We start from the raw sequence: 288,358 nt of genomic DNA, 5'->3' as shown, positions 1-288,358 counted from the left end.
TAGAATTAGGTGTGTCACAGCCACGTACTTGTGGGCAATCTGATTTTGGTACACCGACGTCAGATTGTACCAGGCAAATTTCCCTGCCCCAGCTGCTGCACCGCCGAAAGAAGTTTGCTCCCAGCCATCCACATGCCCAACGGTTGAATGCTAGCTTGGCAAAATTGCTAGCACTTCAACTGCTGCCTTTTCAGTTGGTAGACTCTGCCCCCTTCCGTGAGTTTGTGGAATGTGCGGTTCCTCAGTGGCAGGTACCCAAACGCCACTTTTTCTCACGGAAGGCAATTCCGGCTCTCTACCAGCATGTGGAAGGCAATGTCCATGCCTCGCTGGACAGGGCAGTCAGCGGTAAGGTGCATATTACCGCTGACTCATGGTCCAGCAGGCATGGACAGGGACGTTACCTAAGTTTCACGGCGCATTGGGTGACTCTGCTGGCAGCTGGGAAGGATGCAGGACAAGGTGCAGTAGTGTTGGAGGTTGTTCCGCCACCACGCCTCCAAAATGCTAATGATTGTGACACACCTCTCTCCTCCACCCCCTCCTCTTCTTCTTCCTCCATGGCCTCTTCCTCGGAACCAGCGGTGCTCCGTAGTCGTTCAAGGGGCTACGCAAGTACGCAGGCCAAAAGATGCCATGCAGTGCTTGAGCTGGTGTGCTTGGGGGACAGGAGCCACACTGGGGCAGAGGTTCTGTCAGCTCTGCAGGGGCAGGTTCAGAGGTGGTTGACGCCACGCCAACTTAAGGCAGGAATGGTGGTTTGCGACAATGGCACCAACCTCCTCTCTGCCCTCCGACAGGGACAAATGACCCATGTGCCCTGTTTGGCTCACGTCCTTAACTTGGTGGTGCAGCGGTTCTTGGGCAGGTACCCGGGCTTACAGGATGTCCTGAGGCAGGCCAGGAAGGTCTGTGTGCATTTCCGCCGGTCATATAATGCCAGTGCTCGGCTGACGGACCTCCAAAAGGAGTTTAACCTGCCCAAGAACCGCCTAATCTGTGACATGCCCACCAGGTGGAACTCAACGTTGGCCATGCTGCAGCGGCTGCACACGCAGCAGAGGGCCATCAATGAGCACCTGTGCGACTATGGCACCAGGACAGGGTCAGGGGAGCTTGTTTTTTTTTCCCCACGCCAGTGGGCCATGATCAGGGATGCATGCACTGTCCTGTCACCATTTGAGGAGGCCACGAGGATGGTGAGCAGTGACAGTGCATGCATCAGTGACACTGTCCCCCTTGTCCACCTGTTGGAGCACACGCTGCGTGGAATAATGGACAGGGCACTTGAGGCAGAACAGAGGCAGGAAGAGGAGGACTTCCTTAGCTCTCAAGGCCCCCTTTATCCAGACAGTGTTCCTGCGTGCCCGCCGATCACACAGGAAGAGGACGAGGAGGAAGAGGAGGAGGAGGAGGAGGAAGATTGTGTCAGTATGGAGGTGGAGCCTGGCACTCAGCATCAGCAGCAGTCTTTAAGGGATCAGTCCCAAGAAACACATGGACTTGTACGTGGCTGGGAGGAGGTGGCTGCGGACCATGTCGTCCTTAGTGACCCAGAGGACTCCGGACCGAATGCCTCAGCAAACCTACGCTGCATGGCCTCCCTGATCCTGCAAAGCCTGCGTAAGGATCCTCGTATTCGTGGTATCAAGGAGAAGGACCAATACTGGCTGGCAACCCTCCTTGATCCACGTTACAAGGGTAAGGTTGCGGACCTTATCTTGCCATCGCAGAGGGAGCAGAGGATGAAACATCTTCGGGAGGCCTTGCAGAAAGGTCTGTGCAACGCGTTCCCAGAGACTGGGAGGTTACAAACTCCTGTTTCTGGACAACGTGTTGCTGAGGCTTCGGTCAGTCAAAGAAGGAGCGGTGGAGAAGGTGGCCGTCTGACCGATGCGTTCAGACAATTTTTTGGTCCGCAGCCCCAAGGTATGATCGGTTCCAGCAACCATCGCCAGCGTCTGTTTTACATGGTGCAGGAATACCTAGGGGCAAGATCAGACTTGGACACCTTTCCCACCGAAAATCCTCTGGGTTACTGGGTCTTGAGGATGGATCACTGGCCAGAGCTTGCACAGTATGCAATTGAGCTACTGGCCTGTCCTGCATCCAGCGTTCTTTCGGAACGCACATTCAGTGCTGCTGGAGGCGTGGTAACCGATCACAGGGTGCGTCTGTCCACTGACTCGGTCGATCGACTGACCTTCATAAAAATGAATGAGTCTTGGATCACCACCAGCTACCAAGCACCTGATGCTGATGTAACCGAATAATTTTTTTTGAAATCTCAGATCCCTTGAAAGACTGCCTATGCTGATGCTGAGTGACTATCCCTGAGTAATTATCCTCTTCCTCCTCAATCATCACGCTGATAGCTTGTAAGAACATTTTTGGTTCTGGGTGCCACCACCAGTGCCTAAGGCACAATTTTTCAGCCCCTGTTTAACAGGGGTGTGTAATTACGATTTTTGATGTAATACTTTGCAGCAGGGCTCGTTCCTGCATTCCAACTAGAGTGTCTGTGAGGGGTTGCAGTGTTGTGGCACCAGCACCAGTGCCTAAGGCCCAATTTTTCAGCCCTTGTTTAACAGGGGCGTGTAATTACAATTTTTGATGCAATACTTTGCAGCAGGGCTCGTTCCTGCATTCCAACTAGAGTGTCTGTGAGGGGTTGCAGTGTTGTGGCACCAGCACCAGTGCCTAAGGCCTAATTTTTCAGCTCCTGTTCAACAGGGGCATGTAATTACAATTCTTGATCTAATATTTCACAGCAGAGCCCTGTGAGGGCTTACAGTGTTGTGGCCACAGCAACACCTAAGGCCCAAATTTCTGCTGAGTATATAGGGCAGGACCCTACTTTCAAACAACTAACTTACAAACGACTCCTACTTGCAAACGGAAGGAGACAACAGGAAGTGAAATCTACCCCTAGGAAGGGAAATTCTCTCCTGTAAGAGTTAATATGGGAAAAACATTTCTCCTTTCCACTGATGCTTTCCAATCCATTGGGACAAAAAGTGAGGTGAAATCTTCTGAAGAGGAGGAAAGACAGCAAAACAAATGTCACAGGGGTGATAACCCTTCCCTATGTTTTCCAAAAAGCTTAAAAAAGATTTTTTGGCTGGAGCTAAACACGTTAAAAATGTACCCGTTCAAAATAACAAAGAGATTCTACTGTACTTAACAACAAACCTACAGCCTGTATACTGCTGTTCAGAGTATATAGGGCCTGGTGGCCCCACACCTTTCCTTATTTTAATTTGGGTGCGGGGTTCCCCTTAATATCCATACAAGACCCAAAGGGCCTGGTAATGGACTGGGGGGTACCCATGCCGTTTGTCTCACTGATTTTCATCCATATTGCCAGGACCCGACATTACATTAAACCCGCAAGCAGTTTTAAATGAGATTTTTTCCTTTAAAAATGACATTTGGTGCAGGGACTGTTCTAAACACGGGAAACACGCGTCACTTTACAGGCATACTATAGACACCCCTCAGGTACGATATTTAAAGGAATATTTCACTTTTTTTTTTTTACTTTAAGCATCATTAAAATCACTGCTCCCGAAAAAACGGCCGTTTTTAAAAGTTTTTTTTGCATTGATACATGTCCCCTGGGGTAGGACCCGGGTCCCCAAACCCTTTTTAGGACAATACCATGCAAATTAGCCTTTAAAATGAGCACTTTTGATTTCGAACGTTCGAGTCCCATAGACGTCAATGGGGTTCTAACGTTCGTGCGAACTTTCGGTCCGTTCGCAGGTTCTGGTGCGAACCGAACCGGGGGGTGTTCGGCTCATCCCTAGTAAGGAGTCACACGCTGTCCAAACCGCTGAGTGATCAGACCACGTCACGTCTATTATTTTACTAGTGTGGAATACGGAGACTGCCGATGGAACCGTGAAAAAATTATCTATTCTAGAATAGGTGTTATGGACATGTGAGTAAAAGGTGTAGTCTTTCTTGGATGGATCAAGTTCCAGCCATAGATCAATTAGATTATGATAGTGTAACATTTTAGCCATCTTAAAGCCGATTTTTGGGAAATGGCTTCGGGGAGTTGAGAGCCGCCTCGTCTTATCAAGTATGGAGTCCAGGGCCACATTGGAGTCACCCCCAAACAGGACGGCGCCCTGTAGTTCCGGGGTCGTTTTGTGCAAAAGTTTCCGAAAGAAGGGCAATTGCCCTGAGTTCGGAGCATAATATGAGATTAAAGAAACTAAATTGCCCTCCAGATGACCCACCACCATTAGGTAGCAGCCCTCTGGATCAGCCACGAGCTTCTCCAGTGAGAAGGTCACTCGCTTAGAAAAACAGATGGCCACCCCTCCAGTTTTCCCAGGTCCATTCACTAAGTAGAATTGGGGGTAATAATGGTGTAAAAAAGTAGGGTTATAGGTTGGAGAGAAGTGCGTTTCTTGGAGAAATAGCACATCGGCCCTAAGTGATTTATAATGTTGGAAGGCCATTCTGCATTTAACTGGCGAATTCAGGTCCTGTACATTATGAGAAATAAATCCAAAGGGGTGATTCTGATTAATGGTCGCCATGATGCACAAGGGAAAAAAGGCTATCACTTACCAGTTCCCAGAGAGTCATGAGGCCCCTTTCCTCGAAAGATGGAGCCAACGTGGCGGCCAGAGCCCGGAGCCGTGGGATCGCAGAGAAATGGAAAAAAAATACAGAAAAATTAGTGGAAAAGTTAATGGAGAGAAGAAATGAAGGTGAGTGACCCAAGGGAGAGTCACCCAGGATGAGTAGAGAGATAGTATACAATTGTACCAGTCTTAATTGTAGAAACATAGTAAACGAATGGGGAAATTTCCCCTACTCCTTTCGGAAGTAGTACCTGGTCGATGGACCCTGTACCCAGTTTGGTTTCGGCCCCGCCACACAGTGGGAGGACCGGAAGCAAACAAGGCGAATGACCGCCACTATTGGCCTCCGCCAAACCCTGCAATACACTTATAAATGTCCATAGCACATAATAATAGCACGTTAAGGGAGTCCCAAGGGTCAAATTAGTAAATTAGTAGATGAAGTGCAGTGGAGAGTCAACTTGTCACTATTATTAGTAAAGTAATAACTCAGTACTGGGGTATTCCCATAAAGTTGGCCTCCAACTTAACCAAGGGAGTTTTGTAACTGTAAAATAAAAAATGTTCTATAAAAGTTTCTGAAAAGGATTCAACTTTGATCCCGCCCACGGATCAACATAGAAAGTAAAGTGGTGACAATTGTCACAAATGTAGGTTTATGAAGCAGAGAAGTATCCATCATTCTCAGGGGGGTTTAGCTTTCAGCTTGGCCTTGCTTCTAGTTGAGCGCCAGATTGGTGAGAGGGGGCACTTGGGTGACCTGTCCGGGGGAGTACAAGGTTGTGATGGACGCGGGGATTCCTTATGTTCCACGGAGATCAGGCCCAGCTTCTTCAACGCCACTTCGCCCTCTTGAAAAGTGGAAAATGAGTGTTTCTTACGCTGGTAGGTGAATGCCAGGCGGAAAGGAAAGGCCCAGTGGTATTTAATGCCATTTGTTATAAGAGACTGTAGTAGCGGTTTGAGTGCCCTGCGTTTTTGGACAGTAGCGGGAGAGATATCCGCAAAGATTTGGATAGGGTGTTCACGGAGGTGAAGATCCGTTATTTCTCTGGCCTTGAACATCACCTGTTCCTTGACTGAATAATAATGTGGCTTCACAATGATATCACGTGGCAAACCATCAGCGCGGGGCTCGGCCAAAGCCCTGTGAGCCCTATCCAGCTCTAATTTATGGGAAGGGAGATCTGTTAACAAGTGGGAGATCAGTTCTTTGCTCACCGCCATTGAGTCCGCGAACGACTCAGGGATCCCGCGTACTCTAAAATTGTAACGGCGTGAGCGATTTTCCAAATCGTCAATTTTATTAAGGGCTTCTTCCAATCGTTGTTGTACAACTTCAATGCAGTCGGTATTCTGGTTAGTTCTGGCGATGGTCTCATCTAGCTTGGACTCTATGGTCCCTATGCGTGTTCCCAGCTCCTGGAATTCACCCTTCAGATCAGCTGTAATGCGTTTATTCGCTCTCTCTAGCCCCTGGTCCAGCAATGCAGAAAAGCGTGCTATTATGGTTGGGTCCCCTGGATAATCCAGTGGTGAGGCAGTAGAGAGATGGGGTGTGGGGGGAGGGCTATATTGCATGTTCCCCTGGCTGAGCATTGCCTCGCAAAAGGCTTTGTCCATTTCAGAGCTCTGGGAGGAAAATAGATCTCCTGCAGGTGATGGTACAGTGTGTTGAGTGGAGTAATCAACCAGTTCACCTGTCCCAGCTGTTAGCAGCACTTCTCCAGGCTGGATGTGTGGGGGATCCTGTGTGAGCCGTTGTGCACGCTGTGTCAGCGGTGGCACCGGCTTCCATCTTGGCCATCTGGGAGCCCTCCCGGGATTACCTCCTGTGGCGGCTTTAGAGGAGGATAACGTCTTTTTTTTGGCATGTACCGTGTCCCAACCGTGTGGGGAGCTGGACCGGTTCTGTAGCAAGTGCGGGCGGGGCCACTGTGAGCAGGGATCGGCGGAGTTATGCCAGCGTGGAGCGGAGCTGCAGATTCAAGCGTCCGCCATCTCCAGCCGCGCGCATGCGGCCCTTCTGTTTCTACTTTGGTGAAGATGCCACCCTCCAGTATCAAGATCTGTCCAGCCCCCTCCATTCCCAGCTTGGTACCGGCCCAGGGAAGTGAACGGCTCCCTGCCTTCATTGTTGAGCTTGGTTCAGATATTCACCTCCAGCTTAAGAGAATCATCAGTTTCCATGAGGCCTTTTGCAAAGTAGAATGAGGTTGCACCTCCAGATAGACTATTAAGGGAGCGTGATCCAAGATTCCTCGGAGGGCAAATTAAATTTCCTACACATAGCAGGCAGCTTGTGGGGAACAAATGCGAAGGTCTATCCTTGACAGGGATAGATGCGTTTTAGAAAAACATCAGAAGATTTTCTCACCCAGATGCATGTTACGCCATGGATCAACACATCCTAGTTCACATACAAATTTGTGCAAGGCTGTACGGCTGGTACGCCTGCTCGTGGAAGCAGGCGGGTGTTTTTAAGCGGATCATTGAACAGGCAGCACTCCTGCAGGCCCTCTTCCTGCCTCTTGGGCCCCCCCTCCCAGCCACAGTGGCGGAACTCCAGGGTCTGGTCGCAAATGCGACCTTTGTGACCCTGGTAGTTCCGCCACTGATTGTTCTATAGACAGCAATGCATCTGTGTTCAAACCAGTAAAAGGTGTGGCGTTTGTTTACTCCCATGTGCAACAGACCATATACTTTCCACAACAGAAACCAAAAGCTAAATTCTAAATGAATAATTTTAATACTCTTTTACATTCCATCAATCACAACTATACACGCAATAGACAATAATCTTGAACATATTTCTCCTCTTTCCCTAAGTGGGGAACAGGGGTACATACATTTGTGTGAAATTCAATGCTATGGGTATTATACTGTATAGCTTACTTTTTAGTTAGACTGGACGTCTTTAATATGTGACATGAAATACCAGGATCTTCTTGAATTCCAATTGTCTTTTCTTTGATCGATCACTTAGGGGACATCCAATAAAAGCAGGACATTCTACTAAAAAGTAACATAGATAACTTTTTTAAATAAATAAGAGCAAATCAACCCTATAGAAAACAACTTGACATCAGGATATTTCCGAGTTAGTTTAACCGCTTAAGGACCACCCCACATACATATCCTGCGGCAGGGTGGCCCTTAAGTGCAAAATCATGTAGCTGTATGTGATTTTTTTTTCTTCGTCCCTGGGGTGCGAGCGCACACTGCCGGAGCCCCGCTCCTGCTGTGATTGGACACAGCAGGAGCCAATCAGCGGGTTCAGTGGACCAGATGTTCGCTGGAGACCCGGCGATCGTTCCGAGAGAGGCAGAAGGGCGGTCTGCTTGTGTAAACAAGGCAGATCACTGTTCTGCTAGTAAGGAAGATCTTGTGTTTCTGCTAAGCAGGAACGCGGATCTCTGTCTTCCTACAGTTAAACCATTTCCCACACAGTAAGAAAGCACTCCCAGAGAACACATTTAACCCTTTGATGTTAACCCCTTCCCTGCCAGTGTCATTAGTACAGTGACAATGTATATTTTTTAGCACTGATCACTGTATTAGTGTCACTGGTCCCCAAAAAGTGTCAAAAGTGTCAATTAGGTGTCCAATTTGTCTGCCGCAATGTCACAGTCCCGCTAAAAATCGCTGCTCGCCGCCATTACTGGTAAAAAAAAATAATTAGTCCATAAATCTATCCCGTAGTTTGTAGACACTAAAACTTTTGCGCAAACAAATCAATATTCACTTATTGGGATTGTTTTTACTAAAAACATGTAGCAGAATACATATTGGCCTAAATTGATGAAGACATTTTTTTTTTTAAATTTTTTTATTGGGTATGTTTTATAGCAGAAAGTAAAAAAATATTTTTTTCTTCAAAATTGTCGGTCTTTTTATGTTTATAGAGCAAAAATTATAAACCGCAGAGGTGATCAAATACCACAAAAAGAAAGCTCTATTTGTGGGGGAAAAAGGACATCAATTTTATTTGGGTACAGTGTCACACGACTGCGCAATTGTCGGTTAAAGCGACCGAGTGCAGTATCACAAAAAAATGGCCTGGTCAGGAAGGGGGGGTAAGCAGAAGTGGTTAACCACTTCAGCCCCGGAAGGATTTACCCCCTTCCTGACCAGAGCACTTTTTACAATTTGGCACTGCGTCGCTTTAACTGCTAAATACGCGGTCATGCAATGCTGTACCCAAACAAAATTTGCGTCCTTTTCTTCCCACAAATAGAGCTTTCTTTTGATGGTATTTGATCACCTCTGCCGTTTTCATTTTTTGCGCTATACACGGAAAAAAAACGAAAATTTTGAAAAAAAAATGATATTTTCTACTTTTTGTTATAAAAAAATCCAATAAACTCAATTTTAGTCATACATTTAGGCCAAAATGTATTCGGCCACATGTCTTTGGTAAAAAAAATGTCAATAAGTGTATACTTATTGGTTTGCGCAAAAGTTATAGCGCCTACAGACTAGGGTACATTTTCTGGAATTTACACAGCCTTTAATTTATGACTGCCTATGTCAATTCTTGAGGTGCTAAAATGGCAGGGCAGTACAAAACCTCCACAAATGACCCCATTTTGGAAAGTAGACACCCCAAGGAAATTGCTGAGAGGCATGTTGAGCCCATTGAATATTCATGTTTTTGTCCCAAGTGATTGAATAATGACAAAAAAAAAAATTACAAAAAGTTGTCACTAAATGATATATTGCTCACACAGGCCATGGGCATATGTGGAATTGCACCCCAAAATATATTCAGCTGCTTCTCCTGAGTACGGGGATACCACATGTGTGGGACTTTTTGGGAGCCTAGCTGCGTACAGGGCCACGAAAACCAATCACTGCCTTCAGGATTTCTAAGGGCGTAAATTTTTGATTTTACTCCTCACTACCTATCACAGTTTTGAAGGCCATAAAATGCCCAGATGGCACAAACCCCCCCAAATGACCCCATTTTGGAAAGTAGACACCCCAAGCTATTTTCTGAGAGGTATGTTGAGTCCATGGAATATTTTATATTTTGACACAAGTTGCGGGAAAGTGACACATTTTTTTTTTTTGCACAAAGTTGTCACTAAATGATATATTGCTCACACAGGCCATGGGAATATGTGGAATTGCACCCCAAAATACATTTAGCTGCTTCTCCTGAGTATGGGGATACCACATGTGTGGGACTTTTTAGGAGCCTAGCCGTGTACGGGGCCCCGAAAACCAATCACCGCCTTCAGGATTTCTAAGGGTGTAAATTTTTGATTTCACTCTTCACTGCCTATCACAGTTTCGGAGGCCATGGAATGCCCAGGTGGCACAACCCCCCCCCCCCCAAATTACCCCATTTTGGAAAGTAGACACCCCAAGCTATTTGCTGAGAGGCATGGTGAGTATTTTGCAGCTCTCATTTGTTTTTGAAAATGAAGAAAGACAAGAAAAAATTTTTTTTTTCTTTTTTCAATTTTCAAAACTTTGTGACAAAAAGTGAAGTCTGCAAAATACTCACTATACCTCTCAGCAAATAGCTTGGGGTGTCTACTTTCCAAAATGGGGTCATTTGGGGGGGGGGTTTGCCACCTGGGCATTCCATGGCCTCCGAAACTGTGATAGGCAGTGAAGAGTGAAATCAAAAATTTACGCCCTTAGAAAGCCTGAAGGCGGTGCTTGGTTTTTGGGGTCCCGTACGAGGCTAGGCTCCCAAAAAGTCTCACACATGTGGTATCCCCGTACTCAGGAGAAGCAACAGAATGTATTTTGGGGTGTAATTTCACATATTCCCATGGCATGTTTGAGCAATATATCATTTAGTGACAACTTTGTGCAAAAAAAAAAAAAATTGTCTCTTTCCTGCAACTTGTGTCACAATATAAAATATTCCATGGACTCGACATGCCTCTCAGCAAATAGCTTGGGGTGTCTACTTTCCAAAATGTGGTCATTTGGGGGTGTTTTGAACTGTCCTGGCATTTTATGCACAACATTTAGAAGCTTATGTCACACATCACCCACTCTTCTAACCACTTGAAGACAAAGCCCTTTCTGACACTTTTTGATTACATGAAAAAATTATTTTCTTTTGCAAGAAAATCAATCTGAACCCCCAAACATTATATATTTTTTTAAAGCAAATGCCCTACAGATTAAAATGGTGGGTGTTTCATTTTTTTTCTTTTCACAGTATTTGCACAGCGATTTTTCAAATGCATTTTTTGGGAAAAAACACACTTTTTAAAATTTTAATGCACTAAAACACACTATATTGCCCAAGTGTTTGATGTAATAAAAAAGATGATCTTAGGCCAAGTACATGGATACCAAACATGACATGCTTTAAAATCGCGCACAAACGTGCAGTGGCAACAAAATTAATACATTTTTAAAAGCCTTTAAAGCCTTTACAGGTTACCACTTTAGATTTACAGAGGAGATCTACTGCTAAAATGACTGCCATCGATCTGACCTTCGCGGTGATACCTCACATGCATGGTGCAATTGCTGTTTACATTTGACGCCAGACCGACGCTTGCGTTTTTTCTTTATTATTTTTTTTGCTTTTTTATCTTATTTTTAAACTGTTCCTTTCATTTTTTTTATCATTTTTATTGTTATCTCAGGGAATGTAAGTATCCACTATGATAGCAATAGGTAGTGACAGGTACTCTTTTTTGAAAAAATTGGGGTCTATTAGACCCTAGATTTCTCCTCTGCCCTCAAAGCATCTGACCACACCAAGATCGGTGTGATAAAATGCTTTCCCAATTTCCCAATGGCGCTGTTTACATCTGGCGAAATCTAAGTCATAAAATGCTCGTAGCTTCCGGTTTCTTAGGCCATAGAGATGTTTGGAGCCACGCTGGTCTCTGATTAGCTCTATGGTCAGCTGGCTGAATCACCGGCTGCATTCTCAGGTTCCCTGTTGAGACAGGAGAGCCAGAGGAAAAACACGGAAGACGGTGGGGGGGGGATCCCTCCCACTGCTTGTAAAAGCAGTCTAGAGGCTAATTAGCAACTAGGATTGCTTTTACATGAAAGCCGACCGCTGGCTGAAAAGAATGATACCAAGATGATACCTAAACCTGCAGGCATCATTCTGGTATAACCACTCAAAGTCGTGAATGGCATACCTGAAGACAAAAAAATGGTTAACAATAAAGCACAGTAAACGGTAAAGTATAAAAAAAATTGCATACCTGAAAAGCAAACATGATAAAACATAATAACAATAAAACATTGCAGAATAGAATACAGTAAAAAAGAGCAGAACAATAGAGAGAGAATAGAGAGAGAAAACAATAAAACGACAACTATTTTTTTTATTTTATATTTTTGTTTGTGTTTTTTTTTTTTTTTTTTACACTTTTTTTTGTAACTGTAACTATTATAACTGTAACCGTTTCCAGGTTCGGGTCTCTCAAAATGCGATGGCATCTTGGGACACCCTGTGAAAGTGTGCCTAGTCTGTGCAATGCTGTACCCTACGCTAATACTCAACTAGTGTATGGTAGCGTTCAAAACATTCACCAATGCAAAGACCAGAATTGTCAGGACAGGAGCGACAATAATAGCGGGTGTCACGCCTATATCCGCGCTTGCTGCAGACACATCTTTTTTGGGGGGGTTCGCTGGGTAGGGGTACTCGGGAGGACATAAAGAAAATGCCTCTCATGCAGCCGACTGCATTTGGTTGGGGATGTGAATGGGGGAAGTACGGGTGCTGCAGAAGTGGTGGGTTCCCAATTAGGATTGGTGAATGCAGCAGGAAGGGAACTATGGGCACGACGGGCCTGTGTTTGTCTTTTTGGTGGCAGCGGGACACTACTTGTGCTTGCCACCTCACCAGCTTGAACTGCACTTATGGGACTCGCCACGTCACCAAGTGTTACTGCAGTGCTGGTTTGACTACGACCGGGGTGTACTAGGCCGCTGGCGCTCGCCAGTTGATCAAAACGCTACCAAAAAAACTGTTAGCGATCGCAGGGATCAGACCTGACTCTGCGAACGCTGCAGTTATGCGTTTAGTGTTTTGTAAGTGACAGTGATCGATCGATACTGCACTTGGGTGGGCTGGGCTGGGCCGGGCGGAGGGGCAAAAGGCAGGTGCTAGCAGGTATCTGGGCTGATCCCGCTAACACTGCGTTTTTGGGAACCCTAAACTGCTGGGGACGCTAGTATAGATCTGATCGGATCAGATATTGATCCGTTCAGATACTATACCACTAAGGGAGGTGTACTCTGCGTGTGTGGGTATTAGCGGTACTGGCGCTAACCTGACGCTGCCTGGGGCCGGTGCTTGCCAGTTCACCAAAATGCTACCAAAAAAACTGTTAGCGATCGCAGGGATCAGGCCTGACTCTGTGAATGCTGCAGTTATGCGTTTAGTGTTTTTTAAGTGACAGTGATCGATCGATACTGCACTTGTGTGGGCTGGGCTGGGCCGGGCGGAGGGGCAAAACGCAGGTGCTAATAGGTATCTGGGCTGATCCCGCTAACACTGCGTTTTTGGGAACCCTAAACTGCTGGGGATGCTAGTATAGATCTGATCGGATCAGATATTGATCCGTTCAGATACTATACCACTAAGGGAGGCGTATGCTGCGTGCGTGGGTGTTAGCGGTACTGGCGCTAATCTGACGCTGCCTGGGGCGACACATATCACCGCCGGGCGATCAGGGGGCTAAACCTTTATTCGGTAATAAACGGCGGGTGCCCTGACACTATAAAAAATAAACGAACTAACCAGCGTCACCCGTAACAGTTATACGGTGATCAGTGGTGAAAGGGTTAACTAGGGGGCAATCAATGGGGTAAAACATTTATTAGATAGTATATGGGGGTCCCTGTCGCTATAAAACGCTGACGGCGAACCTAAATATTTACCTCCCTAACTAGCGTCACCAGCGACACTAATACAGCGATCAGAAAAATGATTGCTTAGCGACACTGGTGACGAGGGGTGATCAAGGGGTTAAAACTTTATTAGGGTGGGTTAGGGGGGTACCCTAGACCTAAAGGGGGCTAACAGTAACTGCCCCACCACACTAACTGTCACAAACTGACACCATGCAGTAATCAGAAGGAAAAAAAAACTGCTTGGTGTCAGTGTGACAGGGGTGGGGGGAGGGGTGATTGGGGGGTGATCGGGGGGCGATCGGGGGGGGATCGGGGGTGTAAAGTATGCCTGGCATGTTCTACTGTGAGGTGTAGTGTTGTGCAACTCACTCAGATGTCTTCTCTCCTTGGCGCCGGAACGGAAACTGCCGAGCCGAGGAGAGATGACATCACATCCTCTGCCTCTGTGTACTACACAGAGGCAGGGGACGATTCCCATTGGCTGGGAGCAATCACGAGGGGGGCCACGAATGGATGGCCTCCCCCTCATCTCTGATCGCTGCCAGACCAAAGTCGACCGCGGGAAGGCAATCACGTACCAGGTACGTAATTTTGCCTGCCTGTGCCATTCTGCCGCAGTATATCTGCGTTAGGCGGTCGGTTAAACTGAGACTTAAAGTTGGGGGATAAGCATGTGTATTCTTCCTTAAATCTTGTTGTGCTTTGTGTATTTCTTCGAGATATGTGCAGTAATCCAGTGTGAGATTTTACCTCTGTGCAGGAGGAGTTCCTGTAATAAAGACTGGTGTTTCATCACATATGGCGACCCATCACATTTGGCTACCCGCCGCCGCAACGCCACCATATGCGTTCCAACACTTTTAAAACTTTGTTTTAAAAGTGTTAAAAGTGACAAAAACACTTTTAACGCTTTTTATTTTTATTTTTTCTAAACACTTTTAAAAAAGTGTTAAAAGAGACAAAAGTTTTATAAGTGTTGGAACGCATATGGCGGCGTCGCGCATGCGCACTCCAGTGAGTAGCCAAATGTGATGGGTCGCCATGTGTGACGAAACACCGGAACTGCTGCTTTCTCTCCTTGGGGGTGACTGGTCTTGTCTCCGCCCCCTCCTGGAGTTTACTGTAGTGGATTGAGCCTGCTGGGTCCCTCCCATAGCTCTGCCTTCCGCACAGGCTATGCACAGCATAGTGATGAAGTAGCAGCTAATTTTACAATGTAATATCTGGAGTTGCAAAGGTGTTTTCTGCACACAAAGATGATTTATATCCTTCATGGCTATTGAGGAATATAATTAACCACTTGCTGGCTGCCCTATAGCAGTTTTATATATACATGATCCCGTACTTCCGCCTTCAGGGGGTACACGGAGAAGCTGATCTGCCGGTGCTGGGCACTCAGTGTTCTCTGGCACCTGTCAGACAGAGACTCAGAGTGGTGCTCTGCCTATGTAAACAAGGCAGAGTTCTGTTCTGACAGGGGGGAGGGGATGGATTCTGTGTCCCTGCAAAGCAGGGACTCAAATCCATCTCTTCTCCTAGTAAAAACACCACACATAGTAAACACAAAGGCCAGCTAGGCACACAATTAACCCTTTGATCGCCCTAACTGTTTAACCCCTTCACAGCCAGTGTTATTAGTGCAGTGACAGTGCATATTTTTTTCACTGATCACTGTATTGGTGTCACTGGTTCCCGAAAAGTGTCAAAAGTATCAGTTAGTGTCCGATTGGCCGCCGCAATATCACAGTCCCGCTATAAGTCACTGATCGCCATTACTAGTATAAAAAAATCTATAAAAACTCCAGTATATATCCCATAGTTTGTAGACACATAACATTTGCGTAAACCAATCAATATGCTCTTATTTGGCTTTTTTTACCAAAAATACGTAGCAGAATACATATTGGCCGAAATTTATGAAGAAATTTGATTTTTTCATTTTTTTAATGGATATGTTTTATAGCAGAAAGTTAAAAAATATTGTTTTTTTTTCAAAATTGTCGGTCTTTTCTTCATTATATCAAAAAAAAAAAAAACGCAGAGGTGATCAAATTTCCCTGAAGAAGTCACATGGTCGTGATGTAAAGCGTAGGGTGCGAGAGTGGAGGTTTACCGGAAGTGACGCTGCAAAATGAACGAGTTTGGTTCTCGTGGATGTTTCGCCATTTTCACGGCTTTTAAAGTTTTTAGCATTTTTAAAATATAAATCCTGTTGGAACGTTATTACACTACGGGAGTATTATTTTCCATATATTCCCATTGGGAGCATACAGAAAAGGATCCCTTAGGAACACCTACAGAGTCTATATTACCATCATAGAGAGCAGAGTATTGGGAAAATACACAGAGGACCCCCAGAGGCAACTCAACCACATTACACCACTGTTGAGAGATGTGATCATATGTCTATACTAAGCATATCTAAGGTGAGAGGCCAGAGAGCACTGAGGTGACACGGTAAGAAAGGGAATCAGTCACCTATTATTATGGACATTCACAAGCAGAGGCGGCCCATCCATTAGGGGCGCCCGGGCAGCCCGTCCATTAGGGGCACATGGGCAGCCCATCCATTAGGGGCGCCCAGGCGCTGCCCCCCCTATCCTTTCCCCCCCCCTAAATGCAGTGGATAGATTCATGCATAGCATGAATCTATCCACGACCGCTGCTGCCGCCCCCTATTTATGTGTCCGGCCCCTTTTGGGTCACCGGGCATATGAATTAGAGTGGCCAGTCAGTGCACCATGAATAGCTGCACAGACTCCATTAAGGACATTTTTATTGAAGGCGTCTATGTTTATTTATTTCACAGATATTGCAATTATTTCGAATGCCCTGTACACATGAGCTGAGTTTTTGACCGGACTGGTCCAACGGACCGAATCTGGCGGACAATCCGACCGTGTGTGGGCTTCATCGGACCTTCAGTGGACTGTTTCTGTTGAAAATCTGACAGACTTTAGATTTGGAACATGTTTCAAATCTTAACGACGGAACTCAGCCGGACCCAGTGCCTATCGAAAAATCCACTCGTATGTATGCTAGTCCGACGGACGAAAACTGACACTAGGGCAACTATTGGCTACTGGCTACGAACTTCCTTATTTTAGTCCGGTCGTACGTCATGGTGTGGTGTGATCACGTGTAGGCAAGTCCGTTCGTTAGAAAGTCTGTCGGAAGTCCGTTGAAAGTCCGTCGGAAAGACTGTCGGACCTTTGTTGCCGAAAAGTGTGTACAGGGCATAAGTCTTTTTCAAGTTTATGTGTGGACTGAATTGTCTCCAGCCTTGAGACACATGTTTCTAACCATTTACAGTATATTACAGCACAATATTATTGTCACTTATTTCACATGTTGAGTTGATGGGGTAAAGCTGTCCACATAGACTGTCCTCCACATCGCCATCGGCATCATCCCTTCCACACTGCGCTCCACGAGCGCTTCAATCTTCCCTTATAGATCGCTCTACTGCAGGGTAGTCTTCCCAGTCACGATTGCAGACTGACATCGGTGAGAGCGCGGTGAGGGGGATGGTCTATGTGGACAGCTTTACCCCGGATGCCTGCATACTTAGATTTGCTTCTTGTAATCATCAACCATGGTTGCTAAATGTTGCTCATTAAATGTAGCCATATTGCTACACATAGAGGCTCCTCTCTTCTCTTTTATACTCTGGAGCTCCTGCTGGATTTTGCTTCTAATCCCCTTGTGGAGGCTTCCATTTGTGGATGGACATTTTATGGTTACACAACCTATCACATTGCTAGAATCTTTTTATATGGACTATAAACTGAAGGACTTATGAATGAATGTTTATGGAACGAATCATCTGAGTTTCCATTATTTCCTATGGGGAAATTTGCTTTGATATACGAGTGCTTTGGATTACAAGCATATTTCCAGAACAAATTATGCTCACAATCCAAGGTTTTACTGTATTGATAAATGTTATAGATGTATGCAAGTATTCATTGATTAGGCCTAAAATCACAGACCTACTAAGACAGCTCTAAAGGAGATTCTAAAATTGCCCCTCTTGCCAACAAAACAAGCATGGAAATAGAACAGCCAAGTAAACATCCCATGATCAGTGCTAAAATGTTATTTGTTTAACGTGGTAATGTAAGCACATCCCTTCATGTACATCTGCTTCACAAGCCAACCATGCAATTAAACCCAAAAGTGTTTATGAAACAGCTGCTTTGCAATGTGGTAAATAACTATCCAGAATATTAGGCTATTTTACTTTAGTTGCAAAACCAGTACTTTCAAGCCAATTCTTTATTACATCTTCAGTCTGTTACTTTCCACTGCAGCAGGAGCGATACTGCTTAAATGTATGTGCTGTGGGATACACGATCTATAAGAAGACAAGATTTATACCAGAGTGCTTTGCAATGTGCAGGAAATGTTGATAGCAAACTGTGTCAAGTCACATCTGTGGCTTTATGCGACAACAAAGGCTGATGAGAATAATAGGGAGAGACCACTGCGAGAAGCCCAGCCGTACAATGAAATTAGCTTTTAGCCTAGCGGATGTTAAGGCTTTCTTTTTTTGGACTGAGCAATAAAGAGCACTTGTAGTGTTGGAGAAACTAATACTGTATGAAGGATGTAGGTAGGAAGGGTAGACTATTATCTTCTTTTTTTTATGTTATTATAGTTTGAAATATAAATGATAATTTAAGGTGACATTAAACTCAGGTTTAAAAAAAAAATAAAAATGTGTATATATTTTAACTTTAACCGCTTCTCATCCAGCCACTGTACATAAATGGCTGGGTGGGAGTTTCCCTGTTCTGAGTGGACAGGGCCGGCGCTACCTATAGGCAAGGTAGGCACCAGCCTAGAGCGCACATCAGTCGGGGAGGGGGTCTCAGACCTTAGCCTGTCTGTATACTGCCCTAGCCTGTGTATATACTGCCCTAGCCTGTCTGTATACTGCCCTAGCCTGTCTGTATATTGCCCTAGCCTGTCTGTATATTGCCCTAGTCTGTGTATATACTGGCCTAGCCTGTCTGTATACTACCCTAGCCTGTGTATATACTACCCTAGCCTGTCTGTATACTGCCGCAACCTGTGTATATACTGCCATAGCCTGTGTATATACTGCCCTACACTGTGTATATACTGCCCTATCCTGTCTGTATACTGCCCTAGCCTGTGTATATAATACCCTAGCCTGTCTGTATACTAGCCTAGCCTGTCTGTATACTGCCCTAGCCTGTGTATATACTACCCTAGCCTGTCGGTATACTGCCCTAGCCTGTGTATATACTACCCTAGCCTGTCTGCATACTGCCCTAGCCTGTGTATATACTGCCCTAGCCTGTCTGTATACTACCCTAGCCTGGGTATATACTACCCTTGCCTGTTTGTATACTGCCCTAGCCTGTGTATATACTACCCTAGCCTGTCTGCATACTGTCCTAGCCTGTGTATATACTGCCCTAGCCTGTCTGTATACTACCCTAGCCTGTCTATATCCCTGCAGACCATGGCAGGTGTTAGGAAGCGAGCCAATGCCACCACTATTTGTCTTCAGGCCGGGTCCAGAGACCCAGGTGTGGGCCTGCGGACCTCGGCTAAAGAAATAGGTGGAGAGGCGCCGCAAAAATCTCCACCGCCACCTCCACTGTATACATAGGCAGGGCAAAGGGGGTGGAGTCAAAATTATGTTTTGCCTAGGGTGTCAAACATCCTTGCACCAGCCGTGTGAGTGGATGTACCCGTATGCCGCTCAGAATGCATGGCCGCGATCCTGTGATGGCTGTGATCTTTGGATACAGCCCATCACAGATCGGGATATGGCTGCTGTGATTGGCCCTCCAGATCAAATGATGGCTGGGTCCAATCCAGTGTCAGTTCTCCCCACTGAGCTCAGTGCAGGGGGGGAGCAGGGGATGCTTCAGCCTGTACTGACAGCTCTCTGTGTAAGAAGTGATTTTACACAGAGAGCTGTCACAGATCACACAGACTGCAGCCATCCCCACACAGTACACCAAACACCACTGTCACCACTGTCCCTCTCCCTGTCCCATGAACATCTGTCAAAGTGTCAGGGACGTACTGGCCATAGCATAGCTGAAGTTCTGAGACAAAGGCAAATACACATGTGCAGATGAACTCCTCCAGGTGCCTGTCTTGTCAGCATAAACGAACGCCTATGCGCATGCACAAACATATTAGCACGCACAGGCAAACACATATGCGCATGCATGTGCGTGTTAGCCATTGATGTTGGTACAAAATTGCCTAGATAAGGGCAGGAGCTGCACTAGTGCTTTGCTGTCTGATCTGAAGCTTTACCTGTATACCCGTTCCTGTGATCTCTGCTTGATTCCTGTGTTTGACGCAGCTTATCCTGACCACGCTTGCTCTCCACCTATCCTGACCTCGGCTTACCTTTAAGAGTTTGTTATATCTTTCATCTGCCTGATGTCCTGCTGCCAACCTCTGCCTGCACATTGACCATTCTCTGCCTGCCGTTTATGCTTGTATCTGACCATCCGTTGCTGACCTGGATTGTCTGACCCTGCATACAGTTATCCATCTGCCCTGCTCTGCATTGTGCCTGGTGATGCCAGTCCTCCATCCGCCGTGTGTCTGCATCTACTGTTCCTGCTGCCATCCACTGCTTCAACCATCCAGCCCAGCTCTGGTGACACACCTGCCAGACACCTCTGCGACCAATGGAAGATCTTGCAGGCACTCTTACCTCACTACGCTCTCGTGGCCATTGTCGCAACTCCAGTGGCCCTTGAGCCAGGGCTGTATGAGGTCTTCCTACACGACAGGCTATGCCACAAGGTACGTGAGACCAAGTGTCCCCATGAACATCTGGACCAGTGCACAAAATATCTGTCACAGTGTCCCATCAACATCTGTACCAGTGCACAAAAACATCTGCAATAGTGTAATAGTGTTCCATTGCAACATCAATATCTGTCAGTGTCCACTGGTGGACGATTAACATCTGTACCAGTGTACATGTGCATAAAAACATATGTCAATTTAAATAAAAGATTGAAAGTACCCCTGTCCCCCCATGCTCATGTGCAAAGGCAAATGCATATATTGGTCCCGTAACTATATGTAAAAGGCGATCACACCACACATGTGAGGTATTACCATGAATGTCAGACCGAGAGCAATAATTCTAGCACCAGACCTCATGTGTAACTATAAACTGGTAACCAATAAAGGCTTACAAAGCATCACCAAGGCGTGACATGTTTAGTATCTATTTACCCAGCGCAATACCATATTTTATATATTACCAAAAATGTGGATATTATATTGTCTTTGTGTGCATTGAAATTCATTAAAATGTATTTATGCGTTAGTGTGTAAAATTGTGTTTGAAAAACTGCTGCGCAAATACCGTGTGCCATAAAAATTTGCTAAACCAATCATTTTATTCTCTAAAAAATTATGCTACAAAATTATATACTGTTTGTGGGTTTTATGTGACTTTCTAACAAAAATACAGATTTTTTAAAAAAATGTCAGAAGAAAAAGTGTCGGAAGAAGGCCTGGTCTTAAAGTGGATGATGCCTGATGGTGCTCCTTGGATGTTGGGCTTCTCTATGTGGCTTGGCTGTGAAAAAGTCTCACACATGTGGTATCACCATACTCAGTAGGAGTAGCCGAATGTGTTTTGGGGTGTAGCTGCAAGTATGCTTATGCCATTTGTGAGAAATAACTTGTTAGTATGACATTTTTGTGAAAAAACAAATTATTACATTTCTTAATCTTGACAAAAATTGTGGGAAAAAATTACAACTTAAAAAAAACTTGCCATGTCTCTTACTAAATACCTTGGACTGTCTACTTTCCAAAAAGGGGTAATTTGGTGAATATTTGCACTGCCCTGGCATGTTAGGGCCTCGTGAAAGGCTATCAGTACATCAGGTGTGATCAATTTTTAATGACTGGTACCATAGCTTGTAAACTCTGTAACTTTCACACAGACCAAATAATATACACTGATTTGGGTTATTTTTGCCAAAGAAATGTAGCAGTATACATTTTGGTCAAAACATATGAAGAAAAATTACTTATTTGCTAAATTTTAAGACAGAAACTAAGAAAAGCAAATTTTTTCAAAATTTTTGGTCTTTTTTCATTTGTAGTGCAAAACATAAAAAACCCAGTGGTGATTAAATATCACCAAAAGAAAGCTCTATTTGTGTGAAAAAATGATAACAATTTCATATGGGTACAGTGTCCGGTATTGAAGTGGTTAAAAAGCACCTTCCATTGTGCTCAGCCTCCTCCAAATCTCCAAATCCCTTTGTTTTTTTGCAATCTGAATTACTGTTAGGGGATGGCTATGTTTATGGTCCCCCTGAATCCAGTTCAGCTCCAGTGCAATTTTTTTATTTTTCGCATACATGTAAAAATCTTAATTTTGGGCAAAAAATGACTTAATCCCCCAGATCATTCGATATTTTCTGAAAGTAGAGGCCCTGTAGAATACAAAAAAGTTGCACATTTTTACGATAGATGATATTTGCGCAACTGTTTATTAAATGCAAATTTTCAGGAAGAAATATAATAAAATGAATTTAAGAGGAAAAACACGCAATATAATACCAATTTTTGGTTAAAATATAAAATCTAAAGATGCATAGTAAAGATGCAAGTAAATAGATACCAAACGTTCCATGTCTTATGTAGCGAGGTCCCGGGGCCCCTGGGGCCCAATGGTGACCTCCAGAGTTAGGGACAACTAACATCCTTCTATGCAGAGTGGGTTACGAGGCATGGTAACGCAAGGTAGATTCATGGGGCCAGACAATTCTTGAATGCAAAGAGATTTATTTTCTCTTGAACAGAACTGTGGGAGACAGAGTTAGGGCCAGGACACCCTTTAATAGTTGCAATGCTAATTTGGCAGACTCTGAGACTTCTATAGGCAGACAGCCATGCAGGGAAAGGCATCCAGCAAGACACCATATCTGCACCAGTAGGATCGTTGTCTTCTATGGCAAAAGTCTAATAACAGTTTCTAACACAAGTTATAACAAACTCCTTTACTTCTTCTACAATCTCCTCTTGTAGATCTTCACTAGGGATGAGCTTCGAGTTCGAGTCAAACTCATGTTCGACTCGAACATCGGCTGTTCGCAAGTTCGCCGAAAAGCGAACAATTTGGGGTGTTCGCGGCAAATTCGAATGCCGCAAACACCCTTTAAAAGTCCATGGGAGAAATCAAAAGTGCTAATTTTAAAGGCTTATATGCATGGTATTGTCATAAAAAGTGTTTGGGGTCCTGGGTCCTGCCCCAGGGGACATGTATCAATGCAAAAAAAAGTTTTAAAAACGGCCGTTTTTTCGGGAGCAGTGATTTTAATAATGCTTAAAGTGAAACAATAAAAGTGTAATATCCCTTTAAATTTCGTAGCTGGGGGGGTGTCTATAGTATGCCTATAAAGGGGCGCATGTTTCCCGTGTTTAGAACAGTCTGACAGCAAAATGACATTTCAAAGGCAAAAAAGTCATTTAAAACTACTCGCGGCTATTAATGCATTGCCGGTCCGACAATACACATAGAAGTTCATTGATAAAAACGGCATGGGAATTCCCCACAGGGGAACCCCGAACCAAAATTAAAAAAAAAAAAATGACGTGGGGGTTCCACCTAAATTCCATACCAGGCCCTTCAGGTGTGGTATGGATATTAACATTGGGAGGGTGCTTTGGGGTAGCCCCCCAAAACACCTTGTCCTCATACTGATGAGGACAAGGGCCTCATCCTCACAACCCTGGCCGGTGGTTGTGGGGGTCTGCGGCCGGGGGCTTATCGGAATCTGGAAGCCCCCTTTAACAAGGGGACCCCCAGATCCCGGCCCTCCCCCTTGTGTGAAATGGTAAGGGGGTACTTGTACCCCTACCATTTCACAAAAAAAGTGTCAAAAATGTTAAAAATGACAAGAGACAGTTTTTGACAATTCCTTTATTTAAATGCTTCTTCTTTCTTCTATCTTCCTTCATCTTCTTCTTCTTCTGGTTCTTCTGGCTCTTCTGGTTCTTCCTCCAGTGTTCTCGTCCAGCATCTCCTCTGGGGCGTCTTTTTCCCTTCTTCTCCTCGGGCTGCTCTGCACCCATGGAATGGGGGGAGGCTCCCGCTCTTCTCTTCATCTTCTTCTCTTCTTCATCTTCTTCTCTTCTTCATCTTCTTCTCCGGGCCGCTCCGCACCCATGCTGGCATGGAGGGAGGCTCCCGCTGTGTGACACTTCTCCTCTTCTGACGGTTCTTAAATAACGGGGGGCGGGGCCACACGGTGATCCCACCCACTCTGATGCACAGGGACATGACGGGACTTCCCTGTGGCTTTTTTTCCTTTGAAATGTCATTTTGCTGTCAGACTGTTCTAAACACTGGAAACATGCGCCCCTTTACAGGCATACTATATACACCCCCCAGGTACAAAATTTAAAGGGATATTACACTTTTATTGTTTCACTTTAAGCATTATTAAAATCACTGCTCCCGAAAAAAACGGCCGTTTTTAAAACTTTTTTTTGCATTGATCCATGTCCCCTGGGGCAGGACCCAGGTCCCCAAACACTTTTTATGACAATAACTTGCATATAAGCCTTTAAAATTAGCACTTTTGGTTATTCGTGTTCATGTCCCATAGGCTTTAACGGTGTTCGCGTGTTCGAACGAACTTTTTTCCTGTTCGCATGTTCTGGTGCGAACCGAACAGGGGGGGTGTTCGGCTCATCCCTAATCTTCATTCAATTGAGCTCCCAGTCTGTCTCACTAGACTTGCTGATCCACTGCCACTGGATACCCTGAGCTCTTCCAATCTTCACACACAGTATCTTCTTCAAGCATCACCCCCGCGTCCCTGCTGGGTCCCTAGCTTGTCACTCACAGATACTCTTCAAGGTCCCTGGCTTGGCACACAATAATGCTCTGCAAGCGTCACCTCCACTGGCTGGGTCCCTGGCTTTACATCTGCTGAAGTTTCCCAATTCTTCACCGTCCCCGGTTGGTGAGAATACTGCTCTGGTACTTGCTTTAGCTACTCACAGTGGTCCCTGGTAATAAGGTGGATGGTCCCTTAGTGGTGACAGCTTCCCCTCTACCCCTGACCACAACAGGTTCCCTGGCCGGCAGAACCGTTGCTCATGGTTACTTATGGTTGGACTGCAAGCCGCAGTCCCAACCCTACGTTGCTGTCTTGCTTCAGGATAGGCCTCAGGTCTCTGGCCTAGCAGCCCGGGGCAATACGACACATGTCCACACAGACAGCCATCCAGGTGGCATAGAACCCGATCACCTGACTCCACCCAAATAAATAGGCTCTCCCAGCAGGCCAAGGGACCCAAGAAAACCCCTGCCCATTGGCTGAGACACCCCATTCCTTCCTAATCTGTTTTTGCAATGCCCTTGTCTTATCTAATGTCACCATATACCCGGCCTAGCCTAAACATCAGGGTGCTACGCTTAAAATTGCGTGCACCCACGATATTGCCAAAAATGTTTATTATTATCTAAAACTATTTTTTACATTGTCTCTTTTTTTTTGTATTAACTTTATTACTATTACATAGAATGAACAGCATCCCTTGTGACAGCATGGGCCGTGACAGGTTTATGGAGAGATCTGAAGTCTATTAGACCCCAGATTTCTCATCTGGCCTCCACTGCAACTAGCCTGACACAGATTGGTCTGATCAGCTGCTTTCCTAGTCGCTACCAACCAGTTAAACAAAGAGCCAAAACCGGAAGTGACTAAATCCTCACCAGTTTTGGTTTCAAGGGTCACAGAGAGGGATGAACAACATCAGGTCCTCTCTGTGCTGTGCAGCCATCGCTGCTGCTCGCAGCGCCACCGGGCTCTGCAATTGGACAGCAGAGCCTGGGAAAGGCAGCAGAAGGGGAGGGGACTGTTCAGACACTCAAATCACTTCTGCATACTAGGAAATGCTGACAATTCTGATACTGGGATGATGCCTGTAGCTGCAGGCATCATCCCAATATAACCATACCTCCCAACTGTTCATTTTGAGGGACTGTCCCGCATTCAGAACAAAGTCCCTCTGTCCCTCTTTCCTCCTTGTTTATCCCTCATTTTGGTCTGATCTATATAGTTGTATATAAAATGCACTACTTATCTATCAAAAAGTGTTCCCCAGTGCTAAACCTTTCATCCAATTTCTAAATTTCTGCCTTTATAAATTCCATATATAAAAGTCAATATAAAGGAATAGTAGTGGTAAAAAACACTTGTGAGTTTAACCAAACTTTTTTTTTGTACAGTTCTCCTTTAAGGGGGCACAACAGGGGGTGTGTCCTAAGCCTACATAATTTTGCTAATAGGTGTCCCTAATTGCCATTTCAGAAAGTTGGGAGATATAGTATAACCATTGTAAACTTAGGACATAAGACTTCCTACCATCGGCAAATGGTTAAAAGGAACACCGCTTCACCTGGTTCATGAACATACACTTTGCTAGGTAAACGTCCTCTATTGTTTTGGTAAATCAGCCCCATGACATTTCCCTATAGTCAGTGGCATAACTACCGCCATAGCGACCCACGCGGGCGCTATGTAGCCCGCAGCCGAGTGGGGCCCGGTGAGCAGGGCCGATCCTAGGCGGGTGCACGCCCCGGCGCTGTAAGCTGCAGCAGAGAAGAGGCGCCGAGCCACCGAAGCCACTTGACTGCACTGGCTGCTAGAATCACCAGCCGCCCAGCGCCTAGCAACCAGTGACATCAGAGGCCGCAACCGCCTCAGCATTCATAGCACAACGCGGTCACCCCAGCATTAGGCAGCATGCTGTCTCTGCAGTTGGAAAACGAGTTTGGCTCCACCCACCTCTGCCATCTTCAGACAGCATGGCTCAGAGGGAAGGGAGCGAGAGGAGCGTTTCTGAAAAGAGCTGCCTGACGGAGCCTGCATGCCTTGCTGTGAGACTGTGAGTGACTGCACTACACTGCACCTGACATGAAACTCGGCCTTACCCTGTAAGTAATTTGCTGTGCCATCAAACACAGCCACTGTGCCCGTCAAATGCAGCCACTATGACCATCAAATGCAGCCACTGTGCCCATTAAACGCAGCCACTGTGCCCTAAAACGCAGCCACGGTGCCCATCAAACGCAGCCACGGTGCCCATCAAACGCTGCCACTGTGCCCAAACGCAGTCACTGTGCCATAAAATGCAACCACTGAGCCATCAAATGCAGCCACTGTGCCCAAACGCAGCCACTGTGCCATAATAAGCAGCCATGGTGCCCATCAAACGCAGCCACTGTGCCCGTCAAATGCAGCCACTGTGCCATCAAATGCAGCCACTGTGCCCATGAAACGCAGCCACTGTGCCCCTTAAACGCAGCCACTGTGCCCGTCAAATACAGCCACTGTGCCCAAACGCAGCCACTGTGCAATAAAATGCAGCCACGGTGCCCATCAAACACAGCCACGGTGCCCGTCAAACGCTGCCAGTGTGCCCAAACGCAGCCACTGTGCCATAAAACACAGCCATTGTGCCCATCAAACGCAGCACTGTGCCCATTAAACGCACGGGGGGGCTGTTTGCAGGGGGGGCATACAACATTTTGCTATGGGACCCTGTGATTTCTAGTTATGCCCCTGCCTGTAGTGACATGATATGGGCCCCTGGCCTGAAAGGATTTTCTGTATATGCTTCATTGTCAGAACCAGGAGAATACTTCTTGATTTTTAAAACAATGTACAGTTCCTCAGAAAACATTTAACTTTTTATTTATAAATTTTCTATGGTAAATTAAGCCAAAGAAGAGTTTATTCCAGAGCTTCTATACCTCCAAAGAAACTCACCATCCTCGGAGAATGAAAGCTCTGCTGCTCCCAAAGCCCTCCAGCAATTGCTGTTATTTTTCTTGTAGATGGGAACAAAATACAAACTGTGACCCAGCCCCTTGTTGCCACAGGGCCTCCCAACACATTGATCCTCTTAGAGTAAAAAGGTTAATCTGGTTAGCAGAACCAAAAGAGCACATTGTAATCTCAAGAAGACATTGAAATATATCACTTCTGAAAGATAGAGAGAAAGAGGGAGAGAGAGATAAAAACCAGCTACATGTTTTATAGTACACATAGTAAAAGTTTATTGGCAGTGCCAACTAATCATGAAGTTACAGGGTTAATCATTCTTGTAATGGAAGATACTGAGTAGTTTTTTTAACTGCTAGTGATGAGTGAGGATGTCTTTAGCTGCCCTGGAGAAGAATGAAAACTATGGATCTCCTTAACCATGCACTCAATGGTATTCGTTTTTTGTTTTTTGTTTTTTTTTAACAATTGCTGTACCAAAAGTAATGCAATAATGGGCACAACATTTTTTTTAACTCTCATTCAAATTTTGCATGTTGGTAGAGTAACTCTTCTGCCACGTACACACAATCGGAAATGCCGCCAGCAAAAATCCGATGAGAGCTTTTTGTAGGAAATTCCGACCGTGTGTATGCTCCATCGGTCTTTTGCTGGCGGAATTCCAGCAAGCAAAAGATTGAGAGCATGTTCTCTATTTTTCAGTCGGGAAAAGTTCCTATCCGAAAATGCGTTTATCTGTATGCAATTCGGACGCGCAAAAAATCATGCATGCTCGCAAACAATTTGATGCATGCTCGGAATCATTGAACTTCATTTTCTCGGCTCGTCGTAGTGTTGTACGTCACCGCGTTCTTGACAGTCGAAAGTTCAGAGAACTTTTGTGTGACCGTGTGTATGCAAGGCAAGCTTCAGCGGAATCCCGTCGGAAAAACCATCCAAGTTTTTTCTGACGGAAATTCCGATCGTGTGTACGCGACATTCCTCTATAGTAACTCTTCTTCTTCGTCTTCTTTTTCATTGCAGGTAAACACTGGATTCCAAGCAGAAGCAATGTCCAGTCATTGAGGACTTAATAAAAGAGGGGTGTAGGATGTCTAACATCCGCAGAAGGCTAAAGAATATGTATGGTGATGACACCATTGACAAGAGCAATGTGCACAGATGAATGTTAGGACCGAGTTTGCCTGCTGGTGGCACTGTGGTGCTCTGGGCGAAAAGCTACAGTTTTAGTGTGCGCAGCAGGTGTCTTCCAGCAGCCAGCAGGTTCTGACGATCAGCTGACCTAGCCACAGGGAGGGTACTTAACCACTTCAATACAGGGCACTTTCACCCCCTTCCGGCCCAGGACAATTTTCAGGTCTCGGCGCTGTCACATTTTGAATGACAATTGCGTGGTCATGTAACACTGTACCCAAACAACATTCTTATCATTTTTTTCCTACAAATAGAGCTTTCTTTTGGTGGTATTTTATCACCACTGTTTTTTTTTTTTTTTGCGCTACAAATAAAAAAAGGCCAATTTAAAAAAAAATTAAATTAAAGGTTTTCTTTGTTTCTGTTATGAAACTTTGTAAATAAAGTAAGTTTTCTCCTTCACTGATGAGGCGGCACTGATGGGCACTGATGAGTTGGTACTGATGAGGTGGCACTGATAGGCACTGATGATGAGGCACTTCTATGCAGCACTGATAAAGGACACTGATATGCAGCACCGATGGGCACAAATATGTGGCACTGATGGGCACTCATAGGCGGCACTTATGGGCCCTCATAGGTGGCAGTGATGGCCAATGATAGGCAGCACTGATGGGCACTGATAGGGGGCACTGGTGGGCACTTATGGGCACTGATAGGCAGCACTGATAGGCACTGATAGGCAGCACTGATGGACAGCACCGATCGACGGCACTGATGGGCACTGATGGACGGCGCTGCTGGGCACTGATAGATGGCACTTATAGGCATCACTGATGGGCACAGATTGACATTTCCAGTGGGCACTGATTGGCACTGATTGGTATCCCTGGTGGGCTCTAGTGGACATCTCTGGTGGGCTCTAGTGGGCACCCTCGATGGGTCTGCACTGATAATCAATGTGCTGATTGGCCCTCCTTAACTCGTGCCTTGTAAGCGCGAGTAGAGGAAAAGCTGATAAACGGCACTTCCTTGTTACCATGTGATCAGCTGTGATTGGATGTCATATTATGTCCAGTCAGGATAATAACAACCACTTTCTGGCCATCATTTTGCTATATGATGGGTGGGAAGTGGTTAAGTTCCACCTTTGCCACTGCTTCTCACCTCAATGTTTTGGCTGCTCCTGCATTGTACCCTGTTTGTTGTGCTGCTGCCTGACTCTGTAGCAACTTACTCTAGCCCTTACCCTGTATCAAGTATCCTGCTGCCTTGTTCCCATCCCAGTTTTGTTTTCCCCCTTCCCATCTGCTCCCTATTCTCCCCTGCCTTGGTTGTATCTAATTTGTACATATATATATATATATACTGTATATAGTTAGGTGTGGTTAAGACTGCTGGTTAGGCATTTTGTTATTTAGTTTTGCTTTTCATGCATTCTTATTTTTATTGTTTGCTGGTGAGTGATTATCTTTCATTCACTGTAAAAAAATCTCATTTTAAAGATATATATATACAGTACCTCTCAAAAGTGAGTACACCCCTCACATTTTTGTAAATCTTTTATTATATCTTTTCATGTGACAACACTGAAGAAATGACACTTTGCTACAATGTAAAGTAGTGAGTGTACTGCTTGTATAACAGTGTCAATTTGCTGTCCCCTCAAAATAACTCAACACACAGCCATTAATGTCTAAACCGCTGGCAACAAAAGTGAGTACACCCCTAAGTGAAAATGTACAAACTGGGCCCAAAGTGTCAATATTTTGTGTATCCGTCATTATTTTCCAGCACTGCCTTAACCCTCTTGGGCATGGAGTTCACCAGAGCTTCACAGATTGCCACCGGAGTCCTCTTCCACTCCTCCATGATGACATCACGGAGCTGGTGGATGTTACAGACCTTGCTCTCCTTCGTCTTCCCTTTGAGGATGCCCCACAGATGCTTAATAGGGTTTAGATCTGGAGACATGCTTGGCCAGTCCATCACCTTTACCCTCAGCTTCTTTAACAAAGCAGTAGTCGTGTTGGTAGGTGTGTTTGGGGTCGTTATCATGTTGGAATACTGCTCTGCGGCCCAGTCTCCGAAGGGAGGGGATCATGCTCTGTTTCAGTATGTCACAGTACATGTTGGCATTGATGGTTCCCTCAAAGAACTGTAGCTCCCCAGTGCTGGTGTTGACATTGGGCTGTGGTTACTTCTGGCAATCACCTCTGGGTAAAATTCCCAACTCCACTTTTGACATTATCTTCACCCAGCTGGATCCTAACCTTGGCCTGACTTTGATCATAAATGTGAATAACCATTTGAACCTTACCGTAGGTCACTAATGAGGGCATCATAGTGATTGCACACTAAAAGTGCTAAAAACACAAGTTCTAACCCAACCATTAGCAGCTGTAGTGAAGACTGGGTACTTACAGTTACAGGGCTGGTGCAAGGATTTTTGACACCCTAGGAGAAACCTTATTTGGCTCCACCCCTGACTCCACCCCCTTTGTCCATACCCCACCTTTTAAATCAATCGCCCATCAAATGCAGTCTCACCAGCGCCCATCAATGTAGCCTACTAGTGCCCATCAATGAATGTTTGCTTGCTTCCATTCATTCGGGAGTCAGGACACAGACAGTCCTCCGTCGCCACTGTGCCTCTGACACTATGTCTGAATGGAACTGCAGTTGCCTGCTGATGCTGAGACTTAGTTGCTTGTTGCACAGAGAAGACAGTAGAAACACCAGTGGCCGGGCTCCCCTAGGCAGCAGTGCACCCTAGGTGGCTGCCTAGTTTGCCTAGCTTGTAGCACCGGCCCTTTGCAGCTAGCATACCTTGGCAGGAGCCCATTACCATCCTGCTGGTTCCTCTTGGCATTCTTGACTATTCTACATATTTTTTAAGGACCCTCACCCTTATCTGGGTTCATTAAGGTTATGTGCATTCCAAAATACAAATGTTTTTCCATAGTCAAACCGATCTTAAAATTTGATGAATGTTGAAGTAGTTTCACTTATTTCAAAGCAAAAAACAGAAATAGTAAATTTATAAAACGTGGCGCCTTCTGCTATCTACCACTACTGGTTGGCAAGGTTATTGGGGGGGTAATTTATACAGACACAGCAGAAAGATCTGTGGGCAGGTTAGTGTTCACCTGTCTAATATTGCTTCTTTTCTTGATTTGGGCATGTATGGCTGGCTATATTCAGGTAATCTAAAGCCATGTGTTTTCAGGTAACATAATGTTATCTCTTTTTAAGACAAAGAAACACTGACATTCCAAATGCAAGTATCATAATATTAATGGACTGCTGTCTTTCAGTATCAACTTGCTTGAATTCCACATGAAAGGATAATTAGCATTACATAATTTTATTTGGGTAACAGAATGTTCTTCTTCCTTAATTTTTTGCTGTGCCTTAAGGCAAGGAAGCGAAAAATGACAAGATGCAGTTGTTTAATTGCTTGTAATTTTCTAATAAATGCTTACTCTAACTTTTTAAACTCCACATTAAAACACATTTTAGAATGTAACCAGAAAAAGCTTTCCAGTTTTTTTTTCCCTCTAGCTGCATAGGATGTTTAAAGGTTTAGTGTTTTTTTTTTTTTCAAAAATCATCACAGGGAATGGTACTTACATTAAAGTGTCCCTCGTGCTGCTGACTGGTCAGTTAAAATCTGAAGTCCTCTGCCCCTCTATCAGTGGTGGCTGGTGCTCAATAATTTGGGGGGCATCAGACAAACATGGCCCCCTCAGTCGCACTACCGCCCCCCCCTTACCTTAGGAGGCCAATGATGAGGTGGTGCTGGATCCAGGGTAGGGTTCCTGTAAGCTGGAAGAGGCTGTTTCTGCTCCTCAATCCAGCTTGCAGAAGGAAGAGCCTGGGGCCATTGCTTCTCTTCCCAGCCGAACAGGAAGGGGGTCCTGAGACCTCCTTCCTGATTGGCTAGGAAGAAAAGTAGGAAGGCTTTAGCAAATATGAATTTGCTAATGTCACACAACTGGGTGGGCTCAGGGTGCAGTGCTCTGCGCCCCGTACCCACCTTTTTTTAAGCCAATTAGAGCCTCAGGCTTAAAAAAACAAAACATTAAAATCCATGTGTACGGCACCCTGCGTGTAATATGAGTGTTAACCTAGGCACTCATCAAGAGTGCTGACAATGTCAATTCAATTCCACCCCAATTCATAGAAGATGTATGGCTTCCAACAATGAAATATGCTCTATAGATGAATTCATCTGCCCTTCCTCCATTCATAGGGCGCTTTTCATTGATAGAAGCTGTGATGCAGGAAGAGGGCAGAAGGGGAGGGCATGCTTGAGGAGCACCTGTCACATGTCCAGAGCTAGTATTACCTTCCACAGCACCGAAAAATTATTTTAATTTCTTCGGATTTCGACGAACAAACCAGCCGGTTGCACAAGGGACACTTTGCATAGAATGTAAGTACCAACCCATGTATTGGTTACAAAAACAATGGACTGTGCTTAGTTTTTAACAGCTTACAAAAAGGAAGCAGCACGACCTTAGAAATATGTAAGTTCTTCTCTAGATGAATGCAGAAAAAGTGCTGCTGTTCTCCACTTAAAAAGTCCACATTTTGTAATAATTCTCTTTATTTTGAGGCAAAACTTAAATTTATCCATCCTCTTAGGACAGAACTATTATTATAATAATAATATATCAAATTATTTTTAACGTATCATATTGACATTGTATAATGGAGCACTAGGTTTTCAGCAACGGGGGGCTACAGTATATGTTGCTGTGTTTGGCACAGACAGGCACAGATTTGGGAGTGATACTAAAGTTGGCCTTAGAAAGAAGAAAGTGGTCAAATTTAAATCAATCTATGGGCAGGCTGGTTATACAGAAGTCAATCTATTGACTTACATAATACCAGCCTGTTGTTTCTTTTTCATATGATCACTGCCGCTGGCTATAACCAGCAAAACTGATTATTGTATTTTGATGGCAGGGAAGCCTCCCGGTGTCAGAATGCAATAGCACAGTGGAAGGGATTCCTCCATCAACATTGTGTTGATGGGGGACTCAAGTGATTTTCTTTCCTTCAACCTATGAAGAAAAGAAAATTGCATAATGTATGGCCAGCCTTAACCACTTGCCGACCGCCTCATGCAGATATACTGCGGCAGAATGGCACGGGCAGGCAGAATCACGTACCTGTACGTGATCTGCCTCCTGCGGGCGGGGGGTTCGATCGGACCCCCCCTGTGCCCGAGGAGGTCGGCGTTTGTCCCCCGGCGATCAGAGGTGAGGGGGAGGCCATCCATTCGTGCCCCCCCTCGCGATCGCTCCCAGCCAATGGGATCATTCCTCTGCTGCTGTATGCTAAACAGCAGCAGAGGAAATGATGTCATCTCTCCTTGGCTCGGTATTTTCCGTTTCGGCGCCGAGGAGAGAAGACTTCAATGTGAGTGCACAAACACACACACACAGTAGAACATGCCAGGCACACGTTACACCCCCCTTTACCCCCGATCCCCCCCCGATCACCCCCTAATCACCCCTCCCCCCGTCACACTGACACCAAGCAGTTGTTTTTTCTTTCTGATTACTGCATTGGTGTCAGTTTGTGACAGTTAGTGTGGTAGGGCAGTTAATATTAGCCCCCTTTAGGTCTAGGGTACCCCCCTAACCCCCCCTAATAAAGTTTTAACCCCTTGATCACCCCCCGTCGCCAGTGTCACTAAGCGATCATTTTTCTGATCGCTGTATTAGTGTCACTGGTGACGCTAGTTAGGGAGGTAAATATTTAGGTTCGCCGTCAGCGTTTTATAGCGGCAGGGACACCCATATACTACCTAATAAAGGTTTTAACCCCTTGATTGCCCCCTAGTTAACCCTTTCACCAGTGATCACCGTATAACTGTTACGGGTGACGCTGGTTAGTTCGTTTATTACAGCGCCTGGCCCAGCCCACCCAAGTGCAGTATCGATCGATCACTGTCATACAAAACACTAAACGCATAACTGCAGCGTTCGCTGAGTCAGGCCTGATCCGTGCGATAGCTAACAGTTTTTTTGGTAGCATTTTGGTGAACTGGCAAGCACCAGCCCCAGGCAGCGTCAGGTTAGCGCCAGTACCGCTAACACCCACGCACGCACCGTACACCTCCCTTAGTGGTATAGTATCTGAACGGATCAATATCTGATCCGATCAGATCTATACTAGCGTCCCCAGCAGTTTAGGGTTCCCAAAAACGCAGTGTTAGCGGGATCAGCCCAGATACCTGCTAGCACCTGCGTTTTGCCCCTCCGCCCGGCCCAGCCCAGCCCACACAAGTGCAGTATCGATTGATCATTATCACTTACAAAACACAAAATGCATAACTGCAGCGTTCGCAGAGTCAGGCCTGATCCCTGCGATCGCTAACAGTTTTTTTTGGTAGCATTTTGGTGAACTGGCAAGCACCAGCGGCCTAGTACACCCCAGTTGTAGTCAAACCAGCACTGCAGTAATACTTGGTGACGTGGCGAGTCCCATAAGTGCAGTTCAAGCTGGTGAGGTGGCAAGCACAAGTAGTGTCCCACTGCCACCAAGAAGAAGACAAACAGGCTCGTCGTGCCCATAATGCCTTTCCTGCTGCATTCGCAAATCCTAATTGGGAACCCACCACTTCTGCAGCGCCCGTACTTCCCCCATTCACATCCCCAACCAAATGCAGTCGGCTGCATGAGAGGCATTTTTATGTCCTCCCTACCCCTACCCAACGAACCCCCCCAAAAAGATGTGTCTGCAGCAAGCGCGGATATAGGCGTGACACCCGCTATTATTGTCCCTCCTGTCCTGATAATCCTGGTCTTTGCATTGGTGAATGTTTTGAACGCTACCATACACTAGTTGAGTATTAGCGTACAGCACTGCACAGACTAGGACACACTTTCACAGGGTCTCCCAAGATGCCATCGCATTTTGAGAGACCCGAACCTAGAACCGGTTACAGTTACAAAAAAAGTGTAAAAAAAAAAAAAACACAAAAAAATATACAAAATTAAAAAAAAATAGTTGTCATTTCATTGTTCTCTCTCTCTCTATTCTCTCTCTATTGTTCTGCTCTTTTTTACTGTATTCTATTCTGCAATGTTTTATTGTTATTATGTTTTATCATGTTTGCTTTTCAGGTATGCAATTTTTTATACTTTACCGTTTACTGTGTTTTATTGTTAACCATTTTTTTGTCTTCAGGTACGCAATTCACGACTGGTCACAAGTGGTTATACCAGAATGATGCCTGCAGGTTTAGGTATCAACTTGGTATCATTCTTTTCAGCCAGCGGTCGGCTTTCATGTAAAAGCAATCCTAGTGGCTAAGTAGCCTCTAGACTGCTTTTACAAGCAGTGGGAGGGAATGCCCCCCCCCCACCGCCTCATGCAGATATACTTCCGTGTTTTTCTCTGGCTCTCCTGTCTCAACAGGGAACCTGAGAATGCAGCCGGTGATTCAGCCAGCTGACCATAGAGCTGATCAGAGACCAGAGTGGCTCCAAACATCTCTATGGCCTAAGAAACCGGAAGCTACGAGCATTTCATGACTTAGATTTCGCCGGATGTAAACAGCGCCATTGGGAAATTGGGAAAGCATTTTATCACACCGATCTTGGTGTGGTCAGATGCTTTGAGGGCAGAGGAGAGATCTAGGGTCTAATAGACCCCAATTTTTTCAAAAAAGAGTACCTGTCACTACCTATTGCTATCATAGGGGATATTTACATTCCCTTAGATAACAATAAAAATGATAAAAAAAAAATGAAAGGAACAGTTTAAAAATAAGATAAAAAAGCAAAAAAATAAGAAAGAAAAAAAAAGCACCCCTGTCCCCCCCTGCTCTCGCGCTAAGGCGAACGCAAGCGTCGGTCTGGCGTCAAATGTAAACAGCAATTGCACCATGCATGTGAGGTATCACCGCGAAGGTCAGATCGAAGGTAGTAATTTTAGCAGTAGACCTCCTCTGTAAATCTAAAGTGGTAACCTGTAAAGGCTTTTAAAGGCTTTTAAAAATGTATTTATTCTATTGCCACTGCACGTTTGTGTGCAATTTTAAAGCATGTCATGTTTGGTATCCATGTACTCGGCCTAAGATCATCTTTTTTATTTCATCAAACATTTGGGCAATATAGTGTGTTTTAGTGCATTAAAATGTAAAAAAGTGTGTTTTTTCCCCAAAAAATGCGTTTGAAAAATCGCTGCACAAATACTGTGCAAAAAAAAAACAGGAAACACCCACCATTTTAATCTGTAGGGCATTTGTTTTAAAAAAATATGTAAAGTTTAGGGGGTTCAAAGTAATTTTCTTGCAAAAAAAAAATAATTTTTTCATGTAAACAAATAGTGTCAGAAAGGGTTTGTCTTCAAGTGGTTAGCAGAGTGGGTAATGTGTGACATAAGCTTCTAAATGTTGTGCGTAAAATGCCAGGACAGTTCAACCCACCCCCAAATGACTCAATTTTGGAAAGTAGACACCCCAAGCTATTAGCTGAGAGGCATGTCGAGTCCATGGATTTTTTTTTGTTTTCAAAAGGTTTTATTAGAGGTAACAAAGTACATATACAGAAGAGACAAGAAAATACATCCTTCAGAGCTATAGGAATGTCATTGAGATCAGTGTAAAGGTGTACAGTCATGTTAAGCTATAAGACCACTTTGTCAACATAGTGGCCCTCTGTATTACACTAAGAACGAGCAAGGTGCCATAACCCTGAAGGGTGGTTATACTAGTGAAAAGAAAAAAAACAAGAAACAGAAAATAAAAGGTAAAAAACAAAGTATTATCAAATCTGAACTAAAAACGGTCAAGCTTGAAGCCTGAATAGAAACCACGGATTCCATTTGGCATCAAATGCAGGGATGGAATCGTGTAGGGTGTGAAATATTTTCTCAGCTACCATCATACAGTCTATGCTTGAGATAATTTGTGCGAACGGGATCGCAGAGGATTTCCAGTGCAGTGCAATGACCCAAAGCAAAGCCACACAGATTGAGTGGATTAACCTCATCAGGGGTTTGGTAATATCAGGGATGTCTTGAAAGAGAATGCAATGATTTCCAGCTAGTTTGTCAATCAATTTTAATACCTCTTTCCAGGTGGGTTGTAGTTTCTCACATTCCCAGAATACATGTATGTAGGAGCCCAAGTGGGTGCAACCTCTGAAGCACCTGGGAGAAGCCTGCGGATAAATCCTGTGGATACGAGCTGGGGTATAGTACCATCTTGTTGTAAGTTTAATAGCTGTCTCCCTGATTGTTAGGGATTTTGTGCATTTACGTATGTTTTGCCAACCCCTATCCCAATCTACTGTAAGTCCTCATGGTCTAGGGCTAATTCTTGCTCCCATTGAGATCTATACTTCAAGGTAGGTGTATCATCTACTGATTCTAATGATCTATAAATTTGTGAGATAAGGCCCTTTTGATGAGGAGCTGTATGGCACAAATCCTTGTAGAGTGTCGTAGTGTCTGCTGGGGGGCTGGAGTAATGTTGTTGAAAAAAATGTCGAATTTGAAGGAAACGGTAAAATTCTCTATCTGGAATATGAAATTGAGATTTAATTATTGAAAATGTGATAAATTTGGAGTCAACCAGAAAATCCCCCAGAGTGATCAGGTTTTGTTGAGTCCACTCTATGAAGGACTCTGGGTGGTCATAAGCCGGGGGGAATCTAGGATCTCCAAGATAAGAGGCTCCAAAGGGTGTTTGAGAGAAGAGGTTGTATCTTGTCTTATATGTATTCCAGCGTTTTAAACCTATTGTTACTACTTGTTTTTTTGTGGAGATTTCTGGAAAGGAGGGGTTCGAGGACCACAGTAACCCAGGAAGATAAAGGGGAGCGATTGAGTCCTGTTCGAATTTGACCCATGGGACCTTGGAGTCCCTAATGTTCCATTGGGCTTGTTGTGCGTATCTGCTGGCTACGTAGTATAGCCAAATCCGGGGGACCCCCAGACCCCCTCTCTTTGGGGAGTGGTAAAAGATCTCCCTAGCAAATCTAAGGGATTTGTCCTGCCAAATAAATTTATTAAAATGTGCCTGAAGAGTCAGAAAGTAGGATTTAGACACTCTAATTGGGAGGGATCGAAAAAGGTAAAGTAACCTGGGGAGTATTGTCATTTTTAGAGCCGGAATTCTACCCAAGAAGGAAATGTGAAGCTGAGACCAGAGTTTAAGGGTTTTTTTCAATTTGGAGATCATGGGAGGATAGTTGGCCTCAAAAAGTTTGCAGAAGTTTCCTGTCAGATCAATGCCTAAATATGATGTGTGAGTTTCGGCCCAAACAAAGTGGAAGGCACTCTTAAGTTGTTGGAGTTCCACCGGGGAAAACCCTACTGGGAGAGCAACCGATTTCGAGACATTAATCTTGAGGCCAGAGACTCCCGCAACGTTCGATAGGGTCTGTAGGAGGTTGGGTAGAGAGATGAGGGGATTAGTTAAAAATAAGAGGATATCGTCTGCATACATACAAAATTTGTAGGAAGAGGGACCTTTGGTGTAGCCCTATATATCCAGGTTGTTGAGTATTGCGATAGCAAAAGGTTCTAGGGCGAGGGCGAAGATTAAAGGGGAGAGTGGGCACCCCTGCCTAGTGCCCCATCCAATGGAGAAGAAATCGGAACTACAGCGCGAGATCTTAATGCGAGTTTTAGGGTTTAGATAAAGGGCCTGGAAAGCATGCAAAAATTTGTCACGAAAACCCATGCGTTGTAAGATGGTAGAAAGATAACTCCAGGAGACGCTGTCTAACGCCTTGTGTATATCAAGGCTGAGCATAAAAAGTTTCCGGGAGGACAAATTGGCGTCTTGGATAATGTTAGTGGCTAACCGTGTGTTATAATTAATAATAATTAATAATTGATAATTAATCTGTGGGGTATAAATCCTGACTGGTAGGGAGAAAAAAGAGAGGAGATAATGGAAGCTAATCTGTCTGATAGGATTCTACTAAAAATTTTTAGATCATTATTCATGACAGAGATTGGTCTAAAATTTTGAGGGAGTAAGTGGTTTTTGTTTGGTTTAGGGATCAGGGACATATTTGCCAACAGCATTTCCTCAAGGAAACTACCCCCTTGTAGGACCCAATTAAATAGTTGAACTAAACTAGGCGAAAGAAGGTTGGCAAATTTCTTGTAGTATATACCTGAAAGCCCGTCGTCAGGGATTTGATCACATTGAGTACCTCTGAGGTTGTGATAGGAGCGTTGAGCTTCTCTATTTGTGCGGGGGAAAGGGTGGGTATAGGTATGTCTTGGAGCCAGTTGTCTTCTGCCATTGTAGGTTGCGTCTGGACTGGAGCTAGTAGGGAAGAGTAAAATTGTTCAAAAATTCGAAGTACCTCTTTGGGATGGGAAGTGGATAAGCCTGTCCCCAAGGCCAGTTTATAAACATGTGGGGGGCGGGAGGACTGATTAAGCTTTCTGGCAAATGGGGTTGAGGCAGCGTTATTATGAAGTAAAAATTTGGCTTTAGACCATCTGAGAGCTTTTTCAGTCTTAGAGGATAGGAGTGAGTCTAATTCTAAGCGCTTCTGATCAATCAGTTTTCTGGTAGACTCCAAGTTTAGTGAGTTAGTATTTTTATATAGGCGGTCAAGATCTTTTGTGAGGTCCAAAATTTTTTGTCTGTGCATTTTGTTATGGGATGAGGCGATGCTAATTAGTTTGCCCCTCAGAACTGCCTTATGGGCTCTCCATACAATAGAGGGCGGGGTTTCAGGGAGAGCATTAAACGAAAAATATTCCTCAATGGATTTAGCTGTCTCTGATTCTGCCACTAAATCCGAGAGCAAAGCCTCGTTCAGTCTCCAGGTGTGAGGGATGTGAGCTAGTCTGATCAAATCTGTTGTAAAGGAGGTTACGTGATGATCAGACCATACACAGGGGTGGATCGTAGCGCCAGTGGAATTAGCTAAAATGATGGGGGTAGTGTAAATGTAATCCAACCTGGCATAGCTGTAATGGGGGTGCGAGTAAAAGGTGAATTCCTTAAGGCCCGTGTTGTGCGTTCTCCAGGTGTCCACCAACTGGTGATCTAGTAGGCCATGGGTTAGAGACCTGGGGAAGGCTTTGGTTGCAGTTGTGGAGGAGGATCTATCAAGTGTAGGGTTAGCCACTAGGTTGAAATCCCCCCCCCATAATCATATGGGGAGAGTCCAAGGAGGCCAGTCTATCAAAAAAGACTTAAAAAAGGATGCAGGTGCGTCATTAGGGGCGTATACACTGGCTATCGTTATTTCCCTATTGTGTATTACCCCTTTGATAATGACAAATCTGCCATCCTTATCCTTATAGCTTTGCTTAACTCCCATAGGAAGGGAGGCATGCAATAGTATGGCAGCACCCCTGCTTTTGGAGGAGTGAAGGGAGTAAAATGATTGAGGGAAATGCCTATGAAAAAATTTTGGGTGTGAGGAGTGGGAGAAATGAGTCTCCTGAAGCAAAAGAATCTTGGCACCAATATGGCCATATAAATCAAAAGCTTTACGCCTTTTTACGGGGGAGTTGAATCCTTTCACATTATGCGAAATACAAGTAATTACCATGATAGGTCAATACTGTGCTATTGAACAGAAAAGGTACAAAACTGACCATGCATGGAGGGTAACCAGAGGACGTAATCCTAGGCATACTAGGCCAAGCTGGGGTGCTGCCATTATCCCAAACAACCTGTGGTAAATGCGATACAGACTTATCTTATAAAATAGATAATAACGGTAAAGCATACAAATCTCGCAAGTATGGTATAGGGAGAACAAATACTCCAGACTGTAAACTGACTGACCAAAAAAAAAAAAAAAGCATTAAAAATGTGTATAACCAAAAAAGAAAAAATTGTAGAGAACTGGAAAAAGACATGAAGTCCAACGTCAAAACTGGATCAGGTAGAGTAAAAAGTAAACAAGAACTTTACCTGATAGAAAAAAGAAAACTCACGAGCGAGACAACTTGGTCTCGTACCCAGCCGAACTGCAAATTCCGACGAGTGGGATTGCAGGGTGAGAAACCTGTAGGGCTAACAAATGGTAAAAAGAAAAGAATAATAAAAGAAGTGCACCGCCCGAAGTTTCAGGGAAAACTTTTGGGTGGGGTGAACATGCCACGGCTCCGTGGGACGGGCGCCCTTATTGGCGTGATGGAAAGTTGGGGGCAGAGCGTATCAAGGAACGATGGAGTGATAGGCTGCAAAACTTTCAACGGGGTTGCTCAGCGATTCCCTCTCCAATGTCATATCGGATCCTCCTTCTGTCTCTCCTGGGTGGTGGGGTTTGCCAAATGGGGGCCGGACGGGGGGTCGATGGTGGGCGACGGATAGCTGCTGCGTCTAGGAGGCCAAGTTTCACCAGGATTTCCTGGCCCTCTTGCAGGGAAGAAGCAGGGAAGAAGCTGAGAAGGTGGTACCATTGTGGGGGACCAGCAACTTAAATGGAAATCCCCATCTGTAGCGAATATGAGCAGGTTGGAGTGCGGCAGTTATTTCCTTCAAGCCTCTGCGTCTATCCAAGGTGGCCGGGGAGATATCTGGATAGATCTGGATAGGATGATTGTCCAGGGTAATCCGTTGTTTGTTGCGGGCGGCTCTCAGAATTTCCTCTTTAGTGAGATCTTTCATGCAAAGGACTACATCCCTGGGGGGCTTGTCATCAGGTGGTTTTGGACGAAGTGCCCTGTGAATGCGATCGCATTGGAATGCTGCGGAGTCATAATCCGGGAGAAGTGATTTGAATCCCTGTACTCAGGAGAAGCAGGTGAATGTATTTTGGGGTGCAATTCCACATATGCCCATGGCCTGTGTGAGCAATATATTATTTAGGGACAACTTTTTGTAATTTTTTTTTTTTTTTTCATTATTCAATCACTTGGGACAAAAAAAAATTAATATTCAATGGGCTCAACATGCCTCTTAGCAATTTCCTTGGGGTGTCTACTTTCCAAAATCAGGTCATTTGGGGGGGGGGGGGTTGTACTGCCCTGCCATTTTAGCACCTCAAGAAATGACAGTCATAAACTAAAAGCTGTGTAAATTACAGAAAATGTACCCTAGTTTATAGATGCTATAACTTTTGTGCAAACCAATTAATATACACTTATTGACATTTTTTTTACCAAAGACATGTGGCCGAATACATTTTGGCCTAAATGTATGAATAAAATTGAGTTTATTGGATTTTTTTTATAACAAAAAGTAGAAAATGTCATTTTTTTTCAAAATTTTCGGTCTTTTTCCGTTTGTAGCACAAAAAATAAAAACCGCAGAGGTGATCAAATAACATCAAAAGAAAGCTCTATTTGTGGGAAGAAAAGGACGCAAATTTCGTTTGGGTACAGCATTGCATGACCGTGCAATTAGCAGTTAAAGCGACGCAGTGCCAAATTGTAAAAAGTGCTCTGGTCAGGAAGGGGGTAAATCCTTCCGGGGCTGAAGTGATTAATCTGGGTTAGTAGTTAAAGAATAAGATTAAAGTGGTCTATATATTTTTTTACCTTTATTCATTCCCTGCATTAAAGTAGAACTGTAGGCATTTTTTTTTCATTTTGGATAGAATAAGGGAGGGTTATAACCCCTGTAAGGTTTATTTTTGCCCTCTTTGTCCCATTAAGGAGATTTACCTTCACTTCCTGTCCCATAGCCAAAAAGGAAGTGAGAGAAAATCCCTGCACATTTAGGGAATCTTTTGGGGACTCCCAGGTCACCAAAACTAGTGTCCCCATTGGAAGATTTCCCTGCTATTACTTTTCTGGGAACAACCCAGAATGTGGGATTTTCTTTTACTTTCACTTTCTATGATAATGGTAAACAGGACAAACAGAGAGGGCGAATCTCCCTAGCGGGGACGCAAACTGCAGAAAAAAAAAAAAAAACTGACAGGTGTTCTAATCGATCTCCACTCTATGCAAAACTAACAAAAAAAATTGCTTTTAGTTATACTTTAAGGTAAAAAATGTCCCACCAGTGGCAGAAGTATAGGGGTCACTCAGGTCACCATGACGACCTGGCCCCATACTGCAGGGGGCCTTCGAGGGCCCCCTGTATACCTCGATAGGAGGAGCGACAAGGGCGGCTGAGACCGAGCTCCCGATCCTCAGCCAAACTGTAATCGGCACTGCAAGGAGCTGGTCACACTGATTTGACCTAAAGTGAAAGCACAGTGTGTGCTGTGCTTTTTGTCTCCCCCTACAGTGCAGTGCCCGGTAGGAAGAGGTAAGTTAAAGCACTGACGTTTTTTTTAAGGGCTATCTATATGTATGTGTGTATGTGCATGTATGTGTGTGCATGTATGTGTGTGCATGAATGTATGTATGTGTGTGTGTGTGCATGTGAGTGTGCATGTACATGTATGTATGTAGGTGTGTGTGCATGTGTTTATATGTGTGTGCATATGTGTATTTATATATATATGTGTGTGTGTTTATATATGTTTGTGTATTTATATGTGTGTGTGTGTATATATACAGTACATGTGTGTGAATTATGTGTGTGTGTTTATATATATTGAATTGGCTTAATTATAAGGCTGTCTGAATATAATTACAGTTCCTTTAGCAGGTAAGACTGTTCCTATATCTGTCTTGCAGTTATGTATTTAGCTGTTTAGTTCCGCATTAAAGTGGCTTCTTGCTTGCTGCTGGTTGCCCTTAGAGTGAAGTTTGGGTCATGGGAGGACTACTCCTCTACTATTGCAAATCAAAATGTTTGACTTGACTCTGGCTGCTCTGAGTTTTTTATTCTGCCTTTCAACTCAGAATTCTGCCCTCCATTTCTACTGTAACACTCAGATTGCAGACTTTCTGATACTCACCCCTGGCTAGACCCTGACTATGCTTTTGCTGTGCATTTTGGAACAATATTCAACCATGCTTTAGTTTTCCACCTGATCTCATTCACCCTTTGACCTCCTACTTTGTTTGACTTTGCATGTACCAATCTTGGCCTTGTTTGAACCGGTTCTGCTTAGCCCCTCTATGGAAATGGCCACTATGTTTAAGTTCACTAATCCTTCAACGCCAAAGGGCAAGCACCTAAATTTTATCTGGAAGGGTCAGCTTAAAGTCAAGAGCACTGTAGTTTCAGTTATCACAAGGAAACAAAGAGATTATACTTACAAACGGAATGCTATGGTTCTTTGTACATTTCAGATATGAGTATGTAGACTGGTAAAAACATGGAGCCCTAAAAATTCGGAGATGTAGGAGCTTTCAGACAGCGAGTCTCAAAAATTTGCAATGACGACATTACTAAATGATATCATATAATATTGTGGTAGAGCAAAACCTTCATAATATGCGCCATTTCACTGATGTAGATAAATAAACCGGTCTGCTTTTCTATCGAGTACAGGGATGAGTTACTTGTTGGCGTATGGCATCCTCTGCATCGTCCGGTCGCCTGTGCTTTGTGATAAGGAAATTTCAATGCGGCAATCATGTCTGAAAAGATAATGGCATATTTGTAGCCTTGAACACATTCCTAGTGAATTCCAGCATGCGCGTGGGTCTCTTGCTTTGCATAGCAATTGACAGATTCTGACTCGTTACAGATATACTAATGAAAAGATCATTTTTGAAACCATTAGCTAAATTGGTGCGAAGAGCTAGGGGAAGGCAGCCCATGCAAAGAGATTAATTAAGGTAATTTGTGTGATCATATTTTAATTACACGGTTATTGTAAAGACTCTGATAACGGGGCACCTGGTTCATTCAAAATAGTTTTGTTTTCATGCCCGGTGTGTTGTAGACATAATAAAGAACAATGGATAGGTTATTTTCACATGGTATTGTTACTTCTATAATCAATCCCATTTGTTATTTGGAGGCAAAGAGTACACAGCACAAGTCTCCTGGCCGCAGCAGAGAAAAAACTCCCCTAACAGCTGACGTTTACCATTGTGTTAGGATATATTGTTTGTCTAAAATCCTGTTCATTGCTTTATATTACAGTGGAGTCAAATGCCAGAGGCGATCTGTATTCAGTAGGTACACAAGTGAATAACAGAGAATAAAATGGAATTGGAAAACTTCACATCACACATTGAAGTGTTTCAAGGCTAAGGCTGTTGACTCTTGGACGCATCCTGCACAATTTTAAAAAGTACATTCAATAATATTAATGAATATTATGTGAAATAATGCTAATGTGCCAGTAATTCTACCGTCCTTTGTTTCTAGGCATAGGTTTCATAAGTTTTCAATAGGAAATTATAACAATATTAGACAATTACATTAGAAGAATTGCATTCTTTGTTATGCTAAAACAATTTATTTTTCATTTCTTTCTCCAAACAAACTGGATAATAATTTTAAAAAGTAAAAACTAGGAAAAAAAATGGTAATCTTTAATAAAGGATGTATTCTTAAGTTCTTCTTTTTTTTTTTTTTATAAAGTGCTCAGAATCTTGGAAAAGAGAAATATTATATTATCATGACAATCAAAAAAATGTGTTGCACTGTGAATATACACAAACATGTTTTTTAATCAAAATCATGTAATGCTCGTACACTGATGAAAATAAAGTGCTATAAGATTGTAAGCTCTTCTGAGCAGGTCCCTCTTAATCCTCTTGTATTGTATTGTATTATAACTGTATTGTCTCCCTTTTATATTGTAAAGCGCTGCTTAAACTGTTGGCGCTATATAAATCCCTTATTATAATAATAATAATAATATAAGTGCAAAAAAAGAAAATTCATCCATATATACATGTAAAGCTGTAAACATGTGCATTCATAAATTATATTATTCAATAAAGTGCCAAGTAAGGTACAATGACTTTAAAAAGTATTCATACCCCTTGAAATTTTCCACATTTTGTCATGTTACAATCAAAAACGTAAATGTATTTTATTGGGATTTTATGTGATAGACCAACACAAAGTGGCACATAATTGTGAAGTGGAAGGAATATGATAAATGTTTTTTTAGAATTCTTTACAAATAAATATCTGAAAAGTGTGGGGTGCATTTGTATTCAGCCCCCCTGAGTCAATACTTTTGTAGAACCACCTTTCTCTGCAATTACAGCTGCAAGTCTTTTTGGGGATGTCTCTACCAGCTTTGCACATCTAGAGAGTGAAATTGTTGCCCATTCTTCTTTGTAAAATAGCTCAAGCTCTGTCAGATTGGATGGAGAGCGTCTGTGAAAAGCAATTTTTAAGTCTTGCCACAAATTCTCAATTGGATTTAGGTCTGGACTTTGACTGGGCCATTCTAACACATTAATATGCTTTGATCTAAACCATTCCTTTGTAGCTCTGGTTGTATATTTAGGGACGTTGTCCTGCTGGAAGCTGAACCTCCACCCCAGAGTCTTTTGCAGACTCTAACAGGTTTTCTTCTAAGATTGCCCTGTATTTGGCTCCATCCATCTTCCCATTAACTCTTACCAGCTTCCCTGTCTCTGCTGAAGAAAAGGATCCCCACAACATGATGCTGCCACCACCATGTTTCACGGTGGGGATGGTGTGTTCAGGGTGATGTGCAGTTCTAGTTTTCAGCCACAGATAGCGTTTTGCTTTTAGGCCAAAAAGTTCAATTTTGGTCTCATCTGACCAGAGCACCTTCTTCCACATGTTTGCTGTGTCCCCACGTGGCTTTTCGCAAACTAGAAAACTGGACTTCTTATGGCTTTCTTTCAACAATGGCTTTCTTATTGGCACTCTTCCATAAAGGCCAGATTTGTGGAGAGCACGACTAATAGTTGTCCTGTGGACAGATTCTCCCACCTGAGCAGTGGATCTCTGCAGCTCCTCCAGAGTTACCATGGGGCTCTTGGCTGTTTCTCTGATGAATGCTCTCCTTGCCCGGCCTGTCAGTTTAGGTGGACGGCCATGTCTTGGTAGGTATGCAGTTGTGCCATACTCTTTCCATTTTCGGATGATGGATTGAATAGTGCTCCATGAGATGTTCAAAGCTTGGGATATTTTTTTACAACCTAACCCTGCTTTAACTCCTTCAGATCCGCGCTATAGCCAAATGACGGCTACAGCACATGTCTGCTTTGCCGGGAGTACGTCTATTGACGTCCTCCCCTTTGCAGCTCAGCCAGGCCCCCCTGAAGGGGGCGCGTGGCGCACGCTGTGATCACCCGAGTCAATGAGACTCGGGTGATCACAGGTCCGAGTAAGGGGTCGATCCCGGTCCCTTACCACGTGATCAGCTGTCAGCCAATGACAGCTGATAACGTGATGTAAAGAGAGGATCGGTAATCTTTTTTTTTTCTTCTCACACTGTCAGCCAATCAATGGCTTTAGTTTGCAGGGACATCGGTCCCGAAGAGGAGCAGCATGTTATATGTCCACCAGTACCGCCTGCAAGTGCCACAAATCAGTACGAAAAATAGGTGCCCACCAATCAGTGCCCACAGTGCCCATGTAACTTAAGTGCCAGCAATCAGTACTAACTATCAGTGCCCACAAGTGCCACCTATCAATGCCCACCAGTGGTGCCAATCAGTGCCCATCACTGCCACCCATCAGTGCCCATCACTGCCACCCATCGGGGCCCATCAGTGCCACCTATCAGTGCCACCTATTAGTGCCCTTCAGTGCCACTTATCAATGCTCTTCAGTGCCGCCCATCAGTGCCACCCATCAATGCCACCCATCAGTGCCCACCTCTCAGTTCCCACCTATCAGTGCACATTAGTGCCGCCATATCAGTGCCCATCACTGTCGCCTTATCAGTGCCCATCAGTGTAGCCTATCAGTGCCCATCAGTGTAGCTTCATCAGCGTACATCAATGAAGGAGAAAAAATACCTGTTTGCAAAATGTATTAACAAAATATAAAATGGTTTTGTATTTTTTTTTTTAAATGTGGTCTTTTTTAATTTTTTTAACAAAAAATAAAAAACCCAGAGGTGATCAAATATCACCAAAAGAAAGCTCTATTTGTGAGAAAAAAAATGATAAAAATGTCATTTGGATACAGTGTTGTATGACCACGCAATTGTCATTCAAAGAGTGACAGCGCTAGAAGCTGAAAATTGGTCTGGGCAGGAGGGGGGTTTAGGTGTCCAGTAAGCAAGTGGTTAAACTTCTCCACAACTTTATCACTGAGAGCCTCACAGAACAGCTGTATTATTACTGAGTTTAAATTACACACAGGTAAACTTTATTTACTAATTAGGTGACTTCTGAAGGCAATTGGTTCCACTAGATTTTAGTTAGTGGCATCAGAGTAAAGGGGCTGAATACAAATGCACGCCACACTTTTTACACATTCATTTGTAAAAAAAATTGAAAACCATTTATCATTTTCCTTCCTCTTCACAATTATGTGCCACTTTGTGTTGGTCTATCACATAAAATCCCAATAAAATACTGTACATTTACGTTTTTGGTTGTAACATGACAAAATGTGGAAAATTTCAAGGAGTATGAATACTTTTTTAAGGCACTGTATACAGATTAAATATTTTCAATTAAGTGCCAATTATTCTATGCAAAGCATAAAAAACCTCAAATAATGTTTATTCAAAATGACAAATCTTCAAATGGGGCATAAAATTGGTAAATGATATAGAAAGAGATATCCCAATTTCAAATACTGGAGGTGACACAGGTGCTCCACATGTGCTTAATTACAGTCCAAGAGTACTCCAAGTGTTCCCTTGTCCGTACTCCACCATATATTATAGGTCTAGCCACACATTAGTGGGCAACACCCCCCCACTCTGGGCATGCAGGTAACACTCCCTTCACAGGACCCATATGTTAGATGTGTCATCAAAAAGATCACCTGATCACCCGATATTGCAGCAGGTTAGTTGTCATCATTCATTAACCAGGCGTGTTTATAAAAAAGCAACACAATCACTCATTGCGTAATTTCTCAGCATAACAAATGTATTAAAAGAACAGTATTCAAGTAGAATTAATATATCGGGCATTCAGAAATGGTCGTCCTGCGGCCCAGCATACACACAGTAGGGGGGTTGTTGCCCACTAATGTGTGCCTAGACCTCGTTTGGGGTCTCCTTATCCGGTAAGCATCCATTCATTATAATATATGGTGGAGCACGGACAAGGAATCACTTGGAGCACTTTTGGACTGTAATTAAGCACCTGTGGAGCACCTGTGTCACCTCCAGTATTTGGAATTGGGATTTCTCTGTCTATATCATTTACCAATTTTATGCCACATTTGAAGATTTGTCATTTGGAATAAACATTACTTAAGGCTTTTTATGCTTTGCACAGAATAATTGGCACTTTCATTGAAAATATTCAATCTGTATACCTTACTTGGCACTTTATTGAATAATAGGTTTTATGAATGCACATGTTTACAGCTTTACATGTATATATGGATGAATTTTCTTTTTTGCACTTATAGCACTTTCATCTCATTAGTGTATGAGCACTATATGATTTTGATTATTTGAATACATGTTTGTTTGAGTATATTCACAGCGCAACACATTTTTTTTGACTGTTAGGTTTTAGTATTGGAATGTGCAATACAGTGAGTGCAGTTGTTTTTTAATCATTAATCACTGTTTTTAGATCACAACACTTAGCGCAGATTATTTTCTTTGTTTAGTTTAATTATATTATCATGGTTAAAGCAAAGCAGTCAAGGTACACATGTCAATTTAGCTTATTTTTCAGAATACAAATTACGAATAACTGATTGTTTAAAAAAAGGGGGAATTTCCTTCAACAGCGCTCTTCTAACATTAGCAGAAAAGAGATTGAAGTAGACGTGAGATTCAAAGAGAACTAAAAAGAATAATAAACTGACGAGCGGGACAACCTTGTGGACCATACCTCTACCTTTCAACCCTTTTTCTTCTTTCTCTTTCCTTTTCTCCACCTTACGATTAAAGCTCATTATCAGAATTTATTTGACCTATATACACTCTACTTGTAAACAATATGTATAGTAGGTATAAATCATTTAAATACCTACAAAAGTAACTAAGGAAATGATATATATCTTTAATTTAGGTTTACGTGAACCCAATGTTTAATATTTGAAATTTCATGATATTTACCTATATAAACCCTACTGTAAAACAATGAGCTTACTTTATAGATCCTTGTAAACTTACTTTATGTATCTTTATAACATTGTATACTCAATAAACTTCTTTTGACAAGGAAGTAGACGTGAGATAGGCATCGTGCATTATAGCTCACCATTAAGTTCCATACACAAGAGGTCAGGGCAATCTTCTTTATGAGAGGGGGGAAAGATGGATGAAAGGAGGGACAATAGGGTGAAGGAGAGGGGTGGGAGAATATTGATAAGTGGTCTTCAAGCTAGCAACACAGTTATTCTCTAACTGACCCCGAACCCACCTACTGCCCAGCACATAATAGATGACCTCACCACAGGAACAAATGCAGACTTTCAACATGTAGTACCCTCCTAGATAGCTTGCTAGGAAAGCTGGGCAATTTTAGTTCTGTTTGGCCCCACTGTAACTAGTGGAGCAGTGTCTGATTGCTTTGGGCTATTCTGGGCTTTGCAGGCTGCAGGCCTGATTGCTCTTCTCTGTCTTCCAGAGGATAGAATGTAGTGGGTTGAGAGGATGAAAATCAGAAGTCTGAATATTTATGTGGTCTGAGCCAATCCCTGGGGGAGGGTGTCCAGTAGGTGGCTGCAGAGTGCATAAATAGTCTGAAGTTTCCAGCCTGAAGGGCTGCTGCCCTTCAGGACAGCTCAACTAAAAAATCCACCTATGCTCATCAAGGTCTCAGCTGTGCCAGAGCTGGGGGAGCCAGTTTCTCCTAAAAAAAATCTCTGAAGCGAAGTGAGAGATTTCACTGAGGATCTGGATTGGAAGTTTCATTGAAGAATTGTCTGTCTGGCATTGGACGAAGGCATCCAAGTACCCAGGGACATTGTAAGTACAGACCTGACTAAGGGGATCTTAATAACTGCTGCTACTGCTATTCCTGGCATCTCAATACTAGTGCTTGCCTGACCTTGGACAGGTGTCTAAAGGTGTCTCAGTGCTCTCCAGTTGCTGGGTCCTTGGTAACGTCCTGAGAAGTCATATTCCTGACAAGTAACATTACAGTGAAGAGTGTACTCCATTTATTATTTAGGGTTTATGGAGCAGCCCCCTAAGCCCTATCCATGTTATTCAGCAATAAATCTAAAAAAGGCAACCCCTAAACTGTTTATTGAGCCAGAAGAGTGACTGTTGCTGTGTCCTTGGCTGTTACTACACTAATCTGGGATGGTGAGTGCACGGAAGATGCTCCTGCCTTATAGGGATGGGAGAACGCTTCAGCCTGAGCATAATTTCAGGCCGAACTTTGGTTGTTCAGAAGTTTGGCGGACACCGAACAATATGTGGTGTTCGCGGCAAATTCGAAAGCCGCGGAACACCATTAAAGTCTATGGAACACTAGCACGAAAAACCGAAAATGTGCTCATTTTAAAGGCTTATATGCAAGTTATTGTCATAAAATTGTTTGAGGACCCGGGTCCTGCCCCAGGGGACATATATCAATGCAAAAAAAAGTGTTAAAAACTACCTTTTTTTCAGCCGTAAACGGGCAACCCCACCTTCCTCTGATGTTACGTGGTGTTAGAGGGGGGCGGGGTTACCCATTTACCTCACCGAGTGGCCCCGCCCTCAGCTATATAACAGCTGTCATCGAGAAGAAGCGTTACTTGGCGGGAGCCTCCTAGGGAGGCGGAGGTGTTGCCTTTTTTTTTCTTTTTTCGACTCGTCGGGCGGCGCGGTAGAAGATGAATAGACATCGCTGGACATTTTTATTTTTTTATCTTTTAATAAAGGACTTGTCCCTAAGTGTCTCCTGTCTTTTTTACTATATTTGACACTTTTTTTGTGAAATGGTAGGGGTACAATGTACCCATTACCAATTCACAAGGGGGGGAGGCTGGGATCTGGGAATCCCTTGTTAAAGGGGGCTTCCAGATTCTGATAAGCCCCCCACCCGCATACCCCCACAGCCACCGGGCAAGGGTTGTGAGGATGAGGCCCTTGTCTTCATCAACATGGGGACAAGGTGCTTTGGGGGGCTACTCCAAAGCACCCTCCCCATGTTGAGGGCATGTGGCCTGGTATGGTTCAGGAGGGGGGCACTCTCTTGTCCCCCTCTCTTTTCCTGCAGCCTGCCAGGTTGGGTGCTCAGGTAAGGGTCTGGTATGGATTTTGGGGGACCCCTACGCCATTTTTTTTTTAATTTTGGCACGGGGTTCCCCTTTTGGGGGGACCCCATGCTATTTTTAAAAAAAATTTGGTGCAGGGTTCCACTTAATTTCCATACCAGACCTGAAGGGCCTGGTAATGGACTGAGTTTTATCTATATTGCAGAGACCCGACAATTCATTACAACCACGATCAGTTTTAAATGACTTTTTTCCTTCAGAAATTTCATTTTGCTGTGGTACTGTTCTAAACACAGGAAAATGCGCCACTTTACAGGCATACTATAGGCACCCCCAGGCACAATATTTAAAGAATATTTCATTTTTATTGCTTCCAAATGTTTTGCCTGTTCGCATGTTCTGGTGCAAACCGAAGCGGGGGGTGTTCGGCTCATCTCTACTACCTGACCAGGAGACTTTGTAACAGTGGCTGTGCAATTCCTATTTAAACTCTTTCAAGAGCCAGGAAAGATGAGTATTTGAATTTGGGAGGGGTGAAAAGGGAGAGGAGGAAGTCAGTTAAAGCAGGACTAAACCCATTGTTTTAACTGTTTCACAAAACAGTTCCATTCAAGGCACGCCATGGAATATAATTGTCAAAGCTGCTTTTTCTTTCAACCAAACTGTCAAACAATCAAAGGGCTGGTGTCATAAATGATCACATGTACATTAGTATTTCCACTGCAGAAAAAACACAGGCTAAGAAGGCAGCTTACTGGGCTGAAAAAGATAGAAGGGTTTAGCTCCACTTTAAAACAAAAAGTGTGCAATGTCTTACAGTTTGTTTTCTTTAAAAAACAGTCACATCCTAAGTACAAAAGCGTGTCCCTGCCAGCATGCTTTAGAGTGGGGACCTGATTATTTACAGTCAGGTCCATAAATATTGGGACATCGACACAATTCTAATCTTTTTGGCTCTATACACCACTACGATGGATTTGAAATGAAACAAACAAGATGTGCTTTAACTGCAGACTTTCAGCTTTAATTTGAGGGTATTTACATCCAAATCAGGAGAATGGTGTAGAAATTACAACAGTTTGTATATGTGCCTCCCACTTTTTAAGGGAACAAAAGTAATGGAACAATTGGCTGCTCAGCTTTTCCATGGCCAGGTGTGTGTTATTCCCTCATTATCCGATTTACAAGGAGCAGATAAAAGCTCCAGAGTTCATTTCAAGTTTGCTATTTGCATTTGGAATCTGTTGCTGTCAACTCTCCATATGAGATCCAAAGAGCTGTCACTATCAGTGAAGCAAGCCATCATTAGGCTGAAAAAACAAAACAAACCCATCAGAGAGATAGCAAAAACATTAGGTGTGGCCAAATCAACTGTTTGGAACATCCTTAAAAAGAAAGAACGCACCGGTGAGCTCATCAACACCAAAAGACCCAGAAGACCACGGAAAACAACTGGGGTGGATGACCGAAGAAGTCTTTTCCTGGTGAAGAAAACACCCTTCACAACAGTTGGCCAGATCAAGAACACTCTCCAGGAGGTAGGTGTATGTGTGTCAAAGTCAAAAATCAAGAGAAGACTTCACCAGAGTGAATAAAGAGGGTTCACCACAAGATGTAAACCATTGGTGAGCTTCAAAAACAGGAAGGCCAGATTAGAGTTTGCCAAACAACATCTAAAAAAGCCTTCACAGTTCTGGAACAACATCCTATGGACAGATGAGACCAAGATCAACTTGTACCAGAGTGATGGGAAGAGAAGAGTATGGAAAAGGAAAGGAACTGCTCATGATCCAAAGCATACCACCTCATCAGAGAAGCATGGTGGTGGTAGTGTCATGTCGTGGGCATCTATGGCTGCCAATAGAACTGGTTCTCTTGTATTTATTGATGATGTGACTGCTAACAAAAGCAGCAGGATGAATTCTGAAGTGTTTTGGGCAATATTATCTGCTCATATTCAGCCAAATGCTTCAGAACTCATTGGACAGCGCTTCACAATGCAGATGGACAATGACCCGAAGCATAATGCGAAAGCAACCAAAGGACTTTTTAAGGGAAAGAAGTGGAATGTTATGCAATGGCCAAGTCAATCACCTGACCTGAATTCGATTAAGCATGCATTTCACTTGCTGAAGACAAAATTGAAGGGAAAATGCCCCAAGAACAAGCAGGAACTGAAGACAGTTGCAGTAGAGGCCTGGCAGAGCATCACCAGGGATGAAACCCAGCATCTGTTGATGTCTATGCGTTCCAGACTTCAGGTTGTTACATAGTTACATAGTAGGTGAGGTTGAAAAAAGACACAAGTCCATCAAGTCCAACCTATGTGTGTGATTATGTGTCAGTATTACATTACATATCCCTGTATATTGCGGTCATTCAGGTGATTATCTAATAGTTTCTTGAAGCTATCAATGCTCCCCGCTGAGACCACCGCCGGTGGAAGGGAATTCCACATCCTTGCCGCTCTTACAGTAAAGAACCCTCTACGTAGTTTAAGGTTAAACCTCTTTTCTTCTAATTGTAATGAGTGGCCTCGAGTCTTATTAAACTCTCTTCTGCGAAAAAGTTTTATCCCTATTGTGGGGTCACCAGTACAGTATTTGTAAATTGAAATCATATCCCCTCTCAAGCGTCTCTTCTCCAGAGAGAATAAGTTCAGTGCTCGCAACCTTTCCTCATAACTAAGATCCTCCAGACCCTTTATTAGCTTTGTTGCCCTTCTTTGTACTCGCTCCATTTCCAGTACGTCCCTCCTGAGGACTGGTGCCCAGAACTGGACAGCATACTCCAGGTGCGGGCGGACCAGAGTCTTGTAGAGCGGGAGAATTATCGTTTTATCTCTGCAGTTGATCCCCCTTTTAATGCATGCCAATATTCTGTTTGCTTTATTAGCAGCAGCTTGGCATTGCATGCCATTGCTGAGCCTATCATCTACTAGGACCCCCAAGTCCTTTTCCATCCTAGATTCCCCCAGAGGTTCTCCCCCCAGTGTATAGATTGCATTCATATTTTTGCCACCCAAATGCATTATTTTACATTTTTCTACATTGAACCTCATTTGCCATGTAGTCGCCCACCCCATTAGTTTCTTCAGGTCTTTTTGCAAGATTTCCACATCCTGCGGAGAAGTTATTGCCCTGCTTAGCTTAGTATCGTCTGCAAATACAGAGGTTGAACTGTTTATCCCATCCTCCAGGTCGTTTATAAACAAATTAAATAGGATTGGTCCCAGCACAGAACCCTGGGGAACCCCACTACCCACCCCTGACCATTCTGAGTACTCCCCATTTATCACCACCCTCTGAACACGCCCTTGTAGCCAGTTTTCAATCCATGTACTCACCCTATGGTCCATGCCAACGCACCTTATTTTGTACAGTAAACGTTTATGGGGAACTGTGTCAAATGCTTTTGCAAAATCCAGATACACCACGTCTACGGGCCTTCCTTTATCTAGATGGCAACTCACCTCCTCATAGAAGGTTAATAGATTGGTTTGGCAAGAACGATTCTTCATGAATCCATGCTGATTACTGCTAATGATATCATTCTTATTACTAAAATCTTGTATATAGTCCCTTATCATCCCCTCCAAGAGTTTACATACTATTGATGTTAGGCTAACTGGTCTGTAATTCCCAGGGATGTTTTTTGGGCCCTTTTTAAATATTGGTGCTACATTGGCTTTTCTCCAATCAGCTGGTACCATTCCAGTCAATAGACTGTCTGTAAAAATTAGGAACAACGGTCTGGCAATCACCTGACTGAGTTCCCTAAGTACCCTCGGATGCAAGCCATCTGGTCCCGGTGATTTATTAATGTTAAGTTTCTCAAGTCTAATTTTAATTCCGTCCTCTGTTAACCATGTAGGTGCTTCCTGTGTTGTGTCATGAGGATAAACACTGCAGTTTTGGTTACTGAAGCCCCCCGATTCACTCGTGAAGACTGAGGAGAAGATTAAATTCAATACCTTTGCCATCTCCCCATCCTTTGTAACCAGATGTCCTTCCTCATTCTTTATGGGGCCAATATGGTCTGTCCTCCCTTTTTTACTGTTTACATACTTAAAGAATTTCTTGGGATTTTTTTTGCTCTCCTCCGCTATGTGTCTTTCATGTTCTATCTTAGCCATCCTAATTGCACCCTTACATTTCTTATTGCATTCTTTATAAATTCTGAATGCTGTGGATGATCCCTCAACCTTGTATTTTTTGAAGGCCTTCTCCTTTGCTTTTATATGCATTATTACATTGGAGTTAAGCCATCCAGGATGTTTGTTCGCTCTTTTAAATTTATTACCCAATGGGATACATTGGCTAATGCCCTTATTGAATATGCTCTTAAAGCAAACCCATCTCTCCTCCGTATTCTTTGTTCCTAATATTTTATCCCAATTTATGCCTTTTAGCAAGGTTTGTAGTTTAGGGAAGTTGGCTCTTTTGAAATTCAGTGTCTTTGTGTTCCCTTCATGTCTCCTATTTGTGTGATTTATACTGAAACTAATTGACCTGTGATCGCTGTTACCTAAATTGCCCCGTATTTCCACATCTGTTATCAGGTCTGTATTGTTGGTAATCAGTAGATCTAGTAATGTTTTATTTCTAGTTGGTGCGTCTACCATCTGACCCATAAAATTGTCCTGCAAGACACTAAGGAACTCGCGAGCCTTAAATGAATGCGCGGTTCCCTCCGCCCAGTCTATGTCTGGATAATTAAAATCCCTCATTATGATAACACTTCCCATCCTTGCTGCTAATCCAATTTGTGATAGGAGATCCGTCTCCACTTCCTCCCTCAGGTTAGGGGGCCTATAGCATACTCCCAGTATTATTTTCCCCATTAGCTTCATCCCTTTGGAGCTCTACCCATAAAGATTCCACCTCCTCCCTAGCCCCCTCAGTGATGTCATCTCTCACATTCACTTGTACATTATTCTTGATATATAGGCATACCCCTCCCCCTTTTTTACCCTCTCTATCCTTGCGGTATAGGGTATACCCTTGAATGTTTGCCAGCCAATCATGAGAGCTGTTGAACCAGGTCTCTGAAATTCCCACAAAATCCAAATCCTCCTTGTACAACAGTATCTCTAGTTCACCCATCTTGTCCGCCAGGCTCCTGGCATTGGTGAACATGCCACATAGTTTAGACCGGTCGCATATTGTCCTCGTATTGGGTGTTTCAAGATTGCAACTTGGACTTGCTACTGTACTCACCTTGTGTTTTTGTGCTTTGGTTAACCTACCACTAATGCCCCCAATACTACCCTCTGGAATATCTTCCGCGCTGGCTATTACTGTCTCTGGACCCTCCCTCCCATCGCCTAGTTTAAAAACCCCTCTAACTTTTTGGCCATCTTCATTCCCAGCAGATCTGCACCCTCCTCATTTAGGTGCAGTCCGTCCCTTCTATAGTACCGGTTACCGACTGAGAAGTCGGCCCAGTCCTCCAGGAACCCAAACCCCTCCTTACTACACCAGCTCTTCAGCCACTTGTTTACTTCCCTAATCTCCCTCTGCCTCTCTGGTGTGGCTCGATGTACCGGTAGTATTCCTGAGAACACTACCTTGGAGGTCCTTTTCCTCAATTTAGCTCCTAAGTCCCTAAAATCGTTCTTTAGGACACTCCATCTGCCTCTGACTTTGTCATTGGTGCCAACGTGCACCATGACAGCCGGGTCTTCCCCAGCCCCTCCCAGTAATCTGTCCACAAGATCCGTGATGTGCCGAACCCGAGCGCCCGGTAGACAACATACTGTTCGGCGCTTCAGGTCTTGGTTACAGATTGCCCTCTCTGGCCTTCTAAGAATTGAGTCCCCTACCACCAGAATCTGTCTTTCCTTTCCCTTTGCTGCCCCCCCACTCTCACTGGAGGAGTTCTTCCCCTGGCAGCTAGGAGAGTCCCTCATCTCCAGCAGTGCTGGTCCCTGACTGGTTACACCAATGTCACTCAATGGAGCGTACTTATTGGGATGCTCCAGTCCTGGATCGGCCTCCCTGGCACTTCCCCCTCTACCCCTCCTGACTGTCACCCATCTACTCTTTGCTAGTGCCTGCACCTCTTTGTCTCCACCCGCCTCTGTGCTGGCCCCTGCCGGCACCTGCCGTGTACGTTCCTGGCTCACCTTTAGTATGGAGGGACTTCTCAGTGCTGACAGTTGCTTCCCCAGATTCAGAACCTGGGCTTCCAGGGAAACAATGTGCTTACATTTTGCACAGCAGTATTCGCCCTCGATCGGATGATCAAGGAACGCATACATGCGGCAAGATGTACAAAGAGTCGCCTCTCCACACCCGCCGGGCATCGTACCTATTAAATTTAGTGAGGATTTGGGGATTTTACCCTATCCAAATTACCTAACAACTAGCTTCCTGGCACTAATACTCAAGACAATACACAGGTACACGACAAGACAATACACAGGTACACAATACACAAGTACTAACGATCCACACACACTACTCAGACAACACTCAGATACTCACGCTACACAGGTACTTTGACCCCTGTTATAACCTCCTGTTTTAAACACTTGTTTTTAACTCCCACTTAATCCAGCTCCACTTACACCAAGCTCCACAGCTTCAAACTGAGCACGCTCAGACTGAGTCCTACAACAAGTTAAATAGGCACCTGTGAGCAATTAACCACACCCCTTAATTGATAGACTGATGAAACAAGAAAAAAAAAAGAAAAAAAAAGCTATTTAAAAAGTGACAGCAAAAGGCAAGTTAAAAACTAAAAGGAAAAGTCCCCAACATGCAACCCAGCAAACACCAACAGACAGCAAACACACACCAAGAGACAGCAATCACACACCAACAGACAGCAAACACACACCAACAGACAGCAAACAAACACCAACAGACAGCAAACAAACACCAACAGACAGCAAACACCAACAGACAGCAAACACCAACAGACAGCAAGACTTGTATACTCTAACACGTGTTTTTAACTCCCACTTAATCCAGCTCCACTTACACCAAGCTCCACAGCTTCAAACTGAGCACGCTCAGACTGAGTCCTACAACAAGTTAAATAGGCACCTGTGAGCAATTAACCACACCCCTTAATTGATAGACTGATGAAACAAGAAAAAAAAAAAAAGAAAAAAAAAAAAGCTATTTAAAAAGTGACAGCAAAAGGCAAGTTAAAAACTAAAAGGAAAAGTCCCCAAAATGCAACCCAGCAAACACCAACAGACAGCAAACACACACCAACAGACAGCAAACACACACCAACAGACAGCAAACACACACCAACAGACAGCAAACAAACACCAACAGACAGCAAACAAACACCAACAGACAGCAAACAAACACCAACAGACAGCAAACACCAACAGACAGCAAACACCAACAGACCGCAAGACTTGTATACTCTAACACTTGTAACAACCTCTAACAAGGTTGTAATTGACTGCAAAGGATTTGCAATCAAGTATTAAAAAGTGAAAGTTTGATGGATGATTGCTAATCTGTCCCATTACTTTTGGTCCCTTAAAAAGTGAGAGGCACGTATAGAAACTGTTGTAATTCCTACACCGTTCACCTGATTTGGATGTAAATACCCTCAAATTAAAGCTGAAAGTCTGCAGTTAAAGCACATCTTGTTCGTTTCATTTCAAATCTATTGTGGTGGTGTATAGAGCCAAAAAGATTAGAATTGTGTTGATGTCCCAATATTTATGGACCTGACTTTACATCAAATAAATACAATAACAATGTCAATAAATTAACCTTAAAGCATAACTCTACTTTGGTTGAGAAAAAAACATTCCCCTTGGGGTGATCTATGTACATTACAAGGATTGTAACAACCTTTGCAGATTCGTACCTTTTTTTATTCTGAAGAAATCCCTGTGTGTTTGTCTGTGTCCATGTGGGAAAGTGCTTCTAATGGGAGTGGTTTCATAATTATCAATCAGCTGTGCAGCTTCCGGGCTCTAATGAGGAAAGCTGCTTGGCCAGCATCCCTTTAGATGTGATTTCCTAATGGGAGTATATTGCCAAAAATTACATTTTTGTTGCAGGGGATGCCTGAAATCTGACTTGTATCTTAGTGCAGACTTTTGGGAAAATTGGTGAGCCAATCACACAAGATGGAAATGATGTTTCTAGGGGACATTCTGTACACATTCTGTGTACTGAACATCTCCAGGTAGCCATATTGCATTGCATTTTACAGAAAATAACAGCGGCTGCAGATTAAAAAGGAAACGTGATTTTTAATAACATTCAATTACAATATGACTTGTGTAGCAATTGTATACGTTATATTAATTTTTTCTTTATTTGCTATTTTATTCCCTACGAAAGTGGAGTTACCTTTTAAAGATGCAGCGCTATTTTTACACTTTCCTCAACTAAGATACAACAAAGGATGAAAAGGATACAATTTAGTATTTTATTAAAAAATACATTTGTATGTGATACATAGGGTGCTTTAGCAAACATACTGCCATTAGGTTAGGATGTATATGTACCGTACTATAATGGGTAATTGCAAAAGAAAAGTAAAGTTATTATCAAAAGAACCTGTTTTAAAAAATATGGAGGCCATTGCCAAACTCTCCTCCTAAATATGCTAGTTGTCTGGCTGTAGTGCTGAGTGAAATGCGTTGGAGGCATGGCCTGTTTGGAGTCCAGGCTGAGGTTGCCACTCTACTCACCACTTCAGGACAATTAGATGTGCAACTTTCAGGGGGCACCCCATTGTTCTCTGTAGTGCGGATCTAATGGCTTCAGTGTTTTCTGGATAAAAACGGGACAAGCATGCAGATCAGGTATTCTGATATCAATTTGACTTTATTAGCAACATACTTGTTCCTGGTCTGCAATGAGTCCAGTGGCATCCAAGAAACCATTTTCAGCACATCCTTCATATTTCTTTGTACAGGTTCTTTAGAAGCCTGTTTTTTTTTTGTTTTTTTTTTAATTCTCAATTTAAAAATGAGAGCACTGCGCACTACACAAAAGCAAAAAGAAAAAGTCACACACTGATGTATACTGGAAAAACAAAACCATAATATTAGATTATGTTGATCTATAGAAATTAATTTTCCATATTAAAGTCAATTTTTTAATTAAAATAACAAACATGTTATACTTACCTGCTCTGTGCAGTGTATTTGCACAGAGCAGCCACCGTCCTCCTCTTCTCGGTTCCCCTGCCAGTGCTCCTGGCTCCTCCCTCCTGCCAAGTGACCCCAGAGCATGCAGCTTGCAATGGGGGCACCCGAGCCATGGCTCTGTGTGTCCATTTACACACAGAGCCACGGCTTGGCCCCACCCTCTCTCTCTCCTTATTGGCTCACTGGCTGTGATTGACAAATGAGGAGGAATAGTATCCTGTAGAGCCAAACCTCCCGTGCACATCTCTGGAGGAAGATCTGGCACAGGTAAGTATTGGGGGGGGGGGCTGTTACACAGAGAATACATAGAATACATGCAGGTAAAATAAATACTTTAATGTAGTTAGGAAAAAAAAAAGTTAAGATTAATTGCTATGGGTTGATGCCCATTGCACTTTTTTTCCTATTAAATACATTTGTATATTATGGAGAAAGAAAAGCATAATGTGATATAAACAATGACCTTCTTATTAGCCTCAAATTATTATTGTGCAGGCAGGGGCCAGATTAATCTTACTGAACCTATAGGCATGCAATCGTTTGTTCCATAAACAGTACTAAATGCTCCTCTTTTATTAGGAACATTACTTGCATTACTGGGCTTGCCAAAGGGTAGAACATTGAAACGACTTCTAGATAAGCTTTTGTGGTTTTTCTTCTTTATTTTGCTGACAAAATAACTCCGAGAAGAGGAGGATGATACACTTAAGGCCTGTGTTTATAATGGTCCCCATTCATTTGCTCTTTCAAAAAGTACAGTTTACTATTCATTTAATAGTATACCTGCCTTCTTATAGTTCTTTTTCAGGGCAGGTAAATAATGGATTCCAAGCAGAAGCAACGTGCCATCACTGAGTTCTTGATAGAAGGGTGCAGGCTGTCTGACATCCACAGAAGACTACAGAATAGTTACAGAGATGACACCATTGACAAGAGCAATGTCTTGTCATTGGTGACTCCTGTGAATAGTGTCCTCTTCATAAACATTCTGTAGGCCAGTGGTTCTCAACCTGGGGGTCGGGACCCCCTCAGGGGTTGAATGATGATTTGCCAGGGGTCACCGAATCCTGGGCTATTCCTGAAGCCCGCACTGCTCTCCCAGCCTTTTTGCGGCTACCCAGCTGGGCTGTCCCTGGAGCCCGCGGCCGCCCACTTAGCCTATTCTCAGCCGCCCATTCAGTTCACGGCATGGCTAGGGGACAGAGACTAGAGTTCAGCTGACTGGTGAGGAATGTGAAGTGGGAGGGGCTGGAGGAGACCCTATCTCCTGATTTCGGCATAGGTGCCACTGTTACGAGACACCACAAAGTCAGAGACACAGTGAGCAACCTGTGATTATGGTTGCCATTAAAAGTGCCCTCTACAGTTCTCAGATCAGCAGATGACCTTGATCAAGAGCACCTAAGATGGCTGATCAGAACTCCCCACCAACACTGCCACTGATCCCATTCCCCCCACTCCCCACCAAGGAGTAAGAGAAGGAATAAAAATAGAGAATACATGGAATGGAGAGGAAAAAATTGGGAGGAACAAAGAAAAAGGGAGAGAAGAATAAGAGAAAAGACGGCTAGGGAGAGGAATGGGGAAAAAATAAGAAATTAGGATGGAGAAAGAAAGGGAAACAAAGAGAAAGAGTGGCACATCCTAAAATGTACCATAAGGGGTTTCAATACTGTACGAGTGGAAGGAACTCAGGGAGCGCTGAATGTCCATTAGGGGCGCAAATTACTTGTCTTGCCTTGGGTGCTGACCACCCACGCTACGAAAATAATTTTACTGTTGGGGTCCCCACAACTTGGGAAATTTTATCAAGGGGTCACAGCACTAGCAAGGTTGAGAACCACTGCTGTAGCCTTCTGTGTATGTTGGATATCTTGCACCTCTCCTTCATCAAGAACTCAATGATGGCATGTTGCTTCTGCTTGGAATCCATTATTTACCTGCAATAAAAAAGAAGAAGAGTTACTAGCAAAGAAGACCAGCATTTGAAATTTAAATGGCCTTTGAAAGTTAATAAAAAGTTATGCCAATTTTTGTATTACTTTTGGTACAGGTCTCACATTTCTGTACTGCAAAGTATGAAAAAAGTTCTAAAAAACAAACAAAAAAAAATCTTGCGAGCTACCATGTGAAAATCGAAATGATTAACCACTTGCTTACTGGGCACTTAAACCCCCCTCCTGTCCAGTTCAATTTTCAGCTTTCAGCGCTGTCGCAGTTTGAATGACAATTGCGCGGTCATACAACACTGTACTCAAATGAAATTATTATCATTTTTTCCCCACAAATAGAGCTTTCTTTTGGTGGTATTTGATCACCTCTGCGGCTTTTATTTTTTGGTTAAAAAAAATTAAAAAGACTTTTTTTTTTTTTTTTTTTATTTTGTTATAAAATTTTGCAAACAGGTAATTTTTTCTCCTTCATTGATGAACGTTGATGAGACTGCACTGATGGGCACCGATGGGCTGCACTGATGGGCACCGATGGACTGCACTGATGGGCACCGATAAGGCGGCACTGGTGGGCACTGATAGGCGGCACAGGTGGGCACTGATAGGCGGCACTGGTGTGCACTGAGAGGTGACGCTGGGAGGTGGCACTGAGAGGTGGCACTTATGGGTGGCACTGAAGGGCATTGATAGGTGGCATTGGTGCGCACTGAGAAGTGGCACTAATAGGTGGCAGTGATGGGCACTGATGGGTGGCAGTGATGGTCACTGATAGGTTACACTGAAAGGCAGAACTGCTAGGTGGCACTGATGAGGCACTGATTGGCACCACTGGTGAGCATTAATAGGTGACACTTGTGGGCATTGATAGGTGGCACTTGTGGGCATTGATAGGTGGCACTCGTGGGCATTGATAGGTGGCACTGGTGGGCACTGTGGCACTGGCAGGTGGCAATAGCAGGCACAGAGGGGGAGGCAGATGTGCCTCCTTCCTCTTCGGGACCGATGTCCCTTGAGCATAAGCCTGTGATTGGCCTTTTTTTCTCCTCACGCTATCAGTGTGAGGAGAAAAAAACGATTACCGAGCTTTTGTTTACACACGAGATCGGCCCCTTACTCGGATCGGTGATCACTCTAGTCTCGGTGACTCGGTGATCACAGCGCGCGCCGTGTGCCCCCTGCAGGGGGGAGTGCGCAAAGGGGAGGAAGTCCTATGATGGCCTCCTGGAAATTTAGGTCCGCACTGTGGCCGTCATTCGGCTATAGTGCGGACCTCAAGTGGTTAAAGGACAGCTGCTAGCATTGATCACATCCCATATGCTCGTGACAAATATATATATTTGTATAAATATGAAAAAAATTGCTTCACTTTTGGGCCACTCTGTCTTAATGTGACACCTAGTGATGACATATGTAAATGTGATCTCTTTCACCAAAAAAAGAAATATATCCCTTTTACCTCTTTAACCAGTTCTGGACAGCCCTATAGCTACAGGGAGGCCCTCTTGTGCAGAATCATGTATATATACATGATTCTGCACTACTGCCTAGGGGGCGCGTGCCGCTTCTGCTGTGACTCCCGACCTGCGGGAGTCGGGCACTGGATGTCCGCCGGCACGTGCCAATCGTCTGTAAAACATACAGAATGGAGATCTGCCTATAAAAAATAAAGCAGATCTCTGTTCTACATGATTTAAGAAAGTGCAGATGTAAAATTGACAAGCAGCAGGACGATTTTAAATAACAAATCTAAGGCTAAATTTACAATCAGTGGCTTTATTACAGATATCTAGCATCCAGCTCCCTCCCCCAACCAACACACCAGATCCAAAACCCACACAATACTTTTCTCTTTCAGCCCTGTTACCACTGAGGAAGTTGCCAAACTCCTTTCTATGGCCCACCTCACCATTTGTCCCCTGGACCCTGTCCCCTCACAATTACTGCCATCACCTTCCTGCTCTATCCTAAACTCTGTAACCCACATCTTTAACCTCTCCCTCTCCTTTGGCACCTTTCCCTCCCCCCCGCTTAAATTGGTTACCCCCTTACTTAAAAAACCCTCACTGGACCCCACCACACATTTTTGTATAACGTAAGACCCATCTCACGGCTCTCATTTGCCTCCAAGCTTCTTGAATGCCTTGTCCACAACCGTGTGAGCTCCTACCTCACTGACAACAACCTTCTCAACTCCCTACAGTCCAGCTTCTGCCCACAACATTCCACTGAAACTGCCCTACTAAAACTCAACAACGACCTTCTAACTGCTAAAACCAAGGCCAGTACTCCATACTCATACTCTTGGACCTTTCTGCTGCCTTCAATACAGTTGACCACCCGCTCCTCCTTAACAAACTCCACTCCCTTGGCCTCCGTGAATCTGTTCTTTCATGGTTCACCTCCTACTCCTACTTTTAGTGCCACATACAACACCATCTCCTCCACTCCTCTTCCTCTTTCTTTTGGGGTACCCCAAGGCTCTTCCCTAGGCCAGTTGATAACCTCCTATGGCAGTGCCGGCCCAAGACATTGTGCTGCCTGGTATCAAGAATGAAATGCTGCCCCCCCCCCCAAAAAAAAATCACGCCCACCAAAATGCCCCCACATTATTTTATATCATGGTAACTAAAGTGGACCTGTCATGGCTCTATACATGTATATAGAAGTATAAAGAGGTCCTGTCATGGCTCTATACATGTATATAGAAGTATAAAGAGGACCTGTCATGGCTCTATACATGTACATAGAAGTATAAAGAGGACCTGTCATGGCTCTATACATGTATATAGAAGTATACAGAGGACCTGTCATGCCTCTATACATGTATATAGAAGTATAAAGAGGACCTGTCATGGCTCTATACATGTATATAGAAGTATAAAGAGGACCCGTCATAGCTCTATACATGTATATAGAAGTATAAAGAGGTCCTGCCATGGCTTTATACATAGAAAATTGTGAGAAACTGCGCTATAAACCAAATAAAAATCAAATAGTGTGAAAAGCAGCAATCCCCACAAAAAACATCAATTGTGGATAAGCATAAGAAAAAACAAGGGGTTGCGCTAATACTGGTATAACATAACGTGAAATCTACAGTGAAAGAAGATTTATATAATAATCATGAATAAAAATAAAGCAATGTGCAAAACATTTAGTGGTGATGAAAAAAAGTCCAATCAGATGGAGCATCAATTAAATTTCTTAGTGAGTCCAAATCACCAACAATAGACAACAGAAGTCCAAGTGATAATAAATATAATTCTGTGACAGCAAGGGAGGGTCCACCACCAGAAATGGAAGGGGTTGCTCCTTACCAGATGGCCATGACCCCCCACCACAGAGGATCACAGCAAGCAGAAATCTTTAAAAGCCAAAAATGGGAACTGTCAGCGGTGTCCACCAGAGGTCATCTCATCATCAGCCACACCAACGAACCCATGGCAAGGATACCATAAAATATAGAAGGAGCTCACATAGTGTAAAACCAATAGGATTTATTGAACATAAAATAAAATACAAATGCACACTTACAAAGCGTAATGAGTAAAGCAGCCTTAAGTCCGGTGCCCCTGGAAGACGTGATGATGTCACGAAACGCGTAGGGCAGAGCCAGACGACGCGCTGACGTCACCCCCAAGCGAGTTGCATTCCAGCAGGACGGGTTTGTCCAAGCTCCGGTGGCCACGGAGCCGGACTTAAGGCTGCTTTACTCATTACGCTTTGTAAGTGTGCATTTGTATTTTATTTTATTTTCAATAAATCCTATTGGTTTTACACTATGTGAGCTCCTTCTATATTTTATGGTATCCTTGCCATGGGTTCGTTGGTGTGGCTGATGATGAGATGACCTCTGGTGGACACCGCTGACAGTTCCCATTTTTGGCTTTTAAAGATTTCTGCTTGCTGTGATCCTCTGTGGTGGGGGGTCATGGCCATCTGGTAAGGAGCAACCCCTTCCATTTCTGGTGGTGGACCCTCCCTTGCTGTCACAGAATTATATTTATTATCACTTGGACTTCTGTTGTCTATTGTTGGTGATTTGGACTCACTAAGAAATTTAATTGATGCTCCATCTGATTGGACTTTTTTTCATCACCACTAAATGTTTTGCACATTGCTTTATTTTTATTCATGATTATTATATAAATCTTCTTTCACTGTAGATTTCACGTTATGTTATACCAGTATTAGCGCAACCCCTTGTTTTTTCTCATGGCTTTATACATGTATATAGAAGTATAAAGAGCACCTGTCATGGCTCTATACATGTAAAGGAGTATAAAGAGGACCTGTAAAAATATAAACCGCAGAGGTGATCAAATACCACCAAAAGAAAGCTCTATTTGTGGGAAAAAAAGGACGTAAATTTTGTTTGGTTGCAACGTCGCATGACCGCGATCAGTTAAAGCGACGCAGTGTCATAGCGCAAAAAAAATGATTGAAGTGCAATATTTCTATTATTACATTGTTATATAAAATAAAATAGTTCAACTCACCATAATGCAGAATCAGTGGGAGCCCTGAGCGTGTCACTTGCCGACGTCACCTGCCTTCAGATGCGGATTGTCACTTGCCACGACATCAGCTGCCTCACATTGCGGATTGTCACTTGCCACGGCGCCACCTGCCACATATTGCGGATTGTCACTTGCCACCTACCAAACATTGCGGATTGCCACCTTGCCACCTGCCTCACATTGCGGATTGTCACTTGCCACGACATTACCTGCCTCAAATTGCGGATTGTCACTTGATAGGCGCCACCTGCCACACATTGAGGATTCTCACTTGCCACCTGCCACACATTGCGGATTGTCACTTGCCACCTGCCTCACATTGCGGATTGCCACCTTGCCACCTGCCTCACATTGCGGATTGTCACTTGCCACCTGCCTCACATTGTGGATTGTCACTTGCCACCTGCCTCACATTGCGGATTGTCACTTGCCACCTGCCTCACATTGCGGATTGTCACTTGCCACCTGCCTCACATTGCGGATTGCCACCTTGCCACGACGCCACCTGCCACACGTACCGGATTGTCACCTGCCACATCACCAGGCACGCATTGTGGATTGTCACTTGCCACTGCTGCTGATCCCACTGTGAGGAGCCTGGTGTTCTGCCGAAAAAGGTCCTCTATTGGTTACTGTCCACCCTGTAATGCGCGGGCACAGCCCATCGCAGTACGGAGGACAAAGGAGACGAAAGTCTCCTGTCACGGAATGTCCCACACTCCGCTTGAGTGCTTCCGTCATATACCACTTCCTGCCAGTCTGTATACAGATATCAGATATTCCAACCTCTCTGAGCAGAAAACAAGGCGACACTTGCTTCACTGCTAACATGGGCTGTTTATTATGAATCAAAGTTACAAGACTTTATATGCCGTTGGAACCTCCTCTAACAATACAACTGTAACTTAATTAACATGAGCTAATTATCTAATCCTTTATACAGCCTAGGTGACTGAGACATGACCTTTCGCCCAGACTTGTGGTCACCGAGCTTCACACAGTTAATTAACACAAACAACAATGGGTGAAAAGACTCTTAGAGCCACACTAGACTTATTTACAATAAACACATTATAGCAGAATTGATGACATTAGCATTTAACAGTACGAGTCCCAACGGTATAAATCAGTCACCATTCTAATATGGCATATTAAGGGTTCCCAGAGTCTGTGTGTTTTTGGGGGGACATGGATCTGAATCCAAAGTAACACCAACCCCAGGGTCCCCAGGCATACAGCTCACAGAGAGCACCATTCCCCCAAATGCTAGGGCCCATAATCAAAAGGCAACAGGCTTGCATACAGTTCTCTCTAACAGCCTCTGTCCCGGCTAGGTCTGTGACATTTCTCCCCTTTCGGCAGGAGACTAACACAGGAGGAGACCCCAGACGGGTTGACTCCAAAGTTAGTCCATAGTTCCAGTCCTCTACTGCCTGTACCCACACAGTACCCCAAACAAATTGTTCCAAACAGAGTATTACTCACCCAGCCAACCTCTGCCTCTCTCAGAGAACATATCTGCCGCTGGGGAGAGGCCTGGACTGGCTCTTCTCCCTGGAATCCTTTCTGCCGCTGGAGAGAAGACAGGGTGTCTGGGCTCACTCTGTCATGCTGTTGGGGATCGGGGCCCATTGCCCAGCATCCCTGGGGTATACAGGTGGAGACTGAAGTCCCATCCACCTTCACAGGAAATCCATCCTCTGTTAGTTGAGGGCAGAGTCCAGCAGTACTCGGCCCTGTTGCCAGCCCTTCTGCTGGAAACCCCACACCATCTGCTCTGGCTACCTGTTGGGGAGGGAGGCCGACTGCCCCACCTCCCTGGAACTCTGTAGTTGTTGCAGGTGATGGCCAGAGGTTGGTAGCACTCTGCCCGGTTGCCGGTGCTTCAACTGGGGAAGTTCCCTGTAACTCCACAGATATTGCTGTTGGTGTGGGGCAGAGCACAGTGAAGTTTGGCCCCAATAGCAGCTCTTCTGCTGGAGGCTCATCAGGTTGTTCTTCCTCAGCAGAAAAGTCTATTAAATCCCCTACCTCTATAACTGGTGTCTGTGGATAGAGGTTCACCATCTCCTGTCCGTGGAACTCAGAAGATGCCATCAGTGCTGAGCAGAGCGCAATGAAGTTTGGCCCTAATCCCAACTCTTCTGCTGGGGGCTCACCCGATGGTTCTTCCTCAGCAGAAAAGTCTATCAAATCCCCTGTCTCTGCAACTGGTGTCTGGGGATGGAGGTTCACCATCTCCTGTCCATGGAACCCAGAAGATGTTATCAGTGCTGGGCAGAGGTTAGCAGAGCTCTGCCCTGTTGTCAGCACTTCAGCTTTGGGGATGGCAATCTCCAGATTTTCCACTGCAGATTCTCTGGCATGCTGCTGGACAGGCACATTCCTCCATCCAAGATCATCCCATGCAGAAACAGGATCATCAAGGTCAGTCAGCACTTGCTGCATCCGCCATAAGACCTCCGCCTCCATAGCTGTGGGGGCAGGTTGGCAAAGCACACTATTGCTCTGCCACATTGCCGACTCTTCAGCCAGGATTTCAGGGTTGTCAGCTGGTATTTCCTGATAGTCTCAGGCAAAGGGAGCCCAGCCCTGGCACTGAGCAATGTCTAGCAGCCGTCTGTAGGCGATCTCTAGCTCCCATTCCGGAACGGCCAGAAACTCCAAATCTTCCTGTGCCCAGTGCACTTCCGAAATGTTCAGTAGCCCTTCTCTGAAATCCATGATTTCGTCCACCCGCCGCTCCAAATCACTCCCAAAGTTAGGGTCCCCTGTCAGCTTCACAAACAACAGTCCCAAGCCGCCGTAGCTTAAGCCTTCCGTTGGGCTGTCATCCGCTATCCAGGGACATGCTTGGGATACATGCCACCGGAGGGCTCTGTAGCTCTCATCCAGCTTTATCTCTGCCCAGACCAGCCTGCTTAATTCAGCTGTCTGCTTCTTGTGTGGTTTTTCTCCCAAAAACCGCACCCGCAGTCCGTACTGCGACCAGTACCTTTCCTCGATGGAGGGGAGAACTTTTCCCTGGTGTCGCTGCTCACGGGCTAGCGCTTCCTTCCAGAGTTTGCAGCGAATAGAATCACACCATCCCAGCAGGACCTGCTCTGATACTGGTCCTCTGTGCTGTATCTGCATCTCTCGCAACCTCCTTCTGAATTCCTCATCCATGGCGGCTGGTATCTGTACCTCTCCTCTCCTGGTATCTGGACCTTGGATCCAGATGGAAGTTTGGATGTCCCAGACTGCAGGAAGCTTTCCCGCTGCTTGCCACCAATGTCACGGAACGTCCCACACTCCGCTTGAGTGCTTCCGTCATATACCACTTCCTGCCAGTCTGTATACAGATATCAGATATTCCAACCTCTCTGAGCAGAAAACAAGGCGACACTTGCTTCACTGCTAACATGGGCTGTTTATTATGAATCAAAGTTACAAGACTTTATATGCCGTTGGAACCTCCTCTAACAATACAACTGTAACTTAATTAACATGAGCTAATTATCTAATCCTTTATACAGCCTAGGTGACTGAGACATGACCTTTCGCCCAGACTTGTGGTCACCGAGCTTCACACAGTTAATTAACACAAACAACAATGGGTGAAAAGACTCTTAGAGCCACACTAGACTTATTTACAATAAACACATTATAGCAGAATTGATGACATTAGCATTTAACAGTATGAGTCCCAACGGTATAAATCAGTCACCATTCTAATATGGCATATAAAGGGTTCCCAGAGTCTGTGTGTTTTTGGGGGGACATGGATCTGAATCCAAAGTAACACCAACCCCAGGGTCCCCAGGCATACAGCTCACAGAGAGCACCATTCCCCCAAATGCTAGGGCCCATAATCAAAAGGCAACAGGCTTGCATACAGTCCTCTCCAACAGCCTCTGTCCCGGCTAGGTCTGTGACATTTCTCCTATCTAGATTTTCTTCCAGTTAGCTTTTTTCTTTCAAGTGATGCAATGGTGTTCTGTGAGTAAAAAGCTGTTTCATTAAATACTTAACCCTTTACATTATTGTATGTAATTTCCTTTGCATTATTTCTTGTGTTATGGCAAATGTACTTACAGTCTGGTCTATGTTTTACAACTATGTTGACCTGCATGGCTACCTCCTTCTGTTCATATATTATTTTCCTTATTTTTCTTCTCTTATTCTATTCACTTTACATAATTTCAATAAAAACTTATTGAAATAAAAAAGAAAACAGTTTCAATAACAGATGGTCAGTAACCATGGTAAGTAAGTGAATGCTACTTAGTAATATTTATTGATCTTACCAGAAGTTTGCTATGGTTTGGACAGCAGCTAAAAGTGACCTGAAACAAAAACTAAAATGAAAGACAAAAAGTCCCTAGCCTAAAGAACAAAAAAAGAGATGCTAGCAAAGAAGTTGATTGCCCCAAAAAGATGGCAATCAGTACAGTTAGCTTGCATTGAGTAAAGCTGGGTACATACATACCAAAAGTTGTCCGGTGCAGTGGGAACTGTACGACTTTCGAGAAAATGTGTATTCATCTCTGTTCAACAGAAGCTGCTGGTTGAGCAAAAAAAGAAAAAAACAACACAAAGAAAACTGTTTGAGTATACCCCGCTTAGGGAACAATTTCCTAACTGAAAATATTCTTTCCCTTTGCAGTTTGTCAGTTTTTCCTAATGCTTTCCTTTCCAATTCACTCAGACCATGGTATTGACTGACTAAAGGCAAATAAGTTGTTGATTTTGCAAGGGAATTTGCACCAATTTAATTATGGAATGTGGCAAAAATTCACTTTGCAAAGAATACCTAATTGCATGCAAGTATAAAAAAAAACAGTACTTTGTGTACATATGCTTGGCTGATGGAAGTCAATAGATCTCCATCTCATTCACTAAGTCTAGGGGAAAATTCCCTTGCAAAGTGGTTACTTATGCAATGTAAACAGCCTATATATATGCCCATTTTTATGAAGGGGCTGGCTTAACCAAAACCTCACTTACTGACCCTTCGAAGCCTACTGGTCATAGTTAAGTTCTCCTGGATGGGGGCGCATGCACGGCACAAAGCTGGATGGAAGCAGGAGATAAGAGCTCCGTGAGTGATGGAGATTAAAGCCAGTTCCCCAGGGCTATCTAGCAGCGATTTTGGTTTGGAAGTACCCGCACCCCTGGCGGAACACTCAGCGCATGTCCAGCTCAAAGAATTGCCGCAGTAAGCTGGCTCAACGATCCCTGTCAACCTATTTACTCCACATGAGAGAACAGAGCAAGTGCTCCTGTGTAATCTACTCTATGCAGCTCACCAAAGCTGACTTAGATGACAGTCTCACGACCATGTATTACAAGCTTGCTAGGAAATTTCAATCCAAACTGCACAAATCCACAAACACACTGTCCCTGGAGATTGCTGCCCTGGGCACCAGGACTGACTTACTAGAAACCAAGCAGGATGATCTTAGCCTAGCTCACTCTGATCTCGGAAAGGAACATGAGACCCTCTCTGAAACAGTACAACAACTTCAAGCCCACCTGGAAGATGTGGACAACAGGAATAGGCATAACAACCTGAGAGTGCGGGGGATCCCAGAGACAATGACTGACCTGCTCCCTGCTATGCAGAAATGATTCCAGTCACTTCTCCCTGACTCTCCCATCGCAACCTTCACCAGTGATAGGATACACAGAGCTTTACGCCCTAAACTAGACATGTGCATTCGTTTTCGTCCGAATGCATTTTCGTCCGAATTTCAGGTATTTTCGTTATTGTTTTAACAAACGATAATGAAAGTGCAGAATACGAAAACCGAAAGATCCGACATAAACAAATGCTTTATTTTTGTTTTCGTTGCGACAACAGTTCGATATAGATAGGAGATTTGACATGATGCTGACAATAACAATCTGTATCTATCGAACCTGTGGTCGAATGTGCCTAACCTTAACTCTATTAGTCCAAAATTATTCTACATAGAGAAAAAAGATTTGACATAGAGAGAAAAGATTTGACATAGAGAGAAAAGATTTGACGTAGAGAGAAAAGATCGCTGCTGGAATTAGGTGGGGGAAGTAAAATAAAAATAATGATGATGATGAATGTTATTGGCCAATTGTAACCAAAGAGGAGGGGCTGTAAAATAGCTAGAACTAAGTACACACATACAGCCAACTTACTTTCACTTACGATTTGCAAGCAGAGAAAGACACACACACTGAATCATTTCAGAAGACAGTCAATCTTAGCTGGTCCGTTTGTCAGAGAACCTGAATTATTTAGCAATTAAGCATAAGCACAGCAGCAGAACAATAGTGAAGCAAGCTACAGTTCAACTTAACTTTTTCATAATAATCTGCTGCTATTGTGTTAGTGTTGTGAACTTGATAGTGATACTAGTGCTGCTAGTGTTGTGATAGCCTCAGAGGCTGCCTGTGTTGTGGGGGGGGTTTATTATTATAGATTCTATATTATAATGCCATATCCATATCTAACACAATGTCGTATGCCGCGCCCGCCATTGCACTTGTAGATTGAGAAACTAATGTGAAAGTTGGCTGACTGTTGGGGTAGAGTAGACCATTCAACATGAACAACGAAGATTCGACAAAGCAACAAAAAATATACAAATGTTGAATCTTTGGCTTATGGTGTCTGTTGAAAGTTCTAAGAAGATTCGACGGAGCAGCTAAACTGTATGACGCTGCAATCGTACATTTCCGGTCAAATGCATCCACCCATAGGCTATAGAAAAATTCTAATGTTGGTTGACTAGTAAAAATAATTAATAAATAATAATAAATAATAATTAATAATTAATAAATATAATTATTACTAGTCATACAACATTAGAATTCTACTACAGCTAGCTTGTAGGCGGAAAATTCGACCGGAAAAGTACACGTACAGTTTAACTGCTCCGTCAAATCTTCTTTGAACATTCGACAGACACCATAAGCCTTCAATGACAGATTCAACCTTAATTAATTTGGATTTTCAACTAATGCAATTTTTAACGAAAAATGAAATGAATAAAAACGAATTTCGGGAGTAACTAAATAAATGTATTTTTCGGACGAAAACGAAATTCCAAAACTAAATATTTCAGTGTACACATGTCTACCCTAAACCTCCTCCAGAAAGACCCCCAAGGGATATTGTGATGTACCTGAAAGATTTCCTAATTAAAGAGGAGATTCTCCAAGCCTCATGCAATACTCCACATATCCAGCTAGATGGTACCCGGTACCCGTTTGTTTGTCCTCCCACTCTAATCAAGTTGGTACCCGATATTCGATACCCCAAATTCGGACTGCCTGGGACTGTCCCCTTCCAGGTACCGGTCATGCAATAGTCGCACGCCTATACTGACTGACTACACCACTCGATTGAAATATTGGACCACCTGGTCCGTGTTGAGGTGGTTTCTTTGGTCAGGAGGATGGCTATTCCCCTGACCCCATTAGATAGTATACTGCCAAGTTTTGGCATTGTTTGCAGTATTAACATTTTGCAAGTTGTTCTGCATTTTCTTTTTTGTTTTTTTTTTGCTTTTTTTTCCTGCTCTGCATATCATTTTTTTTACTTTTATCCTATAATATTTAAGATATATGATAGTTAGAGCTATACTTATTTCATCTGACTATTATTGCTACTAACTATTGACAGATTCTTTGGCTACTGTGACCATGGGCGGGCCTTGTGACTTGGACTTGTCCCTATCTTAATGCTGGATCACTTTGATTTAAAATGGGTCTTAAGGTAATCACTCATAACCTTAAAGGCTTTAACTCACCACATAAACAGATAAAGGCCTTCCGTTCCTATAAACTATTGGGAGCTGATGTTCTTCTTCTACAGGAGACGCACTTCTCCTCTCAAAACCACTCATTATACTTTGATAAAGCCTTTCAGCAGGGTTACTATACCACATACGAGTCCAAGACGTGAGGTGTTGCTATATTTATCATATTTATATATATTTATTTATATTTTATTTATGGGACACGAACATGAAAAATTGAATGTGCTAATTTTAAAGGCTTATATGCAAGTTATTGCCATAAAAAGTGTTTTGGGACCCGGGTCCTGCCCCATGGGACATGTATCAGCGCAAAAGTTTCAAAAACAGATGTTTTTTCGGGAGCAGTGGTTTTAATAATGCTTAAAGTGAAACAATAAAAATGAAATATTCCTTTAGATATCATGCCTGGGGGGTGTCCTTAGTATGCCTGTAAAGTAGCACAACTTTCCCGTGTTTATAACAGTGCCACAGCAAAATTGCATTTCTAAAGGAAAAAGTGTCATCCAAAACTGCTCGCGGCTGTAATGTATTGTCAGAACTTGGCAATATAGATGAAAAAATACCAAAAAATACCAAAAAAATGGCATGGATGTCCCCCCAAAATCCATACCAGGCCCTTCAGGTCTGATATGGATATTAAGGGGAACCCCACACCCAATTTTTTTAAAAAATGGTGTGGGTGTCCCCCAGGCCCCCAGGCACTATATACTCTGAACAGCAGTATATATGCTATACGGCCTGCCCTATATACTCTGCAGAAAATTGGGCCTTAGGTGTTGGGGGTACCAGAACACTGTAAGCCTTCACAGTTACTCATGTTGTGTGCAGGAACAGGCCCTGCATTGAAATATTATATCAAAAATTGTAATTACATGCCTCCGTTAAACAGGGGTAGAAAAATTGGGCCTTGGGTGGTGGTGCCCCAAACCAAAAATATTGTTGGAAGCTAGCATCAAGATTGAGGAGTAATAGGATAGTCAGCATGGGCAGTCTTCAAGGGATCCCACATCCATAGCAAATTTAATTAGTTACATCAGCATCAGGAGCTTGATAGCTGCTGATCCAAGACTGAGACTGATCCAAGACTCTCCAAAACACTCTTTTCGTCTGCATCTTCCTCCGGCTTCTTCTTCCCCGCTTAGTTCTCCAGACGATCCGCATCCATAGCAGGTTCCCGCTGTGTGATGCTTCTGTTCTTCTGCCACCTGGTGACCCCGCCCCCAGTGACATCACAAGGAAAGCCATAGGGAAGTCCCCGTGAAGTCCCCGTGCTTCAGAGGGGGCGGGGTCACCCTCAGTTATATAAGAACTGTCAGAAGAACAGAAGCGTCACACAGAGGGATCATCCGGAGAACGAAGCGGGGAAGAAGACACAGGAGGAAGATGCGGACGAGAAGACTGAAGGAAGAAGCAGAGGGTCGGAGGAAAAAGAGGAAGAAGCAGGGGAAGAACAAGATGGAGGAAGAAAACCGAATGAAGACCAGAAGAAGATGGAAGAAGAAGCGGGAAAAGAAGAAGACATTAATAAAGGAATTGTCAAAAACCGTCTCTTGTCTTTTTTAACATTTGTGACACTTTTTTGTGAAATGGTAGGGGTACATTTGTACCCCATTACCATTTCACACGGGGGGGGTGGGATCTGGGGGTCCCCTTGTTAAGGGGGCTTCCAGATTCCGATAAGCCCCCATCTCACAACCACCGGGCAAGGTTGTGGGGATGAGGCCCTTGTCCCCATCAACATGGGGACATCCTCCCCATGTTGAGGGCATGTGGCCTGGTACAGTTCAGGAAGGGGGGTGCTCTCTCGTCCCCCCCTCTTTTCCTGTGGCCTGCCAGGTTGCGTGCTCAGATAAGGGTCTGGTATAGATTTTTAGGGGGACCCCCACACCATTTTTTTTTTAATTTTGTCACGGGTTCCCCTTAAAATCCATACCAGACCTGAAGGGTCTGGTATGGATTTTGAGGGGGACCCCCACACCATTTAAAAAAAAAAATTTGGCACAGGGTTCACCTTAATATCCATACCAGACCTGAAGGGCCTGGTATGGAATTTGGGAGGACCCCCCACGCATTTTTTTTTTAAATTTTGGTTCGGGGTTCCCCTTAATATTCATACCAGATCCAAAGGGCAACACCGCCCCCAGTTATATAAGAACTGTCAGAAGAACAGAAGCGTCACACAGCGGGAACCTCCCATGGATGCGGCTCGTCCTGAGAATGAAGCGGGGAAGAAGACACTGGAGGAAGATGCGGACCCAGGTTCCCAAACACTTTTTATGACAATAGCTTGCATATTACCCTTTAAAATTAGCACTTTTGATTTTTCAAATAGACTTTTAAAGGGTGTTCCGCGGCTTTCGAATTTGCCACGAACACCCCAAATTGTTCGCTATTCGGCGAACGGGCAAACAGCCAATGTTCGAGTCAAATTCATGTTTGACCCGAACAGACAGCTCATCCCTACTCAAGACCCAGTAACCCAGTGGATGCTCAGTTGGAATGGTCTCCAAGTCTGCTCTTGCCCCTAGATATTTCTGCACTATGTAATGCAGACGCTGGTGCTGGTTGCTTGAACTGATCAGACCTTTGCGCTGAGGACTGAAAAATTGTTTAAAGGCATCAGTCACCTTCTCCATACCTCTTCCTCTGACTGAACGAAGCCTCAGCAACACATTGACCAGGAAATTCTTACTTCCCAGGGCCTGGAAATGCTTTGCACAAATCTTTCTTTAAGGCCTCCTGAAGATGTTTCATCCTCTGCTCCCTCTGCGAAGGCAGGATAAGTTCTGCAACCTTACCCTTGTAACATGAATCAACAAGGGTTGCCAGCCAGTAATAATCCCTCTCCTTGATACCACAAATCCTATGGTCCTTTCGCAGCCTTTGCAGAATCAGGGAGGCCATGCAGCGTACCTTGCAGAGACATTCGATTCTGAGTCCTCTGGGTCACTAAGGATCACATGATCCGTAACTACCTCCTCCCAGCCACATACAACTCCTTGGGTTTCTGGGGACTGAAAACAATCCCTTGAAGACTGCTGCTGAGTGTAATCCTCTACATCCATGCTGACACAATCCTCCTCCTGCAGGAAATGTGAATGATTCCGCGCAAAGGAAGTGAATACTAACAACAAAACAAAAAACTAAAAGAACTGCTGCCCCTACTAATTACTACCACTAGGTGGAGTATGTGATTGGAAAGAAAATAAAGTAGATATGGCGCTGTCCTATATCTGTGTTTAAAATTAACTAAATAAATAAATTGGTTGGTGAATATACACGTGAAGGTGCAACTAGCGTATACACTACATAGCTTTACATGTGTCCTTTCACAAAGAGAAGGAAAGTATAATAATCAAACAAATATAAATACAGTGCCAATTGGTTAAATAACCTCTGTGCAAATATGCCAAGTGCTAGACCAATAAATCCGCCACAAAAAATGTGTTTAAAATATGAATATTCCCATTAGTACTTTAAAGTGCTTCTGTGCAAAAACTTTAAGCATTAAAAATTAAAAACATAATATGTGTGTAGTCCCAACTTTAAATATCCAAAAAATATACAAAAAATATTAAAGTGCTTCTGTGCTGGTGAAAACAATAATTGTGTTGGTTTTTCACTTTGCAAAGTGATCACAGCATGCGTGCTTTATCCAAGCTCTTATTGTGGCTGCACTCACCGGAACTCCCCCCCCCTCTCTTGGGGTATGGGGCATTCATAGTATCTGCCACTGTGCAGCACTCTGGAGGCTGGATAATCCCCAATATATTAATGGTTTCCACTCTTGTCCCATAAGTCCTCCTCTGCTACTTCTTCCAGCAATGTATCCTTTGTATTATGTACCTCATGGATTGTCTTCTCTGCATCTGACATCACTTCCTGTCTGTACCTGACAGAGGAAGTGATGTGATGTCATGGCTCCCCCTGAGCCATGATTGGCCAAAGGCACCATGCCTTTGCCAATTATGGCTCTCTTAGCAGAGCGTGCTGTGATTGGTCAAAGCATGCAGGTCAGGTGCATGCTTTGGCCAATCATCATACAGCAATGCACTGCGACTATTCCAGACACATGTTTCAGGGGGTGTGGTGAAAGGGGTACACTCATCCATACCTTCTAGAGCTGTAAGGCTCTATGATCTCTTTGGCAACAGACCTCTATGAAGGTGCTTCAAATAAGTCCCCCCCCCAGATAAAACACTGGCACACGCTATTTAGTGCTATTCATTGGGCTATAGCTCTGAACTGGTGATCCCCAACAGTTCCTTGGTCCCAGGTGTTTCTTCAAATGGAGTCTATTAACCACTTCAGCCCCGTAAGGATTTACCCCCTTCCTGACCAGAGCACTTTTTACAATTTGGCACTGCGTCGCTTTGCGCGGTCATGCAATGCTGTACCCAAACAAAATTTGCGTCCTTTTCTTCCCACAAATAGAGCTTTCTTTTGATGATATTTGATCACCTCTGCCGTTCTTATTTTTTGCGCTATAAATGGAAAAAGACTGAAAATTTTGAAAAAAAATGATATTTTCTACTTTTTGTTATAAAAAAAATCCAATAAACTCAATTTTAGTCATACATTTAGGCCAAAATGTATTCGGCCACATGTCTTTGGTAAAAAAAATGTCAATAAGCGTATATTTATTGGTTTGCGCAAAAGTTATAGCTTCTACAAACTAGGGTACATTTTCTGGAATTTACACAGCTTTTAGTTTATGACTGCCTATCTCATTTCTTGAGGTGCTAAAATGGCAGGGCAGTACAAACCCCCCCCAATGACCTCATTTTGGAAAGTAGACACCCCAAGGAAATTGCTGAGATGCATGTTGAGCCCATCGAATATTCATTTTTTTTGTCCCAAGTGATTGAATAATGACAAAAAAAAAAAATTACAAAAAGTTGTCACTAAATGATACATTGCTCACACAGGCCATGGGCATATGTGGAATTGCACCCCAAAATACATTTAGCTGCTTCTACTGAGTATGGGAATACCACATGCGTGGGACTTTTTGGGAGCCTAGCCGCGTACGGGCCCTGAAAACCAAGCACCGCCTTCAGGATTCCTAAGGGCGTACATTTTTGATTTCACTACTCACTATCTATCGCAGTTTTGAAGGCCATAAAATGCCCAGATGGCACAAACCCCCCCAAATGACCGCATTTTGGAAAGTAGACACCCCAAGCTATTTACTGAGAGGCATTTTGAGTTCATGGAATATTTTATATTTTGACACAAGTTGCGGGAAAATTACAGACTTTTTTTTTTTCTTTTTTTTTTGCACAAAGTTGTCACTAAATTATATATTGCTCAAACATGCCATGGGCATATGTGGAATTACACCCCAAAATACATTCTACTGCTTCTCCTGAGTATGGGGATACCACATGTGTGGGACTTTTTGGGAGCCTAGCCGCGTACGGGGCCCCAAAACCAAGCACCGCCTTCAGGATTTCTAAGGGCGTAAATTTTTGATTTCACTCCTCACTACCTATCACAGTTTTGAAGGCCATAAAATGCCAAGATGACACAAAACTCCCCCAAATGACTCCATTTTGGAAAATAGACGCCCCAAGCTATTTGCTAAGAGGCATGTTGAGTCCATGCAATATTTTATATTTTGCCACAAGTTGCAGGAAAATGACAAACTTTTTTTTTTTTGCACAAAGTTGTCACTAAATGATATATTGCTCACACAGGCCATGGGCATATGTGGAATTGCACCCCAAAATACATTCTGCTGATTCTCCTGAGTACGGGGATGCCACATGTGTGGGACTTTTTGGGAGCCTAGCCGCGTACGGGGCCACGAAAACCAAGCACCGCCTTCAGGATTTCTAAGGGCATAAAGTTTTGATTTCACTCCTCACTACCTATCACAGTTTTGAAGGCCATAAAATGCCCAGATGGCACAAACCCCCTCCCCCAAATGACCCCATTTTGGAAAGTAGACACCCCAAGCTATTTGCTGAGAGGCATGTTGAGTCCATGGATAATTTCATATTTTGACACAAGTTGCAGGAATGTGACCAATTTTTTTTTTTTTTTTTGCACAAAGTTGTCACTAAATGATATATTGCTCAAACATGCCATGGACATATGTGGAATTACACCCCAAAATACATTCTGCTGCTTCTCCTGAGTACGGGGATACCCAATGTGTGGGACTTTTTGGGAGCCTAGCTTTATACGGGGCCCCGAAAACCAATCACCGCCATCAGGATTTCTAAGGGCGTAAATTTTTGATTCACTCCTCACTACCTATCACAGTTTCGAAGGCCATAAAATGCCAAGATAGCACAACCCCCCCCCAAATTACCCCATTTTGGAAAGTGGACACCCCAAGCTATTTGCTGAGAGGCATGGTGAGTATTATGCAGCTCTCATTTGTTTTTGAAAATGAAGAAAGACAAGAAAAATTTTTTTTTCTTTTTTCAATTTTCAAAACTTTGTGAAAAAAAGTAAGGTCTGCAAAATACTCACTATACCTCTCAGAAAATAGCTTGGGTTGTCTACTTTCCAAAATAGGGTCATTTGGGGGGGTTTTGTGCCACCTGGGCATTCCATGGCCTCCAAAACTGTGATAGGCAGTGAAGAGTGAAATCAAAAATTTACGCCCTTAGAAAGCCTGAAGGCGGTGCTTGGTTTTCGGGGTCCCGTACGTGGCTAGGCTCCCAAAAAGTCTCACACATGTGGTATCCCAGTACTCAGGAGAAGCAACAGAATGTATTTTGGGGTGTAATTTCACATATTCCCATGGCATGTTTGAGCAATATATAATTTAGTGACAACTTTGTGCAAAAAAAAAAAATAAATTGTTTTTTTCCTGCAACTTGTGTCACAATATAAAATATACCATGGACTCGACATGCCTCTCAACAAATAGCTTGGGGTGTCTACTTCCCAAAATGGGGTCATTTGGGGGGGTTTGAACTGTCCTGGCATTTTATGCACAACATTTAGAAGCTTATGTTACACATCACCCACTCTTCTAACCACTTGAAGACAAAGCCCTTTCTGACACTTTTTGTTTACATGAAAAAATTATTTTTTTTTGCAAGAAAATTACTTGAACTCCCAAACATTGTATATTTTTTTAAAGCAAATGCCCTACAGATTAAAATGGTGGGTGTTTCATTTTTTTTTTTCACACAGTATTTGTGCAGCGATTTTTCAAACGCATTTTTTGGGGAAAAAAACACACTTTTTTAAATTTTAATGCACTAAAGCACACTATATTGCCCAAATGTTTGATGAAATAAAAAAGATGATCTTAGGCCGAGTACATGGATACCAAACATGACATGCTTTAAAATTGCGCACAAACGTGCAGTGGCGACAAACTAAATACATTTTTAAAAGCCTTTAAAAGCCTTTACAGGTTACCACTTCAGATTTACAGAGGAGGTCTACTGCTAAAATTACTGTCCTCGATCTGACCTTCGTGGTGATACCTCACATGGTGCAATTGCTGTTTACATTTGACGCCAGACCGATGCTTGCGGTCGCCTTTGCGTGAGAGCAGGGGGGGGACAGGGGTGCTTTTTTTTTTTTATCTTTATTATTTTTTTGCTTTTTTATCTTATTTTTAATCTGTTCCATTCATTTTTTAATTTTTTAAATCATTTTTATTGTTATCTCAGGGAATGTAAATATCCCCTATGATAGCAATAGGTAGTGACAGGTACTCTTTTTTAAAAAAAAAAATTGGGGTCTATTAGAACCTAGATCTCTCCTCTGCCCTCAAAGCATCTGACCACATCAAGATCGGTGTGATAAAATGCTTTCCCAATTTCACAATGGCGCTGTTTACATCCGGCGAAGTCATGAAATGCTCATAGCTTCCGGTTTCTTAGGCCATAGAGATGATTGGAGCCATTCTGGTCTCTGATCAGCTCTATGGTCAGCTGGCCGTATCACCATCTGCATTCTCGGGGTCCCTGTTGGGACAGGAGAGCCAGAGAAAAACATGGAAGACGGTGGGGGGGGCATTCCCTCCCACTGCTTGTAAAAGCAGTCTAGAGGCTAATTAGCCACTAGGATTGCTTTTACATGAAAGCCGACCGCTGACTGAAAAGAATGATACCAAGATGATACCTAAACCTGCAGGCATCATTCTGGTATAACCACTCAAATTCCAGCAACATACCAGTACGTTGCTGGTCCTTGTTGAGCATATATTGTAAACTTTTTTTTCATGCAGCCTGTGGGCTGAACAAAAAAAAGATATTGATCATTGGGTATGCCCACCATTAGAATACCTCCCTTCATCCACCCACTTCTAATGATGGGCATACATGCACCGTTTATATATGCCGAAGCATGGGGGCATCCTCCCGCAAAAGGTAGGAGCAAATTGCTCCTCCACCCACTGCTGCCCCCACGCTTCGGCATATATACTGAAGTATGTAACTGTGGTGGTGAAATCCCCTCCGACAGCGCTGGAGTCACGGCTTTATGTATCGTGGGAGCAAACGCTGTTGCTGTCAAGATAAATAAATCCGCGCTGCAACTGAATGGCGTACCTGCTAAGCAAATGATGGTTAACAATAAAACAAAGTAACATTACAGTATAACAGTAAGACTTACCATACCTGCAAAGCAAATACAAAAAAAAATAGTAAAAAATAAAACATTTAAACGCAACCTGTGCCTAAAATATATATATGCCGAAGCATGGGGGCATCCTCCCGCAAAAGGCAGGAGCAAATCGCTCCTCCAACCACTGCTGCCCCCACACTTCGGGCATATATGCTGAAGTATGTAACTGTGGTGGTGAAATCACCTCCGACAGCGCTGGAGTCATGGCTTTATGTATCGTGGGAGCAAACGCTGTTGCTGTCAAGATAAATAAATCCGCTCTGCAGCTGAATGGCGTACCTGAAAACAAAAAAATGGTTACCAAACATGATAAAAACATAACAACAATAAAACATTGCAGAATAGAATACAGTAAAAAAGAGCAGAACAATAGAGAGAGAATAGAGAGAGAGAATAATAAAACGACAACTATTTTTGGTTTTTATTTTTTTTTTTTTTGTGTTTTTTTTTTTTTTTACATTTTTTTTTTTTTTTACACTTTTTTTGTAACTTTAACTTTTGTAACTGGTACCAGGTTGGGTCTCTCAAAATGCGATGGCATCTTGGGAGACCCTGTGAAAGTCTGTCCTAGTCTGTGCAGTGCTGTACCCTACGCTAATACTCAACTAGTGTATGGTAGCATTCAAAACATTCACCAATGCAAAGACCAGGATTGTCAGGACAGAAGGGACAATAATACCGGGTGTCATGCCTAAATCCGTGCTTGCTGCAGACACGACATCTTTTTTGTGGGGCTCGTTGGGTAGGGGTACTCGGGAGGACATAAAGAAAATGCCTCTCATGCAGCCGGCTTACTGCATTTGGTTGGGAAAGGTGAGGTGGAGCACCGTCTGGAAACAGAAGGGCTCTGACGATCTCTTCCTGGAATTTAAGAAAGGATCCAGTCCGTCCTGAAGCTTTGTATAGCACATAAGCGTTCAGCAAAGCCAATTGAAATAAATAAACAGACACTTTTTTGTACCAGCGTCTGGCCTTACGGGCAACTAGGCACGGCGCCAACAACTGGTCGTTGAGGTCCACCCCTCCCATATTTTGGTTATATTTGTGGACGCAGAGGGGTTTCTCCACAACACCAGTTGCCGTAGTAATTTGGACCGTCGTGTCTGCATGAAGGGAGGTAAGAACGAAAACATTCTTATTATCCCTCCACTTCATAGTGAGCAAATTATTACACTGCAAGCAGGCTCTCTCCCCCAGCCTAAGACGGGAATCTACAAGCCGCTGGGGAAAGCCCCGGCGGATAGGTCGCGCGGTGCCACATGCTCCAATCTGATGATCAAAAAGGTGACTAAAAAGTGGCACGCTCGTGTAATAATTGTCCACGTACAAGTGGTACCCCTTTCCGAATAAGGGTGACACCAAGTCCCACACTATCTTGTCAGCGCTTCCTATGAAGTCAGGGTAGTTTGTCGGCTCTACGTGACTATCTTTGCCCTCGTAAACCATAAAACTACATGTATAACCTGTGGCCCTGTCACAGAGCTTATACATCTTGACCCCGTATCTGGCACGCTTGCTGGGAAGGTACTGTTTGAATGACAAGCGGCCAGAAAATGTAATCAGGGACTCATCAACGCAGACAACTTGATGGGGAGTAAACAAGTCTGCAAAACGTTGGTTGAAGTGGTTTACGAGGGGCCGAATTTTGTAGAGTCGATCGTATTCAGGGTCTCCACGAGGACGACAGAGTTCATTGTTGTTGAAGTGCATGAACCACAAAATCTGCTTGTATCATGCCCTGGTCATGGAGGCAGAGAACAAGGGGATATGGTAAATTGGTTCAGTGGACCAATATGACCGCAACTCACTCTTTTTATTTATGCCCATGTTGAGGGAAAGGCCCAGAAAGATCTTACATTCGGAAACTGTAATTGGTTTCCAATCTCTGGCAAGGGAGGACTGGGGAATAGTGGTGATATGTTGACCAGCGTACAAATTACTTTGGTCCACAATAGATCTATAGAGATCTTCAGTGAAAAACAGCGAATAAAAATCCAGTGGCGTAAAATCAACTGTTTCCACCTGAATGCCGGTTTGGCCAGTGAATGAGGGAAGTATGGGTGCTGCAGAAGTGGTGGGTTCCCAATTCGGATTGGCGAATGCAGCAGGAAGGGCACTATGGGCACGATGGGCCTGTGTTTGTCTTCTTGGTGGCAGCGGGACACTACTTGTGCTTGCCACCTCGCCAGCTTGAACTGCACTTATGGGACTCGCCACATCACCACGTGATACTGCAGTGCTGGATGTACAACCAGGGTGTACTAGGCCGCTGGTGCTTGCCAGTTCACCAGAAGGAATAGCGGTGCTAGTACTTCTCTGCTCCATATGAGGGACCTGCGGTTCTTGCATTTCAAGGACAGAAGAAGAAGATTGGGATCTGGTACGCCTGACCTTGGCAGGGACCACAACTCTGTCGTCAGAGCTATCTGTCATGGAGCTGCTGTCGTCTACAGGATCGTATTCTGAGCCTGAATCTGACAGATGAGTGACTTCCTCTTCGCTATCTGTCATGCTCAGAAATGTGTAGGCCTCTTCACTAGTGTACCTTCGATTTGCCATTTTGGGCTCTAAATGTAGGGGTACACTAGTGAGACTCAAAGGCAAAAAAGCTCCTGACTGTCAGCGACTGTATCAAAAGGCTACCAAAAAACTGTTAGCGATCGCAGGGATCAGGCCTGACTCTGCGAACGCTGCAGTTATGTGTTCTTAGTGTTTTGTAAGTGTCAGTGTTCGATCGATACTGCACTTGGGCGGGCTGGGCAGGGCTGGGCCGAGGGGCAAAACGCAGGTGCTAGCAGGTATCTGGGCTGATCCCGCTAACACTGTGTTTTTGGGAACCCTAAACTGCTGGGGCTGCTAGTATAGATCTGATCAGATCAGATATCGATTCGTTCAGATACTATAGCACTAAGGGAGGTGTATGCTACGTGCGTGGGTACTGGCGCTAACCTGACGCTGCCTGGGGCGACGCAGACCTTATCTGACCTTAAAAACTTAACTTATATCACCGCCGGGCGATTAGAGGGTTAAACCTTTATAAGGTAATAAACGGCAGGTGCCCTGAAACTATAATAAACTATAAAAAACAAACTAACTAATCAGCGTCACCCGTAACAGTTATACGGTAATCACTGGTGAAAGGGTTAACTAGGGGGCAATCAGGGGGTTAAAACCTTTATTAGGTAGTATATGGGGGTCCCTGTCGCTATAAAACGCTGACGGCGAACCTATATACTTACCTCCCTAACTAGCGTCACCTGTGTCACTAATACAGCGATCAGAAAAACGATCGCTTAGTGACACTGGGGTGATCAAGGGGTTAAAACTTTATTAGGGGGGTTAGGGGGGTACCCTAGACCTAAAGGGGGCTAACCCTAACTGCCCTACCACTTATAACTGTCACAAACTGACACCAATGCAAAAAAAAACTGCTATTGGTGTCACTGTGACAGGGGGTACAGGGGGGTGATCAGGCGGTGATCGGGGGGTGATGGGGGGGTGAAAAGTGTGCCTAGTGTGTTCTACTGAAAGTGTAGTGTTGGTGCAACTCACATTGATGTCTTCTTTCCTCGGCGCCCGAACGAAAAGACCGGCTCGAGGAGAGATGACATCACTTCCTCTGCCGCTGTTACATTACAGCAGCAGAGGAAGAATTTCATTTGTGGGGAGCGATCGCGAGGGGGTGGCCACGAATGAGTGGCCTCCCCCTCAGCCTGTAAAGCTTCCCCACTGATGCCGACCACCTCGGGCACTGGGGGGGGTGATGCGCCCCCAGCCCGCAGGAGGCAGATCACGTACCAGGTACGTGATTTTGCCCGGGCCATTCTGCCGCAGTATATCTGCGTTAGGCAGTTGCCAACTGGTTAAGTTAATGGAAAGAATACACCATACTCTCATGGACTCCATGCAAATTTCTGACCGCAAATGGGGCTCTTGGCCAGCCAAACCTGCTGGATAGGTCAAAGGAACTCGGACCTCGGGTTTGTACTTTTACCCCCTAAATAAGCTCTGACAACACAGCTTATGATGATACACCAAACTATTCAGTATATGCAGATGTATTCTTATATTGCTCTATGCACACATTATTATATCTGATCTATCTATTTCTTTTCGGGTTTATGTTGTGTTTTTATTGTATATACTAGTTCTTGGAGAGTGACACTTCTAAACTACCATGGTTTATTTTTTCTTGTCTTACGAATGATATAGAAAAATGTTGTTTTCTGTATATGCAGCACACCCAATGCAAGTTATATGTTCTTGTAACTGCCTTACTTAACTGAATAAAAATGTTTGTAAAGAAAAAAAAAGTTATCCTGGACAAATCTGCACATAAATTTATTGTTTGATGTTTTTCAAATTCTTTAATAAATAAGCACAAATGGGTTCACTGCAGTTTTTCAAATGTCTATTCATTACAATTTAGTAATGTTTGTAAGCAAGATGGTAATCTAATGTTTTAGCCTCCACCCATAGTTAAAGTACAAAACTTTGCAAATGTTTTAAGCAGGTGTGAAAAAATGCTGAAAAGCAAAAATGCTTTCAAAAATAGATATTTTAATTGTTTATTTTTATCAATTTACAAAATGCAAAGTGAGCAAACAAGAAAAATCAAAATCAAATAGGGTTGCACCGATACCAGTTTTTTAAGACTGAGTACGTTTACCGATACTTTTCCTCAAGTACTTGCCGATACCGATTACCGATACCTATTTTTAATTTTTTTTTTAATTTACATTTTTATAACTTTAACTTTTCTTTTAGTGGAGAGGTGGGGAGGGGGTTATTAGTTAGGGTGGAGAGGTGGGGAGGGGGTTATTGTTTTGGGTGGAGAAGTGGGGTTATTGTTTTTGGCGGAGAGGTGGGGTTATTGTTTTGGGTGGAGAGGTAGGGTTATTGTTTAGGGTGGTGAGATGGGGTTATTGTTTAGGGTGGAGAGGTGGGGTTATTGTTTAGGGTGGAGAGGTGGGGTTATTGTTTTGGGTGGGGAGGTGGGGTTATTGTTTAGGGCGGAGAGGTGGGGTTATTGTTTAGGATGGAGAGGTGGGGTTATTGTTTTGGGCGGAGAGGTGGGGTTATTGTTTTGGGTGGAGAGCTAGGGTTATTGTTTAGGGTGGAAAGATGGGGTTATTGTTTAGGATGGAGAGGTGGGGTTATTGTTTAGGGTGGAGAGGTGGGGTTATTGTTTAGGGAGCGGAAAGGTGGGGTTATTGTTTAGGGTGGAGAGGGGGGGTTATTGTTTAGGGTGGAGAGGGGGGGTTATTGCTTTGGGAGGAGAGGTGGGGTTATTGTTTTGGGTGGAGAGGTAGGGTTATTGTTTAGGGTGGAGAGATGGAATTAAGGACGCGGCGTCCCTGCTCCTTAACAACTAATGACTGCCTGTATTCTTTTGTATACATTTCATCTGTCAGCGGGGGGAATCGGCGCATTTGCACGAGTACTGATATTCGTGCAAATGCTTAGTATCTGCACCAATATCGATACCAGTATCGGTATCATTGCAACCCTAAAATCAAATCAATATTTAGTGTGGCTACCCTCTGCTTCTAACAAGCATCAATTCTTACACTTGCACACTTTGTACACTTGCAGAAGTTTTTAGGTTTAGAGTCAAGTGTTTGATTAACCAATTAGACCAAGCAGGTGCTAATGTTCATCAATTTCATATGTAGGTTGAAACACATATTTACTTTTATTAATAAACACATTAATGGAAACAGAAACAGCTGTGTAGGAGGCTTAAAACTGGGTGAGGAACAGCCACACTCTGCTACTAAGGTGAGGTTGTGGAAGACAGTTTCATGTCACAGAAAATACATCATGGCAAGACTGAGCACAACAACAAGACACAAAGTAGTTATACTGTAATGCATCAGCAAGGTCTATGCCAGGCAAAGATTTCTAAGCAGACTGAGGTTTCAAGGTGTGCTGTTCAAGCTCTTTTGAAGAAGCACAAAGAAACAGGCAACATTGAGGACCATAGACACATAGGTCAGCCTAAGCAATTGAATGCAGCAGATGAAAGACATATCATGCTTACTTCCCTTTGACATCGAAAGATGTCCAGCAGTGCCATCACCAGCACAGTGCTGGTGAAAACCAGTGGGACTCAGGTACACCCATCTACTGTCCAAAGTAGTCTGGCCAGAAGTGGTCTTCATGGAAACAAAGCTAAGTGACTCAACTATGCATGAAAACACAGGTGCTTTGGACTGATGAGCCAAAATGTGAAATATTTGGCTGTAGCAGGAGGCAGTTTGTTGACTAAGGGTTAGAGAGTGGTACAATAATCAATGTCTGCAGGTAACAATGAAGCATGGTGGCTGTTCCTTGCAAGTTTGGGGCTGCAATTCTGCAAATGGAGTTGGAGATTTGGTCAGGATCAATGAGATCCTCAATACTGAGAAATATAAGCAGACACTTATCCATCATGCCATACCATCAAAGAGACATGTGATTGGCCCCAAATTTATTCTGCAGCAGAACAATGACCCCAAACATACAGCCAATGTCATTAAGAACTATGTTCAGCATAAACAAAGAACAAAGAGTCCTGGAAGTGGTGGTTTGGCCCCCACAGAGCCCTGAGCTCAACATCATTGAGTCTTTTGGGGATTACAAGATGAGACAGAAGGATTTGAGGCAGCCTGCATTTAACAGAAGATCTGTGGTTAGTTCTCCAAGATGTTTAGAGCAACCTACTTGCGGAGTTTCTTCAAAAACTGTGCGCAAGTGTACCTAGAAGAATTGATGCTGTATTGAAGGCAAAGGGTGGTCACACCAAATATTGATTTGATTTGGACTTCTCTTCTGTTAATTTACTTTCCATTTTGTTAATTGATAAAAATAAACTATTAACCCTTCTTTTTCTGAAAGCATTCCTAATTTACAGAATTTTTTTCATACTTGCCTAAAACCTTTGCACAGTAATGTGTAACTAAAAGCTATTTATTATTTATTTGTTTTAGCTTTGGACAGAGTGAAGAGGGGTTAGGACACCTATCTGATTTTTATTGCTGTCTGTGCCCCCGTTAGGGAGATTCACCCTCTCTATTTGTCTTGTTTACCATTGTAAAAAATGAAAGCAAAAGAAAATCCCACACTTTGTGTTGTCCCCAAAAAAGTTATAGAGGGGAAATCTTCCAACGTGGACACTAGTTCTGGTCACCGTGTAGACAACCACATTTTTTTTTTTGCTTTGGAGGGATATTTGGTTATGAGACAGGAAATTAAAGGAAATCTCCCTAATAGCTGGCAAAAAAAAAAAAAACCTGACAGGAGTTATAGCCCTCCCTTACTCCATCCAAAAAAAAAACTCAGCAACAGAAAAAGTATCATTAACCTCTTAAGGAACGCCCCACGTACATATACTGCGGCAGGGTGGCCCTTTAGTGCAAATTCACTTTCCTGTACTTAATTGTTTGTTCCTGCTCTGGGGTGTGCATGCTCAACGGACGAGCCCCACTCCCGCTGCAATGGCCACTGGGACCCGCCGATTGTTCCAAGGAGAGGCAGAACAGCGGTCTGCCAATGTAAACAAGGCAGATCTTCATTCTGCCAGAGAAGAAAATGGAGATCTTGGAGATCTTGTGTTTCTGCTAAGCAGAAACATGGATCTCTGTTTTCCTCCAGCGTCAGCATTCCCCCCACAGTTAAAAATCAATCCCTCAGAACACACTTAACCCTTTGATCGCCCCTGGTGTTAACCCCTTCCCTATCAGTGTCATTTATACAGTGACAGTGCATTTTTTTAGCACTGATCACTGTATTGGTCCTCAAAAAGTGTCACTTAGTCTCAGATTTGTCCGCCGCAATCACTCTAAAAATTGCTGATCGCCGCCATTACTAGTAAAAACAATAAAAAAATAAAATAAATAAATATTGGCCTAAATGTATGAAGAAATTCATTTTTTTTTATTTTATTGGATATGTTTTATAGCAGAAAGTAAAGGATATTGTTTTTTTTTTTTCAAAATTGTTGGTCTTTGTTTGTTTATAGCACAAAAAAAAATCGCAGAGATGATCAAATACCACCAAAAGAAAGCTCTATTTGTGGAGAAAAAAATGTATTTGTGTACAGTGTGGCACGACCGTGCAATTGTCAGTTAACTTCTTGCCGACCAGCCGCCATCATCATACTGTTGCAGGTTAGTATGGCTGCGCAAACTGCCATAGATGTACGTCGGCTGCTTTAAGAGCTATAGGGGGCACGTGTGCGATGCCCGGAGCTGATGCGCGTGGCTGGCAGACATGATGTCCGCCGGCGACCTGCAATCGCTCCTCAGAGAGCCAGAACGGGGATCTGTCAATGTAATCAGACACATCCCCATTCTGTCAGGGAAGTAGAGAGAGATCTCCTGTTCCTAGTGATCAAGAACAGCGATCTATCTCTACTCCCTGTAAGTCCACTCCTCTCACAGTTAGAAACACCTCCCTAGGGAACACTTAACCCCTTGATCGCCCCCTAGTGTTAACCCCTTCCCTGCCAGTGACATTTATACAGTAATCAGTGGCTATTTATAGCACTGATCACTGTATGTCAATGGTCCCAAAAATGTATCAGACATGTCCAATATGTCCGCAGCAATGTCGCAGTCCCACTATAAATTGTTGATCACTGCCCTTACTAGTAAAAAAAAATCATAATAAAAATGCCATAAATACAATATATCTCCTATTTTGTAGTTGCTATAACTTTTGCGCAAACCAATCAAAATATGTTTATTGCAATTTTTTTTGCCAAACATATGTAGAAGAATACACATTGACCTAAACTGATGAAGAAATTAGTTTTTTTACTTTTTTTTTGGATATTTATTATAACAAAAAGTTAAAAGTATTGTGGGTTTTTTTTTTTCCAAAATTGTCGCTGTTTTTTTTTTATAGCGCAAAAAATAAAAACCGCACAGGTGATCAAATACCACCAAAAGGAAACTCTATTTGTGAGGGAAAAAAAGACAACGTCACATGACTGCACATTTGTCAGTTAAAGCAACGCAGTGCCATATGGCAAAAAATGGCCTGGTCAGGAATGGGGTAAAAACTTCCAGAGCTGAAGTGGTTAAATAACGTCTGACCCAAGGGATATTGTTACGTGGTTATCTAAAAGAAAGTTTTACCTACCCTTTTTTGTTTTTTACTCGTTTTTTTTTGTTTTTACTCCGGCATTTAATTGTTTCAATTATTTAGATAATATTTCATTTTGTTTTTTTATAAAGCCATTATTAACTTTAATAGCTAACACACATTTCTCATTACTATTCAACAAAAATAAGACTAGAAAACATTCTTTGTGTATTACTGTATAATAACTTTTGTTATAATAATGCAGATGGAAGCATAGGACATGTTGTTGATCTTAAATAATAAGTCATTTTGGATTTGTTGTGTTCCCAGCATGTCTCCCCTTTAGCCATGTAAACGGTTCTTTTTATATGTCCTCTGGTGATAAATCAAAGACCCAGCTGTAGCGAGATTTCCCTCACTTTCAGTTTTGCCAAAAAGCTTCAAAGTTCTCTCTCAGGACATGAAAAAAAAAAAAAAGTTAAAAGGAGTCTTTTTCAGACAAGCAATTGAGACCTAAAACAATAACAACAAAAAAAGACTATTAAAAATGTATTTGAGAGTCAGGTTTGAAGACTAATCTGAGGAGGCTTTGGACTAAATATCCATCTGTGATAAATTAGAGGATACAGCAGTGCCCTGCCAATAGCAGAGAGGTCAGGAGTGCAATCTCGTAATACTGAAAGATTATAACAGCATTACTTTTTATATAAGGACAGATCGAGAAACAAAGCCTGCCAAAAAAATCTAACTCCCATTATTCATAAATGTTCCATCTGTAATGGATGCCGATACATAATAGCTGCACACTGCCCTTGTGCTAAAGATAGACAAGTGAAAAAAAAAAGACTTTCTAAATCATTGCTGTGATACAGGGTCGAATATACAATGCAGAAATCAGAATTGTAGGTGATGCTGGCTTGCCTGACACATTGGGGTTGATTTACTAAAGGCAAAAAGACTGTACATTCTGCAAGGGCAGTAGCTTCAGAGCTTAGTAAATGAGGCAAAGCTTTGCTTTGGAAAGAATGCCCAATCACATGCAAGGAAAATTAAAAAAAAATATAGCATTTTTGCTTGCACATGATTGGATGATGGAAGTCAGCAGAGCTTCTGCTCATTTACTATGCTCTGGAGCAATTGCACTTACAGAATGCAACTGCACTTCGCAAAGTGCCCAGTTGGCTTTAGTAAATCAACTCCATTTTCTGAACAGACACACCATTTATAGAAGAGCCCATTTTACAATACAGAGATATATTCAACGACAATTCCAAATTTCTTAAAATGGTTGTAAACCCTAACTGAGTGACATTAATGCCCTATAAACACAAGCGGAATTTCCGTCGGAAAAATCTTGGATGGTTTTTCCGACGGAATTCCACTCAAGCTTGGCTTGCATACACACGGTCACACAAAAGTTCTCTGAACTTTCGACCGCCAAGAACGCGGTGACGTACAGCACTATGATGAGCTGAGAAAATGAAGTTCCGAGCATGCGTCTAATTGTTTCCGAGCATGCGTGGTTTTTTGCGCGTCGGAATTGCATACAGACAAACGGAATTTCCACCAAGAACTTTTTCCGTCTGCAAAATAGAGAACCAGCTCTCAATCTTTTGCTGGAGGAAATTCAGACAGAAAAAGTTGGATGGAGCATACACACGGTCGGAATATCCGACCAAAAACTCCCATCACACTTTTTTTGACGGAAATTCCGTTGTTTATGCAGCATTAGGGATTGATTTTCTTAAGGAAAATAGATTGTGCACTTTTGCAAGTGCAGTTGCTCCAGAGCTTAGTAAATGAGGGGGAGCTCTGCTGACTTCCACCATCCAATCATGTGCAAGCAAAAATGCTATGTTTTTTTTTTTTCCTCGCATAGCGACAATTTTGGAAAAAAAAACAATATTTTTTACTTTCTGCTATAAAACACATCCAATAAAAAAATGTAAAAAATCTAATTTCTTCATCAATTTGGGGCAATTTGTATTCCGCTACATATTTTTGGTAAAAAAATTCCCAATAATTAGCGCACACGCCGAGTGGTGGCAAAACCGCACAAGCGTTGGAGACTCCAGGGCGAAAGAGGACAACAGATAGGCCAGAGCATGCGCGTGAGTTCCCAAATAACAAAAAAGGGGGAAACTGGCGCAGAAATTGAAACTGATGCCAGTCATGGTCTGTCAAAAAATGGCAGAGCACGTGGAAGAGCCCAAAGAGTAATCTGAAAAATCGAAAATAAATAAATAAAAAAGTTGAAAAAAATAAATTAAAATTAAATTTAAAGTCCCTCAAGAGAGAGAAATCACAGTCTTCAGGAATATGTAATTTTTGCTAAACCCAACATCTCTGAAAATCCTTTGTGTCATGCTAAATATTTATTTGTTAAAAAAAATTGTAGCTTCTATTTTTTTTGGCAAAGCCTAATTGAACAAGCTGAAGTTAGAAGCTGATTGGCTACAATGCACAGGTGCACCAGATTTTGCACTCTCCAGTTTTAGTAAATCAACCCCACAGTATATATAATGTATACTGTATATTTTGTGGGCAGAATTCTGGGAAGTGTCTTTATGTCACCTAGGTTCATCACATACACAGGGTGAGGGGTTTTAGGGTTTATGGCTCATGTGGAAAAACAAACCATTTTTTTTTCTTAGAACCCCAGAATAAGTTCTGGTCTGGGTCCTGAGGCCCAGAGGGTTTTTTTTTAGAAGTTTGGGGGGAAAAAAGCCCCAATTTCTAGGTTATTACTTACCTGGTAGCCAGATCTCATTATTAGCCTCAACTGTCCACAGACCCTTATGTATTTGAGTTGACTGATGCTAAGGGCTCTCTCTCTTTTTCTCTATCTCTCTGCTATGGGAGTATGCTGCTGAGAGTAAAGGCTGAGTACTGACAGAACACTAAAACGGGTACAAGTGCTGCCTGTTTGTTATGGGGAACCCACTATTTGGCACCATGTTAGTCAAGAAATGACCCAAGTTGAGTTAGTGGAATGGATGAACAGATGTTGTACAAGACCCTCCTGCACCAAAACTGGGTTTGTTTGCTGCTATGCTGAATAAAAAGAAAGGACAACTAAGCATAGACTGTTCCTGGGTGTCCTTGTCTAACGCTTGGTTTACTGCTACAAATACTGGTTGAGCCTGTCCCTAGAATATATGCACTGTATACACTCACTGGTCACTTTATTAGGTACACCTGTTCAATTGCTTGGTAAAACAAGTTGCTAATCAGCCAATCAATTGGCAGTAACGTAATGCATTAAGACATCTAGACGTGGTGAAGATGACTTTCTGAAGTTCAAACCAAGCATCAGAATGGGGATAAAAGGGGATTTACATGACTTTGAACGTGGCATGGTTGTTGGTGCCAGACGGGCTGGTCTGAGTATTTCAAAAACTGCTGATCTACTGCAATTTTCACGCACAACCATCTCTTCGGTTTACAGAGAATGGTCCAAAAAAAGAGAAAATATCCAGCCGTTGTGTGGATAAAAATGTCTTGTTGATGTCAGAGGTCAGAGGAGAATGGGCAGACTGGTTTGAGATGATAGAAAGGCAACAGTAACGCAAATAACCACTCGTTACCTCCTGGAGGTGAGGAGAGTCATAAAACCTCTGATGTTGAGTTAAGAGATAAGAATACAGGGTCAATAATGAATGTAATGTAGTTATCAAAAGAAAGGCCCTGTTATACTGATCATCCCACTTATCTCGTACTAATATTCTCTTTCAAAATGTATTTTTCTATAATTACTCTGATGTAACTGCACTTGCTGTTTTTCATTGTTGTGATAAAAACTGCCATCAAATTTGGCCCAATTTCAAAATATAGTCTTAAACCTTGATTCCGGAAAGATTTAAAAGACACAAATAAATTCAACTCTGTATTCATTAATACATCATTACATGTACTTTTTAAATGGAAGCAATGTAAGTACCAGGTTTGCCAACCGTCAGTTAATTTACTGACAGTTTGTAAAAATGTCCGTTAGAGAAATTATATGTCAGTAAAAATCAAAACTTCTTTCAGGCAAGTAAGTGTTGGCTCAGCAAGTGTAAGAAAGAACCCCTTGACAGCTTGATGCAGCACCAGAAGCCACTTATCCAGGCAGAGTTTGGAGCCAGGTGGAATTATTTTTAAATAGATGTAGGCTGGATCTAGCAGCAGAAGGAGCAGGCGGCTGCTTTTACCTGCTCCATTTCCTGCTTGTGTGATTGGCTCACCAATTTTCCCAGAAGTCTGCCTAAGATACAAATCAGATCTCAGGCATCCCCTTCAACAAAAATTTCATTTTTGGTGAGATGTTTCCAATAGGAACACGTCTAAAGGGATGCAGTGTCAGAGACCATGAAATCAGACCGAGACAGAAGTACAGTTAAATCACACTTGATTAATAATAAAAGTAAATAGAACAAACATAGTCAAAACATAGCCAGAGTTCAGGAACCGGGACAGATAGTCAGACAAGCCAAACATCAGGGAGCCGAAGATGAGCGTAGTAAAACAGCAAGCAGGATCTGGAGCAAGAAGGTATGTCAGCCAAGCAATTCTTTTAACAGGAATGCTGGAGAGCATCTCTGTGATGTTGACCAAGGTGAAGGCAGAGATCCTCTGGGCTGGTAGGCAGGACTGACGAACAGGATATCATCAACAGCTGAGTACCTGTGGAGAGATAGGAGCTGGTAATTAGCCGACAGCTGAGCGGTCAGCTCAGAGAAGGAAGGGCTGAGCCCAGCCCTGACATGCAGGCCCAGCAGCTTTCCTTGTTAGTGCTCCGCAACTGCCACAGCTGACTGATAATTATGAAACCACTCCCCATTAGACTCACTCAGCCAAGAGGCAATGACAAACACACATGGATTTCTTCAGAATAACAAAAGGTAGGAATCTGCAACAAAGTTTATTATAATTCTTGCAATGTACATAGAGCACCCAGAGGGGAATGTTTTTTTCTCAACAAAAGTGGAGTTACTCTTTAAGTTTCGCAACAACTCATTTTCATATATGGTTACCAAAACAGCTTTGATCTAACTGGAAGAAATGGAAAAAATAAGTAAAAAAACTTTTGAAATGGCAAATATCAGGACAAAAAAAGAATTGTCAGTTGCAATGGTAGCTTTGAACAAACAGGTGGCACAAAATAGAAATGGGCAGGCATAGGTTACAATAAAGTCATGAGGCTAAAACAGAAAGTCTTCATGTTCTAGCTTCCAGCATGAATCATTTAGCTTTCTCAGTCATCTTCACATCTTTATTTGGGAAAAACTGTGAAATATCGAATGCTTAAGTGTCTGAGCATGTTCTAAAGAGATTTGAAATGAAATGTACAGATGCAGTACATGCACGCTAACCTCACATCAGCACCAGAGTTCCACATGTCCTGGGTGGAAGCATCTTGTTGCCAGCAATTAGAGTCATAATGCATATTCTTAAAGTCTGTAAAAACTGAACACTTTGGGACAGAACACCGAGCACTTGGGTATTGAATAAAAGGAAAGACAGCTAGATGAATCTTAAAAGAATAAATTATACTTTATAGAATGTACTTACTTTCATATAAATTGCACGCAGAACTTGCAAACTGTCAGATCCCACTTACATTCAAATTGGCATACTAAAGTAATTTAGTTGTACAGTGTACAAAAAGCTGGAGAATCTAACCCTCTTTGCAAGGTCAGAAAGCCATGGACATTTACCAGCTCCTATCTATCTTGTTTATGAGTTAAATTCCACACAACAACATTGCTTCGCAACACGGTAAGATCAAATGGCTTTCCATTATTGTCCATTTAGGTCATTTCTGCTGTTTGCAAAGAAACAATATGAATTATGTCAATGATTTGGTGGATAACATTTTGAGCATCTTCTTTATCACATTTAAAAATAAACTTTTCTGTAGTTTCTGTAGCAGAACAAGTTTCGTCTGTAAATGCAAGCTATAAACAATTGTCTCACGCTGGAAGGAATGATAATATGCTAATTATGTTTTTAAACCATACAGCTGGAATATTTTTGATAATTTGAAATGACATGTTAAACCACTTAAGGACCGAAAGATTTACCCCCTTAAAAAAACCAGGCCATTTCTTGTGATACGGCACTGCGTCGTTTTAACTGACAATTGCGCAGTCATGCGACACTGTACACAAATAAAATTGACGTCCTTTTTTTTCCACAAATAGAGCTTTCTTTTGGTGGTATTTGATCAACTCTGCATTTTTTTTTTTTTTGCGCTATAAACAAAAAAGACAATTTTGAAAAACAAAAAACAATATTTTTTACTTTTTGCTATAATAAATACCCCCAAAAAAATGTGTTCATCAGTTTATGCCAATATGTATTCTTCTACATACTTTTGGTAAAAAAAAAAATTGCAATAAGCGTATATTGATTGGTTTGCGCAAAATTTATATCATCTACAAAGTAGGGGATATATTTATGGCATTTTTATTATAATTTTTTTTTTACTATTGATGGCGGTGATCAGCGATTTTTAATCAGACTGCGACATTGCGGCGGACAGATCGGACACTTTTGACACTTTTTTAACTGTGGGAGCAGTGTACTGACTGGAGGAGGAGAGAGATCACTGTTCCTAAACACTAGGAACAGCAGATCTCTCTTTACTCCCCTGACAGTACAGGAATCTGTTTGTTTACATTGACAGATCCCCGTTCTGCCTCTCTGTGAAGCGATCGCAGGTGGCCGGTTTTCCCGACATGCAGCGCACCTGCTTTAGCTGTTTAAAGGACTGCCTTAAAGCTACTCCGATTTGAGGGAATGAGGCGACCTGCCGCAGTATAATGACAGCAGCAGGTCAGCAAATGGTTAAAATAAATGTATACAAGGTATACCAATTTATTTCCTGGAATGGATTATAAAAAATGTCTGTGCAGGAGCATTGCCATGGTGGAGAATCCACTTGTAAGGTCAGAGCAGGGCCATCTTAAAGTGATTATAAAGCCTTGTTTAAAAAAAAAAAAATAATAATAATAATAAACATGTTTGTTATACTTACCTCCTATGTGCAGTGGATTTGCACAGAGCAGCCCTGGTCCTCCTCTTCTTGGGTCCCTCTTCACTGCTCCTGGCCCCTCCCTCCTGTTAAGTGCCCCCACAGCAATCAGCCTGCTATGGGGGCACCCGAGCCGAGCTGCAGTTCTGTGTGTCTATTCAGACACGGAGCTACCATTCGGCCCACCTTCTCTCTCTCTTGATTGGCTGACTTTTATTGACAGCTGTGGGAGCCAATGGCACCTCTTCTGTGTCTCAGCTAATCAGGAGGGAGAGTCCGGGATGGCCGAAGGACTTGTGGACATCACTGGACAGAGATGGGGCTCAGGAAAGAGTTGGGGGGTGCTGGGCAGGCTGCTACGCACAGAAGGCTTTTTATCTTATGCGTAGAATGTATTGAGATAAAAAACCCTTTGCCTTTACAACTCCTTTAACCCCCCGGCCAACCTGGGCACTGTCCAGGGGCCCTAGGTGCATGGGGGGCCCCTGCAGTTCCCCTGCCCCCACACTCTCTGGTGCTCCTCTGGCACTTTGCAGGGGTTAAGGAAACCCCCTCTACATACTTTTGGTAAAAAAAAAAATTGCAATAAGCGTATATTGATTGGTTTGCGCAAAATTTATATCATCTACAAAGTAGGGGATATATTTATGGCATTTTTATTATAATTTTTTTTTTACTATTGATGGCGGTGATCAGCGATTTTTAATCAGACTGCGACATTGCGGCGGACAGATCGGACACTTTTGACACTTTTTTAACTGTGGGGGCAGTGTACTGACTGGAGGAGGAGAGAGATCACTGTTCCTAAACACTAGGAACAGCAGATCTCTCTTTACTCCCCTGACAGTACAGGAATCTGTTTGTTTACATTGACAGATCCCCGTTCTGCCTCTCTGTGAAGCGATCGCAGGTGGCCGGTTTTCCCGACATGCAGCGCACCTGCTTTAGCTGTTTAAAGGACTGCCTTAAAGCTACTCCGATTTGAGGGAATGAGGCGACCTGCCGCAGTATAATGACAGCAGCAGGTCAGCAAATGGTTAAAATAAATGTATACAAGGTATACCAATTTATTTCCTGGAATGGATTATAAAAAATGTCTGTGCAGGAGCATTGCCATGGTGGAGAATCCACTTGTAAGGTCAGAGCAGGGCCATCTTAAAGTGATTATAAAGCCTTGTTTAAAAAAAAAAAATAATAATAATAATAAACATGTTTGTTATACTTACCTCCTATGTGCAGTGGATTTGCACAGAGCAGCCCTGGTCCTCCTCTTCTTGGGTCCCTCTTCACTGCTCCTGGCCCCTCCCTCCTGTTAAGTGCCCCCACAGCAATCAGCCTGCTATGGGGGCACCCGAGCCGAGCTGCAGTTCTGTGTGTCTATTCAGACACGGAGCTACCATTCGGCCCACCTTCTCTCTCTCTTGATTGGCTGACTTTTATTGACAGCTGTGGGAGCCAATGGCACCGCTTCTGTGTCTCAGCTAATCAGGAGGGAGAGTCCGGGATGGCCGAAGGACTTGTGGACATCACTGGACAGAGATGGGGCCCAAGGCAGAGCATTTGCTGCTTGTGTTGGCGGGGTGTGTACTGCTCCGACCACATGGGATGAACAGGAGAAGAGGACAGTAGGAGTCGGAGCAGTATACATCCCACCCACACAAGCAGCAGCAGCAGTGGTAAGATCGTGGCTGGATCTTGGGGGCTGCTGCCCCCCAGAGTCCAGCTGCACCCCAAAATCCCTCTACCACTCCTAATGCTGTGCCAGCAGTCTCCCATCTTTGCATGGTACACGGCTTGAGCACAGGCACTGAGAGCTCCTCCTCGCCATCTGATTCTTTTATACACAGCTACAATGTACACTGTAGACTACTGCAACTGATTTGCCATTCTGACCATGGATCTTCACAGGTCAGAACTAAACACAGTAGCCAGCTACACACTGTGCAGATCGTGGCTACTGTATGTGTAAGAGAATCGGATTTCAGCTCCAGTGTGTGCTGTATGGAGAGCAGGAGAACTTAGTGGTCCTGTTCAGGCTGTACAGTGCAGTGGTGCAATGCAGGGATGGGAGACAGCGCTCTGCCTAGTGCACTGTCAGCAGCGACCCCTGTACTGTACCCTGTTGCCCACCCTGTACTGTGCCCTCCTGTCCACCCTGTACTGTGCCCTCCTGCCCCCATCCTGTGCCCTCCTGCCCACCCTGTACTGTGCCCTCCTGCCTACCATACTGTGCCCCCCTGCCTGCTGTACTGTTCCCTACTGCCCCCATACTGTGCCCTCTTGCCCACCCTGTACTGTGCCCTCCTGCCCGCCATACTGTTCCCTCCTGCCCCATACTGTGCTCTTCTGCCCACTCTGTACTGTGTCCTCCTGACCACCCTGCACTGTGCCCTAATGGCCCCTGTACTGTACTCTTCTGTCCCCCATACTGTGCCCTCCTGCCCCCATCCTGTGCCCTCCTGCCCACCCTGTACTGTGCCCTCCTGCCTACCATACTGTGCCCCCTGCCTGCCGTACTGTTCCCTACTGCCCCCATACTGTGCCCTCTTGCCCACCCTGTACTGTGCCCTCCTGCCCGCCATACTGTTCCCTCCTGCCCCATACTGTGCTCTTCTGCCCACTCTGTACCGTGTCCTCCTGACCACCCTGCACTGTGCCCTAATGGCCCCTGTACTGTGCTCTTCTGTCCCCCATACTGTGCCCTCCTGCCCACCCTGTACTGTGCCCTCCTGCCCCCCCATACTGTGCCCCCCTGCCCACCTTGTACTGTGACCTCCTGGCCACCATGTACTGTGCCCTCCTGGCCACCATGTACTGTGCCCTCCTTTCCACTATACTGTGCTCTTCTGCCCCCCCCAACTGTGCCCTCCTGCCCCCCATACTGTGCCATCCTGCCCTCCCTGTACTGTGCTATTCTGCCCCCCCATACTGTGACCTCTTGTCCACCTTGTACTGTGCCCTCCTGCCCGCCATGTACTATGCCCTCCTCCCCCCCATACTGTGCCCTCCTGCCCACCCTGTACTGTGCCCTCCTGCCCCCCATACTGTGCCATCCTGTCCCTAATACTGTGCCCTCCTGTCCACCCTATACTGTGCCCTCCTGCCCCCCATACTGTGCCATTCTGCCCCTAATACTGTGCCCTCCTGCCCACCCTGTACTGTGCCCTCCTGCCCCCCCATACTGTGCCCTCCTACCCATCCTGTATTGTGCCCTCCTGCCCCCCATACCATGCCATGCCTGCAATGCACTGTGCACTAATGCCACGTACACACAAGCGGAATGTCCGACAGAAAAAATCCGACGGATCGTCTATTCCGATCATGTGTATGCCTCATCTGACTTTTTTTTTCAAAAATTCTGACGGACCTAGAAATGGAACATGTTCTAAATATTTCCGACGGAACCAATTCCTATTGGGAAACCCGCTCGTCTGTATGCTGTTCCGACGGACCAAAAACGATGCATGCTCTGAAGCAAGTACGAGACTTGGCTACTGGCTATTGCACTTCCTTTTTCTAGTCCCGTCGTACGTGTTGTACGCCACTGCGTTCTGGACGGTCAGACTTTGGTATGACCGTGTGTAGGCAAGACAGCTTGAGTGGGATTCCGTCGGAGTTCCGTCGGAGAAAACTTTGGAGTTTATTCCGACAGTAAAACCGGTTGTGTGTACAGGGCATTACCCTGTACTGTGCTCTCCTGTCCTCCTGCCCTCTCTGTAATGTGCCCTTCTGTCCGCTTTGTGCTGTGCCCTCCTGCCTGCCCTGTACTGTGTACAGACATACATATATACAAGCTACTGACTGGCTGGGAGAGGCTCTTGTGACACAGGCAGTGTGTACAGGGAGGGGGAAAGAGTGGCAGCAGTGTGTACAGGGGAATAGAAGGTCATTGTATACAGAGGTTCAGGGTGCAGAGAGGGTGGGGCAGTGTGTGCAGGGGGTAAATTTAATTTGGGATATTCTCTAGTTGTGTTTATTTGTTGTTTCAAATCAGACACAAAGCCACACCCAATATGTAGCATAATTTAGCCATACCTACTTTTTGCTGCTGCGCACTAAACGCATCGCATGACTCCCAGGTAGGAGCCCAGTGCATTACTTTGCCCAGTGGCTCATAATGCTATTAAGATGGCACAGGGCTGGAGCTCTGGTCTTTTCCTCCAAACAGATTTCCATAAACCTTTTAGAATTTCCAAGTAACAATGTTAGTTGACTGTTGTACCATGTTCTGTGAACTCAAAGTGAACTATCCCCTTGAGAGAAAAAAACACACCAACATGACTGTACGAGGGTTCACACTCTGTCCACAATTGCATCCGTCCTCTGCATTTTTGACTGCACACGAATGTCATTGTGGACATCTTCTTGCACCTCCTTTAACCACCCATACTATTCAAAACCACTTGATTTCTTCATGGAATGTTCACCATAAGCCTGTTGTGACAGAGCTAACGTTTCAGTCGCATTTTTGCCAATTTGCATGCAAAATTTGATGTTAATGCGCTGCTACAGATTGCTGTCACTCATTTTCCAACAACAGTGCAACTCACACTCATGTTATTTCTTCTATTACTCCATAAAGACTAAGTCAAATGGTATGTGACCCAGCCGAGTGCAAGTTAGAACGTGTCAGAACACGCTCGAGTGGAAATGGCTGTGTGACTTACCACCATAGTGCTACACTGCAGGCATTCCAGTAATTAAATTGTCACACCTTTTATACAATCGACAAACACAACATCAAGTCTTTGAAGATGAGAGTCCAAACTAGGGTTCCCAAATGTCCAGGATTCACCTGGACAGTCCAGGTTTTGAATTGTGTGTCCGGGTTTCAGACAATCTGAAACCCGGACACAATATTCAGAATGCACTGTGGCTCCCCAAGTAACCAAGTACCACAAACACCAAGTGCATAGGTGTGCACACGGGCCCCATCCCTATATACAGACAGGAGAGAGGGCTTGATCCGCTCCTCCTTCTCCCGCGCCTTCCCCTCTATCTGCCCACCCACACACAAATCCCAGGCATTCAGTGCCTAAGGAAGGGAATGTGTGGGCTAGAGGTTTGAAGCGTAGCAACCAGCAGATACATTGTAGATGAATAGTGTGTATGCCTGAGCCTCCACTCTCCCTCCCTTCTCTCTCCTGCCTCCAAGTGAGTTAGTACACTAAGGTAAGGGGGACTCAGATGTAAGGGGTGCCCTGTGGACTCTGATGTAAGAGGGGCTTTGGGAACCCTAATTTAAGGAGGAATGCTAGGAAGTCTGATGTAAGTGTGAAGTTTGGCGAGCAGAAACTCCCTTACATCAGAGTTCCCCTTTGCACTAACAGTGTTCCCCCTTTAAAAAAAATTGCTGTGCGTCGCTAAAGTGTTCGGGTTTGGCTTGAAGAAAAGGTGGCAACTCTAGTCCTAACATCTTCTGTTCATTTTCCTCTTGAAGGAAGATTTGGGGAAGGGTAAGCAGCATAAGGCCATTGGATTATACACTTTATTTTTGCTTCTGCCTGCTCCTCCCCCTGGTCATATAATTTCCCCCCTCCTCTTCATGCTGCCTACTCCCTTCCATCTGCATTGACAAAGGTCGGGCAGCCAATTTTATTTTTTGCTACTCTCTTCAATACTAAAAACACATCCTTCCTCCACACCAACAGCATTTAATGATGGGATAAGAAGAAAAGGAGGAGCATTAGCAGTCCTCCTACATGGCCATGGCCTACAGTAATGTGCTTGGCATGACTGTGTGGTTCACATGCAATCTGGGTGCAGTGTGATTTCAGCCTATTCATCTGAATGGGCTGAAACTGCTCCAGACCACAGCAAAAGTAGTGCATGCACTACTAAAAAAATGCAGCGCAACAGGATCGTATGATACTAAAGTGCCAAGAAATCTGGTGCAGGCAAAACTACTGTGTTTGTGACCTGCAATTGGGGTGTTATTAACCACTTGCCAATCGCCCACCGCAGATGTACTGTGGCAAGGTGGCACGGCTGCGCAAAACGACGTACCTGTACGAGGCATCGTGCAGAAGTCGAGCGTCCGCTGATTGGCCGGCGGGGGGAGCCAATCAGCGCATCTGGCGGACGCGATGTCCGCCGGCCACCTGCGATCGATCCCCAGAGAGGCAGGATGGTGATCTGCCTATGTAAACAAGGCAGATCATCGTTCTGACAGGGGAGAACATAGAGATCTTGTGTCAACTCACTGTAGAGATACGCAAGAGTGAGGTCATTGTCACCCAGCCAATGAAAGCGGAAGTTGGCCATTTGAAGATGTCAGCGGCCGGGGTGGGGTGCTCCAGGAGCAACGCTGAATCTGAGGTGAGTATAGTTCTGCTTTAAAGGATAAGTTCACCTTTGGGAACATGTTACATGTTCCACCAAATTTTAGGGTGGAACATGTAACATGTTTCCAGTGCTGCAGCTGCCGCTCGGTACCCCCTCCCTGTGGCAGCAGTGCGGGGAGAGGTTCTCGTACTAGCTGCTACTGCTCAGAAGAGCTTACAATCTAATAGGGTGGGGCAGGTGGTACAAAAGGTTGTAACTGTGGGGAATGAGCTAATGGCAGTGGTAGAAGATTAGTTGGAGACGTGATAGGCTTTCCTGAAGAGATGCATTTTCAGGGATCACCTGAAGGTAGCAAGAATAGGGGATAGCCAGACCAGTGGAGGTAGCGAGTTCCAGAGGATAGGAGAGGTACTGGAAAAATCCTGGAGACAAGCATGGGAGGAGGAGACGAGAGAGCTTGAGAGTAGGAGGTCTTGAGAAGAGCGAAGAGGATGATTTGGATGATATTTGAAGACAAAATTGGTGATGTAGCTCAGGACAGAGTTGGGAATGGCTTTGTATGTTGTGGTTAGTATTTTGAATTTAATTCGCTGGGTGATTGGGAGCCAGTGTAAGGATTGAAGGAGAGGGTTGGCAGACACTGACCAGTTGGCAAGGTGGTTAAGTCTGGTAGCAGCATTCATCATAGACTGAAGAGGGGATAGCCTATGGAGAGGCAGGCTAATGAGAAGGGAGTTGTAATAGTCAAGGCGAGAGATAACAAGGATGTGAATGAGGAGCCTGGTGGTTTCATTTGTTAAAAAGAGGCGAATTTTAGAGATGTTACGGAGGTGATTTCTACAAACTTTTGACAATGATTGGACTTGGGGCTGAAATGACAAGTCAGAGTCTAGGATTACACCTAGTTCCCTGGCGTGAGGGGAGGGACTGATAGTTGCATTGTTGATTTTAATGGAAAAGTAATGGAGGGGGGCATAGGCGGGGGGGTGAAGTAATGGAGGGGGGCATTGGTGGGGGGAATATTAATAGCTCAGTTTTAGAGACATTTAGTTTAAGGAAGTAGTGTGACATCCATGCTGATATGTCAGTTAGTAAGTTAGTAATACCAGAGGAGACTGAAGGAGGGAGGTGAGGAGTAGACAGATAGATTTGGGTGTCATCGGCGTATAAGTGGTATTGGAAGCCATGGTCGATAATCAAGTGACCAGAAGAGAAGGGGTCCAAGAACAGAGCCTTGGGGGGACCCCCACAGAAAGGGGCAATGGAGAGGAGGAGACAGAGTTGTAGGTGACACTGAAGGAGCACTGTGATAGATAGGCAGAGAACCAGGATAGAGCAGAATCTCGAAGGCCAAGGAAATGTAGTTTATTGATAAGGAGCGGGTGGTCAACAGTATCAAAGGCCGCACAGAGGTCAAGTAGTAGGAGTATGGAGTATTGGCTCTTGGTTTTAGCGGTTAGTAAATCGTTAGTGAGTTTTAGTAAGGCAGTTTCTGTGGAGTGCTGCGAGCGAAAGCCAGACTGTAATGGGTCAAGAAGGTTATTTTCCACTGAGGTAGGAGCTAAGACGGTTGTAGACTAAACGTTCTAGAAGTTTAGAAGTGAATGGGAGCAATGAGATGGGTCTTAAGTTATTTAGATTGGTGCAGTCCAGTGAGGGCTTTTTAAGTATGGGAGTGATCTGCACATGTTTTAGAGGGGAGGGAAAGGTGCCACTAGAGAGGGAGAGATTGAAGATGTGAGTGAGAGCATAGGATAGAAGAAGAGGGTGACTGTAGTAGTTGTGAGGAAACAGGATCCAAGGGACAATTAGTTAGGTGGGCATCTGAGAAAAGTTTTGTAACCTCTTCAGAAGTAGCCAATTCAAAAGAGGAGAGTGTTGAATGTGCTGTTAGGCAAGGTATGTTGGGTGGGGAAGATGTACGCACAGTGGAGGTGTCCTCGCGAATTGCATCAATCTTGTCTTTGAAGTGATTGGCAATCTCTTGGGCAGCGAGTGAGTTAGTGGGTAGAGGGAGTGGGGGATGAAGCAGAGAGTTAAAGTTTCAGAAGAGCCGATGGGGACCGGTTGACAAAGTATTAATAAGAGAGACTTAATAGGCTTGTTTGGCAGCATGGAGGCAGGAATTGTATTTTAGAAGGGCAGATTTATATAGGGTGAAGTCTTGCAGGCATTTGGATTTACACCACAGTCGTTCAAGAGCACGGCAATGTCTCTTGAGATTTCTAGTGTTGTCAGTTTGCCAGGGTTGTAACGGTCGGGGCCCGATTCTGAGTGTGGTTAGAGGAGCAAGTGCATCTAGTGATGATGAGAGCGAACTGTTGTAGACAGAGGTGGCCAGGTCAGGACAGGACAGGGGAGAGATTATGTCATATAGGTGGTCAGTAGCAGAATAGAGAAGAGAAGGGTTAAGGTGGCGAAGGTTCCTACAAGTAATTGTTTGCTGCTTGGAGGGATGGGTGGTTGGAGGCAAGGATACAGTGAAACTGATGAGGTTGTGATCAGAGAGTGGAAAGGGGGTGTTTGTGAGGTTGCCAGGGTTGCAGAGATGGGAGAATACAAGGTCAAGGGTATTACCATTGGAGTGAGTGAAAGTATGTGTCCATTGTGTTAGGTCAAAAGATAAGGTTAAATCAAGAAGTTTAGCTGCAGTTGGGCTGTTAACATTGACAGGAATGTTGATGTCACCAAGAATGATTGTGGGTATTTCAGAGGAGAGAAAGTAGAGTAGCCAGGCAGCAAAGTCATTAAGAAAGTGTGATACAGGTCCAGGAGGCCGATAAATTGCTGCAATCCTCAGAGAAATGGGAGAAAACAGACGAATACAGTGCATCTCGAAGGAAGAGAGGGATAGAGAGGGAGGGATAGGAAGGACTTGGAAGGTGCTTTGTGGGGATAGAAGGAATCCAAATTCACCTCCTTTCTGTCTGTTGGGTCTGGGGGAGTGAGTCCAAATTTTGAAGCCAGGTAAAATTTTTATTAATACAAAGTAATATCTAATTCTAGTTCACTCTTATGCCCTGTACACACGATCGAACATTGATCGGACATTCCGAAAACAAAATCCATGGATTTTTTCAGACGGATGTTGGCTCAAACTTATCTTGCATACGCACAGTTGCACAAAGTTGTCGGAAAATCCGATCGTTCTGAACTCGGTGCCGTAAAATGCATATGTCGGGACTATAAATGGGGCAGTAGCCAATAGTTTTCATCTCTTAATTTATTCTGAGCATGCGTGGCAGTTTGTGCATCGGATTTGTGTACACACGATCGGAATTTAAGCGATCGGATTTTGTTGTTGGAAAATTTTATATCCTGCTCTCAAAGTTTGTGTGTCAGAAATTCCGACGGAAAAAGTACGATGGAGCCCACACACGATCAGAATTTCCATCAACACAATCCGATCGCACTTGTACCGTCGGAAAATCCGACCGTGTGTACAGGGCATTAGTCTGGCGAGGTCCTCATTCAAAAAAGGGAGAGATGCTTCTTTCACATAGTATATAGCAAGTTACAAGAAAAAAGAGCTGATAAAAGAAGTGTTTGATGTGGGACTCTGAGATCAGGAGGGCACTGACATTCAAATCAGTTGCTTGTCTGTTCAAATTTCATGGAAGGTCAAATTCTTATCTACAATATGTCATTTAAATGACCAGAGCAAATATAGAATAGAAAACGTAGAAATAATAGGCTAAAGCAATTCTTTAATTCACATCTTCACAGTACTGTCTATTGAGGGCATGTGGTGAATATTTTTTTATTATTATGAAATTTTAATTGTTAATGCAACACCTTTTATATAACTCCCTTAACCTCCGTAATAGTTTGTCAATACATAGATATGTACACATATAATTATAAAATGTTGCTTTCTAAATTTAGAGAGTTTTAAAATGTTGGGATAGTGTGCAAGTTTATGTGTTTTTAGTGGTAGTGAACATTATCATTCACTGACAGTACATAACTGATGGAAGTAAAGATTGCCTTTAGCTAAATTTGATTTGATCTGACAATGACATGAAATGTGACATAAAAATTAACTGCATATCTTTTCTTTTGCTTCATATAATACCAAGCACATGCATCATGGTACCCTGAGTTAAAGAATCAGTATTTTAAGCAATGATAATGGTTAGTCCAGAAGAGTGGCCTGACAAGCAGTGGAGGGCATAGCTCCCAACTGTCCCTGATTTCGAGGGACTGTCCCTGATTTCTCGCAATGTCCTTCTTTCCCCCTCATTTGTCCCTCATTTTGGTCTGATCTATATAGTATATCAAATGCACTTTTTGTCTTTGCCAGTGCTAAACTTTTCATCCGAATTCTAAATTGCTGCATTTGTAAATTTTAAAAGCCAAAATAAAGGAATAGCAGTGGTAAAAAAAAGCCCTTGTGGATTTAATTAACTTTTTTTTTTGGTTACTTCTCCCTTAAGGGGGCGTGTCCTATACCTACATACATTTGCTAGTAAGTGTCCCTCATTCCCATCTCAAAATGTTGGGAGGTATGGTGGAGGGGTCCCAACATTGTTATGATTATTAGGCTGAAATAAACCTAGTCTTGGACGTTTAGGAAGCAGATTGGAAGAATTCCTTATGAAGACCCTGACTGAGCAAAATGTGCAAAGTTCAGCAATTTGATTTATTAGAGGAAAATTATAAGGTAAAAGCTGTCTTTCTTAAGTGCCACTGGACAGAGCCAGAAAGGATTGCATGCTACTAGCCATAGATGACATTAGAGGGGGCTGCCCACTCTCCAGCCTGCCCTATATGATGTAGAACGTGGTAGCTTATACTTTGCTTCTTTTTTTTTTTTTTTTTTAATATTGTTTATTGGTTATTTTCAAAATTAAACAAAGTACAAAAGGTAAATTGGTACACGCATCATCCGATATACATCCTAATATTATCATTGAGGTAACTCCGCAATTTGTCAAAATCATTTGGGCCAAATAGACCAACAGTTGTCAAACATTTTACATTTCATAGAATTAATAGCTATGAGATGTTCAAAGGTGTAGTTTCTATGTACCGCTGTAACAATGTCAGATGTGTTTATGTCTTTGCTGGATTTCCAGTTACGCAAAATCAGTAAGCGTGTCTCTATGAGTATGTGAGTTATGACTGGTCTGAAGGTGTTCTGAAATTTGTCTATATTTAAGTGTAGAAGTGCTAGAGCTGGGTCTGGTTTTGTAATTATTCCTGTTGCAGAGGAAATGAATTGGAAAACCTGGTTCTAAAGGCCTGTTATAGTTGGGCATTGCCAGAACATGTGTAATAGGTTTCCTATGTGGCATACTTTGCTTTTTGATGCTGTGTCCGCACAGATCCCTTTGCCGGGGTTCATTCTGCCCAGAATATCTTACTTTTATCAATACAACAGCAGTCTCTTGCTCAAAGTGGCAGACAGGTAATAAACACAAACTATGGAGTTCCCACCCATCAAAAGTGCCTGCACCTACTTCTGACAGTCCTACAAATGCTAAATTGGTTGTCCAGTTGGAGGATTAGCCTCTATTAACCACTTCCCGCCCGGCCTATAGCAGATTGACAGCCGGGCGGTGGTTCAGTTATCATGACTGGGCGTCATATGACGTCCAGCAGGATAACATGCTGCCGCGCACCCGCGGGGGTGCGCATCGCGGCGATCGGTGGAGAGGTGTGTCAGTCTGACACACCGCTCTACCGATCTTGGTAAAGAGCCTCCGGCGGAGGCTCTTTACCACGTGATCAGCTGTGTCCAATCACGGCTGATCACGATGTCAATAGGAAGAGCCGTTGATCGGCTTTTCCTCACTCGCGTCTGACAGACGCGAGTAGAGGAGAGCCGATCGGCGGCTCTCCTTGCAGGGGGGTCTGCGCTGATTTTTTATCAGCGCATCCCCCCTCTGATGACCACACTGGACCACCAGGGATTGCAACTAGGACCACCAGGGAAGGGGGCAACATGTGGATGGCCAGGTATGTACCCCATGGCCATCCACATGTGCCCAATGTGCCCAGTCAGTGCCCAATCTGTGCCAATCAGTGCCCACAAATGGGCACTGATTGGCACCATTATATTCCAGTGATGACCAGCAATGCCACCCTCAGGGGCATCAGTGCCACCAATCAGTGTCATCAGTGCCACCCATCAGTGTCCATCAGTGCCACCTGTCAGAGCCCATCCGTGCCCATCAGTGCCACCTATCAGTGCCCATTGGTGCCGCCTATCAGTGCCCATCATCAGTGCCACCTCATCAGTGCCACCTTATTGGTGCCACCTCATCCGTGCCCATCAGTGCCGCCGTATCATTGCCCGTCAGTGCAGCCATATCAGTGCCCATAATTGAAGAAGAAAACGTACTTATTTACTAAAATTTTTAACAGAAACAAAAAAAAACTTGTTTTTTTTCAAAATTTTCGGTCTTTTTTTATTTGTTGCGCAAAAAATAAAAACCGCAGAGGTGATCAAATACCACCAAGAGAAAGCTCTATTTGTGGGAACAAAATGATAAAAAAATTGTTTGAGTACAGTGTTGCATGACCGCACAATTGTTATTCAAATTGCGACAGCGCTGAAAGCTGAAAATTGGCCTGGGCAGGAAGGTGTCTAAGTGCCTGGTATTGAAGTAAAGTTAAGTTAAAGTAAATGGTGGTATGTTGCTGGAGGCATTTTATTTGATATATATATAGTGCAGCCATATCAGTGCCCATCATGTCATACTCACCTGCTCTGCAGTGGTTTTGCACAGAGCAGCCCGGATCCTCCTCTTCCCAGGTCCTCCCCTGGTGCTCCTGGCTCCTGCCTCCTGCCCCCAGAACAAGCAGCTTGTAATGGGGGCACCCATCAGGCTTGTTCCCAAGCCGCGACTCAGCGTGTCCATTCACACACAGAGTCGTGGCTTGGTTTTTTACCTTCATGCATAGAATTCTTAAAAAAACATTGAGTCTTTAGGACCACTTTAACCGGTTCAATACCGGGCATTTTCACCCCCTTACTTCCCAGACCAATTTTTAGTTTTTCATTGCTGTCACACTTTAAATGACAATTGCGCGGTCGTGCGATGTTGTACCCAAACAAAAATTGACCTCCTTTTTTCCCCCACAAATTGAGCTTTCTTTTGGTGGTATTTGATCACCTCTGCGGTTTTTATTTTTTGCGCTATAAACAAAAGAAGAGCGACAATTTTGAAAAAAACACAATATTTTTTACTTTTTGCTATAATAAATATCCCAATTTTTAAAAAAAAAAACAAATTTTTTCCTCAGTTTCGGCTGATACGTATTCTTCTACATATTTTTGGTAAAAAAATTGCAATAAGCGTATATTGATTGGTTTGCGCAAAAGTTATATCATCTATAAAATACGGGATAGATTTATGGCATTTTTTAAAAAAAAATTATTTTTTTTTTTTTTTTACTAGTAATAGTGGTGATCGCAATTTTTTTTTTGTGACTGCGACATTATGGCGGACACATCAGATTCTTTTGACACATTTTTGGGACCATTCACATTTATACAGCGATCAATGCTATAAAATTGCATTGATTACTGTGTAAATGTGACAGGCAGTGAAGGGGTTAACCACTAGGGGGTGGGGAGGGGTTAAATGTGTTTCCTAGGGAATGCTTCTAACTGTAGGGGGAAGGGACGCACAAGGGGAGGAGACCGATCAGTGTTCCTCCGTTCTGGGAACACAGATCGCTCTACTCTGAGCTGACAGGACGTGGATCTCTGTGTCCGGCCCGGTTAACGGGCAATCGCGGGTGCCAGGCGGACATCGCGGATGCCAGACACACGCACCGGGTCCCGAGCAACGCGGCGGGCGGGCGTGCGCGCGCCCCCGGCGGCGCGCGCACGCCCCCTAGGCGGCCGGGAACCCGAGGCCGTCATATGACGTCCACCCAGGATGAGAGATCCCATCTGTGGACGTCATATTACTATAGGCGGGTAGGGAAGTGGTTAAATACCTGGTGGCTTTTCATCCTATATACTCTATGCCCACATAGAGCTAATCGGTATCTAGAATTTATTGTACTTGCACAGGACACCAGGGATTGTTCCTGGATTGGAGGTGTGTCTCCTCTGTTTGGGTTGTGGTCCCTTTAAGGGAGATGACAAGAAGCAGTCTGGAGTACTTAGGGATTCTTAATCTTGCAGGGTGAGTGGTTCCAATAGAGGGGGAAAACTGACTTGAAGTTTTCCCAGAATTATTGACTCCTATTTTGCACCCAAGAATTTGGAAACTTGGAGAGATTTTGGGTGGGAAAGAGCCTCCATCCATGGGTTCTTTAGTCCTGAACTAGTTAACCCACCTTTGAGAGAGGGATGAAAATGTCAGGAAGCAGACAATTGGTGTCCATGAGGTGTTGAGTGGAACAATACACAATTGTAATGGCTGTGAGCTGTATAGCTACTGAGACACTGCTGGGCTCTTGTGACTTTTCTGTACCCCTGGAGCAGGAGGGACTTTAAACCCTGTTGCGGGACAAGTGTATGCTGGTGGTGAGCCACATTATTGTTTTATGTACCAGAGTGATGGACTATTTTGTTTATTTCATGCTGCAATGAAGGTACTTTCATTTGACTTCTTGAAAAATAAAGACTGTTTGTTTTACCCATACACGACTGGCTAGTATTTTGGACACCCAAATATCACATACTGTATTAGGTAAGTCCCTCGGTACACTATGATGCTGTAATGTCAATAAAGATTGTTGTGTTTCTTGTAAAAGCATTGGAAAAACATCTGTCTCTGGTGTATGGTTCAGTGTGTTCGGGAATATCTGATCTATACCTAAAGTTAGAACAATAACTCCTTATGCTTTTTACCCAAAATGTTACAGAGCTACAAACGCTACCCCTTTTTTAATCTCTTTCAAGGTATATACTGTATTTAGCATCTGTACTGGGATGATAGCAATATTTATAAATGAGAATACATTGAAAAATAAAAAAACACATTAGGCAGGCATACACATAAGGGTGAGGAATATCTCAGGTCCCCATTGGGAATATCTGAATGATCTAATAAAGTACAGCTGCTGTTATCAGATACCAGGAACTGTTACTTATAAATAATAGGAAGCAAAACTGGCACCCAATAAATTACTAATACAGTAGTAGTAGTAGAAATATGCGGTGCTGGGATACATTACAGTAACAAACACAACAATATCCAGCAGTCACACATATATCATGCATGAGCTATGAATATCCTAAGTCCAATAAACTAGAAATTTGAAAATCAGCACAACGTTATGTAGGGCACTCTGGATCAACACAACCATGTGATGAAAATTTTCTTAAGTTTAACCCAAAATTAACTATCCATTCATTTTTTTTTATTGAGGATAAACATAAATACAATCAATAAATCAGTGCATGTATGTCAGGTGTGTTCTTTGTTACAACAAGGTAACAATAACAGATAACACACCAGTCCAGCTATCTATTTGGGTTGTCTATAGAACACACATGTTATCTGGAGAAGACAAAAAGAGGGGATGTGGTGTATTTTGTCTGGATTGGGCAAGCGTCTTCATCAAGAGACAAAGCTTGAATGGAGAAGTTGTGGCCAATTTCCTGATTGTTGGGATGATCGGAGCAGGAAAAAAGGAAAAAGAAAGGGGGAAGAGGGAGAAATTAAAAACAAGAAAAATAGGGGAAGGGACAGGAAAAAAGGGAGGAGGGTTATGTTGATAAGGGAGGCAGGGGGAACCTGGAAGGGGGTAAGGGAGGCAGAAAAGGAATGGGAAAGGGTAGTAGGGGTTTGGTTGATATTGCACAAACAACAATTGAAATTGTGGCACAAACAAATGCTAATGCTCCATCCACATAAGTTAGCCTTATGTAAATGCCTTATTTTAGCAAAAGGCAAAGGGGTTGATTTACTATAGACAAATAGACGCTGCACTTGCACAGCTGCAGTTGCTCCAGAGCTTAGTAAATGAGGCAAAGCTACATGTTACAAAGAATACCCAATCAGGTGCAAGGAAAATTTTAAAAACAGCATTTTTGCTTGCACAAGATTGGATGATGGAAATATGCAGAACTTTATCACATTTACTAAGCTCTGGAGCAACTGCAGTTAAATAGTGCAACTGCACCTGTGCAAGTGCATAGTCTGATCACCTTCAGTGAATCAACCCCAAAGTGTATGACATGAAGCGTTTTATAATTGCTCCCCAGAGTTTGTTGTGTACTGCCTCAGTTGTCCATGTGGTCTCCCTTATGTTGGTAGGACAATATAGACAGTAAGGAAACGCTTTGGGGACCACTGTCACTTCATCAAGGAAGGGAGCGATAAACATAGTTTTCCCAGACACTTTGTGCATTATCATGGGTATTAGGGTCATTAAAATCCATTCTTAGTTCCTATTCTGTGGCTGAACATTTTCATAGGCTGTGCCAGCAGCAAACCTATTGGATTTTTGTGTTGGATACCCTTGCTCCAGCTGGCCTTAATGAGGAGATTGAGATTAATACCATTGTGTAATATTTATACTCTCTCCCACATATATATCCAGCTACCATTCAGCATATATAGATACACTGTGTATACTGTATATGTCAATATATGACTTTTCCTTTTGATACTAATATTAGCATCTTCAGATATACATAGAAAAATCTGCCTATATATTCCATATTATAACCATCCATTCTTTTTTGTTTTTGTCCATTTAGCTGAGGACTATTTTGCACTCTGAGTATCCATTTTGGTTGAGATCCATCTCTGCTCTTCTATCATATATATCCTTTTCTTATATATCCTTTTTTATTAATTTATACTCTAAGTTGCTAGGTAGCAAGGCAAGGGTATGGGTAGCCTTGCCCATATCAATAATGCACTTTTCCAGGTTCATTTATGCAGTAGTTATGTATTTTGTTTTATACATGCATTTTTATGTATGGATTTCCTTTATATGTGCATATTTTCCATTCATTCATGCTACTATTAACTGCTAGGTAGTCTTACCCACACATACAGTACATGCCAATAGAATATTCTTTTAATTTTATGCATTCAGTTTTTATATATGCATTTTCATGTATGCAGTTTTTTTATATGTGCATTTTTTATATATACATGTGTACTCTACAGTGCCTTGAAAAAAATATTCACACAGCTTTTTGTCATGTTACAACCAAAAACGTAAATGTATTTTATTGGGATTTTTTTCTGATGGACCAACACAAAGTGGCACATAATTGTGAAGTGGAAGGAAAATGATAAGTGGTTTTCAAATTTTCTTACAAATAAATATATGAAAAGTGTGGCGTGCATTTGTTTTCTCTGATACCCCAAACTAAAATCTAGTGGAACCAATAGCCTTCAGAAGTCACCTAATTAGTAAGTAAAGTCGACCTGTGTGTAATTTAATCTTAGTATAAATACAGCTGCTCTGTGAAGCCCTCAGAGGTTTGTTAGAGAACCTTAGTGAACAAACAGCATCATGAAGGCCAAGGAACACACCCGACAGGTCAGTGATAACGTTGAGGGTAAGTTTAAGGCATTGTTAGGTTATAAAAAAGTTTCCCAAGCTTTGAACATCTCACGGAGCACTGTTCAATCCATCATCGGAAAATGGAAAGAGTATGTGTCACGTACCTGTTAGGGGTCTGAAGTGACGAGGTCAGTCTCCCTTGTATCTCCAGCCCAGGCCCCCTGAGAGTGAGACAGAGGGTGCCAAGGGACAGAAGGAACATGAGTGCCTGTAGATGTTGGTTGCAGAGCTTGTGGCGGAAGTTGTGGGCTCAGAGATTCAGGCAGAACATCAAGTCAGGAACTATGATGATGCTGGGTAGATCAACTAATTTAAAGGGGAACTCCATCAGGCTTGCAGGTTCAGAATATGTGGCTTGCCGAGACTCCCAGCAGACAGGAGACAGGAGTGTACAGTGTCCAATTGAGTTTGTATGAGAGGAAGCCAGCTCAGGTACTCAGAGGAGGCGCGGAGCCAGACCAGATACAGGAGCAAAGTCAGAGGATCAGCCAGAGTCAGCAGTGAGCGGGCAGCAAAGTACCAGGGCATCAGACAAAAGCAACGTAAGGGATAAGCCAGAATCAGGAACCAGTAGTCAGCAGTGTAATCAGAATACAAAGGGTAGGTCAGTGGTAAGGAAGCAACAGATAATTTACCAGTATACAGGCAAGTCACAGGGAAACAGATGAAGACTAGGGATGAGCCCGATGTTCGAGTTGAACGCAAGTTCGACTCAAACATCGGGTGTTTGCCTGTTCGTGTTTGGGGACCTGGGTCCTGCCCCAGTGGACATGTATCAATGCAAAAAATTTTTTTAAAAGCGGATGTTTTTTTCGGGAGCAGGGATTTTTTTAATGCTTAAAGTGAAACAATAAAAATGAAACCACCGAGCAAGGGTTGGGGGGATGAGGCCCTTGTCCCCATCAACATGGGGACAAGGTGCTTTGGGGCCAGGCCCCAAAGCACCCTCCCCATGTTGAGGGCATAGGGCCTGGTACGGTTCAGGAGGGGGGCGCTCTCTCATCCCCCCTCTTTTCTTTCGGCCTGCCAGGTTGCGTGCTCGGATAAGGGTCTAATATGGATTTTGGGGGGACCCCTAAGCCATTTTTTTTAAATTTTGCACAGGGTTCCCCTTAATTTCCATATCAGACCTGGAGGGCCTGGTATGGATTTTTGGGGGACCCCAACGCAATTTTTTTTTAATTTTTGGTTCGGGGATCCTCTCAATATTCATACCAGACCCAAAGGGCCTGGTAATGGATTGGGGGGACCCCATGCCATTTTTTTCAATGAGTTTTATCCATATTGCCGAGACCCGACAATTCATTACAGCTGCGATCAGTTTTAAATGACAATTTTTCCTTTAGAAATGTCATTTTGCTGTGGTACTGTTCTAAACAAGGGAAAAATGCGCCACTTTACAGGCATACTATATACACTCCCCCAGGCACAATATTTAAAGGAATATTTCATTTTTATTGTTTCACTTTAAGCATTAAAAAAATCCCTGCTCCCAAAAAAACATCAGTTTTAAAAAAAAAATTTTGCATTGATACATGTCCCCTGGGGCAGGACCCAGGTCCCCAAGCACTTTTTATGACAATAACTTGCATATAAGCCTTTAAAAAGAGCACTTTAGATTTTTCATGTTCGTGTGCCATAGACTTTAACGGTGTTCACGTGTTCTGCCAAAATTTTTTGCCCGTTCGCAAGTTCTGGTGCAAACCGAACCGAATCGGGGGGTGTTCGGCTCATCCCTACTGAAGACCAGTCAGCATTGAGCAAGGGTCAGAGCGCCCTTTAAATAGGCCGTCTGGTGCCAAAGGGAACTGTGGACGCACTTCCGCGAGCACACACAATTCTTTACACATGCGCTTTGGTGCACCTGCGATCAGCCAGATTCCGTATGCGCACATGCGCACCCGCTGTGCCACAACAGTTCTCTTACAGTATGGCACAACTACAAACCTACCAAGACATGGCCGTCCACCTAAACTGACAGGCCAGGCAAGGAGAGCATTAATCAGAGAAGCAGCCAAGAAGTCCATGGTAACTCTGGAGGAGCTGCAGAGATCCACAGTTCAGGTGGGAGATTCTGTTCACTGGACAGCTAGTTGTGCACTCCACAAATCTGGCCTTTATGGAAGAGTGGCAAGAAGAAAGCCATTGTTGAAAGAAAGCCATAAGAAGTCCCATTTGCAGTTTGCGAGAATCCATGTGGGGACAAAGCAAACATTTGGAAGAAGGTGCTCTGGTCAAATGAGACCAAAATGAAACTTTTTGGCCTAAAAACAAAACGCTATGTGTTGCAGAAAACTAACACTGCACATCACCCTGAACACACCATCCCCACTGTGAAACATGGTGGTGGCAGCATCATGTCGTGTTCTTCAGCAGGGACAGAGAAGCTGGTGAGAGTTGATGGGAAGATGGTTGGAGCCAAACACAGGGCAATATTAGAAGAAAACCTGTTAGAGTCTGCAAAAAGACTTTGTAGCCATGGTGTTAGCACTACTGACAACAATCCTCCAAATCACCCTGCTGCCAGACCCCCATATATCACCTCTGAGACAATGAGCAGTCATTTGCGTAGTTTTGTTGCGTTTATTGCGGGATACAACTTGCTTGGGGTAAAGGAAGATATGGGATGCCCATAGCACTTATTGAATTGTCATCCAATTTGTAGAACATTGATTAGCAGCTTTAGCCCTGAAAATTATGCACTTCTAACATTCACAGTCTGTTCTCCTGCATATCTCCACTGCAGACTATTGCTCCTCTTCCTCTTTGGCACTGACTCCTGAAGAGTATTACTATCTCGATCTCCTCTTGTACAAACCCTTTGCTGCAAAACTGTTATGCCGCGTACACACAACCGGACTTTGCGGCGAACTTTGCCCGGCGGACTTTTCGACGGACTTTACGACGGACTTTCCGAATGAACGGACTTGCCTACACACGATCAACCAAAGTCTGACAGATTCATACGTGATGACGTACGACCGGACTAAAACAAGAAAGTTCATAGCCAGTAGCCAACAGCTGCCCTAGCGTCGGTTTTTGTCCGTCTAACTAGCATACAGACGAGCTGACTTTTTGACCTGACTTGAGTCCGTCGGATAGATTTGAAACATGTTTCAAATCTAAGTCCATCAAACTTTTGAGAAAACAAAGTCCGCTGGAGCCCACACACGATCAAATCGTTTCACGAAATCCGGTACGCCGGACCAAGTATGCCGTAAAGTCCGATCGTGTGTACGCGGCATTAGATTCCTGTCTCATCACTTCTAGTAAAACAAAACGGATCAGCCTGAATAACCCCAGTTTTCTGGCTATACTTTGTTACTTTAATGGTGTTGCTTCAGCAAATCAATAAGCCAGAGGCATGCAATACCTCTCTCTGGCGGCTCAGTGAGTTTGGTAACTACACAGTCTTTTGGATGGTATTACCAGAGTGCTTTACCAGGCCAGAGATACTCTCTACCTCTCCCCGACGGCCTAACATACGGTAATAAGCGGACTACTGTTCCCAGCCAGTCCATAACTGCAATCGCTGCATTCTCGGCCACAGCATTCTGCACTACTCTCAACAGTCCTCCTTTTCTTCTTCACTGACCTTCTCCAAAGTGCAAGTCCTGTGTTCCCCGGTCACAGCAGCTTGACACCAACTCCATGGTGAAGATCTTTATCCTGGAATACATCCTAGCAGCTCCTCCAGCCCTCCTCCATCCTCGGCGCACACCGACCCCCCCACGTGGGGACTCCCTGCGGCAGCTACCTAAAACTTCATTCTCCTTTTTCCTGCACCGTCAGAATCCCTTAGCAGCATGTGACCCCCAGCTTATATGGGAGGCCTGCCCCCTGCCAATACCGAAAGGGAATTGGTCAGAGCTCTTCGCATGAGCTGCCTGCCACTCAAACTTCAGGTCCAACCTTTGTTCCAGAACAATCTTCCTGAAAGCAGGGGAGATGTCTCTGAGTCAGAGCACAGGCAATCACACCCACTACTATAATAAACACTCCCAGTCTCAAATCAAAACAAACAGGCCTAACCTAAAGTACAGGCCTGTTTAAATTTGCTTACACTGATATCTTAAACTCAAAAAAATCCTATTCTAGCACCTACCTAAAGATAGAGGGTGCTACAACTTGAAACTGGGGCAAAGGTTTATCTTCCAGCAGAACAACAACCCTAAACATACAGCCAGAGCTACAATGGAATGGTTTAGATCAAAGCATATTCATGTGTTAGAATGGCCCAGTCAAATTCCAGGCTTAAATCCAATTGAGAATCTGTAGTAAGACTTAAACATTGCTTTTCACAGGAGCTCTCCATCCAATCTGACAGAGCTTGAGCTATTTTGCAAAGAAGAATGGCCAAAAAATGTCACTCTCTAGATGTGCAAAGCTGGTAGAGACATCCCCAAAAAGACTTGCAGCAAAATAATTGCAGCAAAATGGGGTTCTACAAAGTATTGACTCAGGGGGGCTGAAAACAAATGCACGCCACACTTTTCAGATATTTATTTTTTAAAAAATTTGAAAACCATTTATCATTTTCCTTCCACTTCACAATTATGTGCCACTTTGTGTCTATCACATAAAAGCCCAAAAAAATACATTTACGTTTTTTGTTGTAACATGACAAAATGTAAAAAATGTCAAGGGGTATGAATACTTTTTCAAGGCACTGAATATGTATTTGCTATATATTCTTTCTATTAGTTCTGTTATAGTCTCTTTTTTTCTGTTGTTATTAATTGTTGTAAGTGGTGTCGGTCCACAGTAGTTCCATTGTTCCACAGCTGCATCATATGCAGGAGATGTAATTTTGTGTTTGCCTTTTCCTTTCCCTTTCTCTCCACCTTTGCACTTCCTCTTTATTTCTGAGTGTTTTGTGATTTTGTGATACAGGCAGTCCCTGAGTTACGAACACCCGAGTTATGAATGACTCCTACTTACGAACGGCCTCAAATGCCGGCAACTTGTGCTCCATGCTGGTCCTGGATACCTCCGGACACATCCCATACTGCAGTACTACATGTACTGCATGGCCAGAAGAGCCCCAGATAACATAAAAAGCGCCCGGAACATCCCACATCCATGCACAGGCGGATGTTACATTTACGAATGCAGTGTTCCGACCGGAAGTTACACTTAAAAATGCAGTGTTCTGACCGGAAGTTACACTTACAAATGCAGTGTTCTGACCAGAAGTTACATTTACAAATGCAGTGTTCTGACCGGAAGTTACACTTACAAATGCAGTGTTGCGACTTATGAACAACTTCGACTTACGAACAAATCTACAGTCCCTATTGTGTTCGTAACTCAGGGACTTCCTGTATCCCATAGCAAAACCAGCCCACCACAGCTGTGATGTCCCATCCTGCCTTGTGTCCTACAGTTGCTCTCCTCTCTTCCTGAAACGTTGGACTTGATTTCCTCACTGACAACATGCTGTTTGCTGTCACAAATTGCTCTTCCGGTGAACGGCTTCCATTCAATGTGGCATGAATGCAGATAATCTCTTTGATTTTACACTTCTGTGAGTTTACATTTGGCTTTTTAATTGTAATAAACCCATTGATGCTGCACTTAGCTGGAGCCCCTTTGTGTATTTTTTTTTGGCTGAAATTGAAGAGGTGTTATGCCCCGTACACACGGTCGAACATTGATCGGACATTCTGACAACAAAATCCATGGATTTTTTCCGACGGATGTTGGCTCAAACTTGTCTTGCATACACACGGTCACACAAAGTTGTCGGAAAATCTGATCATTCTGAACGCGGTGACGTAAAAGACGTACGTCGAGACTATAAATGGGGCAGTAGCCAATAGCTTTCACCTCTTTATTTATTCTGAGCATGCGTGGCACTTTGTGCGTCGGATTTGTGTACACACGATCGGAAATTCCGACAACGGATTTTGTTGTCGGAAAATTTTATAGCCTGCTCTCAAACTTTGTGTGTCGGAAAATACGATGGAAAATGTGTGATGGAGCCTACACATGGTCGGAATTTCCGACAACAAGGTCCTATCACACATTTTCCATCGGAAAATCCGACCGTGTGTACGGGGCATTACCCTGCCAGAGAAAGGGGTCATAGAGCAGAGATAATTTTTTGAGACTACCACATTTTTAGCAATGATGCTATTGGCACTGGAATACCATATCTTACTGTGATGTACTGTAGATGCAGCAAAAATGACTGTATTACTTTTCATTCATACACTTGCAAAAAGTTAGTTTAGACTTCTGATCCTGGGATTCTTCTATAAGAGTGAACACTAAAACCCTCAATGCTGAGAAGTTGTGAAAGTTTGTAAGCCCTATTAGCAATGTTATCATGAGATCACTTCAACAGCCTTCTTAACCACTTGCTGACTGTCCTATATATACATGATCCTGCACTGTGGCAGGCCGCTTCTACTGTATTTCTACCTTGCAGAAGCTGATCTGTGGGTGTCGGGCACTCAATGTCCTCCGGCACCCGCCGATCATCAGTAAACAACACAGGATGGAGCTCTGCCTATGTAAACAAGGCAGATTGGATATGTTTTATAGCAGAAAGTAAAAAAAATTGTTTTTTTTTTCTAAATTGTTGGACTTTTTTTGTTTATAGCACAAAAAATAAAAAACTCAGTGGTGATCAAATACCATCAAAAGAAAGCTCTAGTTGTAGGGAAAATAAACTGCATACATTTTATTTGGGTACAGCGTTGCATGACTGTGCAATTGTCAGTTAAATTAACGCAGTTCCGTAGCATAAAAAATGGCCTGGTCAGGAAGAAGGAGGGGTAAATCTTCTGGAAGTGGTTAAAGGGGTAACAGATGTGGGCAAAATTGGCTCATTTATAAAAATTTGGCCAACAAAAAAACATGTATTCTTTGCTCTAGATGAGTAAACTATACATGAATCCAGTTTTGAATCCCATTGCGTTTCTTCTTCACCATAGTACTGTATATGACCAGTAACAGTCCAGTATTAGATTTTACTAATGCACAATGCAAATGTAAATTACTGATCTCAATTATAACCCCCCAAATCCTGTTAAAAATGTATAAATAAAACCATTTATCAGCCAAACAGTTAATCAATAGCCTGCAAGTCCACTTAAAAGATTACATCTTTGGACAATTAATTTCATTCTGGGTGGAGAATGATGGGGCAGGCTATATACGTTATAAACCTGTACTGTCTTTGCAGCTCTTGTGTCTATATCTAGAGTAGGGATGAGCCGAACACCCCCCTGTTCGGTTCGCACCAGAACATGCGAACAGGAAAAAGTTTGTTCGAACACGCGAACACCGTTAAAGTCTATGGGACACGAACATGAATAATCAAAAGTGCTAATTTTAAAGGCTTATATGCAAGTTATTGTCATAAAAAGTGTTTGGGGACCCGAGTCCTGCCCCAGGGGACATGGATCAATGCAAAAAAAAGTTTTAAAAACGGACGTTTTTTCGTGAGCAGTGATTTTAATAATGCTTAAAGTCAAACAATAAAAGTGTAATATCCCTTTAAATTTCGTACCTGGGGGGTGTCTATAGTATGCCTGTAAAGGGGTGTATGTTTCCCGTGTTTAGAACAGTCTGACAGCAAAATGACATTTCAAAGGAAAAAAAGTCATTTAAAACTATTCGCGGCTATTGCATTGCCGGTCCGACAATACACATAAAAGTTAATTGATAAAAACGGCATGGGAATTCCCCACAGGGGAACCCCGAACCAAAATTAAAAAAAAAATGACGTGGGGGTCCCCCTAAATTTCTGGTATGGATTTTAAGGGGAACCCCACGCCAAAAAGTTCTCGTCCAGCATCTCCTCCGCGGCGTCTTCTTCCCTTCTTCTCCTAAGGCCACTCCGCATCCATGATGGCATGGGGGGAGGCTCACGCTCTTCTCTTCATCTTCTTCTCTTCTTAATCTTCTTTTCTTCTTCTCTTCTTCATCTTCTCTTCTTCATCTTCTTCTCCGGGCCGCTCCGCATCCATGCTGGCATGGTGGGAGGCTCCCGCTGTGTGACGTGTCTCCTCTTCTGATGGTACTTAAATAATGGGGGGCACCCGGTGACCCCGCCCCCCTCTGACGCACGGTGACTTGACGGGACTTCCCTGTGACGTCACAGGGAATGCCATAGGGAAGTCCCGTCATGTCCCGTGCGTCAGAGGGGGGCAGGATCACTGGGTGGCCCCGCCCCCCCGGTATTTAAGAACCATCAGAAGAGGAGACACGTCACACAGCGGGAGCCTCCCACCATGCCAGCGGCCCGGAGAAGAAGATGAAGAAGAGAAGAAGATGAAGAAGAGAAGAGCGGGAGCCTCCCCCCATGCCATGGGTGCAGAGCAGCCCGAGGAGAAGAAGATAGAAGACGCCACGGAGGAGATGCCGGATGAGAACACCGGAGGAAGAACCAGAAGAGCCAGAAGAACCAGAAGAAGAAGATGAAGGAAGATAGAAGAAAAAAGAAGCATTTAAATAAAGGAATTGTCAAAAACTGTCTCTTGTCATTTTTAACATTTTTGACAGTTTTTTAGTGAAATGGTAGGGATAAGTACCCCCTTACCATTTCACACAGGGGGGAGGGCCGGGGTATGAGGGTCCCCTTGTTAAAGGGGGCTTCCAGATTCCGATAAGCCCCCGGCCCGCAGACCCCCACAACCACTGGCCAGGGTTGTGGGGATGAGGCCCTTGTCCTCATCAACATGGGGACAAGGTGTTTTGGGGGGCTACCCCAAAGCACCCTCCCAAAGTTGAGGGCAGGAGGGGGGTGCACTCTCTCATCCCCCCTCTTTTCCTGCGGCCTGCCAGGTTGCGTGCTCGGATAAGGGTCTGGTATGGATTTTTGGGGGGACCCCACGCCGTTTTTTTTTTTTTTAATTTTGGCGCGGGGTTCCCCTTAATATCCATACCAGACCTGAAGGGCCTGGTATGGAATTTAGGAGGAACCCCCACGTCATTTTTTTTTTAAATTTTGGTTCGGGGTATTCCCATGCCGTTTTTATCAATGAACTTCTATGTGTATTGTTGGACCGGCAATGCAATAGCCACGAGTAGTTTTAAATGACTTTTTTTCCTTTGAAATGTCATTTTGCTGTCAGACTGTTCTAAACACGGGAAACATGCGCCCCTTTACAGGCATACTATAGACACCCCCCAGCTACGAAATTTAAAGGAATATTACAATTTTATCGTTTCACTTTAAGCATTATTAAAATCACTGCTCCTGAAAAAACTACTGTTTTTTTAACTTTTTTTGCATTGATCCATGTCCCCTGGGGCAGGACCCAGGTCCCCAAACACTTTTTATGACAATAACTTGCATATAAGCCTTTAAAATTAGCACTTTTGATTTCTCCCATAGACTTTTAAAGTGTGTTCCGCGGCATTCGAATTTGCCGCGAACACCCCAAATTGTTCACTGTTCGGTGAACTTGCGAACAGCCGATGTTTGAGTCGAACATGAGTTCGACTTGAACTCAAAACTCATCCCTAATCTAGAGCTGTGGCATTCCTTTCACCATTGACTGCTTATAGTCACCTTCTCTGCTGATGTGGTGCTTGTAAGAATATAGGGGGTTATTTACGAAAGGCAAATCCTCTTTTCACTACAAGTGCACTTGGAAGTGCAGTCGCTGTAGATCTGAGAGGGTCATGCAAAGAAAATAAAAAACAGCATTTTAGCTTGCACATGATTGGATGATAAAATCAGCAGAGCTTCCCCTCATTTCAGATCTACCCCTCAGATCTACAGCTACTGCACCTCCAAGTGCACTTTCAGTGCAAAGTGGCTTTGCCTTTAATAAATAACCCCCACGGCCCATGGAGTCAGTAACATTGTTAGTGAAGTTTATTACCAGGGAAATCAAACTACATTTATTGCGTATGTCCTCTTAAGCTACATCCCGCCATCAAGATTCCTATGCAAGGGTGAGTCCCACTATCTATTGGAATACCAATATTGTGGCATGAATATTATTTATATTTTTGAGACAAAGTCTTCTAGGAGGTTGCCCAACCTTCCATTATGGCTACCAGAGTCCTGATTCTACTCATTGTTACTTAAAGGCTAACTCACCTTTCATGGGGAAAAAAAATAGCAAATAAAAAAAAAATAATATACCATATACAATTGTGACACAAATCATATTGTAATTGAATGATTTGAACAATTTCATGATTCACGTTAAAATGATGGCTATTGAGTGTAATCAAATTCCCAAATTTCATAAAATATGCCTCCCTTGGATTTAGCATTACTTGCCACCATCCTTTAATGATTCTGTCCTAGTGCCATGGTAGTCGATTATATTTAGCTCATAAAGTACCTCGCATTGTCTTTTGGATCAACCTCGTGGACCTCCCTGCCCCCTCTCTTTACTTACCTTCTCTTTATCCTTTCTATCCTTTTTTACCCCACTTGTAATTTTGAATCTCTCTGTTTCACAGTGTATGGTATTCTTCTTCAGATAAGTCTCATTTATTCTTGTTGATTCAGCCTAAATATCTCAATATAAAATATATTTTCTTACAGCTTGTCACCAACACATCAGATTTTATATGTCTATCTATCAAATAATTTGTACTCTTATGGGGCGTACACATGGTCGGACTTTTCAACCGGACTTGTCCGACAGACTTTCCAGCGGACTTTCGAAGGACTTTTGACGGACTTCCGACTGACTTTTTAACGAACCGACTTGCCTACACACGATCACACCAAAGTCCGACGGATTCATACGTGATGACGTACACCGGACTAGAATAAGGAAGTTGATAGCCAGTAGCCAATAGCTGCCCTAGCGTCAATTTTTGTCCTTCAGACTAGCATACAGACGAGCGGATTTCTGGGTCCGGCGGAGTTACGATGTAAAGATTTGAAGCCTGTTCCAAATCTAAAGTCCATCAGATTTGCGACGGGAAAAGTCCGCTGAAGGTCCGGTGAAGCCCACACATGATCGGATTGTCCACCGGATTTGGTCCGTCGGCGTCCGTCAGACCAGTCCGGTCGAAAAGTCCAACCGTGTGTACGCCCCATTACCAACTTGTTTAATAATGAGCATCTCTACCTTTGTCATTATATGTTCAACAACGTCTCTGTTTTGTCTATTTTGATGCAATAAATAAAATCTTTTGACAAGGAAAAATGACCCTTCCTTTTTAATCTGCAGCTCTGTAAATATTCTGTAAATGCAATGCAATATGGCTACCTGGAGGTGTTCTGTACACAGAATGTATACAGAACTCCCCCTGGAAACATCATTTCCTGCTTGTGTGATTGGCTCACTGATTTTCTCAGAAGTCTGCACTAAGATACAGAGAATAGAGGAAAGAAGAAGTGGAAACCAACCAGGAATATTTGGAGGACCCCAAACTTTGTGTCACATCCTCAAGAAAAATATATGGAAAAAGGATTTAGCCCCAGGGATATTGTGGGCACCGAGAAACGTATAAATAGGGTACACCAAAGATGGAGTAAAAAATGTAGATACATTTTATTTATACAAAGAATACACAATACAATATAAATGTACAAAAATCGCCTAAAAACAATAGAATAAAACATCTGACCATATTATGGGACAGCCGCTAAATTGGAACACACCGCAGATCAAGACTAGAGGTCAGGCTGGTGGGGTGTGTATGCCAAGATACCCAACATGTTTCGGAAAGCAAAAGAGGGATTTTTTGACATATATATTTCCTTCTTCAAGGGTTACAAGAAGGCGTGCTGTTCCATTTCTTTTGGGAAAGAGGGAGGGGAAAAGTATATCAATAATGGAGTAGCATGTAGTATTCAATGTAATACATTGATCTGGTATAGCAACAGCATGGTACATGTGATGGATGAAATATGAGTATCCTGTACTTACAGATCTGTGTTTAAGTTCAATAGTGCAAGTCAATGAAGAAACGTCAGGCCCTGGATATTGCTGAGCTGCACCTCACAAATTCATCTCAAGCCTTTCTTACCAGGCTTCATTTCAGGATCTTATGACAAAGTTTTGTAAATACATATTTGTGGCTTCTCTCTCTTCCTTTTTCTCCTTTTTTTTTTTTCTTCTTCTTTTCCCCATTTTTTCCCTTCTCTAATTGTGACAGTGTAATATTACATATATGATTACATGCATTGTCTTTTTGTATCCTGCTCTATACAATTATAGGCTTGTTGCCTATGGTTATTGCGTATCAATGTACTCTAAAGTTTCTTATAAGTGTAAAAGTGTAGCGCTATGAACCCAGGTCAAAAATTGGAAGAAAAAACACAGGGGGTTATTTACTAAAGGAAAATCCACTTTGCACTGAAAGTGCACTTGAAAGTAAAGTCGCTGTAGATCAGAGGGTGACATGCAAGGACAATAAAAAACAGCATTTTAGCTTGCACGTGATTGAATGATAAAATCAGCGGAGCTTCCACTCATTTCAGATCTACCTCTTAGATTTAGAGCGACTGCACTTCCAAGTGCACTTTCAGTGCTCTTTCAATTGCACTTGCAGTGCAAAGTGGATTTGCCTTTTGTAAATAACCCCCACAGTGTCTTAAACACTTTTACACTTATGTTTAAGACACTGTGTTTTTTCTTCCAATGTTTGACCTGGGTTCATAGCGCTACACTTTTACACTTATATTTATTACTTGAGTCTACAGTTGTGTTGGCTGCTGTTTACCTATATTCTACGCAGTGCTGTTAACTTAAATTAACTTTTTCCTTACTCTAAAGTTTCTTGCCCGCAGTATCCCTGGGGCTAAATCCTTTTTCCATGCACTAAGATACAAGTCAGATTTCAGGCATACCCTGCAACAAAAATGTCATTTTTGGTGAGATACCCCCATTAGGAAATCACATCTAAAGGGATGCAGACCCTGCAATTTTGCTCATTAGAGCCCTGCAGGTGCAGCAGCTGATTGATAATTATGAAACCACTCCCATTAGATTCACTTTCCACATGGCCATGCAGTGATATCTTCAGAATAACAAAAGGTCGGAATCTGCAACAAAGTTTGTTAAAATGCTTGCAATGTACACAGAACACTCGGAGGGGATTTTTTTTTCCCCTCAACATACACTATATTACCAAAAGTATTGGGACAGCTGCCTTTACATGCCCATGAACGTTAATGGCATCCCAGTCGCAATATTGAGTTGGCCCACCCTTTGCAGCTATAACAGCTTCAACTCTTCTGGAAAGGCTGTCCACAAGGTTTAGGAGTGTGTCTATGGGAATGTTTGACCATTCTTCCAGAAGAGTGTTTATGAGATCAGGCACTGATGTAGACGAGAAGGCCTGGCTTGCAATTTCAAAATACTATTAGGCAACTTAACGACCACAACATACAGGGATATACAATGTAATATGAACATAAAAGCACACACACAGGTTGGACCTGATGGACTTGTGTCTTTTTTCAAACTCACCAACTATGTAACTATATGAGTGATGCAGATTTTTTGTTTCCTCTGCTATTCCCCCAATTTTACGCTTTTTTTTTTTTTTTTTTCCCTCTCCGCTCTTCCCTACTCCCCCCAACTCTCCTACCCAAAACCAATATATTTTTGAAAATTGGAATGTGTGCAGATCCAGCTTAGCTCTTAGATTATTAGACTTCCACACTTAAACTATATTACCAAAAGTATTGGGACGCCTGCCTTTACATACACATGAACTTTAATGGCATCCCAGTCTTAGTCCGTAAGGTTCAATATTGAGTTGGCCCACCCTTTGCAGCTATAACAGCTTCAACTCTTCTGGGAAGGCTGTCCACAAGGTTTAGGAGTGTGTCTATGGGAATGTTTGACCATTCTTCCAGAAGCGCATTTCTGAGGTCAGGCACTGATGTTGGATGAGAAGGCCTGGTTCGAAGTCTCTGCCCTAATTCATCCCAAAGGTGTTCTATCAGGTTGAGGGCAGAACTCTGTGCAGGCCAGTCAAGTTCCTCCACCCCAAACTTGCTGATCCATGTCTTTATGGACCTTGTTTTCTGCACTGGTCCAAATCATTTGGTGGAGGGGGGATTATGGTGTTGGGTTTTTTTTCCAGGGGTTGGGCTTGGCACCTTAGTTCCAGTGAAGGGAACTCTTAAGGCATCAGCATTCCAAGACATGTTCCAACATGACTGCACACCAATGCATAAAGCAAGGTCCATAAAGACATGGGATGAATTAGAGCAGAAACTTCGAGCCAGGCCTTCTCGTCCAACAAATCACCACCTCAGGAATGCGCTTCTGGAAGAATGGTCAACAATTCCCATAGAAACACTCCTAAATCCTGTGGACAGCCATCCCTGGACACCCCTTTGGGTTCAAGACTGTGTCCAGGGCTGCAGACAACCCCCTTCTCCTACGGGTTATTCCATTCAATTGTGCAATTTGTTATACATTGAAGAGAACCATATCACAAACATTAGTAAACAAGATCATTTTTAAACTTGGGAATTATATTCTTAACCTTGGCAAGCTTTCCTAGGTAAAGTTAGCATTAGATATAGTCAGAATAGTCACCTTTCCTGAGGGAGTCTTGTTGAGTGCATACAGTAATATTTCTGAGGCTTGGTTAGAGTAGAAAGTAGTTCTAATGCCGCGTACACACGAGTGGATTTTCCGTTGGAAAAATCTTGGATGTTTTTTCCGACAGAATTCCGCTCAAGCTTGGCTTGCATTTTACTAGCAGAGTTGTTTTAGTAAAGACGCTTTTTTGTTGAAGGACGTTGTAGAAGAGTGAAATTCCTTTTTGACGTGCAATGGGGGCACTAAGAGGGATCCAAGCAGGTTGGGGAATTTTACAGGACCACAGTGGAGAGGTGGAATAGCGTTTTAGTGGTTTTGGTTAGCTAGACGCCAAGGTAGGTTATTCTTGTATTATTCTGCCCAGGTATAGGGGAATCGTTGTTGAAGAAGGATGCTAGTTGTGGCATCGACATCCAGGTTCATGATATATGATTTGGTTTAGTTGACTTTGTAGTAAGAAATTTTGCTAAACCAGGCTAGCATCTTCTGAACTTCTGGAAGGGAGGTAATAGGGTCGGTGATCATGAATAGTGGGGATGAAATCTTGCCCTTTTGCCGTGAATGTCTGGCCGGCTGATGAGAGCTCCAGGCTTAGGCTGCCATTTCATGAGTGTTTTTAATTTTTAATTAAAAAAAAAAGATTTTTTTATTAATTTTTTATTGCATTTAAGTGTAAATGTGAGATCAGAGGTCTTTTTGACCCCAGATCTCACATTAACCACATCCCGCCCGGCCTATAACAGATTGACATCCAGGAAGTGGTTCTGTTATCCTGACTGGGCGTCATATGACGTCCAGCAGGATAACATGCCGGAGAGGGCCCGCGGGGGTGTGCATCACGGCAATCGCGAGTACGGCATGTCAGTCTGACACGCCACATCTCCGATCATGATAAGAAGCCTCGGACAGAGGCCTCTTACCACTTGATCAGCTGTGACCGATCACAGCTGATCATCGCGTGAACCAGGAAGTGCCGGTAAACAGCATTTCTCGGTTCGCGCTGACAGGGAGAGCCGATCGGCGGCTCTCCCTGTCAGAGGGGGGTCTGTGCTGATAATCAGCACGTTGATTATCAGCACAGCCCCCATCAACTGTACCCATAAGCTGCCAATTGGTGCCCAGTCAGTGCCCCATCATAACCCCCTGCCAGTGCTCAATAAAGTGCCAATCAGTGCCCACCACAGTGCAAATCAGTGCCCACCATAGTGCCAATCAGTGTCCATCACAGTGCCAATCAGTGCCCAGCATTACCACCTGTCAGTACCTGCCCAATCAGTGCTGCCCATCAGTGCCATCTAGTAGTGTCCATCAATGCCACCTGTCAGTGCCAATCAGTGCCACCTATCAGTGCCAATCAGTGCCGTCGGTCAGTGCCCATCAGTGCTGCATATCAGTGCTGCCTATCAGTGCCCATCAATTCTACATATCAATGCCTCCTCATCAGTGCCCATCAGTGCCACCTTATCAGTGCCAACTCATCAGTGCCCATCGGTGCCGCCTCATCAGTGCAGACTCATCAGTGCCCATCAGTGAAGGAGAAAACAAAATGCTATAACAGAAATGAAGAAAAACTTCTTTTTTCAAAAACGTTGGTCTTTTTAAGTTTGTTTAGCTAAAAATAAAAACCGCAGAGGTGATCAAATACCACCAAAAGAAAGCTCTATTTGTGGGAAGAAAATGATAAAAATGTAGTTTGGGTACAGTGTTGTATGACCGCGCAATTGTCATTCAAAGTATGACAGCACTGAAAGCTCAAAATTGTCAAGGGCAGGAAGAGGCGAAAGTGCCCGGTATTGAAGTGATTAAAGAGTCATGCTTTTTTTTTCTATTACAAGGGATGTTTACATTCCTTGTAATAGGAATACAAGTAATCCCATTTTTTTTTTTTTAAGGGACAGTGTAAAAATAAAAAGTAAAATAAATAAGGAAAAAAAATAACAAATTTAAAGCGCCCCGTTGAATGAATATAATGGCAAGGAGTGCTGGGTTGTGCTACAGTGTCTATTGATGCTGGCTGCTGATGGATCTATTGTTGCTGGAGGGGGTCTATTTCTGCAGAAGGGTTGATTGCTGCTGGGGAGGTCTATTGTTGCTGGTGGGGGATCTATTGTTGCTGGGGTGGGTCTTATGTTGCTGGGGGGTCAGTTGTCGCTGGGAGGGATCTACTGTTGAGGGAGCAGTCTATTATAGCTGGCTGCTAGAGGGTCTTTTGTTGCTGGGTGGTATTTTGTTGTAGGTGGTCCATTGTTATAGGGGGAGGATCTATTGTTGCTGGTGGATCTATTGTTGTTGGCTGTGGGGGGGTCTATTTTACTGCTTTTCTTGTTATCAATAACAAATTCCATAAAAATGACTTAGTACCACAAATGTTATTTGGTTCTGTATTCTCTAAAATAGGCAGTGCTGGGCGGTGGGTAGGGGGTGGAACCAAGGACTGGTGCTCAGAGGTAGGTAGGGGCAAAGACAAAGGGTAACTCCCAAAAGGGGGAGTTCCTGCACATATTCTCTGAGAAAAAATGCCCTGGTCAGTACTAGTGATTAAAAGTGAAATTGCACCTTTCATATGGTATTTACTGGCAGAAAAAAAATGTTTTACTATCCAAAGTTAAAACAACAAGGGTAGAAGATTTAATAGATGGAAAGATGAAACAAAATGACTGAAGGTCCGCTTTAAGGATTGATGCCATTTAGTGGTAACAATCCCTTATTTTTCTAGCACTTTCTTTATGCATGTTACTGTGTGTAGGTAGAATTTACAAGTGCTGCGCTGTCACTTTCAAAATTGAACAGCCTAATTTCCTTTAGTAAATCATCACCATAGAGTAGCATATGATTTCCATGTGTTTGGAGATCCAATGCAAATCTAGATCCAATGCAAATCACCTTTTTTTTTTTTTTTTTTAAATTAACATGAAAAAGCTACAAAAACTGTCTTTTTTTTTTTTTTCCCTTTTCATAGCCAAAAGCTGTTTGACCAAATCTGCAAAGGAGTTCTGTTTTTTGACCTTGTTCATGGATATGGGAACTACAGTATGGTAAGTGATTGTTCTACACATAAACCAAAAAGGTTATGGAAACATTGAATGACATCCAAGAAAGTGTCTGTGAAGATAAGTAAATGTGACTCCTGCACTCAGGTGCTGTATCATACTGAAGTAATTGCAATTACCGTATTATGCATTGAAGATAATTAGGACAGTGTTTCCTTGGGTCATTATCATCTTTTCATCAGTACTGCAGAAAATACACCTGTGTCACTATATGCAAACTAGGAAAGTACTAGTCTTACAGTAAGCATACAAGTTTTTTATGTTTTATATAAAGCCATATTTGAATATATATTAGCTAGTTGTGAATGTACTGCTTATGAACATTCAGAAATAGCTGTTGTACTTGTGTAACCACAACCTAACCCACAACTCACCACTCAGTAAAAGAATCAATTTATTGTTCCCATTATCGGGATGTCCTTTTACCCTATAGTCTGATGCTAGACATACAGGGGTAGATTAAGTAAAACTGGTGCTGTGCATGGTAGCCAATCAGCTTCTAAATTCTGCTTGTTCAAATAAGTTTTGGCAATAAACATGGAAGCTGATTGGTTTCTTTACAGAGTCGCACCAGATATTGCACTCTCCAATGTTAGTAAATAACCCCCACAGTGTTCAAATTTTGGCCATTTCCTAACGGACCAACCAGAATCCGCTTACTGGGTTGCCTTGTTGGCAGTGGTGGCCAGTGGTAATTTTTTTTTTTTTGGGGGGGGGGCAAACAGTACCACCCCCCCGGTCATTCAGGTCTGGAGCCCTTACCCCATCTATGGTGGGCAGCTTCTCCTGGGCTTCGGCAGCTGCTTCCTCTGCTCTCCACAGGAATCGCAGTGGCTTCCATTTCCTCTCTCCTTCTCAGCGGCCAATTGGGACTCTTCTCTTTTCGGCCAATCGGAAAACGGGTCTCAGACCTACTTTTGATTGGCCAGATTGAGGATCAGTGTTTCAAAAATGAATATTCATTCGCTGTTGTAACACCTGGGTGGTGCCATGCTCTGCGTCACAAGCCCACCCTATATTGAAGCCACCCTATATACACAGTTGTGCTCATAAGATTACATACCCTTGCAGAATTTATGATTTCTTGGCCATTTTTCAGAGAATATGAATGATAACACAAAAACTTTTCTTTCACTCATGGTTAGTGTTTGGCTGAAGCCATGTATTATCAATCAGCTGTGTTTACTCTTTTTAAATCATAATCACAACAGAAACTACCCAAATGACCCTGGTCAAAAGTTTACATACCCTGTTGATTTTGGCCTGATAACATGCACACAAGTTGACACCAAGGGGTTTGAATGGCTATTAAAGGTAACCATCCTCATCTGTGATCTGTTTGCTTGTAATTAGTGTGTGTGTATATAAAAGGTCAATGCGTTTCTGGACTCCTGACAAACCCTTGCATCTTTCATCCAGTGCTGCACTGACGTTTCTGGATTCTAAGTAATGGGGAAAGTAAAAGAATCATCAAAGGATCTGCAGGAAAAAGTAGTTGAACTGTATAAAAAAGGAAAGGGATATAGAAAGATATCCAAGGAATTGAGAATGCCAATCAGCAGTGTTCAAACTCTAATCAAGAAGTGGAAAATGAGGGGTTCTGCTGAAACCAAACCACGGTCAGGTAGACCAACTAAAATTTCAGCCACAACTGCCAGGAAAATTGTTCGGGATGCAAAGAAAAACCCACAAATAACTTCAGGTGAAATACAGGACTCTCTGAAAACATGTGGTGTGGCTGTTCTAAGATGCACAATAAGGAGACACTTGAAGAAAGATGAGCTGCATGGTTGAGTGACCAGAAGAAAGCCATTACTACGCAAATGCCACAAAGTATCTCGCTTACAATACACCAAACAGCACAGAGACAAGCCTCAAACCTTCTGGCACAAAGTCATTTGGAGTGATGAGACCAAAATTGAGCTTTTTGGCCACAACCATAAACGCTACATTTGGAGAGGAGTCAACAAGGCCTATGATGAAAGGTACACCATTCCTACTGTGAAACACGGAGGTGGTTCGCTGATGTTTTGGGGATGTGTGAGCTACAAAGGCACAGGAAATTTGGTCAAAATTGATGTCAAATTGAATGCAGTATTTTATCAAAAAATACTGGAGGAACATTTGCATTCATCAGCCAGGAAGCTGCCCATGGGACCTACTTGGACATTCCAACATGACAATGATCCAAAACACAAGGCCAAGTCGACCTGTCATTGGCTAAAGCAGAATAAATGGAAGGTTGGTCATCTCAGTCTCCTGACCTCAATATCATTGAGCCACTCTGGGGAGATCTCAAACGTGCAGTTCATGCAAAACAGCCCTACAGGAACTGGAGGCTTTTTGCCAAGAGGAATGGGCAGCTTTACCATCTGAGACGATAAAGAGCCTCATCCACAAATACCAGAAAAGACTTCAAGCTGTCATTGATGTTTTAAAGGGGCAATATACGTTATTAAGAACTGGATTATGTTTCTGTTGTGATTATGATTTAAAAATAGTAAACACAGTTGATTGATAATAAATGGCTTCATCCAAACACTAACCATGAGTGAAAGAAACGTCTTTGTCTTGTCATTCATATTCTCTGAAAATTGGCCAAGAAATCATAAATTCTGCCAGGGTATGTAAACTTATGGACACAAATATATATATATATATATATATATATATATATATATATATATATATATATATATATATATATATATATATATATATATATATACACAGTATAGAGATTGAGAGAGAGAGAGAGAAACAATTTGACGCATGCTCGGAAGCATTGAACTTCATTTTCTCAGCTCGTCAGAGTGTTGTACGTTACCGCGTTCTTGACGGTCGAAAGTTCAGCGAACTTTTGTGTGACCGTGTGTATGCAAGCCAAGCTTGAGCAGAATTCCGTCGGAAAAACCATCCAAGATTTTTTCGACGGAAATTCCGCTCGGGTGTACGTGGCATAAGGGATCTCAGTCCTGGTGTATCAAAAGAAAATAATTAAAAAAAAATGGCTACTGCTGCTATCTCTGAGCCAATGAGGAGGGAGAGAGCCAAGAGGTGTTGCGCTCGTGCACATCGCTAGATCAGGATTAGGAACAGGTAAGTATTAGGGGGGTTGGGGGGCTAGCTGCATGCAGAAGGTTTTTTTTTTTTAATTCAATGCTTTTTATTCGTGTTCATACAAAATACATCACAACATACAGTATACATACATCGTCATAATAATAAAAAATCACCCTTTTTCCTATACGATGTGTGTATCCACTCTATAAGGGATATTTTCTCAAATTTTCTCCCCTTTTACTCCCTCTAGCCCTAATCTATAATCAAGTATCCAGCCCACTCTTTGTCATAATTGCCCTACACACACCCTTCTACCAATACGTAAGACCTACATCTTCCCCTATTCTCTCTAAACGAACTTCTCTACTTAGGGTGGTCCATCTTCAGAAACCAAGGGTTCCACATTTCCTTAAATTCCTTAATATTCCCTCCCCTTACATAAATTATCCTTTCTTTCCTTATTGTTTCCCACACCGTTTTAGACCAGTTCTCTACTGTAGGGGGTTTCTCTGCTTGCCATCTCCTAGCTATTTCCTTTCTTGCCTGGTAGAGGCATCTCCGCACTGCTTTTATTTTCACCCTCCTATTACCTAGATCCCCCCCACCCCTAAAATACAAATTTTCGGGTCTACATTAAGACTTAAGTTAAAGACCTTGTTTATGGACTCAACTACTTCCACCCAGTAGCGAACTAACTTGGGGCATTTCCATAGCATATGTAACAAATCTTCTGTATATTGACACCTTGGACATTTGGCATCTGTCCTTCTCCCATACCTAAACAATTTTTCCGGGGTATAATATGCCCTATGTATGAGCAATAGATGTGAAAATTTCTGGCCGGGTGAGACCGAGACCTGGTGACTCCCCTCCAATATCTCTTTCCATTGAGTATCCGATATTGTCCCCAGGTCCGTCTCCCACTCTCTTCTACACTTAAGTTTATCTGGTCCCTCCCTGCTGAATCGGCATATATGTTGGTAGAACTCTGCTATTAACCCCTTTGATCCCTCCTCACTCTCTATTTTATGGAAGATGGGAGATTGACTCCATTTCGGGCCTTGCTCCCCAAATTGGGACTGCAGAGCATGCCTAATCTGTATATAGTTAAAGTATGAGTGACTCGGGATACCAAATTCCTCCCTTAAGGCGGCAAAGGTTTTTAACATGTTACCATCATATAATTGTTCCAATTTGACTATCCCCTTTGATTCCCAGGTCTTAATTTTACCTATTTGTGACAGTTCCTGATAGTTCTTATTGTCCCAAAGAGGGCTACACCTCCCTTCTCCCTCCATGCCCTTCATGCCTCTAATAAAGTTCCATACTTTTGACATTAATTTAACCGTGGGGGTTCTATATACAAACGAGTTTGCTTCCAAAACCTCCAAAACCCACCTATGGGGCGCACCCTCAGTCATTATTTCTGTATTGTTATTACCCATAGGACCGCGACCCATTCTCAGATGTTGCAACTGAGCTGCCAGAAAGTAGCTACGGGGATGTGGAATCGCCATACCTCCCTCAGTCACTGCTAGCTGTAGTGTTTGTAAACTTATCCTGGAGTGTCCTCCCTTCCATATCAACCCCCTAAACAGCATGTCTATTTTTTTAACCACTTCCCGCCCGGTCAATAGCATATTGACGTCCGGGAAGTGGTTGCGTTATCCTCACTGGACGTCATATGACGTCCAGCAGGATAACATGCCGGCGCGTGCCCGCGGGAGCGCGCAGCGCGGCGATCGGCGGCGGCGCGTGTCCCTCGGACACAGCGCTTCCCTGATCTAGGTAAACAGCCAGTTCTATTGGCTGTTTACCCCGTGATCGGCTGTGTCATAGTCACAGCTGATCACCTGTCACAATAAACTCGGCGGCGCGCTCCCTGCGCGCCGCCGAAAGCATCCAGTGTAGTGATCGAGGAAGGCGAGTGTCCCTTGGACACAGCGCTTCCCCGATCAGTAAACACCCAATGAAATTGGCTGTTTACCAGGTGACCGGCTGTGTCCAATCACAGCCTGTCACAAATGTAAACAAAAAAGTTGCTGTTACTATCTGATCCCTGCTCTCTCCTCACACACCGATCATGAGAGGAGAGAGCAGAGATCAGTGAGTGAATCAGTGTCTGTCTGACATTACTGTTATTACTGTACTGTGCACAACACGGCCCCCCCAATAAAGAGGACCTGTCACACAGCCCAGCCAATCAGCCCATCTGTCAATCAGCCCATCTGTCAACCAGCCCATCTGTCAACCAGCCCATCTTTCACAGGCCCACCGCCATCGGTACCGCCACACAGGCTACCAGTACCGCCATCGGTACCGCCACACAGGCTACCAGTACCGCCATCGGTACCACCAGCAGTAACGCCACTAGTACCTCCATCAGGCCCACCATCTATACTGCCACACAGGCCGCTACCAGTATCGCCACTAGTGCCGCCATCGGTACCACCACCACCCGTACCACTGTCAGTACCGCCATCGGTGCCACCACCACCCATACCGCCACCTGTACCGCCATCACCACCTGTACCGCCATTGGTACCACCACCACCTGTACCGCCACCGGTACCGCAACCACCACCTGTACCGCCACCACCACCTGTACCGCCACCACCACCCGTACCGCCACCGGTACTGCCACCACCACCTGTACCGCCACCGGTACCACAATCACCACCTGTACCGCCACCACCACCTGTATCGCCATCGGTACCACCACCACCCGTACCGCCACCGGTACCGCCACCACTACCACCACCACCACCACCCGTACCTCCATCGTTACCACCACCCATACTGCCATCTGTACCACCACACAGGCCCGCCAATAAGAATTGCCATAATGTCACAAAGGGTTTACACACCTGAGGAGGCATATGAGTTTCTTGCCATGTCGGATGATGGGAGCAGCGGGGAGCTCACATCATCTGGTTCGGAATACGAGCCAGTGGAGGATAGTGGATCAGAGTCCGAGTCCGCGGAGGAAACCGTCCCTCCCAAAAGATTGAGATCAGGACCAAGATCAGGAGATCTGCCCACCACCAGCAGCGCCAGACCCCAGGAAGAGGAAGAGGAGCCCAGTACAAGCACTGGAATTACCACCAGCAGCGCCAGACCCCAGGAAGAGGAAGAGGAGCCCAGTACAAGCACTGGAATTACCCGCCCAACCCGAAGAACCCCGCCCCAGTCCTACCTTCCCGATGCCCTGGCAAACCCCTTATGGTTGCCTGCCAACTCAAGACCTGCTATTATCCCCCCTTTCACCGCACAGCCAGGTGTGCAGCCCGACACTACGAATTTTTCTGAATTTGATTATTTTTCTTTATTTTTCCCCCAAGATTTTCTACAGGATATGGTGGATCAAACTAATTTATATGCATCCCAATTTATTGCTGCCAACCCCAATTCTTCCTACGCCCGCATGTTCCAGTGGCAATGTGTCACACTGGATGAATTTAAAATGTTTTTGGGCCTAACATTCAATATGGGGCTTACAAAAAAGAATGAAGCCCATGCATATTGGTCCACCCACCCCATCCAACACATGCCCATATATTCCGCTGTCATGTCCAGGACAAGATACGACATGATTATGCGTTTTCTCCACTTCAGTGACAATTCCCAGTGCCCTCCCCGAGATCATCCCAACCATGACAAATTGTTCAAGATACGCCCCCTAATCAATTCCTTTTCCCAGCGATTCAGAGAATTTTTCATCCCAGACCAAAAAATTTGTGTGGACGAGTCCCTCATACATTTCACTGGCCGACTGCACTTCAAGCAGTATATATCAAGCAAGAGATCCAGGTATGGGGTGAAGTTAAATAAATTATGCGATCGAGCCACTGGATATGTCTTCACATTCCGGATCTACGAAGGCAAAGATTCCCAGCTCCAGCCCCATGATTGCCCCACCTATATTGTAACCAGTGGAAAAATTGTCTGGGAGCTGGCATACCCCCTATTCGACAAAGGATACCATTTATATGTTGACAACTACTATACCAGCCTGCCCCTTTTTCGTCACCTTTATAATAAAAAAACCCTGGCCTGTGGTACCTTCAAAAAAAACCGTAAGGGATTCCCAAAAAATCTGCTAGCAAAAAAATTAAGAAAGGGAGAATCGGCATTCATGAGGAACGAGGAGGTGTTGGCCATGAAGTGGAGGGACAAGAAAGATGTCCACATGCTCTCTACCATCCACAATGACACCGTGGTGGAGATCCGAAGAAGACGCGGCCCCATTGTAAAGCCCGAATGTGTCCATGACTACAATATGTATATGGGGGGGGTGGATTTAAACGATCAGATGCTACAGCCCTACTTATCAAACAGAAAGTCCCGTTACTGGTACAAGAAAGTTGCCTTTCACCTTTTTCACATGGCCCTTTTTAATTCGTTTGTCTGCTACCAAAAAGCAACTCAAAACCAAGTCACCTACCTCAAGTATTTTGAATCGATCGTCACTGCCCTCATTTACCCACAAGGTCCCGCCCCAGGAAGCATTCGCTCGGATGCTGTGAGTAGACTTCACGAGCAACACCTTCCCTATAGCATTCCCCCCACAGAATCTGGAAGAAGACGCCAAAAAAAATGCCGTGTATGCAGCAGAGGAGGAGTAAGAAGAGATTCCAGCTATTATTGTCCCCAATGTCCCTCCCAACCTGGCCTGTGCATCGGAGATTGCTTCAGAAATTATCATGCATTCATCCAATATTAGTTCCCTGTATTATTACCAGACTGCCATTTCCCCATTTGCCTGCTACCATGTTAATTAACTGACCCTGGCCTGTTTACCGACGATGTCTTTGCTTGCCGTTTCTGCACGTTTCTGACTTGCATGTGTACCAACCTCAGCCTGTTTACCGACGATGCCTCTGCCTGCCGATTTAAACCACATTTCTGACTTGCACGTGTACCAACCTCAGCCTGTTTACCGACGATGCCTCTGCCTGCCGATTTAAACCACGTTTCTGACTTCCACGTGTACCGACCTTGGCCTGTTAATCGACCATGTTTTTGCCTGCCACTTGGACTGATCTTTTGGCCATCTACTTTAGTACACAGGGGTCTCACATATGTGAGGGGCTTCAGAATAGCGTTCTGAGTAGAGAAAACCAGTTTTTCGTTTTCTGTGCTCCCAGAACAGGGTCTGGTTGCCCGGAGGCTTCAAAGCGATTTGGGTGGGAGAAGCCTCTACCCCTGTCCCCCTGGCCCTACGCTTGATGGTCCTTTCTGCTGCCCGGACCAATACTTTGGCTGTGCTGACCATATTGCTGCCTGTAAAGACCCATGACATTATGGACCATGTTTCTTCCTGCTGTTTGGACCAATACTTTGGCTGTGTTGACCATATATCTGCCTGCTGCCTCTACTGACTTTGGACAGTATTTCTGCTGGGACACCTCTGCCTGCTACCTGGACCTGTGCTCTGGCTGTGCTCTGGCTGTGCTTTGGCTGTGCTCTGGCTGTGCTCTGGCTGTGCTGACAGTATCTCTGCCTGTATGAACTATGGACAGTATTCCTGCCTGCTGCCTGGATGATTGCTTTTGCTGTCGCTGACCTCATTCCTGCCTGCTGTCTGGACCGATGCTCTCCTCTGTGGACCACTGCACTTCTAAAACCACAGGTAATCTTTTGTTATTTGGTATGTACCTGCTATGTGTTAGAAATATGAAGGGCCTGCAAAAATGTGATCGGTAGTCAGAAAATGATATGTGTAATTAATGCTGCTAGAATGCCTGGAGGTGCTACTTGGATTTTGGGCCTCTGTATGTGGCCAGGCTGTGTAAAAGTCTCAAACATGTGGTATCGCCATACTCAGGAGGAGTAGCAGAATGTATTTTGGGGTGTCATTTTTGCTATGTACATGCTATGCGTTATAAATATCTTATAAATGGACAACTTTGTGTAAAAAAAATGCATTTTCATTTTTTTCCACATTTTCCAAAAACTTCTGGAAAAAATGAACCGTTCAAAAGACTCATTATGCCTCATAGATTATACGTTGGGGTGTGTGCTTTCCAAAATGGGGTCATTTTGTGGACAATTCAATTGTCCTGGTGCTCCAGTGCCTTCAAAAGTGTAATAGGTGGTTGAGAAAGGATATGTGCAATTTATGCTTGTAGAACGCCTGAAAGTGCTACTTCAGTGTTGGCCCTTTGTATGTGGCCAGGCTGTGTAAAAGTCTCACACATGTGGTATCGCTATACTCAGGAGGAGTAGAGGAATGCATTTTGGGGTGTCATTTTTGCTATGTACATGCTATGTGTTAGAAATATCTTATAAATGGACAACTTTGTGTAAAAAAAATGCATTTTCATTTTTTTTTCACTTTTTTCAAAACCTTCTGGAAAAAAATGAACCCTTCAAAAGACTCATTATGCCTCACAGATTATACGTTGGGGTGTGTGCTTTCCAAAATGGGGTCATTTTGTGGATAATTCCATTGTTCTGGTGCTCCAGGGCCTTCAAAACTGTAATAGGTGGTTGAGAAAGGATATGTGCAATTTATGCTTGTAAAACGCATGAAAGTGCTACTTCAATGTTGGGCCTTTGTATGTGGCCAGGCTGTGTAAAAGCCTCACACATGTGGTATCGCCATACTCAGGAGGAGTAGAGGAATGCATTTTGGGGTGTCATTTTTGCTATGTACATGCTATGTGTTAGAAATATCTTATAAATGGACAACTTTGTGTAAAAAAAATGCATTTTCATTTTTTTTCCACATTTTCCAAAAACTTCTGGAAAAAAATGAACCCTTCAAAAGACTCATTATGCCTCACAGATTATACGTTGGGGTGTGTGCTTTCCAAAATGGGGTCATTTTGTGGACAATTCAATTGTCCTGGTGCTCCAGGGCCTTCAAAAGTGTAATAGGTGGTTGAGAAAGGATATGTGCAATTTATGCTTGTAAAACGCATGAAAGTGCTACTTCAGTGTTGGTCCTTTGTATGTGGCCAGGCTGTGTAAAAGTCTCACACATGTGGTATTGCTATACTCAGGAGGAGTAGCAGAATGTATTTTGGGGTGTAGTTGCAATTATGCATATGCTGTGTGAGAGAAATAACCTGTTAATATGACCAGTTTGTGTAAAAAAAAAAAAAAAAAAAAAAAATCTTAATTTTCCCAAGAATTGTGGGAAAAAATTACAGCTTCAAAAAACTCACCATGCCTCTTAGTAAATACATTGGACTGTCTACTTTCCAAAAAGGGGTCATTTGGGGGGTATTTGTACTTTCCTGGCTTGTTATTGTCTCAAGAAATGAGATAGGCCTTCAGGTGAGATAGTACATCAGTTGTGATCAATTTTCAGTGATTGGCACCATAGTTTGTAGACTCTATAACTTTCACAAAGACCAAATAATATACATTAATTTGGGTTATTTTTACCAAAGATATGTAGCAGTATACATTTTGGCACAAATTTATGAGGAAAAATGACTTGTTTGCAAAATTTTACAATAGAAACTAAAAAAAAGTACGTTTTTTTCAAAATTTTCGCAGTTTTTTTGCTTATATCGCAAAAAATGAAAAACCTAGTGGTGATTAAATACCACCAAAATAAAGCTCTATTTGTGAGAAGAAAATGATAAACATTTTGTTTGGATACAGTGTAGCATGACTGAGTAATTGTCATTCAAAGTGTGAGAGCGCTGAAAGCTGAAAATTGGTCTGGGCGGGAAGGTGCATAAGTGCCTGGTATTGAAGTGGTTAAACCATTTACCATAAATCCATACTGGTGAATTATGCAAAATGTATAATAACTGGGGCAGCCTCAGCATTTTAAGCAGGTTGCACCTTCCAGCTACCGACAATGGGAGTCTCTTCCATATATCGATCTTTTTCCTAAATTTCACCAACAGGGGGACCAAGTTATTGTGTAAGAAATCCTCCGAATCTTTTGTTATATGGATGCCTAGATATTTTGTTTTCTCCACTATTTTTAGCGGGATTTCTTCCAGAAAGGGACCTTGTTTAATTGGGTCTATTGGTAACAAAATCGACTTCTCCCAGTTTATGGAGAGACCCGAGATCTCCCCAAAATCTGAGAATACACCCATCACCTGTCTGAGTGATCTCTCCGTATCTCCCAGGAAGATAAGTACATCGTCCGCGTATAACGCGATCCTCTCTTCCCTCATCCTTCTCCTAAAGCCTTCCATATTTCTATTTTGTCTTACCGCAGCGGCCACTGGTTCCATTGCTAAAGCAAAGATCAGAGGTGACAAGGGACACCCCTGTCTCGTACCTCTCTCCAGGCAAAACTTATTAGAGAGTACATTATTAATTCTGATCTTTGCTTTAGGTCCATTGTATAGGATTTTTACCCATTTACGAAATGAGGGACCGAAGCCATATGCCTTCAATATATACCAAATAAAACCCCATTCGAGGCTATCAAATGCCTTTATAACATCTAGCATTACAACAGCTCTGGAACCGGAGTTTTCAGTTGGTATTTGTAAGTTTAGAAAAAACCTCCTAATATTTTCGCTAGTTGATCTCTGGGGGATGAACCCAGTTTGATCCGGGTGAACCAGTTTATGAATTATTTTTTGTAGCCTAGTGGCGAGGATCTTAGCCAGGATTTTTGCGTCTGAGCACAGTAACGAGATGGGTCTATATGATGCGGGTTCCAGGCAGTCTTTCCCTTCTTTAGGTATCATTATTATTGTGGCCTCTGTCATTGATTCAGTTAGTTTCCCCTCCTGATATGCCCATTCAAACACCCTGAGAAGCTCTGGTAGTAATATCTCCCCGTAGTTCTTATAAATCTCCGCAGGGAGACCATCAGGACCGGGAGATTTTTTATTGGCCAGTTCCTTTACGGCCGTTTTAATATCTTCTAATGTTATCGGAGCTTCCAATGCCTCAATGTCCAACCCCGACAAGGAGGGCAATTCTATTTTCCTAAAAAATTTGTCCACTGCCACCCCTCCCGCTGGCCCCCGGGACTTATATAATTCCTCATAATATATTTTAAAAGTTTTGTTTATTTTGTCTGGTTGGGATGTAATCTCACCGTTCCTAGCTCTAATAGCGGAGATCAACGGGGGGGGGAGAGTCTGATTTAACGATATGGGCAAATATTTTCCCTGCTTTCTCCCCTTCTCCAAATGTTATTTGTTTTTGAAATAGCCTTTTATTTTCGGAGTTCTTAGTCATTACCTCTTTATATACTAACTGTTTGTTCTCCCACCTGTGTTGATTTTCTAGGGATGGGTTTCTCACAAGCTCCTTCTCTGCTACTCGTAGCTCCTCCCTGGCCCTCTCTTCCCCCACCTTTGAAGCTTTTTTAATTCTTGAAACCTGCTGAATCAATAGACCCCTCAGAAACGCCTTCAAAGCGTCCCACATCACGCCTCTTGCTGTAGATTCCTCATTTAGGCTTATAAACTCCCTCAACCTGGTTGTAATCTCAATTGGGTCCTCAAACAACTCAAGCCAAATTGGATTTAATTTCCAGGAGCTACGTTGTTTATTTTCCCCAGTTATCATCCTGGCTGTCACCAGTGAGTGGTCTGAGACCCCCCTAGGTTGGTGAGTTATATCTCCGACAATATGTGCGGCCAGAACATTACCTAGGACAAGATCTATTCTTGAAAATGTGGAATGTGTACCTGAGTAGCATGAGTACTGTTGTACCCCCGGATTGCTCATCCTCCAAAGGTCACACATCCCTGCCTCTTCAAGAAACTGGCCCATGCTGCTTCCATACGAGCCCTGCCTCTCTTTTCCTGGGGGAAATCTGTCTATTTCTTTGTTTATTGCAACATTAAAATCCCCAACCGCAATGACAGGTACATTCCATTTATCCACAATAAAGTCCAGTAAGCGATATAAAACTTCTAGCCTAAAAGGTGGAGGATTATAAATATTCGCCCATACACATTCCTGACTCCCTATGATGCAGTGCAAAAAAACATACCTACCCCCATCATCTATATTGCTTTGCCTGCAGATGAACGCAACCTCTTTCCCAATTAGCACCGCCACCCCCCTGGAGTAAGAGGTGTGTACCGCATGGTACTGATACCGGTATTTTTTATTTTTTAATTGGGCTATAGTATCCTTTGTCAGATGCGTCTCCTGCAGACAGGCAATATCCACTCTAAAAATATCTAACATGTCGGATACCAATGCTCTCTTAGAGGGGGTGCCCATCCCCCTAACATTCCATGACCCTATCTTAGCTCCCATTAATTAAACTGAGATCCGGCTATTATTACGGGGAAGAGAAAGACCAACCAGCCCAGACCGGGGTACCCCCCTATATTCTTAAGGAGGAAGGTCTTCACTGTACCTATTAATTTATAGGCTTCCTGTTGTTTTAGTAGCCCCAGTCTCTCCAACCTCAGTTCTCCCTTAACCATATTTACCCAGGTGTCGGAATATTTGCCAACCACAAAAAAAAATGATAACACTGTGCTAACCCATAAAACAAATATAATTCTATTCATATCATACATATCCCAGTGTATTGAACATTGAATCCATTATCTCACTACAACCTTTAATTTTTACCCCCGTATTTATCTGTGTCCTTTGTGACATTGTGTAATTCAGTGTGTCATTGATACTTTTTACCTTAAGTGTGCGGCTTACTACCCTATATTGCATTCTACTATCCCCAAAGCTCATCCCCTTAACCCATCTCCCCCGCCCACCCCAACCCCACCCCACCCACCTATCCCCCCCATACCACTCTAGGTGACCCCTTGGGGCATTTTTAATGGCCAGTCCATATCTACCTACTCTTCCGTACCACACCCTCCCCCCCAACCTCACCACCCCCTCCTCCCCCCACCCTCCCAACCCCCCCAACATTCAAAGCAAAAACAAAAAACAAAACCTATAATACCCAAACCCCCTCTCAAGGTTACACCCATTTCCCTACTCACGATACAACCCCGCTCCTTTTGTGAATAAATATATAAAACTGATTTTAAACCTTGTGCCCTACTTCTATATACTAAATTCAACACCTTTCCTCTGTTATTTCTTGGGCAATTGATCCTTCTTATCCTCTAACCATGCCAACGCACTGTCAGGGGACTCAAAAATCTGACTTCCCCCCAGTGCATTTATCCGTAGTTTGGCCGGGTAGAGGAGGGCATATGAAACGTTGAATTTCTGGAGGCTACGTTTAACCCCCAGGAACCCAGCTCTACGTTTCTGTAAGTCTGGGGAGAAGTCTGGGAATATTGATATCCTTACACCCTTATATAAAACCTTCCCCATTTCTCGGGCTTTACGCAAGAGTATTACTTTGTCCTTATAATTTAAGAACTTTACTAAAAATGGTCTTGGGGGGTTTCCGGGGGGGGGGGGTCTAAACGGGATTCTATGCGCTCTTTCTATTGAGAACTGTTGAGTAAATGTCTCATCCCCAAACACCCCCACCAGCCGTTTTTCCAGGAATACTACCGGATCTGGACCTTCGCTCCCCTCGGGAACCCCCACCACCCTCACATTGTCCCTGCGAAGTCTATTTTCCATCTCATCAAACTTCCCCGCCAGTTTCTCGATTTTTTCTCTCCAGATCTTCACTTCTTGCTTCAGTGGGAACAGCTCATCCTCAATCATACTAATTCTATTTTCCGCTTCCACCACCCTTTCTGCTGTTTTCTTGAGATCATTTCGTACTAGGGTCAGCTCCTCTTTAATATCCTTCATTTGGTCTCCTAAAACCCCTAAGGACTGCTTGCATGCGTTTATTGCCAGTAAAATATCTTTTAAGGAGGGTTCCTCTTCTGTCATACCCATTGGAGTAGCTGAGGCCTCCATTTCTTTACCGGAGGCTCCTGGCCCTTTTACAAAGGAGGTTTTTGTTCCTGTGTGGAGACCCGACTGTCCTTGACTTTTCCTGTCCATTGCTGACTTATTCTGGGCTTGCTGTCCCCCTTTGTTAGGAGTATGCTCCGTAGCCAGGACCATTTTTTCCAACTTAGCGGACGCTGCCACCGCCGCTGCTGTTGCCCCTGCTACTGTAGGGTGGAGTCCCTTTTCCTTCTCCTTTTCTTTTGCTGACCGCAGGGACTGGGTTCCCATAATGTCATGATTGGGATGCTCTTCTCCCTTCCTTCTCCCTGACATGATAATTTTACACTTTATGGAATTAATCCTTATACTGCCTGCCCAGTCCGTGTCAGAGAAGAGAGGGTTATTTGCCCTATTCCACCCACGCCAACACCTGGTGTAATTGCTGATATCTGAATGATACACACCTCTTCGCCCACAGGGCTATATTGCACTTTATACTTTTTACTGCCAAGCTACTTACACCCTTTAATTAGCTGCACCCCTGGGGTTCCAAAACAGCCCATTGAATATTCAGTCCTGCTAGGGGTTCTCAATATGGTGCACAGCAGCCTTTGCTATTAAATCAGAGGTGTGATATAAGAGTCATCATACAGAGTCAAATAGGGTTAATACGATACCACAACTGCAGCAGAAGTATCCCGTCTGTTATGTGAGATAGGCACGGTCCCAGAAGTTCACTTGTGCATTCACCGCGTTTATTTCAACAGGTCTCCACAGCGCTCTATAGCAGCCGCCTCCTTTCTCCTCTTACCGTCACCCCAGCATGACTCCAGTCTCCGCGCCGGCACTTCTCCCAACCCCAGTACTTTCTGCGCACAGTGATGTTCCTGCGTTCTGGCGGCTTCTCGAACTCAGCGTCCTCCCTCTCCAAACGCTTCCGCCGGCAGCCCAGCTCCGCTCTCTTTCGTCTGTCTCCCTCCACCTCCTCCTCCACTACGCTCCGACACAGCTCAGAGTTCCAGGCAACAGTGCACGGCAGTGACACTGCAGCTAAGTGGCACAGCAGAGAAAGCCCTGGATAGGCGCCTGTATTTTACCCCGAGGGAACCGGGCTATCCACAAGGTTTACATGCCCCTGGAGCAGGGTGAACACAAGCACTCACTCCACCGCACACATCTCCGTCCGCTTCCGGCCACGCCCCCCATGCAGAAGGTTTTTAACCTAATGCAGATAATGCCTTAAATTTAAAGGATAAGTTCAGTTTTTAGAAAAAAATGATAAATGCAATTTTTTTGCAGCTAAAAAAATGTGTATTATTTATTTATCTATTGGAGCCTATAAAGCATTGCACCACTGATCAGCAGATCCCCAGTGCCATGCATGTCTCCTTCAGATTGGTCAGTTTATCTGTGTGCCCATACAGGCAGGCAAATACAATCTGACAAGAAGAATCAATGAACTACCACGGTGCTCCACCACGCCATGGTAGTTTGTTGAGAACTAGAAGACGACAGCCACAAAGGATATTGGGTCTTGTAGTTTATGCACACACAGATCTGCAGAGCCCCACATGGCCACGCTGATTTCAAAAAGTGATAGCTAGTACGGGGAACTTCTCCCCATACTACTGTCACAGGGAGTGTGGGGATCGGGCAGCGGCTAAAGCATTGGGAACATGTTTACATGTTCCACCCTAAAAATGTATGATCCTCTGCGGTTGTATTAGGGTTTGCTGCAGCGGATTTGGGTATTGGGGTTTGCCGCATTCTTGTTTACAAGATTTGCAGCTGCTGACTTTTACTGTATTTATTGGCGTATAACACTCACTTTTTCACCATGAAAATCGGGTGCAAATAGCGTGTGCGTGTTATATGCCAATACTTCAATTTTAGCTGCCTCTGAGGGGACAGGGAGGGTGGCGGGATGAACACAAGCACTCACTCCACCGCACACATCTCCGTCCGCTTCCGGCCACGCCCCCCATGCAGAAGGTTTTTAACCTAATGCAGATAATGCCTTAAATTTAAAGGATAAGTTCAGTTTTTAGAAAAAAATGATAAATGCAATTTTTTTGCATTGGGAACATGTTTACATGTTCCACCCTAAAAATGTATGATCCTCTGCGGTTGTATTAGGGTTTGCTGCAGCGGATTTGGGTATTGGGGTTTGCCGCATTCTTGTTTACAAGATTTGCAGCTGCTGACTTTTACTGTATTTATTGGTGTATAACACTCACTTTTTCACCATGAAAATCGGGTGCAAATAGCGTGTGCGTGTTATATGCCAATACTTCAATTTTAGCTGCCTCTGAGGGGACAGGGAGGGTGGCGGGATGAGCGCCGTTAGATTAAATACAGTGAGAATCTCCTGTTTACTTGGCGGCCTCTGTAATAGAAAGTCCCGTCTCCTGGGCCGACATTGGACCACTGTTCTGTCTATCATAGGAGATTCTCACTGTATGTAATCTGTCGGTGCTTGTCCCGCCCCCCTCCCTGTCCCCTCTAGGCTGCAGATGGGCATCGATCAGACTGCACTGATGGCAGTGGTGAGGCTGCTACATTGATGGCAATGATGAGGCTGCATTGATGTAGACTAATGAGGCTGCATTGATGGCAATGGTGAGGCTGCAGATGGGCACTGACCCTTATTTTGCTTCAAAGTTCCTTATTAAAAATTTTAGTTTTTTTCCTGAAACTTCCCTCTTAAAATGAATGTGCGTGTTATACGTCTGTGCGTGTTATATGCCGATAAATACGGTAATTTAAAAAAAAAAACTAAAGTTCCTCTTCAACACATTTTGCCCCAATACAAATATCTTTGGAGATGTATGTTCATTTCCTTACATACTGTATATAAATTACTTGTTCATCAATGTATTCTTTGAAATGATGTATCATAAAATATGTATAGGTATTTCCCAAAAAGAACATTCTTCTGAAAAAAAATACACTTCTGTTCTTTCTAAAAATATTGCACATTTCACAAAGCATATGTTCATCTTCTCAGAAATCAAGAATAACATCTATCTTGCATTTACCACCGCATTTTGTCTTTCTGGGACAAGCTAGGAGACCTTTTTTTTTCAGGTTCAGCAATTATCCTCCATGACATCTGTGACTATGCTTATAACAATCGTGCTCAAATCCTGAGAAACAAACCTCATATCAGTGCAAGCAACCCAAGACAACGGCTCTTCTTTGCGTCCTGTTATGCTCATTGATCATAGAAATCCCACTGCAATTTTATATTACCTTATAAAACACAATATTGAATGGAGACAACTTCCAAACGGTAATTTTAGCAGCTAAATTTTATTACTTATATATGGTAGTATGTCAAATACTATATGTAACACATCATACCTAGAATTGAAAATCCGTGAGCTGTACACATGCCAGATTTATCTCTTGTTACATAATGATGTAAAAATGCCATTATTTCCTAAGTTTGCCATATTTTATACATCTGTTTAAACTCTGACATGCAATATCTTAAACTAGGCTGTTACAACATTAATGCCGATATCAATTTTCCATGTTCAATAAGGAAACCACAGCTGCATACTGGGATACTTTTTGGAGCAATGGGATGCTAAAGAGAATAGCGGGATTAGAAACAGTCCATGGAAGGGGCTGCAGCCAAGATGTAGAAGTTGAAAGCATTAAAAGGAAACGTACATTATAATTTATTGTCAATGCTCCATAATAATGCACAACTTTAGTAATATTTAAAACTACTTGTACCATGCTTACTAGGCCATTTTTCAGTTTCCAATGCATCAAAATCTTGACAGACAATGACTCCATCCTGCATCACCTAAATTAAGTTTACCTTTTTTTCTTAGGCTGATAAAGCCTTTTTTTTCAGTGGTGGAACTACCAAGGTTGCAGATTGCACTTGTGACTGGGCCCTAGAGTTCCGCCACTGTGGGGCAGCTCCAAGAGCCCAGATTGTGGTTCCCCAGCGGCTGCAGGTCTCTGAGCTGTAAACGTATCTCTCACAGCCCAGAGCAAGCGCTGACAGTTCCCCCTCCCCCCGCAGGGACGGAGGGAGGAGAGAGAGACCTGATCAGCTTCTCCTCCTCCCACCCTCTCCTCCTGTGTTTGCCCCTGAGGCATAGCCCTCTGAGGCTTAGCACTGCTGGGGAGTGTGGGTAGTAAGTTTAAAGCCCAGCAGCCAGAAGAGGAACAATAATTGATGCCTCTCCATCCATCTGCTCTGAGTGAAGTCTCTCTGCTCTCTCCCTTCTCTTTCCTGCCTCCTACTGAGTAAACTAATGTAGGAGGTTCTCAGCTATAAGGGGTGCTCTGTGGTCTCTGATGTAAAGGGGACTTTGGTGAGCAGAGCCCCCCTTACATCAGAGTTCCCTTTTACACCAGAGTTCACAGAATTCCCCCTTACATCAGAGCCCTTTTACATTGCAGAGTCCACAGAGATCCCCCTTACAGTGTAAGTGGAAATTCTGCAGACTCAGATGTAAGGGTCGCTCTGCAGATTCTGATGTAAGTGGGCTCTGTGGACTCTGATATAAGGTGCACTCTGTGGACCCTGATGTAAGGGGTGCTCTGTGGACTCTGATGTAAGTGGGGCTCTGTGGACTCTGATGTAAGGGGGCTCTGCAGACTCTGATGTAAGGGGGCTCTGCGGACTCTGATGTAAGGGGGCTTTGTGGACTCTGATATAAGGAGCACTCTGTGGATCCTGATGTTAGGGGGCTCTGCAGACTCTGATGTAAGGGGTTCTCTGTGGACTCTGATTTAAGGGGGGGCTCTGCAGACTCTGATGTAAGGGGTGCTCTGGGACCCCTGATTAAAGCGAATGCTGAAAACTCTGATGCAAGGGAGGACTCTGATGCAAGGGGGGCTCTGAGAACTCTGATTAAAGGGGAATGCTGGGAAACTCTGATGTTACCAGAGACCCCCTTATATCACAGTTCCCTTTTACACCAGAGTTTGCAGCGTTCCTTCTTAAATCAGAGTTCCTCCTTACATCAGAGTTCTCAGTGTTCCCCCTGAAATTAGAGTCCCTAGAGTTCTCCCTTACATCAGAGTCTGCAGAGTCACCCCTTACAGTGTAAGGGAACTCCTCGAGTTCACATGTAAGGCGAAACTCTGCAGATTCAGATGTAAGGGGAAACTCTGTGCATTCAGATGTAAGGGAAAACTCTGTGGATTCTGATGTAAATGGAAACTCTGTGGATTCAGATGTAAGGCGAAACTCTGCAAATTCAGATGCAAAGGGGAGCTCTGTGGATTCAGATGTAAAGGGGGAACTCTGTGGACTCTGATGTAAAGGGGAACTCTTGTGATTAAATACATATGATTAGAAATGTTATTTAATCACAATATATATGTATAGTGTATTGGAGTGGCTGGAAGAAAAGGTGGCAACCCTACCTAACTTGGGAGGAAAGGGCCTGCTGCAGGACCATAATAAAGGGCCCCATGATGGGAGTAAAGGGAGTAAAGGGCCTCAGGATCAACGGGAAGTGCCCTGGGTTTAGAAGAGGGGGGCCAGGGGCCTCTTCATGGATTCTTGCACTGGGGCCCTGATGGTTCCATTTACACCTCTACTTCTTTTGGTGGTATTTAATAACCAATTTTTTTTGTCTTGTACAATATTTTTGTTGAGAAATCAGTTAACAGTTGACTTAAGCCCAAAAGTACAAAATATGATTGCTCACATGACAGCTGTATGGGCAAAACAGTAGTGGTTAGCACAACAGACATCATTTACAGCAATGACAATGCTTGCTTGTAAACAATAAGGCCAGTATAATATAATTAGTAGCTTGTCTAATGTGCATAAACCCAACTTGGTTATGATGAATAAGGCCTCCTATACCCTGGTTCCTCCTAGTGGGCAACAATTTAGTGAGAAGTTTAATGCTGATGATTAGCAAGGAGATCAGTCAAAAGTTAGACCAGCTGGTGTCATCAGAATTGAGTTTGGGGACCAGAGACATGGTGGCTTGGAATGATTCTGGTCAAAATAATGTCAGTTGTGGAGATTGTTAGATGTGTTTTGCAAAAGAGGAGCAAGAATATCAGGAAAGCATCTGTAATAGGACAGAGTGAAGTTGTCTGGTCCTGGCCTTTTATTTACTTTCAAGGCTTTGATAGCTAGCACAACCTCTTTGTCAGAGATTGGAGAATTTAATGCCTGACAAAAGACCACAGGTTTTTGAGGAAGGGATATCTGTGAGAAGAGACCATTCACTGCCTTTGTGGAGAAAGTGTTGGTGGAACTATAAAGAGCAGCTAAATGTTGTTGAAAAACATTTAACTATTTTAGGTGGGCTACTTGCATACACATGCAAAGGCCATAGGGCTTGCTGTAGTCTCGACGCTAGCTTGCTTGTTAGCCTTTAGGTTAAATGTATGTTTTATGTGTCTAATAGCTTTGTCTGCTCAGTGTATACAAAGTAGATTTAGGGTGTGTTTTGCCTCATCCAATGCTAATTTCTGCATTCTGGAAGGGTTAGACTAGAAGGCCTGAACTTTTTCTAGTTAATCACTTTTTAAGAGGAGAAGTCGAGCTTTACATTCTTTTTTGAGAGAGGCAGCTAGTTGTATACAATGTCCCCTGATGACAGCCTTATGGGCTTCCCACAAAGTTAGGGCCGAGATATCAGGAGTCCTGGTATGAGCTAGATATTCTAGAATAGGAAGCAAATAAAGTTTTGCTGGGACCTGTCAGAAAGGAGGGAGTCATTCAAGGACCAAATCAGGCCAGCAAGAAGAGGGGAGAGTGTGAGAAGCACCACTGAATGGTCTGCCTATGAAATTAGTTAATTACATACCTCCATCATCGAGGCAAGCATTGCATGCAACAGGAAGATGTGGTCGATGCGAGAGAATGAATTGAGGGAGTACGAATAAAAGATGTTATCTTGGGTGGTTGGATGGAGTTCCCTCCAGCAGTCATTTTTTATTTTCATTTTTTTTTTTTACTTTATAAAGGAAAAAAAGGTTGACATTTTTAAATAAAAAAAAAAAAACAACCCTCTGTTAAACTACGTTTCAGTTAAAACGGGGCAGTACAAAAACCTCCAAAAGTATCCCTTTTTTAAACCCCTTTTTCAACACCTCGATGTAACCTAATTTTTGGCCATTTTTTTAGAAATGAAGAAGCGCGCACATATAGAGGGGGTTAAAACATGGAGCTTGGTAATGGTGCGCTAGATACAGCAGAATTATGGGGATATACTGTTTATATATTGTATATTTATACATTTAGACAATGAGCATCAGAAATCAACTATTTGCAAAAGTATTAAAAGTTCAGCATACCGTCAGGGCTGGGCTCAGCTCTTCCTTCTCTGAGCTGGCCGCTCAGCTGTCGGCTAATTGCCAGCTCCTTTCTCTCCACAGTGACTTAGCTGTTGATGATCTGCTCGTCAGTCCTGCCTACTTAAAGCTGTTCAGCTCACTTCATCTCTGCCTTCGCCTTTGGTCACATCTCAGAGACTTTCTCCTGCGTTCCTGTTGAAAACTTGCTCGGCTGATGTCCCTTCTGGCTCCTGATCCTGCTTTCTGTACTACTGTGTTGAGCTGAATACCCTATCTGGTTACTAACTGTGGCTATGTATTGACTACGCTTAATCTGTTTACCTTTTTATTATTATTAAACACGTGAGATTTACTGTACTTCTGTCTCAGTCTGATTCATGGTTTCTGACAGTAGACGAAGGCCATAAATTCAGAAGATGCAGTCAGTCCACTTGTTGGTAATATATTTTCCAGATTAAATGACCAGGATCACCGCATGGATCAGTTTGCCTTGGCGTTACAAACGCTCCTGAATTGCACAGCTCACCTGGAATCTTCCACTATGGCTTCTCCGGTACAACCTGTGTTGCAGGCCGTCCCTGCTGCTGCTCCAGTCTCTGTGCAGGCACCCACCTCGAGTATTACCTCTATAAGAGGCATGTCTGGTTCAGCGATTTGGGGGCGATCCAGTTCAATGCAGAGGGTTTCTCAACCAGGTTGAGATATACTTTGTAATGCTGCCCCAGGCATTTCCCACGGACAAAAGCAAAGTAGGTTTTGTGATATCTTTGCTTTCTGAGAGAGCTTTGGCCTGGACAAACCCTCTATGGGAGGTGCAAAACTGTACTGTACTTCTGTCTCAGTCTGATTCATGGTTTCTGACAGTAGGCGAAGGCCATAAATTCAGAAGATGCAGTCAGTCCACATGTTGGTAATATTTTTTCCAGATTAAATGACCAGGATCACCGCATGGATCAGTTTGCCTTGGCATTACAAACGCTCCTGAATCACACAGCTCACCTGGAATCCACTATGGCTGCTCCGGTACAACCTGTTTTGCAGGCCGTCCCTGCTGCTGCTCCAGTCTCTGTGCAGGCACCCACCTCGAGTATTACCTCTATAAGAGACATGTCTGGTTCAGCGATTTGGGGGTGATCCAGTTCAATGCAGAGGGTTTCTCAACCAGGTTGAGATATACTTTGTAATGCTGCCCCAGGCATTTCCCACGGACAAAAGCAAAGTAGGTTTTGTGATATCTTTGCTTTCTGAGAGAGCTTTAGCCTGGACAAACCCTCTATGGGAGGTGCAAAAACCCATGGTCCTGAGCTACCCAGAATTTGTGGCTTCCTTCAAAAGGGTATTTGATGTTCCCGCAAGCTCTGCTTCTGCTGCCAAGAGCCTCATGTCCATCAAAGAGAGTACGAGAACTGTTGCTGATTACACCATTGAATTCCGTACTCTGGCAGCAGAGGTTGCTTGGAACAATGAGGCCCTCGTGGCTGCTCTCACTCATGGTCTCTCGGATAACATCAAGGATGAGATAGCAGCTCGAGATATACCCACTGAGCTGGAGAGGTTGATCACATTTGCCATCCTCATTGACTCCAGACTCAGAGAAAGACTCTTTTAAGGAGCGCTGGCGCAAGCCTCCTGTACATTTGTCTCCGAGCTTTGCAGTCCCACCCTGGCCTCCCTCACATCCCATGCCTCCTGTTACTGAGTCGGTCTTTGAAGATGAACCCATGCACTTGGGTTTCATGCGTCTCTCCGCGGATGAGAGAGCCCTTAGGAGGAGGGAGAGATTGTGCCTTTATTGTGGCCAGGCTGGTCACTTTTTGAAGTCTTGTCCTACCTGTCCAGGGAATGCCCGAACCTTGAGGTCCTGTCATGGACAGACCTTAGATGGCATTGTTTCGTCTCCAGTTTCCCAGAAAGATAAGCCCCTGGTTTCGGGTACCCTGTCTTGGGCTGAGTCATCCGTCGAGATACAGGCTCTAATTGACTCTGGGGCTGCAGGCCTGTTCATTGATGCTGCCATTGTATCGAAGCACTCGATTCTGCTGCAGCTGTGTGACACTCCACTTGCCATTGAGGCTCTTGACGGGAGACCTCTACAGCCTGCCCATGTGACTCATGAAACTGTTCCGTTGTCCATGGCCATAGGGTCCCGTCACCATGAGATACTCCAATTCCAAGTTATTTCCTCACCTAAGTTTCCGCTGGTTATTAGTTATCCTTGGTTACAGAGGCACAACCCTTCTTTTGATTGGCAGTGAGAGATGTGAGAGATGCTTCCAGAAGGTAACCAAGATCCTGTGCACCTCTTCACTCTCCTCCCTGCCGGAGGAGTACCGCGATTTTAGCAATGTCTTTGACAAAGGTCAAGCCGGTACTTTGCCTCCACACCGGTCGTATGATTGCACAATTGACCTTCAACCTGGTGCCATACCCCCTCGTGGCCGGGTTTACCCTTTGTCGGTTTTGGAGGATAAGGCCATGGAGGAGTATGTTGCAGACGCACTTTCTCGTGCTTTCATCCGCAAATCCTTGTCTCCTGCTGGTGCTGGTTTCTTTTATATGAAGAAGAAGAGTGGTGAACTGAGACCTTGTATTAATTATAGGGGTCTCAATCATTTCATAATTAAGAATGCCTATCCTATTCCATTGGTTACGGAGTTATTTGACTGCCTCAAGGGAGCAACGGTTTTCAGGAAACTTGATTTGAGAGGGGTATACAATCTCGTCAGGATTAAGGAGGGCGACGAGTGGAAAACTGTGTTTAATACCAGATCAGGTCATTATGAGTATCTCGTAATGCCTTTTGGCCTTTGTAACGCTCCAGCAGTTTTCCAGGAGTTCATTAACGATGTCCTACGAGATTTGTTGCAGTTATGTGTGGTAGTTTATCTTGACGATATCCTCATATTTTCCAAGTCCCTGGAGAGCCACCACACAGATGTCTGTTGTGTGCTTCAGAGACTAGGAGAAAACAATCTCTATTGTAAATTGGAAAAGTGTGAATTCCATTGTGAACAGGTGAAATTCCTGGACTATGTCATTTCCACTGCTGGTTTTTCGATGGACCCAGAGAAACTTTCAGCGGTCCTACAGTGGCCTCGACCCGTGGGTTTACGTCCTCTGCAGCATTTTCTTGGCTTTGCCAACTATTTTTGGAAGTTTATTCGTAACTTCTCGTCTCTGGTCAAGCCCCGGACTGATATGGCTAGGAAAGACGGCAACCCACAGAGTTGGTCTCCGGAGTCCATTAAGGCCTTTGAGAGTCTCAATGTTGCCTTTGTTTCTGCTACTGTGTTGGCACACCCTTATCCTACATTGCCTTTTATCCTAGAAGTTGATGCTTCCAAGACTGGAATTGGCGCCCTTCTGTCTCAACGTCCTAACTCTGAGTGCGCTATGCATCCGTGTGGCTACTTTTCCAAGAAATTGTCACCGGCAGAGTGCAATTACAAGATTGGTGACAGAGAGCTGTTGGCAGTCATTTTAGCCCTGATAGAATGGAGACATCTCCTTGAAGGTAGAACTGTGCCGGTTCTCATTCTTACTGACCATAAGAATCTCACGTTCTTGTCTGAGGCTAAGCGCCTCTCTCCCAGAAGGGTGCGATGGGCTCTTTTCTTGTCGAGTTTTAATTACATTGTCTCATTCTTACCCGGTACTAAGAATGTAAGGACTGACGCCTTGTCACGACAGTTTTCCTCCACTTCCAAGATGGAGTCGGTTCCAGTTCCTGTGATTCCTCCTGATCGTATTCTGGCTATGGTTCACACCAGTCTTACTTCTCCTTTGGGTGACAAAATTCTTGCTGCTCAGATCGATGCTCCTCCTGAGTAACCTTGTGACTGCTGCTTTGTTCCCAAGAGTCTTCGTACTGCTGTGCTCCAGACTTACCATTCTCGCAAGGCTGCTGGCCACCCTGGGAAGAATCAACTCTTTTGGGCCATTTCCTAACAATTCTGGTGGCCTAGTCTATGTGCTAATGTAACTGCCTTCGTAGCTGCCTGTTCCGTGTGTGCTCAGAGTAAGACTCCATGACACCTTCCAGTGAGCCTCCAACAACCCATACCCAATGGTATGGTCCTTATGGTGGTTGACCGGTTCTCGAAAATGTCGCATTGTATTCCACTCAAGAAGTTGCCTACTTCTAAGGAACTGGCTTCTATTTTTGCTCGGGAGATCTTCTGCTTACATGGGCTACCCAAAGTGATTACCTCAGACAGGGGTAGTCAGTTTGTGTCCCGGTTCTAGAGAGCCTTTTGTGCACAGTTGGGTATTCAGCTTGCTTTCTCCTCTGTGTATCACCCGCAGTCTAATGGGGCCGCAAAACAAGTCAATCAGTCCTTGGAGCAATTCCTACATTGCTATATTTCTGACCATCATAACAACTAGTCAGACCTCTTACCATGGGCAGAGTTTGCTCATAAATGCCTTGAATTCAGCTTCCCGTTTGTCCCTGTTAATGGCAAATTATGGTTTCCAACCTTCAGTGTTGTCTGCCTCCTTTGTTCCGCAGAGTATTCCTGCGTTAGAGGAGCATCTCTGTGGTCTTCGTTCCACTTGGGCACAAGTCCAGGAGGCTTTGCGACATACTAACTATAGGTACAGACTCCATGCTGACCGCAGATGCCTGCCTCTGCCTTCCTACCAGGTTGGAGACAGAGTCTGGCTGTCATCTTGCAACCTCTGACTTCGTGTTCCATCTTTGAAGTTCGCACCTCGGTTTATTGGGCCTTTCCGTATCCTTCGCAGGATTAACCCAGTTGCTTACGAGTTGGACCTTCCTCCTAGTATGCGCATCTCTAATGTGTTTCATGTCTCCTTATTGAAACCTTTAGTCTGCAACCGCTTTACCACCTCGGTGCAACGTCCTCACCCTATACAGGTTGAGAACCATGAGGAGTATGAAGTACAATCCATTGTTGTCTCCCGTAGGTTCCGTGGGTGCATACAGTACCTGGTGCATTGGAAGGGGTACGGTCCGGAGGAATGCTCTTGGGTCTCATCCTCGGACGTACATGCCGCTGTCCTCCTCCGTAATTTCCATAGATGTTTTCCCCTCAAGCCCGGTGGTCCTCCGAGGGGGAGGGGTCATTGAGGAGGGGGTACTGTCAGTGCTGTGCTCAGCCCTTCCTTCTCTGAGCTGGCCACTCAGCTGTTGGTTAATTGCCAGCTCCTTTCTCTCCACAGTGACTCAGCTGTTGATGATCTGCTCGTCAGTCCTGCCTACTTAAAGCTGTTCAGCTCACTTCATCTCTGCCTTCGCCTTTGGTCACATCTCAGAGACTTTCTCCTGCATTCCTGTTGCTCGGCTGACATCCCTTCTGGCTCCTGATCCTGCTTGCTGTACTACTACGTTGATCTCTGGCTCTCTCACATTGGCATTGGCTGACTACCCGATCTGGTTACTAACTCTGGCTATGTATTGACTACGCTTACTCTGTTTACCTTTTTATTATTATTATACAAGTGTGATTAACAGTACTTCTGTCTTGGTCTGATTCATGGTTTCTGATACATACAATGTTGCACACCATGGTCTTTGTCAATTTTGTTTTTGTAGAGATTATTTAACAAATAGCATTGTAACCAGTACAATCAACAGTTCCAAAAGGTTGCCCGATCTCAGCAAATGATGACCTATGAAATGACAAGACATTTACAGGTAGAGAGAAGGATTGGCAACGCAAACAGTTACAATAGTGGTCAATAAACAAAACCAGAAGTAGGTAAAATAATGACTATTCCAAAAATACAGGTATGTTGAATTGTATGAAAGTCTGAGATAAGGTGCTGACCAAAAAGGTAAGGATTACATTTGAGACTTGATTCACAAGACACTATAAAAAGAAACATTGCTTATAAATCAATATTATGTTATGAAGTATCATCCAAGATAATTTCACATACCACGTGGAAGTAACATAGTAACAAATCATTAAAATATGATGTAGCAAAGTGTTAACAAACAAATGATGTCATGAAGTTTGGTGGGAAACATAAAAAAAAAGTCTCCTCTAGTAGTCTGTTTTTAAATATAACGCTGCTTTATTCCACCTTCGTTTTACATATGCCTTTTCTGTTTTATTAATCTCATAAAATAAAACTAATTCTATTAAAGTGTATCTGTAGAAAAATACCTTATTTTCACTTTTGGTTAGAGTGTCTTTTTTGCTGTCTGTGTCCCCCATTGGGAACATTCACTCTCTATCTGTGCCAGTGACCATTGTTAATGACCAAGAAAGGGAAGGGAAATCCAAAAATTAAGAACTATTCCCAGAAAAAAGGTAAAGAGAAATCAAATAGAGACACCTTTTTTGGGGAACAACTGTCCCCCTGTACTTTTTTTTGTAGCAAAATTGTAGAACCATACCAACATTTGGCATAGAATGGCATGGAGATCTTTAGTAATAGCTATTATTGGTACAGTATATCAGGTTAAAATGACTTTGAAAGCTTTAAAGTACAAACAGTAATTATTAAAGAACCTTTGTACAGTATGTTTTCTTTACTTTGTTTAATTCAATTTGTTACTCAAATATGACATATTCAAAGGTAGCTTTGATCTAAAGTTTATTTTCTTTACTTAATTGAATGCAATTTATTACTCAAATATGGCATTGTTAAAGCCCCCTTGGTCTAAAACATTTTAAAAAGCAAATATATTCTTTAGGTAAAGTCTGCCTGTACAGTTAGTAAAACAGACACAACATACTAAAAATACAGACGTCCGATTCTACTTAAACATACTAAGAAGGTATAATTTAGTTTTGGTTTCAGAAGTCCACTCTTTACCCACAGAATGAGGTTGTCATTTTGTGGAACTAAAAAAACTTTGACAAATATCCTAAAAATGATAAAATAAATCACATTTATTATCCATTTACAAAACGCCTTTAAAAACTGGGAATGCTCATCCGCAACCCCTTAAATTAAAATCAACAACGAAAAATTTTGACATTTCATCAACATTTAATGCCTGCTTATCGGATGCATGATGATGATATAAATCACATAAGTACAAAATAGCTACTATATACAATGTAAACAATTAAAAGGGTATTCCATATGTCTACACATTTCCCAGGTCTTAAAAACTCAAAAACTGCCCTAAAAAACTCAGCATTAAAGTGTTACTAAACCCACAACTGCAACATCAGTAAAGCATGCTTGTTATAATCACTGTGGAACCTAAGTGGTAATTCCCTGCATTGTGAAAAAGGCTGTTTGATCCTGTCTTCTCTGATCCTCCACTTCTTCCACTGTCTCCAATCTATCTCCTAATTTTACAGAGCCTTGGAGGCACTCTGCACATGCTCAGTTTGGTGTGTATCGCTAGAGAGTTTTCTTTTTTGGGGGAGGGTACATGTGATCAGCACAGGGCCAATCATCACTGTCCAGACAGAGGTTTAGGGGTTATGCAGCCTCATAGGACAGTCAGACAGTCAGAGGAGAATTAAAACTCCTCCTATAAGCTTTAACCAGACACTGATAGAAGTCACAAGACTGCTATATACTGCTGAGGAGAAAAGGTATTTAGCAGTTTATATATACTAAAATAATTGCATTTCCATGTTCTGTGTACTGTGGGAAACCAGATAAAGTGAATGCAGGCTCCTGGGTTTAGTAACACCAAATTGAAATGGAAAGCTGCCAACATAAATACCCACATTCAGATAATAATAATAATCTAAAAAAATCTACAAAGTGCTATCCTCAGTGTTCACAAACTTCAAACATGGGTAGTGTCCATTTAAATCTACAATACACCATTTTCAATTTATGCCTGAAATAAAGTCCCAAAAAAGTCCTTTTTATATTCAAAATAACAGTGATAAAAAATCCACAAAAATTCTTGTGAACACAAAAGATCCAAACGATCTTGTGCCAGGATGCGAGCAAGCCAATCCAGCCACCACCACCACCAGAAAAGGTTGCCGAACTCTTCACCCTGTAATATGACCCCTACTGTATATCACAAGGAGGTCAAAAAGCCCTTGTTGTTATGCCACCATTCCACGCTCCTTCCTGCCTCAGACCCAATCAGTTGTTTTTCCCAGGATCTGATGGATAGCTCTCAGGACCCACTTGGAAGGCTTCCAGGGCATACATCCTACACCACAGGACCATGGGGTTGCAGATGTTCAGCCACTCAAACCGCTACACCTCTTCCCATATGGCCCATATAAATAACCACTTCAGCTCTGGATGGTTTTACCCCCTTTCTGACCAGGCCATTTTTTGCGATACTGCTCTGCTTTGCTTAAACTGACAATTGCGCGGTCGTGCAATGTTGTACCCAAAAAAAATTGATGTCCTTTTACCCACAAATAGAGCTTTCTTTTGGTGGTATTTGATCACCTCTGTGGATTTTATTTTTTGTGCTATAAACAAAAAAAGAGCGACAATTTTGAAAAAAAAAAAAAAATATATGTTTTACTTTCTGCTATAAAGCACATCCAATAAAAAAAATGTAAAAAATCTAATTTCTTCATCAATTTAGGGCAATATGTATTCTGCTACATATTTTTGGTAAAAAAAAATCCCAATAAGCGTATATTAATATGTTTGCGCAAAAGTTATAGCATTTACAAACTATGGGATAGATTTGTGGACTTTTTATTTTTTTTATTTTTTTTACTAGTGAAGGCGGTGATCAGCAATTTTTAACGGGACTGCGACATTGCAGAGGACAAATCTGACACTAAGTGACACTTTTTGGGGACCAGTGACACCAATACAGTGATCGGTGCTAAAAAAAAATGAGCTGTCACTGTACTAATGACACTGGCAAGGAAGGGGTTAACATCGGGGGTGATCAAAGGGTTAAATCTGTTGCCTGTGAGTGCTTGCTAACTGTGTGGGCAATGGTTGCACTGTAGGAAGACAGAGATCCGTGTTCCTGCTTAGCAGAAACACAAGATCTCCATCTTCCTTACTAGCAGAACGGCGATCTGCCTTGTTTACATAAGCAGACCGCCGTTCTGCCTCTCCCTGAATGATCGCAGAATTTCTGCCAGACCTGCTGATTGACTCCTGCTGTATCCAATCATAGCATGCGCCCCAGAGCCCTTGAAAGAAATCGCGTACAGGTATGTTATTTTGCCCTTAAGGGCCGCCCTTCCACAATAAATGTACGTGTGGCGGTCCTTAAGCGGAAGCACACTACACATAGCGTGACACTGTTTAAAACTGCTATTTAATGTTAGTGTGTACACTTTCAAAAAAGTTTGTGTACAACATCAGCAAACATTAAAATAATACTTGCAATGTACAAAATGGTGCTATCGGCATCAGGAGCCAGCGCGCATTCACAAAAACATAACAATGTCAGACACTGTGCCCTGCCCGTCCAACGTAGCCTTACGTTACAAATAATGTCTTCAGGGGAAATTGAAGTACAAAATCTGACTGCTGTACATTGCCTTAGAAAAAAATACCAGGGCCGCTCAAAGAAGAGACCACCCCAAAGAAGAGACCACCTCAAAACAATGCCGTAATGCTAGATTACACACATATAATACAAGCACTTTTTCCCCTTTTGTGGACTTTTTATAGTGTTGTTATTTGGAATATAAAAAGGACTATTTTGGGGGCTTTATTTCAAACATAAATTGCACGTGGTGTATTATAGATTCAAAGGGCATTACCTACGTTTGATGCTTGTGAACACTGAGGATAGCGCTTTACATGCTTGGTTTTAGATTTCTCAGGTCTTGCCTGCTTCTTCAAAACAGGGGTAACCCACACAGGATAACAACATTTTGTGAGATTCACCTTAAAAGCAATATGTGTATAGTAAGATCAGTAGCCGAAAATCATTCCATAAAAACATCGCTGTATATCATTGTATGTAGACAGAACCATGTGCATATTTAACCACCAGTCAGAAAATAGAGGCCTCTGACTCACTAGAAAAGATGTCCTCCAAAAGAAAGCCCCCTAAGAGGCCACTCTCTCAGCCTGGCCACAGGCCATACACATATTGATTTTAAAGAGGTTGTAAAGCCAGAAGGTTTTTTATCTTAATGCATTCTATGCATTAAGATAAAAAACGTTATATGTGCAGCAGCCCCCTCAGCCACACTAATACTTACCTGAAGTCCATCTAGATCCAGTGATGTTGTAGGATTGTCTCAGCTGCTCGGGACTCCCCTCTTCATTGCCTGAGACAGAAGCGCGGCACCATTGGCTCCCGCTGCTGTCAATCAAAGTCAGTCAGCCAATGAGAAGAGAAAGGGGGTGGGGCCAGGCCACGGCTTCGTGTCTGAATGGACACAAAGAGCTGTGACTTGGGCCCAGTGCCCCCATAGCAAGCTGCTTGTGTGGGGGCACTCAACAGGAGGGAGGGGCCAGGAGCACAGAAGAGGCACCCGAGAAGATGATTATCAGGGCTACTTTGTGCAAAAACCCTACTCAGAGAAGGTAAGTATAACATGTTTGTTATTTTTAACTATAAAAAACGAGACTTTACAATCACTTTAAAGTGGAGTTCCACTAATCTTTGTGTTTATTAAAAGTCAGCAGCTACAAAAAGTGAAGCTGCTGACTTTTAATAAACACACACTCACCTGTCCCACGATCCAGTGATGTGGCCGCCCGAAGCTTCTTTTCTCTCCCTGGCCTCTCCGCAGTGCCGGCATTGCAGGTGTGGGTACCCGGCTTTGACAATTTCACAGCCAGGTGCGCACTGCACATGCAAGTGTTGCGCAGCGCCTCCCAATTGGTCAGGCAATCTTCTGGGACCTGTGATGTGTCCCAGAAGATGGCAAGGAGGGAGGGGGAGAGGAGATCTTGATCCTTATGAAATTATATGTTATCGTGTGTGGGTTCCCCTTGTCCTCAATTGACCAGAGAAATGCGTAGACGTATAGCATACATTGTTGTAATTGTGTACATTGCATATAGGAGCATATTTTTGACCTATGTAATTTACACTATATTACCAAAAGTACGGGGACACCTGCCTTTACACACACACGAACTTTAATGACATCGAAGTCTTAGTCCATACAGTTCAAAATTAAGTTGGCCCACCTTTTGCAGCTATTGTATAACAGCTTCAACTCTTCTGGGAAGGCTGTCCACAAGGTTTAGGAGTGTGTCTACGGGGATGTTTGAACATTCTTCCAAAAGTGCATTTGTGAGGTCAGGCACTGGTGTTGGACAAGAAGGCCTGGCTCGCAGTCTCCGCTCTAATTCACCCAAATGTGTTCAATCAGGTTGACGTCAGGACTTGTGCAGATCAGTCAAGTTCCTCCACCCAAAACTCGCTCATCTATGTCTTTATGGACCTTTACTCTCATTGTTTTCAGTTCTAAATGGTAACTGGGACCAGGAACAAAGAACCAGCTAGATCCAGTATGTTGTGTTATGTACTGTAATGTGGTTGGCCCCACCAATCAGCTGGTTTGCAGCCAAAATCATTGGCTGTAGCCTGCTCACAAATTTTTTTTTTTTTTCTCATTTAAAGGTTTTTTAAGAGAAAATGAAGGTAAGACATGCATATTTCGTGAATCGCAGATGCAACTGCGTATGTTTTTTTCGATACAGCGTGAAGAAGAAAAAAATCAAAAATAAACTAGTCCACAAATATACCATAAACAATAACAATCGTGTATCTTATATTGTGGTTACATTAAGTGTATTTGGTCACTAAAATTCAAGTTCAGACTGATAGAGCATCTAACTGACCATTCTTCATGAGATTAACTTTATTCCTCATTACTAACTACCGATTATCTGTAGTGTTATTTTATGCTATATATTCTTAACATCTGCAGGAATAATTATGTTGAGTGTATAGGTAAGGAAAGAGAAGAGGAAAGGAAAGAAAAAGTATAAAAAGGGATGGAAAGGTGCTGTGCAAGTCTTAGATTTGTGTCTGGTTGTCGTTACAGATACCTAAAGGCGCACTCCGACCTCACATATCTTTTCTAACCTTATGGGGATTGGTTGTTTACAATCTCCCCATAAGTTTGAGAGTATTTAAAGCTAAACCATGGATGCCATGTCTTATGGAATCTTTCCACGTTACCCCGTTGCTGGGCCAGGGTGTCCTCCATCTCACAAACATCATGTACTCTGAGCAGCCATTCCGAGATAGAGGGGACCCTGGGTGAATTCCAGTGCAAGGGAATAAGTGATTTAGCTGCGTTAAGCAGGTGTTTGGTCAGGGAATGCTTATATCTCTTAAATGAGAAATTGGTCACATGTAGTAGGCAACATGCTGCATTTAAATTCAGTTTAGTGTCTGTAATCAATTTGATCAAATTCCGGACTTCAGTCCAAAAGTCTTTAATCAGGTTGCATTGCCACCAAATGTGTGTCAGTGTGCCTATTTCTTGTTGACACCTCCAGCACATCTCTGATTTTTGGTTATCCCACTTATGAAGTCTGTCAGGTGTATTGTACCAGTGCATCAATAATTTGTAACTGGTTTCTTGCTGTTTTGTGTTCATAGAGCATTTGTGTGCCATTATGCATGCGTACCTCCATTGTTTCTCTGATATCTCCACTTCCAAGTCCTCCGACCACCTCCTCCTATGTTCATCCTCCGCCATAACATACGGATTTTGTAGCCATGTATAAGCAACCGAAGTGGCCCTGTTCAATGGAGATCTACCGTGGCAAATCGACTCCAAGCCAGTCAGGGGTCTGAACAAATCTCGAGAGTGTCCAAATTTGTTTAAGTAGCTTCGAATTTGTAAGTATGTCCATTGACATAGGAGAGGTAGATTACTCTCTGATTTAATAGATAGTCAGTCTTTGAGTTTGTCTCCTTGAAAGCAGTCACCTACAAGTAGGGGAGATCTGTCGGTTATGTTTTGTAAGGTAGTATTTTGCTCCCCCGGTGGGAAATCAGGATTGTCCTTCAGTGATGTTAATGGGCTGGGAAGTGTTGTGATGTCCTTTTGTTTAGCTAAGATATTTGTTATCTCTAGAGTGGTTCCTGTTAAGGGGTGAATTTTTAAGATACTTGGGTATTTGTTTCGTGGGATCCAAGGTGTATAGATAAGAGGGATGGGGCTTAAGTCTGCTTCTAATGAAACCCATTCTTTTGCATGTTCATGGCAATGCCAATCGATGACCCTAGCTAAGTGTGCCGCGTAGTAATAGTGTTTGAAGTTCAATAATCCAATCCCTCCCATTTCTTTGGGTTGTGTTAGTTTGGTTAATTTTATCCTGGGTTTCTTATGTTGCCAGAGGAATCTTAGGATGATGGAATTCAAATTCACAAAAAATTTCTGTGGTATTTTCACTGGTATGGTACGCATAAGGTAAAGGAATCTAGGCAATATCACCATCTTGATTATTGCTGCTCTCCCAAACCACAAAAAGTAGCCTGAATTCCAATCTCCAAGGTCCCTCTCGCAATTTCTAAGGAGCGGGGTGTAATTCCTCTCGAAAATGGAATGCAATTGAGGCCTTAACCAAGTTCCCAGATACTTCAGTGCCGAGGATTCCCACCTAAATGTTGAATTGGCTATAGTCTGTTTGAGAATCTTGTCTGGCAGAGATATATTTAGGGCCTCAAATTTTGTGTAGTTGATTTTTAGGTTCGATAGGTATCCATAGTGTGAGAATTCCTTTAATAGATTAGGGAGAGATATTAATGGATCTGTCATAAAAATAAAAGATCATCGGCATATGCTGCCACTTTGAATTCCCTGTCCCCCACCCTAAATCCATGGACTGCCATATTTGATTTAATCCTTCTAATAAAGGCTTCCAGCGAGAGAATGAACAATAAAGGTAACAGTGGGCACCCCTGTCTAGTCCCAATTGTAATGTGCACCCTCCTTGACAGCGTACCATTGATTTTCAAGTGTGCCGACGGATTGTGAAACAGTGCAGATATCCACGACATCATGCATGTCCCCAACCCTACGTGTCTACACACTGCTAGCGTGTAGTCCCATGCTATTCTATTGAAGGCCTTCTCCGCATCCATAGAAAGGAGAAGGCCCTCGATATTTCGCGTTTTCGCTGTATGGATCAGAAGTAAAGCTTTGGTGACATTGTCTTTGGCTTCTCTGCCCGGGACGAATCCGACTTGTTCCAAACTATCAGCCCTGGGAGGAGGGGACTCATCCTCAGTGCAAGAATTTTTGCGAATAATTTAACGTCAAGGTTCAATAAGGAAATGGGTCTGTAACTAGTACATTCCCCAGGGTCCTTACTCTCCTTTGGTATTATTGCAATATGTGCCGAGAGGAAGTCGGGAGTTATTCCCCTCGGTGAGGACAGGGAGTTCAAAGCATTTCTGAGAGGATCTGTTATGATGTCAGTGAAGGTTTTGTAGTATATTGCGGAAAAGCCATCCGGCCCTGGGCTCTTACACGACTTAAGTTGAGCGATAGCTTGTCTCAGTTCTAGGGATGAAAGGGGTTCTTCTAATATATCAGAGTCAGAGTTGCTAAGGGTCGGCAAGCCACTTTGGGTCAGGTAGTCCTGAATAATTTGTGCCCTATTCCCTATCATATGAGGTTGTTTGTGTTGTTTTGGTAGATTGTATAGTCTAGTATAAAAGTCATGAAAGTGTTCCACGATCGCCTCCGATGTCACATCAAGTTTTCCGTTCTTATTTTTAATACCTGCAATGTGATTGTTCAGAGCATGTTTCCGCAACGCTCTTGCTAGGAATTTGGTTGTCTTGTTTCCCGATTCATAGTAAATTTTTCTTTTGAAGCATACGTTTGGCTTTTGTGTCTAAAATCTGTTGCAATTCTTTCCTAGTATCTAAAAGTTTTGTGGCTGAGTCGGTAGAGAGGGACTGCTTGTGTAGTCTTTCCAGAGTGTTAATCTGTGTTATCAGTGCTTTTACTTGAGCTTCTCTCTCCCTCTTACGTTTGGAGCCCATTTTGATCAATATCCCTCTTATGGCGCACTTGTGCGCTTCCCACACCATCAGAGGGTCTACGTCAGGGGCGGTATTTTCCCTAAAAAACTGCGTCAGATTGGTGGTCAGCTCTTTGACTAATGAAGGATCTGTTAGAAGCGACGCGTTCAGCCTCCATGTCGGTTGTCGGTGTGTGGGGCCCAGTAGATTCATGGCGAGAGAGATGGGTGTAGGGTCTGAAATCGTCTGCACACCTATGTTTGTCCTTGTTACTTGGGCAAGGTCTCTTTGCGACACAAAAAGGTAGTCCAAGCGTGCGTACCTTGAGTGCGGGACAGAAAAGTGTGTATAATCTCTCCCGTCAGGGTTCAAAAAGTGCCAAGTGTCTATCAGCTGCAGAGACTGCAAAAGGGACTTGATCTTTTTAAGAATCTTGTAGGAGATACACGTCTTTCCATTGGAAGTATCGGTAAGTGGATTTAACGGTATGTTGAAGTCTCCTCCTAAGATCAAGCAACCTGATGCAAACCCCGCAAGCTTCCCGACAATGTTTTGGCAAAATGGTACGTGTATTTTATTAGGGAAGTAGACGTTTGCTAGTGTTATCGGAGCACCTTCATAGGTTCCTTTTAAAAAGACAAATCTGCCTTCCAAATCGCATAGTTGTTCCATTAATTCAAAGGGGGCCTCCTTGCTAATCAAAATGTAGACTCCCCTTGACTTAGAGTCAGGGTTAGTGGCATGAAATGCCCTTGTAAAGTATGAGTTTGTGAGTTTTGGTGTCTGTTGAGTTTTGAAATGGGTTTCTTGGAGATAAACAAAGTGTGGCTTACCTTTTTTAAGCTCTCTTAGAATGGTGGAGCGAAGTTCTGGTATGTTAGGACCCCTTACCTTATGGGAAATTATCAATGGACAGTTTCCCAAGGAGGAATAGGCCATGGCTAGAGGCTAGGAGGAGGTGCTCGGACCACCGATCTGCAGAGAAAACACAACTCCGGTACAAGAATTATTATTTATATCAGAAACCTGAAACAACAATCCTGTTATAATACTACTGTGCACCTAGTAGGGGATGTATAGTAAGAGTTAAAGAAATAAGAAGAGAAGGGAAAGGAAAGAAATAGGAAGAGATATTCAGAATATGAATGAAGTGTTGGAAGCCTATCTCTCGGAAAAGCTAACCGCCTTGTCCCAGGACTAAGCCTACCAACTCTGTATATTGTATCCCACGTCTTTTTAGGAGCCGCGAGACACACTGTGGGGTTAGGGGGAGGCGCAAACAATCAAGTGTCAGCACACTTATTGAATTGCTAAAATGTGTAATTAAGGGAATGGACTGAAAAAACTTGTCCTAATCGCTGCACACGCAGCCGAACTGTTGTAACAAAAAACTTCAAAGCTGAAAGATTCACACCCGACCTTGGTGTGTATATTTAACTCAGGTTAACTCTTTGGAATTATTGTCAGTCAGACAAGTTCTGCAGCCACTTTATACGAACTAGGAATACCTTCCTAAGTACTAATATACTATCTCTAGAGTGTGTAGTAGAAATATATAAATTGTTCTCAAACGCTTATAAAATACCTAAAACCAAACAAAATAAAATGTGATAATATATAATCCCCAGGTTAAGAGGTGGTGCTGGTTAGAGCTGGTCCGCTAACCAGGATAATCTTAAGGTGCGACCCTATACCCGACAGTTCAGTCATTAAGTATTCAAGATTAGGGATAGTGACCCATCCCTGAGTAAACCACTTTTATATTGTAATAAGGAATCTTACAAAACGGTTGGTAGTGGTATTGGCAGGGCAGTAATCTTGTATGACTTAGCTGTAGGCTCTGGCATATGGCCTTTGTCCCATTGAAATATTTGGCAATCAGTGCTGAGGACATGAGTATCCAAAAGTCAGGGTTGACTCTGTTTGGTATGTGTAGTTAAGTCAGGATCAAGGGGAACTGCACTAACCAGCAGAGATCCTGCACCACAAAATGTGTGATCGCAGAACGTGTCCTGAATTCTACTGTGCTCATGTAAGGCAAGGGCTCCTGTGTAGTTGCTGGGGATCTTTAGCCAGCTGGAAGGAAGTCCAAAAGTCATCGGTAAAGCATAACGTTGCAGAACAATGTCTGTGGCAGCTTAAAGCAGAGTTCCACCCAAATTTTGAACAATATCTGTATGTATTCTCTTCCTTGCCTAGATGCTGACATGCCGTTTAAAAAAATTTAAATCGCCGTAATTACCTTTTATTTTTCTATTCTTCTTTGCACTTCCTGGTTCTCCTCCCGTGGGAGTAGGCGTGTTTCTAGCCTCTCCCAGACTCCTGGGAGCTAGTCTCAGGCTTCCCAGGATGCCACTGAGCATGTGCGGGAACGAGTGGTGAATGTTGGGAGCACAGCATTCACAAACATCCAGGAAATAAATGCTTGTGGGCTTCAAATGCCCACAATGAAGATGGAAACCGCCTGCAGTGAATAATATAAGTTATTATTTCCGACGAAATCTGACACAGGCGGACATATTACACACAATATGTAAGTATGTAATGCTGAGAAAAGTTTTTGAATGAACTAAAAAAAAAAAAACGATAGATAGGTGGACCCCCGCTTTAAGTTTAAATATTGTGTGAGTTAGGGAAGCTGCGATATGGTGAAATCACTCACCCTCTTGTTCCCTGGGAGCCTCATTCAATCTCTGTGGAGTTCCCAACTTGAAACTGCCTCCGCGGTTGCTTTTGTATTTTTTGGACTGTCTCTTGTCTGGTGAGGTAGAGGGCGAGGTCGGAGGGGTCCTTTCCAGTGGAGGCTGTAGGAAATTGGCATACCACTCCGGGAGATTAATCTGGCCCAGGTTCAATGCTTCGCAGAAGTCTGGGAGGTCTGCAGGGGTACGTAATATGCACTGATGTCCATTGTATGTGACCGTAAGGGCGAATGGGAAGCGCCAGGTATATCTCAGGTCTCTTTCCCTCAGTTTATCCAACAGTGGACGTAATGCGCGTCTGTTTCTCAGCGTGATCTGAGAGAGATCTCGGAAAAGCATTATCGTCTCTCCATTAAAAATGATTTGATCATTCCTCCTTGCCTTGCGCATTATTTCTTCTTTCAGCCCAAAGTTTTGTAGGCAACAGATTACATCTCTTGGCGGTGCTGTATCAGGTCCTTTAGGTCGAAGCGCTCTGTGTGCCCTTACAAAATCAATTTCTATGTCCTCCTGCCTTTCAAGGAGGATGTTGAACACTCTCCTTAGTGCTGGAACAATCTGGTCAGTTTCCACTGATTCCGGAATCCCCTGTACTCTTATATTACACCTCCTGCCTCTATTGACGAGGTCCTCAATGTGTCTGTTCATCTCTATGAAGTGCTGTGACTGTGTAATTGTGGTTCTCTCAAGCTTGTGAATGGTCCGGTGTCTGCGCTTTCCCTCTGCCTCTGTCACCGCCATTTTCTCATTGAGAACGAGCATGCTTGTTTTTAAGTCTGTTATAGCAGCTGAAAAGGTGGCTTTAATGTCAGCCGCAAACACTGACATGTCTGAGAACGTTAGGGGGTGATCCGATCTGGACTTACCCCTATCCGAGCTCTCTGGGGCTGACTGCGAATCCTTGCTGCCATCGTCCTCTTGATAAGTCGGCGCCATTTTGGGCTTAGTCCCGCTGCTACGAACCGCCGGCTGGGTTTTGAAGATGCCCGCGATGTTCTGTGTCGCCAGAGACACCGAGTAGCGGCGCGGGCGAGACTGTGGAGTCGGGTGAGGCTTTCTGCTTGGCATCTGAGTGCTGTGGGTCGGGTGTATGGCTACGAACAGCTGCGTGTGCTGCAGAGCTCCTTCACTGTGCTGCCATCTTCATTGTGTGCCAGGCCACGCGCCTGGTAACAAATTTGTGCTGTATCCAACCACAGCACAGAGCAGCACCAGGACATTCTGCGCGATGTACGGCTACCTCGTGGTGTCCAGGGGAGCCGCCAACCAGCAGTGAAATTACTATTGGCCAGTCAGCAAGTGGTTAAAAGAGTTAGACAAATATCAGATCTGCTCCAACAGCTTTGGTGTGTCCGGTTCAATGCAATCCGTCATTTGATTTACTAGCAGCCACCAACAGAACACTTAAATAGAACAATATCCAAAGCTTATATGCTTATATCTGATGCAGTGTGATTTATTTTACATTCAGAATTATGGGATCTACTTTGAACATTCCCTGTGTAGTTACAATTTCCTGTCAAAAAAGTAACATGTGAATTCACAAAGAATACTTTATTCTCAGAGAGGTTTTCATCTATAGCATTGCCAAGTGTTTACTTAAGCAAAGAGTGTAAAAATATCCCCTTTGTATGTTAGTACAGACAGAACTTGGAGTCTACACCTGCATGCTAACACCGGGCTTATCAGATGAAAGTGTGAGCCAATTTAAATTACATTTTTTATATGCTGAGACATTCTTATTATCTTTTGTCTTCACAATATAGTTAGGGGAGATTTCAGAGTGTCATATTTAGCAAAAAGTATGTAACCCATTGTAACTCAGCATTCTCTTTCTGTCACTATCTTTAGGGAAGTAAATCCCAAAGTTTCATTTATTTTCACCTTCACAGTAATTCATATTTTGAAAGAATTTTTTTTTATCCTACAATGTTAACTGATATGCTATCAACTTGCAATTTTATTCAAGCTTCCGGTAAATCAATAAATGTTGACTATGGTGGCTGTACCTCCGCCCCCCATTCTCCAAAAAACATATGCATTGTTAATAACTTATATCATTGTTATTAGATTTTTATAGTAACACAGATTTAAGTTTTTGTTTTTTTCCTGATCTAAATGCTGATATTTAGGCACTGGTGTGTATAGTCCTATTAAAAGTAACAGGTTACATTCAGATTAATTAAAAATACAAAAAAACAAGGACGTTGATTTACTAAAACTGGAAAGTGCAAAATCTGGTGCATCTATGCTTGGCAGCCAATCAGTTTTTAACTTGTTCAATTAAAGTGATTGTAAAGTCTAGTTAAAAAAAAAACATTATACGTACCTCATCTGTGCAGTTGGTTTTGCACAGAGCAGCCCGGATCCTCCTCTTCTCTGGCCCCTCTTCACTGCTTCTGGCCACTTCCTCCTGCTGCGTGCCCCCACAGCAAGCAGCTTGCTATTGGGGCACCTGAGTCAAGCTGCAGCTCTGTGTGTCCATTCAGACATGAAGCTGCCGTTCAGGCCCGCCCCCTCTATCTCCTGATTGGCTAACTGACTTTGATTGACAGCCACGGGAGCCAATGGCGCTGCTACTGTGTCCCAGCCAATCAGGAGGAGAGTCCCAGATGACAGAGGGACTCATGGACATTGCTGGACAGAGATGGGACTCAGGTAAGTATTAGGGGGTACTGGGGAGGCTGCTACTCACAGAATGCTTTTTATCTTAATGTATAGAATGCATTAAGATAAAAAAAAACCTTCTGACTTTACAACTCCTTTAAGCTTTGACAAAAAAAACTGGAAGCTGATTACTTTCTATGCAGAACTGCACTGGATTTTTGCACTCTCCAGTTTTAGTAAATCAACTTCCACTGTGTCCTTAGTGCCCAGGTGCAAAAGCTCTAATACTGTTAATCGCCGTATATTTTCCATTTTCTTTAGGTATGAAATCAATAAGATGATGTATTAGACTAAAGTTGGCCAAAGACATGAAAGCTCATGTTTAGGGCAGTGGATGATAAATCACTCACACACTCCCAGTGCCGGGCAAAACAATAGTGAGCTAGCAAGGTTTCTAAACTCTTTATTCTTCTAATAGCGTTTTTTTTTTTTTTTTTTTTTTTTGGGTGGGGGTGGTGGTTTATGAACTTATTTATGGGTACTTTTAACATTCAAGAAACTTACTTAATTTACTTACTCTACATATATTACTGTACATATATACATATATATTCAGCTCAAGACAGATAAGAGTCTAAGGATGGGACCCCACTCTATTCTTCACGGCATCATCTCTAGATGTGGCCCCTTTCTACAACCCACTTCATCATAGCTAGGTGGGGCCTCTCTCTACTCTCCTATGCAGCATGACTAAGTGGGGCCTCCTCTCTGAGCCCCACTGCATTACACCTAGGTGGGGCTCCTCACCACTCTCTACTGCATTATCGCTTAGTACGTTCCATCCCTTTTTTTTTAAATCTGATTTTATTTTTGTCAATTTTTATTTTTCTTTTACATCTCTGCTACTTACTGTTTTTTTTTTTCTTTTACTCCACCACCCCTTTCTTTGTTTGCAAAGCCAACTTAGCTAGTAGTGGAACACATTTTACAGTAAGGACTTGTGAAGTTTAATTCAAGAAAATACTGTAAGAGCTTCAGCAATGAAAACAGATTTTGGATGCATTCTTAATAAATCCAATAACTCTGGTTGGTTGGATGAATGAACTACTTAAAGCTCAACTCCAGGAATAATCTGTATTGCATATTTACCTTGGTCCATCTTGGTACAATTTAAACACATATCTCATATCTGAGGGGCTTTTCCTCATCAGTGCCACCTAATCAGTTCCCATAAGTGCCGCCTCATTAGTGCCCATCAGTGAAGGAGAAAAATTACTTATTTACAAAATGTACTGACAGAAACTAAGAAAAACTTTTTTTTTTTTCAACATTTTCGGTCTTTTTTCTTTTTTTTTTGTAAAGATTAAATCTCAATCTCCAAATACGGAAAAGCTTCTTTACAGTAAGAGCTGTAAAAATGTGGAATAGACTCCCTCAAGAGCTGGTTCTGGCCAGCTCAATAGATTGTTTAAAGAAAGTACTTGATTCTTTCCTAGATACAAATAATATAGCTGAATACTAACATTTAGCCTGGGTTCACACATATGCGATGTCAGACATTGCATGTTATTCGCACCGTATTGCTGTGCAGATCACATGCGATGTCTGTGCAATGCAAGTTCAGCCATACAGTTGTATAGCTAAACTTGCATTGGATTCACACAAAAATAGTGAAGGGACTTTTTTCCCTCGCCCTGGAAGATCCGGCCTGGGTGTGAACACCCAGGTGATCCAATTCCTGTAGTAATTTTTCTCCTTCACTAATGGGCAATAATGAGGCGGCAACTGAGAGTATACAATTTTGTATGTGGGATTATATGATTTTTTCCCTCTTCTATTGGTTGAACTGAATGGACTTGTGTCTTTTTTTCAACCAGATGTAACAATGGGGGTTATTTACAAAAGGCAAATCCACTTTGCACTACAAGTGCAAACTACAAGTGCAAAATGCACTTGAAATTGCACTGAAAGTCCACTTAGAAGTGCAGTCGCTGTAAATCTAAGGGGTAGATCTGAAAGGAGGGGAAGCTCTGCTGATTTTATTATCCAATCCAGTACAAGCTAAAATGCTGTTTTTTATTTTCCTTGCATGTTCCCCTCAGATCTACAGTGACTTTACTTCCAAGTGCACTTTCAGTGCAATTTAAAGTACACTTTGCACTTGTAGTTTGCACTAGATATGTGCAATTCATTTAGTTCCGAATTTGTATTTTAACAAATTTTGACAAATTCGTTAATTTCCAAATTTTTCAATTTCTGAATTTCCGAATTTTAATTAGAAAATTGGAAGTTCGGAAATTCGCAAATTCAGAAATTTGCAAATTCAGAAATTCAGAAATTGGAAATTTCGGAAATTGCAATTTTGGAAATTTGGAAATTTGGAAATTGGAAATTTGAAAAATACGGAAATTTGGAAATTCAGAAATTCAGAAATTCGGAAATTCAGACATTCGGAAGTTGGAATTTTGGAAATTTGGAAATTTGGAAATTGGAAATTTGGAAAATACGGAAATTTGGAAATTCGGATGTTGGAAATGTGGAAATTCAAAATTCGGAAATTCAGAAAATTCGGAAATTCGGAAATCCGAAAATTCGGATTTTCAAATTTATGAATTCCTGAATTTTCAGAATTTCCGAATTTTGAATTTCCGAATTCCCGAATTTTCGAATTTCCAAAAAAAAAACAGAAAAACGTATGAAACAAAAATTAACACATTTTTTGTCAGTGCACATGTCTAGTTTGCACTTGTAGTGCAAAGTAGATTTGCCTTTAGTAAATAACCCCCATTGCAACCAACACTGATGGGATCTAGTATGATAAGGTAACAATGAAAAACAATGTATGACGGGACTTGGTTGATCAAGCTGTCTTTGTTCCCCAGTAGATGATTCCAATTGTTTTTCATTGTTACCTTATCATACTAGATCTCATCAGTGTTGGTTACAATATCTCTACACAGAGTTTGTTTTGATACATGGACTAGAACACTTCTTGTATTATTTATTAGTTACAGGATTACATATATCACATTGATTTATTTGATTTCACAATTTGACACTTTTTAACAATATATGGTTTATTAAATTATCATGGTATATATAGGATTGCACTTAAAATATTATAGTGTTTATCAAGTATTACTTTTTTAGTTATAACAGCAGCTGCCTTAGTATATAATGTATAATCAAATAGGTGTGGTGCGGGGGTATATGCTCAACAGCATATATATATTTAACATTACACCTAAGTGACTGATATTTTTCATTTAGTATAGGATGATCCAAATACCCTAACAGGCAGGGGCGGCCCATCCATTAAAGGCGCACAGGTGCCGCCCCCCCATCCATGCACCCGCCCCCTTTCAGGACGCTGGATGCATGGATTCTAATGGGGGGGTGTTTTTTTGAAGCACCTGATTAGAGCCAAAGGCTTTAAAATTGGGTGGGCTTGGGGCGCAAAGAATGCAAACCGAGCTGCCCCAGGTGTGTTTAAAGTGGTTGTACACCCTGTACAACCACTTTTACCTACAGGTAAGCCTATATTAAGGCTTACCTGTAGGTGCTTGAAATATCTCCTAAACCTCCACGGTTTAGGAGATATTTATGAAAGACCAGAGCACCGATGTCATCGGCGCATGCACACTTTAGAAAGGGCACATCATGCCATTTCTAATAGGGGTCATGCCGTGACTGGCGGCTCCTGCGTGCATGCGCGGGAGTTAAGTCATGTGACTCCGGCCAGTCACAGAGCTGGAGTTCGTGGCCCCGGAAGGAAGAGGGGTGAAGATGGACACTCCCTGCTAGTGGGGACAATGGCGAAAGCGCGGGCCCCAGTTTCAGGTAAGTGACACATAATGGGCTACTATGTGATGCTTTACCTGTGCAGGGAAATAAAGAGGAAGTAAAACCCACCAGGGTTTACTTCCTCTTTAATAGAGAATAAATATTCGCTATTGTAGCACTGATCCTCCTCCCGGCCAATCGGGAAGTAGGTCTTGAGACCCGTCAAATGATTGGCTGAAAGGACAGGCAATCCTATTGGATGCCTAGGAGGAGGACAGCAGACGCATGGCGGAAGCCAGAAGGAGAAAACAGACACAGGAACCGCTGCCTGCTGCCCGCCACCTGCCACCTAGATGGGGTAAGTGCCGTACCGACCGGCACGCAGCGAGTGGGTGAAGAGGTTGTTGTTTGCCGCCCCCCCAAAAAAAAAACACCAGCCGCCACTGCTAACAGCTGAATCCTATTTGAAATTTTTACAGGAACAATGGAACATTTAGTCATATTATTAGCTTCTTTCTTTATGTTTCTGAAAAATTCCTTTCCAAACATGAATGTGTAGTGTAGCTCTGGTTTAAAGATTAAACGGCAGTTATAAATGAAACTATAGCTTTGAAAGTGATGCCTTTGTTCTGAGTTTTCCCACATACAGAATGTGATATGCTTTGTAATAAATAGTGAATGTAGAATACGTGATACTCCATGAGTAATGACAAAGGAGAATAAAACAGGTTATGAAAATCAAGCATGACGCCATGGCTGACAGTACTTTTGTTTGTTAAAATCACACTTTAGCTGACACATCCTATCAGCAACAGAGGAATAACATAATCCTATAGTGTAAATAAATAACATCTGTACCTGCCGCTATAAATCAATATGTATACAAAAATTACAAAGAGACTCTCCATGTGCAGTCTATAAAAAGATAAGGCAATCTGGCATTAATAAACAGCATATGCTGAGATTCCAGATTTGTTGCTCCTGTACAGATTTCTCATTCCACGCTCTACAAATCTACTGTACATTCAGCATATGCAGAATATATGGCATGGCTTCCTGAGCATGTAGTAGCATATAAATTCATCAATACTAGATTAGAGGTGGTATCAAAGACACAGAAAATACAACAGAATCCTGATCATATTTTGTTACATATGCAATGTTATAAATAAAATTGTCTTAAAAATCCCTTTATCCTTGGAGTTGTGTGCTCACTATATCAGGATTGCTATATACTATTACTATATACTATATTATATATATGTGCTCACTATATCAGGATTAGAGTTCAGGACTCTGTGTAGGCCAGTCAAGTTCCTCCACCCAAAACCATGTTACCATGTCCTCATCCATGTCATTATTAGATTGTAAGCTCTTCTGAGCAGGGCCCTCTTAATCCTCTAGTATTTTATTGTATTGTAACTGTATTGTCTCCTTTTATATTGTAAAGCGCTGCGTAAACTGTTGGCGCTATATAAATCCTGTATAATAATAAAAATTATGGACCTTGCTTTGTGCACTGGGGCGCAGTCATGTTGGAACAGGATGGGAAGGGTGATCAAATACCACCAAAAGAAAGAGGGAAAAAAAGGACATACATTTTATTTGGGTACAGCGTCACACGACAAACACGTCAACACGTGCAATTGGCAGTTAAAGTAACGCAGTACCGTATCGCAAAAAATGGCCTGGTCATGAAGGGGGGGTAAATCTTCTGGAGCTGAAGTGGTTAAATAGCGTTTTCAGTTTGTGGTGCTCAGATTCAGTTATATTCCTGCTTTCATTCGCAAGAATAGTTGAACAAAGTAACAAATACAAAGGTAGAGTGGAAATCTTTGCTTAGTACCGGTAGTTTATATCTAGCCAGGATGAAGATTTCCTATAAAGTAGAGTAACAGTAGGGTAAAGAAGAATAAAAAAAAACTCAAAATAATTTTAGAGGGCCATAAACTGGACAGCAACAGTAAATAAACAGAATTTACTGCCCTACAAACCTGTCACCAGATCAGAGCCAACGTCTATAAATACAAAGTTCTAAAAAAGGAAGGATACTGTTTATAGACTACAACAGGCTTTCGAAGATTTTAATCTATATTACCAAAATATCATACATGTGCAAAACATATTAATTCAAATAAAAAGAGAACATCCAGCTGCTTCGACTTTAAGACTGTTTTATTTAATGCAATTATATAAAAATATACCATAGTATACCACATACAATTAAAATCAAGACCCCATTGTTCACCCCAAACAAGAGGAGAACTGCATGGCCCAGGTAGGCTGGGATAAAACCCAGGAAAGCTGAGACAAGTAGCTTCCAGATCTTGCAGCCCTGCACTAATACCTACAATTATATGGTTATTAGTTAAAACATCTTTGTTCACATACCATTAGATTCTACAGCCCTTTATACCATTAGTACTTGTAGCCCTGCATTAATACCTACAGTATGCTGTACTAAGGAAGCTTGTAGCTTGCATCTGTTATTTTGTCCCAAAGGCTTTATGTTAATTGATCCCTATATAGTCTTTGGCGAGACATAAAAATATTTCTATTGTGATACCACCTATTTCAAGGTCTCCTGTTAACCATTTCTATTTCCATTTATGTCTGGCACTTTACATGCCATTAATAATTTTTCCAAATATTACATTGGGTTGGTCTATGTGGTCGGTGACTTGTCCCAGCTTTCCGTGGCTTGGCATTATAGCAGGCTGCATGGAGGAGAGCATCAGTAGTGATACATGCTATTAAAACCTTAGGAGCACATCTGGGGAGGGAAGCTTTTTTTGTATAAGGTGGGACAAGGATATTTAGATCACTAGGCTGGTAAATAAACATTTGTGATTTGTTTAAATAGACTTGAAATGTGATTCTAATTAAACAAATTCAATTCAACAATAGTTTTGTTTTTTTTTAGATTAGGATGTATCCGAATCTCCGAATTACAATAATAATGAATTTCAATGAATCCCAAATAAATGATAACAAAACAGCAAATGTATTTGTATTCATTAGTTTAACCACTTCCCGACTGCCACGCCGATATACTTCGGCAGAATGGCACGGGTGCGCAAAAGGGCGTACCAGTACGTCACTTCGTAAATCCCAGGCACCTTATCCCGGGATTTTTCAAAATTGTCTGTCTTTTTGTGTTTATAGCGCAAACAATCAAAACAGCAGAGGTGATCAAATACCACCAAAAGAAAGCTCTATTTGTGGGAAAAAAAGGGCGTCAATTTTGTTTGGGTACAACGTTGCACGACCGCGCAATTGTCAGCGACACAGTGCCGAATCGCAAAGAAGGGGGTAAAACCTTCCGGGGCTGAAGTGGTTAATTCAGATGACATGATGCAATCATTTGGGTCTTTTGTTAATGTTTGAATTATCCAAAATAACGTATTGACACAACAAATGATACAAATTGATTCGGATCTATTTCGTTTCTATGTTGCATTAACATTTTTTATTATTATAAAAAATGCACTACATATGAAATGGAAACCTATTGCAATAAATACAGTAAGGTATAAAGTGAAATAAAATGATGATTCCTACTTATTGTGTCTGGGATGGATGAAGGTGGATCCATCAGAATCTCCAAATCATAACATAACTAATTATGCTGAATTCAACTCCATCCAACACCAAACAGACAACAACACCTTTTCCTGTAGGTTGTGCCAGAGAGAGGGAGCGTCTTTACGAGGCTCCTTTGAAAGAACAGACACAGCAGCCTTCAGTGGAGAAATCGGAGATTACATCCCCAGCGTCTTCATAGCCGATCTATCGGAGAGAAACTGAGGGTTTGATGACCTGCTATTGATCCAGGCCCCCAACATCTCAACATAGCGAAACTATCTGGTTCTTTGATGGTGGTCCGGAGTAATCATTTCTTAACAGCTCACCCAGATTCTCTGTAGTGGGGGGTCATGGGTCTCTGGTAAGCGGCCAGCATTTATATTGGTGATGGTGGATCAGACACTTCATTCTTAATTATCAAGATTTTCCAACATTTATCAACACTTGGGTGATCATCGTATAAACTTTATGGACTTTCATTATTTTATAAATTTGCACTGATGCACATGAAAATGCACTTCTGTGTGTTTATTTAATGCATACTTTTTGAGCACTGTATATATATGTTTCATATACCCTTATGAAGTTTTTTTTGCATTTTATGATGGTCAATTGTCATCTGCATAAGTTTGTTTTATTAGCGCAGTTCCATCTTTTCAAATGTTCTATTTATGTTTGTGTTACACATAGGGATTGCAGCTTCACTTTTTTGTTTACACATTTCACCTATGCGCAGTTTTACTTTTTTCTTCTTCTGACCAAACAGAGTGCATCTCCTGAAATAATGAATGAGCCAATCTTCCACAATACAAATCTATTCGGAACAACTAATATACAAAACAATTCTGAATATACAAAACAAATTTGAAACTAATTCTGAAAACAAAACATTCTAACATTACAAATTTGACGAAACAAAATGATTCATTTATCCAAAACCAATGTTTCTGTCGTGCACATCTCTACTGTTAAAAATGTTTTACACTTTACCTAAAAAGTGGAGAAGGTATTTTTTTTAGGCATGTAATGCCAGGATGCTCACAGGTTCCATACTTATGACTAAGGTAAAACAGATGACCCCAACCACTTACAAAATGACCTGTTAGACCATTCCAACCAACGCTGTTAACACACCCATCAATAACCAGTCTACACAAAATTTCAGTCCGCATGGACATAGCAACTTTTTATTAACATAGAACAAGAATATCTCAACATTCCTTTAAAACAGAAACGTGTTAAAGGCTGCAGATCTTTGAACGCAGGATACACATATCCTGTTTTGTATCTGCAGAACTACTCAGTTATAATAGGCCCCCAGCCGCAACACATCAGCTTGGGGACAATATCACAACTAGCCGCACAGACCTCCATGGCCCATATTCCCAGTTAACCAGAATGCGCTTGAGGACGTCATACCAGATATGGGTCCATCACACTAACATTGATTGTTTACCACCTTCAAAGACCCCAACCACCGCCATGAACAATTTCTTCTCCTGCCATCAACTGCCAAATGAGTTTCCAGCTCCCTTTCCTATTCTCTCTGAAGCCCCTCCAGGCCCTACACTTCCACTGATCAGGTGAGTGAATTCTAATCTCATGCCCAAATTTTAACCCTTCAAACTTGTATTCCAGTAGTCGGTGGCTTCAGGTAGTCATGTATGCTCTTTTTTTTTTTTTTTTTCTTGTCTATTCATTTGTACAGTAACGTTAATGGATTAAAGTACATCTTAACTTGAATTCTGGAGGAAACATTATAACACTTTCTGAATGCTATTAGTGGACACATATTGCAGAAAAGTGTGTGACAATGTGGTGCCTTGTCATGGTGTTAAAAGGGAGTCTCAAACATGTTTTAGAGACAATAAGAACACTGATGGTGTGGGTGTGTGCTGGGTTCTTAGGGTAATCAGAACTAGGGTTCTGGACTCCACCCTTCTTAGGAGTTTGTGTGGTTGCAAAGGAAAAGCCAGAGGAGTGCGTGTCTGCAAGGTGCAGTCTGGGACAGGAGAGACAGAGGCCCAAACCTGGGGGTTGAAGCATCAGGGAGCTGCAAGTAAAAGAGAGCTGATGAAGGTACAACATTTATACACGAGCAAAGGGATATTTTGTTAGATGGTCAGGAGGAATGAAGCACGGGGTCTGAGCAATGGTGCAAGTCAGAAGCCTGAACATAACTGTATTTTGTGTTGATGGTGGAATCCCAGGATGCGAGGGATACTGACTGCTGTGAACTTTTTCCTTCTTTAGTTTCAATAAAAGTGCAAGCCCTTAAAAGGTATATCTGAAGTGGACTGGACGTGGTCAACTTTTGGACTTGTATAAGGGCAAAGAGGAATGCCATGATCCAAAACGATGTAATGCAAACACATTTAATTTTGCCTAAAATAAACAGAAACTAAGTTGTTAGCTTCAATGAAGAGCAGCAAATACACCAGGAAAGATGGAGATTCAAATTTTGTTTTATGCAAACATACCTCCTGTGACCTATTCTGTATAGTGAAGAAAAAAGCTTGCTGACCCACATAGATCCATAGAAAACATACAGAGCATACTGTATATTTTTTTTTCTTATGCAGGTCAAAAGCAATTTAGTTTCACACCTTGGGACCCCAGTTGGCAGCAAATACTTAAATACCTTGTCACAGAAGAGTTTGCAATGGCATAGGCTAGCAATAAACTAGCATACAATAAAAAAACGAAATTGTAATAAGGAACACGTACAAAACATTGCTGGTTACATGTGGTGGCACAATTATGTAGAAATACTAAATTCTTATTTTTATTGCTCCGTTATTTACTTTGTTGCTAATTTGGACTATGCCCCTTACAACAATTTGTAATAAGGTTATATATCCAGGGATAGCATGGCTTTAAACTTGCTAATTATCATTATTATTGTTTTAATACTTGTCAGTTACAGTTTACCAAGTATGAGTTGATTCTGCACTGACTTGAACTCTCCTGTTTCCTCGTTACTACTGTTCTTTTAGCGATGCTGCACTAATTGGAACCCTCCTGCTCCCCGCCATTATTGGAGTGTGTGATGCAGCAGAAGAAAAAGGCAGGCTGTGCTGCTGGCAACACAGTCACACAAAGCTAACAGTACATGCGATTAAAGACTAGAAAACTCTTAATAGAGATCATTAGTAACTGTGATCCATGTGGAACCATACTCGGAGGCTGATGTTAATCTTCCTGTTGGATTAGGAGTGTGCTTCTGTCAAGTGGAGTACATTCACTACAGCGAGTGGCCAATTCAAGTTGAGTGATGGGGCTATCGTGTTGGACTTTTGCTGTGCTATGAATTAGGAGATTTCTTGTGTTATTTTTTTACGCTAGAAGAATTCTTACTGTTTGTAGTCATACAAAATTGACACCACAAGTTTAGTTCTGCCCTAGGCTACCAGTCGGCTATCCATTATTTTGTTGTGATACCTCCCATTGGTCCTTGGTTAGAATCTTTCAATTACATTATTCGCTCCTGTGTGTGGTGTCCCTGCACTTACCCCCCAGGGTTTCTGTGGCAGATGCTTCCCCCTGGATGGGGTTTCTGGTGGGCTAAAGCTTGACTCCTAATGTATTTTCCCTGGAATCCTCCTGAAGAAGCTAGTATATCCCATGAAACGCATAGAGGCTTATTGAGTTGCATATAAGGACCCTATGTACTGTATATATTGCAAAACTTATGTTACGTGTGATATAGGTAATTTAAGGGGGTCCAATGCAGAAACCATGGATCTACAATTGGATTATATATTTTATTTTTGTCTTGGCATAATTTGACATACATTTATATGTGAATAAACTTTGTAAAATGAAATTTTTTTTTTTTTTGTTAATAGATTTTATTGAGTTTTAAACAACAGGTAACAGGAAAAAAGCATAAAGATAATGCAAAGGTATTGAAATATAGACTTACGGACGCAGCCGCTAGCAATGTGAGAAGAAATAAAGATATTATACAGAAACTGTAAAGGCTGATTGCACATCACTAGTATCTAGTTTATTATGCAGTAAATATTGAATACGATAGCAATTACGTTTCTGGGTGGTAGTAGCCTATCTTTACAAGTTTTCATGGGTAATGATTAATGTGAGGTGGGTAGGAAGGAAAGTCATCCAGTCTTGATTTTTTTCTTTCATGTTTGGTGTTAAAATTGGTTCAAATGGTGTTACCTGTGGACAGGTAAGGGGAACGGGAGTTAATAGGGGGTAATCTGGAGGGATACAGGAGGGGGGATTGTAGTGGGTCAGATCATTAAGGGGCATGTATTTTGTGAGTAACATCATGAGTGTGATGAGCTCTATTAGTTGTTCTTGGCATAAAGGAGGGAAGGAGAATTAATGGGTAGGAAGGGTGAAGTAGTTATATAATGTTTTAGTTTAGTTTCCGCCACAGCCCCTATATTCCCCTCAGTCGAAGTATTTTCTATAATTATCAGTGGTAGTAAAGTGTATCCAGCATGTCCATGTTTTGGTGAATTTAGTTGGTGTTTCTTTGGACTGATGTATGAGGTCTTCCATGACCATTGTTTTCTGTGTGCGTGTAAACCAGTCTGCTATAGTTGGCAGTTCGGTAGAGCGCCATTTGAGAGGGATACACATCTTAGCAGCGTTTACCAAGTGCATGGCTAAAGAATGAAAGTAGGTCGGTAATGGTGTCGTAGAGTGGTGGAGCAGGAATACTGCAGGGTTGAAATCTAATATATACGTAGTTATTTGGCCTATTAATTTGTGAACTTCTTTCCAGAAGGGTTGGAGTTTGGTACATGTCCACCAGATATGCAGAAGCGAGCCAGTCTCCTTTTTACATCTCCAACAAGTTTGGGAAAGAGTTGGATTTATATGGTGTAACATAAGTGGTGTTCTGTACCATCTGGAAAGTAGTTTAAACGCGTTTTCCTGTATTTGTACATTAATGGAACCTTTGTGGGTCAGAGTGTAGATTTTCTCCCATTCTAGGTCAGTAAGGTTTACAGAGAGGTCGTGTTCCCATTGTTGGGTGGTCCAGTGTTTCGTTGGAGTGCAGGTGGTGAATAAGAGGGGATATGTTTGTGATATCAGGTGCTTTTGGGGTTCGCCGCTTAAACATAGGTTTTCAAACGTGGTGGTTTGTCTGGACCATTCAGGTTTGGGTATAGGTTTGGTAAAAAAGTGTCTTAATTGGACGTATGTCCAGAATGGGAAAGAATCTGTGTTTAATTTGGATGCCAACTCCGGTTGGGACAAGAGATGATTTCCGTCATAGAAATGTGCTGCTCTAACGGTAGAATGGGGCCAAAGGTCTGCTAAGAAGGATATGTGCATTCCTGGTGAAAAATCTGGATTTAGGCGGAGTGGGGTCATTGGTCCATTAAGTGAGGAGATCTTGTGGTGGTTACAGGATGTACGGAACGAGGCCAGTGTTGGGTTAATTAGAGGGTGGTGTTTATATTCAGGGGGGATGTTAAGTGTAGTGATCCAGGGAAGATTAGGTAATGGAAATTCAGAGAATGATTGTTCTAAATGAACCCAATCTTTGTGTTTAGAGTGAACATTCCAATCTATAATTCTCGTGAGATGGCACGCTTGGTGATATTTGCGTATGTCTGGTAGACCAATGCCTCCTAATAGTTTGGGGGTGGTCAGTCGCTGGAAACTTAGTCGCGGTCGCAATTTACCCCAAATGAATTTTGTACAAGCTTTTTGGTAGGTTGAGAAGAACGTCTGTGGGAGTTTAATTGGAATGGTTTGTAGAATATATAAGATTCTGGGTAAGATGTTCATCTTGATGATCGCGGCTCTGCCGAACCAAGAAAAAAGTCCTGTGGACCATTTTTTTAAGTCTAATTGTATTTTTTGTAGGATTGTGGCATGATTCAAGGAGTATAGGTCATTTAAGGAGGTTGGTAGGTAGATACCTAAGTATGGGATTGCCCGATTATTCCATGAAAATGGAAAGTTGAGTTGGCATTGTTGACAGGTTTCAGAGGTAAGTGAGATGTTGAGGGCTGTCGATTTCGAGAAGTTTATTTGAAGGTTGGAAATGGCGTGAAAGGTTTGAAAATCCTTGAGGAGGTTGGGTATTGTCGTGAGCGGATCTGTAAGAAAGAGGAGTATGTCGTCCGCAAAGGCTGCTAGTTTATAAGTGCGTTGTTTAATATTTATTCCCTTAATGTCGTGATTGGCTCTTATGCGTCTCAGGAAGGGTTCTAGTGATAGGATAAAAATTAAGGGGGAAAGCGGGCAACCCTGGCGAGTTCCATTCGACACGGAGAAGGCGCTCGACAGGTGGCCGTTTACTCGGACTTTGGCAGTAGGGTTAGAGTAGAGGGCTGATATGAAGTTTAGCATTGTTGGGGGAAGACCAATAGTTCGTAAGGTTTCTAACATATAGTCCCATGCCACTCTGTCGAATGCCTTCTCCGCGTCGAGAGAAAGCATAAATCCTCGTGAGCTACTGGATGTGAGCCAATGGTGGATATTGAGAGCTTTGAGAGTGTTATCTCTCGCCTCTCTCCCCGGGACAAAGCCAACCTGATCAAGATTTATAAGTTGGGGTAAGAAGGGTAGGATTCGGTTCGCTAGAGTTTTCGCATACCATTTAAGGTCAACATTAAGAAGCGAGATTGGTCTATAATTGGTTACTAGGGAAGGGTCTTTGTCTGGTTTTGGAATAACAGCTATGTGGGCAGTCAGAAGGTCCCGAGGCGGTGGTGTGGGAGTTGCGAAAGAATTAAAGGCTGTTATGAAAAAGGGGGTGAGAATATCTGCGTATGTTTTATAATACCCGACTGTTAGGCCATCAGGACCGGGGCTTTTACCTGATTTTAGTTGCTTTAGGGCTATGTCTATTTCTTCTCTCGTAAGGGGTGAAGCTAGTGTTTGGGCCGTAGAGTCAGATATAGGGGTTGGGCCATAAAGTTTCAGAAAGTCTACGATCATTTCTTTTCTTGCATTTTCATTTGCGGGGTGATCAGTTGGATGAAGGTTATATAGCTTACTATAATATTGGACAAATTGTCGAGCAATGTCTGGGGTTTTGGTAAATTTGCAGCCCGACGGGTCAGTGATGGAATGAATTGTTGTAGAGGCTTTTGTCGCTTGTAAGGCTCGTGCAAGTAGTTTACTGGCCTTGTTGCCATACTCATAAAATGTTTTCTTAGAGAGGATGTAGTTGCGTCGGATTTGTGTGTCTAACATGTCTAATAGTTCTTTTCTAGTTTGGATTAGTTCTTCTATGGTGGATAGAGCTTGAGTATGTTTGTGTGTGCCTTCAAGTCTATGTACTTTGTTCAGCACTTCCGAGTAGCGTTTTTTTCGTTCGCGATTTCGTTTAGCAGCCGCCGCGAGCAGGACTCCCCGAATAACACATTTATGTGCTTCCCAATTAGTAAGCGGTGAAGTATCTATGGAATTATTTTCCTGGAAGAAGTGTTTGAGACTGGATTCTACCTCAGCCGCAATGGAGGGGTCAGTTAATAATGATGGGTCTAATTTCCAAGTGTGTGAGCGAGGCGTTGTGGTCGGGAGTTTAAGTGTGAGAGAGATGGGGTGATGGTCCGAAATGAGCATGGGGTCAATGGAGGCTTGGTGAAGTAGAGAGAGATCTTGCTGTGTCATAAAAATGTAGTCTATTCTTGAATATCGGTCGTGAGGTGCAGAGTAGAAGGTGTAGTCTTTGTCGTTGGGATTCAGAGTGCGCCATGTATCATGGAGCAGTAGCTGTTGGAGTGAAGATTTAATTGCCTTAAGGGCCGAGTACGGGAGTGAAGAAGAGCTGGTGGATGTGTCTTGTATAGGGTTAAGTGGGACGTTGAAGTCTCCCCCTAAGATAAGGGTTCCTTCTTGAAAGGTCGTGAGTGTATTCGTAATCCTTTTAAAGAAGGGTACCTGACGGAGGTTGGGGGCGTATATGTTAGCCAAAGTGAATTTTCTATTGAGAAGAGACCCTTTTAAAATTAAGTATCTGCCTTCCACATCTATTAGTGAATCAGAGATTTGGAAGGGGCAGGATCTCGCAATAAGAATGGAGACGCCCTTCGATTTGTGTAACGGGTTGGTAGCGTGATACGCCGTGGGGTAGCGGTAGTTCTGTAACTTTGGAGTGGCGTTAGAGCGAAAGTGAGTTTCCTGGAGAAATATAATATCGGCCTTGCTTCGGTACATGGTGAGGAGGAGCTTAGAGTGTTTCTCCGGCGTGTTAAGGCCTTTTGCATTGAGCGAAACTATTTTGAGCAAGGAGCTATTTGTGTTGCTGGATGAGTTGGTCATTGTGTGAGAGTTTGTATGTACTAGGTAGGAGATCAGGAGCTGCGGCGGTGGGTGTGATGGGTTGAAGCGGAGGGTGTATGTGGATTGGTGAGGTAAATCGGAGAATTTGGGGGAGGGTGAATGAAGGACACCGGCGATATTTGAGATCTCTATCACCTAAGTAGGTGAGTAGAGTCACAAGAATTTACTAACCGGTTTGGGTCAGTGGTCGTTCAATGTTAGTGAATATGAGAGAATCAGTAAAGTGTGCTTAACCACTGTGTGGGGGTTGGTCCGGCAATCGAGAGGTAGTTACAAAAGTGAAAAGATTGAGTAGGGAGGTCATACTCACCAGCAGCCTTGGTATATAGAAGCGGTGAGAAATAGGGGGTATGTATATAATACGTAGGCCAGGATGTGTGGTGTAATGAGTCTATAGGTGTAGTTAAGATTCGGGTAATTCGTGGCGAGAAGAGGTTTAGCAGAGTGTTATAATCAGCAGTTATTATTTTAAAGGTCTGGAAAGATGGAGCTTTCTAATATGTGGTTTTAGGATAAGGTCACATGAATGTAGTGTGGGGTAGTCACCAAAGGGGATATCAATAACAGTCCCTTGCTATCGTAGAAAGTAGGAGGTAGAGCTAGGTAGCAGGGTGATGCGATATGACATCATAATGCAGAGCAAATAAAGCAGTAAGCCAAATGAAATAACAGTCTTCAATCTTAATATAGCTATACATGTATGTAAGAAACTGATATCAATTAGAAAGTAAATTGAATTTAACGTGAGTAGGATAAGAGGGGTATGAGATTCTAATCAGTCGTGCGGATAAGTATGTGTTTGTGTGCTGAATTGTGGTAAATGTATTGCCAGTATGTAGTTAGGGTGGTGAGAGGTGTCAGTCTGGTATGAAGCACTTAATGCATAAGAATTTTTTTTTTTTTTTTTTTGCAGTGTGTGGGGGTGACTGAGGGAACAGTGCGTGTAGAGGTGATTGTGATATGAACCAGATGTCAGCAGAGGGCAGTAGTTCATATAACTGATAGTGGCAGAGAGGTCCAATAGGATGAATGAGGATTAAACTGGCAATACGATTATAGCAAGAGAGATTTGACACATGTGTTATCAGTGTGTGGTGAGGTGTAATCGTGTCTTCCCAATACGGGAGGTAACTACAGCTTAAAAACATAACTTATAACAGTAGTCTAACATTGTACATTTTACATTTTACCCTTCGGGTGTTTCTTAGGGAACAGTTCAGCGGGTAGTATGTCTGGTAAAGCATATGCTGAGGTTCTAGATGTCGAGACTGTGTTGTTGCGTCCACTTTTAGCAGTAAAGGAGAGAGATGGGGTGATCCATGGGGGTAGTCTGTGGCACGTTGGTGAGCGATGTCTGCAGCGCGGAGGTCTTGGTCGTTTCAGGCATGTAGTTAGTCAGAACGGCTAGGATGAGGAGTAGAGAGATCAGTGTGCAGTCTCATGGGTGGTTGTCCGGATCAGTGTGGAGGTGGAAGGGATCGGATAGCAGGTCTTGACTGCGGGTGATACTGCAAAGCGTTTGGGTGGTACGGTACTATGTCTGGCGGGTGTCGGTTGGTATAGTAGAGGCAGTAGTCAGTGATCCGAATGCGAGTATAGAGGAGAAGGTGAGAGGATTACGTGGAGAGTGTCAGCGAGAGTGTCTTGTGATGACATCTTACGAACACTGATGATCAACGATCCCGGCGAGCTCTGCGAGGTAGGGGCGCTGTCATGGGGCTTGGAGGCGGATGTCGGAGTCCCGGTGAAGAGTTGGGTCTGACAGGTGACGGCGATCTGCATCTACGGAAGCTGGTATTGTGGGCATCCATCGGTTCCTCAGCAAGTGGATGTCGGGCAGGAGGTGAGATATTAAATTCCGCATACCAGTTTGGGACCTCCACATATGGTATGTCTAAGGTGTGGCAGAATGCATCGAGTTCCTCTGGGACTCTCAGTAGTGCAGAACGGCCCTGGTGAGAAGCAGATAAACCGAAAGGGAATTTCCAGCGGTAACGGATTCCTCTGGTCCGCAGGACATCTAATAGCGGCCGGAGATCTTTACGATGTCTCAGTGTAATTGCTGACAGGTCCTGGTAGATATAGATACGGCATCCATCATAATCCAATTGCGATTTATCACGAGTTTTCTTGAGTATTTCTTCTTTTATAGCAAAGTCATTGATGTAGCATATAATGTCCCTCGGGGGATCTGCGTCTCTGCCTCTGGGGCGAAGCGCTCTATGGATACGTTCCATTGCCAGTGGTGTTTCCCTAGGCCTATCGAGTAAGTGGTTGAAGATGTCTGTGACAGTCGGGAGAAGCTGGTCTTGTTCCACTGATTCGGGCAGGCCTCTCACCCTTAGGTTGTGTCTGCGACCCCTGTTGTCGAGATCTTCAACATGTCGTTGAAGATCTCTGAGTTGCATGGTGTGGGAGTCTACTTTGTAATGAATGGTTTTTACTTCTGAGCTTTGTAGTGCCGCTCCTTCCTCGACACGCTGTATTCTCCCTGTGATGGCTTGCAGTTCATGTCGTAGGTCAGATATGGCTGTGAACAGGGTGTCCTTTATGTCAGCCGCCACTGCCTGGAGATCTCTTAGGCTCGGTTGACGGAGTGAAGTGCTGTCGGTTTCCAGAGGTGGAATGTGATGGTCGGTAGGGGTGAGGATGATCTCTGTGTGTTCCCGAGGAGGAGACGAGGCGGGAAGAGGAGCCACCATGTTAGGCCGCTGGGTGCGGAATATCTCTGGGATAGTGTGGTTCGTGCGGCCGGCAATTTCTCTCGGGGAGCGGGATCGAGACTGCGAGCTTCCCCGGGAAGAAGTTCCCATAATGGGTGGCCAAATAGTGTCGGTGATCCCCGGTTTAGGCTGATGAACGGCTGTGGCGAGCGGGAGCTTGAGTATTAGGCAGCCATCTTCTCTCCGTAAAATGAAATTTTAACCACTTAAGGACCGAGCCTCTTTCTGAGATTTGTTGTTTACAAGTCAAAAACTGTTTTTTTTGCTAGAAAATTACTTAGAACCCCCAAACATTATACATTTTTTTTCTAACACCCTAGAGAATAAAATGGCTGTCGTTGCAATACTTTCTGTCACACCGTATTTGCTCAGCCGTCTTACAAACGCACTTTTTGAACAAAATACACTTTTTTGAATTAAAAAATAAGACAACAGTAAAGTTAGCCCAATGTTATACCGAGTAAATTGATACCCAACATGTCACGCTTAAAAATTGCGCCCGTTCGTGTAATGGTGACAAACTGTTACCCTCAAAAATCTCCATAGGGGACGTTTAAAAAATTCTACAGGTTGCATGTTTTGAGTTACAGAGGAGGTCTAGGGCTAGAATTATTGCTCTCGCTCTACCGATCACAGGGATACCTCACATGTGTGGCTTGAACACCGTTTTCATATGCGGGCGCTACTCACATATGCGTTTGCTTCTGCACATGAGCTCGTCGGGACGGGGTATGTGTAGCCTCCCTGGCGGTTTTCCCGAGTGTGGCTCGGGGTTAAAATTCAGTACCATTAGCGGTAACCCCGAGCCACACTCGGGATCGCATTGCAGGATCCTGGGGCGGCGTTACTTACCTTGTCCCCGGAATCCTGCGATGTCACCCGCTGTGTCCAAGGGCTCCGTCCTCCTCCGAAGCCTCTCTGTGCCAGGCTCCGTTCCCTGCAAGCGGCGCGACGCACGGGGCGGAGCCTGGCGGCAAATTAAAAATAAAGTAAAAATCATAACACATACAGTACTGTAATCTTACAGATTACAGTACTGTATGAAATGATTTCACATCCCTTTTGTCCCCAGTGCTTTGGCCCATGCCCTGCATGCAGTTTTATATGATATATACTGTTCTTTCTGCCTGGAAACTGGAGATTGTCCATAGCAACCAAAAAGTGTCCCTTTACGTCAAAAGTGGCTTTAGACCAGCTAGAAAACAGCGATAGTAAATTAGAACACTTGCAGAATTGAGCGATAGTGAATTGTGGGGAAATTTATTTTATTACTATTTTTTTTTTTTTTTTATTATTTATTTTTATTTATTATATTATAATTTATGTTTTTGTGTTTCAAACTTTATCATACCCGGGATATCTACTAGACTCTGGTTTGGACAGATTTAAGTGTGTTATTGTTAAGATTTACAGACCTACAATATAAAACGCCAAATTTCCATGCAAAATAATGGTACCGCTTTCAGCACCTAAAATCCGAAATAATCATACCGCCAGGGAGGTTAAAAATTAAAAAATGTTTTCTTATTTATTTTACCTTTTATTTTTTATTTTTACACTGTTCTTAAAAAAAAAGTGTGACTTTTATTCCTATTACAAGGAATGTAAACGTCCCTTGTAATATAAAAAAGCATGATAGGACCTCTTAAATATGAGATCTGGGGTCAAAAGGACCCCAGATCTCATATTTACACTAAAATGCAATACAAAAAAAAATAGCCCTTTAAGAGCTATGTGCGGAAGTGATGTTTTGACGTCGCTTCCACCCTGCAATGATATGGAGACGGATGGGGGCCATCTTCCGCTCACTCGTCTCCATGTCACACAAGAGAGAAGATCCGATCACCTGCCGATGGGTCCGGTAAGCGGCAGAGGGTACCAGAGCACGGCGGGAGGGGGCCCCTCTCCTGCCGCCGATTAAAGTGATCTTGTGGAGTATCCACCGCAGAGATCACTTTTATCTTGAAGCGGATCGCCTGCTGAAGAAGAGGATACTGGGGTTATGGCAGCTAGCTGCTGCCATAACAACGATATTCCTCTTCAATGTGCTGATGTATAACGACGGTGGGCGGTCCGGAAGTGGTTAAACACCAGAGGGTGCAATCTAAGTGCAGCATAAATTTACCATTAACAATTAAAATGAGAAATGGCAACTCACAGAGTTAACCCCTGATGTAGCATAATGGATATTTTATGGTCTCTTGTTTGCATCCATATTTATTTTTATCTATGTTGTGAAGCACACACTACACTGTTTGTGCCATGCACAAGACATGATCTAGCAAAGAGCTACTCCTTAAGGGCCCATTCACACCAAAATGCGGTGCAGGAAAAGCACATTCCGTGCACATTTCCCACACTTCAAGAACAGTAGTGTCTGGAGCTGAGTGTATGTCTGCCAACATCCAGAATAACAGTATATACACTACCGTTCAAAAGTTTGGGGTCACCCAAACAATTTTGTGTTTTCCATGAAAAGTCACACTTATTCACCACCATACGTTGTGAAATGAATAGAAAATAGAGTCAAGACATTGACAAGGTTAGAAATAATGATTTGTATTTGAAATAACATTGTTTTTACATCAAACTTTGCTTTCATCAAAGAATCCTCCTTTTGCAGCAATTACAGCATTGCACACCTTTGGCATCCGTCCACAACACTTTTTTCCAGTCTTCCTCTGTCCAATGTCTGTGTTCTTTTGCCCATCTTAATCTTTTTCTTTTATTGGCCAGTCTCAGATATGGCTTTTTCTTTGCCACTCTGCCCTGAAGCCCAAAATCCTGCAGCCGCCTCTTCACTGTAGATGTTGACACTGGTGTTTTGCGGGTACTATTTAATGAAGATGCCAGTTGGGGACCTGTGAGGCGTCTGTTTCTCAAACTAGAGACTCTAATGTGCTTATCTTCTTGCTTAGTTGTGCAACGCAGCCTCCCACTTCTTTTTCTACTCTGGTTAGAGCCTGTTTGTGCTGTCCTCTGAAGGGAGTAGTACACACCGTTGTAGGAAATCTTCAATTTCTTTGCAATTTCTCGCATGGAATAGCCTTCATTTCTAAGAACAAGAATAGACTGTCGAGTTTCAGATGAAAGTTCTCTTTTTCTGGCCATTTTGAGCGTTTAATTGACCCCACAAATGTGATGCTCCAGAAACTCAATCTGCTCACAGGAAGGTCAGTTTTGTAGCTTCTGGAAGGAGCTAGACTGTTTTTAGATGTGTGAACATGATTGCACAAGGGTTTGCTAATCATCAATTAGCCTTCTGAGCCAATGAGCAAACACATTGTACCATTAGAACACTGGAGTGATAGTTGCTGGAAATGGGCCTCTATACACCTATGTAGATATTGCACCAAAAACTAGACATTTGCAGTTAGAATAGTCATTTACCACATTAGCAATGTATAGAGTATATTTGTTTAAAGTTAGGACTAGTTTAAAGTTAGCTTCATTTAAAAGTACAGTGCTTTTCCTTCAAAAATAAGGACATTTCAATGTGACCCCAAACTTTTGAACGGTAGTGTATATGATGCACGAAAAGTGCAGCTGGATATAAAGCCCCTTGGACTTTATAGGCAGAGATCAAGTAAAAACATGAATAGATTTAAGAGGTAACAGTGCCACTTTTATTGGTACCAGGTTAAAATAGGATAAGAGCAAGAGCTAAATATGCCCAAGAATAGCGAACATACATATAAATCAAAACAAAAATACATAGAATTTTATCTATATGAAAACAAGTACTCAAAAATACTAGACTGCACCCTGGGTACTGCCAGAGATAAACTGTGGTCAGTCCACATGAGTTGCTGCGATGTATCCTAACATGTTTTGGAATCATATTCCTTCTTTAGGGGAGTTTTGAGTACTCAATCCTTTCTAAAAATACAAATATTGTTGTACATCAGTTGATATAATGCAAATGTATAATTACTATAAAATCACATCTAAGCAATAAGATATCAAATATAGACCAATATAAAGGCTGTTGTCAATACTTACAAAAATTAAATATATAAAAAGTGGACAGACACACAACCATAGAACAGCATGAATCGGTATAGAGATCCGCAGGAGATGGGGCCGGCAAGCGCACCGCCCACCCAAGACAAGGCAAGCTGGTAACAGAGTAGGCATCCATGCAGCCTTGAGGACCACCCAATCATAGACAGCCAGTGCAAAAAGTTAAAATACAGGGCTTAAAGGACATAAAAGGTCTAGCCATGCGGTGTGAGTTTAATGTCACATCCATTAACCCAGAGAGGATAGCCAGTCATTTCAAAAGAGTATTTCTAGAGGGTAACGTACTATAAGTAGGTATACAGAATAACAAATAGCTTGTGATTGCCCAAGGGATGTGAATTAAGCCCCATGGGATAAGGTGATGGTATTTACCAAACACTTCAGGTGAAAGAGCTGCCCTTCCAAGAGACATGTGGGTGCCAATGAATTGTTTGTGGCAATCAAATTGCATGGCACCAGTGTAACATGCAGTTTGGTGCGGTGCGTTCCGAAAAAGTGGTGCTTGCACTACTTTTTCTTTGTTCCAGTGCCTTTTGATGCCCATTCAAATGATCGGATTGTCAAAGCCGCAATGCACCAGTGTGTATAAACCAGCCCTCAGAGCAGAAACAAGTAGTAATATGCAACAAAATTAGCTAAAATCCTTGCAATGTACGTTGATCATACCAGGGGCGGATCCAGAGTCTAATCTCGGGAGGGGCACTGCCAAAAAATACTTTTTTTGGGGGGAAATTTATCAGGGAAACAGCTGGTGTTGGCACTTCAATCATCACGGCACCATGGTTATTATGGTGTCAGGATGATTGAAGCGCATTATTTCTATTCTTACATTGTAATATAAAATTAAATAGTTCAACTCACCATAATGCAGAATCAGTGGGAGACCTGGGTGTGTCACTTTCCACGTCGCCTGCCACCAAATGCGGATTGTCACTTCCAACGTCACCTGTCACCAGATGCAGATTGTCACTTGCCGCATCACCTGCCACAAGTTGTGAATTGTCACTTGCCACGTCTCCTGCCACACGTTGTGGATTGTCACTTGCCACGTCACCTGCCACACGTTGTGGATTGTCACTTGCCACGTCACCTGCCACACGTTGTGGATTGTCACTTGCCACGTCTCCTGCCACACATTGTGGATTGTCACTTGCCACGTCTCCTGCCACACGCTGTGGATTGTCACTTGCCATGTCACCTGCCACACGTTGCGGATTGTCACTTGCCACGTCGCCTGCCACCAGATGCGGATTGTCACCTGCCGTGTCACACTTTCCTGCTAAGGTGGTCTCTTGCTATGTCCCAGCGTCAGGCAGCAGAGAGATGATGTAATCTCTCTGCTGCACACAGCTGCCTTCACAGTGAGGGCGGAACTGCAGGGATGCAGGGCGGGCGCAGGGTGGTGAGAGATGTCATCTCTCTGCTCCCGTGCCCGCCGGCTCCCTGATTGGCCAGCAGACCACTCACAGTCACATGGAGCTGCCCAGCTACCCCCCCTCACCCGCCCACTCACCGACTCACTCACTGACCGAGCCGCCCGCACTGTGGAGCCGCCCGCACTGTCAGCCACGGTAGAGCCGCCCGCACTGTCAGCCGCGGCGGAGGCTGAGACTCGAGTCTGAACTCCGCTCCGACGTGACAGTGACTCACTCACTGTGACTGACGTCACTCGTTGCTAATGCCTGGGCCGCCTGGCGTCTAGCAACGAGTGCAGGGAAGAGGCTCCACCCACCTCCTCCTGGTATGTATCCAGCTTCAGTGTGAGTGACCGCTGCTGCCCATACTACACACATAGACGCGAGTCTCTCTCTCGGCGCTGCTGATCGGCACATGTGAGAGAGAGACTCGGGCCGGCAGCGGCAGGAGACAATTTCTGACGGTGCTATTATTTCGGGGGGGGGCAATTGCCCTGTTGCCCCCCCCCCTGGATCCGCCCCTGGATCATACAGAAGGAAATGTTTTGTTTTGTTTGTTTTTTCAACAAAAGCCGAGTTAATTGTTCAAGTCAAGAAAAAGGATTTTTTCATTCAAGTAATCATGCAGGTGACAGCGTGCAGAGCCCCCACCAATGGTATCACTAGCAGCACACCTCATAGTATGGACCCTGGTTAGATGGGTCAATTGGACCTTCCAATAAACTGGCATTCGGAAGGAATCTGGAAGGTTCCAGAAGGAATTACGTGACGTCACCCGTGGTCATCATTGTGTTTTACCATCATGCATGCTCATTTACCAGGCACTAGGTGTTAGTGCCTTGTTTGTAAGTTTACCTTTGAATTTTTATAATAAACCTAGTTTCATACAGAGCGCACTAGATATCTTCCTTTAAGCCCCATACAAACGATTGGATTTTCCGACGGGAATTGTGTGATGACAGGCTGTTGGCGGAAAATCCGACCATTTGTATGCTCCATCGGGCAATTGTTGTTGGATTTTCTGCGGACAAATGTTGGATGGCAGGCTTTAAAATTTTCTGTGGACAAATGTCTGTTGTCGGATGTTCCGAGCGTGTGTACACAAGTCCGTCAGACAAAAGTCCAAAGTACAAACACCCATGCTCGGAAGCAAGGAAGAGCCAGAAGCGGTCGGTCTTGTAAACTAGCATTCGTAATGGAGAATTAACATTTGTGATGTGGCAAATTATGAAATCTAGAAATGAAGCTCACAATTCTCTTCTTCTTTAATGGGATAATAATTAAGCTGCTTTGCTGGTGATACTGATGGAGTTATTGCAAACACATTTTCAAAGGCTTTTTTTATAGTGATATCAAGAATAATATTATTATGCTTGGTTTTTTTGGGGGGGTTTTTTTGCTGCAAGTTTGCAAGTTACCACAACACCATTATCCCGTAGTTTGTTTGTGTCCCTTGTTAATTTTACATTGCATTTTTTTTAATGTAATTGCCTACTCCCAAACTGTCATTTGAATTAAAACACATAGCCAAGTATTATTCTACACAATTTTATTATTGTGCATTAAAAAAGAAAACAAATAAAATTAGACATGCTATCTGCCAATAGAACTTAACCAAAAAGTTCATTCGATGCATCCAAAAATATAGAAAATATACCAAATCAAATCATTATTCAACCAAAAAATAAAATAAAAGCCTCCTGCATGTGTCCTGCTTCCTAATATAGGGGGTCAACAATGCCAAAAGTTGGTGAAAGCAGGGGTCCGTCATCCGGAGATAATTCCAAAAATCATCTGGATTATTCTCCTGGAGCTCCAAAGGGCAGCAAAAGCATATGACATAATTGGTCAAGATTAATAAAGCAACCAATTTTTGTTCCAAGAAATCCTCCTCCCCCTGTTCCTGGACTGGACTTGGGTAAATGCAATAACTCCAAGGCCAATAATAAATAACACGTTATCTCCTCCGATTCCCCAAGATGGCTGGTTGACGAATGGCCATTCAGAAACTAAATGAAAAGCACGAATCAACACTCACCAAACTTCTACTAACACGAAATTAGCAGAAGGAGCCCAAAGGGTGCCAATAAAGAGCTGAAAAACCATGTAGTACATCACTACGTTCATGTTTGTTGGCTGACAATTGTGTGCCGTTTGTATATGCAAGACAAGTTCGGGGCCAACGCCCTTTGGACAAAAGTCTGCGGTTTTGTCTGCGGAAAATCTGATCATGTGTACGAGACTTTATTCCCTGTACTTTGCCTGTTTGGAGTTCAGGTGCTTTCAATAAACAAGACCTCGATCATTTGACGCATGCCTGTACAGCCTCTGATGGATATCATAGAGTCGATGAGGATGCCAGTTTATTGACCCTTTATGTAAAGGTGCAATTGACCCTAGACATGTGCACACTGAAATATTTCATTTCGGAATTTCGTTTTCATCTGAAAAATAAATTTATTTAGTTACTCCCGAAATTCGTTTTTATTTATTTTGTTTTTCGTTAAAAATTGCATTTGTCCGAAAATCCAAATTAATTAAGGTTGAATCTGTCATTGAAGGCTTATGGTGTCTGTCGAATGTTTCGCTGCTTTGTCGAATCTTTGTCGTTCATGTTGAATCTTTCTGCTAGCAAATCGTAAGTGAAAGTAAGTTGGCTGTACGTGTGTACTTAGTTAGTTCTAGCTATTTTACTGCTCCTCCTCTTTGGTTACAATCAGCCAATAACATTCATCATTATCATTATTTTTATTTTACTTCCCCCACCCAATTCCAGCAGCGATCTTTTCTCTCTATGTCGAATCTTTTCTCTCTATGTTGAATCTTTTCTATCTATGTAGAATAACCTTGGACTAATAAGGTCTAAGCTAAGGTTAGGCACATTCAACCACAGGTTCGATGGACACAGATTGTTATTGTTAGCATCATGTCGAATCTCCTATCTATATCGAACTGTTGTCACAACGAAAACAAAAATAAAGCATTTGTTTATGTCGGATCTTTCGGTTTTCGGATTCTGCACTTTCATTATCGCTTGTTAAATCGATAACGAAAATACCTGAAATTCGGACGAAAATGCATTTGGACGAAAATGAATGCACATGTCTAACTGACCCATCTAACAGGGGTCCATGCTATGAGGTGAGCTGCTAGTGATACCATTGGTGAAGGCTCCGCATGCTGTCACCTGCATGATTACTTGAACCACGAGTGGACACATGGGACAACTTGAATTGCTTCATATAAACTTTATTCAATTTATAGTGAATTGTATTCAGCAATTTATATTGATATAGTGCTGCACTAATTTACTTTTATATCACTTTTCTTGGGGTTTGATCTATTGACCCTGGGTGTTCAGCGGCTTATATAATTATTGTTTATTTGCGCTGATTGATTTTTTTATACAGGCCTCAGTAAACTTCTGGCTAATTTTCAGCTGATCAAAGCAGACCTATGTTGTATTACCAATTGATGAAAAAGTATCACTGTTAAAATGCAAATTTGTGCTGCTCGTGTGCTCTGTCGCTAAGACTGTAGATTAAAACCATACTAATGTGTAACACCATATGCAGCTTTAAGGCATCCTCCAAGCATGTTTTAACAGATTTGTATATTTTCATTGGTGCTCTTGATGCCACGAAATGACTGTGAAACAGACTTCATGGAGTTGACAATGTGTTCTAAGGGGTTGACCCTTTTCCCCTGTCAGTGCCCCAGGGGGCTCAGTAGGTTTGAGGCCCTTCCTCTTCAAAAGTTGGACCATTTACTGCAACCTTATGCACATTTTTGGTGTGCTGTGATTTCACGGTTCCTTTTTTTGTTCACAGTATGTTGACTAGAAACACACCCTGTGCGGCCTCTAAAAAAAAAAAAAAAAAAGAAGAAAAAGACTGTACCTGTGAAGAGCATCATTCTTTGAGTTTCTGAAGATTTGGAAGACTTTACAGAATGATAGACATCTGTGAAAGTAGCTGGCTTCACTTTTTAATAAAAACCACAGCAGTGGCATAATTACCCTTGGTTGCTCCACTTGCTCAGGTAGCCAGAAGACACCCTTTCCAGGTGCAAAAAAAAAAAATGTTAAAAAAGATATTAAAATGTATATTAAATAGGATCAAGCCCAAACCATGAAATGCTCTCCTATTTTGAGAGTTGTTATAGCTTTTCTATCTCATCAAATGGAAATAATATAATATAATATAATATATTCTGCTTCTTTCAGAATGTTTGATTCTTTTTTCTTTACATATTTTTATTTCATGGATTTCTGTGTACTTGCCCCTGGCATAGCAAAGCTTGCCTTGCCCAATATAATTGCTGTGCATCATATTGAAGTTATATAAAAGAGGATAGGGAGAACAGTACAAACAAGATGAATATGTTCTTATGCTCTATTGTGATCATAGCTTTCTGCAGGATTATCTGAAATCTCCCACAAGGCTTATTTGGAGCATCTTCTAACTCACTGTTATGTGCCTACACTAGTAGAAAGTATAAAGCAAAAGCCCCACAAATGCAAAACAGTATTTAATTATATATCACACATCTTGTAAAAGTGTTTCTTTTTATGTAACCTTCATACCTGCTTAGCAAAAAAAAAAGTAACTGAGTACCATAAATCAGTAACTGCAATATATTTCTAGTATAAACTGTATCAATGCAAAATTGATGCAATTAATGGGAAGTAAGCAGAACTGTCAAATAAATAATACATAAAACCCACAGGGAAAGAAAATACTGCAGGAAACCAATAAATCTCATAATGGGAATGTAAACTTTCTCCTTTGTGTTCATCCTTGTACTGAATGCAAAGTTTTAAGATGATGGGTTTATTCGTATATATTGGTTAGATTTATCAGTTCTGGAGTGATTGAGATGTAATGGAGCATAAAGGTCACCAAATGACTGGCAATCAGCTACAAGTCTAAGACTGCCTACTGCCACTGCAGAGTCTTGAATTTGCAATGTTGAATTATTAAGACAATACCAGCCTCCAAAGCATAGTCAAAGCAATGGAGTATTAACTTTGCTTGTTTAAAGGAAAACACCATTAATTCAATTATAATATGAGGACTGTGTCGAAACTTATGCAAAAGTGGGCATCATTTGTTTTATTTAACTTACATAGGTCGTTCAAAATTCACATTTTGGTAGAGTAATTCTTCCTCTATAGTAACTTTTCTTTTTCTTTTTCATTGCAGGTAAATAATGGCTTCTAAGCAGAAGCAACGTGTAATCATTGAGTTCTTAAATACGTCTGTGTGTGTTCTGTCTGACATCCACAGAAGGCTACAGAATGTTTAAAGAGATGATAACACTGACAGGAGTCCACCAAAGACAAGGCATTGCTCATCTCTGTAAATATTCTGTAGCCTTCTATGGATGTCGGACATCCTGCACCCCTTCTTCATCAAGAACTCAATGGCGGCACATTGCTTCTGCTTGGAATCCATTATTTATCTGCATTGAAAAGGAAGTAGAAGAGGAGCTATTATAAAGGAAAAGTTACTCTAACAACATGTGAAATTTTAATGACCTATCTAAGTTAATAAAAAATGCCCACTTTTACATTACTTTCAGTACAGCCCTCATGCAAAAGAAAAATGTAATTTTCTGTGTGTGTGCTTTAAAGTGCCAAAATGAGACTCACAGGTAAGTGATCAGGATAGAGCTAAGGAGAGCCTTCCTTCCATCTGATGATCACTTCAACCCATCTATAAAGTAAGTGAACCCCAGTAAGAAAGATTAACTAGGTTGTGACCATTGAAGTGGATAATTAAATAGTACCGGGTTAAAATGGGATTGTTAAAGTAGTTCTAAAACCTTAATGTATTCTATGCATTAAGGTGAAAAAACTTCTGTGCTGCAGCTGCCCCCCAGACCCCCCCCTTTTCCTTACCTGAGCCCATCTGATCCAGCAATGTTCATGAGCACAGCAGCTCTCGCCGCTGTCTCTCTCCTCATTGTACAGATTGATAACAGGAGCGATAGGCTGGGGAGCGGGGGGCGAGGCCATGTTCTGCTGTCTGTGTCAATGGACTCAGCAGCAGGACTTGGGAGGGACCATGCTAGGGGGCCCCCAGGGAAAGGAGGGGCCTGGAGTGCCAGTGGGGGACCCCAGAAGAAGAGGAACAGGGCTGCTCTGTGCAAAATCATTACACAGAGCAGGTAAGTATAGGCATGTTTGTTATTTTTATTTATTTTTTTAAAACAAAGCTTTATAACCATGCCTTCAGGGAGAACATGCTACAGGTCTCCTTTAACCTGCTTAGAAACCTGACGAGTTCAAGACTAGTACACAATGGAATTTAGACCAGAAGAAAAGCCATAAAGTTTAAACTTGGCCCCTAGGCTAAATCAAAAGTTGATGTCTACAACGTTTACAGTATGTTCCATATCTGTGTGATCCCCTGGAAGGTGCAAATCACTGTAGTAGGCCCTGGTGTAGAGTGTGAATACAGGAGGAATTCCCTGCCATTCAGGGAACACTTTGCATTTTCTCAATAAATTTAAGGTGTTCTCTGATGGGATGAAGTGGAGACTATGACATCACTGCCCTGTCTCTCCACCTCATCCAAACAGAGAATGCTTTGCATTCATTGGGAAAATGTAAAGTGTTCAGTGAAAGGTACCTGTAAGGAACAAGCGACCTCTTGTGCTGGAGCGGGGTAGGAACTTAGCATGGGGTCCAGAAGCTAGCAGAGATTACTGTAGTAGCAGTGCCTACTATAGTCATTTCCAGCTACCATCGGGATTCTACAGGTATGGCACACACATACAAAAATTGGTCGAAGCTGGCTTAAAGCCTCCGTTTACCAAACCCTAAAATTCCCCTACCCTTAAATTAAATCTTAAGGGTAAAATATGAAGGATCTGGGTCATTATTATTTAAAATAGTTTTATAGCAGGGGTGACCAAGCTTGTTACCTTCTTGGGCCACATTGGAAGAATGGATAGCTGATGAGCAGAAAAATTCAGGCAGATCACAAGTTAACGATCAATGATAACTCGATAATGTAACTGAGTAATAAACCTCCTTTTTTTGTAATATACAACATAACATAAACCTAAAACATAAAACTAGTGAGATACTTGACACTGTTTTTGATAAACTAACACATTAATATCTGGTGGGATGGATGGAGTAGCAATTCTCATTGAATTTTCAAGGTGCTCATCATATATTTTGGTGCTACGGTAATTTTGCCCGTCATGTGCTCCTGAAAACTGATGACATGAATAAAGGCGTGGTTGTGGGAGATTTTTTTTTGGGAAGACAAAACTTATAAAAGTCCAGTAAAGAGACACTGTCAAACTGTTCTTCAGCTGCATGTGTTTGCAATGTCTAAATTCATTTTTTAAAAAAAAACGAATTAAAAATCAACATTTTTAAGTAAGTTTATAATTTTGTGTTGGGCCGTCTTAAGCCACATGCAGCCTGTGGGAGACAGGTTGGACATCCCTGTTTTATAAGTTTTTTATTGAACTATTTATATAATATCTTTATTTTACAGATTTTTTTACAGAGCATTAAATACAGAGTGCAGCCATCACGCTGAAATCTCAAAATAATATCTTTTGGGGTTTTTTTTTTAGCGAGCAAGCACAAAATAAACTTTTGCCCTTCTCTCTTCCTAATTAAATCTTGGGATGGAGCTGGCTAAAAAAAGCACTAGGATGAGATGAGTTACTTGTCTGACTCAATCAGTTGTGTGTGTCTAAATTTTGGCTTAAACTACTGAGCTCTATAGACAACAGGTTTATTTTCAAGAACTAGAACAGGAGACTGCATGGCTGGCTTGTAATATTAAATTACAGTGTATAAAAATGTATTGCTTTGTCCAGGCTATAATGAAGTAATGACATAAATGAATAATACATAAATAAATAGACAAATCAAAAAATAAAGTATATGCCAATCCAACATACATTCTCTTTAATGTTTTGCTCCTTGCAATTTTATTTATTATAACTGCTAGTGTATGGAACTGCTTTTAAGTAATTGATTGTAGTCTTTACTAAGAATGAGCATCAAGTTCTGTAATCATGATTTCAACCAGTACCTTAGCTGTTCACAGTACAAGAAAAGTGGCAAATTATTGCAAATAATACTGGACTCCAAATTAAAAGTAGGATAGTTGCACGCTATTATGCAGAGAAATATTTAAACCTGAAATTGCTGCTGCTGTCACTTATGTGTTCCCACAGAAAAACAGTAAATAAAGTGTAAATGAGACCGCGCTGCATAGGTATACAAACACACAAGAATAAAAACAAATCCAAACTAGTGTGCAATATAAGTGTTCAAACAAAAGTGCAATACTAATATATTAACCTCCCTGGTGGTATGATTAGCAGTACAATTAGAAATTTGGCGTTTTATATTGTAGGCCTGTAATTCTTAGCAATAACACACTTAGATCTGTCCGCCAAGAGTCTAGTAGATATTCCGGGTATGATGAAGTTTGAAACACAAAATCATAAATTATAATATAATAAATATAAATAATTATAAAAAATAATAATAAAATTAAAAATAATAAATTTCCCCACGATTCACTATCGCTCAATTCTGCAAGTGTTCTAGTTTACTATCGCTGTTTTCTAGCTGGTTTAAAACCACTTTTGACTTTTGAATCCGGCACACAGGACGTCGGGGCAGAGGACAGAGCCCGTAGACACCGCAGGGGGACATCGCAGGATCCTGGGGACAAGGTAAGTAACCTGCACCAGGATCCTGAGATGTAATCCCGAGTGTGGCTCGGGGTTACCGCTAATGGTGCTGAAATTTAACCCCGAGCCACACTCGGGAAAACCGCCAGGGAGGCTACCTGATAATTTCTTCCACTGACATGCCGAGAGATGTAAAGTGTTTCTTTTCTTTAAACAACCTAGTTTCACCACCTCACACGTGGCTTCATCTGGAGGTGGTGAAACTAGTAGAGATGGAACCTTGTCGCAACTGAGTAAGACCTTTCTGATGTATTATCAATGCTTTTAAAACTTTTTTATAAATGTGAGTTGTATATGAGCTGGGGTGGAGAGGTTCATTTTTAATCCCTCGGATACTGCACTACTGAAGGCACTTCCATGTATTTTTGAAACTACCGGCAGCTAATGTGGATTACACTGGATTCAAGTCTGAAGTAGCACAGTGGAAGGAACCCTTATCAGATATAGATCATGACTTGTTTCTTGAGAGTCCAACAGAGGTTACCAAGGACCAGTGAGGATTTCCTGAAGGGAGAGTTGCACAGAGTGCAAGGTGTGTTTGACCCCTAGCAGGGTCGTGTAAGGAGGTGAGCGAGCATTGCATGTGGTGGAGGGAGCACTGTGCATATGGAGGTTGTTTGAAGCAAAGAAACACTTCACATCTCTCCTCATGTCAGCGGAAGAAATTATCACTTCATATATTAATATTGGACTTTTGTTTGAACACTTATATTGCACATTAGTTTGGATTTGTTTTTATTTTTATTTTTGTGTGTTTGTATACCTATGCAGTGCTGTCTCATTTACACTTTATATACTGGACTCGAAACTGTGGCCAGATGGCTTGCAAGGGCCAATCATTTTTTTTTTTTTTTGTGTAAGCCCTCTTCTTAAAAAAATATTCCCAATAGCCTTTGTGTACTGTGTGTATCAACAGATATGGAGTAGTTAGGTAAAGCGCACACAGAAGAAAGAGAAATGTAGGGGTCCATGCTGATAGTCAGGGCTCATTGCTCAAAAGTCTCTCTGTTTACATGCAGTTACAGACACACAAATAGTGATTTCTACTGTTGTCAAGCAGATTAGGGAGAAATATGAGAATTTTTACAGGCTACACTCATACCTGAGCACGTTGCATTTTATGTTGTGTGTTTTTGCGTGACAGCCCATTGACTTGAATGGGCTACCTGTTACACAACAAATGGTCCAAAAAATCTCAAATACCATTTTTTTGGCACTGAGCCAAGCACGTTTTGCATGTGACGAAGAGTGCAACTGCTATCCACATTTGGGATGCCATTAATAATGGAACCACAAATGCCCCGTGCGTATTTGTGTATTTTTAAATTTTAATATCATGTATTCTTTTTTTTTTCCCTTTTCATTTAAGTTAAAACCAAAAGCAGGGAGCGGGTTAGTATTTATTAAAAGTGTTTAAAATCTGCACACATCCTCACTAGAATATTTTGGATTCTTTTTTAAAATAAATTTAATACATTAACGCTGATGCTGATTATTATGAAAAGCTGGCTGCCGTGGGTTCTGTTAACAAAGTGCAAGGTCATTATTTTTAAAGATCCTATACGTCCTCATGTAAATACTTATTTACAGAGAAGAAACACACTATTATGCTATTTTTTTTTAAATAAAAACTGCCTATTTTGTGTTCTGTTGACAAAGTGGTCTAATAAAAGCCTTGAAAGACAATTTTTGGGATGTTTTTCTGGGAATAATTTACACCATAGTGTTGATTTTTAGGTTACAAAGTTGTTGTTGGGGGCCCTGTTTAAATTAGGGCTTCACAGCAAATAAATGAATACTGGGAAGTAGGGAGGAGCCTAGTTTAGGTTTGAACCTGAAAGGAAAGCTGTCTTTTTTGATCCAGCGGGAACGTCTGGGGGATTGTGTCAAATTTCTGCCTCATCAAAATAGTGACAATGGGGGTTATTTACTAAAGGCAAATCCACTTTGCACTACAAGTGCACTGCAAGTTGATTTGGAAGTGCAGTCGCTGTAGATCTGAGGGGGACATGCAAGGAAAATAAAAAACAGCATTTTTGCTTGTACATGATTAGATGATAAAATCAGCAGAGCTTCCCCTCATTTCAGATCTTCCCCTCAGATCTACAGCGCCTGCACTTCCAAGTGCACTGGTAGTGCAAAGTGGATTTGCCTTTAGGAAATCAACCCCCCTGTGTTGCATGCTTCATGAGTCAAGAATCACTGACATGGTGATAGTCTGGTGTTAGTGGTGAAGCAACTGCATCCACTGCAGCATGGCCAATGCAAAGTGAAGGTGCATAAGTGTATTGCATAACTGGTTGTTGGCAGGCACTTTGGGGTTAATTCACTAAAAGCAAATAGGCTGTGCACTTTCCAAAGTTCTGTTTTATTCTACAAGTGCAGTCCGGGAGAAGAAGCAATGGCCCCTCAGCAAGCTGGAGCGAGGAGCAGCATCAACCTCCTAGGTTAAGGTCACTGATCGCCGCCTTCCCGTCCACCTCCCCCGGGGGGGGGGCTGGGGGGTGGCAGTAGTGTGAGGGGGGAGGTTTCTCGGTGGCCCTCCAAAATATTGAGCACCAGCCGCCAGTGCAAGCGGAGCTGTACAGAGGATCATGTGAAGGTGTGCTGGAGAAGTTGCAGTCCAGTTGGGCATCCCATAATTCTTATCACCCATCCAAGTTATTATCCCCTCAAAAAAAACAACAAAACCAAAGCTCAAGGACTGTTTTCTGTGTCGGGATGCAAGATGGAAATGCTATGTGACTGGCTGTGCAGCAGTGGGGAACCCTGACATTTGCAACTCCTACGGGGGGTAGTGCTACATATAAAATACAGAATGCAGTGTAAGGCTGGAGGCGTCCTACAGAGTGTTCCCAGCATTACACTCTAGAGAGCACTCCAATAAAGAAGAAGAGCCATGTCACATGATCTGTCAAAGTTCTCCTCCTCCCAGCACTCCGTAACTCCCCATTGTTTGCTTTATCAGAATCCAGAAACAAGAAATTCAGAAAGAACAATTTTAACCACTTCAGCCCCGGAAGGATTTACCCCCTTCCTTACCAGAGCACTTTTTGGGATTCGGCACTGCGTCGCTTTAACTGACAATTGCGCGGTTGTGCGATATTGCACCCAAACAAAATTGACGTCCTTTTTTTCCCACAAATAGAGCTTTCTTTTCGTGGTATTTGATCACCTCTGCGGTTTTTATTTTTTCTGCTGTAAACAAAAAAAGAGCGACAATTTTGAAAAAAAAGCAATATTTGTTACTTTTTGCTATAATGAATATCCCCCAAAAATATATAAAAAAACAAATTTTTTCCTCAGTTTAGGCCGATATGTATTCTTCTACATATTTTTGGTAAAAAAAATCAAAATAAGAGTTTATTGATTGGTTTGCGCAAAAGTTATAGCGTCTACAAAATAGGGGATAGATTTATGGCATTTTTATTATTATTTTTGTTTTATTAGTAATGGCGGCAATCTGAAATTTTTATCGTGACTGTGACATTATGGCGGACATATCGGACACTTTTGACACTATTTTGGGACCACTGTCATTTATACAGCGATCAATGCTATAAAAATGCACTGATTACTGTGTAAATGCCACTGCCAGGGAAGGAGTTAAACACTAAGGGGCGATCAATCCTACGGAATAATTCTAATTGTGGGGGGATTGTCTCACTAGAACATGACAGAGATCACTGCTCCCAATGACAGTGAGCAGTAGATCTCTGTCATGTTGGTAGGCAGAACAGGGAAATGCCTTGTTTACATAGGCATCTCCCCGTTCTGTTTCTCCGTGACACGATCGCGGGCCCCCGGCAGACATCGAGTCCACGGGACCAGCAGGCACGCTCATGGAGCACGCGGCGAGCGTGCGCGGGCCCGCCATGCCGCAATTTAAAGGAGACGTACCTGTACGCCCATTTGCCCAGCCGTGTCATTGTGCCGACGTATATCGTCGCGCTGGTCGGCAAGGGGTTAAAGCCCACAGCAATTCTTTAAAGGTGTTGCAGGTACTTTTATTTTATAAGTAGCAGTATGACTGCATTGAGACTATACTATGGCTTTATAAACTAGTCTCTTATTCAGTATTCCTAAAGTGCTCTTTTATACTCCACAAACTTCATCGCAGTGCAACGCAGATATGACTCGTTTCACAGAGAACTCTAGGAAAGAAAAAAATCAATAATAAAAGTATTGTTTAAAAAAAAAAAAAAAAAGATAGTTGCTGTAGACTTCTTTTTTTATTTGATGAACTGTTTTAGAAAAAAAGGCATTTCTCCGGTAGTTTTTAAGCCTCTACCAGATGCAAAATGAACTAACCTGCATCTGTGTCCACTAATTAGCCCAAATATGCACAAATAGTGGTTGATTTACTAAAGGCAAATTTGCAAGGGAATTTTCCCCAGAGCTAAGCGAATGTGGTGAAGCTCTGCTGAGTTCCATCATCCAATTGTGCAAGCACAAATGCTGTTTTTTTTAATTTTATTATCATTGAAAGCATTATTAAATCCCTAAGTAAACATTTGTTATATTGCAGCTTACCATTTCTTAGATGTGATGGCTGAATTAGTTTCCATTTTTAGGCTTTCTAATTTTTATTTTCATCTGGCGATCCGGCCAGTAAGTCTGTTGGTTTTCAAAAGAACCAGCTCTCCAGCAGAATGTATCAGTTACAGAGATGATACAAACCATATAACATGAGCAGAGGTGCTTACAATGATCAGCTTTTATTTATTTATTAAAACCCTTTATCTCAAAAGTAAAAAAAAAAACTGTCGCTGTCACTGCTTATAAAGTTGTAGAGCTCAACCCTGTATGGGCAGCTGATTTTCCACAGGTTCCTCTTCCAAATTAGTATAGCTGCAACCAGGCACACAGCAACAGCCACTCTTTCTGGCTTAAAGTGGACCTTCAGTAATTTTTTCAACTTTCCATCTATTAAATCTTCTGCCCTTGTTGCTTTAACTTTGGATGGTAAAACATTTTTTTTCTGCCAGTAAATACCTTATACAGCCCACTTCCTGTTTCCTGTCTGGTAAAAAGCCTAGGCTTATGACATCATGCACAGCTCTCTCTCTCACTCTCGTGAGAGTTTGCCAGGAAGGGAGGGGGGATGAGTCATAAGAGGGCCAATGAGAGCTGCAGAGCTGGATGTGTGCCTCTGTGTGTCTGCGTAAATCCAGGAAGTGAACGGGCATCAGCTTCAGCTGCCCACAGGTAAAATTATTGCAGCCAGACTCAGTGGAGGGAAATTTCTGCAGCATATTTGGCAAGTACAGAATCACAGTATATATATATAAAATAATATGCAAAGTGGTTGGAGGGAAGCTTCAGAATGGCAAAGATGTTTGGGGGGGTTTGTTTGCTGCCCCCCCCCCAAAAAAAAGTTTAGCACCAGCCACCGCTGGAGTGAGCGTGTGTTCATTTAGAAGAGGAAGGGGTTGGTAAATTACATATTTACTAGCCCCTTCCCCCACACTCTCCATTCTGAAACATCCCCCGCAGCAGCCAGGGGGAGAGGAGGGAAGACAGAAGCACTGTGGGGGGCGGGGTGCAACACGGGGGGAAGCCCAGGCAATAGAGGGAATTGGCACTGTACCCAGGCACGCAGGCATGTACTGGCCATCAGGACTACAGGGAGTTTCCCGGTGGGCCGATGGCTTAGTGGGCCGGTTTCAGTGACAGCCTGTCAAAGTAATGGCTTTCTTGGTTCAGCCTCAACTTCACGCAGTGATGTGAGAAAGATGAGAAAAATACAGAGGAGAATAAGTGAAATAATAAAAGAGGTTAGTGAGGACTCCTTAAGGATGTTATGCTACTTATTTTTTTTTGCACAATTGCATATAGTTTATATACTGTTTTTGTGCTTGTTTGCACAATTAATGTGGGCCAGTCTGGATGAATTCCAGGGCCAAATTTTTATCCCAGTCCAGCCCTGCAGGCACGCCAGGCACACCCCCTGGGCACACCTATGGTCTCCTTGCAATTCAATTCAATATCTGACCCACTTACAGCTGCATGCAGCGATTGCACGTAATCTGATAATACATACATTTTTATCATGAATGGCCTCAATTTGGTAACAAAAGAATTGTCAACAAGCACTTCGGGTTTCTAAATGCAGAAGCAGGAAAACATCTGTTTAAATTGTGCAATGTCTTATGTTTATTATTAAGGCAAAGTTTGCATTTATCAAAAGCTTAATTACTGCAACATCTTTTCAAATTTGGATTGACATTCAGTGGCTGATACTCTTGACATCATTTCAAAGATAACTTATTTGGCCTTTGTTGCAGGGATTATAATAATTTCTAAATAAAAATAACATGGCACTGGCAGAACTGATTAGAGCACAAACATGACATTATTCCTTGGCTGAGACATGTAGCGAATAACAATTTTTTGTCCCCGCAGACTCAGCAGCTTGTGGTTGTTAGCATGCACTTTCCTTTTATTCGCCATGAATTATCACCATTCTATTTAATCAAGAAACGAGCTGCTAACGAACACCTCCTAAAGGTCAGCCAAGAGATTTTTTTTTTGGAGGGGGGCAAACAAACTGAAAAAAAAAACCCATCAATTGCAACCTCACTGTGCCAAACGCTGCCACTGTGCCCATTAAATGCTGGCACTGTGCCCATCAAACGCTGGCACTGTGCCATCAAACGCTGCCACTCTGCCCATCAAATGCGGCCACTGTGCCATCGAATGCTGCCACTGTGTCCATCAAATGCTGCCACTGTGCCATCAAACACTGCCACTGTGCCCATCAACCGCAGCCCCTCTGCCCATCAAACGCAGCCACTGTGCCATCAAATTATTGTTATTATCATTATATACCGGATAGGACAATTACAGTACAGTTCAATACAGAAGAGACAGGAGGGTCCTGCTTACATTCTAAAGGGAGGTGGTAGTGGTACAAAAGGTAATAGATGCTGGGAATGATTTGATGGGGTTGTTAGGTGGGTGGGATCAAATGCTGCCACTGTGCCCATCAAATGCTGCCACTGTGCCCATCAAATGCTGCCACTCTGCTCATCGAATGCTGCCACTGTGCCCATCGAATGCTGCCACTGTGCCCATCGAATGCTGCCACTGTGCCCATCGAATGCTGCCACTCTGCTCATCGAATGCTGCCACTGTGCCCATCGAATGCTGCCACTGTGCCCATCGAATGCTGCCACTGTGCCCATCGAATGCTGGCACTGTGCTCATCGAATGCTGCCACTCTGCCCATCAACCACAGCCCCTCTGCCATCAAACGCTGCCACTCTGCCCATCCATTGCTGCCACTGTGCCATCCAATGCCGCCACTGTTACCCCCTGACTGCTCGCTTTCTGCTCGGCACCTACCCTGTCTCAGTGGGGCAGTGGGTGATGGCAGTGAGAGGTCTCCTACAAGCAGTGTCCTCCATTAGTCTCCTCCCGTCCTCTCCCGTCAGGGCGTCCAATCACAGCGCCTGTCCTCGGTGACGGGTAACAGACTGGAGCACCTGATTGGCGGAGAGACGGTTCAGTGTTAGGACAGCGAATATTTATTCGCTGTTCTAATACACCTGGGTCACCTTTTTTGATGCCTATTAGAGCCAATGGCTCTAATTGGGTGCTTTAAAAACATCCCCGTTGCTGTAATTCAGGCGCCCGGCGCCCAATAAGGGGCCGGGGGCGACTGAACAGGGAGTGGCAGCGGTGGCCATGGATATAGAGGGGGTGGCTGGAGAGAGGGGGCGATGCCCGTGCGCCCTTATGGATGCACCGCCACTGCTTCGAATTCTCAGTACATGGACAAATGCCTGTTGGCGAGTGATACAGACAGAAAGTGCATGATGATGCAGTTTTATGTATACAAAACCTCTGCTGTTCAGTGGAATCCATCCAGGCTGGTATATTCCACAGGGCACCTTTGTTCCCCGTGCCACCAAACTATAGCACAGATAGATGTAATTACAGAGAGCAGATTACAAAAGAGGACATTGAAAGTACTAGATAGACATGTGTAATTTGTCTCTTTCTGAATTTGTTTTTTAACAAATTTTGACAAGTTCGTTAATTTGGAAATATCCAAACTAACGAAAACCCATTTGGATATTTCCAAATTAATAAAAACCTGTTTAATTTTTTTCCCCGAAAATTCGTAAATTCAAAAATTCCTAAATTCGTAAAATTTGTAAATTCAGAAATTCGAAAATTCGAAAATTCGGAAATTCGAAAACCCCGAAGATTTGAAAATCTGAAATAATAACTACCTGATAATAACTTAAAGTAGAACTATGGGCTAAACTTTTTTTTTCATTTTGGATAGAGTAAGGGAGGGTTATAACTCCTGTCAGATTTTTTTTTGCCATCTCTGTCCAATTGCAGAGATTTCACTTCACTTCCTGTCCCACAGCCAAACAGGAAGTGATAGGAAATCTCTGCAAATTAAAGGAGTTTCTTGGGGACCCCCAGGCAGGGCCATCTTTAAGGCGGGGCAAATGGGACACCTGCCCAGGGCCTTGTCATTGTTGAGGGGCCCAACATCCTCACAATCAATCTCTGTCACATAGTGCAGCTGCAGGGAAAGTAAAACAGTAAGCGGCTGTGTCCTTGTCTGGCAGCAGGACTGGCCAAGTGAAGAGACACACTAATGAGCAGTGGAATTGGTCGGAGGAGTGAGAGAGGATCGCAGTGAGGATGACAGTCCTAAGGCAGCATGGATGAGAAAAGCCAGTGAGTTACGATCTGAATGAGAACATGTGCATGGCTGTTTGAGCCGTTAATCTGTTACCGCTCTTCTTCTTTACCGCTCTGTTTTTTAACAACATTACCAGCACTGCCTGTATATAACACTGGTCGGCATGGATGACTGAGCGGGCAGCTGGTATGTTGTGCAATTTACAATCTGAATTAACTCATTTGCCCTGACCTGCTGGGTTGAACTTACACTTCTTTAGCAGCTAAACGATCACTGATCTCTGCTTGCTATGATCATTGACAGTACTGTTTTTGAATGCAATTCTGGTCGGCTTCCTTAACCCCATCTTTTCTGCCCAAATTCTGCTGCAATGCAAAACAACACTTTTAATCTGGCAATGGGACTGCTTTGCATTTGTAGCATAATCTATCTATAATCTAGCAACCAATTAGAGAGCAGTAATGATGTGCAGTAACCTCTAGCAACCAATCAGTTAGCAGTAATGTTGTGTAGTAACCTCTAGCAACCAATCAATGTGCAGCAACCTCTAGCAACCAATCAGTGAGCAGTAATAATGTGCTGTAATCTCTAGCAACCAAGCAATGAGCAGTAATGATGTGCAGTAACCTCTAGCAACCAATCCTTTAGCAGTAACGACATGCAGTAACCTCTAGCAACCAATCAATGTGCAGCAAGGATGTGCAGTATCCTCTAGCGACCAATCAGTGAGCAGTAATAATGTGCTGTAACCTCTAGCACCCAAGCAATGAGCAGTAATGATGGGACGGGACTCTTGCAACACCATCTATTGTGGATATTTTCCTTGACATATTACTTTATGTTTGTATCTTTTCACTTTATTATATAATATCTTTTTTTTTACTGTTTTATTTGGACATTATTTTTTTATTTAGAGCACTCCATTCATATGTTAATATACTGCGTTACTTTAACCACTTGCTGACTGGATACTGTATATATATACGGTGGCAATGTGGCTCTCCTGTGCAAAATCACAGCACTTGTCCACCAGGACTCACTGATTGTATGGAAAAGAGGCAGAATGGCAGTCCGTCTTTGTAAACAAGGCAGATCGCTGTTCTGTGAGAAGGGAAGGCTGTGATCCTGTGTTCCTACAAAGCAGGAACACGGATCTCTGCCTTCCCATAGTAAAAGCACCTCCCACACAGTTAGCAACCACTCCCCAGGAACGCATTTAACCCTTTGATCCCCCTGATGTTAGCCCCTTCTCTGCCAGTGTCATTGGTACAGTGACAAAGCATATTTTTAGCACTGATCACTGTATTGGTGTCACTGGTCCCCAAAAAGTGTCACTTAGGGATTGATTTGCTAAAGGCAAATAGACTGTGCACTTTGCACATAGCAGGAGCAGTTGCTCCACAGCTTAGTAAATGAGCAGAAGCTCTGCTGACTTCCATCATCCAATCATGTGCAAGCAGGAATGCTGTTTTATTATTTTCCTTGCACATGATATTCTTTGCAGAGAAGCTTTACCTCATTTACTAAGCTCTGGAGCAAACGCACTTGCCAAGTGCACAGTCTTTTTTCCTTTAGTAAATCAACCAATCAGTGTCCAATTTGTCCACCACAATGTCTCAGTCTCATAAGTCGCTGATCGCCACCATTACTAGTAAAAAAAAAAATTAATAAAAATTCTGTAAATGTTTTCCATAGTTTGTAGACACTATAACTTTTGCACAAACCAATCAATATACGCTTATTGGGATTTTTTTTTACCAAAAACATGTAGCAGAATACATTTTGGCCTAAATTAATGAAGAATTTTTTTTTTTTTTCAATTTTTTTATTGGGTATGTTTTATAGCAAAAAGTAAGAAATATTGTTTGTTTTTTTTCAAAACTGTCGGTCTTTTTTTGTTTATAGCACAAAAAATAAAAACCGCAGAGGTGATCAAATGCCAACAAAAGAAAGCTTTATTTGTGGGGAAAAGAAGGACATCATCGCGCCTCCCTGGAGCTCTTAAAGCGGCCGATGTACACCTACGGCGATTAGCCCAGGGGAGCCAACCTGCCGCAGTATAATGATGGTGGCTGGTCGGCAAGCAGTTAAAGTGAATAACTCAACACCAAGTTCACTATATGGACCACTTATGTATTTGTACATGTTGATCATATCACCCCTTAATCTCCTCTTCTCAAGAGAGAATGAATTCAGTTCCTCTAATCTTTCCTCACAGTTGAGCTCCTCCATGCTTCTTATCAGTTTGGTTGCCTCGTTGGGTGGAGGTTTAGTTAATGTGAAGTGATGCTTTTTCATTGATTTGATATGTATTAATTGTCAGAAACAAAGATTGTTAATTATAGTTAGATTACTTGGATTGCACTTGGTACCTCCTTTCCTTAGGGGTCGTTCCGTTATTTTTTTGCAGTCTAGTTCATTTTTGAGGTCCGCTGACTTGCGCCTGAATTGGTGAATTAGTAGACTATTCATAATGATTTCCCTCTTTTGCTGTGTTGTATCGGTAACACATCATTAATGTAGAAACAACCTTAAACATGTGAATATGATAGCATGTATATAGAAGGAAACTCATAACAACTTGCCCACCTAACAACATATTTCTATAAATGGAAAAGGTAGAGGCATCATATAAATTAAGAACAGAGGTATGTAAAAATACATTTAGATAAGTTTAGAGATTTGTCAGAGGATAATTCTGGAAACCGGGGCTAACGATGGAGTTTTCCAATTCATGGACTTGGAAAAAAAAAATACAAAAAAAAAACAAAGTGAGGCTGTGGCTTTTTTTTTTATTCAGAAGTTGCTCACTTACAAACACCATTATGCAATGAAAAAAAAAGGAATAATAGAGTAATGTGATTTATGTAAACATGTGAAATACATCAACTAGAATATTCCAACACACAGACTTTTAAATCAGCCAATGTCATGGAGAGGACACATATATGAGTCTTGAATCCAATATTACATCCTGCCAATAGCTCTAAAAATCAAACACTGTGTGGACTGCAGCAAAGTCGAGCTGACATAAATATATAGAAAAAGCCAAAGCATTCCTTATATTCACAAATTCGATGCTTTACCTGCTTCCCAACAAGCCGCCGTCAATATACCGCGGCAGGTTGGCACGGCTGCATGAATCGCTGTAGGAGTATTTTCGTTGCTTGTAAGCCTCGTACACGTGATCAGATTGTTGGCCAACAAAACCATAGAATTTTGTCTGAAGGGTGTTGGCCCAAACTTGTCCTGCATACACACGGCCACACAATTGTTGGCCAACAATTATTAACGTAGTGACGTATTACGTTGTTTTTCAGCTCTTTAGAGCCACCCTTTGGGCTCCTTCTGCTAATTTTTTGTTAGTAGAAGTTAGAAAGTGAGTGTTGATTTGCGCGTTTCATTTCGCACTTTTCATTTCGCGCTTTTCATTTCGTGCTTTTCAGTTCATTTCTGAACGTCCGTTCGTCAGTCAGACATGTTGCGTAATCGGAGGAGATAACGTGTTATTTATTATTGGTCTTGAAGTTATTGCTTTGACATTATATTGTCTATATTTTTGGATGCATAGAATGCACTTTTTGGTTAAGTTCTATTGGCAGATAGCATGTCTAATTTTATTTGTTTTCTTTTTTTAATGCACAATAAAAAAAATTGTGGAGAATAATACTTGGCTTGGGAGTAGGCAGTTACATTTTAAAAAATACAATGTAAAATTGACAAGGGACACCAACATAGTTGTATCTTTGATCTCAAAACTACGGGATAATGGTGTTGTGGTAACTTGCCCAAAAAAAACCAATAATATTATTCTTGATATCACTAGAAAAAAAAAAGCCTTTGAAAATTTGTTTGCCATAACTCCATCAGTATCACCAGCAAAGCAGCTTCATTATTATCCCATTAAAGAAGAAGAGAATTGTGCGTCGCATTTGGAAATTTCATAATTTGCCACGTCACAAATGTTAATTCTCCATTACGAACGCTAGTTGACAAGACCGACGGCTTCTGCTTCCGAGCATGCATGTTTGTACTTTGGACTTTTGTCCGACGGACTTGTGTACACACGCTCAGAAAATCCGACAACACACATTTGTCCATGGAAAATTTGAAAACATGCTATCCAACATCCTATCCATGCTATCCATGGAAAATCCGACAACAATTGTCTCCGATGGAGCATACACACGGTTGGACTTTCCGACAACAAGCTCACATAGAACAATTCGTGTCGGAAAATCCAACTGTGTGTATGCGGCATAAGAGTTTTACACAATGCGGCAACATCCACACGTAGGACACCCAATGCTAGAGGGGATTTATTCATCCAAAGCAAATACGCTTTTGCAAACTGGTACTGACTATTATTCCAATGTATTATGCATTAAAAAAAGAAAACAAATAAAATTAGACATGCTGCCAATAGAACTTTACGAAAAAGTGCATTCTATGCATCCAAAAATATAGAAAATATACCAAATCAAATCATCATTCAAGTGAACTGAATTCAAACCTCTAATACCTTGAAGAATGAATAGTGGCGCTAACGTTATAATGACAAGCATTATAACGTTAGCGCTACTATTCATTCTTCAAGGTATTAGAGTTTTGAATTCGGTTCACATGTTTTCCTTTTTTAAGTGGCAGCTGTAGGATTGTCCTTGTTTAAGAGTGCAGTGGTGGGATTACGGGTATAGGCGGATTCACTTGTAAACCAACAGTTTGAAATCATTTTTCAACCAAATAAATAATGTCAAAGCAATAACTCCAAGGCCAATAATAAATAACATGTTATCTCCTCCGATTCCGCAACATGTCTGGTTGACGAATGCCGTTCAGAAACAAACTGAAAAGCACAAAATGAAAAGCGCAAACTGAAAAGTGCTAAATGAAAAGCGCAAAAAGAAAAGCGCAAATCAACACTCACCAAACTTCTACTAACACAAAATTAGCAGAAGGAACCCAAAAGAGGGCGCTAAAGAGCTGAAAAACCATGTAGTATGTCACTACGTTCGTGATTGTTGTGCCGTGTGTATTCATGACAAGTTTGGGCCAATGCCCTTTGGACATAAGTCCACGGTTTTGTTGGTGGAAAATCCGATCATGTGCATGAGGCTTTAGAATAGTTTTTAGAATGGGGGTGCTTCAAAATTGTCCATGATTTTAAAAGGGTGCCTTGACTGAAAAAAGGTTGAGAGACACTGACTACACCCAGAAAGGTATTTATTTTAGTGGCCCACATTAATATATTCTTTACTGAACATTCAAAGCCTAGCAGAAAGATATCTATATGTATCCAAATATTTAAATAGAATAAGCGGTAATAAGTATTTGAGGAAAGAAACATATTATGCCATTTGTTTAAATAACAGAATTTTGATCTCCAGTTTTAAATGTATTATGCGTCACTGAATTTCACATTTGCTAAGATAGGAATATGGAATTGATTGTCTGGAGGCTACAGGAAATAAAAGTAGCCAAGTCTGCATTTTTTTTTTTAATCTGCAGTTTCATTAAAACCGCAGTTTCAATCTTATTTTCCCAACAGAAAAATATAGAGGAAAAGGAGGAAAAATAAATATCCATTATAGTTCTCATTAATAAAAAGCAATGTCCTAGCAAATGACTCTAATTAATATAAACATAAGTATTATGTACCGAACCACCAAATGTAGAAGTAGCCTAAAAATACCAGCCTAATGACCTAAAAAGAACTCATGTAATTGAATGCACCGTAGGTAGATATTATTCCAATTACTTTGCATGATTTAAGAGGAATTGTACTGACAGCAGGATTTAAAAACTTGTAAGTTGCTTAGGTTACCAAATATCAAATAAGTACTTAGGAGTTTATTAACCAACGGAGTGCACTGTTCACTTAGTAAAGTGGTTATTCAGCAGCAGCGGAGTATAACAAAGACCTTAAAGCGTTTGTTACCCCAACACTTCATATCCCTGATATGTGCCTGCTGTACCATGTGCTTGTATGAGGAAGTCTCCTGTTCTCTTTGTATTGCTTCCTTTACGTGAAATCCCTGGTATTCCTGCCAGTCCCTCTGCTTTCCAATTAAAAACTGACCACACCAAGCAGGAGAGCACATCGTAGCCAGTTCTTTAGCTATGTTGGGAACTCAGTGTACTCTCCTCCAATGATCATACTTGTCCTGACACTCGCCCAGCTGCACAGCCATTCACTGGGAAGTTCAATGTGCTGCTGCTTCTCCTCCCCCAGCTTTAATAAAAACTTAGAACAGCGGAAACATGATCACTTAGGCCTCATGCCCACGGGCGTTATAAAAAATGACATGCAAAGCTAGTACCTGACACCAGGAAAAAAGCAGCGTTAAAAAAACGAGTTTTGCATTAGCGTCAATGCGCGTTTGGCCAAGCTAGCTTTTAGCAGTGTTTCTCTGGCTCTATTCAATATCTATGGTTCCCTATGGGAGCCCATTGATTTGAATAGAAGTCACACCAGAAGTCGGATCATGATGATCCGACTTGCGGTGCTACTTGTGTGCTGCGGATCTTGAAGGGGAACCCCTGCCAAAATGAAAAAAAAATTGTCATGGGGTTTCCCCCATCCCCCCAGGACGATACCAGACCATTCAGTCTGGTGTGGTATTTAAGGGGATACCCCACGCCAATAAAATGGCGTCGGGGTCCCCCCAAGATCCATACCAGACCCTTATCTGAGCACACAGCCCGGCAGGTCAGGAAGGGGGGGGCGAGCGAGCGCCCCCCCTCCTGCACCATACCAGGCCACATGCTCTCAACATGGGTGGGTGCTTTGGTTGGATCAGGGGGCCCTGCGCCCCCCACCCTAAAGCACCTTGTCCCCATGTTGATGAGGACAAGGGCCTCTTCCCTACAACCCTGGCCGGTGGTTGTCTGGGTCTGCGGATGGGGGGCTTATCAGAATCTGGAAGTCCCCTTTAACAAGGGGGCCCCCAGATCCCAGCCCCCCACACTATGTGAATGAGTAGGGGTACATTGTACCCCTACCCATGCACCCAAAAAAGTGTCAAAAATAAACACAGTACACAGGTTTTTAAAGTATTTTATTATGGCTGCTCTGGTGTTTCTTCTGATTTAGTCTCCCCTCTCCAGCTCTTCTCTCTCCTCTGGCGATGTCTTCTCCCTCTGCCAGTTCTTCTTCCTCTCCGGTTCGTCTCCTCTCTCCGCTGTCTTCTCCCTCTTCTGCCGGGTCTTCTCCCTCTGTTCTTCTTCTGATGTTGACTCGACACAATCTCCGGTGTAATGCTGGGCCCCCTGTTTGCCATTACTTATATTGGCATGGGGCGGGGCCACCTGCTGACGTCATCCAGGGGCCCTGCCCCCATAGGGAACCATTGATTTTTGAATAGAGGCAGAGAAATGCCTGACGAGGCTTAACGCTCTGTATACATCGTTAAACCATGTTTAACAGCTTTTACCGGGGTCTGTCATTTTTACAGCTCTAGCGATGGAGCCTCAGAACGTGCTGGTCCTGGGTTTTTTTTGGAGCTTAAAAACGCCTATGCCACTTACAGCTCCTTAACGTCTGTGTGGGCATGAGGCCATAGAATAACATGGAGAGGTGTTTTGAAGCTGTAAAAAATGCTCCTAAAAGCGGCTGTATAAACACTCGTTGGCACGAGGCCTTATAAAAAATGATAAATATAAAACAAAGTTGCGCTACTAATGATGACAAAAAAAGGAAAAGCAATATTTTAGCAGCCAGCATCAACAGTGTAGTGAACTGTGTAACAAAGTAAGAAAAAATATATAAATGCAGCGCTGATATATAATATGTAATATGAAAGTGAGACTGGTGACAGCTTGTAAATCAAACACAAACATTTATTATATGAATCATACAAATCATAGAAAGAGCTGTCAAATATACACAGGAAGTATATGTGAAATGTCTATGAAAAAAAGACAACAAAAAACTGTCCGTGATAAACTCAAAATAAAATATTACTCAGTAGGTGCAATGAAGTCCCATGTGAAGAGAATGTGTAAAGGTGACGCCTTTTCAACCAGTGGGTATAGCAGAACGGGCTTTTTTCATATAACATTTACTAACATACAGGTGAAATGATGGAAGAATTAGGTAGGCATACCACAAAGGGTGGGCACACTCACCATACGGCGGTGAGTCAATCAGGCGTTTGGATCATTCAATCCAGCGGATGCTTGGTGAAAGGTATTGATGATATAGAAGTAAACTTCGATGGCCTCATCCAGGACAGTGAGGAGTAGATGGTACTTATTAGAACCTTCAACAGGCAGACGTGCTTGAACTCGCATGAAGTTGTCATCTCCTCAGGAGACTTACAGCCTATATGGGGGGGTCTTCTGAACTGGGAGAGGCTGAACCCGACAGAATGGATGGATGAGAAGAAAAAAAAAAAAAAAACAAACTTTAAAAGGCGTCCAGAGCAAGGCCGAAAAAGTTCTTTTTTCGTCCTCGCTCCAGACGCCTTTTAAAGTTTATTTTTATTTATTTATAATTTTTTTTTCTTCTCCATCCATCCATACTGAGGAATATTTTATTTTGAGTTTATCACGGACAGTTTTTTGTTGTCTTTTTTTCACAGACATTTCACATACACTTCCTGTGTATATTTGACAGCTCTTTCTATGATTTGTATGATTCATATAATACATGTTTGTGTTTGATTTACAAGCTGTCACCAGTCTCACACTCATCCCTGAGGGATGCTTTGATATTTTGACTTTCTTATAAAATAAAGAAAAAATGGTATTTGTTTTTTTTTATATCTATATGCAGATGTTTTGCCTTTAATTTCTTTTTTAAACTGAATGGGTTGTTTTACAAAGTGATCATTTACAATCATTTTAAACGTCATGGTTCTTGTTCAGACAGCTGTCGGGGTTCAGAAGAACACGAGAAGAAGGAGACCCAATGAGAAGTTGGGTCAGGCAGATGACTAAGAACTTAAAGTGATTGTGAAGTCAATTTTTTTAAAATAGCCAACATGTCATACTTACCTGCTCTGTGCAGTGGTTTGCACAGGGCAGCCCAGATCCTCCTCTTCTTGGGTCCCTCTTCGTTGCTTCTGGCCCCTCCCTCCTGTCGAGTGCCCCCACAGCAAGCAGCTTGCTATAAGGGCACCCGAGCCGAGCTGCAGCTCCCTGTGTCCATGTAGACATGGAGTTGCCATTCGGCCCTGCCCCCTCTCTCTCCTGATTGGCTAACTGACTTTGATTGACAGCTATGGGAGCCAATGGCACTGCTGCTGTGTCTCAGCCAATCAGTAGGGAGAGCCCCGGACCACCAAGGAACTCATGGACATCGCTGGACAGAGATGGGGTTCAGGTAAGTATTAGGGGGTGCTGGGGAGGCTGCTACACACAAAAGGCCTTTTATCTTAATGCATAGAATGCAGGTCAGTATCCAACAGGTACATCAGGAACAGAGAAGCAGGCAGGAGAGTAGTCAGGTTCAGGCCGGAGTTTGCAAAGGTAAAGCAGACAAGCAGAAGGGTCAGGCAGAGACGTGGTCAAAGGGCAAGCCAGGGGTCGGTTCAGGCAGAGCTCAAGCGTGGTCAGACAGATCAGGGTGGCATCAGAAGATCAAACACAGAAAGGGGTAGCAGATTAGCAGAATGCTGTAGACCATAAGGCAAAGTCCTAGTGTAGTAGTTATGTTTAAGTAGTCCATAAGGCGCCACTATAGTGGAGGGCATGTGCGCACATGAGAATGAGCATGAGTCCGGCTAACAGATATTCTTCGTCTGTGCATAACTATGCACCTGGGCACATTTCACCTTTCCTGACAGAGGGATCCCAGAAGAGGAGGTTCGAGACCATTCTGTGCAAAACAATTCCACAGAGCAGGTAAGTATAATACAGTATTTATTTCATTTTAGAAAATAGAAGATTTACAACATTTCTGGAGTCGAACTAAAGGCAATACTTTTATTTTCATTTTAAGTAGCGTACGGGAGGGTACTAACCACTGTCAGGTTTTTTTTTTTTGCCACCTTTGGGGAGATTTCTTACTCCATTGTCAAAACAGAAAGTGAGAAGAAATCGAAGTGAGGGTATGCCAAGTTGTCACCAGGGTCAACAGAACTAGTGTCCCCATTGTAAGATTTTTTCCTCTATTCTTGTTCTGTGACAACCCAAAATTTAGGATTTTCTTTCAGTTTCACACTTGGCTCCCGCTGCTGTCAATTACAGGCAGTTAGCCAACCAGGTGATGGAAGGGGTGGGGCCGAGCCACCACTCCGTGTATGAATGGACGCACAGAGCAGTGGCTCAGCTCAGATGCCCCCATAGCAAGGCAGGTGGGAGAGGCCAGGAGTGCTGGCATGGAACATGGGAAGAGGAGAATTGGGGCTGCTCTGTGCCAAACTACCACACAGAGCAGGTAAGTATAAGATGTTTGTTATTTTTTTAAAACCTCCCTGTCTACCCCACTCCTCAATGTTCACTCCTCCCATATATTTTTTGCAGACAGACACTTGTCTACTTTTGGCTGTACATAGAGATACAAAGCCATAACAAACAGATACACTGTCAGTCCAAAGACACATAAGGCACTTATAAAATCAGGACACACATGCCACAGTCAGACCAGACACACTGTTGGAAAGTGTAACATGGATAATATTAGACATTTATGAATTTTACTCTCTGGCTATTACAGGGCCATTTTGCCTGCTGGAGGTTATTTGGGAGCACCAGGCGAATCAGTTTACACAGCAGGGTGTTTATAACAAAGGGTCGCAAACGGGAATTCATCTCCAGAAGGTTGTTCTCACATTGGCCTCCTGATGTAATGTAGAGGAGGTAGAGGAGCATCATCTCAGACCTCCTGGTGAGGTAAAAATTAAAATGACTGATTCCCTGACTTACAGCAACATCAAAGGAAACGGATGTGGGCTAGAATGTTGATGGGCAGAGGGTGTTTGTGTGGGTTGTGTCTGTGAGTGCTTTAAAATGTGAGGGCCAATGATGAAGGCTCCCTCCTTCTCATTAAGCCCAGCTGAGAGACACAAAACTCTGAGGAAGGACTTATGTAACGTATCATTTCTGCTATTTTATTTTATATGCTTTGTATTACTATTCTTAGATTTTATGTCAGTGTTCTACTTTCTTTGTAAATAAACAAGACCTTTGCTTCTTTGAGCATTGTGTTTATTTGTATAGCTTATATTTTTATTATTTCATTACCATTATTATTATCAGAGCTTTGATAGACTAGCTGTCTAAGCGTACACACAGGAGACAGAGAGGAGACTTCTCCAACCTGTGAGGAACAGGTTGTGAGACACACATCATCTGCACTATACCTCCCATGGATACAGCTGAGATATCCAAACGCCTATTTGACCTTCCATAATAGAGGGTCCATCACTTGGGGTAAGAGCACATCCTGACATTAATGTTGGGCACGTCACAAAGTGGAGGGTTCTTTTGGATTTTTTCCACACAAATACTTCAGTTTGATGTTCGTTTATCTGATTTTTTGGTGTCTTCACTCAGCTTGTGTTGCTGAATTAGACTTTTAAGAGCATTTTTTGGACTTTCTTTAGTGTTTATTGTTAATAAGTGCAACTTTATATGTTTTTCATAACTATAGGAACAGACAAGTTAATACATACTGTATTTATCGGCGTATAACAAGCACTCCCCCCCCCTTAAAGTAGGGGGAAAATCATGTGTGCGTGTTATACGTCGATATAGGCTGCCACCGAGGGGAAGGAGGGGACGAGCGCTGCCGAAATAGAGCCGGGTCTCCTGTGTAGTCAGCTCTGCTCGCAGTCACGCTCAGTTCTGCCCCCTGGACGGCTTCTAGCATGGACGTCCCAGCATTGGACCGGCATTATGTCCATCATAGGATCTGGGCCAAGGGGCGGAACTGGGCGTGATGCCGAGCCGAGTACAAGGAAATCCAGCTCTATTTCGGCAGCGCTCGTTTCCCACCTATCCCTCGATGGCAGCATATATAATGGCAAGGCTGCAGATGGGCACTGATTAGGCTGCAGATGGGCACTGATTAGGCTGCAGATGTGCACTGATTAGGCTGCAGGTGGGCACTGATTAGGCTGCAGATGGGCACTGATTAGGCTGCAGGGGGGCACTGATTAGGCTGCAGGTGGGCCCTGATTAGGCTGCAGATGGGCACTGATTAGGCTGCAGATGGGCACTGATTAGGCTGCAGGTGGGCACTGATTAGGCTGCACTGAAGCTGCAGATGGGCACTAATCAGGCTGCATTGATGCTCACTGACTATTATTTTGCTTCAAAGTGGTTTATTTAACAAAAAAATCCTGAAACTTCTCTCTTAAATTGGGGTGCGTGTTATAAGCCAGCATGTGTTATACACCAATAAATATGGTATATATAATTTAAATAGCGGGAATTCAATAACCACCCCCTATTTATTTCACACACATAAAACACCCTCAGAGCACACTGCACACCACAAAGATGGGCATAAAACACACAATCAAAGCACACAAATACTGTACAATACATTTAGGGATGGAGTTCAGGCTCAAGAGGGGATGTACGCTTAGTTCCCCCTACCTTGCCAGTAAGACTGAAAGATCAGATAAGATTCTTGTATGGATTCTGGGGGCGCACCATGCTTTTTGTCTAGTTTATTTATTTTTGTGTTGTGTGTACCTCCTTAAAATCTGTAATAGAACTAAAGGTTTTGGTATTGATTCTGGCAGGACTTCATGCCCCCTATTTTGTGCATAGGGTCCCCCTTAAAATCAATACCAGATCCTTACCTAGGACAAGGTTGTATTTTAACATTTTTATTTTTGTGTTCCCTCCCTCCTCTAAGAAAAGGGTCTGGCATACATGAATCCCTAGTTGCTTTGTTTACAGTACAAGGCAGCTGGGAAATGTTATAATTCAAATTTTTTGCTTTGAAAATTCTTTTCATTGCTTTTTCAATAGCAATACGATTACAAACATAAAACAGTAGACAGCACAATTTAAATTACAATATTTTCTTTGTAAAGGTCACTTTTGCTGTAGAATATTGTATGCATTGTACAGGTGCACCACTTCACAGACAGGTTTAGAGCATTCCTCCAAGCATGCTATTTAAATATATATATAATAACCCAGGAGCGTGCATTCATTATATCTGGTCTCCCACAGTACACAGAACATGGAAATGCAGTTATTAAAGTAAATATAAACTGCTAAATACCTTTTCTCATCAGCACTATATACTGTAGCAGTCTTCTGATTTCTATCAGTGTCTGGTTAAAGCTTGTAGGAGCCGTTTTCATTCTCCTCTGACTGTCCTATGAGGCTGCAAGACCCCTGACCCTCTTTCTAGACAGAGCTGATTGGCTCTGTGTTGACCACTTGCACTCTCCCAAGAAAGAAAAAAACTCTCTAGTGATTCACACCGAATTGAGCATGTGCAGCTTGCCCCCAAGACTCTGTACTATCAGGAGATGTATTGGGGGCTGTGAGAGAAGAGGAGGATCAGAGAAGACAGGATCAAACAACCTTTTTACGCAATGCAGAGGATTAACCCCTTAGCTTCCACAGAGAGTATACCAAGCATGCTTTACTGCATATACAGACTGATTTTACTGTTGTGGGTTTAGTAGCACTTTAAGCATGATTAAAATAGCTGCCCCCCAGGAACAGATTTTTTTGTTTGTTTTTCATTGGTACATGCCCTTCCGGCAGTGTCAAATTCCCATACCCTATGTTTGACAGTCCCTTTCCTATTGGTCTTGAAAATTTCCAAAACTGATTTTGAAGATTTGGCTCCTCTTGACTTCAATGAGGTTTGGATTAACATTCAAAATTACAAGCAGATACAACTAGGGATTGGTCCTAAGGTGCTTCATAAGATCATGGCATTATATTCCAATCCCAGGGCAAAAGTAAGAACAAATGGAATACTCTCTGAATATATAGAAATATCTGATGGTATCCGACAGGGATGTCCCCTGTCTCCATTATTATATGCGATAGTAGTGGAACATCTCACTACAGCAATACGAAAAAATAGGGATATTCAGGGGATAAATATTTAGGGAAAAGAACATAAAATGGCATTATATGCGGATGATCTGTTAATATATGTCACTAACCCATTAATAACTATACCAAACCTTATACAGGAATTTAAACGGTTTGGAAGAGTAAGTCATTTTAAGGTGAACTATGATAAGTCAGAAATGTGAAATGCATCATTAACAAAAAGGGTTCAGATACTCCTTCAAAAGGATTTTCCCTTTTAAATGGCAAAAAGAGGCAATTAAATATTTGGGGATATATATCTCAAAGGATTTGAATAAACTGCAGGAATAGAATTACTCTTTAATAATTCGAAAAAATATAGAATCACTTCAATAATATAATAAAATTATTCATTCTTGGATGGGAAGAATCAACGTAGTGAGAATGGATATACTGGCAAAATTATTATATATATTTCAGACCATACCCTTAATCCCTCCAAAAAAACGAATGATACAATTACGTAATGCCATAAGAAGCTTTATTTGGGCTCAGAAAACACCACGAATAAGAAGGGAAATACTAACTAGAACTAAAAAAAATGGAGGTCTTGCCCTTCCTGACTTCAAATTACTTACAAGCTGAATCTCTGATAAAAATAATAGATTAATTTTATAATACAGAAAGTAAACAACGGATAATTACAGAGGAAGACATTATAGGTCTACAGCTTAAATCTCTCCCATGGATCAAACCTCAGCTTCGGCCGGAAAAAAAAGATTTAACAATCTTTGTGTCAGTAACCTTTAAAATATAGGACAAAATATAAAAAAATGGAGAACTTTCCACAATGATCGGGCCAATGACCCCATTGTTCTCCAGTCCTGATTTTCCACCAGCATTGGGGGCCACAAAATTCATTAAATGGAATAAAAAGGAAAATACGAGGATAGTCCAGACCCTAGTAGACGGCAGACTTCCACAAATGCCTGATATGGGGAACACAAAAATAGATGGATACAACATCACCAATTAAACACCTATATAGAATCAAAGATACAACCATTTCTGATTAATAGACCATTAACTAGTTTCAAACAATTGTTAGTAGAGGAACAAAAACTGATCCAAAAGCTGTCTACTGTATATAAATTGTTGCTCCCCTCCGGACCTCTTAATGAATTAGCATGTATAAGAAAATGGGAGAATGAAACAGAGAATCCGATTCCAGTATTGGAATGGGACAAAGCAGTCTCAGTAATACATAAAGCATCAGTGGCGGTAAACATCAAGAAAGAAACTAAAAAAACATAATGAGATGGTATTGGAATCCAGTGGCCCTAAATAGAATAAATAAAAAGAATACAGAGATATGTTGGAGATGCCTTAAAGAAAGGGGAGCAATGATACATATCTGGTATAGGATATTTGAAATATATAAGAAGGTGTCAGGTACTGAAATACAACCAAATGTAAATACTGCAATATTATCTATAATACCAGGATCAATAAAATCAATAAAAACGGATGTCCTTCAAATACAATATATGGAAGAACAAATAAGTAGAGAAAAGAACACAAGAAATCAAAGGCCAATAATATGGCAACAATGGGAAGAATTTCGGTCCTCAACATATATGATGCAATATTTAGGATGAGGAATACACCACCCTAGAGAGAAGAGAAATAAATATACTTTTTCTTGTGTTGTGTTAGTGTTATATGGTATTTTGAGTTAATGTAGATGGATGAATGGAATAGAAGATAATAATATGGCCCTGTGTAAAGGACAAGGGAAAAGATATAAAAGAAGAAAGTAGACTTAAACAGTAGAAATTACAATCCTTTGTCAGGGATACCAGATAACATGTATGGTTATACAGTAGTAGTAAAATACGTGAATGTATTTGTATTTGTATAAATTGTTTATAAAATGAATAAAAAAGGATTGAAAACAAACTTACAAGCAGTTCAGTGAACTTTCCATAAACCCAGGTACAATCAGCTAATCTCTAGTTACATTATTACTTATTAACATTGTGAGTGTATTCATTTTCATGTCTTTACACCATGGGTCTAAACAGTTCGTTTGTTTCATGAAGTTATCTTTGATCTCATACCGTGTTCCCATGCTAGCCTCTTCCAAGAAATGTTAATGTGAACTTGACAATGTGAGCTGACAAGAAGCCACCTATATCTCAGGAGTAATATACTTTCAGCTTCATCACCAGATGTTAAAGCATAATACAGATCTCTGAATCTGGTACCTGCATGGGGCTGAAAACCTCTGGACCACAGATGGTGAAAGAATTTTAATAGATAACCTACAAAGAGATGATTTTTAGATAAGTCATAAATTGATTCAGCAAATTGCCCTCACAGCACCAGTTTGAACAGTAGATAAACTGAAAAGCTGTTAGGCAGGGATCCTGTGTGGAGAACTTCAAACTACAGGTTTCAAGAGGATACAATTTCTTCTGTGTTGTAAGAGAAAAGTAATGCATGTGAAACCATTGTAAAGATAAAAACAAGCTAAAATAAAAAAGCAACACCAAGAATGCATTGGGAAGTAGACATTAAAGTAGAAGTCAAGGCAAAATGTTGGATAAAATAAGGTGGAAGGTTACTTCCTGACAGTTTTTTTTTTTTGCCATCTGTTTCCTATTGGGAAGATTTCCCTTCACTTCCTGTCCAATTGGCAAAACAGGAAGGGGGAGGAAATCCCCCCAAAGTAAGGGATTCCCAGGGTGTCACCAGAACTAGTGTTCCCATTGGAAAATATCTCTTCTTTTCCTTTTCTCGGGACAACCCAAATGCGGGATTCTGTTTTATTTTCACTTTTGGTGAGAATGATTAATATGACAAATAGAGAGGGTGAATTTCCCCAATGAGGGCACAGACAGCAATAAAGACCTGCCAGATGTTCCAATCCCTCACCACTCTATTCAAACCTTTAAAAATAATCACTTTAAGTTATATTTTAAGGCCTTAGTTCATATTTCATGTTCCTTTAAATAGCCCAAACAAACTATTTACTGCACTTACAGATGTGCTTGGCGTGTAGCCTCAGATAGATAGAATATGCAGTGCTGTGGACAGTTAGATTTAATAAATAAATGATCGGTACATTTAATTGTAGCTGGCCCAATGAAATCAATCTTCAGTTTGTTGTTGTACTTTGTGCTTGTAAGGGATCAGACACCTATTAGTATGGTCGCTCCCTATACTCCATTTTTATTATCTAGATTTATGGTCTTCTCCACACAATCATAGGAAACATTCACGATCACGCCCAGGAAATTGTCCTGCATCCCTGGATGTCACCTTGTACGGGCCATGCATGCTGTTCAGGCAACCACAGCTCCCAGAGAAGATGCCCATCTCAAGGGGTTTCCAGCCATTTGTGTTGCACGTTCTATACACAGCGATTTTGTGAATACTTTCTCCCATTTTGGCTTTTTCTTTCAAAAGACAATTATCTAAGGATTTTTATATATTTTTTACAGATGTACACATGTTTGCTCCTGAAAATTGGATAAAATTCCATGAAACGCATCGAGATTTGTAGTTATCATGTTTAAATCGATGTGTTTTTTATTATTTTATATTAGAATCATGTACCTTGTGTAATTAATCTTTTGTAAATTATGGTATTTATTCCTAAAAGTGATGGGAAGTCAAGAGGTGTTATAACCACAATCTTTCCACATGGATATGAGTCATTCATGCTTTTATATGTATATATGTATCCAGATGAAATATTGCGATAATAATCAGTATCATGTATTATTGTTTAAATCTGACACATATAAATACCAATTTTTGACCTTTTCTTATTGATTGCTTGCCTCATTTAAAGTCCCATTTTCTTCTTCTTCTCTTTCCCGCACAGATAGGGATGGCATGGCTAGGTACCTGCCTCATTTAAAGTCCCAACAAATCTCCTCTTTTTGATGGGCAGATGGTGTCACAATCTCTGCCTTAGAGTCTATTTTGCTCCGGGAATATGAAGGGAAGCTTTTTGTCCCACTGCCAGAACACAATGATGTATACTGTATGTACAGTAGGTGAAGCTAAATACAGTTAATACAGCGCTGTTAGTGCAGTAAATATATCATTAAGACCAGCTTGGCCCAAATAAACAATTTAAAGGGACATTAAAAGAGAAGTATGTTTTTTTTTTTGTCCCCCCGGTGCCTCTGCACTGAGAACCGAGTGATCAAACGTCGCTGATGGTTCGGTTCTCTCAGCTCCCTGAGCAGAGAGCTGCAGACTGTCAATCAACAGCTCTCCACTCTGCCCCCTTGTGGGCACTGGAGTTCTAGGCTGTGAAGGGGCAGGGAGCGGATGTCTCAGGCTCTCAGCGTCTCACTGAGAGGCTTAGATGGGTGTCAGTCCAGGCACCTGGTGGATCCAGACCTTATTGTTGTGATGACGCGGTGCCTGGACTGATATGTGAGACATCAGCAGAGAGCGGACTTTGGTCCGCTCTCTGCTGAAAACGGGTCACAGGAGTGCAAAACTGATTGCACTTCTGTGACCCAGAGGAGAAGCTCAGCCAAACGAGCTCAGGCTGAACTTTTCCTTTAAAACGTGGAATTGGGCTTTAAAATTGACCATAATTTAAAATGGCTTTTGAGTGTTCTCAAATTAACAAGTATATATATATTAAAAAATGGTTTTTAAATGTAATACTGTATATAACCTTAATGGAATTCCTGCTGAAATCTGTATAAGCAGTGGAGAAAGTGGAGAAGAGTTAGGCCAGCCATACACAGTTTGAATCTCGACCAGTTCAGCAGGAACCGGCCCAGATTCAAACAATTTATGGGCAGGCTGAATGTACCAAGTTCAGTGATTGATCAACTTGGGTACAACCAGCCTACCAGATTCCCTTGTGGTAATCGCTAGCGCCTGCAGCTAGCTATAATCACTGTCTTCTCCGGACGGGGATGCTCACGTGACCCGCCGGAGATCTTCTTCTCTCCTCCTGACTGACATCAGCGGGCCCTTCCCTCTGCAGTGCTCAGAGCAGGGAAGGAGAGCTCCTGCTTGTCACGGCGCTGTAAATAAAGGTATTTTCCACAATAAAGTTACAAAAGGAGACATACTAGACATTATATAATATTTTTACATAACAAAATACATAATTTTACAAAGACTTTGTAATGGAAATTTCTAAGTTCTGTATATAATTGTATTCTATTTTGTATGTATTGCACATTGCCCTCACTGTGCACACGGCACTAATAATGTTTTCAGTACATGTTTGTATTCTTTCGAGTCCTGATTAGAATTAGTCTGCCTATGTAACACCCCTTGTTACCATAAACGTACAAATGTAATATTAATGTGATACCTACGTAATAATGTGTATAAAAACCTTAAATTACGTCATAATAATGCAGAACAGTTATTTGGAAAAATGCTGAGTGTATCTTTTGTGTCTGTTCCCTACTGCAGTACTTATTAATTTGGAACCACTAATCAATATGAGGATAGGAGTTGCCTATCTATAAAATGTCCTGGTCAACTTTAACCAAGGTTTATTTTTGGGAATACAGAATGTCATAATGCTGACTCCTGAGCTTACAGGGGACACAGGAACTTTTTAAAAAACATTTCATTGTTTTATTTCAGTTTTTTTAGAACATAGAGATGGGTAAATGACACAGCACAAGCACTGTGATGTCTATCATGCTTTAAAGGATCAGGTTATTTTTTAAATTTTATTTATTTTTTTACTTTAAGGTCGTCATGATGACATGACCGTATTTGAATAAATGTAGATTATTGCACATACCGTAAATAAATAATACATCCCCTGAAAATAAGCCCTAGTGTATTTTTTGTAGCCAAAATTAATATAAGACCCGGTCTTATATTTGGGGAAACACGGTAGTAACAATCGGGAGACGGATGAACTGGTTCATGTGACCACTTTAATGCCAATCAAAGTAGTCAAGTGATTGGGCAGACGTTACTTCCCCCTGGGCATAATAGCCCATTTAAAGGGATGCTGAGGCTGGGTGTGAAGAGGCCAAACTATATAGAAATACTGAAAAAAAAATACATGAAAAATAGTACCTGCCCCCCCCCCCCCAAAAGAAAACAAAAAACACATGTCTCATGTTTGTATCATAAGTAATAAAGTTATTGTTGAATTAAATCTGTAGTAAACCACAGTTAAAGAAGAAAAAAATCCCCTGCAAGGCAATGTCATAATGTGCTAGTATGCATCACATACTAGCACATTATTAGAGACTTACCTTAAAACAAAGCCCTTCAGCGTTGTGCTGTCAGAGGGCTTCTGTCCAGGTCTTCCTTCCAGGTTCACTACCTTCGGCTTACATGAGGGGGTGTGATGACGATCGGCATTGGTATGCCGGACCTTCAGAGTGCATGTGCCAGTGAGGTTACCAGCTGCATACACTCTGAATTTCTCCTAAACGGTGCACATTTATGATGTACCTACAGGTAAGCCTTATTACAGGAATAACTGTAGGTAAACAATGAAAAAGTGGGTTTACTGCCACTTTAATAGGTCCATAGCAGAAAGGTAAAAATGGTTTGGGAGAATAACTAGTTAAAGCGGACCTTCAGCCATTTTTTCAACTTTCCAGATATTAAATCTTCTGCCCTTGTTGTTTTAACTTTGTATAGTAAAACATTTTTTTTTTCTGCCAGTAAATACCTTATACAGCCCACTTCCTGTTTCTTGTCTGGTAAAAAGCCTAGGCTTATGACATCATGCACAGCTCTCTCTCTCACTCTCATGAGAGTTTGCCAGGAAGGGAGGGGAGATGAGCCATTAGAGGGCCAATGAGAGCTGTAGAGCTGGAGGTGTGCCTCTGTGTGTCTGTGTAAATCCAGGAAGGGAACCATTATGATTTAAAAAGAGTAAACACAGTTGATTGATAATAAATGGCTTCAGCCAAACACTAACCATGAGTGAAAGAAAATTTTTGTGTTATTCATATTTTCTGAAAAATGGCCAAGAAATCATAAATTCTGTCAGGGTATGTAAACTTATGAGCACAACTGAAATGTGCAAAGTGGTTGAAGGGAAGCTTCATAATGGTAAAGAATACAAATTATGTGAGCAGAGTGCAGTTTCTCTTTAAGTACCAATATGGAAGTTTGTAAGGTGGCAGGGGGTGGGGCTATTTTTTTGTTACAGGAACAGCTAAGATTTGTGCATAAAGTTATCTACCTATCTTCTATATTGATTTACACATTGAATTTCCTCTGCTTATTCTTTTTGTTATGCACTTCAAGTTTGTGACTGATCTATGGGTTTTACATTTTTATTGTTTGCTGTCTAGGTTTTGATAATTATAGAAGTCACCTGCATGACAGAGTGCGGTCAAACTTCTTGCCGAACAACAAATGCGGGAAAGGCAATTACATGATAAGCCACAATGATAGTTTTTCTTTTCAGTGAGAATCATAGCTCTTAACAGATTTATACTGAGGATAAAAGAGTAAGATTCAACCTCTGTGCCATGATTTTAAAAGTACAGCACAGCATGCCTATAATGAGGAAAAAATGCCACCCAACATGTACATATACGATTAAAAGCTATAAATAGGTTGCAAATAGCTAATCAAATTCACAAACCTATATAATGCAAAAGGATAGATCCCAGTTAGAAAGCTTTTACAGAAAAGTTAAAGGGCTTCAATATTATTATATTATATTATATTATATTATAATATTGTTTTACTTGCCAGAGTCCATGGACTTATTATATTGCAAAATGCTAAAAAAGAATAATGTAGGTTGACTGTAAACAAGATCACAATTATCTCTTCATCTATTCATAATTCCTGAGTCTCCAACTGTGATCTCATTATCACAAAATCTATACATTAAGAAGCAATCCTTTTCAACACTTTCCTCTTTCTGAATTTCAAAGATTGCTGGCATTCTGTCTTGTAGATAAGCTGTACAAAAATTGAACCTGAGAAACAAACATTCATTATAGTGAATCTGTATGAGAAAGCACGTACTAAATTAATTTCCACCTTACACAGTTGTTATACATATGACAAGATGTGGAAGGCACATGCAGAATTGGAGGATAAGGTACAGTTAAGTCAACATACGGAATAAACCTCAATTTAATATTAGTCCTCCCAAGCTGAGTGAGGTGAAAGAGGTAGCGAAGAAGGCAAGATTGGGAATGGTGCAAGGCTCTAATGGTGTTCCATATTGTATATACAAGTACACACCCGATGTCTTGAAGTTCCTGGAGAAGCATGAGGTTTGCGTGACAAAAGCAAGTTAAGTCTAAGTCTAAGTCTAAAGTCTGTAGAAGAGCAGGGGGAGTACTGATTCCAAAAGAAAAATACTCAGTCATCACTGAACAGCTTCACTGAATAAATATTTTTTATTACAGATATTTTTCAGTGACTTGGCATGAAAACAAAATAGTTTCATTGATGTGTCAATCCAAAAGGGTGGCCTAGCAGGCTTCTTGGGATATCTTGAACATGCCACCATTATATGACATCAAATCCAGACTGCTAAGAAAGAATGAAAAGATCTAAATATCTTGTTCCTCAACTTGGCCATTTCCTATAGATTAGTTCCTCATTCCCTACTGTGAACTGCTTTTGATTTATTTCGGGTGCCTGTAATAAATATAGTAAAATACAACTTACAAGGAAACTGGGGGCTTACATGTTCCTCTCACGATTTTACTTTATTACAACTTTGCAGCCACTGGAGGTGGGCATTATGGCAACATGCACCATCTCCCCATTGGATTTCAATATAGCAAAGAAAATGATCAGATCCTTTAAATGGATAGTGAAAGGATAACAACAACAAATTGATCTGCATTTACCACCAATAAAAGCCTATATGGATGATTTAGCTACATTGGTGGCAATTGTCCCCTGCACCAATAGACTTCTGGAAAAGCTTCTTCAAAACATCAAGTAAGTGAGGATGAACATCTAACCCAGTAAGGGAAGAAACATTTCCATTGTCAAAGGTTAAATTATGGAGCAAAGATTCTATAATAGTGGTAGACCTGTTCCATCTGTTTTAAAAATGCTATTAAAGAGCTTGAGTAAATGGTAGAATACAAAGTTTAAGGACACTGAACAATTTAAACAACCATAATGTACAGCCTATACAGTAGATCAGGGGTCTCCAAACTTCGGCCCACCAGTTGTTCAGGAACTACAATTTTCTTCATGGCTAGTGAATGTCAGAGTTTTACAATGCCTAATGGGACTTTTAGTTCCGCAACAGCTGGAGGGCCGTAGTTTGGAGATCCCTGCAGTAGATCATATCAAAAAGCCCTTGCTGCTCACAAAAAACTCAAGCTGTGATGCTTTTAGTTTGACATGCTTCCAAAACTTGTTTGGCATGTAGCAGTGTATGAAATCTCTATCAATAAAGTTAAAAAACTGAAAAGTGTAATTAGCACCCATGTGAAGCAGTGACTTGGACCTCCACCATATATTAGCCTGTTGGATCGCCATGGGAGCGGAAAATTATCAGTAGAGAGCCTTTTGGAAGAATTTACAGTAAAAACACCAAAACAAGGTTAGTCACGACCCTCACTGAATCTGAAGATTCTGTTATTCCAACAGTGGCCCTGAGGGTGGTAATGGGGAGTAAGTATACTTCATCTGAAGCCATTCAGAGGAATAACTCCGCTCTTCATTCCAGGGATGTGGTTGGACAAAGAAGATCAGATGCCAAAACTGAACACCCATTGAAATCAATGGGAGCTTATTCTGTCAAATTGAAATGTTCATTTTCTAGGGTAATAGGCAAGGAGATGCTCAAAAAAAGCTTGGGGGTGAGCTCTACCCTGGGGAATATGCACCAATGCAAAAAACATTTTTAAAAATGTATTCAGCCACAGGCACAGAGTTTTTTGTATGCTTGAAGCAAAACATTAAAAATGTTCAATTCCTTCAAATAACATGCCTGAGAGGTGCCCTAATCCTGCTTGTGAGTGAGGCACAATACTGTGATGTATGGGAAGTAAAAAAAGATTTAAAATTGCCAACAAATGATTCTGAGAGCTGTCATTGACAGCACACAAACTCCTCCAAGTGTTTGCTAAGCTATGTATCTTGGGGGACCTACGATGTACATCAACCATCAATCACATAATCCAGCGATGTAGATCTGTGTCAATCACGATAACCTACAAATACCAACCTGCCAAAAGTGATACGAAAAATGCTGCCCCCTGACAAAATGGGAGAATTTGTATTCTTTTTTGATGATTTTTGTTTCATGTTAGTCATTTCATTTGATCATCCAATAGAACTCTACATCCCCAGAATAAAAGTTACCTTTGCTGTGGGCCCACCTGATGCGGTATATAAGCCAGGGAGGATTTCACTTAAAGTGGTACTAGTAAAAAAAATTAAAATAAAAAAACAAGATAGCAGGGATAGATTTTTTGGTAGAAAAGACTTACATTTTTTTTGTTGCAGTAAAGGTTTTTTCCTCTTTAACTGCTGATTAACGCATAGAAAAAAGTTTTTTTTTGTAGGCAGCAAACCTCTCAACTTTTTAAGATGAAAAAGAGTAACACCTTTCATCATAAAGTAGGTATGCAATAGGCACACTCCTGAAACATACAAAAAGAAAAAGGGGGCACACCGACCTTGTGCATTACCAAAGATAACATTTATTCATAAAATAACAAGAGATATACTTACAAATGAGCTTTAAAACAAGGCTTATCAGTACTCCAGCAGCAGCGAGCAGTATCTCTGAACGCCCACAGCCTAAACCAGATATATGGAGGACCCAGAAGGCATTGCAAGCGGCTTACGCGTTAGAGCCATAGCGATGTGTGGACAAAAATGTGAGGGGTGTACTCACTTTTGTGAGATACTGTATATATACTAGACTGACTGTATATATATATATATATATATATATATATATATATATATATATATATATATATATATATATATAAAATACACTGCAACTAACTAACCTGCCTGCCTAATCAAGCTCAATCTATCTCCCTCCACAGTCACACACTATACACGGCCACTATGTAAGCAGCCTTATATAGTGTGAGGCGTGGATTAAGTCCCCCTGAGCCATGATTGGCCAAAAGCACCCTTCCTTTGGCCAATTATGGCTCTCTCTTCAGAGCATGCTGTGATTGGCCAAAGCCTTCAGGTCAGGTGCATGCTTTGGCCAATCATCAGAAATGAATGCACTGCGAACTTGCAGTGCATTATGGGGCATTCTGTGGCGTTCAAATTTCCCATGAACACCCCCTATTGTCTGCTGTTCGACGAATGGGTGAACACCCGTTGTTCGAGTCGAACTTACGCCTCGAACATCGAGCTCATCCCTACTGACTATGCTTCTGTATGCCAATCAAGTATCACTATGTTCCGGTTTCTGGCTACTGTCTGGTGATCCACACTCCATCCTGCAAACACCAGCTGGCGCAGCCTGCTACACTGGCCATCGTGTCATTCTGTGCCCTCACATCTCCTGTCATCACTACCAGAGGTGTTAGACAAGAGGTGCAAAAGAAGCCCCCCCTCCAGCTAGATCTTCACCAGGTACGTGACACAGGCTTTATCTTACAACAGCTTAATCCCTTGCAAGTATTTCTCACTGCACCCAGAGGCCCATGATAATGCAACCAATGCATGCATTAGGAAATTGTGTTTCATTTTGTGCCCTGGAGTAGAACATTCTATTTAAATCCCACTGTAAATGACTAAAATCTGATTGGTTACTGTGGTTAACAGAAAAACACTAGGCAATCAAATAAATATGCTTGTCTACCATGTCCAGACTTACAGTTGACCTAACAAGGTCTACCATTTTTTTTCTAGGGGAAGAAAATAATGTCAGTAATTACACCTTCTAGAAATGCAGTGCTCTGACATTTGTGTGAAACTAATTTATACATTTAAACAATGTCTGTATGTAACAGCAATTTCCACTGCAAAGTTCTAAAGCTTCAAAATTACTCTAAAAGCAGAGGTAAAAGGTTTAGAAATTAAAATGTAAAAGATTTTACAACATAAATCTGCATGTAAAATAATAGGGTGCATTTCTTAAACTACTTTTTCTAACAACGCTACCATGTACCATTTATAGTGTACTTAAGTACTTTAACCTTATTGATGAAGTACATCATGGAGAGGAAATATGTTCTTGAGGAAATAGTATAGATGTATTCACAATGCAAGCACTGACAGACACAATTGTTACTACTGACAAACATTCAATGTCTAATATCTATATACAGTAGTTTAAGTCAGACCAAGACTAGGTTATTCATCACAGCAGCAAAGAGCATTATAGCCAGACTCAAGCTAAGGAAATTGGTGAAAATGAAAATGTTAGAACTAAATGCATTTAAAACTTGTAAATGAAAGAGTAAATGTTCCTTTTCACGCAGTTATATCTACATTATATTGTAGGTTGTCATGTCCTTATTCCCCCTTTCCATCACCACCAAGCCAATAAGTTCCCCAACATGTTATCCTATGTGTCTATGCACACATAGGCTGTTATCAGCGTTTTTTGGCAGGGGCGTTTTCTTGCTGGAAAAAACCCCCAGAACTAGTGGGTTTTGAGAGGAGTTTTTCAGCTATAAAAATGGTCTAACTCTGAAAAAAGCTAAGGAAAAAACGCTTAAAAATTTGGTTATTCTACAGTTATTGAACCATAAGCTTTTGTGGGAGTATAGGTTTGCTAAAAAAAAGCTAATAAAAAACACAGAAGCTAAAAAACAAAGAAAAAGATGCTGCAAAACTAATTCTACAGCTACAGCTTTCTACAGCTAATGCTAATGGTGTTTTTTCTTTTCAATATTTTTATTGAATTTTCAGAAAACAAGATTACATGTTAAGCACATCATCAAAGTAGGTGATCAAGTATAAGTAAAGAACAATAGCGTATATGTAACAAACATTTCTCGTAACAGGAACAGTAGCATTGTTAAGATGGCAGCCTAAGTTAGGGTGCAACGTACAGTCTGAAATAACAGGAGAGTGTTAAACCAAGCACCCTCAAACTTTCCATTCAAGAACTTAGGAAAGGTAACACCGGTATATCGGTCTCGTAGGTAGGGAAAAACACACCCATGTGTGGAGGAATGCCATCTGTGTTGGCATACTGTTGGCATTCTGTGTTGTTCACTGATACTCAGATCATCTTCATATATGAGTCAGGTGGGGTCATTGAGGCAGGACCTTCTAGGTGATCAGGGAGACAGAATACCCAGGACATCTAGACATCTATGGTCTGATTTCTAATGCCCTGCACCATACCATAGAAATACCATAGTTACAGGAACTATTCGAAGACCACCAGTGAGGGTCAATCGAAGTGGAATCAAGTCAGAAGGAGAACGCTTGACTCCGGGAGGAAAGAAAAAGGAGAGGAGTGAGTGAAGACAGAAAAGAAAAGGAAGAGGGAGGACACCTAGGTTTATGACATTTGATCTATACTGTTGCCCGGGTGCAAAGGCGTACGAGTGAATGTAACCCAGGGTTCCCAGATCAATTCAAAGTTGTGGATTTTTTCTTGGAGAATGCTTACTATCTTCACCTGGGCCATGATCCAGGAGATCTTACGTTTTACTGCAGAAAGTAGAACCGATGGCCTTTTCCAATTTCTTCGAACGGATGGTGATTTTGGCCCCTAGGAACATGTAGAAGATCAGTGCTTGGGTATGATTGGATATTGTCTCTGCCTTTTGATTGAGGAGCGCTATTTCAGGGATCTGTGGGAGAGAGACCTCCGTGACCTTGAGTAACATGTGGAAGAATCTGTTCCAAAAGCTCCTTAATCAAGGGCAAGACCACCAAATGTGGAATAATGAGCCCAAGAGATCACAGCCCCTGAAGCACATAGGGGAAGCATCCAGATATGTTTTAGCAAGAACAGTGGGGACTCAGTACCAGGGTATGATGATTTTAATGTTGGGTTCCATCAAGGAAATATTCAGTATGCCCTTGAATGAACGGTGAAAGCAGTTGTACCATTTATCTAGGTCCCACTCTTCCGCCAGATCCTGTTCTCAGAGTTGGGCATAGAGAGGTTTATTCGTGGCCTTGGCAAGAGAGGAATAGATGATGGATATACCCGCCTCTGATCCGTGATGTTGGAGCACCATGTCTTATATTCGGTGTAGGGGATTCATGTTTATTGGGCCATATGGACAGTAGGAAGTGTGAAATTTGGGATAGTCTATACCTCTCCGAGTTTGGCATTTCTAGTTTACTGATACAGTATCCGACTGAGAGGGGCCCCATTGAATTATAAAAATTTCCTATTCTGAATAAGCCCTTATTGAGCCACCATTTGGAGACTTGAGCCAATTGTGCTGCCTGGTTATAACACCTTATGTTAGGAAGGGCTAGGCCGCCCTGAGATTTGAGTCTGAAGTGTATGTCTTTGGAACAGCACCTACCTTTGGAGCCCCATATAAACTTCAGAATTGAAGACTGTAATTGTAGTAGTTGTGTTTTCCTAATCAGGATCGGAAGGGACCTGAAGAGGTGCAGAGGCAAGGCAGAAGCATCATTTTGATGAAAATAACCCATCCCAGCCAGGATAGATCATGTTTGGACCATATGGACAGGTCCTTTAATAGTTTTTTAAACATGGGAGGATAGTTACAGGAGTATAGGAGGTCAAAATTGGAAGCCAAGTTAACCCCCAGGTATGGGATAGACGTAGAGCTCCAGGAAAATGGAAAATGTACCCGCATACATTCCAACAAGTCAAGGGGGACAGAGGCATTGACCTGGAGACCTGAGGCAGCGCCAAACTGGTGAAGGAGGCTAAAGATATTGGGGGTTGAGATAAGGGGTGATGTAACAAAGAGAAGCAGATCATCTGCGAATAGGGCACATTTATGCTTTTGGAGACCGCACATAACTCCCCTAATATCAGGATGGTTTCTGACAGCAACCGCCAAAGTTTCTATGGTTATGGCGAATATTAGGGGTGAGAGTGGACAGCCTTGTCTGGTGCCCTTCTCTATGTCAAAAGGAGCTGAGTATCTGCCCTGAATTCTCACTTGCGCGCTAGGGTTAGAGTAAAGGGAATTCAGAATGCCTAAGAAGTTGGGGCCAAGGCCCCATCTCTCCAGAACCCTGAAAACATAAGGCCATTAAACTGTGTCGAAAGCTTTCTGGAGGTCTATGGAAAGCAAAAATCCCTCTTGAGGTGCCCCTCCATCCCAGTGTGATCGAAGTAGAGTGATAATGTCTTTGGCTCTCCTTATCTGGTCCGGTCCCTGCTTCCCAGGATTAAATCCTGCTTGATCCTTATGCACATATTAAGCTATGAAGGACGATAGTCTGTTCGCTAGTATTTTCGTTAAAAGCTTAAGATCATTATTAATCAAGGAGATTGAGTGATAGTTGCCAATTGCGCTTGCATCCTTGCCCGGTTTATGGAGGAATGAAATATATGCCAGATTTAAGGATTTTTCTAATGGAGAACCCAAATCAAGAGAGTTAAAGAACCGGACCAGGTAAAGTGACAGGGAACTCTAAAACTTCTTATAATAGCCTACTGAAAACTCATCTGGGCCAGGGGCAGAACCTTGTTTAAGCAATGTAATGGCCTCCTTGACCTCAGAGGAGGTAATAGGTTTTTCTAGGAGGGCTGCATGGTTTGCTGAAAGCTTAGGAAGAAATACTTTATTGAGGAAGTTTTCCAGTTGGTCATGGGAGCATGAGTTGTTTTCCTTGAAGAGGTTAGCATAAAATTTGTGGAAGCATTCCATAATACATTGGGGGTTCCGTGTTAACGTGCCAGAGGGCACGTTGCATGAAATTCCTTGAAAAGTTTATCAATCGTGACTCGATGTTCCCATTTTAGGCGTAAGGACAACTGAATGATCTTGCCACTTATTACAGCTTTGAGGGCTGCCCACTGAGTAGCTGGAGTAATTGCATCATTATCATTCGTTAGAAAATAATCATTCAGATTCTTTTTCTATGAGGGCACAATGTACCACATTACTTAAGTCGCCACGTAAATCCTCTATTTGAGTTGTTGGAATGGCACAGGGAGAGCATTACCATGGAGTGGTCTGAGATAGGGGTGTCCCTAATAGTCGATTTGACAGCAAGTGGTATTTGTGAGGCTTGAAGGAAAATATGATCTATCCTGGCATAGGTCTGGTAAGGTGCAGAGTAATGTGTGTAGTCTTTGGAGTGGGAATTGAGTTCTCTCCAAATGTCTACCAACCCGGAATCGCAGAGGATTTTAGCAATTTTTAGGCTTTGTTTAGGGGGCCGCTTGGTGCGGGGGATGCCTGATCCCGATTTGTCCAGTGATTGGTTAAATGCAAAGTTTGAGTCCCCCCAAGGATTAACACTATGCTCGGGGGTATAATTTGATCAGTTTTCTGCTTTTTACAGGAGGGTTAAGACCCTGCACATTATGTGAGACTACACGTAAAGGGGATGGTGTAAGATTATCTATGTGCATGGATCAGAGGGAGGGGTATCTGCATCATCAGTGTGGATCTTACCCTGAACAGACCAGAGGTATACTGTTGACCTAGAGTCCGAGCCTGGAGAAATGTAAGAATTGGTACCCAAGGAAAAAGTTAACATCTAGGTGACCTCCGTGGGTGGGGAGAAGAAGAGGAAAGTGAGGGGAGAAGAGGAAGACCTTCTGGAAAGAAAGTAGAAAAGCAAAACATGTAAACAACAAAACACAAGATGTAGTAAACCCCCAAACCCAATATGGTGAGAGGGAGCCTGCCCCCTCCCACTATATATTTTTTCCTAGGAAACATCCCCAGAAATAGGGGAAAAGTAGCAGTCTCTGAGTGGGATCAAAAGGAATTCCCAATCAGCGGCAACTGGAGGAGCAGGACATCTGCTCCGGCCACCTCAACTAGCAATAGCTGTGATATGCATGAGGGCAGAGCCTGGATAGGATTAAGGATTCCTGAAAGAGAACCCAGTGCTTATCCCCAAGCCAGCTAGGGAGATCCCCTAGGGGATCCAGCCCAGCATGGGTCATGGGCCAGGACAGAGCCCCGCTCGACAGGAAAAGCAGGATGACAGGCGGAGAGAGATCTCTCAATCACCTCAGCTGGGTAAATATTCAAAGCCGTGATATAATAAACATGCCAAAGGTGTATGTAGGAACCTATAAATTAAGCAATAAACAGAGGAAACTTGGTGAACTTAATGACGTCCAATATAAATCAAGGATTAGGAGCAGGAACAGTCTTGATGACCTAAAAAGGAAAAACAAAATAACATCTTCTGCGCCCCTCATTCATGTTGGAGGAGTACAAAGGGCTGTGCCAAGCAGGGCTCAGCTCAACAAGGAAAGGAAAAAAATTTTGTAGGGGGATCCCGACAGATCAAGGTGGGGGAGTCCCGAGTGGTGGACACGGACTAGGGTGGTCTAGAGAATTTGAATTTCTTGGACTAGTGTTTCTGCCACATTTGAGCGATAGGACTGGACAATGGTGATTTTTTAGAAGAGTTGGGGCCCTTGGAAGCCAAAGCTGTCAATAGATCCTGAGAGATAAGGCCCAGATGCAGGAGCAGACTTTCCCCCTCTGTGAAGAATGAGAAGCAGTAGGGTTTGTTTTGCAGGGAGAAGGTCAAACGAAAAGGAAATCACCACCTGTATGAGACAGATTTCTGGGTCAGCACTTGGAGGAGCGGTTTCAGTGATCTCCTCCTCTGAATGGTGTAGGGTGATAAGGCTGTAAAGATTTGTATGGGGTGATCCTGAAAAGAGAGGGAACCTTCCTTCCGGGAGCGGCGCATAACCTCCTCTTTTACTTTGTAATAGTGTGGCTTAACCACAATGTCTCGGGGGGCCGTCATGGCGTGGTGGTTGCAGGGCTCTATGGGCCCGGTTCATCTCCAGGTAGTATGTTAGGGATAAGTTCCTTTATGATAGAGCGGACGTCCTTGAAAAGATTCGGGACTCCCCTAATTCTGAAATTATATCTCCGAGATCTATTTTCAAGATCATCAATTTTGGAGAATGCAGTATCTAGCTGGTCATGCAGTTCCTAAATTCTGGCAGTATTCTGATTTGTTCTGTTTACTGTCTGGTCTGCTTTAGTTTCAATGGCCTCAATCCTGGCACCTAAATGCTGTAAATCAGACTGGATGGCGGTAGTGATTTGGGCTGAGACAGACCTCTAGAGAGCATGGTAGAAAATATTGCCATCATGGAGGAGAAGTCATGAGGTGTAGAGGGGAGGCCCCATGTAGAAACGCTACATCCCTCTGGGCTAGCAGTTATATCCTCCATGGAGGTGAGGGGCATATCATCAGGGTTCTGCGTATGAGTGATTCGGTGGAGGTGGGAGACAATGCAGTGGGGCAATGTGTACTCAGTGTGGGACCCGAGGGCCTAACGGAGCAAGCATCCTGGTCTGCTATGGAGTCCTCTGCCCCTAGCTCTCCACCTCATGGGGAAGTAGCGGGTGCCATCTTGGACAAAGCCACGGCTCCAGGTCCGGTATCTAGCAAGCGGGATAGGTCCCTTCTAGCTGTTCCCCCCACCATCCTGGCGATCCCTAATGATTCTGCAATCCAAGCGCAGTGTAGCGGGGCCAGGCTCTGCCGGGATAGTGGCTAGATGGCAAGAGCGGTGCGGAGTTCATGGATCGGACGTCCATCCAACAAGCTGCTGAGCATGCGCCGCTACTGGCATTTTTATAACATCCTGTGTGCATGAGGCCTTAAAGTGGTTGTAAACCTCAGTCATGAAATTTGAACTAGGCACATATATCTGTAGTGTTTACTTTTCTATCTCCAAAGCTCTAAGTGTTGTTTCTCTCTGGTGTTTCATCCCTCTGTTAACGGCATGTGTCACTTCTAGGAGATTTCCCAGACATACAAGATAAATTTGTGACGGGGAGGGAGCTCAGCACACAGCTTGTCTATCTAGAACACAGCTCTGTATCCTTCCTTTGTTCCTGTGCCAAGTGTGGAGGTGGAGGCCTTTCCTCCAATCAGCTCTGTGTAACTGCAGCTCTCTAACCCCTCCTCTCTGCTCTTCACAGATGAAGAAGGATTTTATTACAAATCTTCAATTTTGAAGGGATGTGGGGAAGAGAAGACAGCAGATAAACCAGTAAAACGTATGTAGGAGGATTTGTTTCATCTCTGTGTATCACCTGAAGCTATTGACTTCAATGGTTATATGAAAGGGTTTAAATTGACTTTAAGGCCTGAGTTAATGGGATTTGGGGTTTTGGTATTGTGTCAATGGCAAGAGAATTATGTCAGTTTCTCTGATGTTTCTGAGATCACTTAACATTCATGGACAAGCGCTTTTGACTTTCAGTTGACCTTATCCTACAAACACAAAACAAGAAAAAAGGTAAAGTTGGACTACTGGTATATTGGCCAGATAAGGAGTACGCAACCATATAAAAACAATATATTTTATAGCGATTAAACTGGTTCTAAAGGCAGAAGGTTTGCTATCTTAATGCATTTTATGCATTAAGATAACAAACCTTCAGTGTGCAGTAGCCCCCCTGAGCCCCCCTAATACTTAACTAACCCCCATCTTGATCCAGTGATGTTGCACAAGAGCCTCGGATGTTCAGGACTCTCCCTCTCCTGATTGGCTGAGACACAGCATTGGTGCTATTGACTCCCGCTGCTGTCAATCAAAGTCAGTGAGCTAATGATGAAAGAGAGAGGACAGGGCTGAGTCGCGGGGGCACTCTGCAGGAGGGGGGGGGGCTAGGAGCCCCAGAGAGACACCCAAGAAGAGGAGGATCTGGGCTGCTCTGTCCAAAACCATTACACAGAGCAGGTAAGTATATTATGTTTGTTATTTTCAAACAAAAAAAAAAACAAGACTAACATCACTTTAATCTAAAATTAGATTAGATTAATTGTGCAATAAATATATCTGTAAAAACGTCCCTCATGTTTCCATCTGGCTGTCATTTGTAAAAAAACCCACCTGAGGACACCGATCCAGAGTCCATCCATTTTTACCCAAACCTGTTTGACACGCTGAGCGTATGCTCTGACCTGTTCAAACAATCCGGTAAGCCTCCTCTTCAGACGGTGGTGGTTTTCTGCACATTATGTGAATTCATCGTTTGCAAGTTTTCCTTCCATAGAGGCCCTTAATGAGTGCATCTCATTGATTTAACTCCATGGACTAAGAACATATTTTCATTGTTCACTTTTTTGCACCATTATTCATATGGACTTGATATAGATTGTTTTGCACATACATTGTTTGATTTATTTATTCATTGCATTTTCTGAATTCAGTGTTATCGAGATTCACTGTATAAACTGCCCTGGGCACATCACTTTTTTAGCGCTACACTTTGAGGTTTTTATGTTTATATACCATTTATTCAATGTGGTGTGTTAGCTGCTAACTTTGCGAGCAGCGCCAAATTATTTGGTTATATCAATAAATATATCTGGCCAATATAATCCGACATTTCCTTTTTTTCTTGTTTTGTAAATCACATATGATGGCAATGAGTGTCTTTTTTATATCATACACCTCCTACAAACTTGAATGGGGATGCAAAACACTCTTGAATCAAGGCAAAGCCCATCATCACTGAGCCCAATGCTTGCCTATCCCCAATTCAGCAAAATATTGCCGCAAAGATGCAGAATCACTTGTATGGGCTCAGGAATATTCTATGCCCTCTCCATTCAATCCTATGAAAAGCTGGGCCCAGGTCAAAAGGTTTTGACAATAAGCTCTTTGGGTGATATTTTGTTGGATCAGGGACGTGTAAGTATAATCTATCCAGGGTGAGGTTTGTGGAGTGTGTGCAGTTAAAGAATTATTTTCATGAAATTAATTTATGCTTCTATTGCTAAACCCATCTTCTGAAAATGCTATGGCTTCTGTGTTTTGGAAACAAACATTTTCAGAACGATGACACATTACCTGTTTTTTAAAAGTTATTATTTTCTGCCATGAGAATTTTTGGATTTAGTAGAAATCTTCAAAACAGTCAATTTTTGGCCCTGCTGGAACCAAGGGTTATCTCCTGTAGATGGATATAACGCATACAAAATCAAACTGAATATGTTGATTTAAAAAAATGCTGTATCATATACATAAGGCTGGGTATATTCTTATCACAGTGTTTCTCAGAATCAATATACAGCACATAACCAAACAGAATACAGTAAAACCTTAGATTGCAAGCATAATTCATTCCGGAAACATGATTGTAATCCAAAGCACTTGTACAGTATATCAAAGCATATTTCCTCATAGGAAATAATGGAAACTGAGATGATTTGTTCCATAACCATTTATTTATAGGTATTTCAGTTTATAGTCCATATAAAAAGATTATAGCAATGTGATGGGTTGTGTAACCATAAAATATCCATCCACAAATGGAAGCCTCCACAAGGGGATTAGAAGCAAAATCCAGCAGGAACTACAGAGTATAAAAGAAAAGAGAGGCGCCTCTAAGTGTAGCAATATGATTACATTTAATGAAGGTACAACATTTACCAACTCACATGGTTGATAAATAAAAGAGGCACATCTAAGTATGCAGGCATCCGGGGTAAAGCTGTCTGTAATCGTGACCAGGAGGACTGCCCTGCAGTAGAGTGATCTAAAAGTGAACAGCTCCAGGCATCCAGGGTAAAACTGTCCACATAGACTGTCCCCTGCTCCGCTTGGTCTCTCTCTGCTGTCAGTCTGCAATCGTGACCGAGAAGACTACCCTGCAGTAGAGTGATCTGAAAGCGAGGTTTGAAGCGCTCGTGGAGCGCAGCATGGAAGAGTCGATAGGAGCTGGGGGGTGTGGAGGATGGTCAGTGGACAGCTTCCTCAGGATGCCTGCATACTTAGATGTGTCTGTTTTAATCATCAACCATGTGAGTTGCTAAATGTTGTACCTTCAATAAATGTAACCATATTGCTACACTTAGAGGTGCCTCTCTTCTCTTTTATATTCAGTTGGGACATGAAGCTACTTGTATATCAAGACATCGGTTGTATATCAAGTCAAAGTGTATTAAAAAATTCAGCTTGTCTTGCAAAACGCTCTCAAAGCAAGTTACTCTCAAACCAAAATTTTATTGTACATATAGCTATTGCAAGAAGTGCATAATGATAGTTTACTTGACCAGCACAAAAATAATCAGTTAGAGTGGACCTTGCAGTCCAAGGGAATCTGCCTCTTTATTGAGGGCTTCCGCCCCTTTGCTAAAATGCTGCACTAAACTAAAAAGGGGGAAAGCTGAAGTCTGGGAATGAGAAAAAAATGGATCCTTGCAGTGGGGCCACCCACACCGCAACGGTTATTAAATGTTTGCTTAATCTAGGGGTAGTAGGAATAAATTTTATTACTTACCTTATTCCTGGTATGTCAGGCTCCAGCACTGTCCTCAAGCTCCAGGCTGTAAGTGGTCCATCTGCATCATCATGAACTTTGAAGGGCTATCAACCCTTCACTGTACGTGAGAAGGCAAACCTGCACCTGCAGCCTGAAGGGTCTTAGAGAGATAGACATTGCGAGGCACTGCTTGCCTAGATTGACAGACCCTGCCAGGGCCAGGAGTAAGGTTATTAACCACGCCAATTCCAGAGGGTGTACTCCTTTCATGACCAGAGCATTTTTTGTTATTCAGCACTGCGCTACTTTAACTGGTAATTGTGTGGTCATGCAGCACTGTATGCAAATTAAATTTATATTCTTTTTTTTCACACAAATAAAGCTTACTTTTGGTTTTATTTGATCGCCACTGTGTTTTTTTTATATACGAAAAAAATTGAAAAAAACATTATTTTTTACTTTCTGCTATAAGGCATATATAAAAAAAAGAAAAAAATTCTTCATAAATTTAGGCCAAAATGTATTCTGTTAAATTCCTTTGGTAAAACAAAAAGCCTAATAAGTTTATATTGATTGGTTTGCGTGAAAGTTATAGCGCCTGTAAACTGTGGTAAAGATCAGTGTTTCTCAACCTTTTTCCAGTCAGGGCGCCCTTGAAAAGTATTTTCAGTCTGGAGGCACCCCTGTCCAAGGCTTGGTTCACGTTACTGCGTGTTTTGGAATGCGCGCAAAATCGCGCTCATTCCTGACACACACACAAATGCTCTGCTCTTTAGGGGTGCCATTAATTCTTAATGGTACCCCAAACATTGGCAAAAATGGGGTGTTTTTGTTGCGGCACTATTTAAAAAAAAAAAAAAGGGTTGGGGACTTCCCTTCATTTTTGCGGGTAGGGCAACACGCAGCCACACAAATGTGAACCAAGGGCTTGTTCACATGTAAGGTTTGGGACAATAAAACCACGTGGTTGAGCTGTTTTTTGTGACCCCCCAGCTACTCCCTCTTTAGCTGCAGAGACAGCAGTTGGGGGTGTACACATGCTATGGCTGCAGCTGGAGGTATAACTCCAGGTGAATGGGGCTGCACTGCAACCACCCCGCAACTGTATGCATTGCATTGGGGTGTGGAAATGCTGCATTTATTAGGTTTAAACAGGTGGTAAGGAGGCAACATTTTGTCTTTTTATCACCTGCCAAACGCCTTTGAAAGGCGATCTGAGCATGGATTGCTTTTCAACGGAGATGCGGTCCTTGCTGCTACTACAAACAAGCCCTAAAAAAGCAGTTCTGATAGTACAGGAATAGGGGGGTCAGGATTAAAAGATATACATACATACATACATATACAGTACACATATAAACACTCACAAATAAAAACAAATACACGTTAAAACACACATATACAAACACATGTGTACACACGCACACACATACACATACAAAACACACACACAAACACATGTATATACACACACATGCATTAAACATACACATACAAACACATATGTACCACACACCAACACAGACTAAAACACACACATACTGTACACACATGTACATACACATGCACAAACACATGTAGAAACACATACATACATACAAACACATGTACAAACACACACACATTGACATATGTACACACACGGACACATGTACACACACATACAGACACTTGTACACATACATTCATGCACATGCATATAGCCATATTATTATATTATATGTACACACACACATGTACGTACACACTCTTTCATTACACCCTGTGAACGCATGGGGAAACACAGCAGAAGAAAGCAACAGGCTGACCAGAAGCTCAAGAAGAGAGCGGTTGCCCGTAGCAATGGCTGTGATTTCAAGTCTACAGACTGGGTGAGAAGACTGTGGAAGTGACCCCAAATGGGAGATCCCCTGTTTTTGCCTAAAAAGGATTTGCCTTGCTGCAGTGCTCTGTTCAGTGGAGAGGCAAGTGTTAAAATTAAAAATGACATGTGTGATGAGTCAAAGCTTGATGTCTGGATGGAAACTCCATCTGCTCACGATGGTGAGGATGGGGTACTGCAACATGGTGTGGTTAAAAATGTATTTCCACAATGCAGTTTAAACCAAAGTGATGTGTTTAATGTGTCCGCTGCTGAGCCACTTTGTCCTATGTCTCCTTGCACAGTTGGGGAGGTGCTGCGTAGTACCTCTGATGGAAGTTTGACCAGTGCAGACTGGTATGGCCAGATGGATAGTAGCAACTGTGGAAGTCAGGAATGATAATGAGAAATATATTTCTGACAATGCTGATAATGTTCATGATGATAGTGTTTCAGATGCTGTTGAGCCTCTTGGTCTGTCTAGGTCTCATTGGGTGGATGTAGTGCAACAGAGCAAAACTTATTGGGAAAATTTGGCCAAGAGACTAATAGCAACGCTGGAAGAAATTTCTGTAGGTAAAGGTGTAGTGTACACTGTTACTGCTGCGCCAGGAGAGGCGTCTGCTGAACAACCTATAGGCCAAGGGGCGTTGACTGTTGCAGAGATTACTCTTTCATGGTCCATCAGAGCGTAAAGGCACAGCAGAAATCTTGCCCGAAACTCGTAAAGGGAAAAATTATGTGGTGTATTTTGTAATTTTGTATTTTGTACAGCCAGTATATATCTTGTTGCCATCTCCTACATTTTTGCGAACTGGTACCACGGGGTACGGCTAAATGGAGCTTGATATTGCAGGTTGTACTGTGCAGAAATCGCAAATAGTGGGATCATTTAATGCAATGATTTGTGCTAATGTGGAAAGTTGTCTCTGTGTTGCTTCATACAAAGGTTGTGTATGAGTGGCACCACGGAGCACTGTTGGACAAGACAGAGGTATAGAAAATACCAGCGGTAAAAGAAACTGGTGTGGAAAAATGCTTGTTGCAAGAACAGTCGCTGAAGGAGTGTTGGACAACAGGAGGTAATTTGAAACTGTGGGAAAGTCCCTTAGAGAGTAACTTCTGGCCTGTGTGTGGTCACTCCTCAGACACTGTCCTAGCAAGCGATGGGACAAGAGTTTCTGGTGGTATTGACAATTCTGAATTGTGCGTTTTTGAGAAGTTGGTTGCCAAGGGTAACCGCACAGATATTAGCGAACCTGAAACACAGATAGTGCTGGTTGAGTAAGGTGGTGAGACAGGTGTGATATAAGCAGGCCCCCTACAGGTCTGGGGGAGCTGACGAGAAAGGTAGAATGGCCATTAGAGAGATCAGTGCGACCCCGAAGGTCAGGAAGGAGTGCTGCTGGAAGCACACCCAGAAAAAGATGTGGGTGGAGTGCCCCTTTAAAAGGGATGTCAGTCAGGAATGGGCCCATGTAGGTGAGAGCTGGCACAGTGCTAAGTTGGGGGGGAGGATATGTGGACATGTGACCCCGTGTCACGGTGTATATTGGCAGATTACGCCTGATTTTGGTAGGCTTGAAAATTGCACACCTGTGGGTTGGCTTCATAATTCTCCCAGGAAGAGAGCTCAGGGTTCAGACTTGGAAAAAAGCTCCGCCTGGCAAACAGGAAGTCTGGCCTAGGAGGTCAGGGAGGGGGGTCCCAGTAGGAGATGTCTCCAGGAGAAAGAGACAGGAGGTCTCAGAGTCGTGTGTACACATCTGTAGCAGGCAGATGCAGCCTGCAAGGGAACAGCATGAAGCTGACAGCAAGTGAGGCTGAAGTTTGTGTTTATACAGTGATGGTGGAACCCCCTGCGAGGGAAGATTACCGTTTGAACTTTTTTGTTACCTTTAAATAAAAGTGGGCTGCCATGCCCTAAAAACGCAGTTTGAAGTGGCACTTTTCTGGAAAACTGCATGCCCCACTTGAACCTCATCCCCCCCGATATCTTACAACACATACAGACACATGTGTACAGCTCTTTAAAAAGGTTGGAGTACGGTACCTTTCCTCACACAGCACTGTAGGGGGAGACAGTGAGCACAGCACACATTCCACCTCCCTTTACTTTCACTTTTTTTTTTGTGTTTTCAGCAGTCTGCCCGAGCAGACAGGGGTCATGTGCACGCACCCTGTACTCAGAAGATAGATAGTCTTTATCAGCGATAAGCTCAGGAGTTTTTGGACTAGGTTTCCGAACTCATGTGTGTAATCTGCATCGTATTGGCCAATCATCTGCTGCTGGGACATTCCCTACCCGCAGCCTCACGTATGCATGCCTCTTGTAACGTGCAGAGCAAAGAATGCCCTGGCTGCAGATGATTGGTTCTACAGTTGAAAGCTTCCTGGTGGGCTTGCACATGTGGGTTCGGATCCTAGTCTGAACATGCCCAAGCTCATCACTAGTCTTTATTGTTTAGATCTAAAACAATTAAATATAATTGTACGAAAATTATTTTGTTTTATCCATTTCATCTATTCATCTTCTGTAGTATAAAAAATTCAATTTGTAAATCAAGTTTGCCATGTTTTGTTCCAGAAACATAATTTTAATGTTGTGAAAAAAACTGACAAAGCACAAAACTAAATGTGTACCTTATATTAATGGTGATGCTAGATTCCTGAAACCTCTCCCTCCTTATACTAGGAAAAGTATTTTTTTTGTATATTACTTTATTGGCTTTATCATTTTTTAAGACAATCTCACTGAAATACCCATATGTATACTTCTGTAGCATAAACTAATTTACAGTATTCATAGACCCATAGCTGAAATAGGAAAATTACTTTTGAACTTAAGTGGTTAAATAACTCAAGTTTGAAATGAGAATGTGATTTAAGTTTTGCTTACACCTTGTCGTATTAAATAGACTGGGACATAAATTATTTCCCAAACTTGTTCGCCATTAATACATACAGTAGATAAATCATTATGATGTAAAACAGTACTAAGCTCCTGTGTTGCAGACCTTTGTAGCAGTGGGTTGGTGTGCCGTTACGTTAGTTACTCGCATTTTGTATTTTAGACACACATGATACGCATATCATAAAAAAAAAAAAAAAAAATATATATATATATATATATATATATATATATATATATATATATATATATATATATATATATATATATATATATATTTTTTTTTTTACTATTTTTGCTATGCTAGAGATTTTAGTGTTGTAGAATCAAACAAACCTTTGCTGTTAAATAGTTAGTGAAGCTGGAAGCTTAAATTGAAATGTTTGCATACAGAGAATGCATTCCAAACAAATGGTAACCTATTATGATTCTGAAAATGATTGAATGAACATGCAAGCCAACCAACCTTTTACCTCTTATCATTCATAGCTTGTGCCCATAACTATGCGTCTGTTTTGCAGAGAGGTGCTGACAGCTGCACAGATCCTTTGCCAAAATACAATTTTTCAGGTCTAGAACTTTCTAAACAAATATTTTATTAAAATAAATTGATGCATTGTTGATACGGTTTTATTTAAAAGTTAAATATCCTTGGTATTAACAAATTAAATAAAACACAGGGCAGCTCAGCTTTCTACTGAGCCCAGGTATGTACAGTCCATTGAGAACACTAAGCAAACGTCCTGAGCTAACGTGCATATTATGCCATGGCAGGTCACATCAGGAGTGAAGACTTTATTATAACATTGCATCTCTGCTTATGCAAACCAGGAACCTTGTAGTGCCCTGCCATAGCCCATTCTGGGGACAGAGTTAAGCAGGCCATAGACGAGTCAAAAACCGAACAAAAATTGTTTGTTTTTTGCATCATTAGTGTGCCAGCTGCAACACGTGATTTTTGTGCCACAATCAAAAGTGCCTGATCCAACATGCTGGGTTTTGTCTAGAAAAATGAAACAAATATTGGCACAACACTTCTTACCCCACTTGAGGTCCTGACTTCCTGTCCATTATATATAATAGTAGCAAAGAGGGGTGGAGTTGAGTGGTAGAGCGTGGAGCATTGAAGAGAAGTCTTCAAGGACTAAAGCATGTATCTTGGCCCCTATGGGAGCCTTCCTTACTAAAATGTAGGGAACCTGTAAAGGGCTCCCCCTCCAGGGGAATACCATTTTTTTTTTTTTTTCACTTAGTGGGTAACCAAAAAGTTGGAGAACGCTATCAGAGAGTACTCTTAAGGGAGCATAGCAATGTAGGGAACCGGTCAAGTTTTATGAAGCCATAAAGTGATGGGCATTGCAAACTATGTTGCATTGAATCACTATAAACAATGTTCTGATATGTTGCCTGCTGCACATGAAAAAATAATGCTCCAGCAAGAAGCAGAGTCTTGTTTATCCAAGGGTGTGAATGGTGACTTATACCTGGGGAACAAGAAGTAAATGTAGAGACTGGCTTGGTCAGGGGACTGGTGGTGGCTGATCCCTGTCTGGATAATATACCAGGAAACCAGGTCCCTGTGTACTTGGACTGATGTGTGGCATAGTTCCTGATGGACCCAACCTGAAAATACAGGAACAGGGCCTCTACTACTTTGTTGTAAAAAAAAAAGCATTTGCCCCTGAACAAGGGGCTACAAGGCCATGGAGTGTGAACCAGAGCGTGGGTATCCTATCAGTTATATTTAAAATAATTTCACAAAGGCCCCTAGCATGAGGCTGTCCTATCAACAAGGGGATGATAGAACCTTGTCTTCGTGTTGGAGAAGGTTTTAAATGATCCCCACGCTGGTGCACATAATTTATACATTTCCTGATTTTCAAGGACAAAAATAAGGGACAATTTTTAGTGTCAATTCAAACCTGTTTCCCCTGGAAAATCAGATTTTGTAGCAAAAACTACCTTCAAAAGCCTTCTTTCTGAAGTTTTATTGAATTAGATTGGGGCACTGCCACTGCTTAAGCCAAGCAATGATGTAAAGATTAAAAAAAAAAACAAAACATAAAAACAATTATACATACAAAATATGGGTTCCCAGAATACTGTCCACACTACACACAGCTTAAAGGCCCCCCAAGCATATTATTCAAAATACTATAATTTTTCCCTTATAAACCTCAAAATCACAATAAAAAGAAGGCCCTCGCCTTGCTGTATGAATTTCTTTTAAATGTTTCTTTCCACATTGGTACACATCCCCTATGTAAGTGCCCAGCTCCCTGTGACCTTTTAAGATAAGCCTTTACCTATTAGTCTTGCCAGATTTGGTAATCGAGATTCTGCCCCTATAGTCTCTGATGAAGTTTGGTGTTTGCAAATTTTGGACTTTGTCCTGGGTTTAAAATTTGCACCATAGCCAACTCTTTAAAAGCTTTTGAAAGTGATCAGTTTACAGTTAATTGTGAATTATGGCCCTAGGATTATTGCTCTCACTCAGATGTTTGTGGCAATACCTCACACGTGTGGTGGAATCACTGTTTCCATATGCATGCTGGATCTACTTACGCATTTGCATTTGCGTGTATGCATTGGGGGAGGGAGGTGCTTACATTTTTTATTACATTTTTTTAATCTTTTTTTTTACATTTGTTTTTCAATTAACTTTATTGTTTTCACAAGGGGTGAACAAGTCCCCTTGTAATAGTTTGGGGAGGTGACAGGTACTCTTTATGGAGACATCAGGGGTCCACTAGATCTCCAATGTCTCCCCTGTCTTCCAAAGCAACTAGCCAAGCACAAATTGTGCTTGATTAGATGCTTCACTGACTGTAACAGCCAGGAAATGATATCTCCAAAACTGAGAAAATGGTTATTGTATCAACACAGAGTGGTACTGTGGACATTACATAGATATAAGGTGCCACGTCCCATTTAGATTTGAAAAAATTGGATAAAGAGAGCTTGGACTTTTTAGGCACAACAACACAAAAGTTAAAAAAATATAAATGTATTTAGAAAAAAATTACCAAAACATATATAAAACCACACTGATAAAATTAACTAATGAATAGAATATATAGCTAAATATAACCAACTTATAGCTACATGGCATCTGACAACAAACAAATTTGCTGTATAGTAAAGGTGACTCCAAGAGTACGGTTATATTGCAGTGAAGTAATGTCTTGCTCTACATGTTACGTGCCTTGCGCTTCTTCAGGAGCATTTGAATAAGTATTTAAATATGAAGAAAAGAGAAATACAACATAAGAAACATATAATGAATACAAACATTTGACAAGGTATAACAATTGATACGGTCTTCCATTTAACCCATCCCCCTATGAGGTGGGTAGCTCACAAGGTAACTACACAGACAATAAAGGCAAACCAGACAACTATGGGAGCGTGCATAACATGATATTAGGATTAAAAATAATGTATAGTATATAAGTATACTTTAAAGCATAAAGTTAATAAATTGGGTATAAATCCAGTACTTACAATATACTATAAAACACAGGCTCACAGCTAAAAGCAATGCAGATAGATTGCAAGGCGCTGAAGGGTCAGATAATCTCATCAAAGAGTAGAGATCTATGACAGACAATGCCGAGTAAGTCAGAAGATAACATAATAATTATAACTAGATATACCACAGTACAGACATAGCAAACTCGCTCATTGTAAACACGACCAATGTTTACAAATGGGAGGTGTAAGGCCAAACGTAGATGCAAAGAAATGGCAAAAGGGGATCTTTGGGGATCACAGCCAGGGCAATGAAAGAAACCATGGACACGTCAATTTTATGGTAGAGGTCCAGGTGTCTACTCACAGCAGTTACCATTTTCCAATTTGCTGAGTAGTAGACGTGATCCTCGATCCTTGAATGAAAATGCCTGGCCATTTTCCCCATATAAAAGGCTCCACATTTACAGGACATGAAATATACAACCCCTTGTGTGTCGCAATCCGCATGAAAATTGGGAGAAAATATTTCTCCATTGGGGAGCATGAATCGGGTACCTACAGAAATCCAGGAGCAAAAAGCACATTTGCCACATCTTGTTATACCATGTTGATGGTGTCTACAAAAGGGATTAACGGAGTAATGACTTGATATTAGTTTATCCTTAAGACCCCTTTCACACTGGAGCGTTTTGCAGGCGCTATAGCGTTAAAACTAGCTCCTGCAAGCCGCCCTAAAACAGCCGCTCCATTCACTCCAGTGTGAAAACCCGAGGGCTTTCACACTGGAGCGCTGCGCTGGCAGGGCATCAGAAAAAAGTCCTGCCAGCAGCTTCTTTGGAGTGGTGAAGGAGCGGTGAACTCGCCGCTCCTCCACCACTGCTCCCAAGTGAAATCAATGGGTAGCGCTGCGATACCGCCGGCAAAATGCCACTCTGGCGGCATTTTGCGGGCAGATTTAACCCCTTTTCGGCCGCTAGCTCAAGGTAAAGCGCCGCTTTACCGCTGATGGCACAGTGTGAAAGGGGTCTAAGAGATCTAGCCCTTCTGAAAATGATCTCTGGGCATGGGCTAATATATTTACTATGGATAGGATCCTCTTGTAGGAGTGGCCAGTGATTTGATAATATATTACATAACTCTCAATGTTGTTGAGAGTATCTTGTAATATACCTCTACCATAAATTTGACGTGTCCATGGTTTCTTTCATCACCCTGGCTGTAATCCCCAAAGATCCTCGAGAGGGAGAATGGGACAAATTTGTTCTCCGGAGGGAAACTATCTGGATTGAGCACCTCAATGCCACACATGCCCCTGGCAATAACGAGGCCCAATTATATAAACCGTTTATTTAAATTCCCCGTTTAGCTTTCACATCCCTGACACTCTTTATATCCCTCATTGGATAGAATTTCCACCTACCTATGATTTTGATTGCTTTGGTCATCATTCCTGATTCTTTGTGAAATCAATCTAAAATCTGAATCTAATACCCACTAATATTTACTTTTATTTCAAGCTTCAATCAATAGGTGTTTCTGACCTGTCCTTTCATTGAAATATCCTACACACATCCAAGCCCTCAAAAGATTGGCAATTTACTTTTGCCCCTATTTCATGCTCTTTTCCATTACATATATTCTTTTGTTTATAGCATTGCTAGATCATATTTATATGAGCGAATAAACAATAGAATGTCACTCATGTTAATTAGACATTTGTTGTTTTCTGTGTTATGCTTATATCCACTTATTTTAGTCATTATTATTTTTATTTGTGACCCTTATTGATTGATATCGGTCTTCCATTTTTTCTCCCCCCGTCCTCCCTCTGGTGGTTGCTCCTTGTTACTCTCCATGGGCAGTCATTGGGTTTATCCCAGCACTATGCTGCCACCCAACGCCACATCCTGCATAAATGTTTGCAGTAAGCGGCGCGTTGAGGACCAGCTGGGAGGCATTGTCCTTACTCCTGGTCCCCCTTTACGTCACTATTAAACAGCCACTCGCGCCCCGAGCTGTGTTAACATCTACTGCATGGGCACGAAATGTGGACTGGGCGAATGGGCAGTGACATTCTATGTCTGGTCTGGATGACGTCACCTCGGCAAAATTGCAATTGGTTGATTACAGACGGGACGTGCATATATAGGCACGCTGGCTCGACGTTTCACTCATACTTGGTGTGTTACTGCACTGGCGGCTGCACAATTCTGAGGGATCTCCCTGGCGAAGGTCTTATATCTTGCTGCATTAAGTCTGGCTCTTTTTCTATCACTCTTACAACATGGCTTAAACAATCCTTATTTTCACCCTTAGACTACCTGGCAATATACTCAGCAGCGTTTTTCTATCTGGGGGGAGTCTTCGATCAATGGCCCTCCATGAATTAGTGGCAATGTCTATTATGAGGGGCAATTTGTGCTAGCACTCATTTCTCCCCCCCCCCTTTCTTTTGCCATTTCTTTGCATCTACCTTTGGCCTTACACCTCCTCCCATTAGTAAACATTGGTCGTGTTTACAGCGGGTGAGTTTGCTATGTCTGTACTGTGGCATAATATAATTATTATGTTATGTTCTGACTTACTCTGCATTATCTGTCATAGATCTCTACACTTTGATGGGCTTATCTGACCCCTCAGCAGCCGCCTTGCAATCTTTCTGTATTGCTTTTAGCTGTGAGCCTGTGTTATGCACGCCCCCATAGTTGTCTGGTTTGCTTTTATTGTCTGTGTGGTTACCTTGTGGGCTACATGCACATGCACATTTGCCGCCTCTTCCGGCTGCAAACAGGATGGCTCCAGATTCATTCCACTACAGATGGCTCCCACTGTACCACGGAACCTCTACTCACCTATACACATTCTGTCCAATCAACAGTACTAAGGCAGCCTGTTGATTTAGCTTAACACGTATAGATGTGGAGCAGGGTCAGCCGGCGGCCATCTTGTGAGACAGTATATTTTCTGAAATATCTCAATTAGAAATAATAGATACTGCTGTAACATGTTTCTAAGCTTTGCATATTTTGTAACCAATGTATAAGTGTCAGATCAATATATAACCAGCAAAGGAAAAGTGCAGGAGTGTTTAACCACTTCAGCCCTGGGAAGTTTTATCCCCTTAAGACCAGACCATTTTTTTGAGGAACTGCGTTATTTTAACTGACAATTGCACGGTCGTGCAACGCTGTATTCAAATGAAATTGATGTTCTTTTTTTCCAACAAATAGAGCTTTATTTTGGTGGTATTTGATCACCTCTACATTTTCTATTTTTTGCACTATAAAAAAAAATAGCGGATTGCCCATGCATGGGATTTCCGGCAAGGCGCATCAACTGGGAGCTCCATCCCACTCTGGCCTCCCAAAAGCCCCACACCAGCAAACAGGAGCAGGACCCCTGGGACTGACCTGCCCAAACACCGGACACTACAGTGTGTCTGCCGTATGCCGGGAGATCACCCTAAGAAGGAGGTCAGTCGCCATCATTTTTCTTCTTTTTTTTTTTTTTTGAAGTGAAGTGACTGCCACTCCTAACAACCTTCTAGTTGCTTAATCACTTGCCCCCCACAGAACGGTGGTGACTGTTTCCTTAGAAAAGATGGGGACCCACTGTCGGTTCCTTCAGGCTGCCATGCCCCTCACCCAAGCCCCAGGCTGTTGTCTGGGTTCCTGTTGCAACTCGTAATAAATCTTGCATTGCATTTAAGCAGGCCAAGATCTAGATTTTTAGCGATCTCTCCCCTATCACTTTGGCAAAAAGATGTAGCTTTTGCCCTGTTACCACCCACCTGCATTCAAACTCTTCAAAACAAACTTGAGGCCGCACTTTCCAAAATAGATGATTTAGAGAATAGAAACAGGTGATACAACCTTCGCATTAGAATCGGTTCTGGACAGCCAGGGAACTGTTAAATCGTTCATATAAGATATCATACCTGACATCCCTAATTACAGGCTTGAATTAGATAGAGCCCATGTCAGAAACCATGAATCAGACTGAGACAGAAGTACAGTTAAATCACACTTGTTTAATAATAATAAATAAAGGTAGGCACATGCGCGGCTTGTGAGATGGCAGATGTGTAAGAAGAGAGCTCTGGTCCCTGTCTCCCTGTTCGCAGCTCCTGTTCCGCATCCACAGCTACAATAGCCCCAGGAGTGACACCAACAATCGCCTGAAGACCCTGGGCAGCTTATGGGCAAAATCAGAATCCAAAAAGCTATTTATCAAGGTTTTATCTGGCCACCATCCTCGAGACCTAACCACGCTATGGAGCGCTTCCTATATAGGCCGCAATCCCTGGCCTCGAGTACCGCGGGCGGTCCGACGGGCTACAGACCCCAACAATTCCAACCATCAGAAACTACAGCTGTGAGTACAATGGCTGTGCTGGATTTTAAGCTACAATCGCTACTCCAAGACCTGACCCGCAACATAGCTAAAGAGGTGGGTAAAATAGCACATGAACTACGGGGGGAGATAGACCAACTGGTGGAATGCACAGACATCTCAGAGAACAAATTTGATGAGCTTACCCAGTACATACATGTCCTAGAGGAAGACAATGCTGCCATGAAGCACACAGTTCCCCAACTCCAGTTACAGCAGGAGGATTTGGAGAACAGGGAAAGACGCCAGAACCTCCGGATTTGAGGGGTGCCTGAATAGTTTACTGATAAGGAGCTGCGTCCATATCTTCTGTTTGTTACTTTGGCACCCCACATTCCGGATATAGATTGGCGCCTTGACCGGGAACCTCCCCCTGGCTCCAACCTCAAAGATGTTATTGTCCGCTTCCATTATTACGAAAGCAAGGAAGCCCTCACTGTCGCAACTCGTAATAAATCTTGCATTGAATTTAAGCAGGCCAAGATCCAGATTTTCAGCGATCTCCCCCCTATCACTTTTGGCAAAAAGATGTAGCTTTCGCCCTATTACCACCCACCTGCAAAATCACCAAGTGCCTTACCGCTGGGGATTCCCCTTTCGCCTGTCTGTCTCAAAGGATGGGGTCCAATATTCACCGAGAGACCTTTATGAAAGTAAAGCCTTCATTCGCAATCTGTATCTCCCCCCCCATTCCTGAAGAGGATCTTCAGCTTTTTGTTTTGAACCCCAAGCCTCTTACGACTCCAGCAAAAATCTAGACCCCTGTTCAATGAAGATCGCAAAAGGCTCTCTCTACCCCTCAACGAGCTGACCCCTCCAGATTCCAAACCCGAAGAGGCTCTCCACTCAAGAATTCAATTTACCCACAACCATGGCCGGCTGATGTTTAACCTGGCCGTTCCATTGGTCCAGTGAATATGGACCACTCCATTTTCAAGAGTGACACTTCCTTGAATCTTAGGTTTTCTTTGGTTTGACTGCCACTCCTAACAACCTTCTAGTTGCTTAATCGCTTGCCCCCACAGAATGGTGGTGACTGTTTCTTTAGAAAAGACGGGGACCCACCGTCGATTCCTGCAGGCTGCCATGCCCCTCACCCAAGCCCTAGGCTGTTGTCTGGGTTCCCTGAAGTTTTTTCATCTTCAGGGTCTTTAAAAACATGTTTTCAAATATTTTTTACCTTTTTTTTTCAAATTTTTCCCTTTCTTGTGTCTTTTTGTTACCTTTTTGTATTTCTTTCTTTTTATAGGTCTTTTTTGAACTTTTTCTGGTTACTAGTGTTTTTTTTGGTACCATTTCAACTTGTAAGCTTCTTTGTTTCAATATTCAATATATTTTGCATCATGTTTATTTGGATGTACGTTTAAAGTCTATGCTATGCTAGCTGTCTATACATTTGATTTATTATAGCTCTAAAGATTTTCTCCTGTAATGTGAAGGGTCTGAATTCCATTGGTAAGAGATAGTAAGCTTTAAAGGAATTTAGGTCCTCCAATGCAGAGGTGATTATGGTTCAGGAGAACTACTTCAGACCTGGTGGATCCTTTAAATTTGCTTCCAAGCACTTCCCCACAGCTTATGTGGCTTCCGATCCATCTGGAAAGGCCGGTGTCCTCCTGTCCGATCCGTGTCCTTTCCTCCTACCTAGATCCCCATGGTCGCTGTGTACTCCTGAATTGTAGTCACTTGAAAACTCAATTTACTCTGGCTAACATTTATGCCCCAAATGTGGGACAGATTAGTTTTCTCACGGCAGTCTTTGAGAAGTTACTCTCATCCTTTCATGATCATAGGTGGAGATTTCAATGTGTGCATGTCCCAACCAAGGATACACTGGCCCTATTCCAAGACACATCACAAATTGCTGTCCAGAAACTAGCTGCCTCTTTTCGTAAACTGACGAGATCATACAACCTTTTTGACACATGGAGAGTGAAATATCCAACTCAGAAAAGTTACACATTTTATCCCCCCCCCCCAAGCTTTATTCCAGACTGGACTAATTTTTTTTAACGGCCCCCCTCCTCCCTTATATTGTTTCTTCTGAGATCACTCCAATCACTTGGTCGGATCATGCACACGTTGAACTTGACCTTGTTCCTCCCACACTCCAAAGACATGCTGGTAGGTTAATTGGATCCTGTCTAAATTGTCCCTAGTAAGTATTAATGTAAGTTAGGGACCTTAGATTGTAAGCTCCTTGAGGGTAGGGACTGATGTGAATGTACAATGTATATGTAAAGCGCTGCGTAAAGTGACGGCGCTATATAAATACCTGAAATAAATAAATAAATAGTGACTGTTTCAACCCCCAAGACTTGTCATTGGCGTCTTAATGAGTCTCTACTCAAGAACTCAATGATTCAGACTCCATTGCAACAAAAACTGATTTTTTTCAACTGAATGAGGGATCGGTTGCGGAAACTTCCACCCTGTGGGAAGCCCATAAGGTTTTTTTCAGGGGTGAGTGCATATCTGCAGGTTCCTGACTTAAATGAGATTCCTTGAAACTAAAAGCTGACCTTCTCATTCAGTTAAGAACTGCAGAGGTGCACCTACTTGAATTCCCCACGGTGGAACGACTGAGAGTGGTAACTTCAATTCGGAAATCATTCAACGTGAATAAGATATCTAAATCTATGTTATGGGCCAGACAAAAGTTTTTCGAATATGTTCGCGAAGAGCAAACATTATGGGGCGTTAGCGGAAAATTCGAGCACCGTGGAATGCCCCATAATGCACTGCGAGATCGCAGCGCATTGCTGTATGATGACTGGCCAATCACAGTGAGCTCTGCTGAGAGAGCCATAATTGGCCAAAGGCAGGGTGCTTTTGGCCAATCATGGCTCGGGGACTAAGTCCACGCGCCACACTATATAACAGTGGTCCCAAACCTTTTTGGCATCAGGGACCGGCTGCTTGGAAGAAGATTGTGCCAAGACCTGGGGGGGGGATTTTTCGCAGGCAATTTATCGGGGCAATGGCTGGTGTTGATGCTTCAATTATCCCGGCACCATGGTTTTTATGGTGTCAGGATGATTTGAAGCGCATTATTTATATTGTTACATTGTAATATACTATGAAATAGTTCAACAGTTCAACTCACCATAAGGCAGAATCAGTGGGAGCCCTGGGAGTGTCGCCTGCCACCACATGCAGCTTGTCACTTGCCATGTTGCCTGCCACCAGATGTGGATTGTCACTTGCCACATCGCCTGCCAGTGCCACCAGATGTGGATTGTCACTTGCTACGTCACCTGCCATTGCCACCAGGTGTGGATTGTCACTTGCCACGTCACCTGCCAGTGCCACCAGATGTGGATTGTCACTTGCCACGTCGCCTGCCAGTGCCACTAGATGTGGATTGTCACTTGCCATATCGCCTGCCAGTGCCACCAGATGTGGATTGTCACTTGCCATGTCGCCTGCCACCAGATGTGGATTGTCAGTTGCCATGTCGTCTGCCACCAGATGTGGATTGCCACTTGCCACGTCGCGTGCCAGTGCCACCAGATGTGTATTGCCACTGCATTGGTCGCAGCACTGGTCCATTTAGTACAGAGGTTAGTTCTGAGGGAAGGAGAGTGAGATGCAGGGAGGGGGGTGAGAGATGATGTCATCTCTGCTCTTTGCTGCACCTCCAACATTGAAGAGCCTGGGCTGTGAGGGCAGAAGAGCGGTGATGCAGGGCGGGCAGAGAGAGATGATGTCATCTCTCACCACCCGCTTGTCTCCTCCGCCCACACGCTTCTCTCATCCACCCCGCTATTTTGACAGAACACCGGCTCTTTCATGCCGCCCGCCCACCCGCCTAGCTCTGATATCCCGCCCGCCCGGCTCTGACATGCCGCCCACCTGCCTGGCTCCAGCATGTCGCATGCCTGGCTCTGACATGCCGCCCGCCCACCTGGCTCCAACATGCCGCACACCTGGCTCTCATGCCGCACCTGTCCTGCGGCCCCGCTGCAGAAAGGCCACGGCCTGGAAGTGGGTCGCGGCCCGGGGGTTGGGGACCCCTGCTATATAAGGCTGCTTACAGAGCAGCCGTGTGTAGTGTTGGCATGGACAGAGCGCTTGAGTTAGATTAAGCAGGCAGGTTATTCAGTTAGTGGCAGTTTATTTGAGAATATATATATATATATATATATATATATATATATATATATATATATATATATAATATTATATATAGTCAGTCTAATGTATAATGTAATATATATTATGGGTCATAACAAAATTAAAGAGGAAGGCAACGCTGGACAAACTGGTGAAATTTGCGAAGCCTTTGTACCCCAGGGCACACGTCAAAACTATTTTACAGGCAAAATTGGTGGCCTAAGGAGTCCATATAATAGTGAACACAATCCGGTCCAGGAGTCCAAGAGATCAGGAACAACAGCAGATGTCATACAACAGCCTACATCTTTTGCCAGACCAGACTGAACTCAGGCCATCACACTCTTGTCTTCCTTAGATGCTTCCTTCCAGGCTGTGGCTCTGTTGTTGGAATTGTGGCAGGAGGTGGAGGAGGATCTCCTGGCTGCCACTTACCCCCCCACCTCCTGGCTGAGGCTTTCTTGTGTATGAAAAAGGGACATAGTTTGAGTTTTTTGGTCATCAATCACACACAATTTTCAGCTCATGACTGTTGCAAATTGAATGTTAACAAATAGAAAAGACTATCATTCTGAGCCCAGCATTTTTCATTCTTGTCCCAATCCTTTTTGGCCACTACTGTCTGTTAGGGATGAGCCGAACACCCCCCTGTTCGGTTCGCACCAGAACATGCGAACAGGCAAAAAATTCGGACGAACATCGCAGAACATGCGGACAGGCAAAAAATTTGGACGAACACCATTAAAGTCTATGGGACACGAACATGAATAATCAAAAGTGCTAATTTTAAAGGCTTATATGCAAGTTATTGTCATAAAAAGTGTTCGGGAACCTGGGTCCTGCCCCAGGGGACATGGATCAATGAAAAAAAAGTTTTAAAAACGGACGTTTTTTCAGGAGCAGTGATTTTAATAATGCTTAAAGTGAAACAATAAAAGTGTAATATTCCTTTCAATTTCGTACCTGGGGGGGGGTGTCTATAGTATGCATGTTTAGAACTAGTCTTACAGCAAAATGGCATTTCAAAGGAAAAAAAGTCATTTAAAACTACTCGCGGCTATTAATGAATTGCCAGTCCGACAATACACATAAAAGTTAATTGATAAAAACGGCATGGGAATTCCCCACAGGGGAACCCCGAACCAAAATTAAAAATTTTATGGAATTTGTATGGAATTTAGGGGTCCCTCTAAATTCCATACAAGGCCCTTCAGGTCTGGTATGGATATTAAGGGGAACCCCGGCCAAAATAAAAAAAAAATGGCGTGGGGTCCCCCTCTAGCTATACCAGACCCTTCAGGTCTAGTATGCATTTTAAGGGGAACCCCGCACCAAAATTAAAGAAAAATGGCATGGGGTCCCCCCAAAAATCCATACAGAACCTTATCCGAGCAAGCAACCTGGCAGGCCGCAGGAAAAGAGGGGGGACAAGAGAGTGCCCCCCCTCCTGAACCGTACCAGGCCACATGCCCTCAACATTGGGAGGGTGCTTTGGGGTAGCCCCCCAAAACACCTTGTCTCCATGTTGATGGGGACAAGGGCCTCATCCCCACAACTCTTGCCCGGTGGTTGTGGGGGTCTGCGGGCGGGGGGGCTTATCGTAATCTGGAAGCCCCCTTTAACAAGGGGACACCCAGATCCCGGCCCTCCCCCTGTGTGAAATGGTAAGGGGGTACAAAAGTACCCCTACCATTTCACAAAAAAACTGTCTAAAATGTTAAAAAAGACAAGAGACAGTTTTTGACAATTCCTTTATTTAAATGCTTCTTCTTTCTTCTATCTTCTATCCTCCTTCGGTTTCTTCCTCCATCTTCTAATTCTTCTGGTTCTTCTGGTTCTTCCTCCGGTGTTCTCGTCCGGCATCTTCCTCCACGGCGTCTTCTTCCCCTCTTCTCGGGCCGCTCCGCATCCATGATGGGAGGCTCCCGCTGTGTGACGCTTCTCGTCTTCTGGAGATTCTTAAATAATGGAGGGCGGGGCCATCCGGTGACCCCGCCGCCCTCTGACACACGGGGACTTGACGGGGACTTCCCTGTGGCATTTCCCGTGATGTCAGAGGGGGGCCCCGCCCTCCATTATTTAAGAACCGTCAGAAGACGAGAAGCACCACACAACGGGAGCCTCCCATCATGGTTGATGCGGAGCAGCCCGAGAGGAAGAAGGGAAGAAGATGCCGCGGAGGAAAATGCCGGATGAGAACACCGGAGGAAGAACCAGAAGAAGAAGATGGAGGAAGAAACCAAAGGAAGATAGAAGATAGAAGAAGCATTTAAATAAAAGAATTGTCAAAAACTGTCTCTTGTGATTTTTAACATTTTTGACAGTCTTTTTGTGAAATGGTAGGCTTACTTTTGTACCCCCTTACCATTTCACACAGGGGGGAGGGCCAGGATCTGGGGGTCCCCTTGTTAAAGGGGGCTTCCAGGTTCCGATAAGCCCCCCGCCCGCAGACCCCCACAACCACCAGGCAAGGGTTTTGGGGATGAGGTTCAGGAGGGGGGCCGCTCTCTCGTCCCCCCTCTTTTCCTGCGGCCTGCCAGGTTGTGTGCTCGGATAAGGGTCTGGTATGGATTTTTGGGGGGACGCCACGCCATTTTTTTTTTTTAATTTTGGCACGGGATTCCCCTTAAAATCCATACCAGACCTGAAGGGCCTGGTATGGAAATTAGGGGGACCCCCCACGTCATTTTTTTTTTTTTTTTTACATTTTGGTTCGGGGTTCCCCTGTGGGGAATTCCCATGCCGTTTTTATCAATGAACTTTTATGTGTATTGTCGGACCGGCAATTGATTAATAGCCGCGAGTAGTTTTAAATGACTTTTTTACCTTTGAAATGTCATTTTGCTGTCAGACTGTTCTAAACACGGGAAACATGCGCCCCTTTACAGGCATATTATAGACACCCCCAGGTACGAAATTTAAAAGAATATTACACTTTTTTATTGTTTCACTTTAAGCATTATTCAAATCACTGCTCCCAAAAAAACGTCCTTTTTTAAAAACATTTTTTGCATTGATCCATGTCCCCTGGGGCAGGACCCAGGTCCCCAAACACTTTTTTTGACAATACCATGCATATAAGCCTTTAAAATTAGCACTTTTGATTTCTCCCATAGACTTTTAAAGGGTGTTCCGCGGCTTTCGAATTTGCCGCAAACACCCCAAATTGTTCGCTGTTCGGCGAACTGGCGAACAGCCAATGTTCAAGTCAAAGATGAGTTTGACTCGAACTCAAAGCTCATCCCTACTGTCTATTGATATGTAAACCACTTTGTTAAATCAGCAATTAGTGATCAATAATAACATCTAGTTAACATCATTAATTTTATGACAAGAAATATGTTGAACAATGCTCTACCTGACTCAAGACCGGCTCCTCCACATCTTCCTGGGTGGAAGGCCCAGGTTGGACATCGGAAGCCTCAGCTGAGGTGGAAGGAAGCCTTGAAAAGTGGAGAGTGCAGACCTGGGTTCACTCTGGTCTGACAGAAAATGCAGTCTGTCATATTACCACAGCCTGGGGACATAAACGTCATGTGCTGCTCCTGATCTCTGTGAATTCTGGACCTTTTTTCGCTCCCTAAGATAAGTACTCCTCATGCCACCAATTTTGGCCTTCAAATAGGTGATGTCTGCCGTGGGTATCATCAGCTTCACAAATTCAAGCAGTTTTTCCAGCGCTGCCTTCCTCTTTCTTAGCTTATTAAAAAATGGGTGGTTCACCTGCCACAGACAGGACAGCTCCCTGAACATGTCAATTAATTTTGCTAGAAATTCCCTATCATTGAATGGATCCATTTTCTCTGCAAGACACAACACATGACAAACCCTAATGTCAGGCTAAACTCTTCTAATCTTGTCCTAATATAGGCCTCAATCTCGAAGCAGTATAGGCCACTGATGCACCAAGTTCAAACTGTACCTTCGTTATTACGTTTGGCGCTTCCACTACTCCTTCTTCCGATCACAGATCGTACGTACGAGGCACGCGTGTTACGCTTTATATACACTGCGCATGCGTGAAACTCCACCCGCCCCTGACGTTCTTTCTAGTCTATTCCACGCACCTTGTCTTTCAGCACAGTGGAAGAGCACATGGCGGAGAAAGAGCAAGTGCATGTAGACAGCAGCAATGATGAAAGGCCGGAGCCACGAATTTCCCGATCCTGGAGGAGATTTAAGGCCTCAAATATGTCCTTTAGAGATGGTGGAGATGGTGGACATCTTGAAGAGGGCCAACTATGATGGGAAGCATGGACCTTACCCAAACCCAAATGAGAGAAAGGCCAAGACCATGACTAAAGTTGTGAGAAGTCTGCCCAGGAATTTTGGTGCACAACGATCCAAGGATCAATTGAGAAAAGGATGGTCAGACCTGAAATTGAGAGAGCACAATCGGTACAGAAAGATCAAGAGAGTTCTTCAAAAAAGTAAGTATTTGACCTGTGTTCCTATTATTATTATTATTATTATTATTATTATTATTATTATTACTTGCATGTTGCTCCATGTGCTTTTCTTTAATGTTGTACAGTTTAAAATGGCAAGTTTCAGGTTCGTGGGCACAGCAATCGTTCATAGTAAACATTGTTAGTTCGCCCACTAATACAATGTTTTTGACAGATGCAGGTTACCTACATTTGTTCAGGCCTATTTGTATTAAAAGAAGTTTATTACATTGTTGTCTAGATGGGCTTGTAACTAGAATGAAATGCAAACTTGATTCAGTGTAAGGAGAGGACACTCAGCAGCTGTTTACACATCTGGACGCAGGAGCACTAGTGTGGGACACCAGAACCCTCTTTTTAAGGTGTCCCACACAGGTGCTCCAGTGGATATTAGGAGTGTCTCCATGTGTGAAAATTGTACAAAAAAGGTAAGTATTCCAGCTTTATTAAGGAAAAAAATAATGTCTTCAGCTTGGAACTCTGCCAAAAAAGACAATTGTTCGACACTTCCAAGCAATGTTTCATATTACGTTTTCTGGCCTCAAATATCTGTGTGCTAAGTATACTTTTTTTTATTCACATAGGGGAGAAAAGACTTGGGTCATCTGAGGACACTAGGGACCCCCCACCTCCTAAAGAAAAGCAAATCCCCACAGCACAACCAGAACATGTGGAGGAAGGAGAGGTTTATGAAGTGGGCGAAATAGTGACTACAACAGGTCACTGTTACCTGAGACCACAGCTTCAGGTAATAGATGGATACCTGCATATTTATAATACATGGTGTGTTTTTTTTATTTTAGGTGATGTGGATGTTGTGAAAGAAGAATCTCATTTCACAAGCACAAGTGCACACATCCTGATCCGGGAGATCATGGTGTGCAATCATGATTTACAGAAGATCAAGGAAGACATCAATGATGTGGAAAAAAGACTCAAAAACACCATTGATGTTTTAGGCAGAATGTAAAACACCCCAAAATTCTTCTAGTTTGTTTGTATTTTTATTATTTTCACACATTTTAAATTTTTTTTAGAAAGCCAAACTTTGAAGATGCACACAGTGTGTCAACATGTGCTATCTGCCATCACGGGATATCAAGGTACGCATTTTGGGGGTGCAACCCCTTCCTCGCAACTGAAGTAGATGAGAGGAAGGGGTTGCACCCCCGAAACACATCCATTGATCTCCCATGACGGGAGCTAGCACATGTTAACATTAGGCATGGGATCAGGAGTGAAATCGCCATTTTGACTCTCAATTTGTGTGCTTCTTCAAAATTTGGCTTTCACAGGGGTGACATCACCCCATCTGATGAAGGCAATATCAACACAGTTTGGACATACTAATGTATGATATTGCCTTCACTTTGTCAAAGTTGAACTTTGTAAGTTCCTGAGCTGTGTATTGTTTTCTGGTTTTAAACATACCTGTTCTAACACAAAAAAGGCTATTTGTACTGTCAAAAACAAAAAAGTTATTACTAAAATATGTTGGTTTGTTCAAAAACCATTTTCTAATGCACATGTGAATGTGCACAGAGTAAAACGTTTTCTACTCAACAATGTGTGGCTTCTTCTTTCAATACTCAATATCATTTTTGGACTAAGTTGGTTTTTACACTGAAATGGGTGTTATTTACTAAAGGCAAATTCACTTTGTGCTACAAGTTTCAAGTGTACTTTTGCAGTGCACTTGGAGTGCAAAGTGGATTCTCCTTTAGTAAATAACTCCCACAGTGTTTTTTAATTTGCCACAATCATGCCATTTTCGTGACTCACCAAAATTCATTCATTTTGCGGAAAATTATGTATATTTTTAACAGTAATGCATTACGTACATCAACAACAAAAACAAGGTGTGTGTGTAGCAGACCCACAACATAATAATAGTTTGCTGAAGAAGAGATTGTCACCTCATTTATCAAATAAATTACGTTTGCACTATTGAAGAAAATGTCCAAAAAAAAAAGCCCATTGGGTAACAGGAGACAGCTAAAAGAAACACAAGCAGTAAATCAAAGGAAATCTTATTTCAGTTTAACTAAAAAAATAATTTTTTAAATGTATATGAAAGATTTTCTGGCATATTAATGCCCACCCTACCCGCAAAGTACTCCATATATTTGTTACGGACCTCGCGGGCACTTTGGAGGGGCAAGCCAGGATGGCCAGCTTCAAGCGCCATCAGGGTTTGTTCGTTAAGTCCGGCCTCAGGTCCAACTGAGGCAATATAGTTCATTGGATTTCTCCTTAACTAGTTGTGGAGAATGCAGCATGCAAGGATTATATGGTTAAGTTTATATTTCTCCATGTTGATTGCCGGAAGGAATAGGCGAAACTGGATGGCCATTATCCCAAAAGCATTCTCAACCACTCTTCTGGCTCTGGCCAGCTGGTTGTTAAAAACCCTCTGGTCCGGGGTGAGGGTCCTCATCCGGAACGGCCGCATCAGGTGATCACCCAGCCCAAACGCTTCATCAGCGACAAAGACAAATGGGAGTCCTTCCACATTCTCTTCAGCAGGTGGCAATCCCAAGCCACCATTCTGGAGCCATGTGTAGAACTCTGTCTGGGTGATGACTCCACCATCCGACATCCGGCCATTCTTCCCCACATCCACATAGAGAAACTCATATGTCGCCGACACCACCGCCAACATCACAATACTATTAAACCCTTTGTAATTATAATAGTATGACCCCGAGTTGGGGGGGTGGCACGATGTGGACGTGTTTCCCATCAATTGCCCCACCGCAGTTGGGAAAGTCCCACTGCTGGGCAAATTGGGAAGCAACAGTCTGCCATTCCTGTGGCATTGAAGGAAACTGTGGAGTCAAACAAGAAAAGAACTTAGTAATTTTGCACATAAACATTGCAAACAGAGTAGACACAAACATTCTTGGCCAACATCAGTATAACATGTATTTTAAGGAGTATTTAAAGACAAAAATATAAGGTCTACTTATCAGATTCCTCACCCTCTCTGATGGCCCATTATAAAAAAATGGGGGGTATGTTTGGGACAGGTAACCCTCTCCACTTCATTGAGAACTGAATGCATAAATCATGTGTTTTACTTTGGCCAAAAATATAAATAGACAGTGTACAAATTGAAGCATTTTTTTACATTCTGCAATTACCTATCAAGATAATAGCAAAACAAGACTTTAAACAGTACCATTTCAGCAGATAGAGGATTGGTATTGGTTGACTTAGCGGTTGGGGGGAGGGAGGGTTCCAACTGATTTTGTGACCCCAAAAAAGCCTCTGTCACTGCATGACTTTAAGGACACAAATAACATTTGTACATATTTTAGGGGGTTTTAGGGTAAAGCACTACTATGCAGCTGACAAAATACATTGTCAAGTGACTAGTCTAGGTGTGTATGGGCCCAGGATAGCATGCTGTGGAGGTTAGTGAAGGCAAATATGCATGAAGGACAAAAAAAGAAGTTTAAAAAATTCAAGCATGCATGAGAACAAAGGGGACATTCACAGCCTATTACAATCATGGTAATTAGGGAATGATGAAAGAAATACAATACATTAGCAAACATTAAATACATAGAATGTGATGTTAAAGGAGAAAAGTTACCCTAATATAGTCCTTCTGCAGGACCTGAATGATGGCAGAACAGGTCTCTGGAATTATGATCTCCAGAGCCTGGGGGGAGATGCCTGTCAAGAACTTGATGTTCTGCAGACTTCTCCCCATTGCCAAGTACCGCAACATGGCGACTAGCCTCTGCTCGGGAGTGATGGCTTGCCGCATGCTTGCTAATATAAGGGGACAGCAAAAACAACAAACAGTGAAAAACGGGGTCCGTCATCAGGATAATCATCAGGATTATTCTTACAGATCTCCCACAACAAAGGCATGTGAGAGAATTGGTCACGCTAGAGCAACCAATTCTTCGTCCATGAACTCCTCCCTGCCCCAATCATAGACTGGGCTTGGGTCAAAGTAAGAACCCAAACACCAAACCCCTGCACAGCACGAACTCTACGATGAGTACGTATGGCTTCAAAATGGTCAGCTGGTCAGAACGAACTAACAGAACGCACTGAAAATCAGAAAGGCCTGAGAAGAGCAAGCTGAAAATCAGAAACGAGTGGACAAGAACTCACTGAAAAGCAAATATGTACTAAAATAATACACACTGAAAAACAAATGCGAGCTGACTAACGCACTGAAAACCAGATACGAACCCACTAGCACAAACTGAATGAGCAGAAGGAGCCCAAAGGGTGGCGCACTGGCTATTGAACTTCCCTTTTCTAGTGCTGTTGTACTTGATGAACGTCACCGCGTTCTTGACGTTCGGAATTTCCGACAAGATTTGCGTGACCGTGTGTATGCAAGACAAGTTTGAGCCAACATCAGTCGGAAAAAAAACATGGATTTTTTTGTCGGAATGTGCGATCGTGTATACACGGCATTAGAGATAGCTCTGCCCGGCAGAAAGGAGGTCTGGCCTAGGAATCAGGAGGGAGCCAGTGCAGCATGAAGTTGCAAGCACAGAGGTGCTGAATGTTGGGTTTGGGGAAGACAGAGCAAGGCTTAAGGTGTAAGGCCTAAGCAGGAGTGCTGTGTTTTAGCCAGGAAGGCTGAATGCTGGTTCTGAAGCAGGACTGTAATGCTGAATACCCCTGCGAGGGAATCTGATGTTTATTTTTGTACTTTGTTTCTTTTGAATAAAAATGGGCTGCCATGCCCTTGAAAATACAGTCGGGACTGACACGATTTCTTCAACTCAGATGCACCACTAGAGCTTAATCACCCTGGATCGTCACAGTATCTCACAAAAGTGAGTACACCCCTCACATTTTTGTAAATATTTTATTATATCTTTTCATGTGACAACACTGAAGAAATTACACTTTGCTACAATGTAAAGTAGTGAGTGTACAGCTTGCATAACAGTGTAAATTTGCTGTCCACTCAAAATAACTCAACACACAGCCATTAATGTTTAAACCGCTGGCAACAAAAGTGAGTACACCCCTAAGTGAAAATGTCCAAATTGGGCCCAATTAGCCATTTTCCCTCCCCAGTGTCATGCGACTCATTAGTGTTACAAGCTCTCACGTGTGAATGGGGAGCAGGTGTGTTACATTTGGTGTTATCGCTCTTACTCTCTCATACTGGTCACTGGAAGTTCAACATGGCACCTCATGACAAAGAACTCTCTGAGGATCTGAAAAAAAGAATTCTTGCTTTACATAAAGAGCTGACAACAAAAGTGAGTACACCCCTAAGTGAAAATGTCCAAATTGGGCCCAAAGTGTCAATATTTTGTATGGCCACCATTATTTTCCAGCACTGCCTTAACCCTCTTGCGCATGGAGTACACCAGAGCTTCACAGGTTACCACTGAAGTCCTCTTCCACTCCTCCATGAGGACATCATGGAGCTGGTGGATGTTAGAAACCTTGCGCTCCTCCACCTTCAGTTTGAGGATACCCCACAGATGCTCAATAGGGTTTAAGTCTTGAGACATACTTGGCCAGTCCATCACCTTTACCCTCAGCTTCTTTAGCAAGGCAGTGGTCGTCTTGGAGGTGTGCTTGGGGTCATTATCATGTTGGAATACTGCCTTGCGGCCCAGTCTCCGTAGGGAGGGGATCATGCTCTTCTTCAGTATGTCCCAGTACATGTTGCCATTCATGGTTCCCTCCATAAACTATAGCTCCCCAGTGGCGGCAGCACTCATGCAGCCCCAGACCATGACACTCCCACCACCATACTTGACTGTAGGCAAGACATACTTGTCTTTGTACTCCTCACCTGGTTGCCGCCACACACGCTTGACACCATCTGAACCAAATAATTTTATCTTGGTCTCATCAGACCACTGGATATGGTCCCAGTAATCCATGTCCTTAGTCTGCTTGTCTTCAGCAAACTGTTTGCGGGCTTTCTTGTGCATCATCTTTAGAAGAGGCTTCCTTCTGGGACGACAGCCATGCAGACTAATTTGAAGCAGTGTGCGGCATATGGTCTGAGATCTGACAGGCTGACCCCCCACCCCTTCAACCTCTGCAGCAATTCTCGCAGCACTCATACGTCTATTTCCCAAAGACAACCTCTGGATATGAGGCTGAGCATGTGCACTTAGCTTCTTTGGTCGACCAAATTAAGCTACTGGTCTGTCCTGCATCCAGCTTACTTTCTGAATGCACATTCAGTGCTGCTGGAGGGTTTGTAACAGATCAAAGAGTGCGCCTGTCCACAGACTCCGTTGATAGGCTCACATTCATAAAAATGAATCAGTCTTGGATCAGCAGCTATCAAGCACCTGATTCTGATGTAAATGATTAAATTTGCTATGGATGTGGGATTCCTTGAACACTGCCTATGCTGACTATCCTATTCTTCCTCAATCTTGATGATACTAGCTTCCAACAATATTACTGGTTTAGGGTACCACCACCACCACCATCCAAGGCCCAATTTTTCTGCTCCCGTTTAACAGGGGCATTGTAAGAGAACTATTAGTTCCCGTCTGGTGTGCACTCGTGCGCATGCATGCACGCACGGGCGTCCGCAGATGCCTGGGATGCATCAATGCGCATGCACGGCGAACTGTGTGCATGCGCAGGAGCGCACCCATAACGCCAATTGGCACCAGATGGCCTACTTAAGGAAGTGCTCTAACCCCAGACCATTGCTGACTGGTCTTCAGCTGTTCCTTGATATCTGAATCCTGCCTGATGCCTGTTGACGAACCTGGCTTGCCTTGACCCTGCTTCTGGAACCTGTTCCTGTTCCGATTACCGGTTTCTGATCCTTGCTTCCCATTGGACCCTCCTTCTGCCTGCTGCCTTGTACTGTGCTGTCCACCTGTTACCAGATCCAGCTATCCTTGTGACCCTGCTTCTGCCCGCTGCCTTGTACCTTGCTGTCCGCCTGTTACCGGACCAGGCTATCCTTGAGACCCTGCTCTTGCTTCCTGTGTTGCTCCTCATCATTCTCCGAGTGTCTGCAACTACAGTCCTGTGACCCGCTGCAACCTCTTGTTGCAAGTCTACCAGGAATGTTACATCACCTGACATTCCAGTACCACTGTTCCAGAGGAGTGCCTCTTCAATCCCAGCTGATCCTTCATGCTTCACTACCTACCCTGATCTGACGGTTCTCCTGCTCTTCCAAGAACGCATCCTCTGCTACAAGTCTCCGGGTCCACATCTGCAGGCACTCATGTTCCTCCTGGCCCTCGGTTCCCTCTGTTCCACTTCCAGTGGGACCTGGGCTGGAGATACAAGAGAGGCGAACCTCGTCATTTCAGTCTCCACCCAGGTACGTGACAGGCATGTAATTACAATTTTTGATATAATATTTCACAGTAGGGCCTGTTCCTGTGCCCAACAAGAGTATCTGTGAAGGATTACAGTGTTGTGGCACCACCACCACCACCCAAGGCCCAATTTTTCTGCCCCTGTTTAACAAGGGCATGTAATTACATTTTTTGATATAATATTTCACAGCAGGGCCCGTTCTTCCACCCAACAAGAGTATCTGTGAGGGCTTACAGTGTTCTGGCACCACCAAAACCAGAGGCCCAATTTTTCTGCCCCTGTTTAACAGGGGCATGTAATTTCAATTCTTGATATAATATTTCACAGCAGAGTCCATTCCTGCACCCAACAAGAGTAACTGTGAGGGCTTACAGTGTTCTGGTACCACCAACACCTAAGGCCCAATTTTCTGCAGAGTATATAGGGCAGAGCGTATAGTATATATACTGCTGTTCAGAGTATATAGTGCCTGGGGGACCCCCTCGCCATTTTTTAAAAAATTTGGGTGCAGGGTTCCCTTAGTATCCACACCAGACCTGAAGGGCCTGGTATGAATTTTTTAAAAAATTTGGGTGCAGGGTTCCCTTAGTATCCACACCAGACCTGAAGGGCCTGGTATGAATTTTGGGGGTGACATCCACAACATTTTTTGGGGGGGTATTTTTATTTATATTGCCGGGATCCGTCAATACATTACAGTCGCGAGCAGTTTTAAATGACATTTTTTTCTTTAAAAATATCATTTTGCTGTGGCACTATTATAAACATGGGAAAGATTAGCTACTTTACAGGCATACTAAGGACACCCCCCTGGAACGATATTTAAAGGAATATTTCATTTTTGTTTACTTTAAGCATTATTAAACTCACTGCTCCTGAAAAAACGGCTGTTTTTAAAACTCTTTTTTGTGTTGATACATGTCCCCTGGGGCAGGACCCGGGTCCCCAAACACTTTTTATGGCAATAACTTGCATATAAGCCTTTAAAATTAGCACTTTTGATTTTTCATGTTTGTGCCCCATAGACTTTAACAGTGTTCGCATGTTCGAACAAATTTTTTGCCTGTTCGCATGTTCTGCTGCAAACCGGACCGGGGGTGTTCGGCTAATCCCTAGTCCTCAAGAGAAAACCAGGCAAAGTTAAATTCTCAGGAGCTCAGGTACACATGAGAAAATAAGTTAAATCTGAACATTGCGACAAACCCGAGTCAAGAACGCGGTGACGTTCATCAAGTACAACAGCACTAGAAAAGGGAAGTTCAATAGCCAGTGCGCCACCCTTTGGGCTCCTTCTGCTCATTCAGTTTGTGCTAGTGGGTTCGTATCTGGTTTTCAGTGCGTTAGTCAGCTTGCATTTGTTTTTCAGTGTGTATTATTTTAGTACATATTTGCTTTTCAGTGAGTTCTTGTCCACTCGTTTCTGTTTTCTTCTGGCCTTTTTTAAGGCCAGTTTGCAAACTTGTGTAAAAAAGGGGTCATGGGTAGCTGGGTAATGCCACAAGGGACATGTACCAATGCAAACGATGTTATTAAACATCATTCAGCAGGAACAGGGTCTTTAAAAGGGCAAGATTTAAAATACACAAATCCTTTAGATAACATCCTTGGCGATGCCCTAAACTAGGATTCTGCAAAGCATTATTCCTTTATTTAATATTACAGTTGCCTGCTATAATTATATTATTGAAAAACTTTTATTACATTTTTGGGAACATTTTTGCCCATTTTTAGCCTATAATAAAAAACAAAAAAATACAGAACATGCTTTTTATTAAAATGTACCAAAGTACATTTTTATATGGCCCTTAAAATATAGTCAAGTTATCCAACGCGTATTGACACTATAAAATTTGGCCTGGCATCTAGGTTTCAATGACCTTTGGGTACAAAAATATATTGAAACTAAGGAAAACACCACAGTTTTAACAGTGTTGTTATAACTGCTTAAAATATGTAGGATTGGAGTGAACATCACAGCTGGGTATTGATCATCATTAACAAAGAACAATTTTTTTTCTTGATTTAAAAAATAAAAATAACTGCTATTTGCTAATTACATAACTGCTATTTGCTAATTACATACATAGCAATTAAATAAATAGAAACAGAAATAAATGAACTATTTTTGTTTTGCTTTCAGTGGTTTCCTATTCAATCATTAATTTTATATTTATTATTTGTATTTCCCAATAATCACTGCAAGAGTCAGCAGTGGGGCTACACTTTGTTCATTATATCAGTAAGCAGCAGAAATGGCAGGGTTTCTCATAGACCTGATGACCAGATTAGATTCGGATTTGTAAGCTTTAGGTAAAAGATCTGAAATGTTTCTAGGCACTGATTCTAAATCATATTAGGATATAATTAACTTTAAACAGCTTTAAATAGAAAATGCTTTACTAAGGTGGGATAAATGAGGCAGAAAAATGACATTAAGAAAAAAATTAACTATTTTGCCTTCAGATGTAGACTGCAAAGTACAGATTGCACATGAGGGAAGCATTTACTAGTTCTGCATTTTAATTCTATGGAAAATATTTTTCCTGTAAAATAAAGGATGTTACATGTTGATATAACACCAGAACCCAAACATGCAGCCTGGCAGGCCAGGAAAGGGGGGTTACAAGCATACACCCCCCACTCCTGAACCATACCAGACCACATGCCCTCAACTGGTGGGGGTACCTTGTCAGAGAAGACCTCCCTGGCAAAGCACCTTGCCCCCATGTTCATGAGAACAATGGAATGTTCCCCCAAGCCTGGCCCAGCAGTTGTGGAGATCTGTGAGCAGAGAACTTTTCATAATTTGGAATACTTAATTTTACAATAGTGGGGCCTCCAGATACAGACTCCACTATGTGAATGAATATGAGGTATTTATTACCCCTATTCATTCACAAAAAAAAAAGTAAACAGTAGGAAAAAAAGGCGCACACGGTTTTCGACACTTCTGGTAATGAAAAAAAAAGTTCCACAATATAAGTCCACTTTTAATCATGTCAACCACTGATGCAGATCCATGTCAATCCCTGACATCATGTCTGATCCTGTTATTTCCTTTGTGTTACATGACATCTCCCAGTCCCTGCCTTCCATTTAACCCTGAACCTAGCCAGTTCATCTGCTCGCATAAACCTCCAGCTGATGTAGCTAGAAGACTGTTTCCTTGGTTCTTCCTATTCAACCTGAATATGTTAATTCTTTAAGTGCCCAGCCTAGTCACATAGAGGGGCCCAAGCTCCAAGGAGCACCTTCAGGCATTCTAGGGTCAGTTCCTGACTACTTATCACATTGTTGGAGGCCCTGGAATACCTGAACAGTATAAACACCCCCAAAATTATCACGTTTTGCAAAGGTATCTTCTAAAAAGCATGGTGAGGCTTTTGAAGACCAAACATTTTTGGAAAATGCGGAATGAAAATGAAAATGTATTATTTAAATACCTGGGTTACATGCCATAATAACAATAATGCTACATGATTTCCTAGAAAACATTTTTTAGTACATAGGAATTCTGATTCCAAGAGATTAGCATTCTCAGCCTTTAGCAACAACTTATTTCTATAATTCAAAAGCATTTTGCTAGACAACTGAAGAGTTAACATCCCACAGTCTTTTGTCTACAATCCTTGAGAATGACATGTATGTTAATAAATGTCTGCTAATGTTTGCCTTTTTTTGGATTGTATCAATAACATATGTATGAACAAATGTTGCTTGTTAACCCAGCTACTGGGGAACACATTCTGTGACATATGATAATCAATACAAAATTATGAATTTAAATTATGAGAAAATTGCATTGGTAAAGTGTACAAGTTGTACATCACAGGTTTCAGCTACCAGACCTGCTGCTAGAATTTCATTAGCAAATACGTGCCCTTGTCTTCTACAGGCAGGCTGCTGTTAGAAATCACGGGGCCCTGTACAGTCTACCTGAGAGGGCCCCCTTTCAAAAATATTAAATGATACTTAGGCTAAAAATACAATAAAATCATTAGTGAACATAAACATAACAAAAGTCCTACTAAATCTAAAAGCTAAAAGTGTATTGAAAAATAAATAACGCTCTGGGTGTGAATGAGGTATTGGGGCTCATTTGCAAAGGCACTGTGAATCAGTGATTTTTTTATGGGTGACAGGTGTGTGAGT

This window comes from Aquarana catesbeiana, linkage group LG03 (genome assembly GCF_042186555.1).
Source record: "Aquarana catesbeiana isolate 2022-GZ linkage group LG03, ASM4218655v1, whole genome shotgun sequence".
Classification (NCBI taxonomy): domain Eukaryota; kingdom Metazoa; phylum Chordata; class Amphibia; order Anura; family Ranidae; genus Aquarana; species Aquarana catesbeiana.
This window is presented reverse-complemented; position numbering follows the sequence as displayed.